Source organism: Meriones unguiculatus, chromosome 6, assembly GCF_030254825.1.
Source record: "Meriones unguiculatus strain TT.TT164.6M chromosome 6, Bangor_MerUng_6.1, whole genome shotgun sequence".
In the NCBI taxonomy this organism is placed as follows: domain Eukaryota; kingdom Metazoa; phylum Chordata; class Mammalia; order Rodentia; family Muridae; genus Meriones; species Meriones unguiculatus.
This window is the reverse complement of record NC_083354.1, coordinates 59,947,259-60,235,616: the sequence shown is the minus strand read 5'-3', so window position 1 is coordinate 60,235,616 and position 288,358 is coordinate 59,947,259. Positions and strand designations below refer to the sequence as shown.

The 288,358-nt window shown below is 45.6% G+C and overlaps 3 protein-coding genes across 6 annotated transcripts; 2 read left to right on the top strand and 1 right to left on the bottom strand.

Annotated features, from left to right (window-relative positions):
- The first annotated feature begins 103,283 nt into the window (after positions 1 to 103,283).
- Positions 103,284 to 200,445, top strand: Rasgrf1 (Ras protein specific guanine nucleotide releasing factor 1). Of its 2 annotated transcripts, XM_021638710.2 has the most exons (28): positions 103,288 to 104,013; positions 120,003 to 120,109; positions 128,263 to 128,410; positions 133,636 to 133,728; positions 136,738 to 136,991; positions 146,671 to 146,750; positions 149,041 to 149,234; positions 149,647 to 149,756; positions 152,808 to 152,926; positions 154,369 to 154,529; positions 158,373 to 158,436; positions 159,286 to 159,422; positions 161,778 to 161,860; positions 165,396 to 165,644; positions 167,141 to 167,733; positions 170,679 to 170,804; positions 172,682 to 172,852; positions 173,338 to 173,499; positions 173,740 to 173,855; positions 174,261 to 174,373; positions 176,167 to 176,227; positions 179,472 to 179,575; positions 180,789 to 180,873; positions 185,888 to 186,085; positions 190,139 to 190,218; positions 193,408 to 193,525; positions 194,469 to 194,537; positions 199,115 to 200,445. In XM_021638710.2, the coding sequence occupies exons 1-28, from the start codon at positions 103,738 to 103,740 to the stop codon at positions 199,205 to 199,207; spliced, it is 4,164 nt and encodes a 1,387-aa protein (XP_021494385.1). In that variant the 5' UTR covers positions 103,288 to 103,737; the 3' UTR covers positions 199,208 to 200,445. The 2 variants fall into 2 exon arrangements, with proteins under 2 accessions (XP_060241523.1, XP_021494385.1); XM_060385540.1 differs by lacking the exons at positions 193,408 to 193,525; positions 194,469 to 194,537; positions 199,115 to 200,445 and adding an exon at positions 191,481 to 191,727 and having other exon boundaries at positions 103,284 to 104,013.
- A 25,260-nt stretch (positions 200,446 to 225,705) lies between these two features.
- Ctsh (cathepsin H) lies at positions 225,706 to 244,801 on the top strand. Its single transcript, XM_021638709.2, has 12 exons — positions 225,706 to 225,861; positions 230,526 to 230,557; positions 231,397 to 231,502; positions 232,405 to 232,475; positions 233,919 to 234,023; positions 234,237 to 234,323; positions 235,091 to 235,146; positions 236,668 to 236,749; positions 237,542 to 237,610; positions 240,918 to 241,024; positions 243,573 to 243,698; positions 244,390 to 244,801. Exons 1-12 carry the CDS (start codon positions 225,777 to 225,779, stop codon positions 244,463 to 244,465), a joined length of 1,002 nt encoding a protein of 333 aa, XP_021494384.1. The 5' UTR covers positions 225,706 to 225,776; the 3' UTR covers positions 244,466 to 244,801.
- Positions 244,802 to 261,078: 16,277 nt separating this feature from the next.
- On the bottom strand, positions 261,079 to 285,708 carry Morf4l1 (mortality factor 4 like 1). 3 transcript variants are annotated; one of them, XM_021638707.1, is made up of 13 exons: positions 285,423 to 285,708; positions 280,385 to 280,431; positions 276,184 to 276,251; positions 273,107 to 273,223; positions 271,997 to 272,083; positions 269,905 to 269,985; positions 266,784 to 266,809; positions 266,300 to 266,388; positions 265,517 to 265,618; positions 264,323 to 264,411; positions 263,629 to 263,801; positions 262,988 to 263,072; positions 261,079 to 261,810 (listed from the first exon to the last, which is right to left on the bottom strand). In XM_021638707.1, exons 1-13 carry the CDS (start codon positions 285,460 to 285,462, stop codon positions 261,726 to 261,728), a joined length of 1,089 nt encoding a protein of 362 aa, XP_021494382.1. In that variant the 5' UTR covers positions 285,463 to 285,708; the 3' UTR covers positions 261,079 to 261,725. The 3 variants fall into 3 exon arrangements, with proteins under 3 accessions (XP_021494382.1, XP_060241522.1, XP_021494383.1); XM_060385539.1 differs by having other exon boundaries at positions 273,107 to 273,220; XM_021638708.1 differs by lacking the exon at positions 273,107 to 273,223.
- Positions 285,709 to 288,358: the final 2,650 nt, after the last annotated feature.

Genomic DNA, 288,358 nt, shown 5'->3' with positions numbered 1-288,358 from the left:
GTGGAGTGGGTGTTGTACTGTATAAGTTCCCCGACTTCAGAATGTTTCTTACCGTCACGAGCCTTGCCCGTTTATCTTTTCTCTTATTACTTTAAACTATTTTTTGTACCTGGAGCCCCAAGCCCTAAAAGCATGGATTGACAGGGCCTCATCTTTCTTCCACATCCCCAGCCCTATGCCACACTCCCACTGAGAGGCTGGACCTATTTTAGAACTCCCCTGCTGTAACATGTAGCCCATTCCATCTGTACCCAGGACACCTGGGTCACATCCTAGTGGTTATTATAATGTGTGTGACTCCGCTCAGAGCACTGCTTGCACAAGGCACCAGTCATGTGGGTTCATGTTTCATTGATTTGTAGTTGTCAGTGTGTGCCCTGTGAGCCTCTGGGGATTGGAGTAAGGGCTGGGCTTGGGATTTTCCTCTGCCTCTTGAGCAGGCCTGGTAGATTATATCTGGGCCACTGTTTTCTGGTCCAGTTAATGGGAATAATGGTTGGTGCCTTCAGTTGTTGCAAAAATCAAATGTGCCCCTGCCGCCAGAGTGCTGACTAGCAAGAGGGCAAATTCCACTGTCATTGGGATGATCTTTCTGGCCATCAGAATCCCTGGTCTTGGGCTAGCAAGATGGTTCAGTAGGTAAAGGTGCTTCACACACACACACACACACACACAAACATACACACACACACCAAATTAGTAAATAAATAAATGTAATTTTTAAAGTTAAAAATTACAAAAACTCTAGTCTTGTATAAATGCAGAAAGAGAATCAGCTACTCGGCAGAGACAGCTGGCAAAGACCCACACCCACACTTCAGCCAAGCAAATTCACTTAGAGGTTACCCAAGGCTGGAGGGCCCCCGATCTGGGCAGCTTAGACTGCTCTTCCGTGTGATGGGGACTCACTGATCCTGGCTCCGCTGTCCTTCATTCTTTTCATAAGCTCTTGCCTCTTCCGCTATCCATAAACATGAAGACATTCCTTCACAGAGATTTAATATCAGGGCTGCCTGCCTGACCCCTGAGGAAGCCCAAGCTTTCCCCCTGTGTCTGCCTAAGCCAGCGTAGCTTTCTACTCTGCAGACAAGCCTGCATTCCCCTGATGTCCCTGGGATTGATTGCTCACACCAAAATCCGCTGCCTCAGGGATTTCCAGACAGAAGTAAGCCTTCTTTTCATGAGCAATCACGAAGCAGCCTGGAGCAGGAAGGCGGAGTGCCCTCATGCCTGGCTGGTCTCACAGATATTGGATCATACAGGCCTCCCCTTTCCCTGACCCTGCACAGTAACCCCTGGTAGGGAGTTGCCAAAGCCAGGAAAACTCTGTGCAGTGGCAGAAAGGCATGTACATTTCGCTATAAAAATGGGGGATCCAAGGTTGGGCATTGGTACTGGATCTGCTTGTGTCCAAATCTAGGTGTAAGCTGAATACCCTTAATTGCTGCCCAGAGCCCACTGCTTGTGTCTGAGGAAGCTTGCAGAGTAGAAGGAGTATGGTCAGGAGGTCCTACATGGCTTTGACTTAAAGCCTGAGAAGAAAAGGTGAGTACATTCAGAGTGGGTCAGTTGTGAACACATCTATAAAAGGCCCTCTGCTCCCCTTCCTGAGGAGGTCATTCATAGGCTTGCATCCCTGAGAGGCCATGCATGGCTGAGGCTGGAGGCTGTGTGCGCTGACAATGCCTCTGTGCACATCTGCCCCCCAAAGGTTTCTTTTCTACAGAAATTGAGTTTATGCCCATCATATGCCAAGCCACATGACAGGGCTTTGGGATTCAGGGATGAAGAGAGTCAACAAACCCACTGTGTTCTTCCAACTTCCAGCCAGGTGCTCAGGTCATACCCCAGGAGAGTATGTGTCATTTGGACCTTTCTACTCACCAGGCCTGCACCCTGGGTTCAAATCCAGACTCCATCCTCTATGTGACGTGGTACATGCTGAGCTCAGACCACGGGTGTCATAATCAAATGAATTCCCTTTTAGAATTTAAAAGGGAAGAGATTTTTGCTCACAGATGTTTGTAGTATGCCCTAAGTAAATGGGCCATCTAATCTTTATCATTAATATCCTATCCTCCCCAAGGACAAGCAAGCTCTGATTATGTCTTTTCATGTGTACATCTTTGGACCAATCAAAAAAAAATGGAAACAGTATGTATGAAAACAGAGTTATAAGGAACTATGAGAATAACTGCACTGGAGAATCAATGACAGGGTCATGTTCTCTTTTGTCATGATTTGGAGCCCAACAGGGTCTGACCAGGATACCATCACATCCTAGAGGCCAGTTAGGGATGGCTGGGCAGTGGTTGTACAGAGGTTTATTGAGACATCAATGCATGTGATTCTTCTACGATGTGATGGTATCCTGGTCAGAGTATTTGTCTGTACTTTGTTTCCTAAGCTGCTCTCCTCATCTATCCCATAGCCACCTATGCTGCTCTTCATGTCCTCTGACAATATCTAGGCAGAGAGTAAAGAATTCCTTCTGGTAACAGCAACCTCATGAAAGCCTCAGGAGTCTCAGCTGCCTTTGAGAAGAGTTAGGACCTTGAACAGACATAGGCTTCACCCTCTGTCCCCAAGATCCCAGTTTACATGAAAATGAAAGAGCATAACAAAGGTTAAAAACTCAGCAGAAGTCATAGCAGACATTGTGGATCCATCCAGGACTAGACAATACGAACCAGAATTCACAGATCATTGGCTACCTACCATTGCAGCAGCACCAACCAGTCGGAGGTGTCCATGAGAAAATGTTGCACAGCTGCCAGGCCTAGGCCACCTCCACATCAATCAAACCAGAATTTGTGGGGATGAGGGACACATCAACAGAAGCCGTCAGCCAAGCTTGTATGCCACTGTACCCCCCCCCCAGCCTGACACCAAATGCCTTCCTGATGGCCCTTCACCTCTGCTTGTAGCCAAGCTGCCCCTGAGAGGTTCTGGTAACTGGCTGCAAGTCAGAATCATTCAGAATCCCCAGGTGACAGCAAGGAGCAGCTACAGTTAGGAGTGATGTTTTGTGAGCTGGATTGTCAGTAGGAGCACTTGCCGCACAAACGTGAGGACTGGAGCTCAGATCCCCAGCACCCATGTAAAAAGCCTGGCTTTACTCCACACCTGCCTGTAACCCTGGTGCTGTGGGATGAGGATGATAGGAGGATCCACAGAGCTTGCTGGCCAGCCAACGGGGCCAAAATGACTAGGTCTGATTCAGTGAAAGATCCTGTCTCAAGGGAGGAAAGCAGAAAGTGAGAGAGCGGGACACCAGATGTCCTCCTTCTGACCTTTCCACACACATGCATACACACACACACACATCACTCAAGCATGTGTGTGTGTGTGTATGTATGAATGTGTGTGTATGTGTGTGTGTGTATATATATATATATATATATGTCTATGAATATATGTGTGTATGTATACAGGTATACATAGCATAAACGTATATATACATATACACACATAGACATATGTATAGCGAGAGAAAGAGAAAAACCACAAAGGTTTTTCCAGAAAGCTGGTTCATGCTTTTGATCCCAGCATTCATGGGCTGAAGCAGGAGGATCATGAATTGTAGGCCTATCTTAGCTATAGTAAAACTCTATCTCAAAAAAAAAAAATTGTTTTGATGTACCATCCTAACTAAAAGCTGCATTTACTCTTTAAAGAAACCATAACAGTTAATTGTAACCAAAAACAAACAAAAACAAAAACAAAACAAAAAAAAAAACCATGAGATTTCCAGTTGAGCTACGAAGCACAGACATGTTAATCTGTAATTAATGATTCAGGATATGGAAGCACTCACTAATAGTATGGAAATTTTACCTGTGGTTTGACCTCTGTCATACAGGTGGAGCTGGACTCACACACGTGTCATTCATTCAATTACTGCCATTTGCCTAGTCACAGAAACATATTGGATTTGATATGGCAGAAGTAATTATGGCATATAAAGAATCAGTCTGAATCAACAACATAATAAGTAGCCATCTTTAATATAAAAGAATGTTTAGTCAGTGCTGTGAAACATCCCCTTTGCGCATGTCCTACAAACTGAAAGAGACAAAAGTGTTTACTGAGTATCTATCATATGCTCAAGACAATTTCCAGAGCTGCACTTTGGCTCAGTTCAGAAATCCCTGTTCTTATTCTTTAAAGAAAAAAAAAAACAATAGGAACCCCTAAAATTCCATAGTTCCACAGCCCTTTCACTCACCTTCCAGCTATCTATTGTAAGAGTCTCAAAAATGAGGGCTCCCCAACTCCAAACCCCACCCCCTGACTGTCTTCCTGGTGGAGGAAACTGTTACGTTACAAAAGGTACTTTTTGAATAATCAAAATGAAGGCTTCACCAAGTCTATCCCAGCATCCTCAGGCAGGAAGCTCAGGCTATAGCTTTGCTGCCCTTCCCAGGAGACCTCCTCCCCAAGTCCTGTGCTATCTATCCCAGGGCATCCAAGGGCAGTGGCATCGTTTTATCTTCAACCAGAAGATGCAGCTGAGCCATGGCTTCTGGAGGCAGTGAGCGCCAATCACCTACCCTTATCAGTTCTCCGTCCAACACTTAGAGTCACAAAGCTGGCTGGAAAAGTGATAAGGAAACGTGATCCGCAGGCAAAGAAGTTCTGATGAAGCTCTGCCTGCCGAACAAATGAAAACTGACACTTGACTTCCCACCCACCCTTCCTAGCAGGACACTCTGCAGCCCCCACCCCAGCATCTTCCTGGTTCTCTGCTTTGCCCTGGCCACTCCCAGTCTCTCCTTCTGATAATTGGAGAGGTGCCTCTGTTTCCATGGACAGGAACAGAAACTCCCGGCCTTGGACAGCTCTGGGAAGTAGTGGATTCTTTGAATTCTTTAAATACATTTTTCAATTGAAAATAAATAATTTTCTGTTTAAAAAATCAGGACGAGAAATAAGTGAGCAAAGATTTTTACCAGAGGGCTCCTGCAGGTCTGAGGCTGGGGGCCTGGTGAGTCCTGCTCCTCCCCAAGGTCTGCTGCTAAAGCCAACACCCACATGCCATTCATAAAGTCCCTACAGGAAGTCTCCTCCTCCCACCAGGATTGGTCCTTCAGAGAGGCTGGCCCCAGTCCAGGGTCCATCAACAGCAAATCTGCTCTGGCTGGATGTGTCTGCCCTGCTGCACAGCCTTCGGGGGATTACGCCAGGGTGGAGTTCAGGTCTGATGGTGCGTGAGTGCTCATGTAACCAGCTCCCCGTCCCATCATGTGAGGTTCTTCCTATTAACACTTTCACCTTCCACACTGATTCAGACACATTGCCTCTGAATACCCAAAGGAGTCGGAATGGCCGCCGCCATAAATACCTTGACGCCATTCTGCTTATTGCAATGAAGTCAAGGAAGAGTACTCCAGAGCTCAGCAGTGAATTCCTGCTGTAGGGAGGACATTAACTTTCATCATGTCTGCTTACCGCTTCTTGAAAATCTCTGCATCCCCCTGAGCCTCAGATTCCTGGCCTATTAAACAGTCTTCAATTGACCCTTTGGTACCCATTGGTTCTAGGAGCCCTGAAAAACCCAAAATCTGCAGATGCTTAAATCTGTTATACAAAGTGGTATAATATTTTCATATGACTTTCATGTATTCCTCTGTGTGCATCAAATAATCTCTAGAGGGCTTTTAATATCCAACACAATGTAATGACTCTGTAAATAAATAGTGAATTTGGAGATGGAGAGAGGGCTCAGCATTAAGAATACTTGCTGTTCTTCCAGAGGACCTGGATTTGGTTCCCAGCACCTACTGGCAGTTCACAACCATCTATAACTACAGTTCCAGGGTATCTGACACCTGTATACTCCATGAGCACCTGAGTCATGTGTACATACCCACACACAGACATATGCACCTACACATAATTTAAAATACTAAAAGAAAATTATTATTATGAACAGCCTAAGGAATGACAAGAAAAAAACATCTCCACACATTCAGTTCAGACATGATTTTTCCCCCAATTTCTGCCCTCCCCCATAATTGAATCTACAAACATGGAACTTGCAGACAGAGGAATGACTGTTCCACCCAAGCCCCAGAATTGTGTGAGAATCTCCTGAGATGAGCACTAAGTTGAAATTTAGCATATATATAACTTTGGTTTGAGGATGTCACATCCCCTGGAAATGGAGTTACAGACAGTTGTGAGCTGCCATGTGGGTGCTGGGAATTGAACCTGGGTCCTTTGAAGAGCAGCCAGTGCTCTTAACCACTGAGCCATCTCTCCAGCCCAAGGTAGGTCACTTTTAACGGGTGTCTGGTACTTTCCAAACATCAATTTCTTGTTCTAAAGACTTAGGGGTTCTAAAAGCTATGTGGAACGTTGTTTTGAGGATTGAAATGCACCATATAAGGTTCAGACTCACTGAGATCTTTGTGTTTGAGTTGGCCTGGATTTAAATCATTCGTGGACTCTGTGAGATTCTAGGACTCTCTGATCATCTCATTGGCACATCTCTGACACTGACACACACCTTTGACAACTCCCACCCACCGGACAATGGTAACAGTTAGAGGAGATGAATAACCAAAACCGATTAGTGCAGAAATGTTAGCAGAAGCATAGCTGACAGCATGAACAAGATAATGCCTCTATAGACAGTGGCCTTGACTCCATGATGATGACTTTAACAAATGTCTCCTAAAAACTATGGTGCTTTGGGCCATGTTCAGAATTGCATTGGGTTCACACCAGACCAGTCTTGTGAATGAACCTCTGCCCTGGCTGAGATGTACAGGAGGCACCAAGAAATAATAGAGTCTGTTGTAGGCAGGACCAAGAAATAATAGAGCTCCCACCCTCTGACTTGAAGGAAAAGAGTCCAAAGCCCAGTGAGAGAAATGGGATTGAAGCCTCTGCCCCATGAACAATCAAAGGCAGTCCAGGACTTGAAGAAGTGAATGCTTTGACATGCAAGGAGGGGCATAAGTTGTAAAATCCAAAGATGGCCTAATCCTACCCCAAAGCCCTTGCCACCAGTCTCTGGGGAGAGCTGAGTCTTGGCAGTGATAATAACGATGGTCTAGCCTCCTTTTTCTTTCCAGATGAGAAAGCAAAGCCAGGGCTGAATTTTGGTCAGTTCTGAATGATGCAGGTCTGAATCTGATCCTTGATCAAAGCAGAGAATAAAGCATGTGCAGAGAGGAGGAAGGAGGCTTCTTGCCAGCAGGACTGGGGAAGCAGCTACCTGACTAGATGTCAGGCTACAGGGCCCTCTCAGCACCTATCAGAGACCCACACTGCAAGAAGGAAAAACACAGTGGTTCACCTCTTCTTCAAAGAAACCAGCTGCCCTGTCTTTTTTGAGACTCCCACAGTCTTGGCCACAACCCTGGTGCAGTGTCTGTAAATGCTATAGGGCATAAAAACTCACAAGTATTCAATACTCCGAGTATCTTCAAAGATGGCTCCTACTTTCCTCCATGCCTCAGAGGGAATGCTTTAGCAAAGAAGAAGGAGTTCATTGCAAAGGCCCCTCTCATCATCTTGCTCCTTTAGCACACACACAAAAGGTTCACACTTCAGTATCTAAAGTAAGCCGCTTAACATATGTATTTCTTATAGTCATTCTATTGAATTCATTTTCATTAATCAGATGTAATCCATCTGACAGGCATTGAAGAGACCAGGGGTACTATAGATATTGGACACAGAGGGAAGAATTCAGGCTCTACAGCCAAGAAAAGTTGAGTAGCTCATGGGTAATAGTGATCTGCATGGCCCTTAGCAAGGAGAAAGCCCTGTGGCCTTTAGAGGAGATGGAGTGACTTGTGGACCCCTTCCTGGAGCAGAGGGAAGGGATGTGAGGCACAGCCCCTTCAGAGGTGTAGAGTTTTTTGAGTTGGAGACAGCAAGCATTCCAGTCTGCAGAAGAGGGTGTGAAAGGAGGTGAGGGGTATAAGGTGAGACGGATCACAGTGCCTGGGACAACACTGCATTAATTAAGTTGTGTCTTGCCTGGTAAGCAAATAGAAGCTTGAAAGTCCTAAGTCAGACATGTTGAGGGAGGCTTGGGAACAGATGACAATGGAAAAGCCACTCAGGCAGCTAGTGTCAGTGCAAATGAGAAGCACAGAAATTCAGTGCTGTGTCAGCAAAGATGTGTTTCTTCTCTAGCTGAATTTTAACTTTAATACATTCTTAGGCATAGGTGAATAGATCAATCGGTAAAATGCATGCTGCACCAACAAAAGGACTCAAGTTCCAGGACAGGAAGAGATCCTGTCTCTAAACAAGACAGGTAGCTGCTGACAGTACATCTATGTTTGATCTCTGGGTGCCTGTGCACCCAAGTAGGTATGAAACACATTAACACAGAGAGAGACAGAGACAGAGACAAAGACAGAGACAGAGCAAATAAATAATGACACTTTGATGTTCAGGCAACTTCTTTATGCCAGTTGCTAAGCTCAGGCATCAAGGGTCATGTCAACACAAACAGCATCCCCTAGAGAGTAAGCCCATCCTTCTCCAGTCCAGGGTCCCTGCTGCCAGTAACCAATGAGAGGCAATCAGCATAGACTCTCAGGTTTAGCTAGACTGGACATATTTCTATCAGAGAGACGAAAGGCATGCATGAGCCCATTCAAAGACACTTACAGGATCCAAGCTCAGCGCAGCCCTCTCACTTGTCAACTCAAACTTCTACTCCATTGAGCCTGTCCCTAACATATCTTCCAAAATTCATTTCAACTCACTTTCCAGGGCTAAGTGACAAGACAATGTGCTGCTTTCTTCTGGTTATGGCTGAGTTAATTGGCTTTGTACTTCTGCTCCTAAAAATACCTCCAGCATGTGAATGAGGTCCAATAGCCAGAGGAATCTGTATCACTTTCACTATACCTGGCCTCTGTCCCCTCTGGGTCACTCTTCTCCTCATTGGCTTACTCATTTTAGGGTTCCAGAAGTGTGTTCCCCTCCAGCCCTTCATATACACTTTTGTGATTTTTACTAAACCATGCTCTAAACACACTGAGGCTAAAGTAATATTCGACTTAAAATTTTACCATATCAGATGACTTTCTAGAAGCCAACTCATCTCAGGCTGGCACTGTCCTCAAGACATGATAGGAAACAGACTCAGAGAGGTTAGGAAAGTTGCCAAAGGTTTCACAGTTTTTCAGCATTATAACCTATATCCATCTCCATTTGACTTCTCTCCATCATCCGCACTGTCAGTGCATGAAATAGTGAATAGACACAGTATTTGACTCCCACAAACATCACAAGTTGCGCATGCCATGAAAATAATTGCCTGTTAATTAGCCCCCGTACTGAAGAACAGTTTAACCTTGGAGCTAGCTTGAAAGTTAAGCAAAACAATTACCAAGGTGCTAAGCCTGCCCTGCCCATCTTTCATAAACATCTTGTCCCAAAAGTGACCCTGAAGATCCCCAAGGCACTTTCTCTTTCTTTGGTATTGCCTGACTCTACTCAGATTATGAACTCCTAGCTAGCCAGTTCTCAGCTGGGCAGCCTGTCACATTAGCTTGCATCTCACATAATCCTTTCCTGTCAGCCTGACTGCCTCCACCCAAGCCTGTCTGTTTGCCTGCTATTGAGTTCCTTCTGAGCACTGTCAAAGGTGGCCTCAGCAGTTAAAACCCCTGTTCCCCAAAGCTTGCACCATGTTTGGAGTGCACTAAGATATAGAAGGGACTAAATCAGGACAAGCAAAATCAGACCAAGCACGTATACCAGTTGCCACTGCCTGGCCCCTATATCCTGGGGCTCCGACCGTCAGGCTCCTCCCTGTACTCCATCTGGCTGAGCTCAGCTCATCCTATTTAATGAGCTCAGGAATGCAACCAGTTGAGACACCCAGTGTTTGCTTTGGCATCTTTGAGCTGAACTGTGGCCCAGGCCCTGCTCATCCACCTGCAGGATCACGCAGTTCAGCCCTTGGACAGCATCCACTGGCAATGAGAGGGCAACACCCAGAGCAGGGCTAGAGACCTGTTGAATGTGCTCTGAAGTATAATAAATAGCCAGTAGGCCTGCTCTGCAGAGCTGCTGTGTACCTGGACTAGCATCTTAGTAAGGCCCTGTGCTCAGCCTGACTGTGTTTAACCCTGGAGGCATCAGGGTCAAGGAAGCTATTCCTTTCCCTGACTGCCGCTAGACCCTAAGGATCATGAGCAAAGCTTTCTCCCACATGCTAACCTGAGGTTTGGTCAGAAAGCACTGGCTAAGCATGTGCTGAGCTGTGGGCTGAAACCAAGGTTATTAGGCTGTAGTGCAAGGGAGCATAGAAATGGAGCCAGGGCTCCTTAACTCATGGCAGCATCTGGTTATGATTTCATACTAAGTCAAGACTTTAAGTATGAAAGAAAAGAGAAGAAAAAAATGTGACAACAGGATAGTTTTTAGAAAACCTGTTTGCAAGTAGATAAAAGGCCTAGAGCCAGGAACACTAACTGTGTTTGAGTGGAGGCAACTGGATACAGCATTCACAATGCACCCTGGAAGGTGAGCAGCAGAGCTAGAGAGAAAGATGGGCCAAGATGGAAGCTGTGATCTGTGGAGAATGTGGACTAGCACTATGCACATCTCTGTTTAGTCCTCTGTTTATTCTGTCTTCCCCACTAGGGCATAAACCCTGAAAGTGTTGTCTTTTTTGTTCATTGCTGCTCCTAAAGTGCCTAAGAAGAAGCTGCAATTGTGGAAGCTTGCTCAACCTTGACGAATAGTAAGTAAGTACAAGAATGACTTCCCTGCTACAGAGTGGTGGGCTGTTAATGAACCTGGTTTTGTGACTACATGTCCTGGTGTCAACACTCTTAAAATCTGGGGGAAAAATTAAAAGTCCTTCTCTTCTTGACAATTCAGCCTTCCACAAGCCTGTTACCCTAGGAAAACTGTCTCTGTCTCTGCAATTTTCGGATTAACCTGACCCAGCCCACTCTACAAACGTAGATCACATACAAGGTAGTGGAAACAGAAGACAAACAGTCCGGAAAAGTAGCCAAGGAGGGGCTTGTCACTGGGAGAGATCAGGATTTAGGTCTCAGATCTGCTTGTTTTCCTAAGAAAGGGACAAAGCCAAGGCTGAGAAGCTGCCTTCCAGAAGCCTCCATAAAAACCACCCTCTCCCGCGCTCAGGCCTATTTCCAACACTCAGACACTCCATATAGGCCTGGAAGCCACAGTGGTTCTCCTGGCCCCCTGTCTTCACATACTCCCTCTGTTGACCACAGTGTATAATGCCTGCACCACTGTTTCCTTTCCCCTATGTTATCCATAACATCTTTTCATGACGCTGAGGCTCTATCCACACAGGAACAATCAGTGACACAGATACACCCCACATTCCCTTGTCCACCCCTTTGCCCACTGTAGTTCCTTACACTGGCAGGGAGGGGGGTACTCTATCCAACCAGGTGTTAAGGATGCAGCTCGGTTGAGTCTATAAAACTGTTAGCCAAGTAATCGCTCTCTGTGTCTCTCTGTCTCTGTGTGTGTGTATATGTGTGTGTTTGTGTATGTGTGTGTGTGATATGAATTAATTCTTAGATCCCAGACCCTCCAGCTGCTGTGATCTGAACATACAATACACACACACACACACACACACACGCACACACGCACATGCACACACACATGCATCCACATACTCATACATGCATGAACACACACCAGCAGCCTTTTCCCCTAGTACACTCAGTACAGCCAAGTTACAAGTTTTCCCTCCTCTTTGAAAAAGGCACTTCCAGATGTCAAACCAAAATGGAGAAGGGTGACTGACAGAAATGTCTTCTTCCATCTTGATGGAACCCTTTGTTCTTCTAGATGCCCTTATCCAGGAATGTCCTTGGGGCCTTTTAAACACCACTTCAGCAAGTAATACAAAAAATCTTAATGTCTCTAAGGCCAATTGAGGGCGGGTCAGCTTCCCTTGGGCTCATTTCCTTGGGCACAACATCTTCCTCCTCTCACCAGAGACCTAAAGTACTAACCTTGTTCTCCCTAAATTGATACTTCTTCACCCTGCTACTCTGTCCCCAAAAACCTTTGCCTGGAGGTTGATCTACCATCATCCCCATCTCTCTCTTCCTCTATCGTTATCTCTCTATACATATTTCTCTTATCCTATCTCTATCTCTCCCTGCTCCTTAAAAAAAAGAAAGAAAGAAAAAGAAAGCAAACAAAACCAAACTGAGTAGCACAGGCTCTAGGCTCTAAGCATGTTCCTTTTCGCACATGTGAGCGTCTTCTCCACAGGTTCTCATGCTTTCTAGAAACACCTTAAGCCCAACTGATGTCGTATGACTTCAACACAGTTAGCTATCAGTCCTGTGTCTCCATCATCCTGATGAATAATACAGTCCCATTAAACTCAGTACAAGCTCTGTCTTTTGGACAATACAAAATATGAAGACTCCCAAACTTGCTTATATATACAAACTCTTTTACAAGCTATATCTCCTATGCACTCTAGCACAACGAAGAATCAAGAAAATCAGAACAATGTTCTGTGTAGCAGCAATAGCAGCAGCAGTGGCAGCAACAGGCGTTGTCAAAACCTTCATCCACATCCTCTTGTTGTGAGCAGTCTTATTTGCCTCTAGTGCAAACGTCTGCAGTCCTCTCCCTGAAGGCTCTTCCTCAGTTTATGCAGAGGAGAAGCTGGATGTGCTAGGGAGCCTACACTCCTTCGGGTGGGGGGGCGAGGTTACACAAAGCTCTGGGTTATGTTTTCTAGGGTATGTCCAGCACGAGTGAGCTCATGTTGCCGCAACAGAAACCTGCTCGCTAATATAGTCAGCACCAGTTTATCATTCAAGGTCTCTGAAGAAGCGAGATGGGGAGAAGGAACAGGAAGAGAAACAGGAGCAGGGAGAAAGCCTGCCTATGTCCGTGTTCAAAGACAGAGCCTGATACCCAGGAATGATGACATCAGCCAGAACTGCATCTGCCCAGGAAGAACTTGGCTGTGTTCAAGCAGAATTTCTCACATCCAGCCTCACGGGCGCTCAGGATCAGAGAGATCGCCCTCAGTGGAGAAACCCTCCAATCCACACACCCAGGATGATGCTTCACCTGTTTTTTTTTAAGGTTTCTCTCAATCTTTCCAAGCTGACACCTAAGATTCAAACTATCAAAATGGTGTCTTTCTCTTTCCTGTCTCACTTCACCAGTCAATAATCCACTGATAGTCAAATCCTTGTCTAAAGATTGTTTCTAGAACATTCTAGCTTAATTTAAAAAAAAAAAGCCCCTGCCATGTTAAACACCTGTGAGGTGTAAGTATATATGACCACCCCATAATCACATGTTGAAATTCTATCTTTCAAGGTAGTGGTATGGAGATAAGATGAGGGTGGGGTGTAGTTGAGGTTAGGGGGGATTGGATTGTTGTCCTTATATAAGAGACTCCAGAGAGTATCTTGTTCCTCCTACATGGTGAAGACACAGCAAAACGCACCATCTGTGAGGAAGGATACCAGCACCTTGATCTTGATGCCCCTCGCTCCTACAATTGTGACAAATAAATTACTGTTATGTATAAACCACATGGTTGGTGGTATTTTGTTTTAGTGGTCTGAATGGACTACGAAACCTCTTTTGCCAAGAATACAGTATTTACTTCTTCTCCATTCCCAAACCTGCCTGTCTGTAAGGAAGTGGTGGCAGATGACAGAAGCAATCCTAAGAGAATGAGATGTTGAAGTATAAACCTTCAGAGATGCCCCACCACCCACCTGATTCCAGAGCTGTGGTATGTGTAGGCCTCAGCGTGCCCTGCTCCATATTGTTCATGCCGTTTCTAAAAGGCAGTAAAGAGACAGGATTGCCCAAAGTCACCCACCAAGTAAATGACAGCTAGAACAGAGACTTAGTCTTACGGATCTCAAATTCAGGACCGGATCCTCCAAGCCATATTCTCATGAAAGAATTCAACTAAGTGCCAAGTCCCACCAGATCTCTGTCCAAATTCACAAAGAAAAACAAGTCCTGGCATTCTAATCGTCTCCATGAGCCCAGCAAAAATTTAAAATAGGAAGTATCAGAGCTTTCCAAGTTCAGGTGTCATGTGACTTTGAAAGTCCATATGTGACAATGGGACATGAATTCCACAATCAATTATCCAGACAAGTTAGTCCCAGGGGAGTTTTGCTGTAATGATAGCCTTTAAATATTGCAACATTTTCATACCTTCTTGAAGTCTTGGTCAAGGAGAACCAGGAGAGTTTAGCAGAGGGTGCAGATTATTAGAACTCCAGATGTGCAGTCCCATATTCAGTTAGGGAAACACAGAGCTTTAAAGAATCTTATTTGAATGCTCATACGCTTTCCATATTGCATTCCACACGACAATGGAACTGTGGGGGATGTCAGGAAATCAAGTAGGAGCCTGGGAGGCAACACAGGCTTATGTTTCTACTTAGAGAGAGCCAGTCCCTTCATGTCCTCCCTGCTTTGTCAGGTCCCCAGCTGCTGAGAACACATTACCGTTGCCCAGAAAAGGGGCCATCCACGAAGAGCATAGAGCTGCAAACATATCTATGTGCAACAAAAACATTTCAGTTGCGCATCATAAAGGCAAAGTAGAAAAAAAAAAAACAAACAAAAATTAAAAGGTTCGGCTCAGTCTACAGACACCCTCGCTGTCCAGGCACACACTACCAAGGTGTGGGGAGTGTGACTCAACACAGAGGCTTCTCGGCACAGCTCCAAAGGTATTTGCAAACTGGAGAGTGGGTTTAAAAGTTCCTGTTTTTTGATCTTGCAATCTCCAGGCTTGACATCCCCTCCGAAAAAAAAAAAAAAAAAAAAAAAAAGAAAGGACCAGAAAGCAGAAAGGGAAAGGTGACACACAGAATTCCTTTCAGCAGCATGTGTAATGTTCAAAGAGCTGGAATTACCAAAATGGCTCCTAGGAAAATCAGTTAAATAGAATACACATCTTCCACACTATAAAGAGGGGTTATTGGCCCAATGCACTGCAAAGGGCAGTGATTTGAAAACTTCCACAAATCCTTTGCAACTCACCCTCCTCAAAAGGTAGAGCCTTTGACCTCCACCCCACCCTCAAAGCTAGAGGAGCCTTTTTGGCTGTCTTGAAGGACAGGAGGAGGTGGAAGTGACCCAAACAATGTTCACTGCCACCACATCTATCCCATGAGCTTCCAGGATAGGGTTTGGAAAGATACATAGTTTCTGCTGCTCTGTGCACTTGGGATGCTCTGTGACCCTTGAGCTGCTGTGTGAGGGGACATTATCTGGAGACCATGTGGAGAGAGTAACGCCTGAAGAACCCAAGCTGTGTCAGTCTCCACAGTCCAGAGACATTCAAGTGAAAATACCATCCTGGGACCCTAAGCCCCAACTACTATCTGACTGCAGTCCTCGAGAGACCCTGAAGGAGAACTGCCCAGGAAAGCCCACGTAACACATAACATTGCAGAAGACATTGTTGTTATTGGGGGCTTATGCCTTCACATACACACAGTGTGTGTGTGTGTGTGTGTGTGTGTGTGTGTGTGTGTGTGTGTGTGAGAGAGAGAGAGAGAGAGAGAGAGAAATATTTTTTGTTGGTTTAAAATGCTATTTGGGTGGTGGGTTGTCACACCTACCCTTACAGTGAATAACTAACCAAGAGACAGAAATACAAAAGGTAATGTAGCCAAGTAGAGCCTGAGCCAGAGTCTGAACTTGGGCCCGGGTGTAGAACTGTTCCCCTGTCACACATGCTGGCTGGTAAATGGAGGAAAAGGTCCATGTGTTGTGGGGCTTACACTGTTCCTTAACATGAGTTTCCCTCAATGTTGGCATTTTGCAACAACAAGCATGCAAAGCCCATAGCACGCAGCTGCGTCGGGAGGAGGGAAACGTGAGGTACCCACAGGGTCGCTCTGCGCCTCCGCCCTTGGCTTTTGTTACATGGACTCTTTGGAAAATGTTTACTGTTCAGTTCCCCCTGGTGGCTGTGCCTTGTAACCTCAGGCCCTTCCGTCATCAGCCTCAACCCCTCTAACACCGGATCAGAAGACACTGCGCCATGATCCCCATTAACCCGGCATGCACCTTCTATTGTCTCCTCACGCCTCACGGTGCAACATCTGCCTGGCGTGCGCACATTTCCGTTTACAGACAGAAATGGTTGGCTTCAGACACCAACCATGACTTTCTTCTGTGTGGAAATAAATTTGTCTCTTCTTGGCCCTGGTGTTCCCTGCTGGGCCTGCAGGCCTCACTCTTCCCACTCTCTTTTACAGTGTTCAATCCCCACCACAACATTATTATTGCTGGTACAACTGAGGAGAATCTGCTCTACGAAGCAGCTGTGGTCTCTTCAAATCCCATCTAACGGTGCCTGGTCCTTAACAGACTCCAGCCTTAGGCAGCTCACCCGCTCCTGTAACTGGCTAGAGATATTATTGACAGCACTTCTTTTTCTTTCTCTCTATCTTTCTCTCTGTTCCAGCTGGGTGACATCTAAAATGTAGGTGTTAGACACCACACACACACACACACACACACACACACAAATGCATGCACATACATGCACACATGCGTGTATGCACGCACACATGCGTGTATGCACACACACACATATATACCCCATCAGCGTTTAGTGTCTGTCTATTTATGGCACACACTACCCTCCTCTTGGTCAGAGTGTAAATGCCCATTTAGTTTACTCTACAAGCAGCTGCAAGTTGACCTTTGAAAGAACTGTATAGCAAAGACAGATGTTAGAGTGGTATGTTAGAAGTAGTTTAGTCTTGTCTGGGAATTCAGAACAAGGTTACAGTGCTGTGGAGAATGAAGGGCATCCTGAAAGCAATAAAGACTATAATGGCCTGAAATGTAACCTTAAAAATTCTCAGCTTATATTTAGGAATGTAACCTGAAAATTTCTCAAGTTATATTTAGGAATATGTATGTGTGGGTGTGTGTATTCACATACAGATATGCATGCAATAACAATTAGTGAAAAAAAGAGGCCACGAATCTTAAGGTGATTTAAGAGAGTACATGGGGGGCTATGATAGAAGGAAAAAGAAGAGAGAAAATTACATTATAACTTCAAAAAATTCTTCAGTGTCTTTCTGAGTAAAAGAGGGAGACATGACAGCAGCTAGGAGGGAATCCGGACATGGTTTCTTCCCCAGAGCCTCCGGGGGGAAGCCAGCATGAGAACTCCATGAGTTTGAACTTCTGGCCTCCAGAACGATGAAGAAATGAGTTTCTCTTGCTGGAAACCATCTGCTTTATGGTCATTTGTTAACATCAGCCTCAGGAGACTTGGATAGGCCTTGAAGGAGGCATGGGAAGAGGTAAAGTTGCTCCCTCTTGAGGGCTCCATGGGCAGGAAACAGAGGAGAGAGACTGTTAATGAACACTGTCTTCTAGACACGACACAACCAGGACTCCATTACCATCTGGAAATTGAAGTGGATACAACGACTGCCTAAGATCCTCACAAGATCAGGCTTATTAACATTCTCTCTCATAGAAGGGGTCAGGGAGGAGCATCTGGTCCTCACTTAGATCCCAGCCACTGCCTCCCACCAACAGCTACAAATAATCATACCCCAAAGTATGCCGAAGACTTTGAAGAGCAAAGAGGGAGCAGACTCACTCTCGCCTGAGACCAGAGGTATTATGGGGACAACTTGGTCTTGTAAGATGGGGCCCACTGGGATCATTAGTCCAGAGCAGAGAAAAGAGGGCTCTGTGGTGCAAAGCTGTGACAGCAGCTGCCTTAGCTGCACCTCCCCAACTCTTCAGTAAGCTGACAGCAGAGAAGGCAGGGCATTTTTTTTTCTTCTGATTTTAATTTGAGCAGTTCGAGGGAGTGTGACCTTAGTCTGCGATCACAGGCTGGTGAAGCCTGAGACACTCCAGACAGGTGAGCATGCCTGCAAAGTTTCCCCAAATAGGTAAGAAATTAACACCTCCAAAATAACTGTGTGAGCCACCACAGGGCTGCAGCCTGGTTCTGGGGCAGCCGCTGCCCCCTTCCCTTCCCATCATTCTTTCCATCTGGCCCTTTCCCACCCACCTGCCACATTCTTCCCCACTCCCTACAACCCTCTCTGTTTTTCTTTCTGCTTCTGTCCTGTCCTGTCTTCTAGACTCTCTCCTTCTCTCCCCCCACCAAAAAAAAGGACCTGTCCCACATCTTTTCTTCTTTATTCTCCCCTTGCCTCCCCTTCTCTCAGCTTCCCTCCACCTTTTCCTTGAGTGGGACCCTAAGCTCACAGTTGTGTTCCCCAAGGTCCTGAAACTACAGGGAGTCCCTTCAGGAGTCCACTCTGAGGTGGTGTGGCTGTCAGCCCCACCTGGCCTCTGGCTGAGGAGTTGTGTGTTTTTTGCTGCCCATCAGAAAACCTCAGGAGCTTAAGCTGTGAGGGAGGACAGAGGGTCCCTGTTAGAAGAGCTCCTCTTACATAAAAAATAATTTAAATCTATACCATTTTTTTCATGCAACAAATAAGCCTGGCTAATGTATTGAACACCTACTGGATGCCAACTCACTGGTCTAATAAGCATTCTGATGAAAATATGCCCATGGGCCGAAGATGGGTGCAGGTGCAATTAGAACAGTTTGTCTAAGGAGGGGGTGACCATATAACCCATTGTCCATTCTAGGACATATTTGAGAGCAACGGTTTCACTACAGCAAAAGGAGCAAACCGGATCTATCTGCAACAAATGAAGAGACCTGGACAACCCCAGCTCCATGGATTACTTAAGGCTATCCATTTGATAACATATACAGCCCGCATACAAAGTAGGAGATCACTGTGTTTGAACAGCCACTTGTCATCAAGCAAGATAAATTTGGGAAGACAATTAAGCAGAAGTCTAGTTATTATTTGTTACAAGGTCTTGCTCTACAGCTTAAGATAGCCTCAGCCCTCATTCTTCCTGCCTTGGCCTCTTGAACACCAGAGTTTTAGACAAGTGCCTTGCTTGAGTTCATCCTTAAAAGGTATTAAGCATCCAAAGAGTTCTGTTTTCATTCCTTGGGGATCTAATGTATTGATGGAAGAAATTATTGCAGCTACATCAACAGGACAAAAAAATCAAAAGAAGCATCAACAGAATTCAACAGTCATTTTTATAAAATTCAGTGCATAATGCAACTAAAGTGTATAGTCTGTGAACTATCGCTGGAAGAATGCTGTCTTAATGTAAAGATCAATCAACATTACTCTCACTAGGTAAACACTGCAGCTGTTGCCTTTAAATAAGAACTTACAGGAATACCTCTATTCTCACTGTGATTAGGCATTGTTCTAGATCCTGTAGGCAATGCAGCAAGGTAGGGAAATAAATAATACAAAATTACTAGGAAAGGCAAAACAAAATTACACTCGTTGTCAGAAAGTTTCTCCTGGAGAAACTCTATCAGAGTTTAGTAAAGTGAATGCTATAAAATGATTGCATAAATATCAATATCATTCTTTCCTTACACTCGGCATATGTTTATTATGAATATGTACTATATCCAGACATACATTCTTACATATATATATTTGAAATTATATAAAAATGGTAGCATTCGTGGAGAAACATAAAAGATACTTTATTAATTATAAATATAAAAAATTGTATTGAGGCAAGACATGTTGTGATGATGTCTAATCTCATTAGAAATCATAACTACAGTTCCTAATACTCAACTTTTTATTAAAAAGTTTTCTGAAGCAATAATACATAGAAACAAATAAATGTGTAACCTTTGATTTTTATTAAAAAGTTTTCTGAAACAGTAGATATGAGCAAATAAATAGATCATCACAGAGAGCTGGCCCTATAAATCATGGCCATGATCAGAAAGGCTGCAGTTCTTGTTTTTGGAGGGGTTGGGGTCTTTTTTTAGTTGGTTTGTTTTGTTTTTTAGAGTTGGGGCTGGAGAGATGGCTCAGCAGCTAAGAGCACTTCCAAAGAGGTCACAGGTTCAGTTCTCAACACACACACGAGGAGCTCATAACCACCTATAACTCCAGCTCCAGGGTACCCAGCATCCTCTTCTGACTTCTACAGGCATCCACTCACACAGGGGTATGATACTCTTCGGTATCAGAATAACAAGCTATGTAGAACAACCTACCAACCCTAACACTACCCATCACCCAGATGGTGGTATTTAATCTCATTTCTAACTCATGGTGCACATTAAAAAATTGCCCAGGAGGATCTTAAAAATATCTATCTCCAAATCAGTTCTTCAAGAGCATCAGGTTTGACTCTGAGTGTGGAACACACACATACATAAGTAAAAGTACGATAATTAATTTAGTTTATGTATGTGGATTGTACGTTTGGATGTGAGTGTATGCATACATGGGGTGCAAACCCTGTGTGTACAGGCCAGAAGGAGGTGTATGATTCTCAGAACAGGAGTTATATGGGTTTTAGGGACATTGGTTTCTTTCATGCACAATTGGCTCCAAACTGATTGATCAGCGAGTGCTCTCTCTAGCCCCAAAACTGTAATTTTTAAAACAACAAATGTGAGAAGTTCCAAAGCACCAGGAAGTCCTGAAATGGATGATTGCAACTAAAAACAGACAGAATAAAATATCTGTTTTTCTGACACCATTTGATTGGATTTGTAAAGAAAAAAAAAATGTACTAAAATGGCAGGCAGCCATTATAAAGTTATGGAGATAAATTTGATCACAGCATTAGGCCTGGCTTTTATTTTTCTTTCTTATGTTCTTACTCTGGTAAAAATTCATGATTTGATCCTTGTTTAAGCTTTTGTGAGAACCAAGGTAGCATTGCTGGCAACATATGAAAACTGCCAAAGTAGCAGGGAGAAACAGTGGTGATCAGTGGCTTCATCTCCTCCCCTGGCTTCCTTGTTTCTGGGCGGGGCACATGAATAGTTTTTACCAATGGATTGTGGGACAAAGGGACTGGGCATCTTCTAGCCGCAAATACGGTGGAACATAGTGTGACTTTCCAGATTTTTTCTTTCTCTTTTCATGGATGCCGAGAAAGCCCAGTACTCAATAAGGTGTCAAAGCTGCCATTAGCCACTCAATGCCATTAGAAGGCAGGCAGTATGATGAAAAAGTGAATGTTTGTGTGAGAAGCCACTACAATAATCCCAGTATTCTAGTCTGGAAATAATTAGTTATTTAGAGTAACTCACCTACCTTAACACAACCTGTTACCCAGAAGGTGGCACTCAGACCCATAGTTTCCAACTCGCAGTGTACACTAAAAATACCTGTCCCCAGGCTAATCCTTTGAGAATGTCAGACTTGACTCTGAGTGCTGTGTAGGCACTCAGAGTGATCATTTTAAGCGATCCCCGGGTGTCCTCATTGTACGGGCCCTTATTTCAAATACCACTGCTCTAAAGTGAGAAGCTATGTGTTTCAGTGCTTATAAGGCTAACAGCACACAGAGTCATGGTTGGGTCAGTATCTGCTCTTCAGGCTTGGCTCTCTCTCCATAAAGCAATAAGCATGACTGTGTTTTATGTTGGGTTAAACTATCCTGGTCTTACTTACAGCTGCTGATTCAAGAGAAGCTGTGTGCATGTGTAACGTATGTATGTGAGAGCATGCATGTGTGTTTGCAGGCCTGAGAGGTGTCAGGGGCTCCTCCGTAAACAGACCAGAGAGTCTAACATGGGAATCTCAGTCTGGAATGCTGTGCTCTGCCTCTAGAACCCTCGAAGGCAAGACCCTAATCACTTTGGAGACACTTTTGCTTGCTGATGACATTTCTCTACTTCAGCCAGGATTGAAGCTGGAATTGTGGGTCAGATTATTGTTAAATGGAGTGATGAATGATTGTTGCAGCTTCCACGCCTGGGGCCAGGTGTCCTGCATGCAGCCAAGTTTCCAGAGACATGGAGAGGGTCCTAATACCCTCATGGTGGAAGTCATGAATTCTAGGACATGAGGCAGATTAAGAGCTGGATGGGAGTCCATTGTGTGAAATCACAATTCTGTTCTAGTGATGAAATAATAAGATGTGGTTCTTCTCTTCTTCCTGTTGGTGATTATTAGTATTTATTATTGATTTATCTTTTAGTGAAACAGTGGTTATTCCTAAACCAGCTGTATACCTAAATCACCACACAGAGACTGGGATTTATTTAATTAACCTAGAGCACAATGCTGGGCAATGATTACTCCATCCTAAACCTCCAAGTCCTCATAGCTTCCTTCCATTCATATTTTCCACATTATACTTGCTTTTAGTCATATCTTAGGTCTGGTTCATCTCTCCTGGTGGTTCCAAGTCTCTCCTCTCCTAACTCTCTTCCCAACTCCTCTTCCACTTGCTTCTTTCTCCTCCCCTTCAGACCAGGATTCCTATCCTATTCTCTCCATTGCTCAGCATTGGCTGGTTGTTTTATTGACAATACAGAGAACAAATGGTGGCATGTTTACACAAACTTGAGACAGGTGATGCTTAGAATAAACATCACAATGCACTGTCCAGACTGAAACCAGATAGTGGGGTAGAGAAATCAGCATTCGAATGAAAAAGGGTAAATTGTACACATTCCACAAGAACATCACACCAACATCTCCCCCTAGTCCCAGGCCTGTCTGTCGTCAGGAACTGTGACCCAGCACAAACCAGTGGATGGGAAGGCCCTTGGAGAGAGACAGTGGCTAGCAGAAAACACAGCAGAGGCTGCAGTACCATTCCAACGAGCATCAAAACTGAAAAGCAAATATCTAAAGGGAGCCTGTGAAGTCTGGCAGAACGCATAGAGCTCATGCCAGATCATGACAATAATGTGACTCATTGTGTCCTCAATGACATGATAAGGAAAGCTGTAGCACTCTCTTTTAAACACCACTTTATTTGGGGTATTTACATCTCTACTTCCCTTCCAACTCCCCAACCTTAGGTAGGAAAGAGAAGGTTGGTGGGGAGAGGGGGCATGGACCTCTTTATTTTTTTCTGACTGTTTAGGGTCAATGGGTCTTTGAGGGCTATACCAACATCCATCAACAGCAAACACAGCCAGCAGTTTCCTCCAAGCTGCTCCAAACCACCACACCATCTGTCTCTGGTTTCTCTAACCTGCCACTCACCACATGCCACCACTGCACATCACATTTTCTCTTTCTAGGCTCTTGTTCTTATATTCTCAGAGCCCTAGACCATGCCCCTCTTCATGCCACATGAGGAAGGCCATTACCAGCTGTCAAAGGCCAGGCCCCACACAAGAAAATTACTGCCGTGGACAAACTAAAGCCCAATTAAAATCCCACACTTAGGATTAAAACAAAAGCACATTTACATAACATAACTGAGTTTACAAAGAAACCAAAATTTCTATTATGGAAAGCATCCCATCAGAAAATATAAGGATTAAGATGGCCTGAGAACCGTGGGGCTGAAGTCAAGAGCTGAGCACTGAGATCACCATGTCAGAGTAGCCTGTGGTAATCCAGAGGACTGCACTGTGCTCCTTGGCAGCCATGTCTTCCCTTCCATGAAGGAAGCGGTATAATATCTACAGTGGAGACAGGGTGATGGTGGCTCAGGGTGCTGTGCAGAATGAAGTAGAACCCTTCATAGAAGCTTGACAACCGGGCTGCCCAGCTAATAAAAGCCGGGCAAAGATCCGAAGTCCAGTAAAGTTGTGGCCAGATTCTATTCCCTTACAGCAAATCAGGAAACAAAGGCAAGTTCACTCCAGAAGCCACAAGCAAGATTGCATTGCTAGGCCGGCACCGCATGAGCACACCTCCTGGGTCGCTCTTACCTGAGCAGGACTCTGGCCGGATACTAAATGGCAAAACTAAGCCCAGAAACAAGAGCCTAACTCAAGTTCCAGAGATGCCCTGAAGTGCTTCTCACCAGCGTTGGGATTCTCTGGGAAACAGACCAGTGACAAGACTGAAATATCAAGCTGAGCTTCAGAAAGTGGGGCGTTGGGGGGAAACTGGACAGATATAGCTCCAGTGAGGCTTTCCACATATGTTAATGAGATGGAGAACATCCACAGGGAGTCAGCCTCTCATACTTCATCAATGCTGCCTTCGTCTCTGACCATTTCCATTCCACAGTCCCATAACCCATGTTTATTATTAGCCCCTTGCTTCCTCCGCCTAGGCCAGTGGTAAGCATCACTGGGCAATTCCGGTAGCCTTTCCTTCCAGAATGCAAAACCTTGGGCTTATCACAGGCAGCTGCTGCCTGCCAGTCAGTAATGGATGCTGCCACCTGACTGTTGCCTTTAATTCCACAAACAAAGCCAAGTCAAAGTCAGCCCCACCACTGATGTGGGTGTCATCTCTACAGCTTTCTCTGCAAAGGCAAAATTGAATTATACTGTTGTTGTCCAGCTATATTCTAAGAGACTGTTCTAGGCATGCGAAGGTGAGCCAGGCTAAGCAATGATGCTCAGTAGCTTAGGTATAGGGAGCCCCTTTCATTATTTCTGCTTATAGTGGTCTTATCGGGCTATAACACCATCATAAGTCAAGGAGATGTATATGAACATTTTTATGAAAATACTGATAGATGAAACAAGGAAAATGGACTAGAAACAAGAGAACAGGACTATCTAGTTATCATGGGAGTCGAACGCTAAGTTATTATACCTGGTTGATACAACCTTGAAATTGAAAGCGTACTCTACACCTTATCAGAAACCACCTAAGATATATCCTCTGGTATTGAGCTGAGTGTTCATGGACCCCCAAGGCAGAGGGTCACCAAGAGCCTTCCAGCTGGGTTACTCACTTCAAGAGTGCCCCCAAGCTATGGAAGAAAGAATGGAGAAAGACCCTGTTTCTCCGCCTTCTTCATTAGCTCTAGACACCTTCCTTCCCACCAGGATGTGGTTTCTAAGGTGACTTGGCTGTTACGTCCTTACCTCCTACCTCCCCAGGTCCTACCTCTACTGGATCAGACCCTTGTTCTGATGCATGGCTAATTCACTGGGGCCTTTTATAATCACCACAGCATTCTCAGAGAGGCTTCTCCCTCAGAGCAGCCTTCACATAAACCTCCCAGATTTAAAACATTTGACTAAACCTCCCCAGATTTTAAACACTTCTAAGATGAAAATCACCCGCCTGGCAAGTCAGAGCTCTCCAGGATCCTTCCCTGCTTCCCTCGTGGGGAGTACCTGTGGATCTGGTAAGTATGAGGCTTCACCTTCATGAGCAAGAGGATGGGTTAGGAACTGGATTCCATCTTCCCTCACAGCTTAAAGCATGTGTGTTGCCAAGAATTTATTGAGTGGCCAGGCCTGTGGGCTAAGAAGATGGCTCATCCACTGTACTGCTTGCTGCTCAAGCTTGAGGGACCACATTTAATCCCAGCACCCATGCAAAAGTACTGGGTACTCGCCTATAACCCCAGCACTGGGAAGGCAGAAACGGCAGGCAACCAGTTTGTCTGGATCAGTGAGCATGTGCAGTAAGAGACCTTGTCTCAAATTAATAATGACAATAATAATAATAACAGCAACAACAACAAGATGATGATGATAACAATGAGGATGACGACAGTGGTTGAGGAAGAAACCCCATATCAAAGTAGACCAAAGAAGCCTTTGACCTCCATAGGGATGTACACATATGTGAAAACACACACACACACACACACACACACACACACACACACACACACGAGAGAGACAGAGACAGAGACAGAAACAAACAGAGAAAGAGACAGAGATAAACAGAGTGACTGACTGACAGACAGGCAGAGGGAATATCTGTCTCTAATGATCTCCAAACCCCCACAGTGGGGTTGGGGGAGAAAGACACGGCGAGGCTTTATATCAGACAGAATTCCCATGAGGGTGCTGGAATTCCTCATCTCAAACGTCCTTCTCCCTCAACAGCCATGTGCAGACAGGTGGGGCTGGATTCTGAACAAACTCAAAGGCGAGACCAAGAGATCCCAGCTCCACATCATTCAGCCAGCCCTGGGTACAATCCCAAACTTAATAGGGTTTTAATGCTTGAAAATTCATCTTTTACACCTAAAATGGCCTCTGGCGGTCCCTGTATAAACCCATAACATCTGGAGACCTTAAACAGTCCCGCTCCACAGGCTCTGACAGTCATACTGTGTTAGCATCGGGAATACCGCATTCAAACATAGCCACCTGTCCCACCTTCAACTCCTCTTGATGCCTCTCTCTTTGTGGTTGAAAGGCAGGTGCTTTCCCCGGGGGAACTGTGAGTATAAGAATACTTCAAAACACCTTCCAGGTTCTCTCTCTTGCTCTACATCTGCTGAACTCAGCAGACCTGCCTAAGGTAATAGGGTTGGAACAAGTGGGGACCAGGGTTCTAAAAATGACAGCTAGTAGGTCATTAATCATGAGACATGAGTGATGGAACTCAGTGGAAGCCAAAAGAAGTTTCCCAGAAAGAAAAGGATGTCACTGAAGAGAGGTCATTAACGGCCCAGCTTCTTTCCTTGGTGTAACAGGCTTAGAAGATTAGTCTGGAATTTGCTGGAGGTACTTTTCATCTTGGCTTAATGATGGGATGTGATATGACAGCCATAGGGACATGTTGGAGCAATATATAATTGTACATCCAGGGTGATGTACAATCGGAAACCAAACCCATAACTCTAGCTGAAGCCTATTGATTAAAGACATTTGACACCCAGGAGGAAGGTGAGAGCCCTAATTGGCCTCCGCTGTAGCTTGGATGAGGCCCTGAAAGTCAGGTGCATCTCATCTGCAAACACCCTGAGGTTGAACACAGTATAGAACTCCATGAGCTCTGTGCCTCAGCTCTGAGCTAACCCTGCGTTGGATGGTTTCCCAGCTTCACCCCTTAATGCAGCGCTTCTCAGTCTGTGGGTTGTAACCCCGTTGGGAGTCAAACAACCTTTTCCCAGGGATCACCTAAGACCATCTGTATATCAGACGTTTACATTAAGTGAATGCAGATAGAGGTCTCACCGAATCCATGGGAGGATTAAGAAGGCTCCTCTCTGTGACGTGCTTACTGGCGTGAATGTGTTATATTTAGTGGGAATGGAGGTGGGAGCCTGCTGTAATATCCGAGAAGAAACTGCAGCTGTGTTCAGATGAGCAGGACATGGCTTGAGAGCAGCTGGGAGAGTCTAGTCAGCTCTATCCAAGATTCAGCCATGCATTCACTTATTTGACAGGCACAGAGATTTGTATCGGTCATGACAGTGAGGATGCACAGGAGAGGGGACATGCTCTGCACTCCACGGGTAGATACTGGACATTTGAACTTCAGTAATGTACTGGAGGAAAGGGTGACCATGTCGTGGGCAAGTGAGGGGCAGCCTCAAACAGCCCAGTGTGAACAGAGGCTGATCAGATGGTAACAGTGGTTAAAAAGGAGAGAGAAGCAGCATAGAACCTGTCATAGTATTTGTTGGTGGAAAGGGAGTGTTGGGGAAGCCTGTTCTAGCCAGGAATGAAAAATATCTATGGGACCCTGGCTCTCCCAACAACAAAGATAAGCATGGCATTAGAAAGCTTGGTAATTTCTCAAGTGTCCAGGACACCCTCATACAGAAGACTGGGAGGGGTGGGGGGACAGGTAAGTAGTGGGAAGGCAGAGCGGGCCAGTGCCCACTGTAGATACACTGTTCTGCTGTAGCTGTGGTCCTGTGTTCTTGTGCAGGGAGGGGACGAAGAAGAACTGCCAGTCTACAGGCCTTGGGAGCAGAGAGGAGGTGTGGATGTCTGCCTGAGTGAGTTGCAAAGCCCAGTGACACATCAGAGCAGGGTGTGGGCCAGGGAATGTCCGGGTCAGATCCCATCACCAGGAAATGAGAAGTCAAAACAAGAGAGTTGAGGCTGTCAGAAACTGCTGGCTCAGCAGGAAAGCCAGTGTCCAGAAGCTGGCTCAAGAACCCCAGTGGATGCCTTGGGAGCATCCTCAGACGTCTCCTGAGGTGACGAGCGTCCCCACCAGTACTGTGAGTGCCGTGTGTGCCAGCTGCAAATCACAATTAAAAGCCCAGCACACTCATTGGTTTCTGGGAGAGGAATAGATATCATCATCTTCAGTGATGTAGTACTGATAAGAGGCACATTTCCCTTAATAGCCCCTTCCCACCAGGTCCCTGTATGCAACCCTAACAAAACTCAATGGTTCATTAAAAAAAAAGACATGAAAGTAACATAGTGGGGCCTATTTAGAGTGAGGAAAAGGATCAGCAAGAGAAGGGAGGTGACAAGAAAGGGTAACGAAGGTGAATATGAATAAAATGCATGCTGTATATACGAGAATGCCATGATGAAACTCATTATTACGCCTAATTTTTTAAAATTATTATGCTAATTTTTTAAAACTAGATAATAAAATTTAGAGGAAATTATGGCACACGCATATATACATATTCATACATACAAACACACAATGCACAAATCCACGTTACATATACACAGATTTGCAAATACACACACAAATACATACATACACACATAAGCAAATGCACACACGTAAATACACAATATTCACACATACATGCATACACATATGGACAAATATACATACATACACATATGCAAATATACACACAATACATACACACAGACATATACACATAGACAAATACACACACACACACACACACACACACACACACAGCCCAGCCATCAAAACATTTTCTGATATATAACAAGTCACTCTCCAGTTCCAAGCTTCAATTTCTACAAGCACACGGTGATAAGGACCCTACTTCCCAGAGCTCTGGTGAGAATCATGAGCTAACCCTGGTGCAATGCGTAGCCTCCCTCCGCTACCTCTACAACCCTGCTCTACTCCCCGTGCCTTGCAAAATGACCCAGAACTGGTCACCTACTGGGTGGCGGTGTGACGCTGACCAAAGGCTGAAGCCAGCTCCTCCTCCATCGCTGTGTCAGGTCTGCCGGCTGTCAGTTGCCAGGACAGGAAAACCAGAAACCGCCCTCAGCCCGCAGAGTGTTGCAGAGGTGAGCCCATTCGCCCTGGCCGTCAGCCCTGATCCAGGAGACTTGGCTTTTCGTGTTTCTTTGGCTTTCTCAGCCCTTCTCCGCATCAGTGACCAACAGGATGCATTTGTCCAAGGTGAGCACTCTGAGTGTACGGCCCTTCCTTCCATGGAAGCCCCTCTTCTGAGGCCTCTGAGCTAATGCGCTCAGAGTGGCGGGCCACCTCAAGAGGAGCAGGCCAAACACTAGACCCTTATCTCCTACGACTGCTGATATGACACACTCTCCCTAAAGTTCCTGGGACTTCACAGACAGCCCCCCCCCCCACAGATGCCAGGCTGAAGGCTAACCGTGTCCATCCCCCAGCACCGCTGTGCAAGCCCAACGGCTTCCTGTGAGGGGCCCTGGCCAAAATCACACTGTAGTTAGTGGCATCGCCAAGGGAACAGTTCCCAACATGACTCTTAGGGCTCCTGATGCTCTACGCTGTGTAAGAACATAAAGAGCGAGAACAGACTCCAACCTCGCAGCCCCTCTGTTGTGGAAAGTACTAAACCCGGCAGAAAACAAGATGTTTTCCTGTGTTGGGCCTCCATTTGTCTTAAAACCTACAAAGACATCAACTCCTCCGACGTCCAGGGCCTTTTCTCACCACAAGGGGGCGACCGTGTCATGCGTTAGTTTGGAAAGTGATGGGGGGGACGTGTTAGGGAGACTGTAGAAAACAGTGGTCTCAGATACAAACAGGGAAACTGAGGCCAGGTGCAAGCAAAGAGTTCCTGAGTCATCCTGGGTAATTTTCTTCTCTATTAGTCAAGGCTTCCAACAAAGGAACATTGCGCTTATATTTCTCCCAGAACAGAATGGAAAAATGGGGTTTGCAGATTCTGCCCCTCAGGAGGCAGCACACCTCTTAATGAGCAGTGTGAACCCCCGTGAGCAGTGTGAACCCCTAGTCTTGTGCCACCAGGAGCCTTTGACATACCGAGCTTCCGTACAAGATATCCATCCAAGGAGTCTGGCTAGGAAATGCTTTGGAAACTGCCGGTCTAGGTGGTCTCCGAAGACGTCCGTGGTCCAGAAACTCCACAACTCTATTCTAGAAATGTGTGCAGCTTCCAACACCTAGGAGCTTGCGTGGGGCAAAGGCCCAGGCTCTGCAGGCAACAAGGCAAAGCCAGGGTTAAAACCGTGTCACCACTGAACTCCAGACCTGTACTGCCAGAAGGCCAGCACAAGCACCAGGGGCTGTCACTCAGTGGAGTGACTCTGATATTTAATTATCTACCTTTCCCAGTATCCATCCCTGTTTACAGGAAAGGAAAACGAGTGCGGTGGCTAGTTCTGATGGTCAACTAGCACAACCTGGAACAACCTGGGAAGGACGTTTTAATGAGGAAGTACTTAAATTAAGTTGGCCCGGCGCTGGTGGGGAGAAGAGGTGTCTATGCTCACTGTCAAGAAGGAATGGGAGATGGGAGTCTATTTTAACAAAAGGTTAAAAAACCAAATTCAGGCACAAAATCTAAGACTAATTTTAAGTGAGAAAAGGAACTAGAGATTTTACAAAAGTTTAAAAAAAAAAAAAGAGGAACATTGTTCTCACCAATGTGCCTGACTTGCCTCTAACGTAATTTTTTTTCTACATTCTTATTCATTTAATCATTGATAGTCTCTGCATAAGACAAGAACTTTGTATTTTCATCTTTTCTTGTTAGAAAAAATAAATAGAAAAAGACGTCAATCTTTCCTCCATCTTAGCAGGCCAGAGAATTTCAGTGAAATGAATGGATAAAAAAAATGAATATCCATCGCTGCCCCATTGCTGTGACAATTAAAGAAAGAGGGGTTTGCTTGGGCTGGCATTTTCAGAGGCAAAGCCACCGCGGTGGAGAAGGTATCCCAGCTGGACTGTGAGGCAGCAGCTTCCGACATTTTCAACAGATCAGCGAGCAGAAAGTTAGACCGAAACTAGAGACAGACTATACCTCTCGAAGGCTCATCTCAGTGACCCACGTCTGCAAGGGAGGCCACACACATCCTAAAGCTTCTACCAACTCCGCAAGCCCGGGATCAGGTGTCCAGTCCCAGGGATCTCTATGAGGAAACTTCATATTCCAATGGTATAGTTATCAGTTGGGGAAAACTTCCACCAATGGTCTTTTACACATGAACTGTAGGATTTCAATGCAATTCAGAATCTCTTTTGCAAAGATGTATCTTCAGTCCTTTTGAACTTGAGAGCACTTGTCAGCCAGTTTGTTGTTAACAGTTCTGTGCTATCATCCTATTATAGCTTTCAAGTTATCTTTGTCAACGTCAGTACTTACTCCCAAAAAAAAAATTAAATCTCTTTCAAAGATGTTCTTGTGACTGATTTCTCTTCATTAGCTTACCAGCTAAGCCATCCATGAACAAATCCATTACCCATGTTCAAAATGTCTCTCCTCCTCTTAATGAATTGCAGATATTATAATTCACTCTCCTTCAGTTAGTGGCTATGTGCGTGTAAGTGAGGGAGTGAGTCTGAGTGTGTTTGTATGACTGTGTGGGTGTTATGTGCATAGGCACACAGCACAAGTGTGTGTACATGCGTGTGGAGACCAGAACTCAGTGAGCTCTAGTGAGCTCCACTGTATATGTTTTAGCAACAAACTCTCCCACTGAACCTGTGTAAGACTAGCTTGTCGCACCCTGGGATGCTCCTGTCTCTGCATCCCCAGCACTAATACAAAAGTACCCCCCACCACAGCCAAGATGTTTGTAAGATGGGTGCTCAGGATTTGAACTCAGATCCTCGTGCTTGCACAGTAAACACTTTTCCGATTGAGCCATCTGCAGAGCCTCATCATTCACTCCTCAGCCACAGAATAACTTCTGTTAATTCTGTTTATTTCTGTAGATTTTTCTTATCACTGATTTTTAATTGAATATGCTGTTGTTTCTTTAATTAATAAATTGAAAGACATCAGAAGGATATAGCCAAGTTGGGAATCTGATTTAACTTGTCTTATGAAACTATTCCAAAATCTCACCAATTTTAGTAAGATTCAATTAAAGTGGAGTAATTGAGCTTTATTAACTTCTTGAAATGAACTTTTTGTATCTTGCGTCGGTACTTGAATTCTTCTTCTAAGTCTTAAGGATACGTTTAGACACTTTAAAATGCCCCGAGCTCGCACTGCAAGGCTTAAATGGTGCCTTTTCAGTCTAAGCCAGGGAGGATCTGGGGTGCTTTTAGTGGGTGTGGGTGAGCTTCACTGTCATTCTATACGAGGTTAACGACCATGAGCGCTCTAGTAGGATGCACTTTCAGGAACGTTCTCAGAGCTGGCTCCCCTGGTTCCATGGCCCTGGACTGCAGGCCACTGATGACACCACACCATGGCTGCATCCTGTGACCCCTCCAGACACAAGGGCAAGTGTGTCCAGAGACAATGACAGAACACGAAGAGACAAAAGCCTCAGGCGACTGCAGGCAAACTATCTTACTTTTGTGCAAGTTTTAAAACTTCAATATCAAATGAGCCTTGGGAGGGGTTATTATGCACTAAAGTTTCTTTAGTCTTCTATGAGTTTCTGAAATCAAGGAGCAGATTGCAGAGAAAGAGAAATTAGGTGACAAGAGATGGCACAGACAAAGAAACAGTAGTCATTCATTCACACACACACAACCAGAAATAAAGCTGGTGTAGCTAACGCAGGAGAGACTGGAGGGCTGGTGACAGGCGGCCAGTGTTTCCCCATGAAGGAGGGCAGAGCAGGATCCGCAGCCAACGATGCGCTCACGGTCATGCCGACCACTTTCGTACCCCCTCCACCTTCCTGGGCTCTCCCCTGTGTTGTTCTCTTTGTCGGTAAAGACCTTTTAAAAGCTCTGATCAGCTGCCTACAGAGGGAGGTACAGAAGAACTTGAAGAACACTGGCTGGGTAAAAGAGCATTTTATAAGTGTGCAGAGTTGAACTTCATCCCTCTTTGAGGCTTTGTGCACATGCCCCAGGAGAAGACTGGCTTCACAGATAGGAAGCAGAAGCTGGGCGTTGCCATATTACCTTCAAGGGGTGCTTTACAGTCACTGGACATGAATGCCACCTTTGGTGCATTTTGACATAGAACTTCCATCCTTAGGAGGGGACATGGTAGTTACTAGTACTCCTATTTTACGGTTGAGGGAACTGAGCCTGTGGGGACACAGATGACTCACTGTAAACAGGTTAGCAAGGCTCTGTGTGAGTCATCCTCCCAGCCAAGGACAGCCAGGCCTGCATTGTCCTATCAGTTGCCATAGGACAACCTGCCTTGGGAGATGTGTCAGAGGTGATCTGTGCCTGCCCATCCGCATGGAGTGATGGGGCCACTGTCCTTCCCACCCATGTGCCTTTTTCCCTCTGTTGCCTCTGGGGTTCTCTGACCCTCAGGCCACGGGACTGGCTGTTGCGTTATTGTTGGTGTATAAAAAACACCCCTGTCTGTAACAATCACTCAGACTGGAAGGACCTCCTCTATCGGAACCTCTATGAATACTAGGTGCAAAATGGCCAACGATTATCGTCTGCGTTGAGACTGCCCAGCCCACACAGGCAGAATGTTCTGAGGCCTGAGGTCAGAGCAGCAGTCCGTAGCCAGCGCTGTCTGCCTTGGGAGTCTCCAAGCTAGCCAGCCCCTTCTCTCCTGAGTGCTGAGCAGGCGAGGCCAGCAGGCTCTTGAGAAAGGTCTGTTAGTTGCCTATCTGATACCTCATGTCTTGCACAGGCTCAGCTATCAGCGGGCCTCGACAGCGTGGGAGCTTCCAGCCCTCCACCATGAGAAAGAGTGAAGAAAGGAGTAACTGACCATCCATTTCTTAATTGTCATTAAGAGTCACTGTTGATTACAGGGTTTCTCCAGCTTTGGAGTCAGAAGTGTGGAATTGGCTGTGGCAGGTTCCAGGACTGGTGGGGCCTGGGACAGCCTTGACTAAAGCTGTCTGATATAAGGTCCCACACTGTGGAAACCCAGGATCATATTCTGGGTTTCCATGATCTCAGCTCATCTAATCATGACAGCACAAAGCTGGGGCTTTCTTAGGGTGTTTGTCTCCCCCAGTCCCCTCTACAGTGTGCACACAGTCCATGACATCGTTTTAAAACAAATTCTGACTTATGAAATAAGACCCACAAGAGGGTCTGCTTTCTAACAAGCTTCTGGTGGCACTGGGGCTGTTCTGGGGTGCTGAACCAGACTGTACTGGGCTATCTATGGTTCTGAATCCTCTGGTTTTCTTCCAAAGCTGCAAAAGTGGGAAAGAAGCATGAGGGCAGGACAGTCAAGTGGTGTGCACAGCTCCAGCATCAGTGACAGGAGGAAATGAGAGGCTTCTCTTTAAAGAGAATTTAGAGGTGGCCTGTGGGATCCCTTGAAATAGTTTGATCTTTGAAGCATGCCAGAAGATTTCTAGCCAGGTATCCAGAAGGAACACAGGCATTCTCAAAAGCAGCCACAACACCCCATGCAGATGTCCACCCAGGGACTATTGTCACCTTGGTTAGTGGGAAAACCAGCCTTGATGCTTGATACCTGAACAGTTAGGGAGACGTCTGACTTTTTCTTCCATAAGCTGTATGGCTTTAAAAACAAAACAAAACAACGACAACAACAAATAAAACCCGGTGGCCAGTTCTCCATCAGTGAAGCAGGGATGGCAGCAGAATGGAAAAAGTACAGAATAGAAAGTCTGCACTACAGATCTAGAACTCTATAGGCTGTTATTATTTAGGTTCAGAAGCTATGCAATAGTGCAACTGTCCTCTGGCTACCAGAAGCTCCTCTAGACCCACAGAGTTTATGGAAACATCAAACCCCACTTCCCTGTAAGGTGAGTCACCAACTGGCAAAGGATGAAAAGCAGACTTTACGAGAGAGACATTGGAGGCGCCTGTTTCCAGTCTTCCTTTGTCGCCCAGACAATAAACCTCAGGGAACTTGACAGGGAAGGCTGAGGTTCGATATTTGTGTCAGAGGGCATCCTCTTGGCATTCAGACCCAGGAGACTGCCTGTGTCCTTGGGCTGCCAGAACAAAGCACCACATACTGGGTGACTCAAAACACTAGACACTGATTTTTGTCTTGTGGTTCTAGAGGACAAAACTAGTTGTCGGGAGTTCATGCTTCCCTCTGCAGGAACAAATGACAACCCTTTCTTTCTTCCCTTCCCTTTTCCCTCTTTATTAGCTTCTTCTTTCCTCCCTTCCTTCTTTCCATTGTTTCTTTTTCTCTCCCTCCATCTCTCTTTATTCCTCCCTTCTTCCTCCCTCTTCCCCTTTCTTTTTCCTCTCTCCATCCATCTTTCTTCCTCAGTTCATTTTTCCTTCTTTCTTCTTTTTTCTTCCTTTCCTCATTCCCTTTCTCCCTCTCCCTTCTATTTTTTCTTCCCTCCTTCCTTCCTTCCTTCCTTCCTTCCTTCCTTCCTTCCTTCCTTCCTTTCTTCCTTCTTTCCTTCCTTCCTTCCTTCCTTCCTTCCTTCCTTTCTTCTTTCTTTCTTCCTTGCTTCTGGAGCCTCCATGCTCTGTCTGGTTTGTGGTAGCCTAACTCGTCTCTGTTTCTGTCTTCATGAGGATTTCTTCTCCACCTTCTTCTTCTGCCCTCTCCTCTTCTTGCACAGACATCATTCTATTTGGCCTCTACCTTGAATCTAGAATGGTATCTCAAGACCAAAAATTTCATTAGCAGAAAATATTTTTCCCAGGCAGGTCATGTTCTGACCTGGTAGGATCTAGGAAGATCTTGGAGATCACTATTTAACCCAGTCTTCAACAGTTTAACTGTCTTCAACAGTTTCAAAGCTAATAGCATTGTTCTCCCACTCAATCACAAAACTTGTCCTAGTTGAGCCAGGAGCTCCGATGTGGTACAGGAAACACCCTCTGAGCATGTACTGGAGAGTTCAGGATAGAGGAGAGCCTGGGAGTGGAAAGCATGTCTTCCTTCTTATCCTCTTCTTTGTGGACATAAACCCATGACCAGAAGAGGATTGTTTAGAGTATGATGAGTCTGGAAAGAGTCACTGTCAAACAACTTGAGACACTGGGGACATCAGCCTGGAGGGTAGAGTCAGGGATACAGACAGAAAGTATGTGCATTTACTGTCTCAACACCTGAAGACACAGAGCAGATGGGACATTGCAGACACTATGAAAAATAGAAGTTATAGGAAAAGGGTGCTTGACTCATCCAGAGATGTAACTTTCCCCATTTCTGCTTGTCCCTGGAGTATGGCTGCTCCCTGAGGATGTCCCCTCCTCCCCCACTCTTACAGAGCTCCCTCCACAGGAGTCTAAGACTCCCATTGGATGGTCTGGATTCAGGGGTGGGGTTCATGAGCAGGACAGGTGGCTTGCTGCTTATCTCCACCCATTATTCCCCACATGCTGTGCTCTCCACCAGTGACTTGCAGGAGAATTAGACTCAACTCCTTCAACTTTTTCTCATTAACTTGCTGATCTTCCATATGGGCTCCTACGTCTTCCTTCCTTCCTTCCCACAAGACTACAGGACAGGTTTCTTGATTCTAGCACTCTAACATGGTGAGCTATAAGCCATTCTGTGTTGTGGGAGTCTTCTCTGTGTATTGTGGGATTTTTGCTAGCCTCTACTTCTCTTTGGCCTTTAGCCACAGAGTACCAACAGCACCTCCTACTTCCCTGTTTATGATCATCCAAAAAGTCTCCAGAATTTGGGAGATAATACAGTTGGTATGATTAGGCTGCACCGTTGGTCAAATCTGTTACCTGGAGCTTTCACTGTGGAATGGGTATTAACCTGGAAGATTTTGTGCCCTCCCTCCCCCTGAGACATTTGGTCACATTCCCTTCCTATTTTCTTTTTCTGTCACTGAACCTGGGACTCATCCATTTGGCTAGCTGGAGAGTCAAAAAGGTCCAGGGACCTTGCTGTCATCAGCTCCCTAGGGCTAAGATTACATGTGGGTATAGCCTCACCTGGGTTTTCTGTGGATGTTGGAAGATAAAACTCAGGTCCTCATGTTCACCCAGCAAACACCTTACACTGTGTCATCTCCCAAGCCCCAAACCGGGAAGTGTTTTAAAGTACTCACACCCTGACAGTCAACCTCCAGAGGTGTCATTCCGCAACCACATTTTAAGGGCCTCATGTGATGACACTATGTGTGTAAAACTGCAAAGCACCATCCTAAACCCTGCCTATCTTCTGCCTGCCGCTCACCTTTGGAAGTTTCCCAACATGCAGAAACACACCACGTGCACACATACATACACAGCACACACACATAAACACATGGGGGATGAGAGAGAGGGAGAGGAAGGGAATGAAGGAGGGCGGGAAGGAGGAAGGAATGGAGAGTCTGCTCAACCCCAAAGGATTCAGGCTTGAAGTCGTGTCCATTTTCTGCATTGCAACTCCATCTCTCCCTTCACACTCTCATTCATATTCTGCCCCCGCCCACCCAGCCCCTACCACTGCCTCATCCAGAATGCTGTCATCTGCTCTATTTGGATTGACACTCAAGTTTGGGGGATTAGAGGCCTGTGTGGTGGTATCATTAAGTGATTTAAAGTATTAGGAGGAGGGGGCCATATTTGAACAGGATCTATCCCTACACAGAGAGCTGAGTCATAGAAGAGCAAGTGGAGCCTGAGCCTTGGCCCGCCCATCAGGACAGGCCCTCACCACCACCATCTACATCCGAATGTGCTGAAATGGCAGCAAGCTGAGCGATTGGGCTTAACTAGATCAGCCTCCCACCCCCAGTTTGGTTATTTCCACATGATCACCAAACTCTACTCTTAAAAAAAAAAATCAATGCTGGGGCTCAGATGCATGGTCTGCACATACTGGACACATGTCACCAGACATGTATCCTGTCCATGTCACCAGAATCTAAGCCAAGTCTCATCTTAGGTAAAGTAGGGATGACGGTAGCATACTTCTTAGGATTGGGAGAGGCATTGAGGAAGCACACACAGGAGAAGGGGACATATCCTGAGCTTTCAGTAAGCGTTACTGCTGTTGATAACACTAGGTACAGAACCTAGAGTCTTCACCAGCTTATGCAGAGGTAGCATGGCAAACAATGCAGTGACCCAGGAATTCAGCCTCTGGGTTAGCGCTTTATTGCTTAAATCTTGGCCGTGGGGATGATGTTATGGATGCTCTTATTGTCATTCATGATTCACCGACAAAGGTGTTAAGGCCCAGAGCGATTGATGACTTACCCCAATCCAGAGAGTGACAGCCTGAACTGTCCCCTCTTCACAAGTGGTGGCCCATTAGCTCTCGGGTAGATTGTTGAATTGGATCCTGGTCTTTGGATTTCCCATGTGAGGAAATACATGGAGCTGCACAGCTAGGAAGCTGGAGAGAACAGCTTCAGAAGCAAAACTCGCTGCCTCCAACACTGGTGTTTTATACAAAGACCTGAACAAACTACTGCAAGTTATTTACAAAGAGATGGAGCCTTTTGGAGCTCAGCCTACAAACAGAAATGTTTTTGCCTTCTGTCTGTTGCCATGGTCTCTGTATGCTTTTAGCAATTAATTACCACTATTAATTTCAACTATTACCCGGCTCATTACAGTTCTTGTGCCTGTTGCTGGCCCTGGGGCCAGGCTGTAGTTCTGAGAAGGAGCAGCTGACTCCCACAAAGGTATGTCCCAATACAGCTAGCTACCAGCAGCCAGCCCAACCTTGCATCAGAGGAAACATCCTAAGGCTGAGGCAGGCCCTGGGGCTGCTTGGTTGGATTGGAGGTCCACCACAGCTCTTTCTGGGGTGGACTGAATGAAGAATCATCAGCTGCAGCTAACTGTGGCTATTTAGGAGCATCCAGACCTGGGATGTTTGAGAGTCCAAGGCAATGAGACCCACAGCCTTGCTCTGGCCTGACTACTGCTCCTGCTGGGCTCTTCCCTTCCAGGCCTACAGACACCTGCTTCTCCACCTATACTGCTTCTCTCCCATACTGCCTGACCTTGGTTCCAAGACATAAAAAAGACATTTGTACTACTCATTGGGTTCAGTGTACTCTCAAATGTGAATTCTTTGTTCATGTTTCAAGTCAGGATAGGCACAACCTCCAAGCATCCTGTTACTATCTGATTCATTAGCCCCTCTAAACTGCCTCAGACCCCTAAAGGAACGCATTCTCCAGTCCACTGACAACTCTTGATGTGGCCAGGGTGAGTGGATGCTACAGAGGCATTAAGGTGGAAGCACGACCCTGAGATTAGACCTGGGCCTGGCAGGTGCCTCCTGAAATTTGAGCAAGTGGCATGCCTGAGGCTGGCCGGAGGATCAGGCCCAACACTAGTTCCAGGGACAGCTGCTGGGGAGGATCTGGAAGCTCCAGGATCTCCTTTTCCACCCAGGGCAGCCCTGTGGGTGAAGAGGCAGTGTGTGCCTCATAGGAAAGGTACCAAAGGCCCATGACACTGCAGAGCTAGGACTCAGAAGGGAATGGGGGGGCAGAGAAGAATCACTCTGTCCCATGGTAATCCCAGGAGAGCTAAGCCACCTACCAGCCCTACACAGTGCCAAGAGAATAGAGTCTCTGCCTCAATTCAGAAGAGATACCCAGCTCAGGAGCCCAGGATGATGGCCAAAGAGGGGAGGGTACACCAGCTGAGACAATGTCTTCCTGAAAAATGTGCCCAATGGCAATGCAAAGCATTGTGAGGTCTATGGGTGGGTCCACATGTGGGCTACAGTATGGGGTCTGAGGCCAGTGTGATGCTAGGAAAAACAGATGCCTCAGCACCCAGGAAGTCCTGCAGGGCCTGGGGGACTTCACACAGGGAACACAAAGACCTCTTCAACAAGCCGGAAGAGGTGAGGCAATATGTGGCTTTTAGGCTTCTGGTGGTAAAGTTGCCCCTCACAGCAAGAAGAGTATGGCAGAGAAAATCTGTTCTCTTCACATTAGCAAAGAAGAAAAGGGCTGAGATCCTTAGAACTCCTTCAAGATCCTGTTCCCAGTGGCCATAGACTTCCACCAAGCCCCACCTCTTAAAGGCTCCACCAGAAGCTGGAGGCCAAGCCTTTGACGCAGGGTCCTTCCAAGAATGCTTATCTAAACCAAAGCAGTGACTTACTTAAACTCACACAACTCATCAGTGACACTACCAGGGTTCACACTCACTTGCCTCTGTCTAAAAAGACAAGTACTGAGTCAGGAAACTCTGGAAACCCTGACAAGAAGAGGTGTGTGAGGGCCCTCTGCTCTCCGGGGTCCCCAGAATGGATAGATACTGGCTAGACTCAGGTTCAAGGTGAGGTACTCTTCCCAGGCAGGGAGCAAAGCCTTTCATTTCGTGGAGTGGTTTGAAATCGACAAGCCTGGGGTTCTTCATCACAGATTATCTTTCCCCAAAGCCCGTAACCTATGTCCACGTTTTAGGCTTCCTGCAGTCTATACTCAGGCTGGCTTGCAGAGAGGTCAACACAGAGGCACAGCACCAACCTATGTTCCTTGCATGGAGAACAACCAAGGGAAGTTACTTCACAGCACATGGACAAGATCATGTATGAAAAGTCTCATGGCAGGGACATGTGACATGAGAACACGGAGGAGCAATGGCTGAAAAAAACAGACTCATCACTACTTACAAGTGTCTAGAGGTAATCAGATCACTTTAAACATGGGTAACTGTGGCCAAAGGCATTACAACTACTTAGGTGTCTTCCTTATGTAAGAAAGAATAAACCAGGCATGGTGGTGCATGCCTGTAATCTGAGAAGCTGAGGTAGGAGCCTCTCGAGTCCAACCTGGGATAAAATGTGATACTTTGTCTCCAACAAGCAAAACTAGGCAACAGATAAAGAAATACATGCCACATAAGACAAGAAAAAAAAAAGAGAGAACATTCTAAAATACCAGTGCAAGGAGAGAATGCCATATTGACCAAATGTTCTATTAAATTGACTGTCATCTCATGGCCAGAGCCGGGAGTAGCCAGGTTGTGAGGAGTCACTGTGACTCAGTGTGACTGATGACCAGGGCAAACAGGAGAATGCAAAGCAGGAAATGCCAAGAGCCCGTCAGGGGATGGGTGCTCATCAGGGTGGCATTGGCACCTGCCCCTGGGAGGCTCCCAGACGCGCTCTTGATTCAAGCTGACAGCTCTAGCCCTATCTGAACAGACTGGCGGTCCAGCCACAGCCTGCTAGAAGACGCTCCCAGGTCAGCCGACCCTGAACTTTCGCTGACATTTATGACTAATACTGACTGAATAACAACCCAATGGGGGTATCTGGGAGCGGGCAGCGCTCCGTTCAATCCCCCACACTTCCCTAGCGGGTGGCTATTACTGGACCCATTTCCAGAAGGCGCAACTAAGGAAGTGAAGTCACCTGTTCACTTGCTATCACATGCCCCGGTGGTCAGAAGGTACCATGGGCTCTTCAAGCGCTTCCACGGGGAAAGTCGCTTTCTCCCTATTTTCCGGATAAAGAAACTGAGACCCAAATCTGCATCTGCTGGCTCAGAACAGCCTCACTCCTCCTCCCTGGGGCCCAGTGTGGGGGTGGTGCTGCTGCGGAAATTCAGAGAAGGGCAGGTTGCATAACATGGCTGTTCTCCTCCAAAAGCTGCAAACACCCACTTTCCCCATTCACGAATCTGGGCAATGAGTGGTGGGAGTCAGGGAAGGATATAAAAAAAAAATTAAAATTAAATTAAAAAAAATTGTCTTCAGTCAGGGAATTTCACAGTATAATTATATAGTGAGGACACCAAATTAGCAGAAAGAGGGACCGAAGCAGTGGCACAGGGCCGCTGTCATCCCCACATTCACAACCACTCACAACCACTCCTGGCTAGGCTGGTAAACTCTCTTCAGATCCTAAATACACCCTGCTGACTGACACTAGGGAGTCTTGGCTGAACTCTGCAGCCATTGACCCCAGTCCCCACTCAGCCCCCTCATTTCACACTTGGAAAATAAAGTCCCCAGAGGGCTGGACAGCCAAGTCTAGCCCCACCCAGGCACTTTGAAGTCAAGTGGGAAATACACTCCCCTTGGGCTTCCAGAGTCCAAAATAAACGCGTGCACGGCTCTTTGCATCGTTACCATGGTTATAATAACAAGGGCCGTGGCAAAGCACAGCAAATTAGTTAATGATGAGAGAGAAACTTCCAACAGTGACACATTCGCCACGAGTGAATGGCTTTCCGTACTCCGCTGCAAGCTGTTTCCTGGTGCCAGGGCAAGCTCTGGTAGCGAGAGGAGATAATAATATGGGAGCAGGCAGAGCGCACTGGCTGCACAGCCTTGTTTCTATCCCTCCTCCTGCTTTCTGCCCCCGAAAAGCAGAGTTTGGGCCAGGAGAAGGTCTCACGATTCCTTGGGTCAGCAGAGGAGACCCACAGGGAGACAGTCCCTGGCCCCTGACCCCTGACCCCTGACCCCTGACCAGATTGCGTGACCCTGTCCCAGCTGTCGGGGTAAGAACTGCATAAGACCAAACACTGAAGTGTTCCATGAGGCCTTGCTCAGAGGTTAGGCAACTTGCCTGCGTGCCCTCAAGACCCAAAGCACCTAGTTTCAGTCTGGCTATGGTGATAATTTCAAAAGGGAGGGTGATTATTGTCCTCCCTGTAGCCACCCTCTTTTATGCTGTGTCTGCGGCTCCTCCAACAAGAGAGTCCATTTCCCTCCATTTGAACCAGAATCACTGTCCTTCTGAGTTGTTCTGACCACAAGTACTAGAGTCCTGATTCACTCCCAGAAGCATCCAGGGGGCTGACCATTAGCCTGTAAATCAAGTAAAACTGAATGCATCAGCAATCCACAGACAGACATCCTTTTCTTTCTTTCTCTTTTTTTTTTTTTTTTTCCAGTTTTGCCTCAGTCCCAGTCCCTGGAGAAGCAGATGTTGTGGGTAAAAATAAAGAAAAAATAATTTCTTCAAAATTCCCCTGTGTGGCCATGCTACATACAGGAAGAGTGGGTTTGTCAAAAGCACTGGGGATCAACAGTGGCCCCATGAGGCTATGCTCACCCTAACCAATGACGGGAGAATGAAGGCAGCAGGGAGATAGCCTAAGAGCACCATGTATGTTCAGAGGCCAGAAGGTCATTGGATCTTCCGGAATTGGAGTTGCATATAGTTGTGAGCTACCATGTGGGAGCTGGGTATTGAACCAAGGTCTTCTGGAAGAACAGCCAATGCTCTTAACTTCTGAGACATCTCCATAGCCCTTCCTGTTCTGTGCATTTTCATTGTACTTTCACTCGCTGGTTTTATTTTTACTAATTTCTCTATCTCTTACCACCAGGTAGGCTCCCTGGTGACAGAAATCTATGTCTGTTTTGCTCATGACTACATCCCTGGCACAGTAAATGGGGCTCAAAAACTACTGTGTAATGCAGAACATCATACACACACATACGCACGCACACACACACAACCTACAACCATCAAAATGCAGAGAACAACGGATACATCTACCACACAATTCCTGCACCTAAGGTTCGAGGACCATATAGGAAGAGGGAATGGAAAGATTGTAAGAGCCAGAGAAAAAGGAGTTCACTGTGAGACTGTCTCCTAGAAATGTCAGAGACGCTACACCCATGAAGTCTCATCAACATGACTGTCTAAACAAAACCTGAACAGGGATGACACCAACAGACTGTTAACATGCAACAGGAGAAATGTCCCTAACCCTAACCAAAGAACTGTAAGCAGCCAAGGGATGCTGAGAACAGGAGAAATAGTCTTTCTCAGAGAAGAGGTCCCAGATTGGTCATCCAATACCAACCTGAAATTGTATACATACAAGTAACCTTATTCAGACTGAGCAGGTTACATTTTTATATTTGGGAATATACACGCACACACAAATATGTGTGTATGTATGTTTATATATCAACAATTAAAGAAATAGAGGCTATGAACTTGAGAAGCAACATGGTTGATGGTATACAAAAAGTGTTGGAGGAAGAAAATGGAAAAGGAAATGTATGTAATTATATTTTAATTTCAAAAACTAAAAGTATATATATACACTATGGAATGAGATTGTCAGACTTTATGGCATTACACTTGCAATTCCAACATTCAGGAGGCTAACACAGGAAGACAGTGAGTTTAATCCTGGTCTGGGTTGCACAGTGAGACTGTTTAAAAACCAAAACCAACCAACAAACAAACATACAAACATACCCATGGAATGAATGAGTGAGTGAATGAATGAAATAAAAAATATGCCTTTGTAGGTCCTGATGGGCTGCTTTCAAATTGCATAAGCTCTGTGTTATGAATTAAATATCTGTTATCTTCAAGGATTCATATGTTGAAGCTTTAACCCACCATATGATAGTATGGGGAATAACGAGGGTTAGATAAGGTGACAGAAGTGGGTGGAGCCTTCAAAGTGGAATTACAGCTCATACAAAGAAGCAACCAGACAGCTTCATAAAAGCATTTAGAGGAAAGTCCATGCGAGTGCAGGGAGAGAGCAACTATCTATAAGCTGGGGGAGTCCTGAGAAACTCTCTGGGACAGCATCTTCCCTAGACTTTCCAACCTCCAGAATATAGAGAAAACAACTGGCTATTGTTGAAGCTGCTGGCCTATGGTATGCATGCCATCATAGCAGCTGGGAAAAGTAAGGTACCCCAAGGCCACTGTTGGATAACACGGAACGACTCTACAAGTTCTGAGTCCCCGACACCAGAAATAACCCATGATAGCAGCTGTCATTCCCACTACTACAACAGCCATAAGATGTGGGGTCACCTCTCTGATGACTGCTGCTAACTGACAAGAAGACAAGGAATTGCGTATCTGTGGCTGGTGAGAGCAAGTACATACGAGCAAAAAAGGGGGTGATACAGTTATCTAAACCTCTGGTTTCCCGCCATTTAAAGAATGTCTTGGAAGAACGCAGACATTCTCAGGCAGTAGCGCCTGGAAGACATGATGATGGGAAAGTGGGCTGGCCCTGGGGGCTAATCAGACCAGAGCTTTGGGGCTGTTTTCCCTACCTTGTTGCTGTAGCAACAGACTCCAGCGGCAGGTGCCCACCTGTCACCGGTACCAAGGCCAGGCTCTGATTGCATCTAAACAGGCCTGTCAGTATGGGAACAGAGAAAGCAAACACAGAAATTGTCTTGTGCGGCGTGAGAAACCAGAGATCACGGTGAGTAAGCGGAGTCCAGGATGCAGATGTCTTCAGATTCCTACCGGATGCCTCTACCTCTGCGCACACTCACAAAGCCCCGAGGCTGCCCTCTTCTAGCAACAGAACAGCCATAAATAGAAAAGGTACCACAACAGCACCTACTGTGCAAGGAAGCAATGGTGGGTACAAAATCAAGGAGACCCTTCCTGGGACCCAGTCCCACCAACAGTGATAGACAGTCATACATATGCTCCAGCCTAGCCAGGAAACCCTACGTTATAGCTGTTTCCTTCGGATTGAAAACTTTCTCCACTGGAGGAAGGCAGGAGTCTCTGGATAATCCCAGGAAGGGCGCAAAATTTTCCTGGCTCCTACCTGGGCTTATAAAAAAGGCTAAATACTTGCTGGGGAAGAAGAGACTCCCGAGTGGATCTGCCTGAAAGTTGCGTGGGCTGCTCCAGTGATGTAGCTGGCTTGAGACATCTCCCACACTGAGGTGGGCTTTTTTGTGGTGTAGCTGCCTTTGAGCCACCCCTACTCCTATAAGTAACTCCAAGAAACCCATTGGTTTATCAAGCTAGACTTGGGTAGAGTTTCTATTATCTATAATCACTGCTCTATCTAGAAAGAATAGACATTTGTTCATGTCTCCCCCGGGAAGAACACACAAGACCCCATTATGTCCAAAGATGTTTGTTTGCAGAGGCATTGCTCATATCTTCACATAGCAGAAACCCGGCGCATTTCTTTCCCTCACATGAGCCCAGAGACGGAGCAATTCTCCACACTTGCCCTATTTTCTTCCTGCCATTATCAGCTGAAGCTTCTCAAATACCCATTACAATCCCCAATGTCACATGCAGGCCAGTGAACATTCAGCAGTAGAAAAAGAATTTCTTACCTCTCAAGAAACTCTTTCCCCATAATTCCATTGACTTCCTCTTGCATCACATTGGCTAAAATTGTGTCCCATGCCTATCCTTAAACCAAGAAACACAGAATTCCATATGGTTTAAGCCATAAAGAATCACATCTGCTTGGCCTAGAATAGTGCCTTATTCACATGATATAAAATAAACTAGTGTTCTGTACCCCAGGATAAATGATAGTGGTGGGTGGAGAGAAAATCAGTCAGTTCCAACCAGGTGTGGCCAAACTGTCTTCAAGGCCAGGCCAGTAGCAGCAGAGTGTAGGGGAGGAAAAGTGCCAGCAGCAGCTAGTTCCTGAAGACGTGATCAAAATGGCCTGAACAGAAAGAGAGCAATGGCAGGATAGCGAGATGAGGAAAACGAAAACAGACAAAAGAGGCATCCCAGCATGCTGACCAGTCAGATTGGAGTTGCTTAGCTGTGGAGGATGTGGGGAACAGGTGTGAAGGAGGACTTGAGGCTTTCTGGCTGGGGTGGTTCCATTGCTGTTAACCTAAGGAGACACAGTTATGCTGGGAAACCCAGAGGAGCAAAAGGCAAGCAAGTGGGACATAGGGATGGGGAGGACAGTCTTTAGGCCTTTTCTCCAGTTTGGTTATGTCATTGGATTCTCAGTGAATTTCTCAGAGAGCTTTCTCTGGAGAGCAGGCAAGGTGAGGAGAATAATGATGCTCCCATTTTACAGGTGAGGACACTGTCTCAGGTACCCTGGGCTCTGTGCCCTCTGGGTGGCAGGGGCAGGAACTGGAATACAATCTGGGCAGCAGAGCTGGGGTCATGCTGACCTCAGTGAGAATCTCCTTGACCTTTTCTTAGTCTCTGCCCAGAAGAGAGGCAGCTTCATGTTCCGACTTCAAAGTTGAAAATTTCTCCTTTCTCCGTGGCTCATAGCAAAGGCTCTTTTGTTGGTCGGTCTCAAAGGGACCAATTTCCTTGCACTATATTTAACTGATATTTTTGAAGTGTAATAATTGGACATTTTTATTATTTTCTCAGAGTAGGGAAGGACTTTCCAAGTATGACTCAAATCCAGCAGAAACAGCAGCAGAGAGAGGAAAGAGGGAGGGAGAGGGAAGAGAAGGAAAAAAGAGAGAGAGAGAAGGAGAGAAAAGTGGTAATTTGACTCTGAAGGAACAAGCATTACAAAGATTCTCATAAACAAAACCAAAATGCAGTAGAGGAAAATACAGAATTTGCAATTCAAATCCCAAACAAAAAGCTAATTATCCTAATAGATACAGCGCTCTACACATCAAGCTGGCAAAATAAATTAAAAGACCCACAAGCAATTAAGAGAATGGGCAAAGACTATAAGCCAAGTTTAGTGAAAAAATATATACATTTCTTAATACATGGAAGTATTCTCAGCATTCAACGAAAGGAGCCAATAAAACATTTTCCACCTGATAATGTGTCAAGAGCTAAAAATATGGCTATTGCTTGGTGGGAGTTAGAGAAACAGACTCTCATACTCAGCTACTATAGGAATGTTGTTATGACTTTATTGAGGAAAAGTAATAACAATATTACAAAGATATCTGCCTTAGTACTCCAAAATTCCATTTCTCATCCAGAACAGACTCGCAACCTGTCACAAAGGCACCAACTCATGACCCAATATTGTTTGTAAAAACAAAAGAAACAAAAGATTAGACACCACTTGAAAATCTCCACCCGTTGGAGACCAGCCACTAAATTATGGTCCATCCATCTTTAAAAAAAAAAAAAAAAAAAAAAAAAAAAGACAGAAATGGTAAAGAGTGATTTCCAAGCCTGAATAGCAAGGGCAGAGCAGTCTACAGAGGAGGGTTCTGGCTGTGCCAGAGAGAACTACATATGGAGTGGAATTTGCACACAGATGGGAGAACTTTCTGGAAAGATAAATAAGAAACTAGAGGCACATGTTGCCCTGGGGAGAGAAACTGAGTAACAAGGTGCAAGGGAAGACATTGCCCTATGAATCTTCATAAATTCTAAAATGCTGACAAACTCATTATATGTTAATATATTAGGTAGAATACAAAATGGACATGAAACAGTGAAATGAAAGGATAAAAGCCATACTTAATGTTGGAAATGAATGTTATTAGTTTTCTGTGCTGCATGGTAGATGATCACAATTTAGCAGTTTGAAAAGCAAACATTTACCATCTCGCCCTTTCGGTGGGGCAAGCGTCCAGGCACAGCTGATTCTGTGTTCTGGGTCTTGCCAGGGTATAATGGAGGTGCCGGCGGCGGGGCGGCATTCTTATCTGGAGCTTGGCTGGGGATGAGTCCAACTCTTAAGTTCACTTGGGTTATTAGCACAATTCATTTCCATGTGGCTATATGGCAGACGACCCTAGGTTTTTGCTGGGTATTGGCTGGAGGCCACTCAAATTCTGGAAGCTTTCTGTGCTTCCCTGCCACGTGGGAGTCTCCAACAATCTGGTACCTTCAGAACGCCCAAAGGAGAGAGTCTGCTTCGGTCTGCTAAGATGCAGTCTTACGTAACACTCACTCATCAGCGTGCCAGTGGGCTGCTTTTGCTACATCTCAGGGTGGAAAGCAGAACCCAGGCTTCTCACTCACAGGCCAAGAATGACAAAGTCATGAACACCTGGAGGTGGGGAGCACTGTGGCCTCCCCTTGAGCCCTCAGTAGAAGGAGCTGCCCATCATGAATGTGGCCAGCATCCAAAACCTACTGAGAGTAGAGAGGAATGGAATTCACACACACTTCAAGTTCTTCTTAAATTTTTATTGCATTTATTTCGTGTGTGTGAGGAGGGGGGCAGACAACTTGGAGGAGTTAGTTCTTAGATAAAACATGTGGCTCTCAGGGAATGAACTCAGGTAGTAACGCTTTGTGACAAGTGCTTTTACTCTCTGAGCAATCTCACCATTCTCCTACCAAGGTCCTTTTTTCCACTTTGTCCCAAGTACCTTTTCACTTATAAAACTAACCCCTTCTCCCAATGTCCTAAGCATCCTCCAGGCCTGGTCCAAATGACTGAATCTGCCCCTTTACGCGTTTCTGTGTTCTCTGGCCACATTCCTTACCAGGGGTCTTCTAGAGTCCTTTGCAATTCAAGCCCTGATGAAAGCTTCTTGAGAGGGTCAAGGGTCATGCGTTTTGTGCTAACTGATAAAAGCGGTGTATACGTTCAGGTGTCCCCACCACTGTCATCATCACCATCACAGCTACCAGGTATTGATTTCTCCATATGCCTGCCTGTTTCTACACCCCATGGTAATCCTACTGAACTGTCCTCCATTTGGAACCTATGCATCTCAGAACCACAAGTTTCAGAGTTGTCAGAAGCTGTCCATCCCAGGAGTGGAGAAGCAGGATTCATGAGGGTTAAAACCCCATGTCTTTCCTTTGTATGGCCACCCTTTGCTCAGAAATGCCAGGTCATGTGCCGGCTTGGCAGGGATGTGTGAGCTCTCTGCTTCCTTACATAAAACAGCTTGCCTCTATAGGAAGACAGCCTTGCATTCTCCTCCTTCTGGCATTTTGGAGAAATGCCTGGGCTCAAACCATACAGCTCCTCTCTCTCTGACCAAGACCTTCTCTTCAAACTTTAGTGTGGGAAGAAAAGAGTTAATTCTAAGGAAACCCTCAGGGTACCCTTCTCACTGTAACAACTGAGCCCTCCAAAGTCATTTGATCCAGTTGTATCCTTCAGAGCTTAAAACTCCCCCTGCCCCAGCCGTGTCATTGTTTCTCAAAGCTCTTTTAGTTTCTACTTGCTTATTTCCAGGGATGGTGAGCTCACTACTGGGCAAGGGCAGCCCAATCAAGCCCAAACTTCCCCCTTATTAGGATAAATTTAATGACCCAACCAATAGAGGACTTCCATTAGGTCAAGATAGTGAGATGAGCCTTCAGATAAACAAACAAAAAAATGGTTAATTTTTACAAATTAACCTTGGGGAAAAGCAGTATAGAAGCTAAGCCCAAGGAAAATCTGATCATATCCTTTCCCACTGGGCCCCTTCCTTACTTAGTTCCTATGTTCTGCTACATAGCACAGTATATAAGGATGCATGGTTCATAATCAACAGAAATATGTTGCACCCAGTTCTAGAAGCAAGGAAGTCCGAAGTCAAGATACTGGCCTGGAGTCTGATGGGGGCCCTCTTGCGCCACGTTCCATGACAGAAGACAGAATGGAAAGTGCTGCATGGAGCCTCTTTATAAGAGCCTTAGCCCCATCCCACCCCCACCATTAATGAGGGAGTCATCTTTGTGACCTAATCACTTCCAAAAGGCCCTACCTTGCAACGCAATCCCATTAACCAGTAAGTTCAATACTTGATTTTTGGAAGGGACATTAGTGGGTGACTATTTCCTCTAGTTAGGTTGTTTGAATGGGAAATGTCCTCCATAGTCTCAGGTGCTTGAACACTTATGTAGTCATCAGTTGGTGGCACTTTTTAGGCATGTCCTTTATAGCCTTGCTGGAGGAAGTGAGTTATTGGGGACAGACTTTGAGAGTTCACAGTTTCACCCCACTTCCAGTTCCCTCTCTCTGGTCTCTGGGTGTGGCTGGAGATGGGATCTCTCAGATTTTCTGTTCCTGCCTCTGTCTCTCCCACTTAATACCATGCATCTTATCTCTCTGGAACCGTAAAGTAAAATAAATAAACTCTGCTGTAAGTTGCTTTTTGTCATGATATTTTATCACAGCAACAAACAAAGGTAACTAATATAACCTGGCTGGGTCCATACCCATCCTGAGTTGGATCACCACCCACATGAAACCCTCACAAGATTGGGACTACTGATGGTCTTCATGGACTGAGGAAGAGGTTCACAAGGTACCTCCTTCCACCCAACATAGAAGAGAAAGAAACAGTTGTTGGGGGACCAGAGACTCTTCAGTAACTGCCCATAAGTTCCACAGAGGATTCCAGTGATAACACTTTCATGAGTTGTCGTCCATGCTGGGATGGGACTGCGTTTCAGGGATGCAGCTAACTGCAAGACACTCATGCTCCTGTACATAATCCAAATAAACTCACTGGCTTGCCAAGCTGGACTTACATGGAATCATTCCTGTAGTCGGCATCCTGTCTGGAGTGAATAGACTTTCTGCGTTGTCTCCCCAGGAAAATGAGAGCAACAGACATCCCTGTGCTGCCCAGGATGACACCCAGTTTCCAAAGCATCCTCTTTCAACCTTCACCATAAAAAGGCCCCAGTGTCACTCAGGAGCCACGTCCATTTCCTGTCACATCCTACCTAGTACTTACTCCTCTGTGTACCAGCCCAGTGCCACAGCTGCTCCTTTAAAAGGCCCATTCACCGTACGGGCATCTTTCCTTCGCATGCCCCTTTACACCCTGTGGGTCTGTTTAGCTACCAACTCTTCCCAATTTTTTTTTCTTCTGGGTCCCAAGTGATCCTCACCCCCCTCCTCTGCAACTCTCTTGGCGCTCTCTGTAAGGTATGTGCCACCACACCCAGCTTTCTATACTGGTCTAGGGGATCTAACAAGTGCATATAATTCAAGGGATTCTGTTGTGCTAAAGACTTCCTGGGCCAATGTTTAAAACACTTCTAGACTTTGGCCCTTAATGACAAATGGATTTTTCTTTATTACCACCCAGTGCTCACCTCCACAAATGACAGTTTTCAAAACACACAAACCAGTCTTTTTTTTTTTTTTTTTTGTACCCTTTGATTTTCTTCTTTAAATTTTATTTCATTCCCTTGAATGCTGGTTGTGAACCACTAAATTGATTTTGTGACCTGATAGATGGGGACTTGCAGTTGCTTCGTTTGGCAGCTCCTACACCTACACACGGGCATGCCCTGTGGGTCCCCACTCCTGACCCACACTGAGCCGATGGGAAAGAACTGATTCTCTGGCACTGGCAGGTAAGAAGACCCCACGGTCAGTCCATTCCTCCTGGTGCTGAAGCCTAAAGACAGCAGAGACTTCCAGATAACATGCTCTGAACTGACCCTCACTTGAGCGTGTGGTTGATCGGTAAGTCGGAGGCAGCTGTTGCCATGGCAAGGTCAGAGAGTTGCCATGGTCATGGTGCAGCCCAAATCTAGGCACAGAATGTGATAGTCTCAACTCCCTAGATGTGTGTGCCACATGCACACACACACACACACACACACACACACACACCCTCACTGCCCCCACTCCCATGAGCAGTAGGACCGGGCAACTGGACAATGATGGCAGGTGTATTTCATCAGCCCTAGATTTCACCTTTGACTAAACAAAGGCTGATCTCACTAAGAAGCTAGATTCTAAATTTAGCACCAAACCCTGGGAAACTGGTGCATTTGCCCCCAGCGCCTGCGGCAAAGCTGGCTGTGAGGAGGTTGCTCCACTTCTGCTCACGGTCTATCCTGCTGCACAGGAGGCCTGCTGACTCACCCGGGGCTGCAGGCTGGCAGGGAGGTACAGGAATGACCCCCGCTGCTGTGCTACTGGGAAAGGGAGGCTGAAAACTTTGGGGTGAGCTTACTTCCTAAGGTCTGATAGTGCCCCCAACTCAGCTCTATAACCACGGTTCTGCAGCACTGGGTTCTGTCCCACTTCAGGATCCTGTTGGCCTGAGGGGGCAATCCCAGTGTTGGGGTGAAAATACCTTTCCATCATCCACCCATGAAAGTGTTCCCTGTATGCATGAACCCTGGATATCCACACACTCTTGAGTCACTCACTGGATTCCAGAGTCCTTGGATCACAGGTGCTCTGTGAAATGGGCCTATAGTGAGTCCATTTCACATTGTAGCAAAATGATTTGCTACGTGGCTCCATACTCCACATACCGAGGTATGTGTCTGAGCTCTGGCTACTATACCTGGAATTTGGAAGAACACACACACACACACACACACTCCATCTTCTCATCTATTAACAGCACTGGCTTCCTGAAGCCTGTGAGACATAGCCTGTTTGGGACAGAGCCCCAGATCTAAAACTTCTTGCAAGCTCTGTGGAACTGAGCAGGCAACTTTGCCTCTCTGAGGCTAAGTATCCCACAAGAAAGAAAAGGGAAGAGTTTTACAAATGTGGCTGAGCAGCACCCTCTTTCCACACACACACCCATCACCACCCACCCACCCATGCCTTTCCTGTTCAGGCAGAAGTGAAGCTGGCAGCCATGATTTGGTTGGTACAACCTGTCATTTAACTCTTTGGGGTGGAGCCTGTTATTCTCTCCCCCCCCCGTCAGTTCCCTCTGTAGCTTTCTCATTTTCTGGGCCATGTCCATTATTCAGCTCCACTTCTGAGCCATATCTATTATTTAGCTCCACAACGGGGAATCAGCTTCTTCTGTAGGACACTGTACTGTCAAGGTTGGCAAGAAAAGACAGTGTTTAGCCATCTCTCTGAATTCCAGCAAGTGTAACCATAACATCCTGGAATTTCCCCAATTTTAAAACCGTAAGTCTTGAATCTCAGATACACTCTCAGGTCTGAGAAGACAGGCATGGAGTTAGTTGATCGCTTTGTTCCAGTTTGTGTTTACTGAATCTGGGTGATTCCTCCTCTCTGTTTTCATGTAACTCCCTTCTCAGCTGCCTGCTCAATAGAATTCAAGACCCAGCATCAGATACAAAGAAGTAACAGGAACTACTCAGCCAACCCCACACTGTTAATTCAATTCTCTGCCAGGGATCTCATGTAGGTAGGAAGGTAAGTGTTAGATAGATATAAGAATTAATGATAGAAAGAAAAAAAGAAAGAAAGAAAGAAAGAAAGAAAGAAAGAAAGATGAATAGACAAATAATAAATTATAGGGCAGAGAAAGATGATTGAGAGATAGATGAGGGATGGTAGAGAAAGGATACATGGATAGATAAAATAGATAGGCTATATAAGGATGATAGATGACGTAAAGACAATAGAGATATAATAAACAGATGAGAGAGAGAATTGATAGATGGATGGATGCTTTGTGCACTGTGGGCGTCACATGAGCACAGTGCCTGGCACAGGAAACAGCCAATACATATTAGATGCTACTGCTGCTTCGACAAAAGTTCCAAACTTCATGTATGTAAGACAGTAATGGTAACAGCTGCTCCTTGAGCCTCAGAGCCATGTGCTGTAGGCACTTACTCTGCCTATGGACCTTTGGAAAGGTGTTTTCAGGGAGGTAGCCTGCTGAGGTGCTGGTCACATGTCTGCCTTGTTGTAGGTTCCAGCTACATGAGTGTACACATATGTGATTCTCCATTGGACTGTACATGGATGTGTGCACACTTACTGCAGTACAGTTCAACAGGGTATGACATTCCAAAGGATATTAAAGTGAAAACCTCAGAGGGAAAAAAGTTAATGTCTAAAAATATGTAATTCTTCTCTGCCAGTTATTTGCCATACGACCTTAATATCACTTTTTTGGACCACAATGTCACATCCATGAAAAGAGCAGGACTTTCTGGAGATAAGGCAACTGATCTCCATGATTCCCTTGTCCCCATATTTCCACAGAGAAGTAACACTCAAGACCCCCCCCATACAAAGACAGCAAGCGACAAATCCCCACAATGGTAGACCCACTAAGTGTTTTCTCAGTGCCAGGTGCCTTGCAGATGATAGAACTATGTGCTGGGCCTGGTGGCTGGATGTGTAACTGACAGACCCACTAAGTGATGAAACTGGCCCTGGGTGCCTCAAGGACAGTAGACTCACTATGTGCTGGGCTCTGGGTCAGGTGCTTTACTTCATTATCTCACTTTCTTTTTGTGGAACAACAAACAGGGCCACTCAGGCCTGAGCTTCAGGTTGGGAATTCAACTTATTTTTATTTTTAATATTTTTAACTGCATTTTTACAAAAAAATAAACTCCAGAAATTAAAAATTGAAAACACACAATTGTCAAAGAAGCTATTTTCCTCCCTGTGGGAAGGGAGGACTGTACTGAATTTGGGAATCAATTGAGCATAATTCTAAATAGTTCTACATTAATGCAAAGTTAGGCAATTACCGCACCTGCCGTATCATCCAGGGACTGTGATTGTCCCAATTGCCATGTGTCTGATTTCAGCTTTGATTAACCAAAAGCAGGCTTGGTTGGAGGCGGGGAGATAGTCAGGAGGCTATTGCAATGGGAAATGGTAAAAGCGCTCCTGGACTCTGTTGCTATAGCAACAACACAGCAAAGCTATTTAGTTGTTAACTCCTGGGAGAAAAGGCAGGACAAAAATTAGTGTAAAGTTATAGTACAATTTGGACTGTGGATATTTAACCTCTGTCTCCCCAGTACTCCTCTGTATGTACTCAGTAGGTTCCCAGTGAGCTGTGACTGTGCCCTTGCTTCTAAGCCGGAAACTGTGCCTGAACGCCAGAGAGTGAGGTTATTGGGGGCTGACCCCTAGAACCAAGCTTTCAAACCACACTGCACAGGAATCCCCTGGGGATTTGTTGAGACTCCAGCTTGTCTGGGTGGAATCTGCAATAATGCTCTGGACCATCCTGAAGCCGCTGGTCCATAAACCACACTTAAGGAAGTAGCATGGCCCTGAGAGCACCTCAGAGCATCATGATGAAGGGATTCAATGGTCATTTCTTGCTCCCTTCTGTATCCTATAGAGCTGAACAGTGTGGAGCTGTGGGAGGAAGGAGATCCACCAGCATTATATAATGAAGGGAATTAATGGGTGCTAGCGCCATTCAGGTGACTTCCCTGGCCATGGTCATTAAGAAGTTGCTGATGCCTTGGGTATAACACTGAGAGAGCCTTGCTTCCTTTCTCCCTGGGCTTCTGGTCACATTGTAGCAGGTTTTAATTTCTTCTATTTCATGCTTCCATAAATCACTAGTAATGTATGTACTTTTTTCCTGAAAGAAATAGAAGTATACCCAGCCCTGTAGGTTTTTCTTTCCCCTGCTATCTATGTTGGGGGTTATTATGATCTGAATACTTGTGAGCCTCAAAATTCATATCTAGAACCCTGATTCTTAACACAGTGAGGCCCACGGAAGACAGTCATATCATGGGGGTTCTGCCCACATGTTTGGAATTGGAGATCTGGGGTTGTCACCAAATGAAGAAGGCTGCACACAGAAGAAGCCATCTCTGCAAAATGGACTGACACTCCACCAAATATAGAATCTTCTGGTCCCTTCACCTTGGACTTCTCAGCCTCCAGAATTATGAGCAGTAAGTTTCTGTAATTTTTTAAATTACTAAGTCTCATAAAGGACTTGGTGGTGAGAAGCAGTCTAGAAGATGGGCGGAAGAGAAAAGACAAGGTAATGGGGATACAAATACAGTATGTTTCTCTCCCATGTGGACCCACATCTATGATAAATCATTCTATATATACACGACATAAAGGCATATGGAAGACTATTTGAAGGGAGGAGGGATGACAATGAGAAGGACAAGGGAAGGAGCAGAATCAACATGAACAAAGCACAATGATAAGTGCATAAAAATGTTGTGGTGAAACCCATTTATTTTATATGCTAACTAAAAAAAACAGATACAAATAAAATTTGCACATTAAACTAAAAATAAAACATAAATTACCCAGCTTCAAGGATGTTGCTATAGCATAGTAGGAGCTAAGGTATTTTTTTCTATGTCTGCACAAATAGTTTACTCCATCTGTTTAATCAGCCACATAGTCCTCTACTAAGTATATGTTCTCAGTTCTTTTATTATTAGTGTTGATTCGTTGAACAAAACAATGGTTTTCAAAATTATATTCTCACATACAAAATCGTGTTCTTTTGGGCTTATCTACCCCACATCGTCCGGTCCCCTAGACCCTCCTACTGGTCTTCTTTCTCCTCCAAAAATGCCGGTTCTTTTGTTTTGCTTTGTACTGCTTTGTCTTAAGTCTAGATAAGTCTACATATGAGAGAAATATGTGATATTTGTCTTTTTTCTGTGTTTGGTTTATTTCACCTCACATTTTGATCTCTGGTCCCATCTACTTTCCTGCCAACGACATGATTTTATTCTTAATGACTGGATAATACTCTTGTGTATGTGTGCTACATTTTCTTCACTCGTTAGTTTATTGGTGGAAAGCTGGGCTGATTCCGTAATGTGGCTGTTAGGGGGAACAGGGCACTGAGCATGAGTATGTGGCTGTGTCTGCTGCATGCTGAATGCTGTTCCTTCAGGTTTGCTGCTGGAAGAGGTGTGACTGTGACACTTGATGGCTGTGTTTTCAGCTTGTTGTGGGCACCTCTGTCTACAAGTCATTTGCTGTTTCAAATCAGGCTGCAGTAAACCCCCTTTTATACCTGCCTCTGTGCATATGCAAATTACCTGTTGAATAAATCCTCAGATATGCAAAGGCCCATAAAAGAGCATGTGTTTTTATCTTGCTAAGTAATGTTTAATTGGTTATCAAATAAGCTGCACAATTCTATATCCTCACCAATACTTTATAAGAACATCCATTTTCTTGCACTTTAATTTTAGTTACTGTCAATTTTTAGCCTTACCAGTCTGATAAGCGACACCAAACTCTTGTTTTGCTTTGATTTCATTAGCTGCAAATGAGATTGAGCATCTTTTTTTCCTCACATTTCAATACCATTGCATGAACTAGCTAAGTGTTCTTTCACTTAGGAAGTTATTGATTTTTGCATATTGATTCAGGAACCAGAGGCTTCCATGAATGCTCTGACTATTGCTAACAGCTTTCTCAATTGATTCCTTGAGCCTCATAGTTACAAAGGCATAAAGCACTTGAAATGATAATTTTGTCTTTTGTGCTGGTTAGTGTTTTGTCAACTTAACAAAAGCTAGGGTTTCCTGAGAAAAGGGAACCTCCCTTGAGAAAATACCTTCATCAGACTGGCCAGTAGACATGTTTGTGGGGCATTTTCTTGATTAATGATGGATGTAGAAGGGTCCAGCACATGTTAAGTGGTGCCTTTCATAGCAGGTGGTCCCGGGGTGTATAACAAAGCAGACTGAGAAAGCGCTGAAAAGTAAGCCAATAAATAGGATTCCTCCATGGTCTTGGCTTCAGTTCCTGCTTCCAAGTTCCTGCCTTGACTTCCCTCAGTGATGGACAGTTAAAGTAAATCCTTTCCTCCCCAAGTTGCCTTTGATCACAGAAATAGAGAGCAAACTAAGACATCTTTACCACTTTTATGCTCTTTCTTAAATGTATGGCAAACAGAAAAGACAAACTCAGATTTCTCTTAGCAAACTTTGAGTGTGCTATTTCACACTGTCATCTTCAGGCAGGACAGTACCTGTTGAGTAAGTTCTCAGGAGTACAGCAGTACATCCTTGTGTGCAGTGGCTCTTCTAAGAGGTCCTTGAATGACTGACATGTTGTACCTATGAAACAGCCTCATCTGCTCCTCCCCCAAGCCACTTGCAACTACCATTCTATTCTTTCTGTTCTGCTTGACCGACCACTTTAGATGTCTTGTCCAAGGGGAATTATGCAGTATTTGTTCCTCTGACTGGCTTCCTTCCCTCAGCATGACACTATCTGGGTTCATACATTTTGTCAAATATAGAAGAATTTTCTTTTTTTTTTTTTTTTTAAGGCTGACTAGTATTCCATTTGTATTATATCCATCAGTCTTTATGGACATTCAGAATGATTTCACATCTTGACTAAGAAGTCATATCATATACTTTCATTTCTTTCTCTCATTGGCTAATGCTCTAGAAAAACTCAGATAATAATAGTGAGAGTGGACACACTTATCTTCTTCCTTATTTTAATGATGTTAATAAGTTTTTAATCATAAAGAACAATTCAGGCTTTTTGTTTGAGATGTGTTTTTGTGTCATTGATGTAAATGTTTTGCTAAGATTTTCCTCAAGCCTAATTTGATCAAACCTGTTAAAATTCGGAGTGATAATGAATGGAATATAAGGAAACCATTTGCTAATATTGATATCTCCTTAACTTCTTGAATGAGTCCTACCTGACAATGGTCCTGCGTCTCTTTCACTGTGTTACCCCTCTTCTCTTTGCTATATCTCTGTTAGAATTCCATGTAGTTTTGATTCCTATCCCTGTGACTCTCTCATATGCATCACTGGATTTGAAAGCTATATCCTGCTGGCTCACAACAAAATGTGTTCTGTTTCTTCACAGCTGTCTAGAACAAGTTGGCGAGCTGTACAATTCTCTTTCTCTTTCTTTTTTAAATTGATAATGTTCAATTTCTGTGCGAAAAAAAAAATTTAAATGACTTATAAGATCCATCTGTGGCAAAAATGATTAAATACAGCTGAAAATAGGGCCAGCAAGATGGTTTAGGAGGTAAAAGTTTTTTTTTTGTTACACACACTTGACAACCTGGGTCTGATATCTAGACCCACCCAGTAGAAGGAGAATTGTTCTTTGACCTCCCGTCAACCCACACTCACTCACACACACACATCACATGCTTTCTAGAACAATAAATAAAATAAAATTTAAAGTAATAGCAATCGTAATATATTGCTACATATCTGCTTAATTGTCTAGACTGAAAGCAAGGGGCTCTTTTAATTTTTTTAATTTTTTGCTTATTCCATGATAAATGGAATAAAAGGGGAGTCTTTGTCCTGAAGATTCAGCTTTTCGCCATAACACAAGTGAACAAACTTAACGTCCATAACAGAAGACAACCCCAAAGGAATAGCCAATTACTTTTTCTAGCTCAAAGGCCAGGATCCCCAAGTACTATACATTTGTGGCAATCATATCTGATACTATTCCTGGTGGTCATGTAACTGACTAAATGATAATGTAACTACTTCTAAAATGAAGTATACAGTGGTAGAGGGATATGTCTACACAGAGAGAGAGAGAGAGATAGAGAGAGAGAGAGAGAGACATCCCTTTTGAGAAAATGGAAACAAAGAGAAAGAGTGGTTGCTATTGTAAACCACATCTTGCTACATTGAGGTAATTAAGATTCTGTTATTTGTCCCTGGGGTGAATTTCTTGGTAACCATGTCTATACTCTAAGAAAATCTGCCTGGTCTTTCCATGGTCATCTATTACAAAGGGCAGGAGAAGGATTCTCTATCTAGAGGGGTCATTGCCCTAGCAGTATATTTACTATTGATCTAACCATCACAGTGGCCACTTCAACTGACCACCACAGTGACCACTAAAGCTGACCATATCAACGATCATCTCAGTGGAAACTATAACTGACCACAACAGTGACCACTACAGGTGACGACATCAGTGACCACAATAGTGACCATTGCGACTGACCATCATAGTGGACACTGTGGTTGATTATCACAGGAAACACTACTCCTGACCACCACAGTGAACACCACAACTGACCACCTAGGTGCCTGTTTACTATTGACCTGACTAAGGAAAGTGGGGTGTTTGGGGGCTTGAGTCTTCTGGTTTTATAGACTCCTTTAGAATTATGGTCTTAGATCAAAAATCTGTTTTCAGGTGTTTCCTCCCAGTTGGACTTCACAAAATTTAAATTCTGCCAAGTTACGACTTTGAATTTGAACCTCTCTACTGTCATTCCTGGCCTTTACAAAATCATCTTTCAAGAAATATTGTACTGGGTGGGTTTTAGTAGATAAGCATTTTTTCCTAAAATTCTTAAAGAACAACCTGATTTGAGAACACGTGAAAATACACAATGGAAATGTCTTTTCTCAGGTACCCAGGCCTTAGCTCTTCCATGATCTCATGAAGGCACAAAATCCCACCCACTCCCCAGAAGTTCAACAGAGAACAACAGAAAAAAAAAATCTACATTTTGCACAATATTAGATAACTGGTGCACAATCATAATTATATTGTCAAATGTTTCTGCCATCATAAGTCCTATTCACAGCTATCTAGTTCCCTGAAAACCAAATGAAATGTCAATAAATCCAACTTTAGAATGGAGTCTTTATGCTGAGTGGATACACTCTATGGGAAGAGTGGTCCAGCAATTCTTTCGGTCACCACACACTGTGGTAAAGTCAGGATTCCTAGCAGCAAGCAATGGAGACTGAGTCGGATTTTAGCAGGAAGAGAATTCACTAAGGGGCTTCAGAGTGCATTGCTCTCCGAGCTCCTGGGAGAGGTGAGGATTTAGTGTAAGAGTTCTAGGTGATCGAGTTCAAAGCCACTCTGTGGGACACTCCTGCTCATGGACCCTGATAGTCCCCTTGTTTCCTCCCCATCCCTGGCAGCCAGATGCCCGAGAAGCACCCGCATGAGCAACTGACATTCCACTCACAGACTCCTTTTCCTGTCTACAGCCCCAAGTAGGCAACCCTGATGAACAGGAATGAAGCCATGTTCCTACATCCTAGATACCAAGAAAGCTAAAGAAATGAGCTTTCAACCTTTTCTTCCTCAGGAACCTGTGGGTCTCAGTGTTTGCCAGATATAGCAATGACTCTAAGAACTCCCAGAGAGCATGGCCAGGATTCATTTTGGATCTCTCCATCTAGATTTTTTTTTTTTTTGCTATGTAATTCACATTTAGGCATTTGAATGGACAACTGTCAAAATTCCATTTCTTTGCCAACTGTAGACACCAACTCCCAGAAGTGCCCAGTCTACAACGTGGAAAATGCAATTGGGATTAAAATAAACAAACAAAATGCTATCTGCTTTCTTCTTTGGATTTTTTTAGTTGATTCTGGAGGTGCCATTGATGTGTGAGCTCCATGATGATCAGATCTGGTGTAAATGATGCTCTCTGCAATGTGATATAATGTATTTCTTCCAGTTAGAGGCTTCTGAGATCTTTGCTGGCGTGCTCACTACAGGGTCTCCTGTGTCTATCTGGTGTACCTGGTTAGTTATTCTCAGTGTTACCTGTCATCTGACTCAGGATCTGCTCCTGATTAAGTGAAGTCTCATTGTGTGTGTGTGTGTGTGTGTGTGTGTGTGTGTGTGTGTGTGTGTGTTGTTCATGTAGGTGCATATACACACATATGTATGCAGGTGTATGTGAAAGCCTGAGGGGATTATTTTTAGGTGTCATGCATCTTGTTTCTTTAGACACTCTTCTGGGGACCTGGAGCTCTCAGCTAAACTGGTTGGCCAGTGAGCTCCAAAAAGACACCTGTCTCTGCCTCTGCAATGCTGAAATTACAGTTACACACCACCCCACGAGGCTTTCACATCTCCCCAGCCCCTACATAGGTCTCTCTGCAGCTTCCTCCTTTTGCCTTGTCCCTTCTCCTATTACCAAGAACCTCGGTCTAGCATTGTTTTTGCTTCCCATGCTCAATTCAATAAATTGGTGTTTGTTTGTTTTTTCTTTAGCATCTGAACTGATCTTATAGAACATTTACCAAGATGGTGACAGGTGAGTTAACAAGACTTTCCAGAGTCCCTTCTTGAGAGTTAGGACTACCATTAAGACTTCTTTAAGAGGGAACATTGTCTTCCGCCCCATTCTACCCTGCCAACACCCTCCCCAGAAATTGCATTACATTGTGGTTGGTAATAGAGAACATTTGTCAATCCTCCTACAGAAATAAGATTCAATATAAAAGAGGGATGTTATTTGAAAAAGAGTAGGTCCTCATTTGCATACAGGATCCCTGGAGGCTCTTCTGGTGCCATTCGAGCCATATTTGATATATATGTAGGTTGGAAAAGAACAGGGCTGATTCTGACTGCTGCCCCCTTCACCTCAGTGTCACAAATACAAGACCAGGATAAGCTTCCAGATATGATCTGATGGCCTGGGACACACAAAGCTGTTTATTAAACACACAGAGAATTAGTAGAATCTCTAGTTTCCGTCTTCCCTCCACATGGTCAGCTAATAGGTCACCTGCCTGCCTACCACAAAATGTCAGGCTACTGACATGTTCCTCAACTTACCAATTTGTTGCAAAGATGACTTTCTGCTGATGAGAACATTACTTATAAGCTTGATCCCTTCTCTCCACCCCCTCCCCTACCATACACAGGCAATGTCAGTGCAGTTACAATGGCAATTGGAGTTCTGCTTTTGGATACCTTTGTAAATATGAGCAACAAAATAATAGGGTATTTCTACTTCTGTTACATACTTTTCCCATTCCAAGTGGAAAGGCTCAGTGGCCGCACTTCCCAGGCTCAGTAGACTGAACAGCTTCTCCTTCCCTCTCTGGTTCTCCTTCTGGTGGCTGTACATTTTCCTTTGCATTTTTTAATCTTTCTTCTATTAACACAGGTTCTCACCCTGTTACCCAGAATGGCCCCAAACTTTTGGCAATCTTCCTGATTCAGCCTCCCAAGTGTTGAGATTGGAGGCGTGTGCCTCCATCCATTTGCCTTTGCATTAAAAATAATAATAATAATAGTATTTTTTAATGGGGGAGGAGTTTTCTGTGCTTTGGGGAGTGCAATAAAGTGCCAGCAGAGTCCAGAATCGTATGTCCAGTCCCCTGTCGTTGGAGTTACAGAGTTACAGAGTATGAGATAGCCAACGCATGTGGCTGCTGGGAACCAGCAGGGTTCTTGAGAGGGGCGGTACATGCTCTCAACCACCGAGCCATCTCTCCAGTCCCTACCTCTACATTCTTAACACAATAGAATTCATATTCTGCTCTGCAACAAAGGTTAAATTGTCTTTCCTTTGTCTATGGAGAGGACATAAATGTCAAGTGCAGTAAGTGGTGTCCACAATGCTATGACCACAGGGTGAGCAGAGCCAAGCAGAATGGGATTGCAACTCACCCCTTCTTATGCTGTTATTTTTTTCCTGAGGGTTATAGTTCTTCTCTATTTCTATAAAAAGCATCTGTTTTTCTCTCATATCCCAAAATATCATTACTTGAGAAAGATCTTCTTTCCCTAGACCTCTTCATTGAGCTCTCAACTGGCATAAGGATGCCCTGAATTTGAGGTGGATTCCTGGGTTTCCTAAGTCTGAGCCTCTTGTTGTTGGTTCCTTCTTCTGTTTTGTTGCAACACATTCTGAAAGTAGCAATGCTGAGATGGTGATGTAGAAGGACATTTCAGCATCCCAGCTTGAAAATACTCCTTCCCTTTATGGGCAGTTTGGCTGAGTATAGAATTAATTTGGGTTGTTTGTTTGTTTGTTTGTTTGTTTGTTTGTTTTGAGAAGCATCTCACAGTGTATTCCTAGGTGGTCTGGCACTCTCCATGTAGATCAGGCTGGCCTCAAACACAGAGCTCTGCCTGCCTCCAGAGGGCTGGGACAGAGGTATGTAGCACCATACCCTGGTGTGTGTTTTATTTCTTTAAGTTTCCTTTGTTTTTGCAATTTATCTATTTTCATTTTTTTATTTTTAGATAAGTTTGATTGATTCTCTTTTTGTGATGGAGGATGTTCCAAAACGGTTACTGGTGGTGGTAGGACGGGGGAGGCTGAGTCTGAGCCGAAGAATTTGTGCATGGTGGACAGGTGCTCCACCACTGATCCACAGTCCCAGCTCTTGGCATCTTGAGACAGGATCTGTCTAGATACTAATCACTTATACCCAGGCTGACCTTAAACTCCCAATTCTCCTACCTCAGCCTCCTGAGTCCTGAAATTACAAGTTTGTGCTGTCATGCCCAGCTATGTATAGGGTTTCTCTGTTTCTCTTTACACATGAAAGTGCAGCAAGGAAGTTGAGACACTTCTGCATGCAGGTGGCATGAGCTTAGGGTGACAATCTGGAAACCAGTTGGTGAACTAAAGGAGTGATTCCTAAGTACCTAGATTGAGGTACCCTGCCATTCTGGGTTTGTTTCCGCCCATCCCAGTCAGCCTACAACAGATGCCAGTAGATCCTGAGGGGAGGAAGCCAGAGGTGAGAGTGAGACCTCAGACGAAGGTGAGCAAGCAACAAACAGACTTCTCAGCAGACAACTTCAGTGAGACAGCTCATTTAATTGGGGGTGGGGAGAGACACTATTTAAACCTTTGGGGGGGTTGGTAGAGGCTTTGGTGGTGAGTGTACATCTTTGACTGGTGCCAAGGTGCTGGGAATGCTTATTTGCAAGAAGAGAAATTCCAGGTGCTTGCTGGACCTGACTTTATAAGGAGAGAGGAAGTTTCACATGTAACCTGACCACCAGGCTACATGACCACCTCAAGAGTGGCAGAGGTGGACTATAAGGCTTTGTCTACCGGGACATACTGGCCCAGGGCAGAGAGGAAACAGTCCTACTTCTGCTGGTCTCAAGACAAGATTTTCAGTGTTTGGACATTCCTGGATCTCACTCTTGTTCCAGGCTGGCTCCCTGGGTTGCAGCACTCCATGACCCCCCAGTGCCCCAGGATCAAGACCATCCAATCCTCCAGCAAAAGCTGACCAGTGCTTTTCTTTCTCCTCTGAAGGCCTGTCCTGAAGGCAGGCATGTGTCTACCACTGGAAGCTGGAGAGTGTAAACTCCATCACCTGAGGTAGCTGCTCCCTTCTTGCAGCCCAGCCCCTGCCCTCATGGCCCTCTTGCTTCCTCAGCTCCCTCTAAGTGTGGCATTTGTTCCTATGTCCAGCTTCGGCGGCCATGACAGGAGGTGGCGCTCTGACAAACAGCCATCCCTTCCTGTGCAGGCCATTTCCACATTAAAAACCAGTGGGCTTCCAGCAGCTTCTGTTGGCAGCATAATGATTTTTATTAAAAGCGAAAACAGGTTCCATTCTACTCCCTCCGTACATCATTTTCTTCTCCTCACCCTGCTACTCCTCCTCCGCACCCTCCTCGTCGCTGTTCCTTCTTTCTTATCCAAGCTACACTCTAGCCAAAAGCACATGATGGCATTTGCTTCATTCTTCCTGGGGCCTTCAGAGATTGTTAAAAATAATAAACTCCAGGCTACTGCTGACTGTTGCTTGCTGCCTGTTTGCTGTCATTCGGGTGACATCATTTACGACCACAGCGGCTTCGTCATGACTGCCAAAAGCATGGATTGTGTTACACATGGACTATGCACCTGCCATATGGTCTTAAAAGAGAAGCAATCCCTCCCAAGAAATGATTGTTTAGGGGATGTGAATATTTAAATACCTTTTTTTTTCTTCCCACTGTGAGCACTGACAATTTCCTTCTGCTTGCAGGTGATTTTGGACTGTGAGCCATTATGCTCAAAACATGGCCACTCACTCAGGTTCTGGGTAGCCCCAAATGCAGGATCCAGACAGGTTCTGCCCTCTGTCTACATGGCCTGGAGTTTTGCCAACAGACCTTAGGAGCTGGGTCTGTCTCAAATGCCTGTGATCCTGAAAAGAGCTGCTTTCAAATTCAAGGTTGCTTTCTCTCTCATTTAATTGTATTTAAATTCCGTCAGAGAGGATTTGAACCCCTACTTATAGAAGGAATCTCTTTGCACCCCCTTGTACATTTTTGTTTTGTTTCTGAACATTTTGATTTTGCTGATGATATTGTCTTTGCTTTGAGACAGGGTATCACATATCCCAGGCTGGCCTCTAACTTGCCGTGTAGCTGAGAATGTCATTAAACTTCTGATCCTCATGTTTCCATGCCCCCAGTACTGGGATTGCAAGCATGCTACACCACACAGAGTCCTCTTTGCCTTTCCTCTGAGGTGTGGAAGGCAGCTCTACTCTCAACATATCCTTCAGACAAAGGCCTCCAGATGGAGATTCTGGTTCCACGTGAGACTGCTCCCTTGGGAAATATGTCCAGTACCACAGACTGTCATGACACGCTTCCTAAAGACAGAGAAAAGAGGCTTCCATCAAGAGATGAGGAGAACTGAAATGTGACAATCCACGAGATCGGTGGGGTTCCCCCTAAAGAAAGTCCTGATGGAGGGAAAGCTGGTATGAACAGGGTGCATCAGAACCCTCTGAGAACCACCACTAGGCAGGAAGCTGTGATTTGCAAAAGTAGAACACACCTTTCAAAGCTTTGAGACCCTGCTAAACACCAGCCAAGGAAAGGAACAAGCGAGCAGATGGGCCGTGTTTGCTGAGGAAAAACTGTGTGCAAGCGCTGGTCCATGCTGAGGTACTAAAAAGAAGCCAGGGCATAGCTTCCCCTCATTTCTCCTACAGTCAGGTTGGGGGATATTGATAGAGGAGAGGGAGAGAGGTAGAGAGGGAAAGAAAGGAGGGAAGGGGGACAGAAAGACAGAGGGAAGGAATAAATGGGAAGGGATGGAAATAAAGAGAGAAGAAAATGGAGGAGTAAAGAAGAGAAGGGGAGAGGAAAAAAAATTAACTGGTGATAAACCTTGAAAAGAATTAAAAGATTGACTGTACAGTAAGTATGGCCTGATTTACCTTGGCCGTTCAGGGAGGGTCGCCATGAAGAGTTAAAATTTGAGTGACAAGAAAGAAATAGCCATACAAAGTCTGTGTTATCCAGCCATCTATAGCTTCCAGACACAAATCCGGGATCTCCGTTGAGTGACACCTGTTTATCCTTTGATGCGTGGGCTGGTGACATCTTGCAGGGTGAGGAGATGGATGCACAGAAATTAAAAACACCTTCCCCTTTGTCACCTATCCTTTAGCTGTGGAATCCCTCCCTCAAAGATTCCTGTGTTAAAAGGCATCAGTGGAGATGAGGAACTTAACTCAGGGAGAGAGACTGAGAGCCATGACACACAGCCGCATAGGCACAGCACACAGCACACAGGCTGGAACACAGACATCAATATCTCCCAGACTGAGACAGATCCCTTGGCACCCCTAACCTGTGTGACATATGCAGCATTAGTCCCGGTGTCTAAAACATGTGATTTCCTGTTCCCTGGGAAGGCAGAGAAAAAGATCCTGCAACACAAGCTAGCTCAGAAGGCCAGAATCTCCCCAGATTGAGGGAGGAGCGTCCCAGCCTGATTCTGAGTGAAGGCCCACCTCTTGGATGCATGGGGGAGGAAGTGAATGCCTATCCCTCACCCTCTGGTTCTCCAACACTCCCCCCCTCCAGAACTTTTCACACAAGCTCATTACAAGAGCATTTAGCAGTGCTGTTTTAAAATGTTTGGTTCTGGTGGGTGTTGGGTGAATACAATTAAAACAAAAATCTCCCGCCCCAGAAACCTCTCCCCAAAGGTAGAGGGAGAGAGAGAAAAGAATTTCATTATTGTGTAAGCATCTGGCTGAACAGTGAGTGGTGCATATCAGGGCACTGTCTCAGCCTCAACAGAGGTCAAGGAAGTCTCACCCTTTCTATTCGTGTAGGAAAGTAGGCAGAGCCCCCTACACACGCCTTCAAGGTCAACAGAAACCAGTCCTCAGCTGAGAGGGTCCAACAAGAGGGTTTGTTAACATTCATCTTACATGCACTTGACAGTGTTCCATAACTGGCTCTACCCAAGGAGAAAATAAACTGCTGTTTGTGTGAGAGGAGGAAGGACGCGGGTGCATCTGTGCATGGGTGTCTGCGTGCACGTGTGTGTGACTGTGAGCACGCCTGTGTTATGCAGCCTTGGATGTCCATTCACCGTCCGCCTTGTTTGAGACAGGGTCTCTTTTCCCGCTGTATGTTCCAGGCTAGCTCGTCTGCCAATTTCCAGGAATACCCCTGTCTCCACTTCCCATTCAATCTCTGCAGTGAGAGCACCGGGATTACAGATGTGGGTTCTGAGGATTCCAACTCAGGTCTTCAAGCTTAGAAGGCAAAGTGGGAGTTGGCGTCTCCCCTAGGACATTGTCTTCTTTGATAATTACATTTCAAAGTGATGATCCCCAAACCTTAGAGGGAAACTTTCCTGGGTCTTCAGATCACAGAACTGGCAAGTGGATATTTTGGTTTTTAAAAGATGTATGTGCATTTCAAAGAAACAGATGAGAGCCTGAAAGTCCATGTTTTTTCCAAAGCAAATGCTCTGAAGGAAGGGCACCAGAAGCCCCTTATTTTAACTGAAAGAATTAAGTTTCTCATTTTTTAATTTATATTTGCTTCTCCCTGAACATAAGGAAACTATTTCGGTGAGCTTTATTTTTAAATAATCCTTTGAAAATAGAAATTATGAAATGTTTCTAAGGGAGAAAAGAGGTGAATTTTCTTGAGAAGAAGTCTTGAGGGAAATAGAAACCACTGCTCTCAGTGATGTAAAGCCACTTTATGCAAAACGGTTTGCACATTTTTAAGTAGCTTCAAAAGTCAGCAGTTGCGCAACCAACAGCAGTTGCCATGGTAGCAAAAGTTGGTGTTATTCTAATCTGCTTGGTGATAATTTGGCTGGGACTGCAACTGGGTGTGGGAAGCCATGTTCTTCATGTGGAGTTTGTATGTGTGCATTTGTGTGTGTGTGTTATTGCACACACAGGTGTACATGTGTGTGCCTGCATATATGTGTGCTTGAATGTGTGCACCCACATGTATTTGTGTGTGTATATGTATGTGTGTGTATTCATGTTGGGGGATGCACATACATGTGTGTGTATACATATGTGTAAGTTAGAGGAGAACTTTAAGTGTTATTCCTCAGGTGTCCTCATTATTATTATTTCTTTTTAATATAAGGTCACTCACTGGCCAGGAATTCTTCAAATGGGCTAAGCTGTCTGGCCAGCTGAATAGTAAACCCCAAGAATCTGTGTGCCTCAGCCTCTTCACTATTGGGGTTACCAATGTGTGCCACCACACATGGCTTTCTTCGCATTGGGTTGTGGGTATGAAACTCAGGTTCTTACATGGTAAGGCAAGCCACTGTACTGACTAGGCAATCTTCCCCAGTCATTTTTTTTCAGCATTCTTGTTTTTTGTTTGGTTGGTTGGTTGGTTTGCTTTGGTTTTGTATATGGTATAGGCAAAGAGCAGGCACCCCATACTGTGTAGAAATTAGGGTGCAAAGTGTGGCAGACACACATGAGGCCCCGACAGCCATGAGTGAGAACGCAGAGGGAACTGGAAACGCAGCTTGGCCTGTTCCATCACAACTGTCCTCACTAAAGATGGAGGAGAGGAGGAGTGGGAGAGGAAAAGGGACAGTCATTGAGCAGCAGGAAAATTCAGGGACTACAGGCCTCACCATCATCTCAGGCAGTCCCTCCAATGACTCACACCACCCCTAATTTGCAGGTGAGAAAGCAAAGGAGCTCCAAGGTCGCAGAGTCCGTGGCAGAGTTAGGACCAGGACCCTTGTCTCCACCTCAAAGCATGGGAACTAGCAGTGTTGATCTAAGGTGGGAAAAAAACAGAGAAGAAATCACTTTCAAACATAAGGGAAGAGAAGTATTGTTGGAGAATTTAGGGTTGAGTTTCTACAGACTCAGAGTCAGTAGAAACACCAAGGCACTGTGGCATCTTCCTATGTCATGGCATCTTCCTTAGTCTCAAAACATGGTGTAGTCTCAAGTCAAATATTAGTGACCATGGACCCAGGAACACAGATTCAGGTTACCTGAAGGTCAATGTTTCAAAATGGCAGCCATTTCATGAAGTTTTCATAAAATTTTTATTACATGTATTTATTGTATGTACATGTAAGGGACACCCATGTCCATGGTCAGAGGACAATCTCTTTCCACCATGTGTGTCCCAGGGATGGATTTCAGGTTGCCAGGCTTGGCAGCAAATGTCTTTATTCACTGAGCCATCTTGATGACCCTTGTGAAGTTTTTAGAATAACAGAACAAAAAAGGAATTTCATGAATCAATCCACTTTTCAAATACACTGGTGTAGGCACCAGATAGGCAGTTTGTAGCACAGCAGGGAAATCTATACATGAGCTGCAGATGCTATAGTCGGAAAGGTTTCACCTGTTAGTAACAAGAATATTAGGTCAGACATGGAGGTAGGCAAGGAGTTGCTATTAATAATACTAAAGATACTTTATTGTGTAAATTGCTACATTTCCTTTATCCATTCTTCGGTTGTGAGATCTCTAGGTTGTTTCCATTTTCTAGCTATTACAAATAGAGCTGCTATAAACATAGTTGAGAAGCTGTCCTTGTGGTATGGTCAAGCATCTTTCGGTTATATGCCCAAGAGTGGGATAGCTGGGTCTTGAGGTAAAAGTAACCTAGGCCCATGGGGGCTTACAGAGACTGAAACGCCAACCAAAGAGCATTAATGGACTGCATTTAGGCCCCTGACACATAGGAGACTGATGGACAGCTTGGTCTTTATGTGGGTCCCATAGCAAGTGGAGCTGAGGCTGTCTCTGTCATAAGACTCTGTGGCCTGCTCTTAGATCACTTGCCCCTAGCTGGGCAACTTTGTCTGGCCTCAGTGTAAGAGGATGCACTTAGGCCTGATGCAACTGTTATGGGGGGAATGAGGGGGGCAGATCCCCTTTTCTGAAAAGAAGGAGAGGGAGGAAAGGAAGAAGGCGGTGGAAGGATGGGAACAACGGGAGGGAAAGAGGGAGGAAACCGCATTTGAGACGTAAAGAGAATAAATAATTAATAAAAAAGTTACTGTTTTGTTTCCTACAAGTAATACGTGCTAATCAAATTATTTCTAACTTTAAATGTAGAACAACTAAAAAAAGAATCCTGAAGATAGCCCAAGATAAATCCTAATTAGCCTGTGGTACCACAACACTCCAGCCTCTCTGCATCCTTAAGTTCAATCAATTAATCAGTGTTATAGACCATTCCTTATAAGGTGCTGTTCTTTCCCAGAACTCCCAAGGACAGTTTTCCCTGTTGACCAAGCACCACATTTTGTACATGGAGAGCCAATTATGAATTTTTTTTCATTGTTGGGAGTTTCACTCCTGGGGTCTAATGTACATGAGGCTGAGTAGTAGGCAGGAACGCAATCCAAGAGATAGATAGCTAGCAAAGTCATTAAGGAGCAAGCTCCTGCTAATTAAGTCTACCAGGCATTATGATGTAGCACGGGCTGTGGTGCTGTGTTTGTACGGCAGATCATCACCGTGACAGCCACTGGGCCTGGGCCTCCCTTCAACCTCCAGGGAACCTGTAGCTCACACCAGAACAGTCCACACAGTCGAACCCCTTGGGAAAAGCAAGAGGTCACATATCCATGAGCCAGCTTGCCACCCTCCACCAGGCAGCTCTAAGACAATACCCCAGTTTCCCACCATAGCCACGAGTCCATTAATACCTTCCCTTGCACCCACTGTGTCTCCGCAGACTATCTTCTAGATAAAACACGCCCTCTCTTGGTGACCATCTTTCACCTGAGTTGTGGACAGGTGTGAGGAGGCAGTGCAATACTGAACTCGGGGGAGCCCTCCCTGGCATCCCATGGAGGAGCCTGCAGGCAGGACCTTGAGCCAAATAGAATCCAAGTGCCCAGGAAAAACAAGTGCCTTTCTTAAGTGTCACAGGGAGCCGTGGTGAAAGAAAGAAAACCACTTCACCTGAGCCCTGTTGTTGAATGGCTATTAGACTCTCTAGAGGGCTTCTCTATCCCATCTAGTTCCCAAATAATCAAGACAGAGACATCTTGGATTTATAAAAGCCTTAAAGCATAGTAACTGGGCAGGTATCAACCGGTTAAGCTATTTTGCTATTTCCCAGCTACACACCTCATGTTACTTGCCATAATTGTTACTGTCTGGGCTCCTTCTGTTCTATCAGGCCAGCCCTCATGGCCACGTGCTCATGCTCCATACTGTCCCATGGTGACTTTCTTCTCTCTGGCTTCCTCTCCTCCTGCTACATCTTCTGCTTCCTCTCTCCGTTCCTCCTGTCTGTGGTTCCTTTGAGACCCCAAGCCCAGGAACCTAAGCCCTGCCTATTTCTCTTTTGTCCAATTACAGGCTTCAGCAACTTTATTAGCCAATCAACTTTAACTTAGGTAGAGCAAGGTTTACACAACAAAGACCACTGAACATGAGGATGTACTCAGCTGGGTGGCAACCTGATCTTGGGGGCCAGTAATTAGCATTAGAATACATACACCAGACTAGCCCCCAACAGAGCCCTGCTTCTCAGACCTATGAGCTGCAACTACGGGATATGTCAGTCACTCATTGCTTTAGGCACTTGTGGCCTTCCCTGTCTGTATTAGTCAAGGCTCTCTAGAGAAAATGGCTCTAGGATGACTTTATATTAAAAATGGGATTTATTAGAATGTTTTACACATTATAGTCTGACGACGTCAACAATGGCTGTGTTCAGATGGAAAATCCAAGAATCAGTAGTTTTTCAGTCAGTGATGCTGGATGTCTCAACAAGTTTTCAGTATTTACCAGAATCTCAAAGAAGTATGCCTCAATACCAATGAAGGAATAAACTTGCCTGTGAGAGTGAAGGCAAACGGGTAAAGAGCAAACAATTCCTGTTTCCATGTCCTTTGTAGAGGCTCCCACCAGAAGGTGTGGCCCAGATTTAAGGTGGATCTTCCCACCTCAAAAGATCCAGATTTAAAGTGGTTCTTCTCATTTCCAATAATTCAATAAAGAAAAGTCCCTCACAATTAAAAAAAAATCCAGCCACTTGCTTGGGTTGTAATTAATTCTAGACCTAGTCAAGTGGAAAACCAAGAATAACCATCATTCTGTCTGTGGTGGTGTGCATAAGTATGGTCCCAGTAGACTCATGTGTTAGAACGGTTGGCCAATAAGAAGTGGCACTATTAGGAGGTGTGGCCTTGTTGGAGTGGTATGGCTTTGCTGGAGGAGGTATGTCACTGTGGAGGTGAGCTTTGAGGTCTCAGGTACTCAAGCTAAGCTTATCGTAGCATTCACTGCTGCAGCTTGCAGGTCAAGATGTAAAACTCTCAGCTCCTTCTCCAGCACCGTGTCGGCCTGCATGCTGTCATGCTTCCCACCAAGACGATAATGAACTAAACTTCTGAATTGTAAGTTACCCCAATTAAAGGTTTTCCTTTGTAAGAGTTGCCATGGTCCTGGTGTCTCTTCACAGCAATAAAACCCTAACTAAGACACTGCCCCCTGGCATAGGTCCCTCCTGGTGGGATCATGTCATTGAGAACACCACACCAGCCTGTGTATCCACAGGTAGGAACATCAGCAGGGTGGCTGTACCTGAGCAAGACAAAGCCAGATGTGAAATGCCTAATGATCTAGCCCAGCAAAGTGCTGATGCTGCAGGAACTGAAATGGAGCCAGCACAGGTGGCTGGCAGGATTCTTCTGACAACAGTGCCTCTTCTAGCACTGTTAGCTTCACCTTTTGGGTGGGGGTGTGTATGTATGTCCAGGTGCATATGAGTGTTTGTGCACATGCATGCAGAGGCCAGGGGTCACACTCCAAAGGAGCTGGCCACCTCGTACTTTTGAGATGGGGTCTCTCAATGGAACCCAGGGTTGGTAAAATAGGCTGACTTAGCTGGCCAGTGAGACGCAGAGACTTCCATCTCCACAGTGTGTATCATCATGCCAGGCTTTATTACATGGATGCTGGAGTTCAAAGTCAGGTCCTCATGCTTGCACTTTACCCACTACACTGAGCCATCGCCCCAGCCCAGCTTCATTTTTATCATTACCAATCTGTGGCAAGATTTAATAACTAACACTTTTAATAACTAGCCATGTCTACTCTAAATATTTCCCAGTTTTATTTTACCTTTTTGTATGATGAGTTTGTAGGTACAAAGTGCCTGATTCTCAAATTAATTTGTTTTTAATTGACAATAATTATGCACATTTATGGAATACAATGTAATGTTTGTATCAATTGTAAAAAAGATTCAAACAAGCTAATTAACACATCAACTAGCTTACCAACTTACCCTTTTCTGTGGTGAGGATGTTTAAAAAAATTATAGTCATCTTTTAGCAATTTTGGAATACACAATACATCACGTTAATTGCATTCACCAGGCACTGCAATATATTTCTCAAACTTACTCCTCTCTTCATACTGAAAATTTGTTTCCTTTGATTATCGTTTTGTTTTTCTCCATCCCTCCTCCTCCCACACACCCTTGACACTTTCTCCTATCTATTTCTATTAAACTGCATTTCATAGACTCCTCATATACATGATGTCACACAGCATTTGGCTTTCCGCACCTGGCTTGTTCTTAGCACACCTTCCAGCTTCGCTCCTGTTATCATAAATGACAGAATGTTCTTTTTCTCAAGACTGCATCGTACCTCCCTGTACATTTAAACCACATTAAAAAAAACTCCATCTGACCACTGTTAGATACTTTCACTGTTTTCTTCTCTTGGCTGTTATGAACAATGCTGAGGTGAGCGTAGGAATGCAGCTGCCCCTCCAGCTACCCATTTCAGCTCCTGGTGACATGTAATCAGAAGCTGGACTTCTGAGCCCTCTGTCATTTCTACCTCTAGTCTTTCACACTAGTCCCCAAAATGGCTGCTCTAGTTTACATTCTCACCATCACTGAGGAAGGACTGTCCCTCCTCCAAATGCCAGCCAACAGCTGGCACCCTTCCTCTTCTAGAGGATAGCTTTTCTAACTGGTGTTGTATGATTTCTCATGATGCCTTTCACTGCCATTCCCTGCCAATCACATAGGTTGAACATTTTTCTCATGTACCTGTTGCCTATTCCTATCTTTTCTGAAAAACATCTATTTGGATCCTTTGCCTATTTTTTTGGTCAATTAGTTTACCATGTATAAGCTTTCCTTAATTTCTTAGGTATTTTGGGTACTAGTCCCTTCTCGGAAACTTATGACTTAAAAATAGTTATTAGCCATATACTTTGTTAATATTTTCTCCCAACCTTTGGGTGTGTCTTCTCATCAGGAATTACTTCCTTTGCTATTCAGAAATGCAATTCATCCCATTTGTCTACTTTTGCTTTTGTTATCCGTGATTTTAGAGTCCAAACCAAGGAATGGTCTCTTAAACCATTATCATGGGCTTTTTCTCCTGTTTTCTTCTAATTGCTTTCTAGTTCCAGGTTACACTTAACATTTCTTCTATGTTTAGCCTATTTTAGCATGAAATAAAGGTTCAGTTTCAGTCTTCTGCATATGGAGATCCAGTTTCCTTCACCCCTTATCGGAGAGACTGTCTTTTCTTTATTGTGTGTTCTTGGCACCTCTAGTCAAAATTAATCAGACATGGTACTGGAGAGCATTTGTTGTTCTTCCAAATGGCCTGGGTTCAATTTCCAGCACCCACACGGCAACTCACAACCATTTGTAACTATAGTTCCAGGGTATCCAACGCCATGCCCTTTTCTGGCCTTCAGCATTCAGCACCAGCATTCAAGTGATGTACATACATACCCAAAAGGCAAAATATGGCACATGTAAAATTAATCAACCATAAGTACATGTGTGTCTCCCGCCCCTAGGCTTTCTATCCTGTTCCACTGGTCATAACTCTGCTATTAATCCTGGCCTAGGTTGTTCTGAGTTAATTACTTCATTAAACATTTTGAGATCAGAAAATGTGACATCTGTAAACGTGTTCTTTCTATCAGAATTGCTTCAGCTTCTCAGAGTCTTCTTGGTGCCGTATGAATTTTAGACTTGCCTTTTCTGTTTCTGTGGAGAGAGTCACTGGTATTTTGATAGAAACTACGTCAGCTCAGTAGATGTCCTGTGTAGGATGTATGTTCTGACAATGGTAACTCTTGTAACCTATGAACAAAAGCCACCTTCTTCAGGGTTGCTCGCCAAGGTTCAGAGATTCCAGCACACTGATCGTCCACATCCTTGGTTAAATTGACTCCTAACTATTTTCTTTCTTTTTTTTTTTATTTTCTGTTATCGATGGAATTGTTTTCCTAACTTCTTTATCAGACAGGTTATTGTTGGTTTTTAGAAATGCTATTACCCATAGGTGTACTGATGCATGCATGTGTGCAAATGTGATTACCAGTGGGGGAGGTGAGAAAGCCAGAGGCTGACCCTGGAATGTCTTCCTCGATTGCTTCTCCTCCCTCGTTATTTGATTTGACAATTTCATGCGTGTATATGATGAATGTGGACATTTTTGTCCTCTGTTACTGTCTCTCCCTCTCATCCTTCTCTCTCTCACACTGAACCTGGAGATCCTTGTTTAGGGATAAGCACCAGGCTGGATGTCCAGGAAGTCCTAAGAAACTGCCACCTGATCCCAAATCCACCCTGGGGTTCTACATGTGTGAAACTAAGCCCAGCTTTTACATAGATCCTTCTGTTTACACAGAAAAGAACTCAGCCAACTGAGCCAGCTCCCCAGCCCTAATCTTGATTTTCCTTTTTTTTTTCTGTTGTAACTTGCAACTTAACTGAATTTATTTATCAGTTCTAAGAGAGTTTGGTGTGTGTGTGTGTGTGTGTGTGTGTGTGTGTGTGTGTGTGTGTGTTTTCGTGTCTTTAAAGTTTTCTATATACAAACATCACCTGTGAGTATTCATACAACTTCACACCTTCTTTTTCCATGTAGATGCCTAGTTGCTTCCTTGGCTAGTTTCTCTGGCTATGATGTCTAGGACTCTGCTGAACTGAAGGAACAGTAGTGGGTATCTTTGGATTGTTCCTGACCCTAGGGAAAACATGCTCAATTTTTTAATCACTTAATAAAGTTAGCTTAAAACTGGCCCACCACCATGCTGCACAGGCAGGTAGACAACATTCAGAGGCCCAATGCCACGTGGCTTGGTCTGTCATCACTACAACGAGCAAGTATGTGGTGGAGAGAAGGGAGAGAAAGAGAGTGGAATGGTCTGTGCACTATAAAGAGAGGCAGAACTGAAGATACAAGAGTGATGAGGCTCAGCCTGGTGTTAGTAGCCTACCCTGACACCTGAGAACATAGTTATCTTCTAGCCCATGCTACTGGTAACGGCACGTGTGGGTCTGTGTGGCCTTGCAACAGCAGAGGTCTGTGGTTCATGATACCACGAAAGGTCATGTGATCATCTCTGGTCTGGGCTGCAAAGGTGGGAACATGTTGATGTCCAAAGGCTTCATAGAGCTGACCCTGCCCTGCCCCTCACTGACTGCGGCACTTGGAGAGCTGACATCACACCTCACCTGGACAGCACAGTATAACTGGCCTTGGTGGCATGGGCATAGCAGAGCCATCTCCAAAGGCATGAATGAGGAAGAGCTGGCCCCACCTATTGCAGGGACAGTGCTGGAAAGCCAGTCCTGACCCTTGCTAGCTGCCATAGGCAGGAGAGCTGGTCCGGCCCTTCACCTGGGCAAAGCAGAAGAGCTGGCCCTGGTGGAATGGGTGAAGGAGGACTGATGGACTGAACAACTCAGCTACCATGCAAGCCCAGATCCAGGGCTTTGAGGTTTGGCCTTCCCCATCTATGAACTTCTGGAGCCAATCCTACAGAACCAAAGCTGCAGGATCTCAATGACACAGGGCAATAACAGGATATCTGAGAGGAGTCCCGGTGAGGATCTAGTACTGATAGTGTAGCAGAAGCCAGAGGCCTCAAACCACACCAATGACTCCTTGCAGTGAACATTTGCAAGTAAAGCTGTTTGGCCACACTGGGTGACACACCTCAGCTTCCTCAGCAAGATGTTTGTTTTGTCGTTTTGTTTTCTTATCTGGGCGAAGTTGCAAGGGCAGAGGGCGGATATGGAGGGATGGAGAGATGAGTGGGACAGAGGTGCACAATGTGAAATTCTCAAAGAACCAATAAAAAGTTGTGTGTGTGTGTGTGTTTTTTTTAAGTTAGCTTATGGCTTGTCGCATATGGCCTTCTAAGACTTATTGTTGTTGTTATTGTTATTGTTAGTTTATTTCTCTTGCAGTGGTTTTATGCTTAAACTCATTATACGGCCAACCTTGGGATCACAGGCATGCACTGGCATGCCTGGTTTATGCCGTGCTGGGGTGGAACTCCAGACTTTGTGCGTGCTAGGCAAGCACTCTCCCGACTGAACCACATCTCCTGCCCACTTGCTTGATCTGTTTTGTCGAGAGGTTTTATTATAAACTACTCTCAATTTTTGTCAGCTTTTTTATAAAACTAGTGAGGTAACAATATGAATTTTGTCACCCCTTTTTTGCTTTTATCATGTGCCACATGTTTTCATACTTGTATGCTCCACGCTCTTCATATCCCTGGGATAAATCTCACTTGATCATGATGAATGTTTTTATAAACGGGGAGTTGAGTTCAGTTTGCTAACGTTTTGTGGAGAACTTGTTCATTTATGTTCATTAGAGATGTTGGCCTTAGATTTCTGTGTGGCGTTCTTCCTTGACCGTATTTGTTATTAGTCTGTTCTGCTTTTCTATTTCCTCCTGATTTAGTCTTAGTAGAGTGCGTGAGTCTAAGAATTTATCCATTCTTCTGAGTTGCTGTATAATTGTTCACACTGGTATCTTACAATTCTTTATATTTCTGTGACATCCATTGCGATGTCTCTGCTTCCTGTTATTATTTGAGTAAGTTGTATTTCCATCTCTGTTAAAGATTTTTTGTTGTTTTGTCTTTGGGGGGTTGGGAGTAGGGGGTAATTGTCAGCTAGGATGGCTTCAAACTCATAATCTTCCTGTCTGTTTCTGGCATGCTAGGATTGCAAGTGTGTGCCATCACATCTGGACTAGGACATTTTCAAGACTTGTTTTTCAACTTCCTTTTTGGCTTATCATTTGTTCAGAAAAATGGTGGTTAATTTTATTAGTTTTCAAAGTTTTCTTCTGTTATTGACTTCTATTTTCATGTCGTGTGATCTGGAAGGTACTCGATACGATTTCTGTTTTCCTGCATTTATTAAGACTTGCTGGTCTAATATATAATCTGCAATGGACAACTTCCTATACACAGCTGAGAAGACTGTGTAGTCTATTACTATTAGAGTAAATGTTCTATAAATACCTGATTGATCCATTGAGTTTAAAATGCAGTCCATCTTATTCTTTATTAGTTTTCTAAATGATCTGCACAATATTGAAAATGAATAGTAAATAAGCTAGCTGTAGAAATCATGGGAAGCTTTACCATGAGAGTTCAGTCACTTTGCATGAATACAACAGATCAAATTGTGCTTAATTTTTTATTTTTCCTTCAAAGTGTATGTACTAATTAATTGGGAAACAATTGATTTCCAAAATGACTCCATTTGCTTTCCGAGCTACAATATTAGCATTTTGGTGTTTATGGGTATTTCTATTATGGAAATGAAGAGAGGTGACAGAAAATCTGAATTCAGCTTTGCAGATCCATGTGAATGCTGAATTTTCTCTCAATAAAGGCATGTGTATCCGCACATGGCTGTGAGTGAAATGCAAGGACATCTGTTGAATTGGGTCTGTAAGGGAACGGGAAGGCACAAGCATTCAGTACAATGCTGCTGAGCATAGCCGGGGTTCTCAGGCCAACTGCTCGGAGTTAGAAAAGGGATGTGGCGGGCAGGCTCTGTGGAATACACTGTAGCAGTTAGAATCAATTCACCCAACATTTGATAAAGGGATAGAGTTTAGTGGGCAGAGTTTAGGGGCACAAGGCTAAGGGAAGAGAACTGAGACACAGCAAGAGCTACAATGCAGTGCTGTAACAATTCCAGACACGCACAGTCCAACAGCACAGAAAAGATACGCAAACAAAGCAGTGCTGCTACATTCATTAGAGTGGTGTCCTCCGGGTGTGATGAGAGGAGGGAGAAGTCTAAAAGGGAATTAGTAAGCCATGGTATCATAATACTTTCTAATTTTTTTCTGTTATGTGTATTTCATATTGAAATTTTAATTTTACCCTTCTAAATCAAGAGAAAGTCTCCTACCCACAATAGTTTTGGTTGGGGGGGGAATGAATATTCACCATTTAACTTTTGAAATTGACATTTATTTTTATGATTCACGGGGGAAAGGTGTAGAAATAAATAGCATAACTAGAGAAATCAATCCATAAAAGTGGGAAAACAAATTAAGCTTTATTAATGAAATTTGAATCAGGAACATTCTTTAGCTTGGAGGATTTATTTACTTAGTGATCTTGATTTGAATTGGGGAGAAATTTTAGTGACTTCACTTATAGTGTCTGGTACAAAATCATGGCCTAGGCATGACACTGTCATTCAGCAATGACTTTTGCCCACACACAATAAAGAAACTTATGAAGGGACCTCCCAAATGGTTTCTTTCTAACACTGTTTCCTCCTCCTTCTCTTCCTCCTCCTCCTCTTCCTCTTCCTCCTCCTCCTCCTCTTCCTCCTCCTCTGCTCCTTCTTGCTGCTGCTGTGGCTGCGTGACCCTGGGATTTCAGCTGCATTTATTCTAGGCAAGATGATCAGCAATATCCCCAGATGAGGTAGGTCTTTTAGCTCACACTAGTTTGAAAAAGCCCTTGAGCTACCCCACCTCCCAGGGCTTCTTCTAAACTTCCTGAATATTTTTTTTAAATCACATTGGGATGGTCTGCACTTCTTAATAATGTGACATTTGGAGCTACAAGAAAAAAAAAGACATTTGCAAGCACTCATTGAGCCTCTGCCTGCCCAGGTTTGCTAATGGCCCCTGTGCTTGAGCAAATGTGGAGTCACTCTCTAGTCAGTATGGGAGGAACCTAACCAAGCCCATCTACATCGAATGAAGACTAGGCCACATGGTTCTTCGCAACTACCAAAGTAGCACTCTACCACAAATGAGGAAGGAATGATTGTGTGCATACATGTGAAAGGTGAGTGCTGTTTTTTGAGGCCTGGTCTTACTAGGTAGCCCAGAGAGCCTGGAACTTGTGATCCTCTTGCCTTCATCTCCCAAGTGGTGGAATTACTTCCACAATTATTGGGTGGGAAAGTGAGGGATGGCCAGGGGTCTAAACAGAGACAAGAACTGCCTTGCAGCAAGCTACTTGTACTCATGCTGGTCTGATGCTTCTGAGGAGACCCAGGGTAAGATGTGGAAGGCCTGTTCAATTCTGGTCTTAAAGGAATAGCACAAATTGAAACTGTCCCCTAGACTTGGGCTTGGCCCTGAGCCCCAGCTCTGCAGCTTCCCAGTTCCGTGGAGCCTCTGTTTCCAAATAAAGTTGCCACCAACTGTAGTAATTACTTTTTTGTTGTATGGGACAAAACGCCATGACCAAAAGGGACTTACAGAAGAAACATTATTTTGGGTTATGGTTCCAGAAGGACAGTCTATAATGGCAGGGTAGGCATAGCAGCCAGCAGCCAGAGCAGGAAGCTGAAAGATCACATCTTCCACCACACAGAACAGAGACTGAACTGGAAGTTGGACAAGGCTATAAATTCTCAAAGTTCACCCTCAGTGATGTAGTTCCTCCAGCAAGACCCCACATCCTAAGAGTCTCATAAGCTCCCACAAACATTGACACCTACTGGAGGACCTAGTGGCAGGTGCCTCCTTTCCTTGACTCTGAGCTGGCCTTGAACTTGCCAGGTCATGAGTTTTGCATGGACCTAGAAAATCCAAGTGCTTTTCTAGGTTTTCTGAGACAAGACCTTAAAAGCTGATGGATTCTACCCTTAGACTCCAGCCCTGTGTCCTGCTGGAGAAACGGAATATTGGAGAGACAGCAAGAGCAACCAGCCAGGATCCAGCTGTCCTGGCCACCTGGTGGAATAGTGGGTACAGAGAGCTTTGAAGAGGTCTGAGTAGAAACAGCAAGAGGCAGATGAACCTCAGATAATCCCTTGCACCTCTCCGGACAAGAGCAGGCCTGGCCTTTCTTTATCGCTTCTGCACAGAGCTCTGCGGTCCCATCTAAGGACTACACACTGCAAGTGGCAAGGCTGAGCGTGTACAAGGGTGTGCCTGGTTCTGTGTAGGCTGAGTGTTAGAAACAGGCTGTGCAGCCTCCAGAATCCTCACAGCTTCTCTCCCACAAAGCAGACCTCACTGCCACCTGCCCCTCTGGGGCTTGGGCCAGACTGCTAAGCCATCAAGCCCAGCTTTTTTACTTCAAGCCAGAGGCAGTTCCTGATGGGATGGTTGGTACATTTTGAGAAGCCTTTCTCACACACCTTTGGGACTATCTCCTGTGCCACCATCCCCTGAGTGTGTGCAGGCCTTCTCTCTACTCCTTTCCCATCAGTCTCCCCAGCCAGAGTCATCCACCTCACAGCTTCCCTCCCCAGCCTGAAACAGCAGGCCACTCAGTTCCCAGCTGCTGCAAACAGGTTCCCTCCCTTCCCTTCTCCTGAGGCTGATGCTCCCATACCCTGGGGGTCCCTGATTATCCTCATACATGCCACCCCCATCCATAGGTCTGTAAGTAGGATCACGGTACTCTATATATCTCAGGATCCTCCCCTCTGCTCTGCATCCTAAATGAGAGCAAAAGGACTAAGTCACACGCATCATTTTACACTAAGTGTCTAACCTGCTAACTGGCCCACCAGCCATCGATGCTCTCTCTGAAGCTCCTTAGCCCCTGCAGTCTAGTTCCACGGAGGGCTCCACTGGCATTGTCATGACTGAGAGCAGTAATGACGGGCTATAGGGAAGCCCTACAGAGAAGGGTCTTCCTGTTTGGTTTCTATTGCTATGATAAAAACAATCTGACCATAAGCAACTTAGGGGAGGGGAGGGATTACTTGGCACATACATGCAGGTAACGACCTACTGAAAAGGGAAGTCAAGGTAGGAACTCGAGCAGCAGCAGAGGCAGGAACGTGGCTAAGAGCATAGAGAAAGGTGCCCAGTCTTAAAGATGTCTTCTACACAGTGACGTGGTGTGCAGTGGTTTGGGTTGTTTACCACACAGACGTTGAGCCAAAAGGACAGGAGGGAACCAAAATCCAGCCAATTCTCCACTTGCTGTTTGTTCATGCACAGTGCTGTACATACCCAAAGACGCTTTTCTCCAAGTCACACAGAAGTCCCTTGCAGGTCACCTATATCCCTTCCCCCCTGTAGGGCAGAATCCAGCCTACCGCAGCACTTTCCTGGCACATAGGAAATCACAAAGGAGAGTTGGCGTCTTTTCACAGGGTGCTAGTGTCAATTATGTTTTGCTGGAGAAACTCAGGGTGAGCATCGGGGAGTCAGCCTGTCGGCACACAGCATTGCACAGCTAAGCACCTGGGCAGTATGAGCTACCTCACCAATGAAGCAATGGGCTCAGGCTGCCTCAAAAGCTGGAGCTGTGCATTCCCTGACTGCTTTCACAGATGAAACCGTGGGGCTTGTGAGGTAAAAGTGCTTGTCACTAAGCCTGAGTTTGATCCCCATGGTGAAAGTAAACAACTGACTCTCTCAAGTGCTCAAGAACACACACACATTTTAATTTTTAAAATATATTAAGATGCTACCGCAGAGTCTCAGCCATCTCATTTTGAAAGAGAGCCTTAGCCTGTTATATAATTCATTAACTCATCAACCAAATGCCCACCTACTCCTGATGACCATACAGAGATGATTCCTGTCTTCTCAGAGTTTATATTTGGGTAGAGAAGATAGTTTTAAGTTGTGTGTGTGTGTGTAAACAGAGCTGAAGATAATGGCTCAATGGTGAGAATGCTTGCTGTAAAAGCATGGAGACCTGAGTAGGAATCCCCTTGACACCCGCATACAAAACCAAGCATGGTCATACACACTCCTAACCCCAGTGCTGTCAGGGACAGACAAGACCTCTGGGGCTGGCTGACTGCTAAGTTAGTGCCCCGTTCAGTGATAAACTCTGTCTCAGGAGACTAAAACAGAGACAGACAGAGAGAGAGGGAGTGCAGGAAGAAGAAGACATTACGTCTTCTTCTGGTCTCTGCATATAAATGGACTCACGTGGCCCCCACACATAGTTATGCACATATCACACACGTATACAAAATGCAAGTGTGCTAGCTAATTTTGGTTGTCAGTTGACTGCATCTGGAATCAACTAAAACACAACCAGGTGGGCATGCCTGTGAGGGATTTTTCTTGCTCAGATTATTTGAGGCAGAAAGACCCATTCTACATATGGTGGCACCTTCCGTGCCAGTCCAGATAAAAGGGCATAGTAGAAAGAGACCTTGCTTTTGGTCTGCCTGTCCTCACTCTCACTGGCAAGTCCATCTATCCCATGGCTGCAGCATTCCTTCAATAATGTTAGAACCTGCTTCTTCAGAATTCCAACAGACTAAGGACGGGCAGACCTCCAGAAATCTCCAGGCCTTCAGCACTGCATTGGACTGTTGAGACATCCAACCACGTGGACTGAACAACTGTGGATCCTTGGCCTCTCTAGTGCAAGGAAGCCACTGTTGGACTGCTCAGGTGGCATCCTAAAAGTCAATCTAATAAATTCCATATATGTATAAGCTCTGTCAGTTCTGTTCCCTCAGAAAACCCTGAGATGGCTCAGTGGTTAAGAGCACTGTCTGCCCTTCCTAAATGGACCTGGGTTCAATACCTAGTACCCAATTGGCAGCTCACAATTCTCTATAGCTCCGATTCCAAGGTTTCTGACACCTTCACACTAACACACATAAAACAAACTTAAATAAATTATTTCTAAAAAAAAAAAAAAAAAAAGAAAGAAAACCCTGAATAACATAAAAAAGCAATAGAATTATTTCAAATTCTAATATGTGTAAAAAAATGTAACAAATATGAAAAAGAATAGGGAAGGAGGCAGATAGACCTAATAAAAGAATGACCTAAAAAGGCCCCACATGGGCTGAGGTCTACAGGACACAAAGGAGTTAGTTATGTGGAGGAAGACCCAGGAAGCTTTGACAGTAACAAGCAAAGGCTCTTGGCAAAGGTCCTGTGGCAGGGAGGGAGTAGAATTAAAGCAACAGTTTGCTCTAAGATACTCCTTGCTGTCTGTAGAGCCTGCTTCCCATACCCTTTAGCATCCTGCCTTAACAAGATGTTCCAACATCCTCAGCAGATGCAGATGGAGCCAAGATATATTGCAGCTTCCAAACCAATTCAGGTATGTGACAGATGGAGGTTTCTAGCCTCCATCCCTCAGAGATGAGCTGAGACACCCAGCCATCATTCCAAACCAGTGCCCAATCTTTGACTTCAGAGATCCTAAGCATCCCATCACTATAGGCCTAGAGCCCCAAAGTTCTCCTCATTAAGATATTGCAATACACCAGACATGGTAGAGGCTGCAGTTTCCCTTCATTCTTGAGCCAATGGCCCCCAAACCAGGCATGCATAAAGGCTAACAGGAACAGAGAACTCTGGTCAGAACTTTCTTGCACTTTCACTCAGCCCTTGCTGATGCCAACTGAGAACACAGCAGGATTTTCTCCCCACATGTGGTCTTTGTGAGAGAAAGGCAAGGAAACGGCTTTCTGAGAAAGCCAGCAAGGGGGCTCAGCTCCTCAAGGGTGGGCAGAGTCTCCAATGGCTTTTGGATCTCCACACCACAAATAAAAAATGTAACAAGTGGAAATCAAAGAAGACAGGGAAGGGGCAGGCCAGGTTAAGTGTGCCACACAGTCTGCACGGCAGACTCAGGCTCACGATGTCTCTAGAGCCATGGTCTGGCTTATGAGGTCAAGCCTGGGCTCTGGGCCTGGCATTACCCTTCCTTACTGTGCCACCTGCTAACTTGCTATCTGAGACTACGTTTCTCTCCCTGTTGGCAGCATTTCCCCGTGGTCTTAGAAAAATCCAGTTGGGTGCTCCCTAAAGACTACAGTGCGTGCATCCCTGGCTTATCCCTCCCACCCAGTCCTGTCATCCTGACATCTCAGATCCCTGGCTCAGCAGCAGCAGCTTCTCTGAGACTCCCCAGGCTACAGTCCGATTGGCTGCTCCATGGGTATGCAGATTCACCCTGCAGGATTCTTAAAATTAATTTTAGTGTGTGTGTGTGTGTGTGTGTGTGTGTGTGTGTCCCTCAAAAAGATAAGAGAATCCTGCCTAAGCTCAGAGTACTGTCCTTTTTGTCCAATTTGACAGCACATTGCAAGCATCTGTTTGACATTGTCAGCAACTGAAATAGCAATCCCGCTCCAGCTGCCTGGATTGGGCTCGTCACTGTCTTGGTAAGACAGCTTGGTGATGAGTGCCCTGCGGATTCTTTCTAGTAAAGCAAGGAGTCTCAGAAGCTGAATGTCAGGGTCCTTCATCCATTTGTGTGGCAGGAGGTGGCATTTTAACCCCCTGACGAGTAAGCAGTGTGTCCCCTTCACCACGCTGTGAAGTGTCTCTGTGTGTGGTACTGCAGCCAGCCTCTTTTGCTCAGTACACTAGAAGCTACTATTTTATACCGTTTTTTTATTTCTGAGACTTATCTTTACTGTCTAGCCCAGCCTGGCTTCCAACTGGCAACCCTTCTCCCTCAACCTCTAGAGTGCTGAGATTACAGGCCTGTGCCACCATGCTCAGCTGCTATTGTTCACTGAAGTCTATACTTGCTGGCCTAACACCCAAAACCATTATTGCTCAGAGCTGTTCTGCAAAGCAAAGCAATCTCTCTCTCTCTCTCTCTCTCTCTCTCTCTCTCTCTCTCTCTCTCACCTCTTTTCTCTTCTTCCCTCTGTGTTTGTGCATGTGAGTGCCCATGCATGTGTGAGTCTGTGTCTGTGTATGTGTGTGTTTGTGTATCTGCACGTGTGTGTGTTCGTGTGGGAATGAGTTGTCATGTGGGTTTGTGCATGCATATAGAGACCAGAGGTGATTCCAGGTGTGTGGCGGCAGAGACCACCCACAGAGGTGTTTTGCTTTATTGTTGTTTCCATTGGCGTGAAGTGTGCTGAGCACATACTCCATGGCTCCTGGACCCCAGGAATCCTCTTGTCTCCAGGCTCTTGTGCCTGAGTCCTAGGCGCTGAACTCTGGTCCTCATGCTTGCAAGGTAAGCACTTCACTGAATAAGCCAGCTCCCCAGAGGCAAAGCAAAGACCTCCGTGCACATTTTGGAGATGGAAGCCCTGAGATTTCAGGAAGGGCTCACACCAGGTAAGCCATCTGTGGTTAGCATCTGGAGAATCTGCAGAAAGTCACACTTACACTCGGGGCTTGTCTCCACACAAGTTTTCTCCGCTAGAAAAGTTACCCCTTCCTCACAAGGACCCAGCACCATGCCAGTAATAATGGGATCAATTTCAGACCCACTTGCCCCCTAAGCTCAGCACTCTTATGCAATAAAATACCCGAACAACTGTCCACAGTGGCCCTGCATATATAACACACTAATTGCTTAAGGGTGTGTTGCTTTAGAACTTTTTGAAAGCAATAGCCCTGCTTCCTTAACATTTGTATCTGCCCCCTCCCTGCCAAAGAGCATAGCACAAGTGCTGATGGGTTACCAGTTGAGTAAAAAATGTGTAATTATTTTCTCTGCGAGATCGCTGCTGCCCTTTGTATAGCTTCACTTAAGCCACTTTTACCTGGGTTCCACCTACTTTCCTTGACCTTGGCAGGGTACGAATATTCCATGATAGAAATGAGTGCGCACTGTGAATCCCTCCCCTCAGTATAGCCTGCGCAACAGATTGCCAGCCTGCTTGCTATGCTTCCCGCCAGGAGCTCTAAGCTAGGGGCTGGGAGCAACCCCCTTGTGCTCAGCTCCTTAGTGAGCGGAGGCACGCTATTATGGGGTTTCTGGACGAGCTCCCCACTGCTCTCCATAAATGCAGGCTTCTGAGCCGCTGTCTCCCCAGCTCTGCTTGGCTGGCTGGCTGGAGCTATTCTGGGCATTTCTTCAAGTGTCATGGGGAACTTAAAACTCACCGGTGACAAGCTGGCAGATTCACTTACAGAGCGCAGCTCCTGAAAGCTACTAATGATGCTGTGAGGAGACGGGAGACAAAAACCAGCAGTATTTGGTTTTCGGTTTAAGGCATAAATATCTGAAAATGAGAAATCCCTCGGAGCCAGCTGCCCCACGGAGCATCTAGCGCTCTGTTATGTAAAGAGCTGCAGCAGAGGTCGTGGCATCAACGCAGCAAGGCTTGCCTTGTGGGAACTATGGCCACGCTTGGGTGGCTCCTGAGGGGCACATTCCTTTTTTATATGCAGGGGCGCGGCTAATATGGCCTGGCTCACCAGGTGTGGTGAATGCCAAAAGTCTGCCTGCCTGTCCCTCTGAACAAGAGCGCAGTGCAGGCACTGCGGGGACAAATTTGAATGTGGCTTTATTATACCCCAGGCCTCTGAAAGGAACTGCTGAAGAAAGCGGAATGATCCTTACCTTTCCTCCCTGAGGAGACCCAGGAGGGCACTACATCCAGTGGTGGAGAAAGAGAACCTGGCTTTTTTATTGTTATTGTTTTGAGAGAGGGTCTCTTTCAGCCTAGGCTGACTTCAAACTCACTGGGTAGCTAAGACTAGCCTCTAACTTCCAATCCCCCTGCCTCCACCTCCCAACTACTAGGAATACAGGCTACAGGTATATGCCACCACATCCTGCACCAAGCTGTTACTGGCTAAAGTAAAGGCACTGGGCACCGAGCTGGCTGGCCCTAGATGGGAAGGAGTTCTGCAATAGGCTGCAGGAAGCTTAAACTAACCGGAAACACAGTATGCTATCAATGGAATCATGCCATATTTAGCCTTTGGAGACCGGTTTCTATCGCCCAGCATAGCATCTCTAAAGCTTCACAGGGTCAGCTGTGTCTTTTCAGTGTGCCCATGTCCCAACAGGGAGTCTGGCCATTCACCCACAGAGAGATAATTCAAATTCTTTGCAACTTTGGACTACTGTGATAAAACTGTGATTGGAATTTCTGTGCAAGTCTGAATGGACATAAACTTTTGTTTCTCTGGGTAAGTGCCCAGAAGTGTGATTGAGGGGGTCTCAGAGAAAGCGGTGGTAAAAATTGCCAAAGTCTCCAGAGCCGCTGTACAGTTTTACATGCCTGGTGTGGATGGGTGAGAGCTTCAGTTTCCTGCATCTTCGCCAGAATTAGCACTGTCTCTTTCCAGCCCCCTCTCTCCTGTAGGTATGAAGTGATGGCTCCTCATAGCCTTAATTTTGTTTTTAACAGCTAGTGACTGTGAACCATCTTTCCTTACGCTCATTTGCCATCCATGCACCCTGGTTTTGTATGGTTTCTAACTGGATTGTTTTTCTGCTGAGTCTTGAGTGACATATACACACACTCATGTAAATATTTACAAACGTATCTATTGCATTCATGATACAGATCCAAGATATGTGGCTTATTTCTCCCCAATATGTAGCTATACTTTTGTCTTCTTGACAAGGTCATTTTTAATCTCAGCTAGGTCTACTGTACTGATAATTTTCTTTCGTTGATGATCTCATCTTGCTGTTATCATACACATTTACTCTTCAGGCCTACATCCTGATGATTTAATTCTCCGTTTTATAGTTTTCACGCTGCATTTGTATCTGGGATCCATTCTGAGTTGATTTTTGCATAAAGGGAGGTTTAACCAGAGATTTAAATAATTGCTCATGGAGATATGATCGCTCCAGTTTATTCATTGAAAGAACTGCAGTCCTGTTAAATTGTTCTTACCTCTGTTTGGATCTGTTCCCAGGGTCTTTCTTCAGTCACTTTGCAGATCCCTCTGCCAATACCACACAGCTAGGTACCACCTGGAGAGAGTCCTGATATCTTTATCCTTTTACTTATTTTTATTTTAATTATTTTACTTTCTTCAGCTATTCCAGGTATACATCTTACCTATGCTACCTATGCTGCCAAAAAAAAAAAAAGTGCTGCAATTTTAATGAGAATTGCTTTAAAGGTGTATGAAGAACTGACAGCTAAGCAGCACTTTTTTTTTTTTTTTGGTAGCATAGGTAAGATGTATACCTGGAATAGCTGAAGAAAGTAAAATAATTAAAATAAAAATAAGTAAAAGAATAAAGATATCAGGACTCTCTCCAGGTGGTACCTAGCTGTGTGGTATTGGCAGAGGGATCTGCAAAGTGACTGAAGAAAGTCCCTGGGAACAGATCCAAACAGAGGTAAGAACAATTTAACAGGACTGCAGTTCTTTCAATGAATAAACTGGAGCGATCATATCTCCATGAGCAATTATATAAATCTCTGGTTAAACCTCCCTTTATGCAAAAATCAACTCAGAATGGATCCCAGATACAAATGCAGAGTGAAAACTATAAAACGGAGAATCAAATCATCAGGATGTAGGCCTGAAGAGTAAAATGTGTATGATAGTCTTCGTTTATTTAAATATTTTATTTGCCCAGGCAGGTTCTATTCTTAGAGGTGCTCTGGTCTTTTATGTTACTTTGTTGCAGTTATCCCTAAGAATTTCATTTTTGAGCAATTATAAATAACACTGAATGGTGAGTTTATGCATTTGGGGGGGGGGGTGCTGAGTGCACTCAAGTGTGTCTGGACGCCAGAGGTTGATGAAGAGTGTCTTTTTAAATCACTCTCCACGTTATTTTTTGATAGAGTCTCTCACTAAATCTAGGACGCTCGATTCAGCTAGACTGGCTGGCAAGCGAGCCCCCGGGATCTTCCTGTCTCTGCCTCCCCAGCACTGGGATTACAGGGGTGCACCATCACACAGTTTTTTTAAATGGGTGCTGGGACTGGAAGCCAGGTCCTTGCACAGCAGGCACTTTAACAAATGAGCCATTTCCCCAAGTTCTTCTATTTTTAATTTTGGTTTCTGTCTGTTTATCAATACTATAAAAAGTAATATTGATTTCTGTGTATGTACTTTGGCTCGCCTCCTTGCTGACCTCATTGTCCTGGTATTCTTTTTTATTTTACTTTGTAGAATCCTTGGGATGTTTCTACATAGATTACCATGTGACTTAAAAATATGTATGGTTTATTTCTTCCTTCCTGGTCTGTATATCTTTTATTTTCCTTTCTTCCTTTGTGAGCTGGTAGAGCTTCCAATACCATGTTAATTGTTCAAAGAAAAATTAACATTTGCTCTACAAAATCTATTCTAGAAAACAGATTAAGAAACACTCTGCAATCCATTTTCTGATAGCAACATTTACCAGGATAGCAAACTCAGACAAATGGAGCTCATAAAAAAAAAAAAAGCACAAAACATACGGTTCATGAGTACAGATTTTAAAATCCTCAATAAAATATTAGTACATTGAATTCAACAATATATACTTTTGCTTTTTAGTATGTGCCCCATCCTTTCATTTCTGTCTCCTATAATACTTTTCTTCTTTACAATACTATCAGTGAAGAATTTCTATAATTATTCAAAGAAGGAAAATTCTTTCAATAACAGAAAGCTTCACCTTGACATGGCCGCCTCTCCAAAGGGCATATGACCAGCTTAGGAAAAGTATCCAGTAGACAAATAAGCTTAGCTTCCCAAGGTGCTACAGGAGGAAATATTTTGTTTTGTTTTGTTTTGTTTCTTGGAATACAGAATTTACTTAATGGCATGTTTTTATCCAGTCCTTCCTTCTTGGCTTATTGGTGAAACTGTTCACAATGAAATCTACCACTTACTGGGACTTAACTGCTTCCTTCAGTCATTTACTAAATGGAGTTTCTTAGGATTTTTCCTCGAAAACTTTCACTGTTGGCTCGGTATCAAAAGTTTATCAGCCATATTAATGACGTGCCATATTTATAATCTACCATATTAATAAGGTAGAAAATTAAAATCTTAATAAAAACATACAGAAAAAAATATTTGATGAAATTCACTATTTATCATTTTGAGAAAAAGGATCTTCCCAGAAACTAAAAATTCAGAGGTATGTCCTCAGCTTGACAAACAGCACCTATTTTAAATCATACCTAAAAAAACAAAGGTCTAGTGCTAGAGCGATAGCTTAGTGGTTAAGTGCTGCTCTAACAAAAGGCCCAAGCTGGGTTCCCAGGAGCTTACAACCACCGCCACACACAACTCCAGTTCCTGGGATCTGATGCCTGTAACCTCCACAGGCACGCTCATGTGTGCATGAGCATAAATACACACACAAACACACACACACACACACACACACACACACACACACACACGTGAAAAAAAGAGTAGAGTAAAGCCCTGACACTATTAACAATACTCTGCTATCCTTGCAGACCGGGGCCTAGCATAGCTATCCTCTGAGAGACTCCACCCAGCAACAGATGGAAACAAATGCTGAGACTCACAGCCAAACATTGGGCAAAGTAGGAAGTCTCGTGGAAAAGTCAGGGGAAGGACAGAAGGACCCTGAGGGAACAGAAACGCCACAAGAAGACCAACAGAGCCAACTAACCATGGCCCAGACGATCTTGTGGAGAGAAGTACCAACCAGGGACCATACATGGACTGGACCCCCAACACAGATGTAGCTGATGGGTAGCTCAGTTTTTTTAATGGGTTCCCTAGTAAGGGGAGCAGGAGCTGTCTCTGACATGGACTCTGGTGCCTGCTTTTTGATCACTTCCCCCTGGTGGCGAGGGCTGCCTCACCAGGCCACAGGGGAAGAGGATGCACTCAGTCCTGATGCAACTTGATGTGCTGGGGTGGGTTGGTGGGCAGGCTCCCCTTTTCTGAGGAGTAGGGAGGGAAGATGAGGGAAGAGAGGAAGGGAAGGAGCTAAAATTGGGATGTGAAGTGAATAAATAAATAACTTTAAAAAGAATAGGCTGTTTACTAAAAATATCCCTCAATAAAACTAGAAGAGTTATCCAAAAGATGTGCAAATTTTATCGCAGGACACAACATAATAAAGCATCACGAGCCCTCCAAGAGATCATAACTCCTTAACTAATGAGGGACTGAAATAGGTTAAATGCCAGATGAAGATCTCAAAAGTTTACTTCTAAAAGTGATCTGTGATTTCAGATGAATCAACAAGCAGTTGATAAACATGAGGTAATTAATTCAGGACCTGGAGAAGAAAGCCAATATCATAGAAAAGAAGGCAGCAATGTGAGAAAAAAAAAAAAAGTCAGCACTGTGGATAAGAAAAACAGCAAGGAAACTTCTGTTTAAAAAGAATAGTTGAGATATTGGAAATAATGAATCAAATTAAAAGTACGGTAGAAAAGAGAAGAAGATGAACACATGGAAGCAAAACCATCAGGGATGGAGAAAATGCTACGTTTAGTCATCGGCAAAACAATCAAAACTTTAAATGAGACAAAGGGACCAGAAATCCAAGGGTAGAGGTGCTGAGATTAAAAGAGCATAGAAAAAAATCTAATCAATACAGTAATAACAAAGTTCCCCAAACCTTGGGAAACAAATGGGCATCCAAGTATAAGAATTCCGGACAGCACCTCCAGCCATCACAGAGAACTTCCCCATGATGCCTTACAGTCAAGATGCTGCAGCACAAACCAAAGAAACCACTGAGACATTGCTGTCCGAAAGCAACACGCAGAGGAGAAAGGCAATTCAAAGAGAGACAAAATGAGCCGCAGGTGAAAAGTGATGAGAGGGAACACCATGCACAAATACTTAGAGGCCTTGAACCAGCCCTGAGCCTGGGAGAGCTCACACAGCTCAGCAGGAATCCAAGGCAAGGGCAGAGCCTGAAATGGATGAGCTTGGAATAGAGTTCAGGTGACTTTCCATTTCATTCTAAGAGTAGCTCCAGGGCTATAATCAGAAGCTATTGTTCTTACCTCTGGCAAGAAGCCAGACCCACAGCAGGGAGGGAGGCCAGTGACAAGACTGTTTGGACTTGAGAATCTAGCACATGAAGTGTATTTGCATGTGGGAGAGGGGAATACCTGTGTGTGTGTGTGTGTGTGTGTGTGTGTGTGTGTGTGTGTAAGTCAGGGTACAACTGGTGGGAGTCAGTTCTCTCCTTCCACCGTGCAGGCTCCTGGGATCAAATTCAGGTTGTCTGCTTGGCAGCAAGCTCCTGCTGAGCCATCTTACCAGCCCTCTGAAAGCTTTTGACTGAATTTTTTTTCCTCTGAGATTTTGCATGACCCTGTCTTATTATATTCTTTTACTAGTCACTTTTTAATTTTAAAAAGTGAAAAAATACAGATAAGAAAGAAGGACTGTTGAATCTAAATGAGAAACTGCACATATGCCTGCCTACCTCCCTCCCACTCTTCTAAAATGATTCAAAAGATCAGAGTAGCTGGGCCTGATTCCAATCTAGGGGGTGGCAAACCTTGGAATTATTTTTCATATTATTCTGTGCTTATAAATCAACCCTAGTTTTGTATATGTAACAGAATCTGATCCAAAAAAAAAAAAATGTGAACAATGGAGAGACAAGAATGGCGGGTAGACACCACAGGGTCCTAGATGAGGTGATAAGCTAGCTGTGTCTTCTTATGACCGTATCTAACTGTCCCAGTCAAATGGTAAAAAGTTTTTAGTCTGAATTAGTGGTGAATTTCTCATCAGCACTGTAGAGTTAAAGTCCAGAAGGTAACAGAGCACTAGACCTGAGTAATTTAAGAGAGTGGATAAAGCCAGGTGGTGGTGGTGGTGCACGCCTTTAATCCCAGTACTTGGGAGGCAGGGGCAGGCGGATCTCTGAGTTCGAGGCCAGCCTGGTCTACAGAATGAATTTCAGGGCAGCCAGGACTACAGAGAGAAGCCCTGTCTCCAGAACAAAAAGCAAACAAACAAAAACAGAGACAGAGACAGAAACAGAGACAGAGACAGAGAAGCAATTTTAAAAGGTTTGGACTAGAAGGAGCAACAAAAGCCATCACGCCGGCCTGGGCTAATCTCCTGAGCAGAAGGGTGGAGAGCAGGACCCGGAGCCTGGGACAGAGCAGGGTGGACAGACAGGCACTGAACAAGAAGGTGCCACGCCAACCTTTCTTCCCACACAGTCCAGGACAATGCTCCATTTTAGCCAGGCCTAACAGGAAGCCCTTGGTCTAGGGAAGACCAGAGACTGAAAGGAGACACCAGGGCCACAGAGCTGGATGGGGAGGAGCCGGGGCTAAGCCTGGAGTGGTGAGTGGGCATGCCCAGATGCTGCAGTTGGTAAATGTACACTACCAGCTGCCCTCGATCAACTGTGATTATGGGAACATGTTTACTTTTTCTTCATTTATTTCTAGCTACACAGTTGACTCAGTCATCTGTGAATTTTTTTTTTTTTCTCTGTGCTCTGCATGGACTAGGCAGTCTTATCACCATGTCTCTGGAAGGCACTGGGTAGTGTGGATGTAAAGAGAATGAAGTGGTCCACTCTTGTCCATTCTGTCACAGAGTGGGTAACTTGGAACAGAATTTTGACTCCTAGTTCTAGAGACTAAGAAAGGCAAACCATGGTACCAGAGCCTGGCAAAGTACTTTTGTGTTGGTCATTTCACAGTAAGAAGCAAGAGAGTGTGTGTGGGACAGACAAGCACAGGTCAAACCCATTTATCTTCCCCAGAGCCCGTGCCTGTGATGATTAACCCATTGATAACAACATTAATGTGCTTATAAGAGCAGAGCCCCCATGGCACACCACCTCTTAAAGGGCCCACGTCTTTTTTGGTTTGTTTGTTTAAGGACGAAGTTTCTCTGTGTAACCTTGGCTGTCCTGGACTCGATTTGTAGACTAGGCTGGCCTCAAACTCAAAGAGATCCACCTGCCTCTGTCTCCCTGAGTGATGGGATTACCTCACCCAGCTGGGATTACCTCACCCACATCTTAATGCCACTACAGTGATGATGAAATTGAGAGAAAACATACAAACTACAGAAGGTACTGAGCCAGAATTAGAAGCTTGAGCCTGGAGGGATCAGAGCTTGGAAACATGTGAGCAGGGCAATGCTCTTTTGTCACTCCAGGTTTGCTCCTTGGCCTGCAGCTGATAGGATCCTAGCAAGCTCAGGCACCATCAACCGGCTTCCCTCAAAATTGCCGTGCACGTCTGCCACTGCTACTCACAGCTGCCAGCTAGCTATGGTGACCTCAGGTAACCATTGGCCCTTTGTCCTCGTGTATTGTAACTTTTCAAACTGTCCTACTAGATTTGTGTCAAACGCCACACCCTGTGAATCCAGTGTGGGTCTTTCCCAGAATTCCTGGAGTGTTCACAAACTGACCAGCTATGCAACACAACAAAAGCAGCCGTACATTTCCATATGTGTAAAATCATGCAGAGCACCTTCTCCGAACACAAGGAGACAGAGCCAGAGATAAGCAAAGCAAAAGCTCAGTTTGGAAATTCCAAAGGCACTTGATTACAAATTGTCAGCCAGGCATCGTGGTTAATCCTATCGCCCTTAATCCCAGCACTAGGGAGACAGAGGCTGGCAGATCTCTGTGAATACAAGGCTAGCCTGGTCTACAAAGCAAGTTCTAGACTGGTGGGGTCCATGCAGTGAGACCTTGTCTCAGAAAAAGGCTGCGGTGAGGATGCAGTTACATGGTAACTACCCACCTGAAGGATAAGTTCATTTCTGACTCTTACTGTAGCAGTAACTGGAGATTTACATAGTAATCCCGTTGGATCTCTTTTATGTAGCAATTCTGTAGGATCTGTTTTATATAATAATTCTATTGGGTTTTAAGGAAAAAGTGGAATCAGTTCTTACAAGAAAAGAAGTCCAGCCTTTAAACACTATTGTTTCTTAAACAAGAAACCATAAAAATAAAATGAAGCATGCATTCAAGAGGTAGAAGAAGAAAATAGCAATAGAATTTTTAAAGGAAAATAATATAATTAATGAACAAAGGTACTGAGTTAAGAAAGAGTAGAATCAATAAGTAGCTGAACATCTTAATGATATAAATTAAATGTTTGTAAAAAAAAATAAGACCAATTCTATGAAGACAAAATCAGCACATTAAAAGAGGAAGTGACACAGATAAAAAAATTAGAATGATAATATGGTATTTGGTAGTAAACGTAATAAATTGGAAAGTTTGAACAAATGATCTTGGAAATTGCATTATCAAAACTGACTCAAGAAAGACAAGCTAAATAAATTAATAATAAAATAAAAATCCTCCATCTTTAAGTGGGGTTTGTCTGAAAGATACTATCATTCATTCATAAGTGTTAGGAGATACACTGATATATTCCACTCATTTAACTAGAAAACTCAGATGAACTAAAATCTTTAAAAATTAGAAAAATTCAACTCATAGTAGTGGCTTAAAATTAAATACATAAATAGCAATAACTTCCTTTTTGTGCCAACAATGTTCACTTTTAGGAAAACAGGTGTGAAATCAGAGGCAGGAGAATCTCCAAGTTTGGGCCCACCCTTCACAAGGCAGGCAACCCCCATTTCACAAAAAAATTGAGTTAAAATATGAAAATAGCATGTTTCCAATAGTACCCACTAAGTACCAAATATCTAGAAATAAAATGTGCAAGGTATATATAAAGGAAAGTATCACACTCTACCAAAACATTAAGGATAAAGAATTTGAAGGATGAACTTTTTTGCATAAGAAGACAAAACACATTATAAAAGAATTAACCTTACGTTGCTGGAACTCAGTGGTTAAGAGCACTGTCTGTTCTTCCAGAGGTGCAATTCCCAGCAGCCATATGGTGGCTCACAACCATCTATCCTGGGATCTGATGCCCTTCTTCTGGCATGCAGGTGACCTACAGATAGAGGTCACAGATATTTATATGTAAAATAAATAAATAATTATTTTTTTAACAAAGAATTAATCTTATGAGATTTCCAATATTAATTCCAGCCAATTTTTTTCCTGGCACTTGATAAAATTAAAATAGTTAAGAACACCGTAAAGCCAGGTATAGTAGTGCTCATCTTGAATTCCAGCACTCAGGAAGCAGAAGCAATCAGATCTTTGTGAGTTTAAGGCTAGCCTGGTCTATATAATAACTACCAGGACAGCCGGAGCTATGTACAGAGATCCTACCTAAAATGGGGAGGGGAGTCTTAAAAGCACATGTTGTGTTATGTAACTACAATGATGAATAAGACAAGTAAGACACTGGAAATTATTTGCATCATGCATGGAGTCACTGGCTACACATTTATGAAATACTGATAAATCTACAAAGCAATATAAGTACATCTTCAAACTTTAAAACTTTTAATATAAGCAAAAAAAAATCAAAAAAGAAGAAATGCCATGAGTGAATGCAATTAAAACTCAATAAATTAATAAAAATAAATGAAAGTTAATATAGTATAAGATGTCACTTTGGTCTTGTTAATTGGCAAATACTTAAGAAATTGGACCTTAATATCTTGACAACAGGGTAAAGAAACTGGCTTTCTCATCCTCTGTTAGAGGCTTAATGTAAAAATTAAGAACTGACCCACTGGAAATGAACCTATACATGCCGGCATTCCAACACATATCCTCTCACTCAGAAGGCCCACCTTGAGGAACTCCGCCTAAAACTGGAAGCGTACATTCAACAGTTACCATTGCACATCACTGCCAAAAGCTATGACCTGAATCCAACCTAAGTGTCCATGATAAGACGATAATTAAATTTATAGTGGTAAGAAGAAATAATTTTACATACTACAAAGGACATGAGAGAGAGAGAGAGAGAGAGAGAGATTGGGCCTAAAAAATATCAGATACTATAGAAAAGCATTTTAGTGGGTGTGTTTATGTCTGGAAAAAAAAGCAAAAATATTTTACAGAAAAAAAACGTTTTTAAGAATATTTGGTTGTGTTATCTCTTTATTCTCTGTGTGAACTTATTATTTTTATTTATTTTACGAAGGACCTTCATCAGCCTTAGAAGAAGGGGAAGAACATGGCTAGTACAAACTAAAAGTGTAGGCTTCCTGCTCTGCACGAGATGTCTGCTCAAAGTGATCAGTGGAGTCCAAATTAGAGCTGGAACTCCCCAAACGGTGCACACGTGTTCAAAAGTTCTCTGACTGTTATGTGTCTCTTCAAAAGCTATAAAGAAACTACTCTTTTCTTTTTTGATAAAAAAAAAAGTCTCTATGTGCGTGCGTGCACACAGACACACAAACACACACAGTGGGGCCTCCTTTTCTCCACCTGGGAAATGGGGTTGTTGACCCTATTCAGAATTGTTATTGGGAGGATGGAGTGAATCAAGGCAAGGCCCAAATTCACTGGGGTTAGTCAGCCTCTGTCCTTCCCTGGAGGAGAGACTAAGTTCTTACACCCATAGGTAGACAGTATGTTTGACCTCAAAGTGCGCCCATTTCTACCAGCTAGGCCAAGGCACTGCGGTGTGTGATTTTGGCAAGGGAGGATATGAATTAACATTTACTTACTACAGATAAGGCAACAGTGATGAACCAAAGAATTTCACCCAACTCTAGCTTGATGAACCAATGAAATTATTGGTGTTACTTATAGGACATGGGTAACTCAAGGCAGCTGTATCACACGCGCGCGCGCGCACACACACACACACACACACCAAGATGGGTGCATCCTTGCAGCTCGCTGCCTAACAGGCTGGCAGCTTTCCTGATGGTTTCCTCCTCCAGTACCACCATCTGCCCCAGCAAATGGAACTGCTCATCTAACCCTGGGGAGGAGTCTTGTGAGTCTTGGAAGGTCCAAGCTTCCAGGGCCGTGGTGGTTTGAGTGAGAATGGCTTCCATGGAATCAATACTTAGTTATTGGTTGGTAGACTAGGAAAGATTAGAAACGATGGCCCTGTTGGAGTAGGTGTGGCCTTGTTGGAGGAAGTGTGTCACTGGAGGTGGGCTTTCGGGTTTTAAAAAGCACATACTGGACCCTGTCCTCTCTCTGTCCCTCTGTCTCTGTCGCTCCCTCTCTCTCTGTCTCTGTTTCTCTCTCCCTGCCTGCTGCCTGTGGTTAAGGATGTATAGCTCTCAAGTTACTGCTCCAGCATCATGCCTGCCTTTGAGCTGCTACACTTCTTACTACGATGATCATGAACTAACCCTCTGAAACTGCAGGCAAGGCCCCAGTTTAAATGCCAAGAGTTGCCTTGGTCATGATTGTCGGGAGCCGCATTCGCCATTACAAGATGGCGCTGGCTTCCTGTTTCCTGGTTCTTCTTGTCAGTGCTGTATCTTGCAGCAGCGCATGCGCCACAGGATGCTAATATGGATTTGAGTGCTCTCCCTATCAGAGAACACATGCTAATTGGGTATTGTGTGGAGCACCAATCACAGACGAGCACGTCGCCCTGCAGGCTATTTAAGCAGAGCGCATTTGGGGTTTGGGGTCCTTCTCCATCTACCTGCAAGAGCTTCATAATAAAGATTCTGCTGGACAAATCTTCGGTTGCCGCGTCATCCTTATCGGCGAAGGCTGCGCGCGACACATGATGTCTCTTCACAGCAATAGAACGGTGACTAAGAGAAGAGCTTCTTAAGTTTCTTGAACTTCTTGGGTCTTTTGAGCCTTCCTCCTCCCTTTAGGAGGGAATATTTAAATTCAGACGAAATTGCTACACAGCCTATGTCCATCTTCTCTATGACTCTTACATAAGCCAAGCAAGGACCAGCCTGGTAAATGATATCTCCTTAGCCAGCATCATTAAGAGGCTTCCAGGAGCACTGAGCGTGATTCCAGTCAAAAGACTGCCAAGAGGCCAAAGGTTAGACTGCCTATGGTCACTAGAGAAAAAAAAAAAACAAAAAACAATATTCATACAGCTTACATAAGACTAATCAAAATGCCAGGAAGGATTCCAGCCATTTTCCTCTCTTTCACACAGCAGCTTAGAGCCACAGCCAACCTTCCAGCATGGACTAGCTCATTTGGGAAATCCCAGAACCCCAGAACTAGCAAACATGTGACTCCACCACCTCAGTGCTGACCAGGGCAGGATCTTCTTGGCCCTAGCATAAGAGGTTCTTAGCCCTGACTCCATGTTGGGATTTCTCAGGAACTTCTAAGTAGGGTGGGCATGTCCAGTCTCAGTGATTCTGACTTCACTGGCCAAAAATAAGGTCTGAACAGACTTTAAACCTGTAAAGTACACCAGAGGTCAGAGCCACTGTGGTGGAATCAGTTCCTCTGACTGGCACCTTTGATTAGCATGTCTTTCCCAGACCCAAGAGAAAGTGGGTTTTCCTCTGGCTATACTAGGAGTCACACAGCAAAGGAGTACCTAGGCCAGCCCAAGCTCCAGAAATCAGTTTTTCTTCATTGTGTCTCCAAGGCCCAGCCAACAGAATAAAATGTGTGAGTGATCGAACTAATGGATAAGTCCCACATTCTCCCACGTCCTCAGTGCCCAAAATCTAATGGCTGAGCTGCAAAGCAGAGAGGCCGCCTTTCCCTCTCTGGCAGGTCTGTCAGAAATACAGATTCTCAGACCCTGCCCAACTCCACTGAATGAGAAGGGACACTGACAGCAATCTTAGGCAATTCGTGTGCTCAAGGCAGCATCATTGGTCCTGCCATACATTAGTGAGTCTCCAAGCTCTGCCATACCTTGGCTCTAGCCCATGTAGAGATAACCTTTCTCCCTGACTATCCCTCTCCTTTGTGGGATAAACCCCAGTCTCAATGCAACTCTAAACGCTGCTCCACCTCAAGCCTCAATCTGGTTCAAATCCCACCTCTGTCACTTTCCATTAGAGCAGCCCTAAGCTTGTGAACCCAAAGCCAAGCTACGCTGAAGGCTATAGAGGAGATGTAATGGCTGAACTGAGACAAAGTGTCTCTCACCAGGGACGTCCTTGGCCTTTTCTGAAACAGGCTTCCTAATGGGAATTTACATGGGGAAAAAAAAAAAAACAGCCCTGGAAATTCTGCTTCCATAACGAAGCCAAGGGAAGTTTAAGCACTCAGGACGCTGAGGGGGGAGCATGAGTAAATCAAGCCAGTCTGGGCTACATAACAAGATCCCGTCTGAAAAGGGGAGGGAGGATAGGTAGGAAAGAGAAGAGTGGGGCAGGAGAAAGAAGAAAGTTAGAAAACAAGTTAAAAAAAATGAGCACAGTCGTTTCCACGGGATGTCTCTTGAGACCATCAGGGCTGCAAAGAAGGTGGCTTAGCCCTCTGGACCACTACGTCCTGAACTGGGACAGCTCCACTCCAGACCGTGGTGTATGGTGTGTGTTTGTGTCCCCACAAAGAGGGGAGACTCTCGCGTGCGGTTCTGGGAGGAAAGATGGTGTTCTTTCTCCAGAGGGCTGCGCGGACACCCGTCCAGGCTGCAAACTGTAAGCGCCAGGCGCTGCTCCGGGTCTCCGCGAGGCCGCTGTCCTCTGCAGCAGACCGCGTTGCGCGCTCCCCGCTCCAGCACCCGGCTGGCCCGGCAGCCTGCGCGCTCCGCCGGTGCAGAATGCGGGCGCTGTGACGTTCTCGGATAAATGCCGTGTAACTGTGTAGGCGAATGGGAGCTAAAAATAAGAACGGAAAATCTATCATTAAGGTATCATTGCGCCAGCGCAGCTATTTGAAGGCTCCCATGGTCCCCGGCGCCTGCGTTTGAAGCCCGCCTTCAGGCTTCAGGGGTATTTGCGAAAGACTCCCGGCAGCGGCTTGCCAGCCAGACCTTAGGATTCGCTGGGCGACGCTGGCAATTATGGCACCGCTCAAAATGAAATAAAAAATAAGCGGTCACCTCTCTCCTCCCAATCTGTATTCTCAGGTCGCCGGCGCCAAACGGTTATGCAAAAACTAGTGCATATCCCGTTCCTTTCATTATCCACCTTGGACTGGAAAAATTAAGTACGGGAGGAAGGCGAGGGAAGGCGATAGTGCAGAAAAATGACAAACGGGGCTTACCCTAGGTCTACCGTGCGCCGCCGTGGGGCGCAAAGAACTCCGGGGATGCCGAGTCTCCGGGATTCCATTGGGTTGAACAAAAATTGATCTGATTTGGTTTAGAACACCCAAAGTGCAGAAGAGGAGGGCAAGGCGGGAGGACGAGGAGGTGTGTGTGTGTGTGTGTGTGTGTGTGTGTGTGTGTGTGTGTGTGTCCGGGGGTGGGGGGGAGGAGGCGCCAAGGTGCAGCCTGCGTGCGGCTCTGCGCCTCGGCGGGGCTGCGTGCGTGTGTCCCTGTCCGCGCGCCGAAACGGGGCTCTTCGAGGGATCGGCGTCACATGACTCCGCCTGCCCCCAGCCGGCGCGCAGATCGCCCTTCCCTCACTTTGCCGGGGGAGGGTCGAGCGACATCCCCCGGGGCCCCGGAGCTCTGCGGAGAGAGGAGGCTCCGGCAGGGAATGCTCCTTCTACGTTCAAGAAACCCCAGCTCGGCGGCGGCGCCGGAGCCCGGAGTGTAGATCTTGAGGAGGGTGGGGTGGGAGGGCGAGGGGGGAGCGATCGAGAGAGAGAGAGAGAGAGAGAGAGAGAGAGAGAGAGAGAGAGAGAGAGAGAGAGAGAAGCAGCGCGGCGCGCACCGACGAGGGGCTGCCGGGGGCCGCGCGGGGAAGATGTAAGCGCGTGGGGTCTCGCTGGCCTCCGAGCACCATGCAGAAAGGGATCCGGCTGAACGATGGCCACGTCGCGTCCCTTGGACTGCTGGCACGCAAGGACGGCACGCGCAAAGGCTACCTGAGCAAGCGGAGTTCGGACAACACAAAATGGCAAACCAAGTGGTTCGCGCTGCTGCAGAATTTGCTCTTCTACTTCGAAAGCGACTCGAGCTCTCGGCCCTCGGGGCTCTACCTGCTGGAGGGCTGTGTCTGCGACCGCGCGCCCTCCCCCAAGCCGGCGATCTCTGCCAAGGAGCCGGCGGAGAAACAGGTGAGGGAGCGCCGCGTCCTGACCTCCCGCGCCCCCTGCTGAGGCCCTGGAGGGTTCGGGGGCGGGGGAGGGGCCTTCCACCGTGTGCTTCAGTGACCGAACTTTGACCCTTCTACTCTAAAGAAATTCAGGGCGTCTCAACGTCTTCCGCGGGAAGGACCAGCTGGACCAAACCGCGAGGGTGACCCTAGGGCGGGCAGAGGAGGCAGGGACTGCGGGCAGGGCGCCGCTAGGAGCTGCGGCGGCCCCGGGCCGGGTAAGCCCCGTAGGGGGCGGGGACAGGGAGGCTGAAACTTGGAGATGCCAATGGAGATGGGGTCCGAAGGACCGACTCCGGGCAAGAAATCTTCTCAGCGTCCGACCCAAAATGGTGCCCCTACCCCCATCCCCACCCCCACGCCAGCCCTGATCGCCCACGATCTTCTGCCTGAAACGTGAAATTCCTTGCGCTTAGGCTTGGGAAAGGTGAAACAAGCGTCGGAGCGTCGCGGTGCCCTGCCTCCCGCAGTTAGGGGCGAAGGATAACCTGCGCTAGCCTGGCCGAGTTGGGGATTGCCGGGGCCTTGGGGAGTCGTTATTTTTTATTTTTTATTTTCGCGATCGAATGATGGTGCGCTCTCAGCTGGCCCTGGCCAGGCTAACAAACCCCAGGGTTCCAAAGACGGGCGTGACGCGCCGGGGTCGGGCCAGGGCTGCTGCGGAGCAGTGGGACAAGTGGGCTCTTCTTTCCTCCCCCGCCCCCTGCGCCGCCGCGGCCGCCGCCGCAGTAGCCGCTGTAGCGCTGCGCTTGTTCACTCGCTTGCTGGCGATGCCCAAACAGCAGGGCTAAAGGGCCAGGCCGCGATCTGCCGCGGGCCTGGACTCAATGGAAGCGCCGGCTTGGCAGGGAGGGAGGAGGAGAACAGCACCCAGCCGGTGGAAACACTCAAGCCGAGAGAGATGTTTTTAAGCTCGTTATTTCTCCCAAGGCATCTGGCCCCGGGCCTCTGGGAGGGAAAGAAAAAAGTACATGATAGTGTATCCTAAAATGTCACCACTGGGAAAGGCCTGATATCCATAGGGCTCAGCCACCTGGCTGTTTGCCTGCATGGGGGCGGGGGGGGGGGGGAAGAGGTTGTCTTTTGCCCAGTGTCAAATAGCAGGAGTCAAAGGCACTAATTGAATTGGCTGGGATGAGTGGCAGCCTCCCATGAAGTCTCCTCCATAATTGGGGCAGAGATCTGCACTCTGTCCCTTCAGCACTCTCTTTATACCTTCCCTCGGCTCCTTTAGTGCCAGGTGATGATTTCCGTGGGCTAGGAAGTGTGGGCAGGAATTTGGGGGAAGACTCTGAGAATCACCAATCGGGAGACCAGGCGGCAGCTCCCAGAGGACAAGGAACAGCAAGCAGCGCCTTTACCTTGTAGCCAATTGGAGCCTCCCTGGCCTCAGCTGGAACAGCGAGACCCAGGCTGTCAGCCCTCTTGCTCACCTGCTGTCTGCAGCCATAGCACACCTGTATCTATCAGTAGATTGTACCCCAAGCCTCAGCCAGGGGACCCCATAGCACCCCAGCCCCCTACATCACAGTAGGAGCTGAGCAGGGAAGCTCAAAGCATCTGTTCTCAGTTCCCTGAATGAGAAGACTGACAAGCTGGGGACTGGATCTCAGCTGAATGACTTCTTGGCTGTGTGGCTTCAGTTAACCCACAGAAGGCCTCTGAGCTTGTTTTTGTGCACAAGGGGGAAATGATACTGACCTTCCCTGGGGCCTTGAGAATGCAAACTCAAATTATGTGTGTGAAAAGACTCTCACAATACAACTTAGTAGGATCCTAAGTGGATTAGAATTATATCTACCTGTGTGGATATAATATCAGGATATAATATTAAGTCAATCAACCCTTCCCATTCTTCAGACAGAGAAACTGAGGACCGTAGAAAGGAAGGGAGTTGCCCAACAGCAAAGGAGTCTGTCAGAATAAGACCTAGAATTGACCCAGTGTCTAAAATCTCCTGAGAATAGGATCCCATGTTGACTCCAAGTTAGCCAACCCTCATCTTGGCTAATAATCGTGGGACAGATGGGAATGCAGGCCAGTCAGTGATGTGCCTGTGTGTTCTGCGCCATTTCCCAGAACACTCAGTCACTAAGAGCACTCACCAAGAGAAGAGGGCAAGTTGGGAGCTTGGCAAGTTTTTGTTGAAGACTCCTGCTTCGTCTCACACACTCATAGCCAAGAGTGTATGTGAGCATATTTCTCCCGCTCCTCTGATCCACTCTTGTGTACAAAAGTTCATGATCACCCTTCAGTCTCTGAGTAAAATCTGTGGCCCTCGCTGCTGTTTCTGTGTTTCTCTCTGACAAGGACACCCAATGGAATAAACCCGAAAGACGGGTGTGAGAAGCCCCAGGACACTCTTCGAACAAGTTTAGACCTTTAAAACAAGGCTTGACTTCATACTCACTGGCATGTGGCCAAGTGCCCAAATTAATGAGCCTAGAAAATGCAATCAGTTTGGCAAGATTAACTGGTATCTGGTGGAACTTGGTTTTAGGAGGGCTTCATTTTTACCGAGGCATAAACCCATGGGAATAGAAAGTCTGAGCTGGGAACCCCCCTCTAGTGGCAATGGCAAGGTTGGGGAGCACATGGAAGGTGCGTACAGGAAACGCTTCTAATCTGAACATGTTTGGGTGTCATATGTTCCTTGCATATTTCATGTCCTGAGGATTGTCTGGGTGCTGGGCCTAAGAAGCTGATGATAACCTATGTTGGGATTCTGAGGAAGATAAATACAAATAAGGAAGTGCACCACGCCCTGGGAAGACCTCGGATGACTGGATTGCAGGGCATTTTGAGAGCCCAGGCTGCTCTGATACTGTCTCACCTAGCTGTACCAGACTGACTTGAGTATGTTTAAAGCAGGAGCAATAGCCAGGATTTTGCCCCACACTGGCTCTTGCCTGGGACCCCAGGGCCTCCTGAAGTGAGGTGGCATCTTGTCCCCCACCCTCCTTGGCTGCTGCAAGGTACCTCTCTGGCCCAGGCTCTCCTTGCTCAGCCCCGACTTCCTCTGCTCCCAGCCCTGAACCATGTTATGAACTCAGAGCCTGGGTTCAAACAGCAGTGAGGGTCACAGATTTTACTCAAAGATTAAAGGGTGATGATGAAATTTTTTACACAAGAGGAGTGGGAACTAGGACCCCATAGGTGCTAAACTTACCCTAGAGCTGAAGATAACTTGGATGTGAGTTTGTGAGATGAAGCAGGAGTTGTCAACAAGACCCTGCCAAGCTGGGCTACAGCAGATCACCTGCTGCTCCTCCCTGGAGACTGGTCCTCGGGGCTTCTGCTTCTGAATAGTCATCCATGGGGGCTTTTCCAAACTACCTGAAATAAAACTTCCAGAGCCAGCTTCTCAGCAAGAGATCTTGCCAAGCCCACTGCAGTACGCACTGAACTCCCTCCAACCAGGAGAGGCTAAATGTAGATGGAAGGTGTTTTCCGATTCCCTTGAGAGAGGGAAAGGATTCAGGCAGATGGCAATAGCAGCCAATGCCTCAGAGCCTGATATAGGCTTAGGCTCCGTGAGCTGCCAACCTCTTAGAACCTCTCCTCCACCAGGCCAATGTTATTTCCTAAAGGAAGCATTCCTCTGGATTCCTATTTATAGGGAACATTCCCGGTTGGCCTGGTGGTTTGGTCTCCACCACAGCCTGGAGACTTGGGGGGTTCCTGTTTTATAGACAAGGGACTCCTCATTGGCCACCCATCATGGCAGCAAACGTGAGACTAGCCCTCTGGCCTTCTCTCTCTGCAGCTATGCCCGCCCCGCCACCCTCCAGAGCTGGAATATAGTCAACTCCCCCACCAGCTGGGAAAATGCAAGCCAGAACATGGGGAAATGAGGCTCTCCTAATGGCAATACCCTTCTTACACACACAGCTTCCCATGCTTCAAGCAAACCAGGGGTGAAGCGCAAGGAGTCAGCAGCTCCAGCTTAAGGATGTGTACCTGCAGGAAGCTGGCAAGGCTGAGCTGGGCTGCCAGCATGTGTGGTCACTGGCTCTAGAATCACTTGACCCAACTTACCTCTCAGGGGGAAAAAATATAAGGTTGAAGAGGCTCCCTGAACATGCATCTCAAAGGAATGCAACAGAAGGCTCCACTCCCTGCCATGTGCCTGCTGGCAGTAGGGTGAGGGTCAGGGACATCTCTTATGTCTGAAAACCTCAGCCTGAAATCTCACTGTTGTGAACTTGCCCAGGGTACATCTCAGCTCTCCACACTGAGCCAGGGTCAGGTCCCACAGGTACAGAGGAGAGAACTTTACACTTTGAGCACTCACAGAGCTTTGTTCCACACAGTCCCTGCCAAGGGCAAGAAACCGTCTTTCCTTCCCAGAGAGCCCCTAGAGGACTCTCTCACCAGCCCCGCCTTGGTTGGCAGCCCTGCCTCATCTGGTCCCTGTCCTACCTCTTCCTATTCCAGCTCCCACTCTAGGGAACAAGCAGTCCCCGTGTTGTTTTATTTTTGTATTCATATCACTTTTAACCTTTTTGATTGGCACGCAACACATACCACCTGTACATATTTATAAGGTAGAGTGTTATGCTCTGGTTCGCATCTACGTTAACTGTGGGTCAACACAGGGTAACTGCTATATACATTACCAGAACTTTTACATTTCTTACCCAGGGTGCATTCAAATTCCTCCTTCTATCAGCCATTGCCTAGGTAAGCCCCTGGGAGCAAGCTTTCTGACCTTTAATCCAGCCCCACCACTCCTTCTCCTTCTTACTCAGGTCACAAGTCCTCATTCTGTGCATCCTTCTTCCAGTTCTCAAGACCCTAGAAGCACCTCTTCCCTCTTCGTCCTTCCCCATACCTGTGGGATGTGGCCTCTGGTCCTCTAGAGGGTCTTAGACTAAAAGTGACCTCTCAGAGGAGATGTCTCCCCCACCCCAACCCTACCCCACACCCACAGGAGCCAGTACAGCCCCAGATCCAGCAAATGGTAGTGTTTCTATCCTCTTCTTCATTTATATCTGCTGCTGCAGCCCACAGTTATTTTCTGTACTCAGCTGGTAGTTTGGAGATGGTCGTTTCCCCCACTAAATCCAGATACCAGGACAGTGCCAGGCAACTGGGACAGGAATTACACAACTAAGTGCCCAGGTCAAAGATATGCAAGAAAGAATGAGCATCTGTGATAGACTTTATCACGAGACCCTGACTGAGGACCGGCAGGAACTGCCGTTACAGTGGATGAGGTGGAGAGGCAGGGATAAAATCTGATGTCCACCTTCTGATTGAGGACATTGGGCATGAGCACACAGCCAAGTGAGACAGGGAGCAAACTGGAGAAATGCTGCTGTCTCAGGAGGTCAAGTGGGAGATGCTGGAGGCAGGAGAGGGCTTTGGCCACCGTTGCGGAAAGGATGCTCAGCACAGAGACAGTGACCCTCACCCTACCCCACCCCCGCCCCAGTGGACAAAAGCAGACCTATGCGCAGAAGGGGTGGACCCAATGAAAGGCTGTGGTTGGACACTTGGCAGGTGGCCTCCCTGTTACCTGGAGCCCAGGAAATGAGGTGATGTCCTGGATAGGTACCTAGCAAGGGAAGACAGAGGACAGTGCTGGCTGGTAGGCCCTGTGTGGTCCCTTAGACTCTTTCACAACCCGGAATGGCTTGTTAGCCTATTTCTGTGTGCTCTGAGAACAGCCAGGAGTGGTGTACTGAGCTCAGAGGGTGCACACACTGCCAGCCAGGTACTGTTGCTCCAGCCTCACAGATAAGGATGGGAAGCCCAGAGGATTGCCAATGCTGCGTGACAGAGCAGGTCTTCTACCATTCTTGTCAATACATCACTCAGCTCTTTATCTGTGGTTCTCCTCCCTCCTTCTGAGGCTCCCTGAGGGCCATACCCCCACAGCAGTCAGAGCAGTCTGCTTTTAACTGTTTTATATCTTAATTGGGCGTCCACATAAAAACTCATCTATATTAATGCTTTAAAACGTTTGCCCTTCACTACATGTTATTACCAAATGCCCTTCAGCTCAGCTCTGGCATGTTCTAGACACAGATTAAAATGTCTCTAGTTTTTCCTTTCTCCTTATTTTCAGTAGTGGGAATTGAACCAGGGGCATTGTGCATGCTGGACAATTGCTCTACCACACTGAGCTACACATCTACCCTGTTTTGCTGTTTAAAAAGAAAAGTCACAATGCTGTTTAGTTACCGGGGCTGGTCTCAAACTTCAGATGTAGCATCAAGCTACCGAGTAGCTGAAATTACAGGCAGAAACCACTACACCTAGTTTACAATGTATATAATTTTGTGGCCTGGTGCTTTAAAACAATACACCAGAAACACTGAATAAGAATACCAGCCTTTGAGCCCCAGAGTATAACTGTGTACTTCCCTTACTGTTCTCAGCAGCTTTATAAGGTTGTCACTGCTAACCCATTTTCAAAATGAAAAAAAAAAAAAAAAAAAAACTGAAGTGCCAAGACAGAATTTTACTTCTCGTGTTCAAAGTTACAGAGCAAGTATATGCAGGCATCCAGATTTGCCTAACTGTCAAGCCTAAGCTCTCCAGACACAGAACATAAAGACTCTGCCTGGGTACCTTCTTAGCATCCTCTGCCTGTCAGGACAGGAGGAGAATAAGAAAAAAATTAACAGCAGTGCTGGGAACGTGGCTTAGTTAACCTAGCAAATACTAAAGCCTGGCCAGGAATAAAGTACATAACTGTCATCTCAACACTCAGGAGACAGAGGTGGGAGGATACCTGCAAGCTTGAGGCCAGCCAAAGCTAGAGAGAGACCTTGTCTCAAGAGAGGAAAAAAAATTATCAGAAAGTAAAATATGTCATGGCCACTTCAGTGACTTTTGTGAAGGAGGCTTTGTTTCCGCTTGGGTGGGAGCCTTGCAGCTCTGCCATGATCAAGGGAAAACACAAGGCAGGCATCCACACCCCACAGCCCTGACTCACTGGAATCTCTAGGAGCCTGGAGCTGGTGTGGTGTACACACAGCCAAGAACACAACTCAGCCCCCTGATGCATTTGCACAAGCCCTAGTGACTTGTGAATGTGAGAGAGGCCCAGAACACTGCCAATGGCCAAATGCTCCCATGGAACAACAAGGAACAACAGGGAGGCCCAGACACCCCCACTTCTTGTCCCCAGAGGGGAATGCACAGATGCTCAAATATGAAGCCTTAATTTTCTGCCTCCATCCTTGGACATGGAGGAGTTCTCAGCCTCTCGGGAGAGGTAGTCGTAGGGACTCTGAGCCTAGCTGTGGACTGGGCTTCTGTCACTTCTCAGCTTACAACAGGTTCCAAGCTCTCTGGGCCTCACTGTCTCCATCACTGTATTAAGCTAGCTGCAGTGTAAAAAGCTATAGCACAACCTTCCAGGTGTAGACAGCGTATTGTAGCAGCTACAGCTTCAGGTCACCTGGGGCTCGGTCAGGTGAAGCAAGTCAGCACAGAGCTATAACTGTAGGAGTTCCTGAAACTCTTAATAAGCTGCTCCCTAAAAGGGGAAGCCAATTGCTGCAAGCCGCTACTTGTTCCCTAACATTACACCATCAGAAATGAATATTGATAAAGGCTAGAATTTGGGGAGCACTAAGGCTCCCCTTCATTCTCACTCAAACGTGGGACACACTGCTGAAAGCTATAGCTCAGTGCAGGGCTAACAAACACCTGTGGAGTCCGGGCTGTGTCTGGCTCTAAATTCTTGATGCCAAACGCCAAGGTCAGAACTTGAACTAGACCTTCTAGATTGATAGGGTCAATGGGGTTCCAAGCCCAGTGTTAAATTAGGTGATTTCTGCTCTACAGAATAGGTTCTGCTAACCTCTCGGGCTAAGGCAGCTTCTTTCCTCTACAAAATGAGATAATCATTTTCTAGAAGACATCTCCCAGTTGATCTTTGACTTCCTTCACATTGGAAAATCCAACTTGTATCTTAAAATAAAATCTTTTCAAGCCTACTTTTAGAAAAGTGAATGGATGAATTTGTATCAGCCTTCACTGGGATTCCAAAATTCCTTGTAGAAATGCAGAGAAACCTACTTGAACATTTACAACTACAGGCATAAAAACATAATCAACTTGTCTAAATGCCTCCTGGGCTCTTAGGCAAACTCCAGACATTGATGAAATGGTTTGGAGGGAGCTGACCACAGGCAGCGTTGGCATACTTCTCAGTAAACCCTTGTCCCAAGCCTTCCCAAGATCTTCTTTGCCCTCTGGCCACATTGTTGCCATACAGGATCATTTTTCCTCTGGTCAGATCTGTGGGGAACTGGAAGGGGGAGAAAAGGTAGAGTTCCTTATGAGCCCTACTGTGTGGGCACAGGTGAGGAGAAGTGAATAATCGTGATAGAGGGTTTCCCTGGTAGCCTGGGCGAAGAGAGAAGCAAGCTGATTATAAGACACTCAACTGCCTCGGTGTTGGAATGAGCAAAAGTATGAATGGCTTGCATAACATCAGCAGGGGCGTAAAGCTGACCTTAAGGGGTAAGCCACTGTCCCAGTCAGCAGTTCCTGCTGGGCCTCGGTGAAGACCACACTCAGGAGACAGCTTGATGGAACCTGAGCATCAATATCCTGACTGTGCGCAAGGCCACATGAGTCCAAACAGTCAGTGAGAGACACTAACAAACAGCCACTACATTGTTTAGCCTAAATTAGTCAATCAGTAGTATAATCCCACAGCTGAACATACATGAGACAAATATATATATGTGTGTGTGTTATATATATTCATTGTGTGTGTGTGTGTGTGTGTGTGTGTGTGTGTGTGTGTGTGTAATGAAGCTGGTCCTTCCCTCCTGACTCCAGTTTTCACTGATGCCCTATGCACTCTCTCAGGGAGCATACATATCAGATACGTGTATGTGTGCGTAACTGCTAACAAGTTGTAATAAGCTGTAACCACTGTTCCAATTCTTAGTTTTCTCATTACATAATGATTGCTCCTTATGGAAATTATTTTTACGACTGCAGAATATACCATTGTATGGGTATGCTAAAGGCTTTTAAGACAGCCTTCTTTTGAGGAATATTTGGGTCATTTTAAAGCACTTTGTATTATTATAATCAGAGCTACAACCGATAAATACCCATGGCAAAGACCGCCTCTCATCTGGTCTTTGACAGAAACTGAAGAGCAGACGCTTTCAGATGGAAGCCACTGAAGAGAGCCCATTCAGTGAACATATAGAAAAGTGATTGGTGGGAAGGTGGTGGGAAGGCTGGTGAAGGCACAGATGAAGACTGGAAGATGTTGGCGTGACAGTCACCGTCACCTCTGTGGCCCTGGCTCCCGGGGCCTAGAGTACATGAGAGCAGACAATTCAACTCCTGCCTGAAGCTGAGAGGAGTGGGCTCTGGAGATCTAGCCACCACCACTGACAGGGAAGGGAGGGGAAGGTCAGTGAGCAAGGGAGAAGGTAGGTAGGAGGTCAGTATTACCAGCAAGTGTGTGGCCAGATGGATACATAGCTTAGGCCCTGTAGGAGACCAGCGATCTAGATACCAGGGCATTAGAATGACTAGAAAATGAGGAGTTAAAACTCATAGGCATTATGAAAGCTGGAACTGCCAACAGAAATGACAAGTCATTTTGAAGGTGAAATAATACATTTGAACTCCAAATCCTGCACCTGCCATTACCCCAGGATGACTCCCAAGAATTCTGGATTGACGGGACATTAATAGATCTTTCCCCAAAAGTGAAAGAAAGATAGGGCTGGTGTTGTGCATATCCCAGCACCCCGGGGGCTGTGGCAAGAGGATTTCATGTTTGAGGCTAGCCTGGGCTACGTGGCTCAAAAAATAAAAGAATGAGTAAGTAAATCAATAAATCAGAAAAGGTTCTTTATTGAATATATTCCAGAAATAATTCTTCGGCTGCAGGACCGCCCTGTACCTTCCTGCCGTCCCTGCACGTCAAAGTCTTTTTCATAAGATGCCTGTCCCCTCATCAATCTTGTCAGCTCCACTGCCCACTCCCGAGGGGCAAGTTCAGCACCACCTGCTCTGAGGCTTTTGCTATTAACCAATTAACTAATGAACTAGTGTAATGAGCTTGGTCTCCCACTCAGCAAAAGGGGACAGCCCCATACCCAGCACAAGGCACAGCGCCAGGCTGCAGGGCTGTTTCTTAGTCAGAAATGATGTCCCTGATAGGACAGGGGCCCACTCAGTAAGGCGTAGGCAAAAGAGAAGATGCAGACCATCATGACAGTGGCAATTAGCAGAACTCCACATAAAATCAATGTCTTCCAGGCCTGGGTTGAGGAACCACTTCTGTATGCCTTACCTCTACCACCGATGAAGCCTCATCTCCCTCCTGCATACTCTGAGACCCTTTGCGTCTATAGAACTCAGCACACCCAGGTCATTGCTCTGAAACCCCATGTTTCCCCGCTGCAGTTGCCCACGTTCTCTGAGAGGACTGAGGGGTAGGGAGAGGTACCTTTGCTTCTGGTGCCAAAACAGCACCGTGCCCTTGGGAGTTTCAGGCACATGAATGACATAAGAATGAACTGAGGGAACCATCAGAAATACCAGTGCCAGGCTGTGGGGATGGCTCGGTGAGAGGACATGAGTTTGATCCCCAGAACCCATGTAGAAAATTACTTAAATTCCCAGATAGCACTGATGTGTCGTGTGAGTTGACACTGTCTGAGACATTAGCAAAACAAAAACAAAACAAAAAAAAACCCAAAAACAATTAGAAAGTCCATTAACACCCAGGTTGAGGAGAATTTAGGAGGGATGGGGCTATAGGAGCCACCTTAGCCATAGTGAAGGACATTAAACTGAACTGGTGGGGTTCCAAATGCTTTCTTAGCTTCAGAGGCTCAAGTCCTCCTTGCCTGACCTCACTGTGCAAGTTGTTTTGTTTTGTTTTGTTTTGTTTTTAAATGCTGGCCCTAGGGACCTTGGAAAGCACTGATCATGAGGAATGCCTTACCTCTCTGAGAGCATTCATGATGTGGCCTTTCTGTTGTCACTGATAACCATGGGGTAGACCAGGTTCTTCTGCGGGCTGAGTGCTTGTGACTAGACTAATAAATGAAGAATCATTCAGGCGGGGAGAAAAAGATGTGAGTTTTGCTTTCACGATTGACACCACGTTGTGTTGTTGACTAAAACACGTGCTTGATACTGGCCAGTGAAGAGCTCAGGGTTGCAAGAGACAACAAGGCTACCAACATAGCCACAGGAGTCCCGGCTGCTGGGATTCTACCTGTAGATGTGTCTGTTAGGCAATCGACTGTTCCACTTTCTTCTGAACTGAACTGGTTAGCACATGCCATCTCCCCAGGAAATGCATCCGATTTGTGTATCCATTTCCTGTCAGCTGGGAGGGACAGAAGGCCTGGGAGGGGCTGAGCAGGTTAGACTCTGAGCTCCACCCCATCCTCAGCTTCCAGGGGCTCAGGCACCTCCTTAGACTTCAATAGTGGACATTTGACACCAGCACCAGGAATTTTGGAAATAGAGGATTATCCTAAGACAAGAGGGGAAATAGATATGGACCACATTGACCTTGGAGCCACCTGCCATGTGGAGAGTAGGGAGATTAGCCGTGGGTGGTGAAGAGAAGGGCCAGAACTGTGACCAGGAGAGAATGAAAAGATCTAGACAGGGAGGCATGGAAAGAACAGAAAGAAGATGCTATATCTTTCCCAGTTCAGATAACCAAGGTGTAGATCTTTGCCGAACCTTGCCTCATCCAAGCCGGAAGCTCTGCTCACTGCACAGGGCACAGTGACAGGAGGCAGCCTTACCGCGGGTCATGAGAACCACTTTTGAAGGCAGAGCTGCTGTAGCAAGCATTCCCCTCCCCGTCCTCTTGTCTCCTCATGAATGCAGTGTGCGCCAGCCTGAGGATGTGGCTACCCTCCAGGGGGCAGGGACAGCAGAGGATATGAGGGTTTCTGACCCATGGGGAAGGTTCAGAATGAGTTTCAATGTGCTCCTGTGCTATTGCTAGTCACCCATTAGATGGGCACTTCAGACCCTCAGTTGCTCTGTACATTTAATGTTGTTCCAAACTTGGCCCCAGATGTCTAGACTGAATCAGGGATGGAAAGTTAACCATATTTTTATCCCACACCTGTGCAGCAGAACATACCACCCAAGGAATACCTGCCACAAATTAGGCTCATCTGTGTTGTCCAACAAGACTGCTAGGGGGTGGTATCATAGAGATAGTAAGAAAATCAAAAGAGCAGCAAACATGCATTGGGGATGACGCCAGCATTCTCTCAATTGAACTTTATGAGCCAAGAAGAAGAAGAAGAAGAAGAAGAAGAAGAAGAAGAAGAAGAAGAAGAAGAAGAAGAAGAAGAAGAAGAAGAAGAAGAAGAAGAAGAAGACACAGAAGGGAGCCTCTTTATGCTCGCTGTATAGATGAAGGAAGAGGGATAGAATTCTCTGAACAGTGCTCAAGATTATGTATCTAGCAGAACATGCTGCCATAGCATTTATCAAAAAACACAAAGCCCCTGGGCTTTTCATTGCTGTCCTCCAAATGCATAAGAATATGAAATGCCCTTTCATCTCTCCTCCCCTACTGAAGACAGCCATTTCTTCATCTCAAAAGAAAATAAAGAGGCTGAGAGATGGGTCAGTGAGTCAAGCACTTGCCATGGGAGCATGAGAAGGTGAATTTGGATCCTCAGGGCCCATGAAAAAAGCCAGGCTTGGTGGCTGGGGAGGAATCCCAGGACTGGGGAGGTAGAAGTTGAGAAGAAGGTTCAGTAAGAGACCTGGTCTCAAAACTTAATGTGAAAAGCTATTGAGGAAGACAGACAACCTCCAGTCTCCACACAAACTGCACACACAAAATTACATACACTCATGCTCACACACAGATGAACACACACACCCAAAAAAGGGGAAAAGTTCTTCCAAATGTAGTCTCCCTTTTCCTTTTAACCTCACTCAGGAATGGAGGCTGGAGTAAATTTGCCCACCGGCTTTCTTTTGTCTTGCTTTGGCCCAGCTAGGGTTGCTTCTTGTGCAGGGGCAGATGAGAGATTCACTCTTTGACCCAAACTGGACTGTAAAGCCACATTATTACAACCCTGACTCTTATGCGTTCTCACTCTCAGAAGTCTCAGGTCAAGGGAACACCTGAAACTCTCACAGACTAAAGCTTCACACCTGTAGGAGGTAGGAAACAAGTAAGCCAGAGCCACTTGTGCCCTCTGCGGTTAGCACAGGTGTTTCCTAAGCTCAAGCAACATGCCCATATTGCTGATACCAGCCAAGGACTTTGAGGAGCCATTCTGTGCTGTGGGAAGGTGTTTCCACTGTCCTTGGGTGTCCGTGCCAAATTGTAGAGAGGAGTCTTCCATCTGGAGTAACTACTCACCAGGAGCCGCTCTTGAAGGCCAAGGTTGTCCTCCAGGGCTGCAGAGTACAACAGGATCCCAGATGGTAGCTTATGTCGGCTTTACTATAAAACTCTGCCAATGCTTGCAGGTGCCTGAACCTCACAGCAAGACACTGGCAGAGGGAAGGGGGCAGCCAGAGCCAAGGCTTTCTTAGCTCACAAACCTCAGGGTCCCAATCTAAGTCCTTGCCTTCCCTCATCTTCATACCCATGGACATCCATAATATTGGCTGTTCTCACACCTACACACACACACACACACACACACACACACACACACACACAACCTCCCTTCCTCTTTCACGAAAGTTTCCCAGAGTTTCCCTAATTGTCATCCTAGATGGAGAGTAGGTGGAAAAAAGGCTGGCACAGAGAAAAATCCTATCACCCTCAGTGTCCATCCCTGAGCTGTGCATACCTGGAGAAGCCTGACTTGGTGATAATAAAAATAAAGCATCAGATCTATATTCCAGCTAACCAACAGCAGCAAACTTATGGTCTTCCCTTCTCCATGGGGCCTTTGCTAGATTCAGCATTATGGCAGGCATGGGGCATGTGCTCAGGAGAACCAGGCTGGTCATTACTAATGGGAGCCAAGAAAGAGCTGCAGCATCCCTGGTGCCTTACAGAGCCCTCACCATCTCACTCATCCTCTCCTCGAGCGGTTTATTGTTCACTCAGAACCAGCGCAAGGTAGGGCTGGGAACTCTCCAGAACACTGAGGCCCAGGCCCTGGCCTTGAGCTATCTAAGGCCCATGCATGTGTCAGTGCATCTCTGAGGCTCCAGTATTGGAAAGGAAAAGCAAGGGAAAGGAAATCTGTATCCCAGTGGCAAAGGCCAGGCCCCAAGTAGGAGGTTGCGTGTGGCTCCTTCGCTCTCTGCTTACTCGGCTTCTCTAAGTGTCTGGGCTGTCAGCTGCAAAACAGATCGTGCCTCTAGCATGATGTGGGATGTGGGACAAAATAAGATCACACAAGATGAACGTTTATAGGCCCTTTTCCTTTCCTTAGATGAGAAAGGAGCTAAGTGGCCACCTGCAGCTCCTCTCTCAACCTGCCTCCTTCCCACAGGGCCAGTGCCCACTGGAGCTCTCCTTCAGTTGTTCGAGGCTGAAGCTGACATTTCATGTTACAGGCCCAGTAATCTGTTTCCTAGGAAACAAGGGATAGCACTAACTCTGTAACAAGTCTTCCCCCTACCCGGTAACACACACACACACACACACACACACACACACACACACACGCACGCACGCACGCACACACTCACGCACTCACATGAGCCTGACTGATAGAATGGCATTTAAAAATATGGTACAAGTTAGTTTATACATCTCACCTTATGCTGCTGCCTCCTGCCACTTGGACACCAAGGGACGGAAGCCCAGGCTCCCTGCATGGCACATCTCCAGAGGTCTGGCCCAAGGCACCCTCCTTGTACCCTACCCTGCTCCTTTCCAAGAGACAGAACAGAGTGGCCCCAACTTGGTTTTCTCCCTCCTTCTGAATGACTTCTCTCCAGCTTCTCCCCTGAGCCCACATTCTACATGTTCATCTCCCACTCATCCTGCCCCCCCCCAAACCACCCATAGAGCACTGTCCGGGGCACTTCAGTTACTCAAACCAGAAACTAGGACATCCATCTGGTTCCTCTCACCTTGTATTTCGCACCCCTGAGTTCCTGACTGTGAGCAGCCCCTCTGACCTCTGTCTACCTGCAGTGTGTATCCCTTCTACTCCCAGCAGACCAAGGGCTCCAGGTAACTCATGTTCTCATCCACATTCTTCCAGCCAACTTGAAAAGGAACCAGGACCCAGGACACATCCTTTGAGCAGCTTCTCTTTGTCTCCCTGGGCAGGATCAGTGGCAGGCTTCCTCCGTGCTGCACAGTCCCTCTCACCCCCGGCATCTCATCAATCACATGGCATTAATTACTGCACACACTCACGTCGTCCTTACTTAGTTCCAGGTGTCGTCCAGAGAGCTTTACGGGTACTTGACCCCCATGGCAACCCTATAGGTGTGTGTCTCTCATCTGGCTTCTGAGCTTCCCAGAGACCTCGGGGAGGCCGGCCCCACAGTTGACTCAGCTTTCAGTGAGACACCTGCGCCCAGCGTGGAAGTGGCTTACAGTGAGATTTCCCAGGGACTGTGCCATTGACTCGCTTCTGTCACCCCAGCAGCCAGACGAGTGCTTAGTCAGTTTCCATGGAGTAATTAAAGGCATGCTGCATTGAATTGGTACCCAGTGCCCCATGGAGATGTTCTCTTGGTGTGTTTCCCCTGCTGTCCTTCCAGAGTGACTGATGGTTTCAAACTAGCTTTTTTTTTTTTTTTTTGTAATTGGGGTTTGCCTTCTTGTCGTAGCATAGGTTTTGTTACACCACACAAAAGTCTTTTTGATTGAGCACTCGAAACCACTAAATAGAATGGCATTCCATCGATCACAAAGAATGCATCTGTGCAGGGCTGCTGCAGCAGCAGGCACTCAGCATGGCATCTGGGGATGCTCTGGGGTTTGTGGGCATCCTGGTAGCCTGAGGTGTCTGTGTCTTCTTCTTGGTGCAGCATTACTTCACGGTGAACTTCACCCATGAGAACCAGAAGGCCTTGGAGCTGAGGACGGAGGATGCAAAGGACTGTGACGAGTGGGTGGCAGCGATCGCTCATGCCAGGTATGTCTCACCCTGCCAACCTGTCTAGGGAGATGAGACCAAACCAAGCAATCTTCTATCAGTCCAGTTCTCAGGATAGGGAGGTGGAAGGAGAGTAGAGGGGAGGGTAGATGCTGTGAAAGCATCTCTTGGTAGGATCCAGTCTTGGCTGCGCCACAGAAAGGGAGCACTGAGGACTTGCACTCTGTTCTAACCAAACTGGGTCATGGCTAGTCAGCTGCTTACCATATGCTCTATTATCCACTAGCTCCATTCCTTGGCACGTATCCAAGAGGAATGAGAAATGACCACAGAAATTCTCCAGTGTAAGTGTTCTTAACAGCTTTATGCACAATCATCAGCCATATTGTCTACAACCAAGCTAATACATAAACAAACCTCTGGTGCATCCACAAAATGGAATATTGCTGGGGGAAAAAAAAACATGAATCAACTACAGTTATGCACAACAAAGTGGTTGAATTTCAAAATCAATTTGCTGAGTAGACAGACATAGCAAAAAAAAAAAAAATGTGCTATATGATTCCAGTTATATGAAATTCTACATCAGACAAAACTAACCAGGGTGATGGAACCCAGAACAGCAGTTACTTCTGGGGTGGGAATAAAATGGGAAGAGCTTCCTGGGTGCCAGAAATTATCTTTGCCTTGATTAAAGGTTTATTCTTTTTATCATAATTGCTCAAGCTGTGACTAGATATGGGACACAGGCTGGGTATGTCCGCATTCTTGATCTCTTATTGAAAGAACTAAAATAAAGGCTCACACAAAGTTGTCAATGTATCAAAGCAATAGAATAGATCAGATAATCTGTCAAGAGTGACAATAGGCCTCAAAAGTAAAAAGATTCAAGGCCCAATTACTGTTTAGAGCTTCCTTTTATGAGGTTCAAATAAAGGGTGAATGATTGTTTCTTAAGAGTGTGGGTGGTTTTTGTTTTTTTATCTTGATTGATATATTAAGTTATAGAACATCTTTCCTACTACATATGTCCTTTCCCATAGATTGATGTTAATTATATGTATGCCCAACTATGTACAATCATAAGGTGGCAAATATGGGATTCTTCCTAAAAATTTACTTTAAGGACAGAGTTTGCCTTATTGCGAATGCACCCAAAACTAGTTCAGGACAGACTGACCTTCATATTCCACACCAGAACACAATTAAAGTATGATTGAGTAGAATATGTCTAATTCTGATGGTTGTTAAGGAAATGAGAAACAACACTGCATTCTTTAGAGAGGGATGTGCATGCAAACCCGTGCAGATAGGGGTCCTAGGTTGCTAACAGGTTGCCAGGTGAGTTCCCTAATATGGAGTATGAGTGTGTGTGTGTGTGTGTGTGTGTGTGTGTGTGTGTGTGTTATGCAGTTGAGAATTCCAGGCTATCAAGTGCATTCTTAAAAGAGAGATGTAGGTATATCCCAAGCCAAGTGGAGTCCCAGGTGGCTAAGCTATTTCCTGTCTGTCTTCCTCGGCATTATGACATTGGGATCTGTGATTTCCACACTATGTACGTGAAGCTCACATTCTAAAAACGAATGGTGAATATCGGATGTTTCACTTGCCTGTTGCTGCATAACCAGCCACCACAGACTTGCCAGCTTGCAACATCCTTTCATTAGTTTGCATTTTCTATGCAACAGAAGTCCAGGCCCATCTGAGATTTCAGCCTGGAGCCATGTGAGGCTGAAATCAAGGTCAGGTCATGGAACTATGAGCTTTATGCAACTTCAGCCAGAGAGAGGGAGGGTGGTAAGAGAAAGACACACACACACAGAGGGAGAATGGTGAGGGAGAGAGAGGGAATGTGCATGCATGCACATGTGTGGATGTGCATGTGCTTCAAGAATTCCTTCCCTGGGGAAAAGTAAAAAACATCCACACTGTCTTTGTAAAGGCCCAGCCAAAAAACAATTCTACAAGGCCCACTCTGGGAAACTAGTGAATTTATTATGCTCAGTTATAGAATGGTGAGGGATTGCTGGCAGAACTGGAAAGCATCCACACTGGAAACTCTTTATTCAGCATAGATTATGACATCCCCATTTCCAGGTAGATGAAGCCCCTTTCTGTTAACTTTCCCCAGACAATATACTCTAACACCTTCCCGCACCCCAAGGCCACTTGCAAAAATGGCTAGGAGGAGGTGCTAGACTCTTAGGTGAGGATCCAATGACCCACCCTGCCCACCCCTTCCTTCTATGAGAAACTGTCAACTTGGAAAAGCATATTTTACAACGGTGTTTGTGTGTGTGTGTGTGTGTGTGTGTGTGTGTGTGTGTGTGTGTTTGGAGGTGTATATGCAGCAGCAGCAACAACTGGCTCTCTGCCACAGCCATACTGAGTGCAAAGTATTTTTACATATTTCCAATTTAGTTTTTATTTACATATACTTAATAGAAACATGCCACGTACAAAAATAAGCTCTACGGTGTATTAATATACAATGTTATCTCATGCTGTACAGATCATAGTCTAGTATTATGGGATGCCTCTGTAGTGTATGTATACAGTTGTTTATAAGATAAGCAGCTAGTGTGCTATGTATCTAACATTGTATTGAGAGCTAGATGCCAGGCCAGGGGTTGGGGAGGCTGAGATGCACTCTCAAACCTTGGGGTCAATTCCACCTGCAGCTTTGACAGTGACCAATGGTTGTTGTGAGCAAATTGCTTCTCCTTCCCTGAACCAAATCATACATCAACTTCATGATCCCTGAGTTTCCTTCTAGCCCTCAAAGTCTATGAGTTCATAAAGACAGTGCACACAGCAGGTGTGGCTCAGTCTGTCTCCATTGGAAGAAGAAAGAGTAAGAGAGGAGAAAGAAAGGAATTGGGTGGGAGTGGGAAAAAGGGAGGGGAGGGAGGGAGTGGGATGTTGGCTTCTGTCAATGATGTTACCAAATACCCATAATCAGCATAAAGGAAGAAAGACCTACTCATGGTTTCGGGCTGTAGTTGGCCGAGTCCGTGAAGTTTTGGTCTATGCTAGGATAGAAACATCTTATCAGAAGGGCATGGCAGAGGGAAACTGTTCCCCTCATAGCAGCAAGAGCCAGAAAGAAAGAAGCGAGAGCTGAGGACAAGATATGCCGTTCAAAAACACATTCCCCAGCTGCCCACTTCCTCCAATTAGACCTAACCTTCCACAGCTTCTATTGCATCCCAACAGTCCATTCAGGGATGAATTCATCAAGGCTTGGTCACCGATTGGGTCAGAGCCCTCATGATTGCTCCCAAAAGCCCATCTGCTGGCCACCAAGCCTTTAAACATCAGCTCACGAGGAACATTCCAGACTAAAGTATAATCTTCTTCCCTTGGCCCACAAAGGCCCATGACCATCTCACAAAATAAAATGTATTTACTCTGTCCCCAAAGGTCTCCAGTCTTAACAGTCCCAGAATTTCTCATAGGTCTAAAGTCCAAACTCTTCAGCGACTCAAGGCAGCAGCCATGTGAGCACCTATAACATAAAAAAAGGAAGTCACGTGCTTCTAACGTACAATGATGGGGATCCCCACCCCCCTTCCATAAAGAGGAATGGAAACATAGAAAGGAGGAATGAGGCCAACATCCCACCAGACAAGCATTATAATATATAGCTCCACATCTGAGTGTCCAGGGCATGTCATGAGCATATCCAGGATCTGGGGCATGGTATGAGTTCCAGTGGGTTTGGAAAGCCCTGCCCCTGTAGTCTTTTCTGTCCGGAGCTCATACTGTTGCCATCTAGGGGTCCTGAATGGGTTCGTTTCCTTTGTCAGTTAAAGAATTAAAAATCAGGGTTAAAAATTGCACAACTGTAAGGCACAGGAAATTTCTCAAATGGGCTCTGCCCCAATCAGTGACTGAGCCTTGGTGAATTCATCATTAAATGAACTGTTGGGAATAGTGGAAACTATGGACGATCAGATCTCATTGGAGGAAGTGGGGAGCTGCAGGTGAAGGGTATGTATAATATCACAGGTGGTCAAGAAAGGCTTTTATGAGAGGCTAGGAAATGTATGCATACAGAAAGCACACAGAGCAAAGACTCTCTGCAAAGTAGAACAAGGACGAGGGAAGCCAAAGCACAGGATCTCCTTGAGGCATTTTAAAGACTGTGAAGGGTCTCCCTTCCCCAACATAGGGTTGCTCAGTTTGAAGAAAGAAAGGATGGCTGACAAGCCCACAGCTCTTGTGTAAGCATGTCCTGATACAGCCTTGGACTCTTTGAGCCAGTCCACAGGCAGGGGACCCTACTGATGGGAGAAAGAGCCCATAAAGTGTTTGTTTTAATCTGTCAGGTGTCAGGGGGTGATGGTGAGGAAGAAGCCTGCCATCTTGGAAGCTCACCATCTTTCTTACCAAGCCATTGCCTCTCTACTTCTTTGCATGCCTCTGGCAAGTCTGTCAACTGCTTGTGCCTCAGTGTGGCCTCTCAGAACCCCTATTGACTTCCTAAAACTCTCCTTGTCAGATGTCTACATTTCTGAGATCTCTAACCTCCCGAGGGCTCCAAAAAACTTCATCTTTAACTCTTACAATTTTGCCCTCTCAGGGACTCTGACCCTCCCATACTGCCTAGCTTCCCAGGCCTTCTTTTGAAACCTCTGAACCATGACTCATATATCCTGCATACCTCCGAAACCAGTATCCTGTGACTTAACATCAAAATCTACCACTGGCTCCAGCAGCAACCACATCCACTTGGCTTGCAGCTGCAGCTGCCCATGAGTACTGGATGTAGGGAAGGACTCTCAAAGCAAATATCTTTCAAATATCCTTGAGCCAGTAATGGGTGAAGTATGGCCAATTCGTGTGTGTGTCTGTCTGTCTGTCTGCCCGTCTGTCTGTCCATCCATCCAGGTCTCTTACAGGACAGGAGCTCTCTGAGCGAGCAGGCTAGGCTAGCTCTACCTATCTCTGCTTCCCCAGCACTGGGATTACAAGCACTATCACACTATCACAGTCTGGTTTTTGTTCTTTGTTTTGCAATCTGGGTTCTAGAGATTGCACCAAATTCCTTATGCTTGTGCGGCAAGCACTTTACTGACTGAGCCATCCCACCAGTGCAGTGGCCTCTTTCTAACAGCGCTAATAATCTGTGCAGCCATCCTGCTGCTCTTGGCCCCAACTTTATCTGTGCTCATTTTCAGACACAGGAGACTTCACATTTAAAGCATCATAAGAGAGGAGGATAAAGGGAAAAGAAGAGGGGGAAAGAGGATAGGATAAAAAAGAGGTAGAAGGGAGGGGGACAAGAGTAGGGAAGGGAAAGGGGGACTGAGGAGGAGGGGAAAGGGAAAGGGAGGAAGAAATGGGAGAGAAAAGAAGAAAATAAAGAGGGGGATGGGGAAGGGAGGAAATGGAGAACAAGCCAAGGCAAGCAGATCACCTGCAGATGAGACTCTTGCCTGAAGCCCTGGGGTGTCTGCCATTAGTAAGACTAGACTAATGAAGAAACTGTGCTTCACACCCCTGAGCAGGAAAGCAGGATGGTGTGAAAACAGACTCCTTGCTCTCAATTGAATTTTACTTGCAAGTGAAGACAATTAAGTATCCTAGGAAGTTGGAAAGACCTTCTTCCTGCCTGTGTTCATTTTCACAAGAGAGGCACCCAGCTCGCCATTTTAATGTAATAGTGTTATAATGGAATAGCTTCTCTCATGGCTGGTAACTTAAGAAAGGCTGGCACTAAGGACAGAGATCAGTGTTCTGGCTAGATCAGGGTTTCTTCCCAGATCCCCTCCCTGCCACAGCTATTCTGAGCCTGATGGAGCAAGCCTTCCTTGCTCTATCTTCCCACCCCCAGGATACGGCTGCTGCCAGCTTCCTCTCAAGAAGGCATCTTCTGGCACCATCAGAGGACAGGACCCTCCGTAGCTTCCCTGTCCACTTCATCACCCTGGCACAGCCCTTCATTATTGGAGGGCTTTCATTATTATCATAGCCTCTTAAGAGGAGACTTTGTGAACTCAAGTGACAGACTCCTGAGACTGAGACAAAGACCTCTCCCCATGGCTTGACCACACTATAGCCAGCTGTGTGCAGGGCTGCATGGTCATGCAAGAAGCTTCCAGTGTAAAAAGTGTCCGTTGATCTCACAAGTAGGAGATAGTGGGTGAACCCAGAGTGAGATGCAGTTGCTATGGCTGCTAAGAGCCAATGCTCTACTGCCAGGGTGAAGAGAGCACTAGAAGACACTGGATGAGCTACAATTTCAGTGAAAGCATGCCAAGCAAGTGGGAAGGCTGAAAGGACGACCTCAAGGAGGAAAGGTTTATTTTGGTCATGGTTTCTGCAACTTCAGTCCTCCATCCCTTGGCTCTGTTATTTCTGGGGACTGTGATAGGATAGACCATCCTGGCGGGAGCTTGTGGCAGGATGTAACTGCTCATTTCATGGTAACCGGAAGGCAGACAGAAAGGATGCCCTAGCTAGTAGGCCTCCTCCTCACTCCCCTTTGGTTCCTTCTAGACCTCCAGCTGATGGGATAGCACCACTCACAGTTAAAGCAAGTCTTCCTGACCCTTCATTAATCATCCCTGGAAATACCCTCACAAATACACCTATGAGGTGTATGCTTTCCTAATATTCTAGCTGTGTCCATCTAGTCACTTTGACAGCCGGGATTAGCTGTCACAGGATGGGTAGAGTTAGGGAAGTCGAGGGACGGCTGGGTTTGTTCTAAAGAAGTAGGGACTTGAACCTTTTCTGGATACTGGGATGAATATGTAATGGAACAGAGACAGTGTCCTCTAAAAGATGGAGACCATGCAGAGGAGTTTGATGGGTGTATAGGATATCTTGGGCCCTGCCAGTCAAAGGATGGGAAAGAGACCCCCTCATAATACAGAGTGATAAAAGATGGGACCTTTCTGGGTGAGGAAAGGAGTGCAGAGGAATGAGCAGGTGTGAGAAAGGAAAGGCAAAGAGTTGGCTCTGAGGTGATGGTGAGCAAGGGGAACAATTTGAGGAACAGTGATGAATATGAGTCAGTAATGATGAATATGGGTCAATAATGAGACCCAGACCTCACTGTCCCTGAGAATTTTAACCTTTCCCTCCTAAGGCCCTGACCTTTTCCTGGCCTTTATCCCATCTGGATAGACACCTCCCTCTGGAACGGTGGAGTCCCATTTCTCTAAGAATCCCTGCCCACCAAGGCTGGGTCCCTTCATGGGATCAGATTCTTACCCACCTATGATGCTCTCTAGTGGCTTTCTTCATACCATGGAGCATCATGAAGAGGCCCAGACCTAGAACTTAGGAAACCGAGGTCTCTCTCAGGCAAGGCACTCCTTATCTCCTGCTCTGCCACTCTGTCCATCTATGTGCCACATGTTAATGTATTCACCTTCCACGACACCTTCTCCCACCTTGGCCTATCCTTTAGTACTCTGTCTGGCCTTGTACCACCTAGCCTCCTCACCTCTTCACCAACTGCTGTAACACAAGCCTCCTACTCAGGGCTGTCCTAAAGTGGGTATGTACCCAAGGTATTAGGCTTGGAGTCAGAGAGCTCCCGCTTGGGGTTATGCCACCTAGGACCTCCAGGAAGCCTTCCCTGTTCATAACCCTTGTTGCTGGCCCCCTCTTCAGAGGCATACACTAAAAGCCTGTGACTCACCCATTTGATACTTCTGTGTACTCTGCAGTGTTTTTACACATCACCCAAACAGAGAGATGTGTGTGCCTACGTGTCCTCTGTATATCCCACAAGTCCTGATGCATGCATCTGCAGTCACCCTTGCATCCAGCAAGTGTCCACTAAGTACTTTCTAGGTACACGATCTATCCACCCTCCATCACCATGGTGCTAGAAGCTCAGGTGTTGAAAAAAAGATTCCTGAAGTCCACCAAGGCTTCCTGGAGGTGATAGTTCAGCTGAATTCCAGAAGGAGGGTGAAGTTAGGGAAGGGTGGTGGGGATATGTTTCAAAACGCAGCTCTACCTAGACAAAGTCCTAGGGGTGTGTGTGTGTGTGTGTGTGTGTGTGTGTGTGTGTGTGTGTGTGTGTTTGTGTGTGTGTGATAGAGAGACAGAGACAAACAGAGACACAAAAAAAGCAGGGCTAATAAAGCAACTAAAAGTCAGTGAGAATGGATTGTGTAGGACCCACAGACAGGCGAGGCATCTCACCTGCCATGCACCTCTGTCCACAGCTACAGGACACTGGCCACGGAACACGAGGCGCTCATGCAGAAGTACCTGCACCTCCTGCAGATAGTAGAGACAGAGAAGACGGTGGCCAAGCAGCTGCGACAGCAGATTGAGGACGGCGAGATCGAGATCGAACGACTGAAGGCGGAGGTGACTGCCAGACCGGGTCCCCAGACCAACTTCCTGCCAGACAGGGGCTCGCAATGGGCAAGGCTCCATCCCTGAGCCTAAAGCTTAGGATGCGGTGGTGGGAGCGGAGAGGGACAGTCCTGCACTCAGACCAGGTTTGGATGCCACCTCTGGGTTTACCAAGTGCCACCTGGGATGTGCCCCCCACCCCCACTTCTTTGCTCCTGGGTTGTTTCATGCAATGCAGGATCTTAGCTACAACCTGGACAGGTGACAGGGCTGGCTGAGACTGCTTATGACAAGTTATTAGATGGTGCAAAAGCACATGAACTGTCACCATTGTCAGCCTCAGGCTCTAGAGGTGCCATATCACCTGTAGTAATTACTGTGGACTCTCTCTCTCTCTCTCTCTCTCTCTCTCTCTCTCTCTCTCTCTCTCTCTCTCTGTGCCTGCACTGGATACACAAGTGTCGAGTGGCAAACCACAGGCTTTTAGTGTGTGCCCCAGATAACATGGAATCAAGCCTTCCTCGTGTGCCGCCTCATTGGGCAGCGCTCCTGCAAGCACCTCCTGGAGCCTAGCTACTCACTGTTTTCCAAGCCTTGGGCCACTCCCGAATGGGAACCTGAATTAAGGTACCATGCTGGGAGATGCCGTTGACTCCTGGAAGCAGAGGCTCTCAGGCATCCTTCCTAGTAGCCCATGTGGCATCCTGGATGCCAGGATGTGGAGAGCAGACAGCCAAGAACCCACCTAAGGAAGCAGAGCAGAGTGAGAGGTGGGGATTCGTGCGATCCAGGCCTTCAATCCCCAGGCTGTGTTCCCAGATGCCATCAGACTCCACCCCAAAAAAAGAAGACAAACAAACAAAACTTAATCCTAACAGAAAAGGATAAAGAATCTGCAGGTGTCAACGAGAGAGCTAGAAGTCCCGGTTCCAGGGTGCGTGCAGAACCCTTCCCACACCTGCAGCTGTAGCCCAGAGTCTCCCAGCCCTATCTAGAAAGTTCAGAGAGCTATCTTGTCCATCTTGTCCAGCAACAGCAAAGCTTTCCTCTAGTAATAACTCAACTTGCAACTTCACATTTAACTGGAGGTCCACTTTTGACCTATCTCTAACCTACTATGAGGCTTCAGACATACCTCCTTCATCAGCCCCCATTCTCATCCCAATAGGAGAAGCCACGTGGTAGTGTTACACGCCTTCAATCGAAGCACTCAGGGGGCAGGCGCCAGTGAATGTCTGAGTTCGAGGCCAGCCAGGTCTACAGAGAGAGTTCCAGGATGGCCAGGACTACACAGAGAAACAAACAAACAAACCAATAGTATAAGCCACGGGGAACGGGGCTTAGAGAGCTCGGGTCACTTGTCCAAGCACACACAGCTGAGAAGTGACAAAGCTGGAACTGGAACACTGGCTCCCATCCATCTGTTAGTCTTTCTAATCTGTGCAGAGCCTCTGACAGTCTTCCAGAGGCTAGCCCAAAACTGTCCTCTTTCTAACACTCCTGGCTCACTCTGGAATCCATCCTACTCTAGAGAGAAGTTCTGAGTTCTGTGCCAGACCAGTACATCTCCTGAATTCAAACATAGACACACACACACACACACACACACACACACACACACACAGTGGAGATGGAGAACAGGGAAGGATTGTGGCTCCATTACCCAATTACTAACTCTCTGGCCAAGAGCTGTGGGGTGGCAGTCAGTCATTTACTCATGAAAGCTCTGTGCTCACCAACCACAGACCTCACCCTCTTGCCCAGGTCCCAACTATGCGGTCACCACCTACCACCACCCAGCACCCCAGAGTGCTGAACTGTTCTACACCCTGGCATTTGCACATCCCTGCTCCTCTTTGGCATGCCTTTCCCATGCCCATGCTTTCTACCTGCCCAAATCCTACCAAGGACAGCCACTTTCCCATGAGGCTTCTGGCCAGTGTGTGAGCAGCCGATATGTGTCTGCTCACAAGGTTTTCTCAAGCCCAAGGCAATGAAACAGACACACCAGCTTTCCGTGTGTCTGTAATTTCAGCAGCCTGCTCGGAACCTCGTAAGTGGTCAAGCTGCCTCTTCTGCCACTCAGAGCCTCTTGCCTGGCATGGAAGCTTGTGAGCGTTCAGTGAGTGAGTGATCACAGGCTCTGGATGGCACTAGGACTGAGGAGATGTCTGCTCTTTTAGTCTGCTGTGTAAGAGTGTGAACAGGGCCATGGCAGGGCTGTGTGAGCCCTGGTCCTGGTACTGTGTTTGAAAGCCAGAGGGCACAATAAACTCAGGTTGTAGTTGGCCTTAAAAGCTTTCATTGTGGGTCAGTGAAGGCATGGGTGCAGAGAGCAGAGCCCATCACTACCACCCTTTGTGCAAATACCAAAACTGGCAGAAGGCAGGCTGGTGTGAAGTTGAAGACCTTGAATCCAGGAGGAAGGTATTGACCAGCCATAGAAGCCTCTGGGCTCACCCAGACCTCGTGTGTGTGTGTGTGTGTGTGTGTGTGTGTGTGTGTGTGTGTGTGTGTGGTTGTATACACTCCAGCCTTTTAGACTGCTGGCCAAAGAATTAGCCTTTTACTTCGGCATGTAAATGTTCTAAGCTTAAGGGTTGAGGAGAAAATATATCGAAGTAGTACAGAGAACCAGAAAAAGGAAAAGATGGGCAAGCAGGTCTCTCTCCACTGAACATCCAGTCAGATGTTTTCAGACACTCTCCAAGCGAAGGCCAGCCAGGGTAATTTTAGCAGCCTAAGAGTGGAGAGCTTGCAACTGCTCACTCCACTTTCAAAGGCGTCAATGGTTCATTTTTGAGAGCCATTCATCCTGAGGTTCAGCAAGTGGCCTTGAGGGCACACAGCCTCGTGTTCTGAGAAGGGAGCAGCCTGCCGGCAGCCGTGTCTGCAGAATCCCCTGAGCGTCTGCCTTCAGATGTGCCGGGCTCAGTGACTGCTGCAGCTTTCTGTGATTTGGGGCTTTTGCAGCCGCTGTTGCTCTGATCAGTTTTTAATGCATTTATTTTTGTAGCTAACGAGGGTGTGTTGCCTGCTGGGCCCTGTGCTAGGCACCAGGCTCTGTGATGCCTGATGAATGAGACCACTCTCCATGGAACTCTCACCAAAGCAGGGAGAGGGAACGGGTGGCTTTTCTTCATGAGAAAGTTCTTTCTTTTTTACTATGTGATAAGCACTGGCCTGTACACTGGGACAGTCTCGGACAGACTTAGAGTATCCTGCTCCTGGGCACCAGGGCTTGGTCTTGATTCTCTATGATCCCCAAATAAGACAAGTGGAAGTTCTTTTAGGTCCCATCAGGGGCTACATTAGCTTTCCAGACAAGTATTTAAGCTCCAAAGACAACTTTGATCCCAAGAAGTCCTCCAGGGTAACCCAGAGAGGAGAGAGGCCAGCCAGCAGAGCCACCAGCTCTGATCTGATTTGTCCCCCATGTGCCTTTGTCAGAAAGATAAAGGACAGTCCAACAGGTGAGCGTTGCCTACCACAGAGATACTTGTACATACACTTTCACTGCTGTTCACTATAGCTGGAACGTGGAGCCAGCAGATAAATGCATAAGGAAAATGCAGTACCTAACACAATGTGAAACTTTATCCAGCCATAAAGAAAAATAAAATAATGACGTTTGCAAGAAAAATGAATGGAACTGGAGATCTCTGCACTAAATGAAATAAGACAGAACTGGGCAAATATTGCATGTTTTCTCATATGTGGACACTATACTTAAGACTATATGCATGTGCGTTTCTATATGTGTGTCGTGTCAGCCATGAAACTAAAAAGGGGGTCACGAGAGGGGAAGAAGGTGATTGATACAGTTAATAAAAAAAGCAGAGTAGGGGGAGGACTATCTGGGAGATGAAAAGAAACAGCCTGAAGGGGGGAGGGCACTGGAGGGACAGCAGGAACAAAAGATAATGATAACGTGTGTGAAGAAAATTCTGACACAGGCTACATACATAACAGATGAACACCCAGAGCACAGTGCTAAGCAAAGTACCAAGTTACTCCACATGAGCTTGCTAGTGTAAGATTCACAGATGTGAAAAGTAGCACAGTGGCTGTCAGCAGCCAGAGGTGGCTGTCAGCAGCGAGAGGTGCCTGTCAGCAGCCACAGGAGGAAGTATTCACTGCATAATGGGCATGGAGTTTCCACCTGAATATCACAGAGATGGATGGAGATATTGGCTGCACATTACAAATCAGCTGGATGCCTCTGAACAATGGCACACTGGGGAGGGCAGTGAGATGGCTCAGAAGATAAAGGCATTTGCCTCCAAGCCCGATGATGTGAGTTTACTCACATGGTAGAAGGAGAAAACTGACTCCTGAAAGTTGTATTTTGGCCTCCACAAATACACACACACACACACACACACACACACACACACACACATAAACAAACCTCTGTTTTAAAAATGGTTGGTGAAGCCAGGCACGGTGGCACATGCCTGTAATCCCAGCACACAGGGAGGCAAAGGCGGGCATTTTTCTGTGAGTTCAAGGCCAGGTCTACAAAGCAAGTCCAGGACAGCTGAAGCTACACAGAGAAACCCTGTCTTGAAAAACAAAAACAAACAAACAAACAAACAAACAAGCAAAAAATGGTGGGTGGGTGCTAAAGAGTTGGCTCAGTCAGGAAAGTCCTTGCTGTGCAAGAACAAGGACCTGAATTCAGATCCCCAAGACCCAAGTTAGGCATGGTGGTACATGCCTGTAATCCCAGCCTTGGGTGAAAGAGTGAAGATGAGTAGATCCTTGAAGCTCACTGGCAACCCATGAACTGATGAGCTTCAGGTTCAATGAGACCTTGTCTCAAAAATTAAAGGTAAAGAGGGATTAAGGAAAGACCTCAGGCACATTCTCCTGCATACAAGTGCACACACCACAGGTATACACAACACTACGCATGGAAAACAAAAGATTCACACGGTAACTTTTACCTTTTTATGTATCTTACCACAGTTAATTAGAGGGGACCTGTGGTTTGCAGAACCTGGGAGAGAATGACAGATTGGGTTACAGCCAGTCCTCATACATAGAAGGGCCTTGCCCACACTCCAAGGTAAACTTGTTCTGCTGCAGCATGCACTACCACATAGGCATCCGAGACCCGTGTGGCTCCCTTATATAAGGCACAGGAGACTCAGCACACCACGCTGCCCATCTTGCGGCGGGGGACCTGCTGGTCAGTGTCTCCTGCCCACTACTGACCTATGATTCTGTTGCAGATTGCATCCCTGCTCAAGGACAATGAACGCATCCAGTCCACCCAGACTGTCACCCCCAATGACGAGGACAGTGACATCAAGAAAATTAAGAAGGTCTGTACCATCCCCAGCTGGCAGTGCCCCTCTGCTATCCCATACATGCTTATGGCATGCCACTCACCCAGTCACCCCCAGATCCATTGACAGAACCGGCAGCAACTTGCTTCTTTTGACACCTGTCACCCCGTACTTTCTGGTTGTCTCTGGGAGTGAGGGTGATCTAGCCCCACTTTATAGAGACAAGGGAGAGGAAGGAGGAGATGGGGTCAACACCACGGTCTAGGGAAATCTCCTTAGAGTTTTCCTCCAAGTGCTATGCAGGCTCACCAAGCCCCCTCGGACACCTTTCCATCATCACTTCCTTGCTTGTTTTCCACTGTCTCACACACACACACACACACACACACACACACACACACCACAACACACCCCTCACAACTGCCCACTCTTCAGCAGGTCTCAGCAGGAAGCTGCCTTTCATAAGACCCCAAGAGAGAAAGATATTTCACAAAGCATCAGGGACCTGCCCAATAGCCGTGGTAATGACAATACCATGGGAAGAAGCCTGGCTCTCTTTTCACCTTGCCAAACCCAAGACAAGGAAGATGGCTCACCCTAAGGTCAGCAAATGAAACCAGAGGATCTTCTCTGCCTGATTTGCAGGAAGAACCCCGTTCCACACAGTCCAGAAACCGCAAATATAATCCCACAGGCCAAGTCCAGCCCTCTCATGGCTTTCAGCCTGTGTATATTTTCCCACTTATATCTGTTGCTAGTGCTTTAAGAGCTAAACACTTCACGCAGAAATCTGGATATCTGGTTTCTCAAAAATAGAAATTGCAGCACATTCATTAGCCACGTTCTACGTGCCAGATGCTATTCTAGGAGCTTGATGCAGATTAAGTGGGTCCTCAGGAAAAGCCTCTGAGATTTGATCGTCATCTCCAGCTCATATCTGGGGAAGCTGAGACACAGAGAGGCCAGGTAACTTGTCAAAGCTGACACAGCTAAATATTGCAGGGAGACATGCAAACCCTCGCACCACTTCCAGAGCCCATGCCCTCAGCGGCATTTACATGGCCTCCTGGAGCAGCAGGGGGTCTAACAGCCTGGGCCTGTACAGGGATAGCAATGTCAGCCCCAAGCAAGAGAGGCAAGCCATCCATATACACATGTAGGAGCTTTCAGGTTCACACAGGCAAACATGGAGACTTGACACTGGTCCCACCAAGGCAGGAACAACTGGCTCTGCTGGGGCCCCTGAACATCTCGGCCCACCCCTTAACTTAGGGCATCTCTTTCTGCTTGCCCCATTTGAAAAGGGCTGGCTTGACCTCCACCCCCATGTCTGTTTCTTGGGGATTTAAAGCCCTCCCTTTTCCACAAAGGCCTTCCTGTCCTTAGGGCAAATCTGTACTACAGGCTGCCTTTCTGTCCATGGCCAGCGCCCTTCAGTAAAGACTCCTGTATGCTGGCCCATCTCTGTGTTCCTCCATGTACAGTCACAGGCTTGTGCACAGCTAAGCAGCACCAAGAGTGCAGGAGGTAGGTGACCCTGGATTAGAACCCAGTGCAGCTGAAGACAACTGTGTATGTGTGTATGTGTGTGTGTGTGTGTGTGTGTGTGTGTGTGTGTGTGTACTTGTGTCTTTATGTATGTGTGTTTTGTACCTGTGTCTTTGTGTCTTTTTGCATTGTCTTAGTTAGGGTTTGCATTGCTTGATGAAACACCATGACCAAAGCAACTTGGGGAGGAAAGGGTTTATTTGGCTTGTATATCATAATCCATTGAGGGAAGCCAAGGCAGAAACTTAAACAGAAAAGGAACCCAGAGGCAGAAGCTGATGCAGAGGAACGCTGCCTGACACTTGCTCTTCATGGTTGCTAAGCCTGCTTTCTTAAAGCACCCAAGGCCACTAGTTCAGGGGTTGTACACCAGTGGTGAGCTGGGCCCTTTCACATCAAGCACTAATTAAGAAAATGTCCTTCAGGCTTGCCTACAGCCTGATCTTATGAAAGCATTTTCTCATTTGAAGATTTCCTCTCTGATAACTCCAGCTTGTGTCAAGATCTTATAAAACCAGCCAGCACATGTATGCATGTCTATTTGTACTTGTGTCTTTGTGTTTGTATGAGCATGTCTATGTACATCTCTGTGTCTTTATGTGTATATGTCATGTATCTGTGTATATGTCTCTCTGCATGTGATGTGTGGCTGAGTGCATATGTCTGCATATTAATGTGTGTATATATCTGCATGTGTCTTTGTTACTCTGTTCTTGTGTGTGTGTTGTATGTGTAGTGTGTATGTTTATGTGTGCCTGTATGTGTTTCTGTGTGTGTATCTGTGTATGTCCATGCATATCCATGAGTGAAGACCCTTTCCCAAGTTCCTGCCACTTGTTGGAGGCTGCTTCTCTCAGCTGACTCCAAGGCCACGGAGCAAGTGCCCGACTCATTTCCCCGCTGAGTTGGAAGAGGCTCCAGCCTGGCGCTGGGGCTCAGAATCCACTGAAGAGCTGGAGATGAGGAGATTTCCATGTTTTGTTCAAGTTGATAATTACCCTCTCCAGACAAGCTTTAATTGAAACCTCTGGGCTCTCAGAAGTGTCATTAGACAGGACGCAACCATGCCAGGCACAGCCTTGCGAACCTTCTCCTGTTGTGTAGACTAGCCCCGTTGTGGAGACTTGTGTCCCATTATTTTTTGTTTTTTGTTTGTTTTTTTTTTTCCTTTCTGCATTTCAAAGCAATTAGGGAGCTTGTTAAAAGCAGCTGGCTGGGCAGACCCTAGAACCCACACTTCTAACAAGCTGTCTAGTCCGTACTGTGATGCTCCGTATCCCTATTAGATAGACGGAAAAACTGTCTCTGAGGGCACAAAGAACATGCTCAGCATCACACAAGCAGCAGAGCCCAGGACTGCACTGAATCTCAGCTCTTCTCCCCATACTCCTAGCAGCAGGGATGACCAGCCTCTGGACCCTGCCCCTGAGGTGCTCGCAGCTTACAAGAACAAGAGAAACTGATACTAACGTAGACCCCTCCCACTCTTCTTAACAGGTACAGAGCTTCCTTCGGGGCTGGCTGTGCCGGCGGAAGTGGAAGACCGTCATCCAGGACTACATCCGGTCTCCCCACGCTGACAGCATGCGCAAGAGGAACCAGGTGGTGTTCAGCATGCTGGAGGCCGAAGCCGAGTATGTGCAGCAACTTCACATCCTTGTCAACAATTTTCTGCGCCCGCTGCGCATGGCAGCCAGCTCCAAGAAGCCTCCCATCACACACGATGACGTCAGCAGCATCTTCCTGAACAGGTAAGCAGGAGGGACAGCAAAGGTGGGAAGGAGGCCAGGAAGTATTGGGTCACCAGATGTTGAGCTGAATTCTGGAACAAACCCACATCTGTTTCCCATCCAATACAGCTGAGAAACTGAGGCCCAGAGAAGACGTACATAATTCAAGGTCACATGGGTAAACAGTTTCAGGGCCTGATAAGGGAGTGTGAACAGAGGTCTGCATAGTCTAAATCTAACGCATTGTGACCATGGTAAGACAGTCAACAAAGACGGTTTGACCGCACAATTTAGAGGAGGCTGTTCCTGACATGTGATGGATGGGCAAAGGCCATGGATACATCCAAACATAAGACACAGGAACTATTCCACCCAAAGTACCAATAGCTGAAGCTGAGTGCTTTATTTTTAAAAAATGGCTGGAAATGCAGCTCAGATGGAGAACATTTGCCTGGTATTTGTGAGGCCCTCAGTTATATTCAGAGCTGGAAAAAAAATTTAAAAAGAAAGAAGGAAGGAAGGAAGAACAGATAGCGCATTTGCACTCGTGTTTTGGAAACGTAAGAGCTCAGCCTTAACTTCTAAAAGGCTCTTGTATTAAGAGCCTCCCTGGTCAGAAGCATGTGAAAGGGAGGTGTCACCTGGTGAACAAGGATGCCAGAGAACAAGGAGGAACCAGTTTCATGTTTACAACAATCCATTCTTTCCAGAACAAACCCACTCCTGTGAGACCATGCCCACAATGCAAAGCTGCCACCAACCCTACCTTAGCCCCCACTAAGCTATGCCTCTCAGAGCCTCACCATTTTCCAGGGCCATCAGATTGGAGACGAAGCTTCCACATGAGTCTTACCAGAGATAATTTATAGCTCAAATATGGGCACCGGAGGTTAGATGAAGCGTGTTCCTTATCTTGGTGCCATCCAGCCACCTGGAGGCCAGTTTCAGATCTCAGTTCTCAACTGCCAGCTGTCCCTTTGCCTAATGGAAACAGTCCCTTTCCCACTTGCAGGCTCTCAGCCTTCAAGCGGGGTCTGTAGTTTTGGCCACTGTTCTTTTTCATCAGCCTCTTTCTAAGAGGACTCTCCTTAGGAGATGATTTGAGTACACTTCCTGGTGGGTGAGAAAATCGCATGAACTAGAAAAAAAAAAAAAAGGGCAACAGAAAAGAAGACACCAAAATAGAGTGCTGTTCCCGGGCAGTTTTCACCAGGAGTAAGGTGGCTCACTTGTGTCTCTGTGTGTTCACATACTGTGTTTCTTTAAAAAAATCTTCATCATTCTGTTACTTTACTAACAAATTAGCTCCTCGTCTGGGTCCTCTACATGGACACTTAGGACACGGGTCACTTTCTCTGACTCTTCTGCCCAAGCGAGTGTGGCAAGTTTTAAAGGCCTATGGACACCATGCAGTGATGGGAGAGGCAGCAAGATGTGTCTCTAATGCCCAGATGGAAAACAGGCTGAAGAGGCCAAAAGTCCATGTATGGAGCACCATGGGTGTGGATGGGTATTAGCTCGGCGGGGGTGGGGGCAGATAAACCCCTGTGGGCTAATTGAACCCGTTGAACTCACAGAGACCTGGCTGTCTCTGCCCCGAGTGCTTGGATTAATGGTGTGAGTCACTTCTTGAGCTTCACTAGAACTCTTTTAACCTGATATTTTTGACCGACTGTTCAAGCTGCAGGCTAGGTATGGTGGTACACACCTACCACCCACCACAACCATGAGACAGAGGTCTAGGCACCACAAGTGAAGAGTTTTTCAGTGTCTAACTCCCCACAGAGGGTGAGGACAGTGCACAGTGCCAGGGGTACCATTCGTAAAAGGGCCAGCAAGACTTATCTGCAAAGGGCCAGATAGGAGTATTTTTATTTTACAGTGAGAAGTAGGAGAAGGAATGAAAGGGTACTGGAGGGACAGATCTGAGCAACGTACATTGACACATAAAATGCCATCGGTTTATTCACTAAAATATTAACTAATAAAAAATAAGTATTTTAGAGTCTGTGAACCCTGAATTCCCTATAACAACTAAGCAATAATAGAGACACAAACACATGTAGTGGTTCTGTTTCAATTAATTTTATTTATACACACTACAATGTGTACTTCGCATAATTTTCACAGATCACAAAATGTCCTTTTAAGGGTTCTTTCCCAACCACTTAAAATTTAAAAAAAAGAAAGAAAAGAAAATCCAGATGTGGTGACACATACCCATAATGCCACCACTGAGGAGACAAGGCAGAAGGATTCCGAGTTCAAGGACAGCCTACGGTACATAGTTTGACTCCCAGCCATCCTTAAGTATGTAGTAAGATTCTGCCGTAAAACAACAATAACCTCAAAAGTGAAAATTCACAAGATGGGGTGTGTCATGTATGACCCACAGGCCACAGCTGCTAACCGCTGACACGGAGTGGGGTGAGAATGGAACCCACCAGAACAGGGTACCTGGCAGCCCAATCTCTGTCTTCTTGTTGTTGTTGTTGTTGTTGTTGTTGCTAGAACTGGATGCGGAGAGAGTGACCAGCATCTGCTCTGGTACCTGACCGTGTGTTGGCGGAGCTCTACAGACAGCTCACAGCTTTCCACCTACACTCTCCTCAGAGAGTCACAATACACTTAGCATTAAAAAAAAAAAAGAAAAAAAAATCAATCATTTTTACTCAAACTGACAGAACTGAATAAAATCAATCATTTTTACCTAAACTGACAGAACTGAGTAAAAATGGAAAGCTTTCCAATTATTCTTATCAAAATTTGATTTGTTTTGTTTTGTTAAAAAAAAAAAAAGCATCCTTGGGACTGGAAAGATGGCTTAGCAGTTAAGGGCATTTCCTTGCTCTTGCCACATTAAATTCTCAGCACAACCATAGCTCCAGTTCCGGTAATCCAGTGCCCTCTTCTGACATCCGTTGGGCACCAGGCATGCATGTGGTACACAGACATGGCAGCAAAGCATTCACACACCTAAAAATAAACTAAATGAATCTAAAAGAATTTTGAAATATGCTAGCTTGTATATAATATTGTACTCTCTCACCTCCAGGTCTTTCTTCTCTCCTACTCTCTTTTCCCAACCAAAAATGTCAGTACCTACCAAGAGAACGGCCTATGCAAAAAAAAAAAACTAGGAGGCAAGAAAAACTTGAGCACAGTGGACAGAAATAAAGGCAGAGTTGCAAGAAGTGAAGTGAGAAAGAGGGAAGGATTTATAAGGCAGACTTGGGGGTGCAAGCCAAGATAAGGCTGCTCCAGATAATCAGCAAGAAATGATTGCTCTGTTAAGAGAGGGGAGTGAGCTGGGGAGCAGGAGTAAAAGCAGGAGACCTGTGAGGATTCTACTAACAATAGTCTGGGCAGAGATGAGAGAGAGGCAGATACTACTGAGAGCAGAGCAAAGAACCCACGACGTGATGGAGTGACCGGGAGGCTGGCCAGTTAGAGCTGCCATTCAGTAAGGAGAGGAACAGATGGGGGAGGAGGAACTGTGTTGGGTAAGTCAGAGGTCATACTTGATGGGAACATGGCAGTGAGTCCGAAGTCCAGGTAGTTTTTAATCCAGTGAGGGGTAGCTTTTCCCATTGTCTGCAGAGTAGCTTAAAAACATGAGAAAAATGATTCTGCTCATAATAGAACCAACAACGCAATTATGTAGAAGTAAACAGAGGACCCAAATGATGAGGGCATAAAGGAGGACTCAGAAAACACACCTCGGGGCTTCGGGAAATGGCTCCGTTGGTGCTCAGATCTGACTTCCATCCCCGGAGCCCATGTGGAAAGACTGAGGGTGAGGATTACAGGTGTTTACCTGTAATCCCGGCACTGAGGTGGCAGAGACAAGTGGAGCCCAGGGGCTCAGTGACCAGCCAGCCTGGCTTACTTGGTGAACTCCAGGCCAGTGACAGACCTTGTCTCAACATAAGGTTATAGTGTTCCTGAGAATTCACCAAAGGTTGTCCTCTGGCCTCACATGGATCCACATCTGCAAACACATATGCTTATACACAGAGAGAGAGAGGCAGAGACAGAGAGGTGTACCAGTGTCCAGATTAGAAATATCCCATGTCAAAAAATGTCCTTTCACCAAAAATATTGTCCAAACTTAACATAATTCTACCCAAAGTGACTTAAAGTTCATGTAAACAACGAAAGACACATTCCCTACCTGTAATTAAAATATCATGTAAAGAGGATGGGAAAATGGCAAGTTGGGTAAATCAGTTGTTTCACAAGCATGAAAGCTGGAGTTCAGAACCCCAGCACCACACAAATGCTGGGAGGGTGCAGTGGTCTGCATGTAGTCCCCCAAACAAGCTGGCTAGCTAGACAAATAAATTAACAAGCTTTGGGTTCCATGAGAGCACTCTTTCACTGAGGAAGACATCTGACATCAACTTCTTGTCTTCACACCCATGGAAGCATACATAAACACTTGCACACACCACATACACACAAAAGTGGGTGGGGTGGGTGGATGAACAGAGAGACAAATGATAGATTGGTTGATGAGAGAGAGAGAGATAAACAGAGATGGATGGACAGATTGATGGATGGACGGGTTCATAGGTAGGTAGGTAGATAGATAGATAGATAGATAGATAGATAGATAGATAGATAGATAGATAGATAGATAGGAAGAACAGAAGTGTAGGACCAGAATCAGCCAGCAGGCCATCAGATCAAAAAGAAAGTCCAGGCTTATTTTGAAGAACGTATGTGAGTTTAGTAAAAATCCACTGGCATTCTAGCTTAAACTGAACAACTGGTGTGCCTAACAAAGGACACAAACATTCATAACCTTCTCATGCTACACCAAGGCAAGTTTTGCTTAGCTATTTTTACATAAAATAAAATACAGGTGACTACAGAGGCCGTGTAGGGACTGGGGAAGGCCTAGTGTCTAGTGTTGAGGCAGAAAGAAAATAGAGAACCTCCCACAACAAAATGGAAAATCACATCACCACCCATGATAAGTCTGAAGTGAATGATGGGCCTTGAACATGCCAGACCTGTGTTTGAGAGAATTGTCTCCAATTCCTGAGAGTAAGTGGGCATCACTAGGCAGTTCCCAAAATAGAGACAATTGGCCGATGTACAAGGAAACTGTTCAACCAGCCCACTAATCCTGTGTGTTTGTAAGTGTGAGTGCATGTGTGTGTGTGTGTGTGTGTGTGTGTGTGTGTGTGTGTGCCTGTGTGTGTGTGTGTGCCTGCACATGAGTGTAGGCACATGCATGTGCAGGTCAGAGAAAAAGCTTGTGTATCTGTCCATCTGTCTTCTCCTTTTACCTTGTTTGAGACAGAATCTCCTTGTTGTTTACTGCCATGGACACATGTCCCTAATTCCCATCTCCTCAAAAGAGTGCTGGGTTACAGGCACATGCTGCTACATCCAGCTTCTTTGTGTTCTACAATCCAAACTCAGGTCATCACACTTGTTCAGAAAGTACTTTATCCACAGAGCCATCTCCTGAGGCCAACACCCATCTTTTTTTTTTTTTTTAAACAAAAAGCGGAATTCATTGGGTTTTTTCTTACAGGGTGGGAAACAGTGGCGATTTCTGGTTTTCAGGTTATGGTGAAGTTCTCAGAGTCCACACTTTTAGGAGGGATGCTTTGTTTTCTGCAGATTTGCCATTTACTATGCTGGGCAGATGTGGCTTTTCACAATGCAAGGCTCGTGACCACCCTTCACAGAGCATTCCCGTCAAACAACACAGGCTCCGTTTATGTCCCTGACACATTTGGTAATTCTTGTGGAATTTCAAACTTCATTGCGTTATGATGGTCTGTGACAAGTGACCTTTGATATTATGATTTAATTGTTTGTGAAACCATGAATCTTTTTTATTAAATTAATTTATTTATTCACTTTACATCCCTATCGTAGCCCCTCCCTCCTCTCCTGCCTGTTCCACACTACCTTCCTGTTCTCCCATCCCTCCTCCCCTATTCCTCAAAAAAAAAAGGGGGGGATGCCACCCCTCTCCACCCACCCCACTTCATGTCACATCAGGACTGAGCTCATCCTCTTCCCCTGAGGCCTGGTGAGGCAACCCCACCAGGGGATAGTCATCAAAAAGCAACCAACAGAGTCCATGGCACTCCTTATGCCCAGATACCATGAATCTTAACATGATCCATTTGAGGCCAAGCATGGTGGCACATGTCTTTAATCTCAGCACTTAGGAAGCAGAGCCTGGTGGGTCTCTATGAGTTCAAGGCCAGCTCTGGTCTACAGAGTGAGTTCCACAACAGCCAGAGCTGTTACACAGAGAAACCCTGTGTAAAACAAAACAAAAAGATGATCCATTTGATGCAATGAATGTCACATATGTTCTGGCTGCTCCACCAGCTGGCCAGTGCTCTCTCTCAGTTACTGTACTCTGGCCTCTGTGTCCCCAGAGACAATACTGAAATTGGAGTAATAACTCTACAGTGACCCTAAGTGTGTGAGTAAAACACAGTCTCAATACTCTATTTTTAATCTTGAGCGAAAACATCTCTCAGTGAGAAAAACCTACTGAGAGCTGAATGGCCTGAGAGCCAAGCTTGTCAAAACAAACAGCCGAGTTGCGAAGGCAAAGAAAGGGGCCTTGAAGGAAAATTAGAAAATTTCTCCAGGTTCTGGGGTTAAGTACTCCCTCAGCCCTTGCAAAGAACCCAAGTTTGATTCTCAGCACCCATGTTAGGTGACACATGACTGCCCATAACTCTCCTAGTGCCCATGCCTCTGGCCTCTTCAGATGCCTGCACTGATGGTCACATACCTACACTCAGACATATAATTAAAAATAATAAAAAAAAAAATATAAAAAAGAAGGTGCTGGTCCTGTAAACAGCCCAAAACTGAGAAAGCTGGCAGTCATAGAGAGACCTTCTGAGTGGTCCCAGAGGGAAACTCAAACAAACAGTGGCATTGCCTGAGGTTGGAACCTAATCCAGAAGGATGTGCTAACTCTCTTCAACTCTGGAAAAGCTGAGAGGTGAGGATGCTGTGGCAGCTGGCAGAGGTTTGTGGAGAGAAGTCATTTCTCCAACTTGCAGTGCAAGAGGATGCATCAGGTGCTGATGGGGAAACCAGAGTAAGTGATCCAGGAGATGGATCAGAGAAAACCCATGAAGGTGGCTGCACTCCACACGTGGGCCAGAGAGCGTGACCGAACAGACAGCCCCATGGGAGACTGTCACAGCTACAGAGAAGTTGATATCTGGCTTTGGAGCTTCAAAGAACCAACTGTTTTGTTAAGGACTTAGACATGGAGTCTAAGCCAGTGGTCATTTAAAATTCTGAATTATCAGGATCCTGAATCTTCCTCACCTGTGCTCTGTGAAGGGGGCCCAAGCACATCTATAGATACCATGGAAGTCCTCTGTTGAGACCTAATGCAAGGGAAGAACAAAGATTCCTTCCAAAAGAGTACCGGTGATTGACAGGGTGCCTAGTTACCCCCGAGCCATGATGGAGACGTAAAAAGCAAATGCTTATTTCATGCCAGCTATTAATGACATCTGCTCTGCAGCTGGTGCCTCAAGGAGGAATATCAACTTCCAAATCTGATAATCTAAGTAATATATTTTTGTAAGGCTGCCACAAAAGAGGATTCTTCTGAAGGATCTGGTCGAAGTTATGTCAAGAGTTTCTGGAAGACACGCACCATTGTAGATGCCAGGAAGAGCATCTGTGATTCATGGGAAAGGACAAGATAATAACATTAATGGGAGTTTGGAAGAAGATGGGTTCAAACTCTCACAGGTGACATGGAGGCATCCAAGGCCTCCACAGAGGGGTTCACCTCAGGTGTGGAGGAAACAGCAAAGAACAACAGGGCTCGGAAGTGAAGTCTAAAGATGAGACTGAAGGGCTGCAGTTTCGGGATATAAGCAAAGAAGCTGGTGTCCTCAGGTGGCTCCTGCCCCTGGAGACCCTGGGAACACTCTGACATGACAGAGGATCTGCAGTGCTGCAGGAACTTGGCTGGTAGCAGCAGCAGGGTCTGAGGTTCTAAGTTTGGAAGTTCTCCAGGCCGTAAAATATGGACCTGAGAACTCCTGTCCTGAAAAAGAGGGGTCGGTGGATCTGGGAAAGTTCACAGATGCCTCATTTTAAGAAGTCACCACAGCCTCTCCAACCACCTCATTGGTCACGGTGCTCAACGTTGCTGCCAAGACCCTCCGCCAGCAAGATTGGCTTGCTGAGGACTCAGGCAGCCATTAGCATCTTTCAGCAAGGAAATGTTTCTCAGTTAAGCTGTGTGGATTTTGAAGGCATCGTACCTGGGCTGGGGAGATGACTAAATGGGCAAGAGCAGTTGCTAGATGAGCATAAGGACCTGAGTTCGAATCCCCAGAACTCATGTAAAAAATAAAAAAAAAAAAAAACTGACATGGCTTCATATGCCTTTAACCCCAATGCTGTGGGAAGCAGAATAATAAGGATGGCTGGGGCTTGCTGGCTGTCAGCCCAGCTCCAGGCTCAGTGAGAGACCTTTACCTCAAAGGAATAAGGCAGCGAGTGATAGAGCGGGATGCCTGATACTTGTCTCTGGCCTCCACACTCATGCAAATGGGCTCTTGCTCTGACATACACAGGTGTGCATATACACAGAGAGAGAGAGAGAGAGAGAGAGAGAGAGAGAGAGATCACATTAGTGCACATGTAAACTAAAGAGAAGTGGAAATACAACTTTTAACAAACATTGAGAGAGGGGTGAAAAAAATCTTGTGACTCTGTTAATTAGCCTGTTTGCTTTGCTGTGTGGTCTGGAGCCAGCCCTTGCAATGCCTTCAGGTGGACGTTCCTGGTGTGTTGCTACACTGGGCTGTGCAGGACTGGGATCTAAAGAGCTTCCTCTTCTGGCTGGTGCAGATCCCAGTGTCTGGTGCTTATCTTCTGCCTGCTGGGAGGGGCTTCACTGTGACCAGGCTCTGCTCTCTGCTCTGCTGTGTTCTCCCTCCCAGAAATCTGTGCTCTGAGGGGGTCTTACTACATCAGCACTGCCTGAGCAGGGGGAAGAGGCGAGAGAGCAGAGAACAGCAGAGGGGGTAGAGCAGGGTCCATGAGCAAAGGACGTGAGAAGGGCAGAGACAAGGAGAATGGGAAAGGAGATGGAGAAAAGGAGACATGGCAAGGCATAGAGAAAGAGAATGAATCAGGCGTTAAAAGGACAGTGAGGAATCTAGGCTCTGGTAGGCTCCTGCCGTCTACCAGGCAGCCCCGTCATTGCAAGAGACCCTTCACTTTGGCTTATTTCCCCTAGTAGAAGGATTTGAACTTCATTGATCTTAGGCGTCGTACAGGAGGACACACAGCTAGAAAAGAGCATAAGTCAGATAGGAGCTGCATTCTGTGGGACTCCAAGCCCCATCTCTTCCCACCGACAGTGGCTGGGGTTCTCTATTCTCCAGGTCTCTCCCATACCTTGAGGCAGGGGAAATAAAGGGAGAGAGCGGGGAGGGCTTCTCATGCACCATTGGGCTGCTGATCACAGCAACTCTTCTCTGCCCTTGGTGGGCTGGCATCCCCAACACAGAGGGCCTTGTGTGGAGGTTTGTGTCCTGCCACTTAACCCTGAGATGACTGGAGTTCCCAGCGAGGGCCCCGCATTTAAGATGGCACTAATGTGTCCAGCAGGGCCCTCCCCGGGAGGTAGGAAGCCCAGGCAGGAGCTCACCAGCACTTTTTCTTTCAGTGAGACCATCATGTTCCTGCATCAGATCTTCTACCAAGGCTTGAAGGCCCGCATCTCCAGCTGGCCCACCCTGGTGCTGGGTGAGTAGGGGCCCCACATAGTCCTCTTCTGGGCAGGAGACGGCTCTGTCCCTCCAGATCATCACAGTCAGGCACCCTATAGACTTCAGAGTCCCCAGGAGGAGAAAGACAACCACCCCAATCACTGCTGTGCCCCCTTCCAAATTTTCCTGCACAGGAGCCCTGGGAGTCTGGGAGTTTTCTTTTCCCATTTCACATGACTGAAAACACACTGAGTTAAAGAGTCTGAAGCTTGTTTGTAGCAGACATCTCATTCATTTGCTTACATTATATTATTATTTTATGCTGTTACATTATTATCATGATCATTATAAATATTTCGAGACAGGGTCTTTATTGCATCCCTAACTGTCCTGGAACTTCCTGTGTAGTCCAGACTGGCCTTGAACTGGTATCGATCTGCCTCCCAAGTGCTGTGATTAAAGGTGTGCACCACCACGCCTGGCAATGTGTTTTGCATTTTTGCTCAGCATTGTAAATAGAGCATTTTCTCAGGACCAATTTTCTCATGTTGAGGTTTTTGATGGCTGCATAAGGCTCCAGTGTCCCTAACTAACTCTTCTTCTTGTTTCTGAGCTGTTGCAAATCTTTAGGGATCATTTCCATAGAGAATAGGTTTCCAGACGTTGAATTACTAGAACGAAGGCTCTGGATTCATCTCCATTGCCTAGAAGGCTGTGCTGTAGGGTCCCGGGATTGAGGCACAGCATACCCTTCCACTGTACCAAACCTGTGCCAGGCCTGAGCCTTTGTTTTCGTTATTGTTGCTTTCTCACATTCTCGCTTTAATAGGAAAGATCAACACCAGTGTTCCCTTCACTGCAGAGGGGAGGGCCCCAGTAAGAGTCAGAGCTGGGCCAGATGTAGCTCTCCAAGCCCCCTCCACTCTTTGGATGTTTCTTGTATCAAAAACCCTGCTTTATGGGGCCAGAGAACTAAGTACCTCAGTCAGTAAAATGCTTGCCTCAAAGGAATGATGATTAGTGCAATACTCACAAGCCACCTAAAACGCTAAAGCAGGGCCTGGTGGGATTGTGCTTACTGCTCTTGCAGAGGACTCAGGCTTGGTTCTCAGCCACCCACATTGATTTCAAGGGAATCTGATGCCCCCCTTCTGGCCAATATGGGTACTGCATGCAAGTGGTGTATTTACATAGGCAAAGCACGAATGAAATGAGGACCAAGGATGTGGCTGTTCCTCAGTATGGTTGAGGAGAAGGTTTTTATAATAGATATGAAGAACAAAACAGCATATGGAAGGATCTGGACTGAACTGGACCAGAAGACTGAACACAGTCATAAGAGGAGACAGAGGCAGGGAGAGCAAGAGAGGAAAAGAGAGGAGAGAGAAGGAAGCCAAGAGAAAAACCAAGAGACCAAGATCATTAAGAGGGCACATAGCCAATAGGGAAGCGAAGCTGGGGCCTGGAGAGGTTTAGGATAGAGACGAGAGTGAGAAGTACTGATGAGAACCAGGACAGAGAAACAGGTGCTTGACTTGCCACGAGAATCTGTTGGCCAGTTTTCTGCTATGATATGTTAATAGACACCTCAGTTAGCCATTCGTTCAGGGCTTATTTGAGACCTAACAAAACACACACCACACGAAATAAAAGTAAATACACTTTTTTTTTTAAAGTGGACTGGAATGCATGCACTTACATTCCCAGTCAGTGATGGGGAGGCAGAGGCATGCGGTCCCTGGGGCTTTCTGGCCAGACTAGTCTAGTTAGCAAGCCCAGGGTACCCGTAAGAGACCTTCTCTCAGAAAACAAGGCTCCTAGGGAATGATACCAAAGGCTGAACTCTGACTTCCACATACAAACGCACAGAGGTGCACCACGTATACCCACATACCCACGCACATGAACACACACACGCACACTGATCCTACCTCTTACAAAGACACTTTGAGTGGAGAGGCTGGCCACACTCCACATGGGTCAACCATGAGATAAGGTGTGACCTCCACCAAAGCTACTTTCTGGAGATGGTTCCCAAAGCAGGACCCCTCCAAGCCACAGCCACCAGGCCTCCATGGGCCTCGACTCCATCTCTCCAAGCCTCCCGTCACAGCTGCCACAAGACAGCCCAAGCACGCCTCTAAGCCTCGGTCCTAAACCCACCTCTGATCATGGATAGGGCTGATAGAGCAGTGTAATGCCCAAGGTGGGATCTCTCTGGAGTGGGGATCTGGCACACAGGCTCCCTGGGTGGGCCGATGGGCCAAAGGCCTGGGGACATCTTGCCCCGGGGTCCCTCTGGTCTGCTGACCCCGCCTGCCCCGCAGCCGACCTGTTCGACATCCTGCTGCCCATGCTCAACATCTATCAGGAGTTCGTGCGCAACCACCAGTACAGCCTCCAGATCCTGGCTCACTGCAAGCAGAACCGGGACTTTGACAAGCTCCTCAAGCAGTACGAAGCCAAGCCAGACTGCGAAGAGCGCACGCTGGAGACCTTCCTCACCTACCCCATGTTCCAGGTGGCTGCTGTGACCTTCAGGGGAGCAGGCTGGGGCGGGGGCACTGAGGGCACAGCCTGGCGGGACACAGTCCTCAACAACCCTGGCAGGTGGAGAGCTATCTGACCACGCATGCACCTGTCCACTCCGGCAGTGGGGAAGGTGAGGGGCAGTTCCCAGAGACAGTCACACGGAGGCCCCTATTGTCCTGGCTCTCCCGGCAGATCAGGAATGCAGCCTGCTTCCCTCCTCAGCCTACTGGGTTCAAAGAACCATCTTGCCTCTCTGTCTTGCCTTCGGTCTCTCTCCCTCATTGCCCTGCATCTCGTCTGCCATCACTGTCTCTCCCTGCTTGGCTCTCTTTCCCTTCCTATCCTTCCACCCATCCCTCATCTCTCTGGTTCTGTCCCTCCGTGTCCCCTGCCACTCATAGATCCCCAGGTACATCCTGACACTTCATGAACTGCTGGCCCACACACCTCATGAGCACGTGGAGCGCAACAGTCTGGACTATGCCAAATCCAAACTAGAGGAGCTGTCCAGGTGAGTGTACAGTGGGGGTGCAGAGGATGGGCAGGGAAGGGCTGATTATTTCCTCAGAAAAAAAAAAAAAATCATAGCCTGCCTGACTTCAAAGCTGGGTCCCGTGACGGACCTGTGCAGCTTACATATGGGCCTGGGTGAAGCAGCATGAGCTGGGTTCTGTCCCTGGCACAGATAGAGTTTGCAGAATCCTGGCATTTAAGTAGAGCCATCATATATACGTGTATCTGTGTGTGTGTGTGTGTGTGTGTGTGTGTGTGTGTGTGTGTGTGTGTGCGCGTGCGCGTGCGTTAAACAAAAACAAGGCAGAAATAGAGCTTAGTTGATAGAGTACTTGCCCAGCTTTGCACTCAGTATCCAGTACTACATAAAACCAGGTATGGTGGCACCTGCTAACCCCAGCACTTACAGAACGGAGACAGGGAATTCAAAGCTTACATTTTAAGGCTACCCTGGAACCTGTGAGGCTTTATCTCAAAAAAACAAGCAAAAAAAAATTTAGTGATAAGAGCCCACCAAGGATGGGGGTCCCAGGTGCCTCGCTGGAGTTCCCATCGGCAGCCAAAGATGACAGATGCAAAAGCTGTGACCATTTCAGACACTCTGGTCCAGCATCCCCCGCCAGGCCCTCTGTCTGTCCTGCAGTCCAGAGGGAGCCTTCCTCTGCAAGAGCAGAAGCAGGAGGGGAGCCCTGCCACACCCACTGAGGTGCTGGGGGTGGAGTAGGAAGTGGTCTAGATAGGGAGTAGAGCACCAAGCAGAGGCAGTAGGCTTCCCCAGTGGACTGGGCGGGAGAATGAGAGACTAGTGACCCCAGATGAGATGCCTTCCCATCCCCAAGTGGAGGAGACCAGAGTGGAGGGTTATAGAGCCTGGAACTGAGAGCCGTCGGTGATGACTGTGCTATGAGATTGCCACAGGGGCCACTTCAAACAGGAAGACACCAGAGCCTAGCAATGAGCCTGGGTGGAGGGCACAACATGCGGATAGGTCCTGTGGTCAGGCAGAGAGGATTGGGAGTGAGCATCAGGGAGATTCAGCTGCCTGAAGCCCACAAAGGATAACAAACAGGTCTCAGCTCCAAGCTAGGCAGAGGAATAAACTGGGACAGGCTAGGACAGTCAGAGGACAGGCTGTCCAACCTGATCCTTCTGAGACTCCACTGAGTTGCTGAGTCATGAAGGGGGACCAGGTAAGCATGGTATCAGAGTGTGACTGCAGAGGGGCAGAGCCAACGGCAGGAGAAAAGGACTCTCTGTCTACCATGTTCAGGAACCAAGTCCTACACTCTTCTCCTTCCCCAGGGAAAAGGCTTAGGATGCCTCTGAGGTTCCTCATAACTGAGGAATGCATGTCCTGGCACAAATGGGATGCAGATGGCCTGAGAGGCCGAGGTATTTCACCTAAGACCTAGGTGTGCATCCTACTCTTTCTTCCTTGCGCCCAACACCTGCAGCTGCCCCGGGCCCAGCCCTTATGGCACATTGGAGTGTTCTCTCGTCCTCCCCCGACAGAGTGCTGATGGAAGTGTCCCAGCAAGAGGAAACTATCAGATTGCCAAGCACTGCCCAGGCTAGGCTAGGAAAAACGTCTTCTCCAACCCTGACAACTAGCTCTTCTCAGAACTGTACCTCCTCCAGCACCTATGGACCAGCATTCTGGACCAGGCCTTTGTTTTGACATTTTATCCTCAACCACTGTAGCACCACTGATAACACAGACCATCACTTCCAGGACCCCAAAGAGCTCGCTAGCTATGTGTGCACGTGCGTCCCCAACACCAGTCTCTCTCTGCAGTAGAACTTGTCCTCACCAGCTGTAGGCCACCCTTGACAAGTCTGCTTGCCACTGTGGCATCACTGCTTTGTGCCTTTCAGAGTCCAACATTCCCCAGCAAAAATTCACCCTCACCGTGAGAAATGTTCTCTCTGCCGTTGGCCACTTCTCAAGCAGGATCACGTCTCCAGGAACCGGGAGTCTGAGAAAAGATTTTCTGAGGAGAAATAGGGGAAACTGAGGCTGCTAGAGAAGAGAGCCAGTCTAGACGTCCCAGAGAGTTTAAGCTAAAATGAGAGTCCTAAAGCAGAAAACTGAAATGCTGAGCCCCTCCTCCTCCACAGCATCCTGCACACGGGGAACTGAGGGTCAACAGGATGAGGCTTGAGTGGCTTACCCCATTCATAGCCCACCCAAGCACCTCTCCTCTGAGGTTAAACACGTGGTCGCCAGCCCTCTTGGTGACATTGACTGTAGAACTTCAGAAATGGGCAGAAAAGCATAAGATGTGCTCTTCTTGAAGTGGGTAGGGATTTCTCCAGCGCTTCCCCCTCCCAAAAGTATTCATTGCTTTCCTAAGAAGCCTGGGAATCCAACAGGGCAAAATTGCCAGAGAACACCCCCCCTCCCCACGCACATGCTATTTTTTTTTCAACGTAATTAAATGGCACCATCTCCTGGAGGGAATTGGAGTTGCAGAAGACAGAAAAAATTCTTTTCCTCCCAGAAGGCAGATAGTCTTTCCCTATGCCAGCAGAATTGCCTGCCGCTCCCCTTCCAGGGCCTATGCAACATTAAAAGCACAGCCTTGTAAAGATATGGGAGAAAGATCTGGGACATAACTCAGTGGTAGAGCACTTGACTTGAGTTCAGTTCCCAGCAAGAAGGAGAGAAGAGCCTGAGGAAAAGAGTACAGGGGTAATGAACTTTGCTTGCAGATGAGAACAGTGTATAGTAAGATATGGGTAGTAAATAAGAGTGTCCTGGGCTCACATCTTCCTCCTGGGCTGGATCTGCTATCTATCCTACAATGGTCAGCACTGAAATATGACTGGGCCCTCTTCCGAGCCACCAATTCCATTCCAGTCTTTCTAAAATAAGCACCTGGTGATTTGGGCAACCAGGGGATTAAACCAGATGGAGCCTGGGCAGTGTCCAGCATACAACTGGCGCTCAACAGATGAGAATTGCCCTCTCCTCTTGGGTCTGCCCAGGGAGCCAGCATTGCCCTCCCTGAGTGTGGGACAGCGCACCTCTTACTTCCTGCCTCCCCAGGATCATGCATGACGAAGTCAGTGAGACAGAGAACATCCGAAAGAACCTGGCCATCGAGCGCATGATCATCGAGGGCTGTGAGATCCTCCTCGACACCAGCCAGACCTTCGTGCGGCAAGGTAGGGCAGCTGATCCTCACCCTGATAAAGGGTCCCGACGGGTGGACGGCACTCGGGGACGCCAGTGGCCTAGCCTGCAACTGTGATTGTGGAATGTTCCGGACTGCTAAGGATGCAAAAGTTCCACTAGGGAGCAGAACCTTTGTGCTTGCGCGCGCGCACACACATACACACACACACACACACACACACACACACACACACACACACACACACTACTGGTTCTCAGGTTCCCTCAGACCAAATATGTGTCTAATGTCCTGATTAGCGATGGGTTGTGGTTGTTGTTGTTGTCACCTCTGACCTGCCTGACCTTTGGTGGGTAAAGTAGGAAGCAGGATGAGGACAGATAGCAACTGGCCCTAGGGAAAGCAGGTGCTTACTGAAGGTAATGGGAGGGAGCCCCGTGCTCTGTGGTTCCGACTGAAGTGGGTCTTCCCACCTCTGGCTCCTCAGAATCAGTGTCTTGAGAGTGGGTCTGGATGGCATGACCTTGTTGAGTTCCTGATGGCCCAGAGACATCAACACTGTGATGCATTTGAAGGGCGCCTCACGCAGCTGTGTGTTCTATGGGAAACTCCTCCCTTGCCTGTGTGCCCCGATGGATCCCTGAACAGGGCCCGGAGCTCCTCCCAGCCCTTCCTACTTTTCAGCCACGCAGCCAACACTGACCCTTGCCCTGTGCCCACCAGGTCTCCAGAGAATGGAGCCAGCCCCAGCCTGTAGAAGAAGACCTGTCACAGATGGACAGCCCAGATGCAGCAGACGCAGAGCAGGGCAGAGGAGTCGGGAAGCTAGGCAGTAGGGTCTAGGATGACATTTGCTATGGGAGAGAGTAATGGGGACAGACAGGAGAGGAGCTGGGAGGAGAGCCCATTGCAGACCATGCTGAGGAGTCCTGAGTGCCTGGTCGATATGGACAGTGAGGACAATGGGGAGGGAATCTGTAAAACATGTGTGGAGTGGGACATCCAGAGTAGAGAGAGCTACCTACTCTCTCCAGCAACGGCTTTCAACTGTACTGTACTACACTGAGATTCACATACTCAGTCTGGGCTCTGCAGCTAAGTGCCAAGATTAATTGGTGATGCCTGTTGTGGCCACAGCTGTGCAATGTATCATGCTAATACACCAGAACCTGCCTAAGGCTCCCCATTTGTGCAGCTCCATCGTTCAGTGCCATTTCCAGCCCTCAGCCCAGCTCTCCATTTCTTTTAGGGTCCCTTTGCTTGCCAAGCCCCTGGTCCTTGGCTGGGAGGGTGTGAGGCTCCGTAGAGAGCTCTCATTATCCCCACCTGGCTCTGAGGCTGGGCTGGAAGGAGTGACCAGGGCATTGGGACTACCTTGTTCCACGACCGATTTCGGCTGCACCTCAACCCCCGAGGCTGGTCCAGAGGGTAGCATCATCAGTGTCATCTGAGGACCACTTCCTGCTCCCACAGGTTCCCTCATCCAGGTGCCCATGTCAGAAAAGGGCAAGATCACCAGGGGCCGCCTGGGGTCTCTGTCCCTCAAGAAGGAGGGTGAGCGGCAGTGCTTCCTGTTCTCCAAGCACCTCATCATCTGCACCAGAGGCTCTGGAGGGAAACTGCACCTGACCAAGGTAAGGGCCTGGGAGAGGAGCTGCAGGGCCTGGGGTTCAGGCTCACAGTCTTCTCCTTCACTTCAGGACCAGAGGCTGATGCTACAGTAGGGTGCTGAGGCACTTAAGTGAGAGTTTGTGAGTATGTGAGCCCAGACCTGTACACACGCATACACACCCTGGTTAAGCTGACAGCGAGAATGAACAGAACAGCCCCTGATATCTTCACCCTGAAGAAACCAAGGGAGCTGAGGTGGCGCCAGGCCCCAGGGACTCCCACAGCTGGTCAGTTCTAACCAACCGTTCAAGGCACAAGTATGGTCATATGATTGTGCAAGTGTGTATGTGTGTATGTATGTGGGGGTGGTATGTGGATAGAGGTGTTGGAAAGAGTGGAGCGCCCCCTCCAGACAAAGGTTAGAGCAAGACATAGCATCTTTCTCTGTCATCTCTGGGCAAAAGTTCTCAGACAAAACCCTCCTGACCTTCCCAGACACTCACTCACTCTATCACAGGAAGCCTTCCTCAAGCCAGATGACCGTGGAAGGCTGATGAACGGTTGTCACCGGGTCTTCCTTCTTGTAGTTTAAACTCAATGGCCTGGCTCATTCCAGTAGGGAGAGGGAAAGAAGCAAGCACCAGGACCCCAGGACCTTTGCTCCTGCTGTGTACTCATGTGCACAGCCTTACCTCTTCTTCAGCAGACCCTTCAAGCATATCCTTTGAGCAAGACAAGCAAGCAAGACCTTTCAAGCATGTCCTTCAAGACCTGCTCAAAAGCAGCTCTGCTGTAAAGCCTCGGGCTCAAGTCAAAACTACTGCTCCCCAACACAACTCATTGCCTGCTTCACCGCTCTGAACCCCAACTATCCCTAAATCTGTCACCTATGTCACCCTGAAAATGTCCTTGCCCTGTGTACATTTCATCAGTCAAACAAAGATAGCAGTCCACACAGAAACACTGCATGAGGTGGCTGGCAGTGAGCTGACAGTGCCTATGAGTTTGCCCTACCTACTGATTACAAGGCCTTGTCCCTCTGTGCCGCCATCTTTTCCCGCACTATGTCCATCCCATGGAAGCAGATGGGATTTCAAGTGTGTGAACATTGCTGCAGCCTGGAAAGGGCCAGAAGGTGCCCTTAATTAAGTGAGAGCAATCAGGGAAGCCTTCCTTCAGGGACCTGGATGCCTGGTCTGTAGCCTCCCGTCGAGCTATTAGATCAAGCACCGGCTTCAGGGAATATACCACTTATGTTAACATGTCAACAAATTAGATGGTTGGCTGCACACAGAGAAATTAATTTACAAATATTAAACACTCGAGTTCCGACCAAATTGTGTGCCAAGGGAGGCTTTCATTAATTGTTAGCTCTGAGTTCTACTCCAGATGTCTCTGTCCAGGTAGGGATGGTCAGCTCTCCCATCCTTCAGCAGTAAAGTAAGCACAAACAGGTTGCACTGAAGACTCGAAGGCAGCTTCCTGATCTGAGTTTGGAAGTCCCTGTTCTCACACTGATTGTTTTCTCTTATTTAGTTTTGAGTTGTGAAAGGTTAGCCTTGGAGCTGGAGAGATGGCTCAGCAGTGAAGAGTATTCGCTGCTCTTCCGGACGACTCAGTTTGGTTCTCAGCACTAACATCAGATGGCTCATGCCGCCTGTTACTCTAGCTCCAAAGGATCTGACTTCTTCCTCTGGCCTTCATGGGCACCTGGGCACCTTCATGGGCACACACATACACACACACACACACACACACACACACAAATTAAAATAAAAATATATTTTTTAAAAATAGCTTGCTGGTAAAGAACTCATGATCAGAGTGCTGACCAAATTCTACTACTGCTGCGTACCGTACAGACCTCCGACAAGTCATGTGACCTCGATAAACCTCAGTTTCCTTATCTGCTTAATGGATATAAAAATACTTCCCAGGAATGCTGAAGGAGTCCCAGGGTCTGATACAATAAATTCTCAATAAGTTTAACAGTCACTACGATACGTCACTACCCTATAATAATGAGCTGGTCATATTACTGACAGCAAGGCCTCCAATGTAATGATTACCATGACCAGTCCTCATCCCAAGTGTTTTATTCATATTTAATTTCTAGAACACCCCTGAGGTAGACAGATACTTTCCCAGTTCATGGGTGAGATAAGGGAAGTAAGAGATGATAATAGATTCTTGATCTATTACAAGCCAGCAAGAGAATGCCAGCTGGGACGTAGCTCAGTGGTAGAGCACTTGCCTAGCATGCAGAAGGGCCCCAGGTTCTAACCTCAGCACTGCAAGTAAATAAGAGAACGACAGAGCTCAGAAGGCTTCCAGGATCATCAAGCCCAGTGAAATCACAGGGCAAGGTTACTGTTCAAAAGTCCTGGGAATGTCTCAAGGCCACGGAATAAGGAAGCAGGAAGCAGACCCAGAGCCTGGGAATCCCCTCCCATGTTCTCCTGACCAGTGGCGGCTTGTATAACATGAGACCATAACGACCCAGGCAAGCGGTTAAAAATAAGTTCTGAGTTTTGTAACAAAAAATAAGTGGGCAGCCTGCCCAGTATTTTCATATATAGATCAGTCATGTGGCTGGGTCTATGTTAACATCAGTTCTTATAAAATAAACACTCACTGCCTCACAGTTGCTGTGGGTCAGGAGGTCAGGAGCGGCTTAGAAGTGGTCTTGGCTCAGGGCACCAGTTTGCAATAGCAATGTTTGCCAGATCACAGGGCTCAAAAGGCTTACCCAACCGAGATGGGTCATTCACAGGGCTGTTGGCTGGAGATCTCAACTCCTCACCTCTCCCCACAGCGTGGCACCTGCTTCTCCTGGGACAGATGATCCAGGAGAGAACAAGAAAGCGAGCAGGAAGTTGCAGTTCCCAGAGCTGCATGTCTTCGCTGTGATTTGGCTCTTTTCTTTTTTTAATTTATTTTTAGTTGATTCACTTTACATCCCTATCATAGTCTCCCCACCCCCCGTCTCTTTCCTCTGATCCTCAGGAAGGGGGAGCCCTCCTCTCCTACCTGACCAAGGACCGTGCATAGGGAGGACCCAGGCCCCTCTGCTCAGGTGTAGCTGTTAGGCAGCTCAGTCTCCAAATGGGTTCCCTACTACGGGGAACAGAGGCTATTGCTGTCATTTGGTTATTTTCATTCAGCGCTGGTCACAGCCCAGCCCACAACCAAGAGGAAGGGAGCTATTCTTCACTCTCAAAAGGGGGTGTCAAAGCGTGTGTGGGTAGGGGGCTGCCACCAGATTCTCTTCTCACAACAACAGTGTCAAAGAAATGAAAGGGAGGAAATGAGTGTCGACCTGGAGCTGGGATGAGGCTCCTGAGGCTTTCTCGGGACCCCCACCCCCACGAGCTGACCAGGTGACTTGAGCAGACTTCATTAACTGCTCTGATCTCATTTCTAAATCCATCAAATAGAGTTAGCATATAATAGAGCCATAAAGCCGGCCAATTTCACCATTGGTAACATGAAGGATTGGTCAAGAACAGGGGATTTCAAATTTTTATAAATTTGGGACCATGAAGTAATTCTCAGAGATGCTGATGGGGCAAAAAGAAGCCAGACAGGACAGATTCTGTCCCATCTGCCCACAACCTGACCTCAGCCTTCGTCAGGAGTGGTCTCGCTGAGATGTCTCATCTCACCCACCTTGGTGGGCTTTGTAAAGGAAGCCAATGTCCTTCGCTTGCAAAGGAGTGCCCACTCAGCATATGCTACATACACACGTGCGTGTGTGAATGTGTGTGGTTGCTTGGTGTAGAGGTTCTTCCCATCCTGATATTCTGAGACTTCTACTCTGGCACATGGACTCCTGGTCCAAAGCGGTGCCTCCTGCTCTTTTTCAGAATGGAGTCATATCTCTCATCGACTGCACCTTATTGGAGGAACCAGAAAACACAGAAGAGGAAGGTCAGTGTACAAGCTGCTAATCTGTAAGCACACTCACACAGATTCACGAATGCACACACATGTGCGTGCACACACACACATATGCACGCACGCACAAACACACATGTACACACACATGCTCATTCAGCAAGGTTGGAGCTTGTCAGGAAGAGCAGATGCTGAAACACTGTAGCCCCTGACCCGGATGCAAAAAGGCAAGAGAAGAACCCAGACTGAGGCAGACAGCTCACAAGTGTGTGCCCCCAGAGAGGAGATCTTGATACTGTGAACAGCAAGAGTTCCAGGGCCTGGCATGTGTTGTGCCCTGGATTTGATCCCCTGCACCGAAATGAGAAAAGGAAAAAGAGTTGAAGATCAGCAATAAAATACCTGGGATTTACTTTCACATCGGGGGGCTGTAAAACAAACTGAATGTTCAGCCCAGTCCATAAAAGTTTCAGACGTCAGTGTTACTTGTCCCAGGTGTTAACAGAGAGGCTGGGTTATGAGGCCCCCTCTAACCCTGGCATAGCTGCCTCTTTGCCAGTAGACTTAGCTGCGTCCTGAGTCAGAACCCATCAGTGCAGTAAAAGCAGATAATGTACCACTCAGGGATTCAGGCTCTGAGTCACAAGTCTCTGTGCCTGTAAGTTACTTGTGCATGCCAGATCCTCAGGGTTTTTTTTCCCCCTCTTTGAAATGGTGAGTTGGCCATTTCAAAATCATAAAACATTATTCTAAAAGGAGCAGCCAGTGGCCTGGTGTCCTCCGGAGCCTCTACTGGTTCCCAAGTCAGGGACCAGAGAACCTTATCCAGCTCACAAGCACCCACACTCACTCTGCTAACTTCATATTTTGTCACTGGAAAAGCCAAAGGAACTGGCCAGGACATAGACCACTTGGACTTTAAGATCGGGGTGGAGCCAAAGGATTCCCCACCCTTCACGGTCATCCTGGTGGCTTCATCCAGGCAGGAGAAGGCAGCGTGGACCAGTGACATCAGCCAGGTGAGCAGCATTGCCTGTTCCTCGAAGCACATTGTCCCTTCATGTTTGGCCTGGTAAGGGACCTGGATGGAGAGGGCAGAGCTGCATCGTCCTACTAGAAAAGACCAGAGTCCTCCAGGCCAGGCTGATGCAGCCAATGTGTACCATTTGCAGTGTGGGCTTAACCCCTTAAGACTGTCAGGCTCTGCTTTCCACTCCCCAGACCTGTGAATGGCAAGGGTGCCTGCACTTTAGTCTGACCTCCAGGTCCTTAGATGCGCACACACACAAAGTCTCGGCACCACCATCTAAGGAAATCATATGCAGCAGAGCTTGAAGAGAGAGCTCCACAAATTGAGCTTCTCCAGTGAACCAGGCAGGCCTTCTGCAGTCTAAGCCAGCATCCATAGAGCAGAGAAAGATGTAGTTTTGGCCTTTGTCTGTGGCAAGAAGTAGAGTTGTTCTCTAGATCCCATTTAACCATTAAGCAGGAAGTGTTGGCTTCTCCAGGAAAGTCAGCAGCCCAAGATGTTGGGACACTAAAAGAACAAGAGGTGGGAAGTTGAATCTGCTAACAGGGCTGTCAACAGCTTGGGTTCCAGAAGGCAAAGGGCAGTCTTATCCCACCTCCAAGGCAGAAGCCAGATCCCAGAATGTCTGCCTGTGGCCATCCTTTCTGCAAAGCTGGGTGGGCGTGGTAGGAGAGCAGTTGTTAGCAGAAAGAACAGCTATGGCTGGCTCTCCTCCCTGCGTTTTGGGCACTTGAGGAGGAACCCTGTGCCTACAGGACCCTGGAAGAGTAGGGTACCCACTGTACCCAAAAGGCTTCCCTCACCAGCTCCCTGCCTTCTTACCTCTGGTCCCTCCTTCAAAGCAGGGTTCAGTCTTCAACACTGAAGTGAAAAAGAGAGTTGAAAGACCCTTCCAAGGATTCACTTTCATATTGTGGAACTCTAAATTGAACTGTATGCCTGGGCAGTCCATAAAAGTTGCAGATATCAGCATTGCTAGGTCCAGGTCATATCAAGGTGTCTAGGCAGCCCACCCCTCCTGAACCCGTGGTGGACCAAGGCATGGTGGAATTTTGCATAGTATGTATATTCTTTTGAATTTTGCATATACCCCCCCCCAAAAAAAACCCCAGCATATCCTGGAGAAAATGGATAGTGTCCCGTGAGATACAGCCATCAAAGGTTGGCTGCTTTCTTAACAGGATCCACAGGGTCCTTTACCCTCTAGCAACACTGATGCTCATGAATATGGGTCACCAAGCTCCATTCCTTAAAGAGCCGTCCTGGCAGCTTCTCGGGGTCCTCTGCTGTCTCCTCAGCACTATGACTGGAGCTTGCTGCAGGGTGTGCTCAAAAGAGAGTGGTAGATGGAGAGAGCGGACCAGAAATCTTTCTTTGTGCTACTTCCTCTGTTGGCCAGCTTTTGACATGGGGACTGGGCCTGGGGACACCTGCCACCCACTGTGCCAGCTTTCACTTTCCAGTGACCTTAGCACTGGCTTCCACGTACACACAACCACGAGGCCATAAGATTCTGTGATATACATGGAGATTCAGCAACCTGGATCTACGAGGGTCCTCTCTGCAGCAAGAAATATTAAGCCACTGGGCAGAGGGCTAGAAGGCCTCTCGCCTAGATTAATTTTCCGTATTTGGTTGGTTTTGTTTTAGTTTCGAAGACAGTCTTACTATATAGCCCAGGCCTGCCTCAAACTTGTGATCCCCCTGCCTCAACTTCGTCAGTGCCAGATTACAGGCATGGAGCACTTCGCTAGGCACAAGAGAGGTATCTTTTACTGTTGTTCGGGAAGGTTCGTATTCAAAGGCCAATTTGGCTTTTGAATTTTTTATTTTTCAGAGATGGGTAAATACCCCATCATCATCCCTGCTGCCAGCCTGCATTGTGACCCACCCCTGGCACTGCTCGTGTATAGACTGGAAATAGGAACCACCTCAAGCACCGGAGCACTGGCACTAGGGGGTGGGGCAGAGGGCACATGTACTGTACACACGGTGCAGACGCTCATGAGGCAGCTTGCCAAGAGCCCAGATCACTGCAGGGCAACCTCATCCCTGACACCAGCCTCCAATAAAGCAGCAAAGTGGCAGAGTCCTGTGCATCTGCTTGGTAAAGCAGGAGCCATTAAACCTGCCCAGGCAGATAAGGAAACAGACTCAAGAGGGCCAAGTCAGTCCTCCAAGGTCACTTGGCTTCCAAAATTTGAACGATGCTGTGTTGGCCTTGCCCTTGTCCAGGCAGTGGCCTTGAAGTCTAAGGGCACTGTGTTCAGCTGGGAGAGCTCCAGGTGGGTCGGGTCCCAGTAAGGAGACTGGGTTCTGAGCCTCGGGTCCCCTCTGTTTCCAGTGCGTGGATAATATCCGGTGCAACGGGCTCATGATGAATGCATTTGAAGAAAATTCCAAGGTCACCGTGCCACAGATGATCAAGTAAGTGACCTTGACCTGTCTCTAGAAACTGAGCACCACTCAGACTCGCTAGGACCCGGCTAGGGCCAGCCCCTGGGGCTGGAAAGATGCTGTGCTTTGTGATGGGGATGGGGATGGTTTCATATTTTGAGTTAATGTCTGTCTGTATGGCTGCTTTGGTGTAGCTTTTGTCATGATTAGTTGGCTTTGCACATGTTGGCTTCTTTTTAAATAAATTTTTATCTACATGTTACTTATTTTTTCATATTGGGCTATTTAAAACATAATATTAGGACTGAAAATTTTACATAGTCTTTCCTAAGGATTTTTTTTTACAAAAACAAAATAAATAGAACATTTCAAAACTACATAAAAACCTAATTGCAGGATGGAGTTACAAGGCCAGTGTATCTGTTTGAATGGTCCTTTGAAACAAGGGGAATAGTGTCCTGCCGGACACAGTTTTCCCAGCCCCTGCACTCACGCAGCACAGCTTCCATAAACAGCCTGGAACATCTTTCGTCCACTGACTCCCACTTCCCAAGGTGCCTCTCTCACCTTCCTGTCCCCATCCTGCAGCACTTTGGCTGTCTGGATCCCATGTCAACCCCTGAATTCCAAGCCTGATGACGTCACTGGATACCTACCTCCCAGGCCCCGTACCGCCCCCTGGCCTATGATGACTATGACTGGCCTCTCCACTATTTCCAGTGAGTGCCCTGGGACAGTACATACCACAGGACTTAGCATCTAAAGAATGGCAGATGCCCGTTTTTCACACCTGCCACCAGATAAAGGCAAGCATGCGATGAGCCTACTGTGTGCTGCTGTTACATGTCTCCACTGTGGGAAATCACTGCACATTAAAGGCTGATGAAGGAAAAACCCTTTAATAATTCCACGTGACTGGTTCTGGCTAATGCGCAACAGGGGACAATCCTTCAACAGGTTTTACCAGCCTGTATACAACTTTGGCTTACCCATTTTGAATGCACTATCTTTCTTAAATGTCCTTGAACAATTGAAACAGAGATGGGAGACTGCAAGTCTGGACATTCGGGCAAATGGCAGATTTACACAGCTCTGATATTGCCAGTCATTTCTCGAGTACACCAGTGTTGTTCTTTTTGAATAATTGCTATCTCAGGCAATCGTGCCCATCTGGCAGAATTATGTTTTATGGTGTACCAGGTCTTTTTTTTTTTTTTAATTCAATTTACATCTCATTCATATGCCCTTCCCTCCTCTCCTCCCATTCTCATCCTCCTTCCCACATCCCCTACCCAGACACCCCAGCTCATCTCTTCACATGGGGACTGAGTTTGTCTTCCTCCCCTGTGGCCTGGTAGGGAAACCCCATCAGGGGGAAGTGACCAAAAAGCAAGCAACATAGTCCATATATATCCCCCAATCCCCTTCATGCTAGTGGACCCACATGAAGCCTAAGATGCCCATCGGATCTTCTTGGGGTCGGTGCATTGTAGTGTGCATTATAGTCTAGCCTGTACTAGATGACTAAAATCCACCTATAGGTGAATATACACCATATGTGTCTTTCTGGGTCTGTATTACCTCACTCAGGATGATCTTTTCTAGTTTCGTCCATTTGCCTGCAAACTTCATGCTTTTCTTGTTTTTAATGGCTGAGCAGTATTCCATTGTGTAAATGTACCACAGTTTCTTTATCCATTCTTCGGTTCAGGGACATCTAGGTTGTTTCCAGTTTCTGGCTATTACGAATAAAGCTGCTATAAACGTAGTTAAGGAAGTGTCCTTGTTGTATGGTGGAGCATCTTTCAGGTGTATGCCCAGGAGTGGTATAGCTGGGTCTTGAGATATGGCTATTTCCAGTTTTCTGAGAAAGTGACAGGTTGGTTTCCAAAGTGGTTGTACAGTTTGCAGTCCCACCAGCAATGGAGGAGGCTTCCACTTTCTCCACAAGTGTTGTCACTTGAGTTTTTGAGCTTGGCCATTCTGACAAGTGTAAGATGGAATCTCTAAGTCATTTCAATTTGCATTTCCCTGATGACTAAAAAGGCTGAGCATTTCTTTAAGTGCTTCTCCACCATTCGAGATTCTTCTGTTGAGAATTCTGTTTGGCTCTGTATTCCATTTTTAATTGAATTATTTGGTTTGTTAGTGTTCAGTTTCTTGAGTTCTTTATATATTCTGGATATTAGCCCTTTGTTGGATGTATAATTGGTGACAACACTCTTAGACTCAAGAACACAGATCACAACATTAGCATTTTGTACTTCAAGACCACGATAAGAGCTGGAGTCCTAGCCACATCAGAAAGACATCCCTTTCTGCTGGAGGACAGGTTTTTCCCTCACTGTCTTTCTCTGAAAGTTGTTCCCTTCCTGGATCCCAAATTGACATGGTGTTGTCAGCCAGCTTCCTGCACAGTAGGTCAGGCTACCTAGAAACCAGTTTCCAAATTCCAGAGGCAGCTCCAGGCAACAAAAACAACAGCTAGTTGTCTACTTTTCTCTTCTCATAGAACACTGGGATTTCTCTTGAATCTTTTCAAACCCCCCACCCTGTGTTACATTTTTGTTTTGTTTTGTTTTGTTTGAGATAGTATCTTAGTGTGTTACTCTGGTTGGTTTAGAACTTACTATGTAGACTGAGATGACCTTGAATTCACAGAGATCTGCCCCACTCTGCCTCCCAAGTGCTGACATTAAAGGTGTGTACCACCACACCTGACCCTGTTTATTTTTTTTATTTGAGATAAGTTCACATAACGTAAGTTTCTCTTCTTTAAAAGTACAATTCAGTCGATTTCATTATATTCGCTACATTGTACAACTAACACCAGCACCTACTTCTGAAATATTTCCATCACCCACCCCGTCCGAAAGAAGAGATGAAACACCTATGAACAGTCAGTCTTAATGTGCCTACCAACCATTCTCTGGATTACTCCCTGTTCCTGTGATTTGCCTGTTCTGTGCTTTCCTATAAGTGGAACCACAGTGTCCATGGCCTGTTTCACTCAGCATAATGTCTTCAAGGCTCATCCATGTTGTAGCATGTGTCCATACTTTATTTCTTTTCATGGCTGAGTAACATCACACTGTATTTTATTTGTCCAGTCATCTGCTGATAGACATTTGTGAGTTGTTTCCACTCTGCTCTATTATGAACAATGCCACTATAAACATAAACACGCAGATTTTTATGTAAATGGAATTCTTGTGTGTTTTGGGAGTTCGGAAGAATGATTTTTGAAGTTTGTTGTATTTTTCTGATACTGTTGTGGGGGTGGGTACTGTATACTGAAGGAGTTACAACTCTTTCTTGGTGTTTTTCTTCTGAAGTTTCCGGTAGAACTGTTCTTGACTGGGAGGTGGGGGGTGACAAGATGGCCTGGTGGGTAGCCTCAGCCCTGGCCTGGTGAAGAGACACCATGGGCCTAAATGATTGCCAGTACAAACAGACATTTGTCACCTCTTTCTCCTCTCTCAGTCCTGAAGTCCGGTGCGTCCTTATATTGGATGATGTCGACATTAGCACACATGTCACCTCTCCCTGCTTTCCACCTCTGCAGGTCTGATGCCTCCTTATACTGTGATGATGTTGACATTCGCTTCAGCAAAACCATGAATTCCTGCAAAGTGCTGCAGATCCGTTACGCCAGCGTGGAGCGGCTGCTGGAGCGCCTGACAGACCTTCGCTTCCTGAGCATTGACTTTCTCAACACCTTCCTGCACTCCTATCGAGTCTTCACTACCGCTGTGGTGGTCCTAGACAAGCTAATCACCATCTACAAAAAGCCCATCAGTGCCATCCCCGCCAGGTGCATGCATACTCCTTGCCATCACTGTCTACAAGAATCCCCGGACTCTGGCATGATGGTTTAGTGGGTAAAGTGACCTGCTACCAAGCCTGATGACCTAAGCTCAACCCCTGAGACCCACATGGTGGGGGGAGAGAACCCAAGTTGTCCTCTGAAATTCACATTCTCTCGATGACCTGAACATGCCCACACACACACATGCACAAATACATTAACTAATTAAACGTGAAAAACATTTTTAAAAGAATCCCATCTAAGTATGTCCACCTCCTCCTGAACCCACAGACTTCAGGCCAATGAAGTCTCTGGAAAAAAGGCTGTCCCAGAAGTGAGGATGCATTGGCATACATCACTCTCAGACCACAGAGGGAGTACATTTTGAGACTGTTTCTTTTCCGAAAGAAAGTGGGCATAGTGGTCCAGGCCTGCAATCCCAAAGGTCTGGAGCTGTTAGTGGGAAGAGCAGAAGCACAAGGTCATCCGTGGTTACACAAACTGTTAGAGCTCTGCCTCGGAAGACTGCACTCTTTATGGAAGGGGTCGCTCTGCTGTCCCTCCCTTCCCCATAGCCCAGAGTCCCTCAAAGCCTAGCCATCTATGCTGTTGCTCACTAGGCCTCCTTTACCCCTACCCCACTTGCCTTGGTCAGGGAAGCCAAGGGATATCTATTGCTCTCCCCTCCCTACATCCCTTTGGGAAACTCAGGACCCACCTTTTACAGAAAGAAGGAGGGAAGGGAGGCAGGAAGGTACCCCTTCCCTGTGTATATCCATCATGCTTTAAAGAGAGGAGGAGTGCTTTATGATGTGTTCAACATACATTCTCTAGTGGACCTTTAGCCACCTTGGCTTTGAGGCTATCTTTCATACTTACATCACTGAAGCGCTCTAATGGCAAGCTAGGGCCCGGAAGGCCAAGAGACTTCCTATAAAGCCCCTGCAAGTCTGTGGCTGAGGTGGCCTTAAACACAGGCCTGGCCTCAGGATTGCTAAGCCGCTGCACTTCCACCCCCTCCAAACCCAGTGGACACATGAAACACCTCAGGTGCCATGGTGGAGACACTGGGTTTAACGTCAGAGGCATCAGATGAGTCACTACCCTCTCCCTGAGCAGCTGCTTCCTCACCCACAGAGCGTCCCTTAGGACCACTGTAAGGACAAGGGCAGAGCATGCAGGTGAGAGTAGCCTCGTGTGGGTGGATGGAGGCTCTGCAAAGCCCTGCAGTTAGGACCTGTAGCATCTCAGGACAGAGGCTGAGGAAGGACCATCGGGTAGAACCATCCCCACCACCAGTCACCCAGCTTACTCAACCCTTACGGGTATAGACATTTGTCCCCAAGCCCTCTAATCACAATCCTGGGTAGGGACACACCCCAGTCTTCAGGGATCGTGCACATAAGGGAGACACTGCCAGCCACTCTGAGCCCTATACGAAGCCGGCCAGATGGGCAAGTGTATACCAATGGCTTTCTCCCTCTTCCCTCCCCTCCCCACAGGTCACTGGAGCTCCTGTTTGCCAGCGGCCAGAACAACAAGCTTCTGTATGGAGAGCCCCCCAAGTCCCCTCGTGCCACCCGCAAGTTCTCCTCACCACCACCCTTGTCCATCAGCACATCGTCCCCAATCCGTCGGCGGAAGCTGTCCCTCAACATCCCCATCATCACAGGCGGCAAGGCGCTGGACCTGGCTGCACTCAGCTCCAACTCCAATGGCTACACCAGCCTGCACTCCCCCATGTCTCCCTTCAGCAAAGCCACGGTGGACACCAGCAAGCTCTGTGTGACCAGCAGCTTCACCAACAAGACTCCAGACGAGGCCGATACGACTACAACCGCGACAACGACGACAACCACAACCGTTACCACCACCACAACTCCTACCCCTACCCCAACCCAGACCTCTACTCCAACCCCAACTCCAACTCCTACCCTAACACAGACCCCCACCCTGACTCCGACCCCAACCTCAACCCCAACCCGGACTCCAACCCAGACCCCAACCCGGACTCCAACCCAGACCCCAACTCCAGCTCCAACTCCAGGTCCAACTCCAGAGAAATCTGAGGAGCCCTCAGCACTTAGCAAGCAGAGTAAGTGGATGCATGAGCAGAAACAGCCCATTAGCACTCATCGCCGTGAGGCTTGGCTAGGCTGGGCTTGCAAGGCTTCTGTTGTACAGGATATGGGCAGTGCAGCCTGGTAGCCATGTGGAGGTGATGGGTTGCCAAGGTGAGGTCAGCAGAAACTCTGAGGATATCATCATGCTTTAGATAAGTCTCAGCTGAAGTTCTCAGATTTGTGCCTTTCCTCTCCCTGCCCCAGTAACATCCTGCATCCCTGTATCCAGATCATCCCTTTGGTCCCTGCCCTCACCAATCATAGTCTAGCTTGGGGACCAGACCAAACACTGATATTTGTTAACATTTGAAAGGTGCTAGAAAGGATAGGCTGGGACCACCGTCGGGGGAGCCAGAGAAGGCTCCTAAAAGATCTGCCAGATTTGATGCTCACCAGTAGAAAGGGAGAACATTGTAGACAAAAATAATGGAGCATAAAATGCTGGAGAATGAGGAAGGTATTGTGTGCTCTGGGAACAGCTCAGCACACCGAAACACGGAAGGTGGTGGCAGTGGCCCAAGATCCTGCTGGGGCAGCCAGTGCCTTCCTATCTACAGCCTTTCCTGAGCACACTAGGAGGGACCCATTGGGTTCTGAGTTAGCTCAGATCAGGCCATATGCTGGGAGCTACCAGCATAGTCTTGGGGTGTGTGTGTGTGTGTGTGTGTGTGTGTGTGTGTACACCTGTGTGTCTCTGTGTCTGTGTGTGTGTCTGTGTGAGTGGGTCTGCATGTGTGTGTGAGTGTGTATGTGTATACATATTTGAGCTGATCACAAGCCCCAGCCTTTGAAAAGGGCACAACTGGGAAGAAGAGAAACCACCAAGGCTCCACCACTAAGGACATTTCCATGGTATGCGCAACAAATATGTGATGTGCGTGTCTCCCTCAGCTGAAAGTTGGTAGCTGAGGTGACAGCTCGCCAGAGGACCCAAATACCATCCAGTGTTATGATGTATGGGATCACTAGAGAGGGAACAGTTCGAGGCTCATAATTTTGTCCAGCACAAGCCTGCAGTGAGATTCGTTTTGTTACCTTGGGGAATGAGGCCCTAGTCAATTCTACAAAACCACCTGGTGCCAGAGTTCTCAATGAGTGATCCAGGGACCCCCAATCTGTCTATCTATGTGCTTCTGTGTTGGGTGGGCTTTTCTAAAGAGACATGTAGCTTCCAATGGGTTTTATATACAGGCCTAGACACAGGCTCAAGTGTGTTCACCTTCTAGTTGGGGAAATGAGACCCAGAGAGGTTACTTGCCCCCCACCCTCCACCCACAGAGGCTCTGGGAAGATGGCTCCAGTTGACAAAGTGCTTGCCATATGAGCATGAGGGCCTGATAGTATGTACCTACTATCAATAGTACCTACATAAAAAGTCAGGCTCAGAGGCACAGCCCTATAATCCCACGTGCTAAGAAGACGGTGACATGAGGCTCCTTGGGGCTCATTTGACAGCCAGTACAACTGAATTGGTGAGCTCCAGGACTTGCGAGAGACCCTGTCTCAAAAAATTCACAATTAAGGAAAGCACTTGATGTCAACTTCTGGCTTTCACACACCTAAACACACACCTACACACAAAAACACACACAGAAATAATTTTTTAGTAGCAAAAACTCACTACAAAAAGCATGTAGCCCTGACTTTCCCATTGTTAGAAGACTAATACTTATTTCAGATCAGAAGCAAGAGGTGAGATATAAAAACAGGGATACCCTTGGCAAACAAGACAGGTGGCTAAACAAGATCTCCCACGAAAACCAGAAACACCTTACTACTCAGTGTGGTCTGTTGCTCAGCCACGTGAGCATCAGCAGAAGCCTGTTAGAAACGCAGACATCTAGGTTGGAAATGTAGCTCAGCTGATAAGAGTGCTTGCCTAGCCCCCTTCTCTAACCCAGAAGCTGTTGGTCACGGCTTGATGTATACAAGCCACACTTAAGGACAGGCCCCACGCCCAGCAGCAGACGGCCAACACCAAATGAGCTCAATGGCATTTTTTGGAGTTTTGTTGTCTCATAATGCTTTGTCTGGGCTTACATATTATGTTTTCCAATTCTATGTTCTTAGGGGATTTCTGTGTGTTTGAATGTGTGTGTCTCAGAGTCTGTGTGTATTTCTTGTGGTTTTTCTTCAGCTCTTTTTTTCTGTATTGTTTGTTTTCTGTTGTTATTATTGTTATTTATATGTCCGTTTCCTAATGAGATGGAGCAAGAAAGGGTGTGATTTGGGTGGATGAGGAAGTGAAGAGGATACAGAAGGAGCTGGAGGAAACCATAATCAGAATATGTTATGTGAAAATATTTTCAATTAAAAAAAAAGTTAGAGAGTGCTTGCCCAGCACAAAGCTTTAGATTAAATCTCTAGCAACACATAAAATCTGGTCTGATTGGTGCCGGCCTGTAATCCCAGAATTTAAAGGGTAGGTACAAGAGAATCAGAAGTTCAAGGTCATCCTTAGCTACATACTAAGTTCAAGGCTAGCCTAGACATGAGATCCTGTCTCAAAAAGAATGAAGGAAAGAAAGACTTTCCTGTCCCATGTAGACAGGACCTGTATTACAACCTAACCCTACCCCTACCACTGAGGACTGAAACCTTGACCTTAAGTATGCTAGACTAGGCAAGAACTCTACCACTGGGTTATATCCCTAAGCCCCACAATCTGCATTCTAACAAGAACCTAGGTGTGTCCATTAAGTTTTTGGAAGTCCTGGTAAAGAAAAAGTATTTTTGGTGTTCCACACCATCCGTGTGAAAGGTTCTGATAAAGCCTCTGGCAACTAAGCCGTTTAATGGTCTTCATCCAGGGCACCAGGCTCTTGCTACGCATTCTGCTTTGCTTTGATATATTATAGATTCGAGTTTTCCCGTCAATGAATACTTAAGAAGAGTGCAAGTCTTTCTGTTCCCCTAGGCTCTGAGGTCTCCGTGAAAGAAGAGTCTGACGTTGACCAGAACCAGAGTGACGAAGGTGACACTGAGGCATCACCAACTAAATCTCCATCAACACCAAAATCAGTCAAAAACAAAAACTCTTCAGGTACCATTCCCCAGGGCGGAGCTGCAGGTGGATGTTGGGCAGGGGTTAGGGGAAAGTCATATCAAGGGGAGGCATGCTGCTGTTGCCCCTGTTTTATAAGGGACTCCTGAGGGCAACAACCGTTCTATTTCATGGCCCCAGGGATGGGACATTGGCTGGGTAGGCCCTGATTGCCAACTTTTGAAGTCACTCCAGCTTCAGGCAGGACTGCGTTGTCTAACCAGTGACCCAGAAGCCTGAGCTGTCACATGGAGGAGCTCAAGTCAGAAATGTTTCCCACAATTTCATGTTTCAGGCTGTGCAGTGGGCTCTTTCATCCTTTCAACATGCATGAAGAGAGCCTAGGCTGTTCTTCTCTTTGAATAAGGAAAGCAAGGCTAGGGTATGGCTCAGTGGTAGAGCACTTTTCTGACATATTTAAGGTTCTGTGTTCTATCTCTACAATCACAGATTGGGGAAAGGGGCTCTGGGACACCCAAGGGTGGAAGAGGACTCAGGGACCCTCAGCTACCAGGACAGTCTTTCTGCCTCCCAAAGAAAGAAACTTTTTTTCAAGCTCTTGTTCCACATGCAAGGGGTGGCCCAAATCCCAGAATCCCTTGCTGACCGTGTCGGGGGCAGGGGGAATTGGGAGGAAGCCCAGTAAGAAGCAAAGCTGCCCAGCTTTAGAAGAAAGGTACCTGCGCATCCTGCAGCCTTGCCTGGTTTCTCAGACACATCAGTTGAAGAGCCCATTTTCAGAAACAAGTGTTGAGGCCCAGCTGTGAGTGACCCCTATAATCCCAGCACTTGAGACCCTTGAGAGCCTGCACCAGGGGAATGGGGAGTGCCAAGCCAGCCTGGGCTACAGAGAGAGTTCAAGGCAGTCTGACCAAATAACTGAGAGCTGTCTTCAACAAACAGGGAGTTGAGGGACAGGGGATGAGATGCTGTCTCAGAAAGAGAAAGAGGGATGACAAGAGGGAGTTTATTTCAGAGAGGAGACGTCTCACAGAAAGAGCATGGAAGGGAAGGGAAGGAAAGGAAAGAAAAGGGAGAAGGAGGGAAGGGAAAGGGAAGGAAATGAAAGGAAAAAGGAAAGGGGGGAATATTATTCAGAGTCTTTACAGCAAGGCCAGTTGTCCTTCATGGCTCAAAGACTGGTACTTCACTGTGACAATATAGGTTGTTTTCCAGAATCCTGTAAGATGAAGCCATAGTTCTGGAGTTGAGCCTCATGGCTATTACCAATCAATAGATCTCCATGTTTATTTTGTACTTTCTTCTGTGATCTCCTTTTTATATGAACCTCTGGACATGTGTCCAAAGGAGATTCCTGAGGCTCCAGAGTTGAAGGAGAATTTCAACCCAGGCAGAAAGTCCTCAAGTGCAACACAACCTTAGTCCCACCACGCCCATAACCCTAGCAATAGGAAATAACCAGATTTTGAATGGGTTGTGTGTCAGTTCCCAGTACACTGAAAGCACAAGATGGTTCATGACAGGCCAAGACACAACAGTGCTGGAAGCCTCAGAGAAAAAAAGGTGGCTCTCAGTCTTCTAAGAGCAAGAAACTAGCTGAGCCTGCCTGGCCTGGGACAGGTCTAGGAATATTGTGGCATGACTCTTACGGGGAACAGACACATACATACAACACACACACATACATCACACACACATACACACAACCCTCTGAGCCCCTTTCCAGCCCTGGGCTTTTGAGGTTGGGCTATCCTCCAGCTACCTGCCTGTCTGCCAGCCTAAAGGGCTAAGGAATGGCTGAGGGTCAGCTCTCTCTCTCTCTCTCTCTCTCTCTCTCTCTCTCTCTCTCTCTCTCTCCCTCCCTCCCTCCCTCCCTCCCTCCCTCCCTCCCTCCCTCCCTCCCTCCCTCCCCACAGAGTTTCCACTCTTTAACTATAACAATGGAGTCGTGATGACCTCATGTCGTGAACTGGACAATAACCGAAGTGCCCTCTCAGCAGCCTCTGCTTTTGCCATAGCAACTGCGGGGGCCAACGAGGGCACCCCAAACAAGGAGAAGTATCGAAGGATGTCCTTGGCCACCACAGGTGTGTGGACATCTCTGCTTATGGGTACTTCCTTTCTCCATGGTCCTGTGGCAGGGGTGACAGCCACAGGCATGGGACCTGCCCTTCCTCAGGTGTTTGGTGGGCATTGCAGATGCCAAGGTGGGCCCTTCTACAGTGTGGCTCTGGAGAGCTCCCTGCTCCAGCAAGCTATCCTCACAAACTGTGCTTGAAGCCTTGCTTTCTGTTATCTACCCTGTTGGCCTTCCTCTCACGGAGGCAGGGATGGAGTGCCTCTTTCTGCACCAGCTAGACTCTGCTCACCCATGCCTGCAGTCAGCATGGATGCACCCTTCCTTCCCACTTTTCATTATCAGTGGGATAAAGTCTTAGCTCTGTGGTTTGTCAACCTCTAGAAGGGCAGTCTTAGCTTATCCACTAAGCACACACACACACACCCCTAGATTTACCCTCACCTCCATCCAGTTTGAACTGCTACTACCCACTTCATCCCTCTCTTCCTGCAGGCTCCGCCAGTGCTGTCCTGCCATCCTGGAGTCCCATTCTCCCTACCCAGTCCCCTTTGATCCTTGGTCAAATTCTTCTGGCAGCAAAGAACGCCAATCGAGAGAGCCCTCGGCACCCTTCCTCCCACCACCCACTTCCACAGCAACGGTTCCACACCAAAGGTTAGAGGAGGTTCTGGTCTCAGGTGGCTTGTATAATCTTGTTGGGGGAAACTCCCTGAACCTTCTAGATGGAGCAGGTGTGACGGAGGTTGGGTGTTGGAAGTGTTGTTTCCCCTGAGGCTTCCTGGCCTCTCACCTGGGTCCAAATCCAGTTGTTAAGGGTTTCCCTCCAAGGCTTATGGATGAACCACATCAGCTAAACAAGCTCCACTTCCTGTCCTCCTCTCCCTCTACCACCAGCACTGCCAGGGTTCCCCCCTGACCAGAGAAATGGCGACAAGGAGTTTGTGATCCGCAGAGCTGCCACGAATCGTGTGCTGAATGTGCTCCGCCACTGGGTCTCCAAGCACTCTCAGGTGGGTGGGTCTCTGCTCCAGGAACAACTGCCTCCCAGTGGCAGTAAATGATAGCAGACAGTGGGTCAACAGGAGCATGGAAACCCCATTTTTCCAAGAGGACCCGCTCAAATTACCCAGGGCAGAGAAGCAAGGACAGTAAAAAAGACAAATGGCCTCTGTTTGGGCCACTTGTCTCCAGGTAGAGTACAGGTAGGCTTGGTCCTCCCTAAACTATGGGAACAAGAGCTGAGGGGTGGTCTTGTCTCAGCACCCTGTGCCTCGGAGGCTTGTGGCCTTCCAGGAAGTAGCAACCAGATAAGGAAAACACAGCAGAAATAGAAACTCCCTCCTTCCCCCTGGCCCCAGAGTACTGCAGGGAAGGTTGGTAATTATAGCCAGAGCTACCCACCCATCCTCCCACAGGACTTTGAAACTAACAGTAAGCTCAAAAGCAAGGTGATCAGCTTCTTGGAAGAGGTCATGCGTGACCCAGAGCTTCTGACACAGGAGCGGAAGGCAGCGGCCAACATCATCAGGTAAGAGCAGCATGGCCCTCCTGCTTAGGATGACCTTGGGGATAGCGCCCTGCCCTGGACCTCCGCAGTTAGCCAGCCTGGGCAGGCGGTATATCAAGATACATGTAAGGCCTGGGACTTCTGGGGGCCCATGTGCCTTACTTTGTAGCCAAGTTTGGAGTGGGAGCTCCATGTACTTATCCCTCTCTTCTCCCCACCCCTCACCAGACCTTGACCTAGCTAGGGATGTAGCAAATGTGGTGGCACATGCCTGTAAGCCCATCTCTCAGGCTGTAATCTCAGCACTTGGCAGGCAGAAGGATGAGAAAGAAGGGCAGGATCATCCTTGGCTACATGGTAAAGCCATCCTGGACCTCATGAGACCCTATTGGGGTTGAGAGCTGGGATTGTTCCCCTTTTCCATGTATGTACATGTCTGCTAACAGCTGTCCGGCGTGTGCTTTTCGATGTGATAGGTACTAGCTACAGACAATCTCAGAGAGCTGACACTGGGCACAATAAAATTATGTCCCTCAGTCCCCAGAGCTTCAGTTGGCTAGAGGCTCCTATCTTAGCGTGGGCCAGCCCATCTCCTCAGTGTTCATAGGCAGCCAGGGAGTGTCTGTCGGTTTAAACTCAGTTAAAGTGTTTGTCCTCAGACCTGTGCTGAAGCCTGCCTCTTTTAGCAGAAGTCAAGGTTCACACAGTCCCACATCCAAGCTATCTCAGCCAGTGACTCATTGTGGACCAGAGTAAGGCCCTTAGCCAGACCTTATTTTCTCCTCTGTAAAAGGGGTGAACAATGCTGGCTTCAAGGGTGTAGATAGTAAGGGTCAAGCAACATGCTACATGTGGCTCCTGCAGGCTCTCAGAAGGTCAATGGCATCGGCACATGAGCACCCTGTTCTTATTCTTTCCACCCAGGTTGGCTTCTCCAGCCCTGCCTGAAGAGGCTTCCCCTCCTTACTTCCAGCCAGACTCCTCTACACCCCAGCCATTGCATCTGCCCCAGACTTCCTACTACATCCAGCTTAGGCTCTTCTTGCTTAGGACCCAAGTCTCCAGCCCCGTTCCTAACCAAAAGGCCCCATGTACAAGCCTCATCACTCCACTGTGTTCAGAGTCCTAGGATACCATGGCCCTTTGTCATCTACTCTGTGTGTGGCCTGGCCCTTGGCCAGTCACCAAGAGCCTGCCATTCTATCTACTCCAATATTGTCATTCCATGCCCGTGAAGATTTCCAAGCAAGTGAAGATTTGGTCTGACTGGGGTGGGGGTCTGCCCTCAGTTTCCACTAATGCTCAGGACTCGCTCTAGTTAGCTTGGCCATATCCTCCCTCACTCTGCTCTCAACACAATCCCACCTTGTGCTCTTGGGCCTCCATTCTGCTGTGTCATCTTATCTCTGATCAAGCCAGATCTGAGGGCCATCCCATCTAGAAACATCTCCTGCCCACTCTGGCCCTCCAAGTCAGACAGTACTTCACTGTGGATATCCCGTCATTCCATGTGCACACAGAAGTGCCTGCCACAGGCCTAGCCTGACCTCAGAGGTCCCTGCCCATGTCTCTCTGGGTCCCAGCATATGCATACACAATAGTGTGTTGGAAGCTCAGAGGCTAACAAAGGACCTTTTCTCAGACAGAGGGATGGGGAATAAGTCAGTAACGTGGAGGAGTACAGGGGGGAGCAGAGAGAGGCAGTGCCTCCTAGTAAAGGCAGTAAGCAAGGATCAGGGGGTGTGGAAGACAGACCAGTTAGGGAAGATCTCCCAGAGAGGTATACTGGGGCTCACATACTTTCCTCTCCCTAGGACTCTGACCCAGGAGGATCCAGGTGACAACCAGATCACGCTGGAAGAGATCACACAGATGGTGAGCAGGGTGACCATCTCACTTGATCACCAAGGCAACCTCCTCCACACCCTCATTACTCCTTGATCCCCCTGACCAAGCATAGTCATCACCTGCATCCAATTCCTGTGGTTTTGTAACTAAGTGCCGCAAAAACTAGGCAGTGTGTTCCTCTCCCCCGTCCTGGATCCTGGAAGACTGAAATAAAGGTGTGTGCAGAGCTTTGCTTCCCCAGAAGCTCTAGAGAAGGATACCTGCTTAGCTCTGCCAACTGCTGGTAGCCCTGTGGACCCTCAGCTGCTGGCTGTATCACTCCAGTTCCTGTCTCTGTGGTCCTGGAGCCATTTCCTCTAGGAAATGTGTCCCTGTTCTGTCTTTCTTCTGTGTACGTGTCTGTGTTTCCTGTGTCCATATTTCTCTTCTTACAAGGACATCAGTCATGTTGACCCACCCTGCTGGCCTCATTATAAGTTCATGACATTGGGAAAGATTGCAGACAAGCACCAGGGCCTAGGAAATGGCTCCTTTAGGGAGGAGCAGAGTCTAACTAGTAACACTGCCACTTTTCTTCAGGCGCTGTGCAGCCTCATCTCCCTTGCCCCTCCCCCTCTCTGTCACACTTCTCAGGGAGTGTGACAAATGCCTCTGATGGTTGTCTATGTGCTGGACCACGTTAGATTCTGAGAGACTCCGTGACCACTTGTCAGTAGTTCTGCAAGTTTTCCTCTCTACCCCAATTTACAAATGAGGCAACTGAGGCACAGAGATCTAAATCACTCACACAGAGGGGTGAGTGGTAGGAATACAAACTGTTCACGCTCAGGTGTAGCTGACCACAGAGAAAACCTCAACCCCTATGCCACACTACCTCATCCTGAGGACTCAAAGTATGCTCATTGAACCTGCCCTGAAATGACGGGGCCCCAGGGGAGAGCTGGGGAGAGATGTGTTCTCCAAGAAGGAGCATGAGCTAGGGATGGCATTCCATATGCCATAAAGGATTGATGGTCTCTAGTGCTTCCAGCCCTTGAGCAGAACACTCAGAATGCCTTCATGACCCACACTAAAGCTCCTGGCCACTGAATTATTATGGTTAGAGATGCTCAGGACAGACTCATTCGAACCTCCCCAGAAATAGACTCAGTGTCATGCCGACTCGGCTCCAGGCAGGCCAGTGACCAGTGTGTTAGTGGTATCCAGTGTAATGACTCGGCTCTGGACTCTGGCTCCTCTCTCCTCATCACTCACCATCCACGAAACACAGCACCCTACCACGTTCTGGCCCAGGAATAACCTGTATGGCTGGTGTTCTCTGGAGCTCACACAGCTCCCCCTTCCAAGCAGGATATATAGTGACATGCAGACACCACTTGTTGCAGACTGAGTCTCTGGGTCCTGGATTCTGGAATTGTGTTCCCAGCCACTTGCCTAGTGTCGAAAATGCCCCGTGCTCCTGTTTGCAAACAGGGGCCTGGCTGGAATGTTTATACTTCATGAGTACAAGGGTCCTTTTTCCTTTGTAAGTATCCGAGAACAAAAGGTCACTGAGCCCATCTTATGACCCATCTATGGCCCTGACAGGTCCCCAGAGCCTTTGATTGATAGGTCCTGCTTAAATGGAGGCCAGTGGCCTCAGTGGGCAGGAGAAAGTGGCTTGCCACATTATTTCTCACAAGCCTTCTGGAAGGTGACAGAAGATGTCATTCTGACCCCTACTTCCAAAGCCACTTTGTCCCTGGACAACATCAAATGTGAGGAGAAGGCTACCTGCCCCTAGGAAGCAGCTAGAGCCACTGGGCCACTGGGCCACACCCCAGCATGGCCTCCTAAATTCCTCTGTGAGCCTCACAGCCCCACCATCCTGGACGTAGCCCTAACACACCTGCAAAGGACCCTCAGGAGTGACTGTAGCTGAACTGCCCACCTTCAGAGGGTCCACCCCCAAGAACACACAGGAGAAATGCCTCACAACCCAGCCACTCAAAGCCCTTTCTGCCCTCATGCCCACACCCCCTTTGCCTGCCTAATCACTCATCCTCCCCACACCCACAGGCCTGCACCTGGGCTTTGTTTCTCTGCCCCGGTGACATTGCCAGGAAGCACCCATGACTGATCTGCTACCACACAGAACCTGTTACCCCATGAGGCCCTGCTGTGTGGACCCCCTGAGCCTGGGCTGTGTTTGCAGGTCAGCCTATCTCCAGTGTCTGCCACCAGCCTGGCAACACAGACCTCACTGATTGCAAAAGAAATGGGGGAGGGGGACAACAGAACACTCAGCCTCAAGGAATGGCATGTCCTCTGGGTGTGGGTGGACCCCACAGCCCCTTTGATCTGTGCAAATGGGCCACTTGGGCACTCAGCCAGCTGCTGGAACTTCTGGGTGAGGTAGAGTGAGTGCAAGAAAGTACAAATCCTGAATGGTTGGCAGGCCCATCTGCCTTATAGACCTCTCCTCTACCCCTGTATGACCCAGATGGCCCCAAGGTACAGGAAACCTTTAATCTGACTCACCCCTCAGTGAACACAGGCTCCTCCCAGCACCAACACAGCTGTTCTCTCCTCCCCACCCCCAACCCCCAAATCCAGCAGACCTAAGGCCTTTCGGCACTCCTGAGCACATCAGCCTCCCCGTGTCCACCCTCATCTAACTCCTGCCATGGATACCCATGACCCTGACTAATATTTCCCTGAGGGTGTTCCCTGGTCAAGGAGGCCCAAGTGACAGATAATCTTAAAGACAGTATCCACGAGTGAACCTGATAAGTCAGGGACCTGCTAGCTGAGGACTGAGCCACACAGCTGTCTTCTGCTCACAAGACAGGAACACTGCCTCAGGCCCAAATCAAAGCCAGGAACCCACACCTGTTAATCTGTCTCAAAGAACAATTGTGTTTGGACCCACCCAGGACCAGGCAGAGCCCAGAGGAAGTGGCCCATCACAGCTGGAGTCAGATACCTGATCTTGAACTTGCCTGCCAGCCAGCCTATTTCTATCTGAGAGGCTTGGGCAGCCTTTGGCCCCCCTCCTACACATGTAATGGTGGCTCCCTACAGGGAGGTGACCACCTCCTGCAAGGAGAGTCCTCTGGAAGCACAGAACACCACACATAGACACACAGGGTGCAGCAAGCAGAGGGGCCCAGCTTTGTCATTGCTATCCCCTGTACCCACCAGAACCAAGAGTAGTTGGTTTCCCCTCAGAAAAGTACCTAGAGCCCAGAGATGTCACCTCTGGGGCCTGACTTTGACCTTGCTCCCTCAGGCAGAAGGTGTGAAACCTGAGCCCTTCGAAAACCACTCAGCCCTGGAGATAGCAGAGCAGCTGACCCTCCTGGACCACCTTGTCTTCAAGAAAATTCCTTATGAGTAAGTGGGTGTGGGTATGGCTGCGACTCCTCTCCCTGCTCAGCACACCTCTGACTCCAGCTTCGTGAACTGTCCAAAATTTGGAAAGACATCTACTCTCATGTTCTTTCTTTCCCTATCTCCTATAAGCACATCTCCTTCTCCGTATGCACACACTTCAGAAGCATCTCGCTTTCAGAACCTTCTTTCTGGGGGTTCAGAAAGACTCCGTGTTTATTTGCACACAGGCATAAGTGTGTTCGTGTGTGTGTGTGTGTGTATGTATGTGTGTGTGTGTGTGTGTGTGTGTGTGTGTGTTTGAAAACCCTAAGAACAAATTTTGGGAATGGCTCTGGACTTTGATGAAACCTCTGGCCTGCTGCCGTCTGCCCTGCCCTGTCATTAGTCACCCTTCCCAACATTGGTCTCACGTGTCTGAGGCCACACATCATCCAGGCATTTCATGCATTCAGTTTGCCTTCCAGCGGCACATTTGCAGCCCCATGGGCAGGAGTGCAGCCTCACCCAATGACACCTGGAGACCAACCCTCAGGATGTGGGAGCAGTGCTACTCCTGCCTCCCTCCTGTAGCAAAGAGTGGGCGCATGTTCACAGGTGTCACCTCCCTGAGGCTGCACCAGCCTGTGGGACTTGACCCAAGCACCTCTGCTGGCCACTAGCAGCAAGTCTGTGGCTTCCCCACTAGATTCCCAGGCCAGAACGCACTCTTAGAACTTGTTTGTGGTTCTTTTATCCTCTTATGCCCCACCATTTTTGGATAGTGTTGGGAAGTGAACCGAGGGCATGCTCTAGCCCGAAGCCCCTTTTATGGCTTCACCTCTATTCTGAAGACCAGCTACTACAAAGTGGCCAAAATGTAGGCACAAAATCCATAGGAAAATCTGGTATGCCTACACACTTTCACAACAGTGCTCGGCCATCTCCTACCCCACTTCCTTTCAGTCTCACGATGGTCTCCCATTTCACAGATGAGGAAAGGACCCAAGACACAAAGCACTTGTCTGAAAGCATATCCCCCTCCCCCAGTGCAGAACAGAGCTGGGCTTGAGCTCAAGGGTCCTTCTTCTCTGCATTTCTGCAGAGGGCTGCTCCCCTACAAATGATTACCTCAAAAACCAAATAAATAAACAAACAAACAAAGAAGTGACCCAACACCAAATGAGCAAGGGAGAGCTAATTTCATCTGCTCTGGGCTCCCCTTTCCTCCTTGCAGGGAGTTCTTTGGACAGGGCTGGATGAAGGTAGAAAAGAATGAAAGGACGCCTTACATCATGAAAACCACCAAGCATTTCAACGACGTGAGTATGCATGCGTGGGCAGTGCCTTTCTGCCAGACTTTTTGTTGGTGGGACCACCAGGGGCCTGAGTGGAGGGCAGGCTGGCGCCACGCCATCTGCTGCCCCACCACCTCCCTCAGCTGTGTGGCCAGGGCCAACTTTCTTCACTTCGGTATCGGTTTCCTCACCTGTTAAATGGATGTTAAAAGGGGCCATGTGAAGATCAACTGGGACAATCATCCAGAGCCGTCAGCCAGCAATGGTTCCTGAGGAGAGCCTTCTTAGGCCTGTGGTCACCACAAAGAACAGCTCCTCAGAGTAAGGTCATGGCAGACCAGTAGCAGAAAGGACGGGAAGGAGGAAGGGTTAGACAGTAAAGACCCAAAGCATGTTTCTTATTTTCTTACTGCATCTCAGCCTTAGGAACAAGCAAAATGGCAGACAACTTCCCTCTGACATGAGCATTACCCAAACCCTCCCAAAAATGTCTAGCAGTTTCATCTACCCTAGACACGATGGTGTGATGTCCTGGCCACCACATAGTCTTTTGTGGTTGATAAGATGGATCCACAAGTTAGCACAGAAGAGACCAGAAGCCCCAGAGCTGCTGAGAAGAAGGCTAGGTTTGATCCAACAGCTTGAGACTGCCCCTAGGCATGATTGAGATAGCCCTGCCTCTGGCTCCTCCAGTCCCACCTCCCAGTACTCCATCCACCATTAGCTTTCCTGGAATGGAATGGTTAAGAGGAAACCAAACACAAAAACAGAAAAGTAGCCCTGTGTGTGTGACAAAAAGGGTTTGAGCTGAGTCTGATTAGGGCACTAAGGTCGGACTGGTGCATCAAACACACACACAAACAGGCTCTCACACATGCACACACATACACACTTATACTCACACATGAACATATGAACATATGAACACATGAACACATGCACAAACACATATGCACACATACAGGCGCACAGGCATCAGTGTTCCCAGGATCTCTTCCCAGAGAAGAAGCTGAACAAGCTTCAGAGTCTTCTGGGGAAGCCTTGTGGCTACGAGGGGTATTAACGTTCTTTAATAAAAGTAGCCTCTAGTATTTTCCATAACCGCCTCGTACTGCGCTCTGTGTGTATGGCAATCCCATGTAAAGCTTACACCACCCCCGGGAGAGGTGGACTCCTCTCGTTTTCAAGATGCTGAGACGTGGAGGTTCTGGAAGGGTCTGCTGATTGGATGTGGCAGCTCATATGTCTGCCATTGCTGCACAATGAAAGCTGACTGTGAGAGAGAATAAAAATACCCCTAGGCAGACACCTATAATTTCAACATTCAGGAGGCTGAGGCCAACCTTGAACTTGTACTACATAATAATATCTTATCTGGAAAAAAAAAAAAAAAAAAAAACGGAGTGGGGATGTAGCACAGGGCTGGAGTGCTTAGCTAGCACATACAAAGGGTCTCCAGAGCTGTGTCTCCAGCTCTGGAAAAACACAAACTCTCCCAGCTATTCCCCCACACGGTTCTCCTATCTACATCCATGGGACTGTCTACTCCTAGCCTTGTCCCATTCCCGAGAGCATTTGCACACAGCATCTTCATTCTCTGAGTTTAGTCAACACAAGCGAAGAGCCTTCTACGGTCAGAGGTGAGAGCACATGAAGTCACGTGTCCTGACCGCCTGGCCACAGACTGCTCCACACATCAACCATGGCAAAAATGGACCCCTAACAAACCTCATGCAAGAATGCCCTTATCAGCCAGGAAATGAGGGAGGTGCGGTCTTGTAGTGCCAGGGAGGGAGGCACCTCCTGGCCCTGGCACTCCGGGCACCCCAGGATGGAGTAAGCACAAACCAGGAAGAGTGTGTACTGATTGATACTGCGCAGTAGGGCCTGTGGGAAGGGCTTCCCGTCTCGTTTAACCCATGGCACTGACTCTACAGAGGAAGGAACCGAAGCTGAAAGAGATTGAATGGCACTGCCCATGGGACGCAGTAAAGTCCCCCTTTGAATCCACACAGTCCCCCCAGCTCCCTCCAGGACAAAGTGGAATGGAGAGGAAGACAAGGTGCCTTTTTCTTCCCTTTACAGGGAAAGTTTTTAATCTTCCCCTATGTAAGAGAAGATAAAGTTAGAAAAAAATTCTCTTTCTATTCCTTGAATGCCAATAATTTTTATTTTTAATTTAATAAATAATGTACATTATTTATTTTTAATGTACATGTGTGTATGCCTGAATATATATAAGTGTGCCACAGAGGTCAGAGAGGGCATCAGGTCCTCTATGGTTGTAGCTACAGGTGACCCTGAGCAACACGACATGGGTGCTGGGAACTGAACCCAAGTCCTCTGCAAGACCATCAAGCATTTTTAACCATTGACCCATCTCTGCAAATGATAAATTGACTTTTATTCAGTGTTTGCTCTACAGCTACTGAGATGGTCATGAGTTCTTCCTTCCTTTAATCTATTGATATGGTAAATTTGAGAATTACATAGTTTTTCTGTCTTCAAAGACCCTGTGCCTCTGGCACAAACCCACCTCAGCCATGGCCTATAAAGAGCTGGGCATCTGATTTTTTTTTCTTTCTTTCTTTCTTGCCTGTCTCTGGTGCTAGTATAAACACAATGGTGGCTTTGTAGAATAAATTAGCAAGTGTTGATTTTGTTTCTCTCACCTGTGGAGGGTCCCACTGATATGTTTTTTTTTTTTAATTTTTTAGTTTTTATTTTATGGACGATGGTGTTCTGCTTGCATGTATGTCTGTGTGAGAGTGTCAGATCACCTGGGACTGGAGTGACGGACAGTTGTGAACTGCCATGTGGGTGCTGGGAATTGAACCCAGATCCTTTAGAAGAGCAGCTGGTGCTCTAAACCACTGAGCCATCTCTCCAACCCCCTGCCCTCTTCTTTTTTTTTAAGCTGGGAGTTTTTTATTAAGTTCTTTTTTTTTTAAGTTCTTTTTTATTCTAGTGTCCTCTATGGAGAACTATTTTAACTACTTCAACTTAGTTGACAGAACACACACTGTTTTGTGTGTTATCATTCCCCCCTTCACTGCAATAGTTTTCTGTAAGTACACACTAAAGTTCAGCATCCCAGAGGACAAGATGTATCAGCTGGAAAATTGCTACCAAGGCCAATAACCCGAATTTCCTATCTGGAACCCACATGATGGAAGGAGAGAAGAAACTCCCTCAACTTCACATGCGCTGTTACCCACTCTCCTACACTGACACATACACACAAAAATAAATAAATAAGTGTAAAAAAACTGTAAATTCAACACCCCTTCTTGGTGCCCATGCCATAGCAACAAAAGGTTAGAAACAAAAGCATAGACACAAAAGGTTTCTTGCTGGATTTACTTGCTTATGTGCAGTTGCCTTTTAACAAGTTGCCTTTATTTTTCCAATAACAAGTCATTTTTCTTACCTCTTAAATGATTATTTAAATTAATTTTTACTAGCATGCAGAGAAGTGCATTTCATTGTGATGTTCTGTATGTACATGCTTATGTACTGTTACACTTTATTTACTTTCTATTTTATTTAATTTTGGGTTTTTCCCCATTGGATTTTTTTTTAATTTTTATTATTTTTTATTTCTTACAATTTATTCACTTTGTGTCCCAGCTATAGCCCCCTCCCTTGTCCACGCCTAATCCTGCCCTCCCTCTATCTTCTCATCTCCTGCCCCTCCCCCAGTCCACTGATAGGGGAGGTCCTCCTCCTCTTTCATCTGACCCTAGCCTATCAGATTTTTTAAATTATTTTTTATTTTTTATAATTTATTCACTTTATATCCCGATTATAGCCCCCTCCCTTGTCTCCTTCTGGTCCCACCCTCTCTCTCTCTTCCCTCCATCCCCAAAGTTTGGCTGTGAGTCTCAGTATCTGCTTAGATATCCTGCTAGTGGAGTCTTTCAGAGGAGGGGTTTTTGTTTTGTTTTGTTTTTTCTTTTTCTTTTTTTTTTTTTTTTGACGTTTTTGTTTGTTTGTTTGTTTTGTTTTGAGGGTTTTTTTTGTTTTGTTTTGTTTTGTTTTGGATTTTTCTGCCTTTTTTTTTTTTTTAAGACAGGGTTTCTGTGTGTAGCCTTCCTTGGCTGTCCTGGACCTGCTTTGTAGACCAGGCTGGCCTTGAACTCACAGAGATCAGCCTACCTCTGCTTCCCTGACTTCTGGGATTAGAGGCATGCGCCTCTGTACCTGGCTTGCTTTCTATTTTAAAATATTACAGATTCAAGCCAACATGCAGGGAAGTGGATCTTTCCAGACTCCCAGCACCTTGCAGTTCTGGGTCCCTGATGTTTGGGCCCAACCCACTTAGCCACTCCAGTTCTGACTCACACATGAGTTGTTTGTGTGAATGTGATTGTTGGCAGGGTGCAGGATTCCAAGGAAGTCTACTACATATGTGACACCAAGTGTGTGTCCTACTTCAGAAAAGAAAGTGATGGGAATTTCCCTCTGACCCAGGCTTGTCATAACTCTTCGTTCTTCCCCATGAACTTTAGAGCCACTCTGTCCAGTTCTGAAGCAATTCCCACTGGAAACTTAATTGATTTACACTGAACTCGTGGGTTAGTTATGAAAACATGGTACTTACACTACCATTTGATAACTTTTTTCCCATGCAACACCCTATGCTATTCTTATTAACATAAATTCCAAGGTAATTCACAGCTCTCTTGTTATTTTAGTGGTAAAATCTTTGTCATTATATTTTTTGCTTGTTTGTTTTTGTTTGGTTTTATTGAAGTAACGTCTTACTATGTCCCAGGCTGCTCTCAAACCTGGAATCCTCCTGCTTATTCCTCACAAGTGCTAGGGTTACGGATGCATGCCACCACATTCAGCTTCTTTGTATTTGTAAATAGACCATTACTAACGTATAGGAAAATGTCTCCTTTTAATATTGATCAATTTTCAGTTCGTTGTTTGGGGATTTTTGACACGAAATTGTATCTGCAAATAATGATTTATTAACTTTGCAATATTTATTCCTCTTACTTTTTTCCTATCTTATTGCATTGGCTTAAAGATTAGTAACTTGATTGCTTCAGAAATTATCCGAAATGAGGACATCAATGCAAGGGTGAACGCCATTGAGAAGTGGGTGGCTGTGGCCGACATATGCCGCTGCCTACACAACTACAATGCCGTGCTAGAGATCACTTCCTCCATGAACCGCAGCGCAATCTTCCGACTCAAAAAGACATGGCTCAAAGTTTCTAAACAGGTGCGGGCAGGAGGCTGGCACTGCTGCCAGATATGGGCCTGGGCTGGGATTGGGGGCGGGAAGACCAGATCCATGGGTGTGAATGGAGAACTGAGCTGAGGATTCACAGTTCCAGGAAAATCACGTCAGATAGGAACACATGTCAGGCCCACAGATGTGGCCATGGACCTGTGGAACTTCAGTTCCTACTTGGGCAATTAAGACCCCACATTGGGAGCTGTGAGGCAGCAATACGTGGCACTAACACCCTTCTTCTTTCTTTGGGACAAGAGTAGTAACATTATCAGGCTCCCAGGCAAGATTTGGAGGGTGGCTAAGGTATTCTCTCCTCAGATTGCAATTCTACCAGCCATCTGGCCACTGGATCTGTACAACCTACTGGATAATTGGTAATCCTAAAATCTAAATTTGATCTCTATTCATCTGGAACATGATTTCTAAAAAAAAAGCATAAGATGAATCTTCTTGGGCAATAAAGTTCTGTGAAGAAGGCCCATGAGGGGTAGCTCATAAGAAGAGCTCCCTCTAACAGAGTACACCATGAGGCACTTCCTTGGTGAACTCAGTAGGTGCCCCAACCCTGGTTCACATGTCTGCAGAAGAATAGACAAGCATCACCAGGGATAAGTGGACCTCTAAAGGCACCTGTAATATGACAGCGGTATCTCTGGTATTTCAACTGAGAGAGCCTTGCAGGACCCAGCATCGCTAAGGAGCCTGCCTGTCCCATCTTCAGCCCTCTAAATTTGCACTCTAGTTCTGTTTCATTTTTCTCTTTATCACCTGTTTCTCATCATCTTCCTTGAGCCAGCAGCAGGTTGTGATCTTACCCACTAGCAAGCATCAGCTCCATAAATCTTCCCACTTAGCTAAGCATCCAAATAAGGAAAGATTTAGGATGTGCCCATCTTCTGTCCTTCTCTGCTTTCCAGACACTCTAGTCCCTGATTGCAGACAAGCTTCAGAGTCTATAGGACCACACCCTCACATCTCAGTAACACTGAGCCTCTTCTTTATTGGCACATTGGATGCCCAGGTCAAGATTGGGGCCATGGGAGATGTTTTTACTGTTAACAACTCCAGGAAGGAATAGAAACTGGGAGCTTGAGGGACAGCTGGCCACACAGGCACATGCTGTTATAAACTAAAGTAAGGGGGTGAACAAGGCCCTGCAGAAGTCCTGTCTTCTGAGTCAGTATGGCTTGTCAAGGTTTAGACGAGGAAGCTCATTCTGGTTCAGTATCTTACTCCGCCCTCCCTAGTACTGTTGGATGACGGCACCTTTTCCAGGCTTCACTTCCTATCCCACTAGACATTTCCTAGAATACACATGCTGTATTTCTTGGCTATATTTCTTCAGCATCACCATCCTCATGGAGTTGAGAGTGTGGGGACAGATTGTGGCCATTTTGAAATCTTCCATTGTTTTCCATGAGAGTCTAAAACAAAAGCAGTTAGTGGTCAGTGGATGCAGCCTGGCCTGTATTCTAGAGCATCACTCAGAACCAGGAGGCAGCAGGCCTGGTCTAATAAAAATAAAGATGCCTCAGGAAACACACCCAGGCCTCAACTTTTGATGGTAGGCTGAACTGGCTGGCTTCTCCGGCCTTTCTGCTCATGCAGTAGCTAAGTATCTACACTGTGCTGATGGCTCTGATGGCTTCTGGAAGGTCTTGTCCATGGCCCTACCAACAAAACAAGGTTCATTATCTTTCTGCAAGTAGCCTGTGGACTCCTATGCCCCACCAAGATGGCCACATTTCAAGATCTTAAAACACAGTCTTGTTTTTGATCACTTTTTTTGGTATGTCAGCCCAATGTTTCTCCTTTCTGCTTTCAGTTCCCTTCCCGTCATCTTTCAAACAATCTCTGTCCCTTGAGGAAGTGTCTCATGTGGCTCTGTGAGACAGCAACCATGAGTGATGTACTTGTGGTTCCCATCCCAGGGAGGTTGTATCTACAGGGACAAAAGCCTGCCTTCAGCTCCCAAAATGTCTTAGCCCCTTTGGGAGGAAACATTCTTTGTCATTTGATGTCTTCTGATCGATAAACAGGACAGAAAGGTGTTTTGAAGGCCACAGAAGCATCTTTCTTCTTGACAGTGCTCCTGAGGCAGACTCTTTGCTTGTTCCCTAATTCCAGTGACATCTCTAAAGCTTCCCCCTTTTCTGCCCACTGAAAAGGGGTACTCAGCCAGAAAGCCTAACACCCCAGGGAGCATTAGAAGATGGAAGCTCCTAGCCCAGCCTAAGCATATGACATGGTTTTCAAAGCAGAACACAATGGGAAAATTCCGTGGTGTCCCAAACTCTATCCTGGATAGAGAGTGGCCACCCAGAGATGACCTATGTACACAGCAGGCTTAAGGAAAGAATCAATTTGTGCACTTCTCAAAGCCACAGTTGATTCCCACGCATCAGAAATAGCCTGTGTAGGACCAGTGAGATGGCTTGGTAGATAAAGTGAGTAAAGTGCAAGCCTGAGTTCAATACCCAGAGCCATGGTAGAAGGAGGACTCCTGAGGCACTTCCTCTCACCTCCACATACATCCACAAATCACACACACACACACACACACACACACACACACAGAGTCTGACTACATGGTAATGGCCTCAAAATATGGGTATCTGTCTCCCAAAATCCACCATATCTGAACTAGTATTGCCCTTAGGGAATATCTGAGAAATGGGGATTTGCTCTTGTGCATGCTGAGGCTGGTTGACAGAGGCTGAGAAAGCCCCAGATCTGGTGCTAAATCCCCACATCTGACCTGAATCCATCCTGGGTCATTCCATGGACAAGGCAGGAGAGTACCATTGTGGGAAGTTCTGGTACATGTAGTCACCCTGACCCTGTCAGAGGTTGGCCTAGGAATGCGGGCTTTGCCAGGGTGCTAACAGCCAATTCTAAAGGAAACCCGGAGTCACACGTTCTACTGCCTCGCGTCTCTGTCAGCGGATCAGAATGTGTTTGTGCTTTGAGCAGGGTCAGTCTAAACACCAGCGTTCCCTCTTCTTATAGCTAAGGAGCCAAACCAATGAATGCCTTCATCCTCTCTTTCTCCTCAAAGGGTGCACACAGAGCGTCCATCAGTGTGGAAGCATGTTCAGTGACTGTACACGTGGGGGCCTGTGACTACGTCCCTCTGGGGCTGGTTACGACTCCTGGTCTTCTATTGCATGATCATCGACAGCATAGTTTCTCAGCTCCATTCTGCATTTTGAGGGCCAGATCTGGAAAAGAAAAGTTAATCCCTCCTATCCTTTTATAAATGAGGGACCTGAGGATCTCAAGGAGACATCTGGTAGACCAGACATGGAAAGGATTACAAAGACAGACCCAGTGCAGTGTATTCTCCTGGGAATGTAGTTGTCCTTGCCAGTCAAACCCAGCTGACCATTCCCTGCCCTAGCCAGGTGTAGCCCTGGCCTAGATGATCATTTCATACACCCTTTACCAAGTGTTTCATCCTTTTTACTCAGGCCTTTCCTTTTTGGATGATCTGTTCCTCTGCCATCTTTTTCCTCAGTTCTTGTCCTTGGATGGCATTTCATTCTTGCCTGTCAAAGAGACAGTGTGAAAAAATGGTCAGTTCCATTAGGTCCAGCTCTTGGGATGATCATAAAGGTTGCAGTATAGCTCAGTGACAGGGCACTTGCTTCATATGTCAGAAGCCCCAGGTTCAGTCCCCAGAACTGGAAAAAAAAAAAGTCACAACCATGAAAACACTAGTTATTTCTTGCTCTAAATGCATACTCCCTCAAGTCACCCAGCAAGTCCTTCTACATCACCAGTTCTTAGGATCTCACTGGTTTCCAGGTTCCTTACTAACTTTGGTGTTCTGGGAGATATATATGAAGAGAGGCAGTTATGACAGGGATGGAGCCTGACTCCTAAAGAGTACATATGTGAGGTTGCCAGGCACATAAAGTCCCCAAATCCAAATGTGGCCTGGAGCCCTGAGGTCAGCTTGTGGATCACGGGCCAGAGCCTGGGGCTTGGGGCCTGGATGTGTGTTGAATGTCAGTAAATGCTTCTGATTCCTTCTAGACGAAAGCTTTGATTGACAAGCTCCAAAAGCTTGTGTCATCAGAGGGCAGATTTAAGAACCTCAGAGAAGCTCTGAAAAAGTAAGTGGTGCTTCATTGTTGTGTCTGAGATCACAGCCCACATTACAGGGGCATCTTCATGCCACATCCAGTCAAAGCAGGAGGTCTGCCTGTCCCTTCGCCTACCCATAAGACCCGTGGACTCCTCAGACCCAGCAGTGGGTCAGATTTGCTTTCCATTGTCTACCAGAGAAATGTCAGAGGCAGCTTATCTGTGGTTTAACACAGAGTTGGTGCCAGATTTCTTGATGCTTAAATGCAATTTTCCATTTTAATAACTTCAATAGCCAGTATATCTGTAAGTTTATTTAATGTAGTTGTGTTCCCTGTTTACCATAAAGAAATTCACCAAAGTTGAGTGCATACATTACTTACAGCTGCATCTTAGAATCAAAGAAATATAGTTTTACCAGTCGTTGATAACTTCACCTTACAGTTTGTAGGTCACCTCCCTGACTGTTGCCATTGAGCCCCACAGATACTGCCTGGGAAGTGGGTTTCTCAATCCCAGCACTGTTGTCACTTGGGCCAGGATGGTTCTATGTTTAGGAGCTTGCCTGTGCATTGTGGGATATGTAGGCACACCTTGGCCTTGTCCATGGGATGCTAATGACACCTCTCCACTTGGGACTTCTGGAAACATCTCCAGACATTGTGCACCTCGACCCTAAGGCAAGCTCCTGTCTTTCTAAATGAAAGACAGGGAGAACATGCCAAAGTCATGTGGCAGTGTCATTCAAGCCTGGATTTAACCTGAGCTGGCCTCCAAGACCAGCAGTCTACAGTCTGCCTTGGGCAGTGTCTCATGAGATTCAGCTACCTCTGACAAGAAAGCCATGATGCAGCTGACTTTGGCTGCACACTCCTGATATGTGGACTCTGAAAAGAAAAGATTGTTTTTATTATTCCCTAGAGATGGTTTCTTTAGGCATCCATGCTAGGCTTTACCCTCATTTGTCCCTGTCTCACTCCTGGCTGGCTGGCTCCTCACTGGACCTTGGTAATGCTGGGTCCCTCTAACTTCAAGAAATACTCTCCTCCTTTCCATAAGGGACCTCTTGACCATAGCCAATAAGAGTTTCAATAGAGGTCACTGAACATTGGTGTGGGGCAGCCAACACCTCCAGCCCTTGACATTGGCTGGAATGCCCTCCTTACTCCCTCTTCCCAGCCAGCCTCACCTGCCTCCTCTTCTTGTTTCCCTCCTGCCCTACTTCTTGTCCATCCTTCACTAGCTCGGTGTGCCATTGCCTTGACCATTTCCACTCTGTTTATGTCCTCAGACAGATGTTGAACCCATCTGTGCTATCCGGCCGTCTCTCCTCCGCCCGGGCTCCCAGGAGCCCCTGTGGACTGTGCTTGTACGGAGCTGCCCCACTGTGCATTCACCAACTGTCCGTCTGCCTCTGGGCGTTGCTCCATCTGCCTCCTTCACACGGCTTCCTCATCCACTGCAGCCACTACTGCTACCTAATTGTCTTCGTGGCTCCCATTCTGTCTGAGTCCCTCTCCTGACTGTCTTCCCTTTCAGGTCATCTGTATGCCTGTGTAAGTGCCTCCCCTAGAACCCTCTGCTGCCAGTGGCACAGGGCAGAGGGCTTAAGGGGCTTCTGGGAACCACGATCTTTATGTAAGGCAGATCTGCCCTGCGGAGATGGAGAGCATACCATGTCCAGTGATGCTGCGAAGTCTGTTTTACCAGAAAAGAGACAAAAAAGCAGAAGATAATTGATAATAACCTTCAGGCAGAAATGGTGACCCATCTAAAGAGTGCTGTAGTGGCTCTCCTGTATGGGTTCCCAGCCCCATTCATACATCCTTGGAATCTTTTTTCAGCTGTTGTCACTGGGCTCTTACTCTAGACTCTCCTCAGCTTCTTGGTCCTATCGATCTCCATCAAAAGAATGTAGGCAAGATTCACAGTGCAGTGTAGAAGACATATAGATTTTATTATGGAGTTTAAAATTGGCATGAGAGTGAACAAGAAAGGGATTACATGATCAAGTAGGCTTCACACGCTTTCTGAAAGAGCTCTGGAAGAGCTTCCTGAAAAGTGTTTTCCTGTCCAGGCGACTAGTGGGCCCATTTGGACTAACTCTTAAGAGTGGGACAATGCTTTATCTTTGTTTGAGAGCAATATTACTAGATAACTATTTTATTGATGACCTTCTAGGCAGTTTAAAATGGCACATCTTGGCCTGGAGATGTACCTCAGTTGGTAGAGTATTTGCTTAGCTTTCAAAAGGCACTGGGTTTGATCCCCAGCACCAATAAAATCAGGTGTAATGGTGAGGAGAGACAGGCTATGTAGAGAGACCCAGTCTCAAAAAATCAAAATCAAAAACAAAGCAAAAAGCAGATGTGACGGGACTCACCTTTAATCCCAGCACAGGGGAGACAGAGTCAGGACTAGTTCAAGGAGTGTACATACGTTCCTCCAGCATGGTAAGAGTGTCAGGCAGCCAGAGGAATAATTCCTCTGTCATGTTTGTGCTGAGCTGTGATGAGGTCGCTGAGCACTGTCTCAGGAGTCCCCTGCAGCTGCTGAAATGGAAGAGCTGTGGTTGCTCACTTTATCACAGACCCCATTATTCCTCCCCCTGCACCCTCCCAGAAAAGCTGCCATGGTAAAGGGACACAAGTCCCTGCCCAGAGCCACACCTCAGAGGCCTGGTCCTTCATACTAGGGGTCTCATTTCTTGTAACCATAGACCCCGAGAATCACCCACTCTTTCCAGAAGATACTTCCAGGAAAGTGGTCAGAGGGCCAGGGTCTTTCTGCTTTGGCTCGAATACCTAGGTGGAAAGAAGACAGGTCTTAGGGATGCTGCACTGGGTGATGACTGCTGGAACTTGGATGTGGGTGGTGTAGCCTTCCCTGAGGCAATTGAACACAGAGTAACAGTGGGGAAAACAGTGAACTGAAAGGGGGCTGGGAACAGCTGTGCAAACTCCACTGCCCAGAGGCCAGAGAAGTAAAGAAAGGCATTTTGGGTCACAGAAGGAGGAGATACAACTGAGGCCCCTTCCCCCAGCCTATCCTACCCTCTAGCCTGGCTGGTAGTCTAGGCCTGTGTGTACCCTGTGATTCTTCGTACCTAGAAATTCCTTTGCCACTAGCCAGGCAAAATCTGCATGCAGGATGTTCTGTTCTTAGCAGAAGTTCCTTTCCTTAAGTGAAAACTTTTGTGGATGCCATTTGTTTCCAAGTTGTGACCCACCATGTGTCCCTTACCTGGGGATGTACCTCACCGACTTGGCCTTCATCGAGGAGGGGACACCCAATTACACAGAGGACGGCCTGGTCAACTTCTCCAAGATGAGGATGGTATGTTTCCCTGTGAGGATGGAGGCACAACTCTAGACTGAGCCACACGGCCCCTGCCTGAGCACAACCTGTTCTGCCTGTCCCTGCTGTCAGTCCAGTCAATGGAAGACCACCAGTAAACACCATGGCTGACACTAATGCCATTAGCCCCGGGGCTCCCTGCCTTTCCCACTTCCCCAGCACCCCGCCCTACAAAGGAGAATGGGCAAGGACAAAAGACCCAGCTCAAGGCCCCCACATATGCAAAAAGGAGAGCTGTTTCTGAGTGCTGGGCCTGACCCCAAAGCCCACCCCTTTCTTCACATCTCACGATTTAATAACCACAGAAATGCTTGTTTTGTGAATGAAAGAAAAATCACTCTGTAACAACAACACCCAAGAAAGCAAGTTTCAGATCCGCCACAAAAGATCCAGGACATGGGGGTGAGAGGATCCAAGGATACTCCTCTGAACAGGAAGAGTACTTCATGTCTCTCTCTCACTCCAACCACAGGGCCTCTATTTTCACCCATCTTTTAAAATGGGCTTCCACATTAATAAAAAGGGTTTCTTTCAAACATAAACAAGGAGTGCCATCTTTGTGATGGAGGGAAGCCCTTATGCTTCTCGTCCCGACATTCGAACATTAAAACACTCACATGCCCTTCCCTTTGACTGGCAGCCTGGGGTTTGGTTGTAGTAGTGTCGGGACGTCTGTGGCCCTGACTAATAGAGTTCTCTTTATCACACACACACACACACACACACACCACATGCATACACACATTAGCACCTTTATCCCACACAGACAGGTTTCACCTCAGAAACAGGTGGCTGTGTAAAGAAAGCCTGAGGTGTTTTCCACGAGGTAGTGTGGCTTCAGACATAGCTAGCAATGACCCTTTCCATCTACAAGGCAGCATGAGAGAGCAGACCAGTCTAAACCTCCGCTGCCTTTCTGCAGATCTCCCATATTATCCGAGAGATTCGCCAGTTTCAACAGACTGCCTACAAAATCGAGCACCAAGCAAAGGTAAGAGAGCAACATTCGCCTTCACAGTGGTGCTGTCTGCTCCGGCTTCTCCTCTTTCCCAAAGCTCCTTCCCTTGCACCTTCCAGGATCCTCAGGGTCCACCTTAAAATTCCATTCCCTTCAGGATGCCTTCCCTATTCCTGTTCCCTTGCCAGAAGCATGCTGGTCCTTACTTGACAGCCTGATTTGACATCCCATGGGGTGGCTTAAAGCAATGCGTACTCTCCCACAGGGCTGGAGAGGTGGCTCCAAATATCCCCTTTGCTAGGTTGATTAGTAACGATTTTGCTTGGTTTTTGGTTTATAAGGTGTGTGTGTCTGTCTATCTGCCTGTCTGCCTGTCTGTCTCTCTCTCCCCCTCTGTGTGTGTGTGTGTGTGTGTGTGTGTGTGTGTGTGTACCACAGCACCTTTGTAAATATGAGGACCAGTTGTAGGAGTCGGGTTTTTTTTTTCTTTTACCATATAAATTTCAGGGATTTTACCAGTGCCTTTACCAGCTGAACCATCTTTCTGGCCCTTGATTGCTGTCTTTCAAAGTCTCATGCAGCCCATACTGGCCTTAGATTCAATATGTAGCCAAAGACATCCTTGAACTTGTGATTCTCCAGCCTCCACCTACCAAGGGCTAGGTCTGCAGGTGTGCACCGCCATCCTCCTATGTGTGGCACTGAAGCCCAAACCCGGCACTTCGCAGATGGTAGTCAGGAAACCGAGCCACATCCTTAGCCCCAGACACTTCTGTTTTTTCAAAAGTGCTATGACTCCAAGTCACAGTCACAGGTTTTCCTCCCAAAGACAAGAGCATCCTGCTTCTCAAGTCTGTATCTGGGCCAGTCCATAAACACAGCATAGTTTCTACCATAATGTCACCTGCCACCCATTGCTCAGCATCGTTCTGTTTTCCCATGTGTCTGGAGTCACTCTTCCTGAGACACAGTAGCCTTATCCTTGCTTAAAGCTGCAGAGAGTTCCATTCCTCTCACTAATCCTTCATGTGGAGGGACATCTAGCCCATTTTACTCTCTCTCTGCTACAAACCAAGCTGGAAAATATATCTTGTGTTGAAGTTGGGGATGTTGGTAGAGTACTTGCCTAGCCTGCATGAAGCCCTGCATTGGATCACAGCATAAATCCAGGCATAATGGCCGGGGCCCCAACACTTGAAAGATAAAAGAAGGATCAGAAATTCCAGGACATTCTTGGCTGTGTAGCAAATTTTAGGCCAACCTGGACTACCCAAAACCCTGTCTCAGAAAAAAAAAAAAAAAGAAAAGAAAAGTTGCTGGGTATTAGGGCACGCACCTTTAATCCCAGCACTCAGAAGGCAGAGGCTTATGGATTTCTGTGAGCTTGAGGCCAACCTGGTCTACACAGTGAGTTCCAGGACAGCCAGAGCTACATAAAAGAGAGACCCTGTCTCAGAAAACAACAACAAAAAGTGAATTCTGTGCTGTGCTCTGTTCTGCCCTATAGAACAGCTCTGTGGATAACTAAGTGGGCCCCTAGGATGTTGCTCTTTGTTCATTCAGTAGATATGTTTATAGGGTGAGCACTGTGCCCCAGCACTATCTCAGGCCACCACAGTATCCAAAATACATAAGCATGTATCCTCATGGAGGGAAATAGACAAAGATGTAAAAAGCACAGTACAACAGTAGCAATCAGTGACAGGCAGAATGCTTGCTTAGCATGACTGAGGCCCTGGGGTTCAATCCAACCTCATGCAGCAAAAAGAAAAAAATAGATCAGACACACAGAGAGACACACACTTATGTGCACACACTCAAGCATGCATACACTCAAGCACACACACAAGATCCAGCCCAAAGATGTATGTATGGTCTCTCTGTTACTTTGTTTTGTTTTTTTGTTTTGTTTTGTTTTGTTTTTTAAGACAAGGTCTCCCTACAAAGCCCTGCCTGGCCTGGAGCTCCATATGTCACCCAGCCTGGCCTTGAAGTCATAGAGATTGTCCTGCCTCTGTCTCCTACCAAATCCAGCACTTAAAAAAAAAAAAAGAACCTCCTGAGGGCTAGGATTACCTTCATAGACAGCTGAGTTATGTCCCCAGCCATACATCATTTAGTGTATAATTTAAAAAGAATATTAAGGGCTGAGGAGATGGCTTAGGGCAGTGGTTCTCAACCTGTGGGTCCCAGACCCTTTGGGGGCAGACAACCCTCTCATAGGAATCACCTAAGACCAATCAGAAAACACAGATATTTGCATTGTGATTCACAGCAGTAGGAAAGTTACAGTTATAAAGTAGCAATGAAAATAATTTTATGGTGGGGGTCACCATAACAGAAGAAACTGTATTAAAGACTTACAGCATTAGGATGGTTGAAAACCCACAGGCCTAGTGGAGAAATCATTTACTCTGTAAATATGAGAGCCTTAGTTCAAATCCCCAGAGCCCATAAAACCCAGTCAAGGTTCATGTTCATAAGCACTGTGCGTGTACAGTGGGAATCAGAGACGAGAAAATCTCCAGACACTCAGACTGTCTTAGGCTTTTATTGCTGTGAAGAGACACCATGACTGCAGCAACTCTGATAAGGGAAAACATTTAATTAGGGCTTGCTTACAGTTTTGAGGTTTAGTCCATCATCGTCATGTTGGGAAGCATGGTGGCGTGCAGGCAGACGCGGTTCTGGAGAGGGAGCTGAGAGTTCTGAATCTAAATCCATAGGCAGCTGGAAGTGACAGTGCACACTCCAGAGTGTCAGGCTTGAGCTTCTGAGACCTCAAAGCCCACCCCCTAGTGACACGCCTCCTCCCACAAGGCCACACCTACTCCAGCCAGGCCACCCCTCCTAATGGTCCCACTCCCTGTGGGCCTATGGGGGCCGTTTTTGTGGGGGGGGGTCGAGACAGGGTTACTCCGTGTAGCCTTGTGTAGACTAGATTTGTAGGCAAGGCTGTCTTCAAACTCACAGAGATCTGCCTACGTCTGCCTCCCCAGTGCTGAGGTTGTAGGTCTGCACCACCGCACCCAACAGATGGGGGCCATTTTTATTCAAACCACCTCACAGGCCAACTAGCCTGACTACACAGCAGTGCATAGCTAAGAAGAGACCCAAAGAGGACACAGTTAGACAGTGAAGGTTGTTCTCTGACCTCTACATGCTCACACCTACATTTACACACATAGAGAGGGGGGAGGAATAATAATAATAATACATAACTATCTATTTAAATTTAGCAGCATTTGGAGGAGCTATGCTATTGTGTCACACACTGTATATGAAAACATGGCACCCTTGAAAGTCAGCATTCAGCTGCTTCTGACCTTTGTGGTGGCAGAGTCAGTTTCCCAAGACAAAAGCAACAGGCTTGATTTTCCCAAAGCAGCCATCATTAGACTTTCAGGCACAGAACACGGGTGTCATTTCTTTTTCCTTCTTGTTCTTGGTTTCTATGGAGGGAGAAAGGCATGATTGCTTCAAAACTGACAAATACATGAACTGTAGACCCAGGGGATGCCTGTAAGCCCAGAGCTCTGATCTCTCTTTGAATGCACGGCTCTGCTCTCTCAGCAAAAGAATCAAGAGTAGAGTGGACAGGCAGGAGGCAACTGAATTTCCCAGGGTGACCATTCTCAATTTCTAACACTTGCCTTTTGCCTCAGGCTCAGCCATGGGAGCCCACACAAGCCTTCTCCCAGCTAGCCAGGCTTGAGAGGAGTCTCACAGTACCGCATAATCCTAATGTGTGAATGCTTCCACATGTTCAAACTGCAGCATTGAAAGAATTGTGAACACCCACCCACCTGCCACTTAGATTCAACTGCTGGCCTTTTCAGGCTGTTGTTTGCTTTGTTTAAGCAAAACATTTCCTCAAGGGATCAACTAAAAGAAAAAAAAAAAGAAAAAGGAAATCAATCAAGGGTAATCTTTACCACATGCGGCTTATTACTGTTAAGACTGTTTATTAACAGAACATAGGAGCATGGGATGTAACTCAGTAGTTCTACTCCAGAAACATATGCACAAAATAAATCTTAAAATGTAACTTTTAAAAAGTTATGCTCAGTGTGGTGACACACGCCTTTAATCCAAGCACCCACAAGGCAGAAGCAGGTGGATTTCTGTGAGTTGAAGCCAGCCTGGTCTACAAAGTGAATTCCAGGACAGCAAGGCTACACAGAGAAATCCTGTCTTGAAAAAAAAAAAAGACAAAACACAGTTGTATAGGATGGTGCCAGCACTTGGGAAGCTGAGGCAAAGGATTCTGAGTTCAAGGCTATAGTTAGACTTGTCATATACCAAGACCCTTTCAGGGGACAGAGGAGGCCAAAACACTGTCTCACACATGTATGTCCTGAACCTACAAAAGTATTTGGTTCCACTAGGCATGATGATATACATCTGTAGTCCCACATTTGGCAGACTAAAACAGAAGGATGGTCTCAAGTTCAAGGCTAACCTGGGCTAAACAGTGAGCTCCAGACCAGATCAAGCTATAAAGTAAGACCCTGTCTCAAAAAAAAAAAAAAAAAAAAAAAGGAAAAGAAAAGTTTTCACAAGATACACAGTGTCCACAGCAGTTCTGTTGCCCCTTCCTCTCATTTCAGGTGACTCAGTACTTGCTGGATCAATCCTTTGTAATGGACGAAGAAAGTCTCTACGAGTCTTCTCTGCGAATAGAACCAAAACTCCCCACCTGAAGCTGTACCCATGCCCCAGCCGCTCCCGTGGACATCTGCTATATGATATTGTACATAATCGTTTGGTTCCTCTGGATTTCTTCTTCAGTATGTGCTCCTCCAAGAATACAAATCTGTTCTTGTTCTTAGATTCCTGTAGAACTGGAATACGACTTTCTGCACTGTCTCAGACTCTGCCCCGCCCCCTGCGGAGCCTGTTCCTTCCAACAGCTGTACTCCCCCATCAGCTCTCCCAGGCCCTCACTCCAATCAGAAGGGGAGACAGAGCCCACCTGACACAACTCTCAAACTCCAGTCCTGCTTCGTCCCTCCCAGCCCAGGCCCCTGGGTCGGCTCGGGCCGCCCAGGCATCCTCCCCAGCATGTTCCATGTAGTTGTTATAACTGGGTGGGGGGAGGGGGAGGAGGGAGGGGGAAGCCATACCTGCAAGTCCAGTCCTTGACACCCCTTCCTGCTGACGGTGATGCCGATTTCCAAAGCAGCTTCTTCAGCCAAAATCGCAGGTCTCAACAGTCCCCATTTGTCTCCCAGTAAACCTGGCTGGAAGGGAGTCCTCTCCGCTGAGAACCACGCCCCTCACACCGAACACCACCACTACTGGCACCATGTTGCTCTCTGCTCTAGGATTAACACCCGATAGCATGAAAAGCAGGCTCAGTAGAAGTGAACACGGCCCCCGAACTTCTCTAGGAAAATGGAATCCTAACACCCAAGTTGCGGTGACCCTGGCCGACCTCTGCCCAGCCTCCACTGGAGGTCAGGAACACACACACACACACACACACAAAAGTCACTTCTCCTCTTTCAGCTGCCTGACAGTCACTCCGAGCTTATGTTGAGATGCCCTGAGTCTGTATACCTTGTGGTAATTAGTCTCACGACGTAGAATTAGGAAATCAATAACCGAGTGTTTTTATTGCATACACTGTAGTCCTGTCTAAATGCCTTCTAGCAGGAATATAGTAAGTTAGTGCTTATTCTGTGAATATTACCATGATTTTTTTTTACACTGTACAGTAGAAAGAATACAGGCTCACTCAGAAGTGGCAGGCATGCTCCACTACAGCAGACAGACAACTTTTGCTGTAAGCAATACCTAGTGGTATGAGAATTCTATTTCAAGCCCTAAAATATTTCAACTTACAGCTTGTTTGGAAAACAAAACTTTCCATTTTTTTGTAAAAATATATGTTTCCTGATTACCTCTTGCTAATAAATCTATTCTATCTCAGGGTGAACAGTGAGTTCTGATGGGTTTCATTTGCTCCCCCACCCCCCAACAAAACCAAAAAGTTAGATGAGTGTTGTTCCTCACCCAGGCTAGCACCAGAGCTCTCACGAGACAGTGATGTCATCCTTGCTTTGGTCTGATGAGGTTGACTGCTCCCATCATCTGCAACCAAAACAAGTCACCCAGAAACTTAATGGCTTAAAACCATTTGCATTACTTTCCCTAGTTCTGTGGGTTTGATGGGCCCTGGGGGACTCCCATTATACTACAGTCTTACACAGGAGCAAGGGCTGGAGTCCAATGAAGGTGCGCCGGCCTGGATAACCAAGATGACCATCTGACAGAGCTGGAAGTTGGCCTTGGCCAGGTGCTACTCTGGGGCTGTCACCAGGATCATTCACAGTGGCATCTTTAAGTGACTTTGGGTGTCTTGCCAGACAGCAGCTGCATCCCAAGGGTGACTGCTGCTCCAAGTCTCAGGAAGAAATTTGCAGGGCTTCTTACAAACCAGCCTCAGAATGAGATACAGCACCCTGTGTGTCAAGCACAAGGACAGAGGACATATGTTCTCAGTGGGAGCAAGAAGGAAAGAAAGGTACAGCTGTCTTTCGGTGACTAGAGAAACAGACCGAGAGCCACACTGGCAGACATGGGCACAGACAGTACCTTAGAGGGTGCCAAGAAAAAATGGCCAGTGTGCTGTGATGATATTGAGGAGGGTAATAGGGTTACATAAGAGGCGTCAGAGTTGAGAAAAGGTGATCCACCAGGAAGAAAGGCTGGGGAGGGATATGCCGTGCAGAGGGAGAAGAATACCGAAAGACCCAGATGCATTGGAGAATAGCATGTATGAGAAATGCTAGCACAGGGTGTGCAAGTTGCTGGGAAGGAGAAAATCAAGAAGAAATCAAGCCATGGGAAGCTTGGAAAAGGGATAGCAACACGGCTCAGCAGGTAGAGAAAGGCTGCTCTTGCTGCCAAACCTGACCACCTGAGTTCAATCTCTGGGGCTCCCATGGTAGAAGAAGAAGATTTACTTGTTTAAGTTGTCCTCTGACTACATGTGCATAGGCACACATACACACACACACACACACACACACACACAGAGAGAGAGAGAGAGAGAAATAAATGGAAACCCACAGAAAAGAATTTCAAAGGGCAGAACACTCAAGCCTTGGGAAATATCATGTCTGCACATATGGATGGCACCTTCCAAAGCCTCCAGGAATAAAACAGGGAAAGATGAGCAGATCCACCAATGGGCGAGGCCTGAGCACTGCCCCCTAGAGGAGGTAGCTGGTCACCACATGGGTTTTTCAGTGTGAGTCCTGGGCCCAGCAGCCAACCTCAGAAGTCTCCTCACTGTCACCCATAACTGCCACCATCAGTCACAGGTGAAAGGCCTACTGTAAGACAAGGCCCACTATGAGACGAGCTGCTTCCTGGGACCACCTCCTTCAGGACCTGAAGCCAGCTGGCTCTCTATCTGCTCTTCAGTTCCTCCCTGAGTGTTTCCCCCTCCCCTTAGTGATGGGGCTAAAGCAAGGGCAGAGTAAAGAGGGAACATTCTCCAAAGGATAAAGCCTAGCTTTAACTCTCAGCTTCACCACTGTGGCTGTTAATCTTCATTGTCAACTTGGTTTTCTTAGGATCACCAAGGAAACTCACCTCCAACCACATCAGGGAGAGTATCTCCAGAAAGGTCAACATGAGGCAGGAAGACCCACCCTAAATGCACCCTAAATCCACCATGGATTTCCATGGGCTGGCCTATGAGTAGACATAAGGGGAACAGGAGGCAGCCAGCTCACAGCTAGAGTCTCTCCTCCCTTCTTGACTGTGGGAGCGAGGTAACCAGCTGCCTCATACTCCTGCCACCATGTCTTCCCCACCATGAGGAATGTCCCCCGAACCAGGAACCAAATAAGCCATTCCTCCCTTGAATTGCCTTCTGTCATGGAGTTAGTCACAGTACCAAGAAAGGTCACCACTGCAATCGCTTGCTGGCCAGATGAGACCAGCAAAGTCACTCGACCTCCCTGAGACTCAGTTTCCTCATCTGAAGAGCTGAGTAGGAAAATGGCATCTCCAGCTGGAATGTCTCGGCGGTGGTTAAGAAAGCTAACTGCTCTTTCAGGGGACCCAAGTTCCAATCCTGGTACCCGCGTGGTGTCTCACAATGGTCTGAAACTCCAGTTCCAGGGATGCAACATCCTCTTCTGGTCTCCACAGGCACTAGGCATACACGTGGTACACAGACATCCACATAGTGTACAGACATCCACGCAGTCACAACACCCATAACATCATTTTTTTAAAGGAAAATTATGTTTCATCACAAGATAGAGCTAACTGAGCCAATGCAAGTCCAGCATCGCTAACTGAAAACCCAAAATCCAAAATGCTCCCAAACCTAGAACTGCTTGATTCCCAGTGGGAAATTATATAGCTGACTTTACGAGATGGATCACAGACAAAACAAACACATCAAAACATAGTGTGTCAGGGACTGGAGAGACAAACAACCACTTACGGTCACAAGTACTTCAGATAAATACTCAACCTTAAAATGCTGACCACAGAATAAATAAGTATGGCTGTCACTACACCCAAGAGAACACTGAAGCAGCAAGGTTGGGTATTCAAGTCTGTGCTACTGTATAAGACAGTATCTTTCTTAAAAATAAAAATAAGCAGCGCTAAGGAGATGCCTCAGTCAGTAAAATACTGTCTATGAAAGCCTGGGAACCCAGCTTACTCTCCTAGAATCTACGTAAAACTGCTAAGCATGGTGACAGTTGTCTATAATGGCAGTCTGTGGAGCTAGAGACAAAAGGATCCCTGGGGCTTACTGATAGCATATCTAACCAAAGCAGTGAGCCCCAGGAAAGTAAGAACCTTCCACATATATGTGTTTGCCCACTCACATGTGAACACACTCAAATTGGTTGGTCATCTCAAAGCTACTTTTCTTATAAAGGCGGAAGAGCAAGACAACAGAAGAATAATTTTTTGCTCAGCATCAGTTTCTGTCTGATGTGAGAATTAAGACAGAGGGAAATGTCAGGATGATCTGGCCTCCGAAGCACTAAGATTAAAGACAAATGGCACCAGACAAAATCCAGTCTTTGGTTTTAAAGGTCGAATAAAGAGCTTAATTTGAGATTGGTGATGTGAAATTTGAATATGAGTGAGTCTAATTTGCTTTTTCAGTCTTGTCTGTTGAGGCCCACTGCAGACCAAAACTGCAGCCTCTTGTAATAGTATATCCTCTTCTATAAGAAGGAAGACAGGGTTTCTCCATCGAAACTAGAACCTATATAGCTCACCTGTCTAGCCATCATGTTCCAGAAATCTCCTATCTCTCCTTTCCAAATGCTGGCATTACAAGATGCTACCTGGATCATCCAGCATTTACGTAATACTGGGTATCCAAAATTCCAGTTGTCAGCTTAGACAGAAAGAGCTTTAACCACTGAGTCACTCCCCAACCCATAAATATCCTTTAATGTAACATTTTTGAAAAGCCAGACTTCACACAAAAATCAGCAATGCCCAAGATGTCAAACTTGTGAATAATGCAAAATCAGGGACACTGGTGTTTGCCATTGTGGTGGTTTGAATTAAAATGCCCCCCATGAATTTATAGAAAGTGGCACTATTAGGAGGTGTGGCTATGTAGGAGTAGGTATGGCCTTGTTGGAGGAAGTGTGTCACTGGGAATGAACTTTGAAGTTTCAAATGCTCAAGCCAGGCCCATTGTCCTTCCTCTCTCTCTCTCTCTCTCTCTTTCTCTCTCTCTCTCTCTCTCTCCCCTCTCATCTACCTTTCCAGTACCATGTCCACCTGCAAGCCATCATGTTCTCCACCACAATAATGGATTAAACCTCTGGACTGTAAGCCATCCCCAATTAAATGTTTTCCTTTATTAGAGTTGCTGTGGTCATGGTGTCTCTTCACAGCAATTAAAAACCCTAAGTAAGACACCCATTGACCTCAGGATCCTATACAGCTGACTGACATGGACATAGTAGACCTTTTGTCGATAATGCACAAATGTCTCTCAAGAAAGGAAACAGTTGGAGAGCTGGATCAGTGATAAAGGGCTTGCTTAGCAAACTCAAGGACGCTGGCTCAGCCCTCAGCTCTGAAGAAAGAAGGAAAGAAAGAAAGAAAGAAAGAAAGAAAGAAAGAAAGAAAGAAAGAAAGAGAGGGAAGGAAGGAAAGAAGGGAGAGAGGGAGGGAAGGAAGGAAGGAAGGAATAAGGAAGGAAGGAAGGAAGGAAGGAAGGAAGGAAGGAAGGAAGGAAGGAAGGAGGGAGGGAGGGAGGGAATGAGGGAGGGAAGGAGAGAGGAAAGAAGGAAAGGGGAAAGGAAGGAAGGAAGGAAGGAAGGAAGGAAGGAAGGAAGGAAGGAAGGAAGGAAGAAAGAAAGAAAGGGAAGGAAGGAAGGAAAGAAGGGAGAGAGGGAGGGAAGGAAGGAAGGAAGGAAGGAAGGAAGGAAGGAAGGAAGAAGGAAGGAAGGAGGGAGGGAATGAGGGAGGAAAGGAGAAAGGAAGGAAGGAAAGGGGGAAGGAAGGAAGGAAGGAAGAAAGAAAGAAAGAAAGAAAGAAAGAAAGAAAGAAAGAAAGAAAGAAAGAAAGAGGGAAGGAAGGAAGGAAGAAAGGAAAAGTGGAGGAAAGAAGGAAAGATGGAAGGAAGGAAAGGGGGGGAGGAAGGAAGGAAGGAAGCCAAAGAAAGGAAACAACACTGCTTCCAGTTGAAGATTATTTGCTGGTGATATAGGTTTATTTCTTGTGTGTCTATATTTGACTGGCTTTTTAAGGCCCCACCCAACTCAGTGACAGCACACTGTAAAAGTTGATTCCTTGTTCGTTGGTGTCTGGCCCTTGTCTCATCACGGAAACAAAATACCTGGCAAAGACAGCTTAAACATTATTTTGGCGGCAGAGGATAAGCATTCGTCACAGCAGGGGGCCCTGTGGTGGCAAGAGCAGTAAGTGGCTGGTAGCGTTGTTTCCATATTCAGGAATCAGAGAAGAAGAACATGTTCAGCTCAATTCCTTCCTCTTATTTAGTCCAGGGCCACAGCCCATAGAACTCCTACATTCAGGGTGTGTTTTCCCACTTAGATTAACTTAACCTAGAGAGTTCCTCACAGACATACTCAGATATTTGCTTCCATAAAGCTTCTAAATCCCATCAAGTGGACACTGAAAATTAACCATCAGGCTGCGAAGAGTTCCTAGTGCTACTTGCGAGTTAAAGCAGGCATGAGCTATTACATCTACCTGCTTACCACATTAACTGGGTCACCCCAGCAAGCCCTAGGGGGTAGGTGAGCCTTGTGACCATGGTTTCAGGGGAAAAAAAAAAAAAAAAGACGGCACCAAGCTGATGAGAGAAGGCTGGCGCTTTCTAATGGCCTAAAACATGTGCCTGGTCATCAAGTATGCCAAGGACATATATTACAGCAACACTGCCAGCCTGCCTGCCCCAGGGTGTGGCCCAGGAGGCCCTAGATGTAGCCATCATTGGCACATGACAGTTTCTCCCTGACATCATGGAGCACTGTGAGGCTATGACCAATGAGAGCAAGACATTGGTTGTGGTCGCACTGGTGGAAACCTTCCAGAGGAAAGGCTTTCTGTAGTACCTTGAGGCCGGTGTCCCTGGCCAAGAGCTCAATAAAGACAACCAACAAGTGCTCACTAAATGGCTGAACCTGGGGGAAATGGTGGAATTGATTGGTGCAGCAGACAAGTGTCAGTCCGTGTGCCACCTCTGCTGTTTGCCGTCTTCTGTCCAGCCCGCTGTGCTAGACCACAGAGAGGAATGAGTGCCCAATGCCGGGAAAGCCAGGGGAGGTCTCCAATGCCAGGAAGCTCTTCGCCCCGAAGCAAGTCCTGCAACACAGCTATGCCATTGGAGGTGGCACAGAGCCTGCCAGCTCCTTTCCAGCTGCTGTCTCCAGGGTGAACTCTCAGAGAACAGTCCCAGGGGAGGAGCTGGGGCTGCTGAGCCTAATGGTACCCTGGGACAGGCCCATCTGTCTATCACATCATCTCTCCCAGCCCTTTTTTGGTTCCACTCGCCCACCCCAGGCTGCAGCCAGCTCATGCCTGGTGTTCAGGAATATTTCCCTCTGGAGGTGAGAACAGAGCCACATTCTGTTGTGACCTTGGTGCTGTTGGCTTCTTCCATTCCTGGCTTTCACCACTGAGTTTCTGTTCTCACTTCAGCAAGGCTCTTTCACTTTCCATTGAGGATGTCGCAGACACTTTCGCCAACCATCCTTCATAGGTCTCCTCCGACATTTCAGCAAAGACCTCTAAAACCAGTCTTTCGTGTGGCTGGCCTGGGGCGCTCAGACCCCTGGGGCTTGGTTCTTAATGAGGAAGGGGAGTGGAGGAGCCCTGCTCCCTTTCCTTATGTGCATGAAATTAATAATTAGTATTAAAGTTTTCTACTTATTAAAAAAAAAAGGTGAACCCTCACAGGGTCATTGGTGTAAGTGGGTTTCATGGTGGCAAAATGGTGCCACTGCCATCTGGCTACCCCTCCCCAAGCTGCTTCCTCTCATCCTGTTTAATGTTCACAGTGTCTTTTCCCAATGGCAGTCCTGATGAGGAGTATAAAGCTGCCACCAGACCCACCCACCTGCCCACATTATGGAGTGAGCTCCTGTATGTGCATAGGTAGCAAGCATCTACCCACCTCCTCGCTTCCTGTGCTAATGACTGCTCAGAAAAAGAAGCTCCACAAGTGGGGTAAACCCCACACTCCCAGCTCCAGCCCCCACCCCCTTTTTCAGACCCTTGTGGCCAACTGTTAAACAAGTTCCCTACCCCCACCTCCAACACATCTATACCAAGCTGACCTGCCACTTCTGCCATCTTCTCCACCACTCCCGTCCTGTCTGCTAACACTCCTACCCACTTAGCCAAGTCAGCAATGGCACCTCTCTCACTTCCCACTTCCAGAGTGTCACGAGGTCCAGGCTGCGGCATATTTTAATTATCTCTCCATCCAGGAAACATCCTTTGTACTGTCACTTTGGGCCAGCTGGTCGCTAACATTTTGGCTTCTGCAAGACCTCTATACTCTTAAAAAAAAATCTTTTGTATATATGGATAATATCTACGAATATAATTGTATTGATAATTTTCTATTCAAAACCAAAACTTCGGGAAGATGTATTTATTAATAAGTTTAAAAATAAAAATGAGCGGAGGCGCTCTGTAGCTCAATGGCAAAGAGCCTGCCTGAAGCCCGAGGTTTAATTCCCAGTACACCAAAATAGATAAATAAAGTGTGAATGTGATGCCACTTTGAAGGTTGAGACAGAAAGATAAGGAGTTCAAGGTCACCCTGGGCTACATAAAGAGTCTAAGGCCACCCTGAGCTAATGAGAATCTGTTTATATGTATATTAACATTGGAGAGCTATTTGTGCAGGCAACATTCCTAGCAGCATTCCTCACAACGGCCAACAGGTGGAAGTAATCTAAGTGCGTGCCAATGGGTGAATAACATGGTAAAACCATACCAAATGTGCACATTCAGCCTCCAAAAGAAATAAAACATTTCTTGTGTGTTACACAATTGTGTGCTACAATTTGGATGATAAATGAAAGGAGCCAGACACAAAGAAGTCAAATGTACGATTCTTCTTATACGAAATATCCACACGTGGAAAGCAGTTCAGTGGTTGTAAGAGAATGGAGGGGTTGGGGTGAGGAGTGACCTCTAAGAAGTGTAGAATTGGAAGGTGTTCTTTAGGAGTGATGAAATGTTTTGAAACTAGAGAGAGGGTAATGGTTGCGTAATACTGTGCACATTGCGAACTGTGTTGTACTGAATTGTACACTTTAAAATGATGAGCTGTTTTTGTTGTTCTTTTTGTTTTGTTTTGATTTTGAGACAGGCTCTTGCTATGTCGCTCTGGCAGGTATGCTACTCACCGTATAGACCAACCTGGCCTCATACTTTGAGAGTTTGAAAGTGCTGCCTCTGCCAAGTACTGGGATCACAGGCATGCACCACCAGGCTCAACCTAAAATGACTGATTTTATGATGAATTTAACCTCAGTGGCAAACCAAAGTCCTGAACAGTGTAGAACACCTGTAGTCCCAGCAACCTGACCTGAATCTGAAGGACCACTTGAGCACAGGAATTCAAGGCTGTGTGTGCTATGTCCATAAAGCAGTGGTAATAAAGTTGAGACAATGACTCTAGCTACTCAGGTACAGGGGTTGGCCAGTTTGCCTAAGGAGGGTAGTGAACTGCACAGGTGGGAAGCCTAGAAAGTCAGAACTGCAATGATGGTACTGGGACCACATCAGGGAAGAAGCCGGCACCCCAGCCCTTGCAGCTGAGACTGTAGCTCAGTAGAGAGGCCTTGCAAAGAAAGGGCAAAGATCTAGGTTCTGTGACCACCAAAAATAAAAACAGGCCCTCAAAGGCACAGAAACCTAGGGTTCCTGGTAGAAAGAAATGTCAGGGTGTCCCAGGTGAGTCAGCTGTGAATGGGAATGTGCTGGGAAATGCAGAGAGGACGGGAAGGACAGATGCTTTGAAGGAGCCTTGGTAGGTGGAGGAAAGTGGGCAACCAGAGATGTAAGTGGCTAGCTCAGGAAATCACCTAGAAGTACCATATCATGGAATGGTGTTGCAATCCTATAGGTCCATGTCTGCCAACCTGATTCCACGATGGTGTAGTCAGGCCTTTCCTCAGACCTTATCACAGCATCTGCAATGCCGGATGTTTACCAAGCAATTAGTCCCCACACTCAGACCAAATGACTCAAGATCAGTCCGGGACACATTGAAGTATCAGGGAGGGGAGTAAAAAAACTGTGTTCACCCAGACAGAGTGCTCTCCAGGCTTCAGGGCAGTCTGAAAACTGTTCTTTGATTTGCACAAGGGTCTGGGGCCCACAAACCCCCTCCAACCCCACCCCAATCCTGACTGTGCAGCCTCTGTGTCTGACTCTGTTCCCTATAGACAGTCAATACATTCACAAATCCCAAGCATAAAAGCTAGCTCCAACCAAGTGCCTTCCCAAGACCTCAGGGCCTCTTCTGCATGTAAGCACAGTATCTCTAAACCTCAGTCATCCAGTACCCAAAACCAAGCTACTAAACAGTCAATGCCACAAGCCTTTTGCTATCAGACTTGGAATAAGCAGTGACTGCCTCCTGTTAGATGGCACAGGGCTACCAGGATTTAAAGTTCTGCCCTTGAGTTTGCAAGGATGCCAGCTGCCATTTCACCAAAGAGAGCAAGGTACAGGATAGCTGTGGATCTCCATAGCTGCCTGCTCACAGTAAGGTATAGGCAGTGCCTCTCAGACTAGCAGCCAAAGGATGCAAGAGTCAGTCCACTCAGGAAACCCTACAAGTCAGACAGGATTAAACAAGACTGACCCTGCAAAGTAAAGGTAATTAGCTTAGGAATTCAGGAAGAGAGGATTTCCAATACGGTAAGAAAGGTGTGGTTGTGGAGAAGTACAGAGGAGGGTTAAAAGTGGGGCTGTGCCCAGGATAGACAGCTGACCTGGGGAATCATGGATGCAATAGTGTTGGTCAGTATAATCTGAATAGGGATACATCACAGAGGGTCTAAGCTTGTCAACAGAAGTGAGTGCATAGTGAGAATGTATCAATGACGAAAGAATTATTACAGGAGGCCCACCAGAAGTGACCACTCAGACACAGTGTACAGCCAACTGAAAGTCTTTATTCCAGTTGGCTGGAACCACATACAAGTGTTTGGGGACCTAGATGTGGTCCCAGGAGTCCAGAACATGAGGTTTTTAAGGGCAGAGACCTCATGGAGGCATCTAGCTTGGCAGCTACAGAGGCGTCTTCACCGAATACACAGTTTGAAGCAAACACTTAAGGGAAGCTAAGATAAGTGGTTGGTTAGCCATCTGAAAAGGGGTTCTGTGCAAACAGGCTGAGATAAATGGTTAGCTAGAGGAGGTTCTGAACGAGCAAGCAGTTTTAACAAAGGCTGAGATAAGTTAACTAAGACATCCTGACCTTTGGTTCCTAGGATATCGCTGGGTAGTTTACCATGGGATTCTCCATCAAGGAAATCAGGTTCTAGTTAAACCTGGAAACAGGCCTCAGAAAGAATACAAGATGGAGGAGCCTCTGCACTGTCTTGTCCCATCACAGAATAAAGGAGGCCCTGGGGAGCAAACTGGAGGCAGATATGTTCTGAAGGCTAGACCTTCCTCAGATGCAAAAGTGAAGCCAGGTCAGCCTGGATGGGTTCTCACATGATGGGGCAGAAGAGACTTATAGGAAAGTTCCTTTCCTGTTGGTGTATCTGGATGGGGTCAGGGTTAGAGCAAGAGAAGTAAGGCACACCAGCTGCAAAACTTAAGAAAGTTCCCACTCAGTAGCTAAAACTCATTACATTTTAATGGCTTGCTTATGACACACTCACATACCCCATGTTGACTTTAAAATACTGATACAATGCCTCCACCTTCCAAGTGCTTGGAATACAGATGTACGCCACCATACCTGGCTTGTGCAATACGGTGTGGGCTGTGGTGGAGTACTGAAGCAATGTCTCACGTTGCCCAGACTAACCCAAACTTGGCATGTAACTGAGGATGGCCTTGATCTCTCCATCCTCTTGCCTCTACCTCCTAAGTACTAGGATTCTGGCATACAACAACACATCTGGTTCTTTAATGCACAAAAATTTTTAGACTGGCTTTTGGCTTAGGTTAATCCTTGGTCTCCCAAGTGCTTAGGGTTACAGAGATGCACCATCATAGCCAGCTAAAAAAATAAATGCCAGATAATCCATACTTAATTAACAATATATCCCATTCTTAGTTTCTATAGGTTCATTTATTTTACTTTGTGTATGAATTGCTTTGGCAGCTTGTGTGTATGTGCACAACATGCTCTTGTTGGATCTCCTGGAACTGAGGTTAGGGAATGGCTGTGAGCCACCATGTGGAGGCTGGGAATTAAACATAGGTCCTCTGTAAGAATGACAAGTGCTCTCAACTACTGAGCCATCTCTTCTGACACCATTTTTAAACAAACACAGTCTAAGGATGCCTTACACAAAATGACCTTCCTACTGCCCCTCGTCCCCCAGGCTGTGACAGAAGGCCAGCCTCTGGGCTCCTCCACAGGCCTCCATTTTGTACCAGGCTACAGTGCAGAGCTTTCCATGCTTGGCCAAGAGAGGCCATTATGCTTATTCCTTGACCTCCCAGAGAACAAATGCTGCATTATGTAATCAGAAAACGTTCTTCTGGGGGCTATTCTCTGACCCACAGTGATTGGAAGTGACCAAAGTAGCTACACAGGATGTTATCTGGTCTATAGTGAAGCTAGCAAAAAGGCCCAAGTCACTTCACAGTCCAACAGAAGCCATTGTGGTGGCTGAACCTTCTTCATGCCTATTAGATGAAAATTAAAGAAGACCTCTTGTCACTGTAGACTAAGACCTGTACTGGTTCCCACCAGCTAAGACCATGAATCAAAATGGAATTGCTCACAGTAAAGCTCAAGAAGCTGAAACTCAGTGGCCCAGAAATCAACAACAGAGAAGTAATGACCCCATTTCCCAACGGGCCAGCTTCATTTGCTGTGGTACTGAAGTTCCCTTTATTTTATTTATTTTTGTCTCTTTGAGACAGGATTTCTCTGTGTAGCCTTGGCTGTTACAGACTCCCTTTGTAGACCAGGTTGGTCTCAGATCTGCCTGCCTTTGCCTGCCTGAGTACTGGGATTCCAGGTGTGTGCCACTGAGCCCCTGAAAGTCCTGGTGGTGAAGACCTGCAATCTCTGCTAAGGAAGGAAGATTTGCATATCTACACCCAGCCTGGGACTTCATAGGAAATAGTGTATCAAAGCAAAACAACAAAGTCATCTAATGCTAATTAGTAACTTGCCTGTTGTTCTCCCTCTCTGCACCTTACATACCTTTCAAGAAAAAGAACTGACAGAGCTAATCCTCTCTTACCTGGTTTTTCAAGACATGCTTTCTATATGCAACTTTGGTTGTCCTGGAACTCACTCTGTAGACCAGGCTTGCCTCAAACTCATAGGTAACCTCTTGCCTCTGCCCTCTAAATGCTGAGATTAAAGGTGTGTGTCATCACGATCCAGAATATCTGTGTGTCGTTGTTGTTGTTTTCCAAACCTTCTCTATCTTTGTTTAGCCAATGAGAACCCTCATTCTATTTAATGGCAGAAGGGTTTCCCAATTATAGAATTGACAATAAACCCAGCCCCATGATAAACACATACTAAATTCCAGTAGTAGTGATTCTGAGACAGGACGATCATTTTTTTAAGACAAGTCTGGGCTATATGGCAAGACCATATCAAGAAAGAGACAGACAAACAGACAGAGAAGGAGAGGACACAAAGGTTATTAATAAGTTTAAATTGTAATCTTAGGAATAGTGGTGCTTACTTTTAATCTCAGCATTTAGGAGGCAAAAAGCAGGCATATCTCTGTGAGTTCAAGGCCATCCTGATCTACATAGCAAGTTCCAGGTTACATAATGAGACCTTGTCTCAAAAATATAGCTGAAGAAAGAAAGAAAGAAAGAAAGAAAGAAAGAAAGAAAGAAAGAAAGAAAGAAAGAAAGAAAGAAAGAAAGAAAGAAATGTAGTCTGTCCTTTGTCACATGCATCTTTTTTTTTTCTTTTTTTTTTTTTTTAGTTTTTTTGATACAGTGTTTCTCTGTGTAGCCTTGGCTGTCCTGGACTTGCTTTGTAGACCAGGATGGCCTCTAACTCACAGAGATCCACCTGCCTCTGCCTCCCTGAGTGCTAGAATTATAGGCATGTGCCTCTGCACCTGGCTATATCTTTAATCATTAGTATTCTTACCACAAACTTGGTTCAGTCATCTCTACATTTATCCATCCTTCCTTTAATCTATGTGCCCTTTTTCCTTCCATCCATCCACCCATTTTCCCATCTATCCATCCAACTATCTACTTACTTAGTCATAAAGCTATTTTCCACCCCTTCTTTCCATTCATCCATATTACATTCCTATGGTCAGCATCCAATGTCTTACTTTACATATTTCTTACCTTGTGTGTAAAACTAGCCTATGGCAAGAGCTTCAACACCCAGCACCAGGCCTACTTAGCTTCTCCAAGTCTTTGTGTCTTTGAGCTAGTGTCTGTTCATAAGAAACTTCGTATTGCTGAAGATGCCACCTACTTTGTTTGCAGGACCTAGAGGAATCAAGCTGGAACTGCGCTGGAAGTGTCCTCCTTGTTAGATAGTCCTTATAGGCTGGAAGGTGCTATGAAGGCTTGTGGGGGGCAGAGGGGAAACTGACATCAATAGTCTGATTCATGTGTGAGCTCTGTGTGCTATACTACCAACTGGCCAGGCAAGATATGCCCAATAATGCAATCATGGCAAGTCTATTATGGAGGTAACCAATCATTCTCTCTCTCTCTCTCTCTCTCTCTCTCTCTCTCTCTCTCTCTCTCTCTCCCCCTTTCTCTTTCTCTCCCTTTTAAATTAAAAATACTATTACATCAGCCAGGCGAGGTGGCACATGCTTGTAATTGCAGCACTCAGGAAGGCAGAGGCAGGCAGATTGCTGTGAGTTTGAGGCCAGCCTGTTCTACAAAGCGAGTCCAGGACAGGAAAGGCTGCACAGAGAAACCCTGTCTTGAAAAACCAAACAAACAAAAACTATTACATCATTTCCTCCTCCCTCCAACCCTTTCAATATACCCTTGATCTCTCTCAAATTTGTAGCTCTATTTTTGTAAATATATTTTTAACTTATTCACTTTTATATCTCTATTTTTAATTCTTGACAAATATAATATGTATCTGTATGCATATATACATATATATTCCTAAATATATAAATAAAATCTGCTCAATTTATGCAATGTTAGTTGTATGTGTATGACTTCAAGGCTGACCACTTGGTGTTGGATAACCAATGGGAGCTGGAGGGCTCTTCCCTGGAGAAGACGATTACTCCCAAGCATTCTTTAGTTCCCTATAGTTTTTGTTTAGGGTTGAGACCTCATGAGAGATCCCTCTTCCATGTCAGCATGAGTATTGGTGTTGTCCTTGATTGGGTCTTGTATAGGCAACAATTTGATGAAACTACGTGGATGTAGTTCCTCTCTCATTTCTAAAAGACACATTCTCACAGTAGACTTCCTGTCCCTCTGGTGCTTACAGTCTTTCCACCCCTTCTTCCTCTGTGATCCTTGAGTTTTAGGTGCAGGAATTGTGTAGCAGTTGTATCAGTGGGGCCTGGGAACCACACAGACCTTTTGATCTGTTGTGGTTTTCTACAATTGTCTCTGCCTGTTGCAAAGAGATGTTTCTTTGATGGGGGTGGGGTGAGACCTATGCTTATCTGTGGGTGTTAGGGTAACTATTTAGCTAGGAGTTATGCTGGTTTCATAAACGTGGTTGTAGGTTCTTCAAGATCCATAGCTTCACTGACCTCATGTAGTTGGCTACATTTCCAATACCAGGCATGATTTTCTTCTTTTTGAACAGGCCTAGGTTCAATTGGAGAGCTGTTGGTTACCACCAAGGTATCTGTGCCACTACTACTGTACCTTTAGGATACTGACAGGCTGGCCCTTGCTGTGATTCACAGGCATCATAACTGGGTGGGACTATTGGTTACTTTCTCCCTTAGGAGTGTGTATGGCACCTTCTGGTGCTATGAAAGTTCATCTTCAGGAAGGAGGCTTTCAAGTCAGATTCAGCTCAGATTCTCTGAGTCTTGTGTATGAGGCACATGAAGTCTTCGGCAGTAGGAACTTACCTTCAACAAGGGTAAACAAGGGTAACGCAACGTTGTATAATGTTTTGAGACTCTCTTGGTTGGACAACCCTAACAACTCAAAAGGGTATTTCTCATGTCTGGAGTTGGGGTATTGCCATTCCAAATCAGAAAATTTTATTTAAATTATCCGTGCACATATATACACAGACTTATGTGTATTTTATGTAAATTTTTAGATAAATAAATTCAATACTATTTCTTATGGCTTTTTTCATGCATCTTTATTGTTTTTGTAAATTGTTCTCTTCCATATTTATTTCCCTCCTCATCCCTAACTACAGCACTGTTTTTCCCATTTTCCTCATCAGATCACTGGTACCCTACTACTCCCCTATTGATTGCTCCCTCACCTATTTACTTTTCTGGTTTCTGCTGTTACTCCAGAAGATGTATCTACATCTGAAGATTTGGAGTAGGAACCTCAGATGAAAGAGAACATTCAAGGTTTGTCTTTCTAGGGCTTAGTTACCTCAGTATAAACTTTCCTCATTCCTTCCATAAGTTTGCCTACAAATTTCATAATTTCATCATTCTCTATAGCCAAAGAGTATTCCATTGTACATTTGTGCCACATTTTCAACATCCATTTGTCAGTCGAAGGACATTTAGGTTGTTTCTCTTTCCTGACTATTGTGGATAATCAATCATTTAATGATTGGATCTGAGGCCTGCTCCAAAGGAGGTAATTCATATCTGGTACTGGAAATCTGGTCAAAAAACCAAGGTTGGGGAGGTCATAGGCTCTAATGAGGAAAGTTACTGCTTTTTTTCTGCTAACTGGATACAATGTGTCCAACAAATTATCTTCTGAATGTTTTTGGTTTAGATCCGTAGATCAGAGCTGCCATCAGAATGGCAGAATGATCAGAGAAGCCTCCCTTTGAAGTGGGTAGAGGTTCTGGAAAAAGACTCATTGCTTGTCTATGTTCTGAGAATAACTGACCTCAAGTTGAGAGCTGAACCTTAAATGGAATATCTGTGTTACCTCCTCCAATCTTCAGGGAGCATCACGGATGAGGGGACAGAAAATGTTAATAGCTAGCGAAAAGCTTGGAAAGTGCTATAAAAGACTCTCTTCCAGGCATGCTGCGGCCCCTGTGCTCCGGAACTGGGCAGCTATGATTATCAGCACAAGATGGATGTCCCAACATTGGGCCTGTCAACATTCTTTTCTTTCTACTTTGTTATTGTTGGGTAGGGGGTACACACGGGGAGGTCAGGGGACACCTTTGTGGAACTGGTTCTCACCTCTACCTTTGTGTACAGTCCAGGGATCAAACTCTGGTCACCAGGCTTGCACAGCAAGCATTTTACCCTCTGAGCCATCTCACAGGAGCTGGGCCTGTCAACATCCTGTCATGGCGGGGGGGAGGGGGAGATCATGAGGCCTGCCCCCTCCCTTATACTATAAAAGCAGTTAATGATTGCTGAGGTAGAGAGAGACATTTTTTCCCGTGCTATAACCACTGCTCAGTGCCCAGACTCTTGTCAATAACCTATGTTATTATTCCTATAAGGAACTCTAATTAAACTCAGTGAAGGCGGAAGGGGTTATGGCCGTGACTATAGAAAGGGAACTGTAATCCCTGCAAGGGGATAGTGGGGGTGGCACTGTAAAGACATGACAGCCACCCCTAACTGGATGGCACTGTTTTTGCCTGGCCCACAATGAGCTACTCTATCCCAGTCATTGGAGTGCTCAGACCTGAGTAATAATTTACACAGGTCCTTGTGATGTCTAAAGGAACTTACTGTGGAATCAGCAAAAGGGCCATTGACCTTTTGCTCTGGAATGCCTGGGAGATCCTAGTGGCCTGCAGGTAAGATAAGAATAGGATAATGGTCTGTGAGGTATTAACAGCTGCCATTGCTTCTGTAAAGCCTGCTTATCGCTATGGGAAAGGGGTGAAAGGGTCTTTTTATTAAGACAACAGAGAAAAGTAAAACAATTTTCTTGCCCAGCAGTGAATCACATGGATATCTGTAATGCACATCTTTCTGACATCTGCCATCAAACCCCCCCTTAAGCTCCACTTCCACACAGCATGCTGTCTTGGCTCTCAGTCCTTCTGCTAGCAGTAAGAATAAATTCATTTAATCTAAATTTGGATTGAGTCTAAATCTCTGATTTCTCCCAGTGGTTTCAAATACCACAACAGGGACAAGACAGAATCCTGGGGATAAATATGATTAAAATACAGTATATACAAGTGTGAAAATTTCACAATGAAACCTATTATTAACTATAACTAATATATACTAACAAAAAACTAAAAGGGGAGGCAGCAAGACCGCTCAGGTAGTGAAGGCATTTGTCACTAAGCTGGATAGTCTGAGTTTGATCTCTGGGTTCTACAATAGAAGGCGAGAGCCAACTCCTACCAATTGTCTTCTGGCTTCCACACACTGTGGCATATATATGAGCGTGCTCATACACACACACACACACACACACACACACACACACACACAAACTTAATTACTATGCATATTTTTCAAACTTAAAATAATCTTGTTGAAAGAAACCTGGCAGGTTTTGTGCTAGCATCCAACAACAAACCCACGTGAACGGTGGCCACCATCTTGTTACTGCAGTCATCGGTTGTCATAATGAGATGCCGTAGGTTGAGCCCAGGGCTGAATCTGCTCACGACCCAGTCTACGTAATGAAAGGTTGACTCTCAAAGACGGTAGGTAACAGACTGAGATGAGAAAAAGTTGGGGGGACAGGGAGGCAGCAAATTCGTCCCCCCCCAAAAAAAAGGAATAAATGGGGCTGGTGGCAGTGGCCAGACTAGTCGGCAGAAGGCATTCTGCATGCAAGTTGACTGTAGCCCAGAAGTTAGAGCTGGCCGGATTCCAAAGCCCTCCTGAGACTGTTTGGGTTTTGGGGCCTAGGAAGGTAGGAAAGTAGGCAAGCCTCAGTTTCCTTCATCCATTTTCACAGGGCAGAGGTTACTCGTAAAACATGTGCATGTATGCTTGTGTGTGTGTGTGTGTGTGTGTGTGTGTGTGTGTGTGTGATACGCATCTACTCATTCTCTGAGGCAGGGAACCTCACCGGAACCTAGAGCTCCATGATTCAGCTAGGCTTGTTGGCCATCAATCACTACGGATATGCCTGTTTCTTCCCTGACAGTGATGGGTTTAAAAGCTTGAGCCATGAGAGACAATTTTTATATAGGTTCTGGGAATTGAACTCAGGTCCTCATGCTTACATAACAAGCACTTTCCTAAGCTTAGAGCTCTGTGTTCAGTTATCCAGGGATTCAAAGCTTCACTCCCCAGATCAGTTGTGGTCTTAGCCAAAACACGAGCTCAATTACTTCATCTGGATGAGACTAAAGAGCTCAAACTCACAAAGTTCATTCCTGTGAAGCCTGTGGTGCTGGAGACAGTGACTCTAAATCATGAAGCCTGTTCTTTTGGCCTCTTTGTGCTAGACCTCTCATGCTCTGCCCAGCCTTCTGTCTCCAGAGGAAGACACTTGACTGTGGGTATCACTTCCTTATTGCTACATAATCATTGCTACAGACCTAGAGGCTGTAGCAACGTACGTGTATTCCGGAACACCCTGTGGTTCAGTAGTCACATTGCCTTGATGGACCTCCCTGCTTGAGGTCTCCACAATCAAAATCAAATGTTGCCAGGCAGGGTCCTCTTTCTCAAGGCTCTGGAGGCAAATTAACTTCTAAACTCACTTAGACTGTTGGCAGAACTCAGTGCTGTGTGGTTGTAGGACTCAGGTTCCCCTGGCTGGAGTCAAGCAAGGCCATTCCCAGCCCATAGAATCCACCTGTTTTCCTTGGCTTGTGCCCTCTGAAAAGCCATCTGTAGGAGGAAGGGTTTGTTTCATGGGTTCTAAGCTCTCTGGCTTACCTCCTACCTCATTCTTTCCTGAGAGTTATTGTTGTTGACTTTAGATAAGGTCTATTATAGCCTAGGCTAGCCTCTCAAACTCTCTATGGAACTGAGGAACTTAGGATGACTTTGTCCTTTTGATCCCCTTGCCTCTCTCCCTAGAGTGCTGAGATTACAGGTATATACTATCATGCTCCATTTCATATGGAGCTAGGGATTTTGATGTTTTTGTTTCTGTTTTTCAAGACTGGGTTTCTCCGTGTAGCCCTGGCCTTCTTGGAACTTGATTTGTTGACCAGATTGGCCTCAAGCTCAGAGATCTGCCTTCTTCTGCCTCTTGAGTGCAGGGATTACAGGCATGAGTCACCACACCCAGCTGCTGCTAAGGACTGAACCCACGGTTTCCTGCATGTTAAGCAAATACTCTACCAACCTCAGTCTTTCCTCTTGCCTGATTTTTCCTCCTCTTCTGACTTTCTCTGACCTCATTTTCTACTTCACCTCTGTTCTGCTTCCTGTAACAAGGCTCTGGACCTTAGTAGTCCCCAGATCTTAGCACAACTGACTCCAATTATGGAAGTACCATTCAGGCCATAAAACGTAGCACATAACCTGCACCACCTTCCAAAATGAAAACAAGGGCCTAATCAATCAAAGTCCATAGTTCTGGCAAAGTTTCTAAATATACCAACCTTGATTTTTGGCTTCTGTAGTTCTGATTCTGGTTAACTATTCTTGTTAACTGAAATACATCAACGAGAATATGGTTTTTGTGCTTAAAAGCTCACCTTGAGAAAGGCTTTGGGAACACCCAGTATAGTCACCAGCCGGCTAATAAAGATGTTCTATTGCCTTAACAGCATGTCTGAGCAGTCTTCTTTGGTATATAGCCTACATCCTTCTGCCTTGGGGGGCCCTGTTATTACAAGGCTCTCAAGATGATCCTGTTTTAAAGTCAATTGACTTTTGTTTGATTTCAGGTGTAAAAGCCCCTTTCCCAGTAGCACTGATAATGTGTTTGACCAGATAGCCTGAAGAAAGGGACCTGTAGACTCTGTGGAGAGCCTATCATCACAAAGCTCTGCCACCAGCACCAGCCTTTGACATCTCCATGGCAGAGGCACTAGAGCAAAGATTCATAAGGGTGAAACCTCACAGGTGCAAGGCAACAGTTAGCTGACTCCAGGAGGGTAGACAAATTCACCATGAAACCGAGTGTCACTGTGCCCAACTTGTGGGAGGGGCCAGTCAGTGACAGGTTTGGTTTGAGATCCATGCCATGAGAGGGAGCCCACACCTGACACTACCTAGAGGACCAGGAACCAGAGGGTAGATAGCCCAGAGACTTAGGATAGAACCAAACATGACTGGCAAAAATAAATGAGAAAGAGAGAGAGATGAATGAAACTAAAAAGTCAAAGTCAATTAAATGATTCCTAATAATACTCTGATATATCCATTGGCCAAAGCCTAGCACGATTGTCAGCAGAGAGGTTTCATCCAGCAACTTTTGGGAGCAGATGCAGAAACCTACAGCCAAACACTCAGGGAGTCCTGCAAAATAGGGCAAGAAAGGATTGTAGGAGCCAGAGGGGTCAAGGGCACCTCAAGGGAAACCACAGAGTCAAGCAGCCAGGACTTACAGGCAAAAGCTTCTAGCCTCTTGGATCTTGTGGGCCTGGTGGCCAACGCCCAACATTGCCCATGGACCTCTGCCGCCAAGGACAGTGGGAATGGTTTTAGGGAGAAGTAGCCTAGCATCTCAAAAATTCATTGTGCATCCAGGAATTATAGATGACAACTTCAAGGAGAGATTGGGATTGTGCCTTATGTAAAGAAATATATGCCCTTTAAAGCATAAACTAGGATTGCTGAGCTTTTACTTTTCCCATGTGAAAAAAGGCAAAGCAGTTCCAATTGAAAGAACAGGAAGATTTGAAAGTACTGGAAAACAGGGTTTTTTGTTTGTTTGTTTTTGTTTTGGCGAAATATTATCAATGACTAGGGACCAAAACTAAAATTAAATGGTATCAAAATTGAAGGTTTGGTGGCCACAGGAGCTGATGTAACTATAATCTCACAAGAATCTTGGAATCCACATTGGCTTCTTCGGACTGTATCTATACTTTGTAGAGATTGGAACATTATCCCAAGTAAAACAAAGTGTAAGTCAAATTAAGTGTCTGAGACCAAAAGGTCAAATAGGGAGATTAAAGCTTTATGTGGCAGATATAACCATAAACCTATGGGGATCTACTACAACAATGGGGAGCTCAGATTAATGTTCCTTCAATCTCAGAACATTTTATTTTAACTGACACTTTATATTGACATCTTATTGATTGTTTCTGTATTTAAATGGGGCCAGGCATAGAATGCAAGTGCCTGACTGTCTGGTTTATGTGTGGGTTCAGAAAGACCTAAAACTGTACCATGATAACCAAAAGAGGAGAATAAGATTAGCTGAAAGACACTGGGGTGTAGAAAAATAAAAATAATATCTCAACCTGTACACTTTAAAGATGTTTTAACATCATAATGGAATTCAAGGAATGTGTTACATTGGGGAAGAGGTTTGCCTATATTTTCAGAGGTGATGAAAGCCTATGGGTTCCATCAAAATTGATAAAGATCTGATCTGAGAGCAGGCTGAAAATCTTGATGCTGAAATGGGCATTTGCTGAAGGACAGATGATCAGGACTACGGTTATGAAAGATCATCACATCAATGGATTTTCATAAAGACATTTGGACTATTAAGTTTGTGGGACTGATAATTGTTTCTATTGTAAAAGTTAAACTGCATACAATTTTTACCTTAAAGAGCAAGGGGAAAGATGTAGAGGAATTTTAATTCAGCAACATAGCTGCTCAGGCAAGAGATCACATTCAAAGACCTTCTGTGTGATCTGGCTGGAATACAGACATGGCATTAATACCAGGAGATATAAGCAAGCAGATCACTGAGTTCAAGGCCAGCCTGATATAGAGCAAGTTTCAGGTAAAGAAAAGCTTAGGTCTAGGCATGGTGGTACATCCCTTTAATGCCAGCACTCAGGAGACAGAGGCATGCAGATCTCTGAGTTCTAGGGAGTCTGTTTTGTTCAGTTCAAGGAGTTCAGAGGTGGTTTTCACCAGGACAGTTTTACAGAGGCATGTTGAAAAGAAAACAAGCTAGACAGAGGTGAACACAGAACGAGCAAGAGAATGTGGAGCCAGAAAATTAGAACTGATTGCTAGCATTAGGTTGAGGCCAAGCACTGCAATTCAGTGAGAAGCCCAGGGAAGCCAGATTGAATCAATCAGCTTGGAGAGGAGTTTGAGCCAGAACAGCTAAGTTGAACCAGCCAGCCAGAGTTCAGAAAGAACTTGAAAGGGTGAGCTATTCAGTAGTAAATCTCAGAGGCTGAAAATATTCTAGGCCTAGATTAGATTGTACGGGGGCTAGAAGCTCCCAGGCCTAGGCCTAGGTTAGCAGAAGAAGGCACTAAGCGTCTGAGACAACAATTACATCAGGTGAATGTAAATAACTTTTACACATATGGGCATACAAATCAGGGAGCCTGTATGGGTCTGACCTAGGTCCTCCACGTATGTTATGGTAGTATAGCTTGGTCTTCTTGTGAGACTTCTAACACTGGGAGTGGGACATCCATGACTCTTTTGCCAGCTTTTGGGACCCTTTTTCTCCTACTGGGTTGCCTCGAGTAGCTTTAACATGAGAAGATGTGCCTAGTTTTATTGCAGCTTGACATGCCATATTTGCTTGATATCCCTGGGAGGCCAGACATTTTTCTGAAGGGAAATGGAGGAGGAGTGTATCTAGGGGAGAGAGGAGGTGTCAGGGGAGGGACTGGGGAGAGGAAAAAGAGGGGAAACTTCTGTCTGTATGTAATACATAAGAAAAGAATGAAAAAAGTAAAATGCAGGTGCCACAGCTCAGGACACAGAGTGCCATTGGGTTTGGTCAAGCCCACACGTGGTCAGTTACCATTCCAGTGTCACACTCAGGGCCACGCTACAACACTTTTCTTCTGACTATAGTTAACCCTTCTGAGAGACAGAGACACTTAATTCATTTTTCAAACGAGGAAACTGAGGCCCTCTGATAGCAAACCTTTTGTTCAGGTGACAGGGGGAATTTGTGGTAAGACTAGAGCTACACATTGGTTTCCAAGTGACTCGGTAGGTGCCCTCCACTTCTCACTATCCCAGGGGCCTCTGCCTCTGGGTGATCATTAAGCCATGGGACCAGCCCTGGGTCAATTCCATATGCCAACTCCTTAAATCTTGCTGCTCTCCAGGAGGCCAGAGTGGCAGAAGGATGAGGCAGTCCCAGCACACCTTCCAGGCAGGGCATCTGCGACAGAGGACATCTTCATCAGAGCAGGGACTTACGCTCCGAACAGTAACCATGCAGGCTCACTTCAGAGACTTGTCCCCAAAAGCACAGCTCTCTTCCGGAAGGGCATCTGCTTTATCAGAAGTCCAACTGCCGGGGCTGGAATGATAGACCAGTGGGTATCGTACTTGTAAGTACTTGTGGAACAAGTGTGAGGACCAGAGTTCCTGAAGTACGGCGACTTCTGTTTAATCCCAGTGTTCAAGAAGCAGAGACAGGAACTCAACCATAGTAAGCTGATTGGCTAGAGTAGCTAGAATCTGCTCAATACAAAAATCAAGAAAGACACCTAGAGTCAACATGGGTCTTCCATGTCCATGTGCACCCTCACTTGCATGAAATACCTGCACACACATTTGACCCCACTCGAAAGTGCATAAATGCATGTGTGCTTGACAAAAAAAAAAAAAAACATAAAAAATAAAATGCAAGTGTTCTTCAACTTTCATAGCTGAAAATACTATAAGTCAAGTGTGCATTTTACTATATATCCAACTTACCAAACATCATAGCTTAGCCCAGCCCACCAAAAAATGTGTTCAAAATACCCACATTAGCCAACAGTTGTGCAAGACCATTTGACATAAAGCCCATCACATCATAAAGGCCGGAACAGCTCATGCCATTTGCCTCGTGCAGTTTGCTTCAGAACGTCAGCTGTTTCCCCTCACTAGCTCTCTGCTAGTGATCCAGCTGCAGATCACTGAAGCCGCTGGCCTGGAAAGAGCTCAAAATTCAAAATTCAGTTATGGTTTCTACTAACTTCGTATTGCCCTCACAGCTTCAGCAAGTCGGAAATCCTAAAAGGAGAGCCCTTTGCACAGTATCTGTCCTTGGAGCACAGTGTCCGTGTTTTTGTATTGTCCAGACCACCTGACTTTGTCTGGTGGCTCTTGGTTTGGTTTGGCTGTGTGTGTGTGTGTGTGTGTGTGTGTGTGTGTGTGTGTTTGGCAGTATTAGGCACTGAACCTAGAGCTTTGTGCATGTTGGGCTATGCTCACTGAGTTATATTCTTAGCCCTGAGGCTGCTGAAATAGAGTTCTGAGAACTAGTCAGACCCCCTAGACCAGTGTTTCTCAACCTTCCTAATGCTGCTTCCCTTTAATACGGTCCCTCATGGTGTTGTGACTGCTCCCCCCCCCAGCCATTAAACTCCTTTTGTTGCTACTTTGTAACTGTAATTTTGCTACTGTTAGGAATTACAGTATCTTTGTTTTCTGATGGTCTTAGGTGGGCGCTGTTAAAGGACCGTTGACCCCCGGGGCCTTTAGACCTGGAGAACCACCGCTTTAGACCTATTTTAAAAGACTTCTAGAATTTGTCCTGCCCAGCCCCCTCCCCGGGCCTGAAAGGCAGAGTCTGACCAAAGAAGTTCAGGAGAAGAAGGTCGTTTTGCCTTCATCAAAATGCCATGGGCTGCTGGGGGATACATCAAAAGGAGGCTGAAGCATGAGAACTACAAGTTCTAGGTCAGCCTGGGCCATATAGGAGATTATAAGATAAAAGGGAGGCGGGGGGAGGGGGGGTAGAATAGCCTCAGAGCCAGCATTAAGAGTGCTACAGCAGGCTCAGACTCCCTATGGGGAAAACTACCCATCTAGTCCTAAGGCCTCAGTTTCCCCATTTGTAAAATAGGAAGTAAAACAAGGCAGGGCGATGATAGAAATAGCCTCCGTGGGGGCCAGGATAGGTGCCAGGCATGGTGTTATGTTATGTTATGTCTGAATCCTCCTTTTTTTTCCATCAAAGGAATCCTAGCAAGGGCTCCTAAGTTCAAAATGTGCTTTCTCTGCTTATTTTATATGCAGACTTTAACTGTATCCATTTTCTTCTTCAGACTTGGAAAATAAAGAAAAGGGCCAAGTCAGAACAGTGTGACAGGATTTTGGACCAACCCAAAATCCTCTTGGGAGTGAGCAGTCAGGACAGCCCTCTTGTTCCTGCATTCCAAGCCCTGGGGAAGGCCAGGGAGCTATGGTTTAAGACACCTCCATGGAGACAGACACCTCCCTGGACAGAAACTGGGGATGGGGCTGTGCTACCTCCCATTTGGCCCGGAGAAGTCATCAGGGCCAGGCTCCTAGCCCTTCTTCCCAAGAAAAGCGCAGAAGTGCTGCGGCCGCAGGGGGCGGAGGAGGAACCACAGCCGCCAGGGCGGAGGCCAGCTTCGCCCCACCTCCTTCCCACAGGCTGGGTTCCCGAGGGCACCCTCCGAACCTGGCAGTGAGAGCAGCGATGTGGGCCGCGCTGCCGCTGCTGTGCGCCGGGGCCTGGCTGCTGAGTGCTGGGGCCACCGCTGAGCTGACCGTGAACGCCATAGGTACGTGGGAGAAAGCGGGGGCACCGGAGGAGGAACGGGGTAGTCTTGCGTGATCTGAGGAACAGGCAGGCAGGTGCCCAGGGTCCCTCTTACCCAGGCCTAGATACAGAAGCCCTCAGGAAAGGACACAAAACTTTTCTGCCCCGCCACGAAGAACGAAGAGCCGCACTTCCCAGCCTGTACTGGCTCTCTCTGTGGACTTGGTCCCCGGGGATCGCCCTGCCTTGGTTGTTTGTAAGACTGTGGCATGCTGGGGGTGACTCCCTACCCCGAGGGACACCCAGCACCCACAGCAGTCTTAACGGTAGTGTGTGTAGTGTGCCGGGAAAAGCTGGCACGAAAAAGCGGCCTTAGCTCTTGGCAAAGTGTGAGAGAAGACTGCCTGGCGAATATTTTAGTTCTGTTCAACGTTGTTCGTTGGTCTCCGTAACAGCTCCTAAAGGCTCGCTTGCGGGACAAAGGCAGCCACAGGTAACTTGCTCTACTGGATGTTTGTTTATGGACAGTGAAGACAGAACTTCAATGACTTTCAAGTGCAGCTGTACATCCACCGCCACAGCCGCCCCTTGCACGGGCCAACCATTTTTAAGTGTAAAGAGCCCTTCAATCAAAGCCCCTGGCTCGAGAGTGGTCTGTGGTTTCCTAGCCCTGCTGTCGGCCCTTAGCTCAGCACATAAAACTGTATTTCCTTTCTGTTAATGATTTTATTGGCTAAATTCATTACACTTAGTGATGGGTTTTATTGTTACGTTTTCATAGATGTATATAAAATTCTGATCATACTTGAGCTTTCAGAGCCAGATATAGACGCCACCTAGCAAGGATCTTCACGTTGCTCTGATGGCATGGATCCCTGGGGAAGGGAGTCCCCTGGGGCAACATAGAGCTATTCCAAATAATCGACATCAACACAGATGGTGTCAGCGAAACCATTCTAGAAACTGGTCTCAGACTCCCTCCCTCCCTTCCTCCCTCCCCTCTAAGGGTTTTGTTAGGGTTATGATCAACAGCACAGATTCCTTACCAGCCCCTACCCTAGTAAAAGATATGTGTCTTCCCTCCCCCAGCCACTATTAACTGCCTAGAAATCCTCAGGGAGGGATGGGACCTGGTGAGCCTCCCCAGCTCAACCTTTTTTTTGGGGGGGGAGGGGGGTTGTTCCTTAGTTTTTACTTCACCAAGTAGCCAAGGATGGTCGTGAACTCCTGATCTTCTTGCCTCTGTTCCCCAGTTATGCCCTAGTCATAAAAGCATCCCTCTAAAAGAGTTAGCTCAGTGGGGAAAGCACTTAGCACACAAGCCTCAGAGCCAGGTTCTTATCCCCCAGAACTATGAAAAAGCTGGCCGGGCATTGCAGCTACCTGTAACTTCAGCACTCAGGAGGCAACGATGGGGCGGGGCGGGGGAGGGGGATGGGGGCAGTGTAAACCAGCTAGCTAGATTACCTAGAATAGCAAGCTCAGGGCTCAGTTAAAGACACCTGCCTCAGCAGAGTGGAGTGTGATAAAGGAAAACATGTGACATCTCTGAGAACGCACAGCGCGCCTATATGCATACACACATACACATGCAAAACAAATCAAAGTAAATTGATGAAACGAATTTCATTTAAGCCACAGTAAGCTTGGGATGGATCTGAGGTCATGTGTGGTTTCGTCCACCAATACTCTGAGGAATTCTGGGGCTTTCTCCCCTCTTGTTGGTTTGGAAACTCCCTCCCTCCCCCGACATACACAAGAGGTGCCGGTCAACCGTGAACTTCTGCCTGCCTCAGAGCCTGATGCTGGGCCGAGGTTTGTCTTCTAGGAGGGAAGGCCTCAGCTGCAGCAGGCCCTTATCCAGGGTTTGGAATCCCCTGCGCACCCACTCAGGACCCGCCTTGAGGAACTATGCTTTTTTCTTCCTAGAGAAACATGGCCCTGGCTGAGCTTCTGGAGCGGTCTGGTTTTCAGGGCCAGATATAAATGCCACATAGCGATGGCCTTCATATTGCTGTGCTGTGCTTGATCCCTAGGGGTCTTCTGGGGCAACATGGAGTCATGCCAGATTATCCCAACATGGATGGTGTCCGTGAATCCAGTCTAGACCCTTTACTTTCGAATTGTCCATTTGTGTTGTGATGTCTGCCTCTAATCTCAGCACTCATAGAACCAAAGCATGAAGATTGGGAGCTCAAGGCTAGCCTGAGCTATACAGCCAGATGCTGTTCTAAACACACATACAAAAGTTATATTTCCACTCAAGTTTCACGGTTTTAGGCCTAACCATGACTTTTCATAGCATAAATAATCAAGGTTTTCATAATAATTATTGCTCAATCTAGAATAATTTTTTTTTTATGTTTAGGAAGCAAAAAATAATTTTAAATTGACATTCTGTTGTTGCAGAGAAGGATGTAGGGTGATTTAACATAAGTGTTCTTCCTAAGACTAAAATTCTGTGAGACAGAAAGATGGGTGTTCAAAATGATGTGTAAAATATCCAGCTCCTTTGTTGTTGCTGTTGGTAGTGGTGTTTTGAGGCAAGGTCTTTTCTGTAGCCCAGGCTCCCCTTGAACTCCCTCAGAACCTCCTTCCTAAGTTTCCCAAGTGCTAGACTTAACAGGCTTGTGCCTCCACAGCCAGCAAGGCATCCAACTCTGTGTGTGTGTGTGGGATGGTATATGCATATGTGTGTTTACTCTCATGTGTGAACACACATGTACAGGTGTGTGTGGAGGCCAAAAGTTACCATCAGGAATCTTCCTTGATTGTCCTTCTAACTTACTCACTGAGGCTGGGTCTGTCAGTCAACTGATTTGGCTAGTGCTGCTAATGCACTAGGGGCATGCCCTGTCTCCGACACCCCAGGCTGGCTGTAAGTTCCCATGTTCCACGGGCTTTTAGTCTGTGGATCCAGACTCCTGCCCTCTCGCTTTCATGGCCAGTGCCTCCACTGCTCAGCCATCTCCCTAGCCACAGTCTTATTTTCAAATGTCAACATTTCATATAAGGGGCCAGTGAGATGGTTCAGAGGTGCTTGCTTCCGGGACTAACACCTCAAGTTCAACTCCCAGAACCCACATGGTGGAAGGCAAGAACGCGCTTCTGAACATTGTCCTCTGGCCGCTACAGTCACACCATGGTATGTTCGGGTACACATACTGCAAAAAATAAAAATTTAAAAATGGAACACACTGGAACTTATCTTTTGCAGCTATTTAAATTTTTAAAATGGAAATTTTAAGTTGCATACAAGGGAGGCTATCACCAGAATCCATGAACAGATGGTTTGCCTGGTTTTGTAGAGTTTTATAGGAGCTACAACCATACCCGTTTCCCTTCCTGTTACCTATGACTCCATTTAAGTTACAAAGATGAGTAACATCAGTAACCGTAAACACTGCTAAGGCTAAAACAGTTGCTGGGCACAGTGGTACACATCTGTAACCCCCAAATCTCAGGAGGATGAGGCATATGTGCCCAAGTTTTCAACTAACTAATCATTAAACATGAATTCCAGTGAATCTTCGTTATTGAACAGAAGCATGTAAATTGCACCCCATGAAACAATAAAATATTCCCAGCACCCCAAAAATTATATTCTTGGGTAGACATTAAAAAAAAAGTCACCCTAGACAGGGATGAGATGACAAACCAAAGTAAGGCTACCACCAAAGTCCAGGTTTATGACCACTGAGTTTTACCAGAATTACTTACTAAAGTGTGGGTGAGGGGTTAGTTACAGGAACAGAAATAGCTCAAAGACAGCTGCACCACCACGAGTCCTCCCCAGCATAGCTGATAGCTCATCGAAGCTTGAAACCTGGATCTTGGCTGATCTCTGCTTTTCCAGGCAGTTGCCACCAAACCTGGTAACATGGCTTGGGTCCTCGGGATCCACTCGGTGGAAGGAAACAACCAACTCCCAGAATCTATCTTCTGACGTGTACACACACAAATCAATAAATATCATTCACAACTTTTAAGTGTACCACTAGTTGGTGGGGGGGAGGGGTTTCTGTGGATAAAGTGCTTGTGGCCCAAGTATGAGAGCACCTGAGTTCTGATCCCTAGCACCCACATAAAGAGTCAGGTGTGTGGGCACACACCTGTAACCCCAGGGCTTGGAAGAAAGAGACAGAAGGATGCCAGGGCTTTCTAGCCAGTCTGTATAGCCTAGTACCTGAGCTCTTGGTTCTTCCAGACACTCTGTCTCAGGAAATAAGGTAGAGAGAGATAGAGGAAGAGGTCCAAAGTCAGCTATGGCCTTTGCATGCGCACACACGGGTGCATGCCTCCCCCATATACCACATACAAATAGCAGTTTCTCAAAACTGCTGTGGCGACAAAGCAGAAAGGGTTTGAGTTCCTTTTTGCACCCAAGCTTCAGCTAACCCACACTAGCCTCCTTGCTGGTATTTTGCAAACCCAAATAAACTACGCGTGGTGGCACATACCTTTAAGCCCAGCACTCTGAGGCAGAGGCAGGCGGATTTCTGAGGTTGAGGTCGGCCAAGACTACATAGTGAGACCCTGTCTCAAATAATAATAAATATAAAAATGAGTTAATTAATAAAATAAAATGCAAATCATCTCTCCAGTACCCTACTTGGCTTTAGACTCAACAACGTCCACCTAATTCTTTTTCTTTTTCTTTTTCTTTTTTTTTTTTTTTTTTTACAGAAAAGTTTCACTTTAAGTCATGGATGAAACAGGTCAGTGGCCAACTTCTTCTTTTTCTCTCGTCACAAAGCTTCCTGTTAGCAAACTAAATTGTATCAGATTTGAGACAAAAGAAAATTTCCAACCTTGCTCTGTCCTGGGTCTTTCCATGCTTCAAACTAGCCAAACTCCAGGAACGATACAGCAAAGTAAATTTCCAGATAGTGTTTCCCCATGATGAGCCTAGCAGAAGCCTTTAGTGCCTTCACTTCATTGCTGTAGTTTGTATTCAGAGTACTTTGCACAGTGGCTGCAGAAACTATTGAGAACACCAGTATATACAGTTTTGAAAATGGTAGGTTCTGCTATGTACTCAGTGTAGCAAGGAGTCATGGTGCCAGAGGCCACCTGCTCTTGGTGGGTCTCCTCACTGGGGTCTCTTGAACTCTTAACTGATGTCCTGACAGTTGCTCCATCTTCGTTTTGGCCACAGGGTGCCTGGAGGTAGAGAATTGCTTTGCAACTTCCTGATAGTGGCAGTAGAGAACAGAAACGGAGTCCCATCTAACTGGAGATCTGTCCTGAGACGGTGGCAGAATGAAAACCTCCATGGGCTGGGGATTCAGCTCACTAGATAGCAAGCTTGCCTAGCATGCATAGAACTCCAGCACCATGTAACCTGGGTATGGCGACATATGCCTGCAATCCCAGCACTATGGAGGAAGGATAGTAATCTTAGATGTTCACGATTGTCTTGCCTACAAACATTTGAAGCCAGCCTACATACTTGGCACTCTGGAGGAGTCTTTCGGGGACGGGGACTCTCTAAAAAGACTCCCTCTGGTAGGCGTCACCTGTTCTCATGACTTGCTGCCGGCGTGTTTTGTTTTAGCACCAGAAGACATACAGCTCAGAGGAGTACAACCACAGACTGCGGATGTTTGCCAACAACTGGAGGAAGATTAATGCCCACAACCAGAGGAACCACACATATAAAAGTACTGGGAAGCCTCCTTTCCCTCCAGGCCTCTAGGAGAAGGAGGGGTGGGAAGAAAGAAGTCAGTGGCACAGGCTGGGGAGAGGGTCCGCTCAGGGCTAATGGTGTGGAGAAGAGGCTCGGACTCTGAGAATGTCTTTCGGGTAATCTCAGATTCGGTATGGGATATACATTTAGACAGTGCTGTGGGGGTCGTGAAGTTTACAAAAGATTCTGGAGAAGCCCTGCCCCGACCCCCACAAAAAACCAGGATCTGCCTGGGTTGCTGCAAGGCCTTGCCTCTCAGACTGCCCTGGGGCCATGAGCAGTCTCTGCCATCACTCAGCTTCCTGGTCAGGGGCACTAGGAACACATCCATCATGATCAGTTGCTGTGGCAGCTCCGCAGAAGGGACTCTGGGAAGCAAGAGTGAAACTGAAAGAGAAACAGATGTTTCATCTTTTTCTGTCCGGTACTAGCGTATGACCTTGGAGCAGGTCTAACCTGGGTTGAAGTGGAACTGACAAGCACAGAACTGGCTGTGTTGCAGAGCACACTGGGATACAGTGCAGGTGGAAGGACACCTGCACAGGCATAGCGGCTCTTTGCCTGGGTGTTTGTCAGCCTCACAGTGGGAATGTAAAAGAGTGGGTGCCTAGGCTGCACCCCAGGTCTGCTGCGTCTGCCAGCAACTCTGGGATGTGTCTGTCTGCCTGGGCATCTCAGAGGCACAGTATCTGTTGACCTTGCTATACTGAATCATATGAAAAATATATTTTTACAGGAGCCAAGTTATAGCGGCTATAAATAGAACATGGGTGGACAAGGGTTCTTGGTTTTTGTTTGTTTGTTTGTTTATTAGCAGTTCACTGTGTTCCTGTGTTCACTGTGTTTATTTGGTTTTGTTTCCCTTCTGTTTTTCAGTGGCGTTGAACCAGTTCTCAGACATGAGCTTTGCTGAAATAAAACAAAAGTTCCTCTGGTCAGAACCTCAGGTTAGTGAGGCTCATTGTAAATAAATCTGTATCTTTTCACTCAAACCTGTGGAATAAACATTAAGCCTGCTGTGTTTCCAGCTAGATTCGGTCCTACTCCAGCCATGCCTAGAGGTGTCCCTGAATCCTTTGAGAGGTCAGGAGGATCCATGTCTCAGCTGTCCCTCAGTCCAGGACTGGCCTTAACAGTATGAACCCGTAATCTAGAAGTAGCAGATAAAATACAGGTGCCAGTTAAAAGTGAATATGAAATAGACTTTTGTTTTTTTTTTACTTCCCGACCACAGTTTCTCCTCTCGCCTCTCCCTTCTCTCCTCCCAACCCCACCACCTCCCCTCTACCCCCACCCCAACCCACTCCTCCTCTGTTCTCTTCAGAAAAGGTCAGGCCTCCCATGGCTATCAAACAGCTATGGCATATCAAGCTGCAGTGAGACTATGGCCTGTATCTTGATATGCACCCAAGGCTAGCCTTAAACTATTGCATCTACTTCTAAAGTGCTTCGTGGATGCCACCACATTCAATTTTTAATTTCTTATTCCCTTTGTGTGTGTGTGTGTGTGTGTGTGTGTGTGTGTGTGTGTGTGTGTGTATGTGTGTATGCACGTGCGTGCATGTACATGCTTGAATATGTGTGGTATATGCATGTGTTTCTCGATGCATATGTGTATGGTATATGAGTCTGTGTTATATGCACATGTGTGGTACATGCATGTGTGTGGTAGATACACATGTGTGAGTGCACTTCCCTACACATGAACATGTACAGGTGAGGAGAGGCCACAGTTTAGCATCCCTATCTTCCTCTAATGCTTTCCACCTTAATTTTTTTAAGATTTTTTTTAAGATTTAGGTGTGCATGAATGTGTGTCTGTGTATATACATTTGGCATTTGTATGTGGGTGTCCGTGGAGGCCAGAAGATGGTGTTGGATACCCTGAAGTTGAAGCTATAGCTGTTAGTCATCTAATGTGGGTACTGGGGACCAAACCTGGGTCCTTTGGAAGAAGAGCAAGTGCCCTTAACTGCTGAATGCTGAGCTATCTCTCCAGTCACTTCCCCATTTTCTTTTTCCAGACAAGGTCTCATTATGTAACCCTGGCTGACCTCAATCTCTCTATATAAACTAGGCTGGCTTTGAACTCACAGAAACCCCTCTGCCTCTGCCTCCTGAGTTTGAGAATTAAAGGCGTGTGCACTGTACCTAGCTTCCACCTTCACCTGAAGCTCATCCATTCACCTGGATCTGCCTGCCTCCCCCACACCAACTCCCACAACCTTAGCACTGGGGCTACACAGTCACACAGCTGTGAGGACTCAGGTTCTCACTTGTGTACAACAAGCACTCTACCCACTGAGCTGTCACCTCAGACCTTTCACCTGCTTTCAATGATTTCATTTTAATTACGTTTTCCTGCAAAATGATGCATTTGGCTGTTCCAGAACTGTTCGGCCACGAAAAGTAACTACCTCCGTGGTACTGGCCCCTACCCCTCCTCCATGGACTGGCGGAAGAAAGGACATTTTGTCTCGGCAGTGAAAAATCAGGTACGCATGGCAGTCCCCACATTTTCCCTCCAAAGTAGACCTCACACTAGGATGGAGAACTCCGAGATCTTTCCTTCTTCTTTTTCCCTTCATCTCTCCAGATCTCTCCTCTGCCAGGCTCTGGATGTCTTGCTTCAAAATTCCCACACTGGTGAGCAGGGCTGTGTCATGAGGGCACATTTATCGACTCCCTCTGTTCTGTGTCCTCTCCAGGGGTCCTGTGGCAGCTGCTGGACTTTCTCCACCACTGGGGCCCTGGAGTCTGCTGTGGCTATTGCCAGTGGGAAAATGCTATCTTTGGTAAGAAGTCAGCCGTAAGCCATCTCCTATAGAGCACCTCTCCCAGTCCTTCGGGCTCATTCTCGGTGTCAGCCAAGAGTTCTGTTTCCTTTGGCTCTCATGTCCCAACCTTGAAAACATTTAGCCCGAGCATCTCAACTAATGTTCTCCCAGAAAGAACGGGAGTGAAGGAAGTGCCCCAAGGGCTCCTTCCCGAGTGGGTGTGGGGAAACATTCCTCAGTTTTCAGCCTGGAATGTTACCAAGAAGAGCTCTGGGCAGTAGATACGGCCTAGGAGACACCTCTTCTAAGAGCTGTGCTCTCTCCCATGGTTATCTTCCTACGGGGAAGAGCTAGGGCCTGTGGGTCTATTCACTAACACCCCAAGGGAAGGGTGACACCTGTGAAGGGACTGTCCCAACTGTGTAGGGAAGAGGGAGAGAAGAGCAAGCTCCATGTGGAGCAGTGTCTCTGGGCCTGCCTCTCTCTTTAGTGTAATACCATGAGATGCATCGTTCTATTGTATGCACCTCTACAGGACAAGTGTTCATTAGGAGGGCCTCTTTGTGCCCTCTGGCCTGCTGTGCAGCCAGGTCATTTTGAGTTCTTCCCAGCATGTGGCAACTGCAGGGTAGACACTGCTCTGAGATATACAAAGATGTCCTGGCCCTTGGGAGAAATTACAGGGTCATCAACACAGAACACCAACTAGGCCACAGATGTGAATGAGCTACTGAGAGCTGACATTTCACACCTGCATGGCCACTGGTCTGTGCTTCTTCCCCTAGGCTGAGCAGCAGCTGGTGGATTGTGCCCAGAACTTCAACAACCATGGCTGCCAAGGGTACGTTCTGGAGTGGGAGAGCCCACCACCCTTTCTCATTCGTTGCTGTCAGATCTAGCAGCTGCTATAGGCATGAAATCCCACCCACCCTCATGGGTAGAGAATCAGAGGGCCTCGCAGCTGGAAGGTGCAGGGCTGAGAATCCAGCCTCATGTCACCCAGCCCTGTGCTCAGAGTGGTCAGCCTCACTAGTCAGCAAAGACCCCGGATAAGTGGCCTAAAGAATCGATGCAGGGAGAAGCGTATCATCCTCCAAACCCCAGAATCACACACGGAGAGCCGATGGGCCTTTAGACAAGCTCCCTGAAGCATAAGCTGCCCCATCTCTTGAGAGTTTTGTGAGTTTGGGAAATATGTCTATGCTGTCTATGCCAGCTTCCCAGCCATCCTCTTAATAAGTCACCAGGAAGTAGCTCACGTTTTCAGAGCAGCAACAGCCCTCCTCTTTTTGTCAGGTGAGCTGATCTCTACGAAAAGTGGTTAAGCAGGTTTCTGGGCATATAATATGCAGAAAAGTCCCTTAGGGTCCTCCAGGGCATATTCTCAGCTTGGACATTCCTGTCAGACCCACTTGCCCTCACTGTTCTGTGGAACATTTTCACATGCTATCTTTGACTCTGGCCGCAGTGATTAGCAGGGTCTCCAGCAGAGAGCTGAGTTCCAGCCTGAGTCCAGGAATTCAGGACCAATTGATGCTACAGCCAGCCAAGGATCCTCCAGAAGGCTCAGTTTCCCCTCACTTTTCATCTCCTTCCTCTGTACAGCTTCATACTGCCTTTGGCAAGAGGCAAAGACTCCACCTGGGCACGGGGGTGTCCCACCATCTTTTGAAGTCTGTTTTCTCTGGTTCATGACATTACTGCCATTTTTCATTCAAGTACCAGTTCTCATCATATTCCCCTGTGAACATAGACATAGGTGACCCAACAGACAGCAGACCATACAGAGCTGACGTGCCTCAGAGTTGGATAAGCCATACATAAGGATGTCATTGGCCAGGTGGTAACATGGGTGATAGAGAGAAGAGCAAAGGCTGGACAGAGTGTGGTCTGCTGAGTGAGTTGGTTTGGTTTGGTTTGTCTTTTTGTTGTTGTTGTTTTGGTGGGAGATAGGAAGATGGGAAAGATTGACCTTTAGAATCTTTAAAGTCTGAATTCAGATTGTGGCCTGGGCACAGTGTCCCGTGGTAGTAGCTACCTCCTGGAGCTGACATGAGAGGCCAGGCAAGGTGTCTGTGGAACATTAGCCATGAGGATGCCTAGCACTGAGGTGACAGTGATTCCTTCAGCCTCCTGAGGGGCTGCCTGCTTCTCCTGAGAGGGGTCCCTCTCCCAGAGGGGCACCAGTGGCTGAGGCCAGGGATACATTGATGACCTCTCACAGACCTCTGCCACTGGGATGTGCCTTGCCAAGACCCCAATGACCCAGGCAAGGGCAAACATCACCAAGCTCCAGCACTGATGGCCACTCTTATCTATGAGGCCAGGCCCAGAAGTGTTTACATATGTGTCCTTCTTGCAGAGGTCTCCCCAGCCAGGCCTTCGAGTACATCCTGTACAACAAGGGCATCATGGGAGAAGACTCCTACCCTTACAAAGGCAAGGTAACTGTGGGCTGACCTCCTTTTCATTTCACCCTCATCCCCCTCCACCCTGCTGCCATTCAAATCTGGGGCCCTCATAGTGTTTGCTTGTACCCTGTGCTCTTTCTACTGACCTCTTGTCACTCCTGCCCTTGAAGCATCATCACCCTCTCCTGAATGCCCCTCTTCAGAACACCCCACCTCAACTCAGCTTGCCCAATTCCTTTTTAATTCCATTGGTCCACCCTGTGTCACCACTCCCATCCAGAGTTTGTCCTCCCTAGGAAACACCTAACTGTCTTCATCTGGGTCTATCTGACCAGTTCAGCTTATATACCTACCTTGGTCAGAGCAGTCTGGAGGCTCCTGGGATCTTCTTGACTCCCACAAGGGCCAGTCTTTCTCATCATTGTGCCCAACAATTCCTAGCTCCCACAAACCAGGTCCCCCAGTTTCTGTCTTGTGACTTAACCTCTGCCTGCTTTTGGTCAGCACGGTTCCCTGGACTGTCCCTCCAACCCTGCTACATAGGTTCCAACTCGGCTTTTCTTTCTCTTCTCTGACCTTGGGCTGCCTTGGGTCTGTCCTTGAGCTCTGACTGAGCACTGTGTGTGTGTGTGTCCCGGTGCAAACAGAACTGTCTCTGAGGAGAAGGATGCTTTAAGCCCCTCTGAAGTGCTGCTGTCTGCAAGGCCCTGGTGCATTCAGGCTGCTTTAAAAAAATGCTGTCAGCATTCACGGGGAGAATGAGACCTCGGCCGAAGGCTAAGCACCTCTAATCTTGTATTCTCTTCCCCATTCTGTCCTAAACAGGATGGTCACTGCAAATTCAACCCCAAAAAAGCTATTGCATTCGTCAAGGACGTTGCCAACATCACACTTGTGAGTACTGGGTCCATCTCTGACTAGGGGATCTGTTCTGACATGGGCCACAAGAGCAGCTCTTTGTGATGGCTCATCATTGATAGAGGAGGAGGCTGGGTTACTTCCAACCTCTGCTCACCATGAAGGCTGTACGTGGAAGACAGGAAAGAGTGAATGGGGATGCCTTGGGTTCTCAAATTCAAGTCTGTATGAGGCTTTGTGCTTGTGGTTCTATTTTCTTGTCTAACATGCAAAGATAATCTCCACCGTCTCTCTAGAGCAGTGGTTCTCAATCTTCCTAATGCTGCAACCCTGTAATACAGCTCCTCTTGTTATGGCGAGCCTCCCAACCATAAAATCCTTTCATTGCCACCCCATAACTGTAATTTTGCTACTGTTATGGATCATAATGTAAATATCTGACACGTGACCTGGGGTGTAAAGGGGTCGAGACCCACAGGTTGAAAACTGGTGCACTAGGGGATGAAACATGCAGGTGAGCATGTGGGAAGATGAGGAGGAGCTTGGACTGGTCAGTCAGGTCAAGCTAGGTGTTGCTGCAGCCATGACCAACCATCCTCCAGTCTGAAAGGCAGAGTGTGTCTCACTCCTGTCACCTGCCTGTGGTTTGAGTGGGGCTGGGTGTATCCTGTGTGGCTGCCTCACTTCAGCACTCAGACTGAGGGAAAGAGAGTGATAAATCATACCCCTAATAAGTTATGTCACACCTCACCTTGCGCACATGGACAAACACATTCAGTTTTCCCAGTGACGCACTAACAGATGCCTACTCACCCCAGCTAAGGCACCAACAACACACCAAGGCAATGACATTGCATCCAAGTCTAGCTTGGTGAACCCATGAGTTTGTTGGGCTTACTTGCAAGGAACCTGAGTAACCTCAGAACAGCTGTTATCACCAAAATGTTTCACCCTAGAGTGGATAACAAATTCCCATAGCATCATGGAGTTAATTAATGAGCATGCCACCTCCCATGTACTCTAGAACCTGCAGAGACCTCATGAAGTCGGGACAGAATTTTACATAGCTTTGACAGGGACTCAGTGGGGAGGAAGTAGCTGGAACCTCAGGTGATGGTCTCATGACCCTCCCTTCCCCCTCCTCTGAGGGAACATCAGCAAGTCAAATCTTGTTGGGTCTAATCAGGGCTACTCTGATGAAGATGGTAAAGGCTGTTATACTTGAAGGACAGCATTCCGTAGCACCCAGTCATACCCTGCTTTTCCAAATGAGTACAATGAACATGCCTGAATGGCCCGAAGATCCTGGTAGTCACAGGCTCAGTCTGGGAGGATGGGAAAGGATGTTGAGAAACCTCTATGGTGTGTGCAGATGTGATGTGCAGGGGATGGGGGCGGGAGCCCATTAAACGATTCAGGTCACAATTACGTAGTTTATGTAATGACAGCAGCCACCATCTAATTGAAGGGCATGCCAAGCTCTCCATAGTAATAACAGTTTGGAGTGATTAGAGGCACATAGAGCCACGTGACAGGCATTATCTGCAAATAACCGAGGACATGAATGTGGTTATTACCTTCATTTGATAGATGAGAAGACTAGGCTCGGAGCAGCTAAATAATGTGCCCAGGAGCTAGAAGGTGGGACTGGATTTGAACTGAGGAATGTCATTCCAGAGCTGAGGTTCACCACCTCAGCAACACAGCCCACATCCTGTAATAGAGATGCTATTGCCTTCTGAAAAGAAACCTGTTCTTTAACACACCCACCAAGACTGGCCCTCTGGGCCACTACAAAATGAATGAGGCACTCAAAAGTTACCTTCTGCCTGGTTCCCAGGAAGAGTTTTGTCAGGAGCACAGGCAGAGCCCAGAGAGCAGGCCAAAACCCTCAGACAGGACAAGGGACAGCTGTGGAAACAGTACCAGCTACCAAGAGTCTGGCCCTTAATGTGATCTCCTGGGCTCCCAAGACCTCTAGCAGTACTTGGAAGGAACCCACTGCCCAAGGGAGGACACGCTGAGTACTATACTCTGTCTCCTCCTGCTCTTTACTCCCCTTTGCTGGGCCCTGGTCTTAACTCACTGAACCTCCAGCCTCATTTCCAGTCCAAAGCATCTCCTTACATGACTCCCTCTCAGTTTTTTCCAACTGAGGCGCTTTAAAACACATGAGTGGGGGAACCACCCACCCTGCCCTGGAGGGAAGCCTTTGAGGTCTACCAGATGCTTCTGGCTGATACTCTCCCCCTGCCTCCAAAAAGCTACGATGACTCCTTTCTGCCTGCCTTCCCACACTAAGGGGCAGGTCCTACTCAGAAGACCCAGAGCCTGGGCTGGACTCGTTTCCACCCCAGTATAGGTCTTCTCTATTTGTGGATCTGTAAGATCTGTGTTCCACCAGTGAAGGTCCCTAGACTGTCTTCCTGGATGTGGAGTGTTGGAGGCAGAAACAAGAGGGACAAACTCATGTCTGCTCCTTCATAGTTCCTGGCCTCAGTGGTCAGGCATGACTGAGAGAATGATGGTGGAGCTGTGTGTGAGTTTGTAAGGGATTCCAATGAGATTCCCAGACAGTTAGAACGTGAGGGCAAAGGCTGAAGCCACAGGGGAGCTACTTCATTTGGGAGGGAGAACAATAATCCAGATACAAACCCTAACAGACTAGAAGTGTAGCTTAATCATGCTGCACTTGCTTAGCATGAACAAGATTTGGCTCTTGGTTTTGATCCCCAGCATAACATAGGCCAGACATAGAGGCATTCATCATATATAGAACACTTGCCTAATATGTTCTCAAGATCCTAAGTTCCATTCCCTTCACTGTTTGGTTTCTGAGACAGTCAATATAACCCAGACACAGTCGTAGCTCTGGCTGTCCTGGAACTCAATATGTAGTAGAACAGGATGGCCTCAAGAGGTCCACCCATCTCTGCCTCCCAAATGCTAGAATTAAAGATATGTGTCACCGCGCCCAGTTTTAAAAAATTTTTAACAGATAAAAGTTTACCCAAGGCAGGCATGGTAGTACCATCCTGAATTCCCAGCACCTGAGAGGTGGAGGCAGGAAGATCAGCCAAAGTCATCCTCAGCTACAAAACAAGTTCAAGGCCATCCTGGACCACCTAAGACTCTATCTCAAAACAGAACAAAAACTCAATCCAAAGTTGCTGGCACTCTGATGAAGAAGGTGAGGTCTGTATCACTGCTCAGTGCCAGGGGCTCTTGTTCCCCATGGTTATCTGCACAGCTCTGGAATTCCAAACCCTGCCTTTTGGCAATAGGCCATAAGCAGGGTAGGGAGGTAGGAGAGGCCACACATATCTGTCACATCTGTCCACAGAATGATGAGGAAGCCATGGTGGAGGCTGTGGCACTGTACAACCCTGTGAGCTTTGCCTTTGAGGTGACTGAAGATTTTATGATGTATAAAAGTGGCGTCTACTCCAGGTAAGCCAGGGTCCTGGGAGTCAGAAGGGAGGAGGGGTAAGACTGCATGGGCCTCCTCAAACCCAGCACAAGGCCTCTGGCTCAGCCTAGAGTCTTAATTAGATTTTATTTGTGAGACTTAATGTATGTTGCTTCTGTTAGTCTTCTTGCAGCTCTGAGTGTCCAGAACCAAGTCTTTAACCCAGCAAAGAAAAAAAGAGGTCACAAAGGATACCACAGGCTCAACCATGGTGGCTAAGTCATGGTTAAGTCAAAATCCTCCATGCATGTCCAGAGCTCTGTGGTCATCTACAGAAGTGCTGAGTCCAGTTGAAAAAGCTAAGGTTTAAAAGAATAGTCAATTATTTGAAGATGGGGTTAGAGATGTAGCTCATTTGATGAGTGCTAGCCTAGCGTGCACTAAGCCCTGGGGTCAGTGCCTAGTGCCACATAAATGGGGTGTGATGGTACACCTATAATTTCAGCACTAAGGAGGAAGATGCAGGAGGAGCAGCAGCTCAGGGTCATTCTCAGCTATAAAGCGAGCTAAGGCTAGTCTTGTCTGCATGAGACTCTGTCTCAAAAGAAAAAAAAAAGGAAAAGGAAAGAGAAAAGGAAAGGAAAGGAAAGGAAAGGAAAAACAAGAAAAGTAGCTATTCTCAAACACCAGAATTCCGTGCTGGACAGTTCACTATCTGGTACTTCTGGAAGACCAGAGACCTTAGCACCCAGGGCCTCATGGACGTTAGGCAGTCAGTCACTCTATTGCTGAGCTGCACCATGACCCCCTTAGCATGTCTAATGTGGGATTTCTTGTGTCCACACCTCCTAGCCTGCCTATTTGAACTCTGAGTTTATCAAGGAGTCTCTGTAGCCACTCCCAGCTCTCCAGGCTCTCTCATGCCCTTTTCTCTAGCTACCACTAGAATGCCCATAGTCTTCGGGACTTTGCCCTCAGCCCTCTATACAGTTGTCAGATACAGCTATAAATCCATAAACAACTACTTAACAAGATCATCCATAGCCCACCAAGACTCTTCCAAGTCTTAGATCCATGCTTAGATCTGAGGAGCCCTGTCAATTCAGCCTGGGTAGCATGGAGACCTCCAATCCTGTGCTCCTCTAGCCACAGGGTTCCTTTAAGGTCTGTGTGTGTCTGTTAACAGACTCACATCCCTGATGCTGCTGAGGGAGAGGCCAGAGCCCCAATAGGCTGCTCACTCTCCTCTCCTACCTATTCCAGCTCATCACCTTCTCCAGATGTTTCCTCATTAGCTTGTTCTTGACATCTGTCTCCCTTACAATAGACACCCTGGCCTCTTCCCCATTTGGACCCAGAGTTCTTCTTTTGAAGTGCTTTTCTGGCCATAAAAATTGGTGTGTATGGGGAGATAAATAGACAGACAGACAGATAGAAAGATAGAATAAATAATCATGTGAGTGTGTCCAGGTGTGCATATGCAAGCATGTGAAGGCTAGAAGTCAACCTAACTATGCAGGTGTACATTCACATGTATGTGCAAGCATGTGGAGGCCAGAGTCAACCTTAGGTGTCTTCCCCAATCACTCTTTTATTTTTTGAAACAAGGTCTCTCACTGGATCTAGTGCTCAATGATTAAGGTGAGCTGGTTGGCTAATGAGCTCCAGAAAACTGTCTAACCCCCAGCAATGAGATTATGAAAGAAAGCTGGCTTTTCACATGAATGCTAGGAATCTAAACTCAGATCCTCAAGACTTGTGTGGCAAACACCTGTACTGACTGAGCCATCTACCAGCCCTATGAGGACTTCGGTGTAAATACCCAAGGCCTCCCCATTACCCAAGGTCTTAGCTTCTCCATGACACCTTGGTAATTTTGCTCCTCTCTTCCTCTGCACTCATCTGCCATCAAACCTCCCTTCTTGTCTCCTCTCATTCTAGCCCAACTCCCTCACCCTAGCCATGAGGGAGGGCTTATAGATTCACGTATACCGCCTGCTCCTCAAAGTTTGGTGTTTAGTTGGTTGGTTTGGTTTTTTGCTTGTTTGAGACAGATTTTGTCTCTGTAGTCGTGGCAGGCCTTGACTTCACAGACATCTGCCTGCCTCTGCCTCCTGTGCCAGGATTACAGACTTCTGCCACCATCCCCTTTTTACCATGTCCATCAAATCAGTATGTGACCGCCGCAGTTTGTCCTGAAGTCATTACATTTCTCAGAGGCTAGATGGCAAGCCTATGTGTTTTTTCACAAGTGCAGGTGGTTTTTAGAAGGAACGCAGAGGCAACAGAGCAGCCGGTTGAATTCCAGCTGGGCACTGTTGCCTATAGAAGTGCAGCAGGAGGCTCCTCTCCTTGCTGGAAGTCAGAAGTGTCCACTGTGGACCATGGCCAGTACCACATTCAGACTGCTGGAGCAGAAGGACTGAGCACTGATGAGACTTAGTCTCTCCCATTATGGCTGAGCTTTAGCTGATTGACAACCAATAAGCTTCCCTCCCTCCAGTAGGAAACATGTCTCTTGTTTGTGACAGTTCTTGCCTTTACTATGCCTTTACTACAAGCCTTTAAAAATTTCATTTTCATTTCCAGTACTTCCTGTCATAAAACCCCAGATAAAGTAAACCACGCAGTCCTGGCTGTTGGCTATGGCGAACAGAATGGATTACTCTACTGGATTGTGAAAAACTCTTGGGGTGCCCACTGGGGGAAAAATGGGTAAGTAGCCTGCAGGTCCCTAGCAGGGAGCACATGCTGTTCCTGGCTAGGGGCACCCCGTGTGAGGCATCTCTACCTTAATGTTAAACATTCTAAGGAGTTGGACAGCAAACCCTAGCCAGGCCAAGGAAAGGGGAGTATGAGCTTGGAATCTTCAAATGACAAGGCCCTGTTAGAAAGACCTCTCATAGGATCCCAGGTCCCAACAAGTCTGCAGGAGCCAGGACATCAATTGGCTTAATGAGGTCCTTAATTGAAGGTTAAAACAGCTAGACCTCAACATCTTGTTGGGACAAAACCAGCTTCTGGAAGGGTCTGAGAAATGAAAGCAATGAATTTGCTAGTGACAGTCTCTCCTTTGAATCAGGATGAACAGACACAGCTGAAAAGAACAGTTTTTATTTTTAGAAAGTCCTAGTGGTGGTCAGGTTATGTGAGGACCTGGACACAGGGAAGAAGGGAGTCTCCATGAATTCTGGGGAGAAGCAGAATATGCCAGGAGCAAAAGAAAGAAATTAATTACGAAGTGAGGACAGTCATTTCCTACTGGTAAAATAAGCCTGTGGCAGCTGTTTTGAGAATACATTCAGAGGGCCTAATCCCTGGAGTTGTCTCGGTTGCACCGGAACATTCTAGGAAGCTTGTGGTACAGATGCCACTAGTCAGTCCTCAATCTCTTCTCTCTGTCCAGGTACTTCCTCATTGAACGTGGGAAGAACATGTGTGGCCTGGCTGCCTGTGCCTCCTACCCCATCCCCCAGGTATAAGCCAAAGCTGCACAGACAACTGGTGGGCAGACAAAGTGAGGAACTGGTCCTCAGTGAAAATCCTGCCCTGAAGAAAACTGTGGGAAAGTCCGCCCAGAGGCCCTCTAATTCCTGCACTGAGTCTAGGCGCCTAAAGACAGTGAGGAAGAAGAACCAGGCCAGCAATAAGCCCACCCAGGTGGCACCATCACGAGCCATGTGCCTTGAATGTGGTTTTTAACTGACTCAAACCGACATGGACCTAGAATCTTCTCTTTCTAGCTCTCTTCCTGTAGAGAGAGCTCAAATGACTGCCTTTTCTATGTTGTGGATTCAATAAATGCACAGTGAACCCCTCCCTGGGCTGGGCCTGGGCCTCTGACATTCCATTCCATCTCCCTGGGTAGACAAGGCATCACTAGCTGGGAGTATGGTAGGTCGGTGGTGCCAGCCCGATGGAGATCCCTGGAGGAAAAGCAGGTTTAGATATTCTGCAGTTTCCAAACCCTGGCTGGGAGGAAGAATGGAGGGAACGGGCCAGGATGTGGCAGAGCCAGGGAAGCCCCAGATCCAGCCGTCTCTATGGGGCCTCTGCTGACTCTCGCTTCCTCAGCAGGCCCTTCTTTACACAGGCTGAATGCTTCTGCCCTCTGCAAACCATCCCTCCTCCATGACGCTGTCCTGCAGGCCTCTTGGCTCCAGGGTCTTGTCTGCAAACAGCTGTAACTTTTCTCTTTGTTTCAGTGGGGAAAAAAAAGTCAATCATGTTATTTAGACCTCCTGAGACCTAAAAACTTGAGAATAATTGGAGAAAAAATGTTCATGACAAAACTTGGCAAATGCAAATGTAGTTTAATCTATTACAAAATTCTAGTAACATAAGACACCACAACTGTAAGTCAAGACACAAAACAAACACCTAGGCAAGGCCTGGTGGTAAAGATCCACAATCTCAGTTACTAGGCTGAGACAGGGGAATTTCAAATTCAAGGCCTCTGGGCAATTTAGTAAGACACTATCTCAAATTTTCTACAAGAGACTAGGGGCCTTGTGAGATGGCTCAGTGAGTAAGAGCACTTGCTTTGAAAGCAAGATGACTTGAATTCAAGTCTTCAGCACCCACATAAAAGCTGGGAGTGGCCATGTGTGCTATAAACCCCGTGTAGGGGGATAGAGAAAGGTGGATCCTGAAACAGCATGCTTCAGACTCGATGAGAGATGACTGTCTAAAAAATAAAATGGAAGAATGGAGCGATGGCCCAGCAGGTAATAACACTGGTCCCTCTTCCAGAGGACCAGAGTTTCATCTCAAGCACTGCCATGGCAGCTCCCAGCTGGCTCTAACTCTAGCTCCAAGGGAATCTGCTGCCCTCTTCTGGTTTCTAGGGGCACTGCACGCATGTGGTATGTAGGCCTTCAGGCAAAACACCCATACACACGAAAATAATTAAAAAAAAAATAATATTACATAAAAATAATAAAAAATATGGAAGACACCTGATGTGCTCTAATGGCCTCAGCACACATATGCACCCAACACACATGTGCATATGCATGATACACATACAGACATGTACACACACAGGAACACTAATACAGGTCTATGTACTTGTCAAGCACTTCCCAAGCACTTGTGTGAGGCCCTGGGTTCAATCCCCAGTGCCAACAAACACACACATGCACACACTCTGAAAGACATAAAATGATTAGATAAAATGTTATAGTTAAAAAATGTGAAATAAAAGTATAATTCCTAAGTATATTAAAGACTCCCAAATCAATGGTCAGTGGTATGAAAGGAGTTCCACTAAAGGCAGATAACAGACAGGTCCAAGAACACCACAGCTGCTCAACATGAACCAGATGTCTAGCTACTCTGCTTGCCTAGCACTCATGAAGCCATGGGTTGGATCCCCAGCCCCATGGAAAAGAGAACAAACAAAAATAGAACTAAAGGGGAGCTGGAGAGATGGCTCAGCGGTTAAGAGCTGTCCAGAGGACCTGAGTTCAATTCCCAGCAATCATTTGGTGGCTCACAACCTCCTATACAATTTGCCAATGGTGCCCTCTGCTGGCGGGCAGGTGTATATGCAGACATAACATTGTATACATAATAAATAAATCTTTTTAAAAATTAGAACTAAAGAGTTCAGAAAATAACTAGTTTTTAATCAGATAAGTTAAAATTTTAACAAAACCAGAAAAAAAGAACTGTGTAACAACAAAATGGTTATATGAAAAAAAAAAAAAGATTAAATTATGAAAAAGCTGCCAGGGGTGGTGACACACCCCTTTAATCCCAACACTTAAGAGGCAAAGACAGAGCAGTGTGAATCTGAGGAGAGCCTGGTCTATATAGCAGGTTCCTGGCAAACCAAGGCTGCAGGGTGAGAACTCATCTCAAAAAAACCAACAACAAAATTAGGAAACACCTCAAAGAAGTACAGAGCTCATTATATTCAGAAGTGATAAGATTAATATAAGTTATTTATAGAAATATAAGTTTAGTATATTTCCAACTAAAATCTCAAAAAAGACACTATTTAGGAAAAGAGTGAAGATTTTTTAAAAATCTCCTGGTGTTTAGTCAATTTTAAAATACTTTTTTTAGGCCAGGTGGTGGCGGCACACGCCTTTAATTCCAGTACTAGGGAGGCAGAGGCAGGCGGATAGCTGTGAGTCTGAGTTCAGCCTGGCCTACAAATTGAGTCCAGGATAGCCAGGGCTACACAGAAAAACCCTGTCTCAAAAAACAAACAAACAAAAAATATTTATTAGGGCTGGAGAGATGGCTCGGTGGTTAAAAGCACTGGCTGCTCTTCCAGAGCACCCAGGCAGCTCAACTGTAACTCCAAGATCTGACTCCACACAGACACACATGCAAGCAAAACACCAATGCAGTGCACATAACATTTTTAAAAAGTAAGTTACAAAAATATTTGTTTGGGGAGTGCATGCATGTGGGCATGAGGTCAGAGGCCAGCTTGTGGAAATCCCACACTTCCACAATGGAGGGTCTATGCATCCCACTCAGGTCACTAGGCTTGGCTGCAGCAAGTGCCCTGGCCTCTTGACCCATCTCACCAGCCACAAGATAAAAGTAATGAGAAGAGATTATTTTTGCATTAAATATATGAAATGTCAATCGTTAAGGTAGTGCACAAATTAAAGATAATCACAAAGAATCTGGTACTGATGCCTTGACTTCTCAATTAGATTTATTTTTATTTATTTTTTTTTTATTTTGAGATAGGGTCTCATTGTGGAGTTAGCCTGGGTAGCCTGAAACTCCCTATGTAGACTAGGCTGGCCTAGAACTCACAGAGTTCTGCCTGTCTCTGCCTCTTAAGTGCTGGAATTGAAGGCGTACACTACCAGACTGACCTATTTTTATACTATTCAATAAAAGGTGTTATAAAAGTCACAATAAAAACAATTTCATTTAAACCCTCACTACTATGTTTTCTTTTCAAAAACTTTTGCAGCAGTTTTAAATTTACAAAATAATTGCAAAAATAGAACCCTTATATACTCACACTCAGTTCTGTCATTAAGATCTTACTGTGAGACACTGAGACTTATGGGCAACTGTTGGGCAGAGTGCATGGAATCTTATGTAAAAAGTGGGAAATAGTAAGATCTGGAGAGGACGGGAACTCCACAAGGAGAGCAACAGAACCAGAAAATTTGAACACAGGGAACTTCCCAGAGACTCATACTCCAACCAAGGACTATTCATGGAGATAACCTAGAACCCCTGCACAGATGTAGCCCATGGCCGTTCAGTGTCCAAGTGGGTTACATAGTAATGGGAAGAGGGACTGCCTCTGACATAATCTGATTGGCCTGCTCTTTGATCACCTCCCCCTGAGGGGGGAGCAGCCTTACCAGGCCACAGTAGAGGACAATGCAGCCACTTTTGATGTGAACTGATAGACTAAGATCAGAAGAAAGGAGAGGAGGACCTCCCCTATCAGTGGACTTGAGGAGGGGCATGCATGAAGAAGGGGGTGGGAGGGTAAGATGGGGGGGAGAAGAGGGGCTTATGGGGGGATACAAAGTGAATAAAGTGTAATTAATAAAGTAAAATAAAATTTAAAAAATAAAATAATAAATAAATAAAAGATCTTGCTGTGAAATGCTACCCTTGTCACAGTTAGTGTTCCAGTATAAAACATTATGACTACATTCTAGTTATGTCCTTTCAATTTTTTTTTCTTTTCTTTTTGAGACAGGGCCTCATGTTGCCCAAACTGGCCTCAAACGATGTATGTAGCTGAGGATGATCTTGAACCTCTCACCCTCACGCCTCTACCTCTGAAGTACTAGGATTACAGGCATGCTTCACCATACACAGCTTATGAGGTGTTGGGGATCAAACCTGGTCCTCCCCAGCATGAGAGGCAAGCACTCTACCAATTGAGCTACCTCCCAGCCCTAAGTCATTCTTTTTTTCCTTTTTTCTTTTCTTTTTTTTTTTTTTTAATTTTTTCAAAACAGTGTTTCTCTGTATAGTGTCCTGGAGCTCACTCTGTAGACCAGGCTGGCCTCAAACTCATAGAGATCCACCTGCCTCTGCCTCCTGAGAGCTGGGATTAAAGATGTGTGCTGTCACCACCTGACTCAAATCATTCACTTTTAAGGAATGATTCTGAATGGAGTGTCAAAGACATTCAATTCCACAACAAATAATCCAATAACTATTTTCAAAATCAACCTTATTTTGAGGACTTTGAGGCTCAGTCAGGCTGGAAGTCAGACACACACTTGGGACCTCAAAGTCCCAGATATGGATAATGACCTTGTGTAGAAGGCTTGCAAAGCCAGTTCTCCCCCTGTGTCTGTCTATCAAACACCTGCAGAAAGCACAGAGTGCAGGTCCCTACCAGAGGCAGCACCTGGAGCAGGCTAGGATATTTTTTGGCATCCAGTTCTTGCCACGATTGTTATTTAAAGCAAGGACCATACCTTGGATACATTTAGAGAGCAGCAAACAAGGTGACATCTGGGATGGACGCAAACAAATGCACTTGAACCCCAGGGATCCAGAAGAGTCCAGGCCTGAACAGGTCCTGTCTAATGAATCTCAGGCACTGTGTCTGGACACCCCTCCTGAGAGGCCCTGTTGGGACATCTGGGGATGTAAGGGCCCTGGGGCACATCTTTACCACCAAGCAGCCCCCACTTAGCGGGAAAGACAATAACCCTAAAAAGAAAGTTGTAGTCCAAAGATAAAAAAATATCACAAGAGAACTAGATCAATGCCTTTTATCAATAAAGATGTGAAAAGCCTCAATAAAAAACCAGCAAGAAGGGCTGTCCATTCAAACCAAATATGACTCGCTCCAGAATTAGAAGTTGGCTCAACGTGTGAAAATCAATATAATATACCAGAATAATATAGTAAAGGCCAATAAACTGCACAAGCATCTCAATGAATGTGAAGAAAACATCTGAAATAAACTCAATACTTGAGGGCTGGAGACACAGCTTAAGGGTACAAAGTTTTCCAAGCGAGATACATAAAGCTCTTGAATTCAATCCCCAACACCACCTAAAACTGGGAGGTTGTTACAGCATGATGGCACAGAGGGTAGAGGCAGGTGCCACCAAACCTGATGACAACCAAGGACCCATATTTTGGAAGGAGGGACCAAGTCCCTCAAGTTGCTCTCTAATGTCCATATGCACAGGTTGATACAGGTGCATCCACAAGTATACTCACACACGTTCACAAATAATGTTACTTTTTTTTAAAGCTAGCGTTTGAGTGAGGATACAGCTTAGTCCTCAGTCAATGAGAGTCCATGTGTAGCATGCAAAAGGATCAATCATTCATTTTGCATTGAACATGCACACACATATAAACAAAAAGAATATTTTCATGATAAAAAAAAAACTTAATGAACTAGGACATAATGTACATCTAAGAAAAACTCATGGTTAACAGGCAAGTAGTGAAATACTGAATACTTTCTCCCTTCAACCAGGGACAAGACGGGAATTTGTTCTCAACAGCTCCACTCAATACAGCAAGTTATAGCCTGGGCTATCAGATGAGACAATGGTAGAACAAGTATTCACATCAGAAGAAGCAAAACTATTCTCTCCATATGTGGCACCTCATATACAGCAAACCCTAAGGACACATAAACTATTAAGGGTTGAAAAACAAAACAACAACAACAAAAAATCAATTGAAGGCTTTTGTGATTTGAAGGACACCAAGAGAAAAATCCTTCAGGATTCGCAAACCATGAGGTCTAGCATTTAAAATACCTGAAAAAAAAAAATCCTACAACTCAGCAAGATCACCCCTTTCCTTTTTTATTTATATTTTTAAGTGTACTTAAGCTTTTAATTAATTCTTATTTGGGAAGTGGGGAGGGTACATACATGCCCCACAAAGCAGGTACAGAGATCATAGGACCACCTCAGAGTCTGTCCTCTTCCTCCACCTGTGGCTCCTGGGCCTTCACCCACTGAGCTATCTCACTGAGCCCTTCATCTTTTAAAATTTTTATTGCATTTGTTTTGCATGTGTGTACGTGTATATGTGTAGACTCGCAGGTGGCACAATGCCCATATCGAAGTCAGAGGACAACCTGCGAGAGTTGGTTCTCTCCTACTGTGTGGGCCCTAGAGGTTGAACTCAGATCATCAGCTTGGGTGGCAAGTACGCTGACCCACTGAGTCACCTTGTTGGTCCAGTAAATGCCCTTTTTGAGGTGAGGGATGATTTAGCTCAAGGTAGAATGCTTGATTAGCATGGCAAGGCCCTAGGTTTCAGCCTTAGCATTGCCAAAAGAAAAGCAAACCAACAAAAACCACTCCTGCAAACAGCTAACAGCTGCATTCCCAGAGGTGGGAGAATGGACAAAAACCCTTGATACACTTTCGTCTTCTTGTTGCTACAGGGCAATGCCTAGACTGTTGCAGACTGTAGCAGTCAGAATTGTGACAAAACCTGGCAGTGTGCTACTATATGTGACGAAATCATATAAGTCAAATTTTTCAGTAAAACTGGGGTAGAGTGATGGCCTAGAGGTTAAGACCACAGGCTGACAGCTTACAGACTGGGAAAGGATCTTCACCAACCCTTTATCTGACAGAGGGCAGATATCCAGAATATATAAAGAACTAAAGAAGTTGAAAAGCAGCAAACCAAGTAATCCAATTAAAAAATGGGGTATGGAGCTAAACAGAGAATTCTCTATAAAGGAATATAGAATAGCAGAGAAATACTTAAAGAGATGCTCAACATCCTTAGCCATCAGAGAGATGCAAATCAAAATGACCCTGAGATTTCACCTTACACCCATCAAAATGGGTAAAATCAAAAAATCAAATGACAACATATGCTGGAGAGAATGTGGAGAAAGGAGAAACCTCCTCCATTGCTGGTGGGTTTGGAAGTCAATCTGGTACTTTCTCAAGATCCAGTTATACCACTCCTAGGCATATATCCAAAAGCTGCTCAAGTACACAAGGACATTTGCTCAACCATGTTTGTAGCAGCTTTATTTGTAATAGCCAGAACCTGGAAACAACCCAGGTGTTCACCAATGGAGGAATAGATATGGAAATTGTGGTATTTTTACACAATGGAATACTACTCAGCAATCAAAAACGAGGAAAACATGAAATTTGCAGACAAATGGTGGGATCCAGAAAAGATCATTCTGAATGAGGTATCCCAGAAGGAGAAAGACACACATGGTATATACTCACTTATATAGACCTATAAGATATGATAAACATAATGAAATCTATACACAAGATAAACAAGAAAGAAGACCCGGGGAAAGATGATCAATCCTCACTTTGAAAGAAAAAGTGGGATGGGCATTGGACATAGGAAAAAACAAGTAACAGGACAGGAGCCTACCACAGAGTGCCTCTGAAAGACTACCTAGCAGTGTATCAAAGCAGATACTAAGACTCATAACCAAACCTTCGGCAGAGTGCAGGGAATCATATGAAAGGGGGAGTTAGCACGACGTGGAGAGGATAGGAGCTCCACAAGGACCTAATATATCTGGGCACAGGGGTCTTATATGAGACTGTTTCTCCAACCAAGGACCATGTATGGACATAACCTAGAACCTCTGCTCGGATGTAGCCCGTGGTAGCTCAGTAACCAAGTGGGTTTCCCTAGTAAGGGGAACAGGGACTATTTCTGACATAAACTCAATGGCAGGCTCTTTGACCTCTCCACCCCCCAAGGGAGAAGCAGCCCTGCTAGGCCACAGAGGAGGACTTTTCAGCCAGTCCTGAAGATACCTGATAAAACAGGGTCAGATGAAGGGGAGGAGGTCCTCTCCTATCAGTGGACTTGGAAAGGGGCAGGGAGGAGATGAGGGAGGGAGGATGGGAATGGGAGGGAATGAGGGAGCGGGATACAGCTGGGATACAGAATTAATAAAATGCAACTAATAATAAAATTAAAAAATAAAAAATGGGCTAAGAAAAAAAAATATGTACACACAAACAACAAAAATAAACTCCTCCCCCCCCCCAAGGGGGTGCAGCTGCAGTACCAGGCCACAGAGAAAGACAATGCAGCCAGTCCTGATGAGACCTGATAGGCTAAGGTCAGATGGAAGGGAGGGAGGACCTCCCCTATCAGTGGACTCTGAGAGGGAAATGGGAGGAGATGAGGGAGGATGGGATTGGGAGGGGATGAGGGAAGGGGCTACAGCTGGGATACAAAATGAATATACTGTAATTACTATAAAAAAGAAAAATAAAAATTTAAATTAAAAAAAAAAAGACCACAGGCTGCTCTTGCAAAAGGCCCTGGGCTCAACTCCTATTAATCACATCATGGCTCACCAACACCTAGAACTCCAGTTTGAAGGAATCCCACACCCTCTCTGGCTTCCATGGGTACCAGGTGTACACACAGTGCACACACTATACATGCTGGCCAAACACTCATACACAAAATAAAAATTTGATTGTGTGTGTGTGTGTGTAAGTCACAGGCACCAGAAGCTACTACTGTTGTTTGCTAAATGAACATGTGCCCATCAAATCGCCTTCTAAATGTTTAGGGGTGGAGACATGGTTTAGCCTGTTAAAGAGCACTGGCTGCTCTACTAGAGGACCAACGATCAATCCCCAGCACCACATGGCAGCTCACAGCTGTCTGTAACTCCAGTTCCAGGGAATCCAACACATTCACACATACACACATAATAGCAAAACACCAATGCACATTAAAAAAAAAATCATTAAAAAGTGCTTATGGCCACAAATTAGCACTGCTGTCAGCTTTGGTCAGAGAAACTTTTTGCAGAAGGCAGCAATAATTGCAGGCTCATAAATGGTCACTGTTGAACTGTTGACTACTCTGGGTTGGCGATTATCACCCCTGCAAAGAGTTGTGCAACAGTGCAGAAGAGGGATTAGAAAGTATGTAAGAGGAAATGAAGTGGCCACTGTACCCAGCAACAGCTGTAATTATGTACACAAGACCTGAGTTGCTGCTGTTCCATGTGGTCCCACCCCTTTTTGAGGTTCTACAGCTGTGGTTGCTCTACAACCTTCCTCATGCTGTTGTGACCCTCAACCATAAAATTATCTTTGTTACTACTTCATAACTAATTTTGCTACTATTATGAACTGCAATGTAAACATCTAATACAGGTTATCTGATGTGTGACGCCCACCCAGGAGTCGGAGTCACGACCCATAGTTCTACAGGCAGTTACTGGATGCTGGGCAAGCCACCAGTAAATTGTCCATGCTCCTGAAAACCCCTCACCCATGTTGCTATATATAAGCAACCGTATCACGTTCATCTGGTCTCACGCACACACACACCAGCTTTAAATAATATTTATAATTACCCAATTATCTTCATGAGGTAATTTATTGTTCTTCACACCTGACTCTAGGCAAGAACAGGTCATTTGAATGACAACAGACTATATTCTATGCTTTGTTGGGGTTCCACCTGTGGTCAATTGAAGTTGACCTCAAACTCTGACACTTCACCCAGCAAGATGCAGATGTGTCCCTTATGCTTGAATCTCATGACTTCTTTGATAATTAAAACAAAAACTGGCGGATGAGATGGCACAGGTTGACAGTAAGCCTGACAACCCAAGCTTGATGTCCAGGGTCCGCTCGGTGGAAAGAGAGCAGCGCTCCTGCAGGCTGTTCTGACTTGTGCAAGGGCTCACATTTTTAAAACACAGCACTATTTTGTTTAAAACAAAACAGTGCTGGCCAAGAGTCAGATGGTGCCTGCAACCCTGGCTAGCCAGGATGGGCATTACTTGAGACACCAATTCAAGATCAGCTTGGGCAACCCTATGAGGAAGGATGACAAAAAGCAGGAGAAATAAAGACGGTGGAGGTGAGGTGGAGCACTTCGCAGCCTGGCTTGCAACTAGCCTGGCAGCCAGTTTCCCCCTTTTTTTTGGAACCCTCACAGAGTCCTGAGTAAAAAAACTCAACTGTCTCCTGAAGCTGGCATATCACTGTTTGAGAAGCCCTGGAGGGTAAGAAATGCTGTGTGGGGAAGAGGACTGGAGCAGTACAAAATAATCACTTGTAACATGCAGGACCTCTTACCAAGACAGCGCCAACATCACACCTGCCACAGAGGAGCTCTCCACCAAGCCTGTCCTGAATCACAGCCTGGAAACTTGGAACAAAAGAAAAGGTTTCCTTGTTGAAGCAAGTCCTTGCTACACAGAACCAGGCTCAGCTTAACTATGCACTGAGCCTCCTGCCTTAGTGTTGGGGTTACAGACAGGCACCATGTCACCCAGCTTAAAATGTTGCTTTAAAGATAGCCAGGCAATGGAGGTGAAAACCTCTAATCACAGCAGAGGCAGGAGGACCTCTTGAGTTTGAAGGTGGTCTGGCTTACAGAGTGAGTTCCAGGACAGCCAGGGTTGATTACAGAAAAAAATAAATAAATAAAAATAAAAATAAACTAGGCATGTGCACAAACACACAATCTCCACACTTGGGAAGTTGAGGCAGAGTTCAAGATTTCAAGATGAGCCTAGGTTATATAACTAATTCTAGGCCAGCTTTGGGTAATGGAGTGGTAGAGCTGGGGGTGGGGGGAGGAAGGAAAGGAGAAACAGAGACAGAGACAAAGACACTGATTTTTTTTTTTTTTAAATAAAATCAAATGGTCTTTTAGGCAGGTTTCCCTCAGCAAAACTATGGCAGAGATTACTGCTCTAAAAGTGGACAACTCCACTCCCAAAAAGCGATTCAGGTGAATTATAAGGAGTCCACGGAATGAGAGCAGAAGCCTTCCTTCCACCAGAGCTATCACCCCTCAGAAGGTAAGGACCTGAGTCAACAGCAATGTAGACAGCAAGCTGAAAGACCACCTTTCTTCCAGTTCTTCAAGGTTCCCTGCTGATCCCAAATGGCAGAAATCACAAAGCTGTGGAGCATGTGTGTATATGCATGTATGTGTGTACATACCACAGTGACAGTGTGAAGGTCAGCGACAAATACTTTCGGGAGTCAGTTCTCTTCATACACCAAATGGGTCCAGAGATTGAAGCCAGGTTGTTACACTTGGCAGCAAACGTCTTTCCTTATCTACTCAGCCATCTTATCTTGCATGCTCACAAAGCGCAGGATCAAAGCCTAGACTCAGTATCTACATAGCAAAGCCAGTCATTCCCCTTCCTGAGGATGTTCATCCCCCAACACTCTTCCACACTATTTTATCAACAGACAACAGTTAACACTTCACACGGAAGCTTAACACGATACATCTATCCTTCATTAGATGAAGGCTTGCCAGCTCTCACTAGGAATCCTACAACTCCAGAGGTTGAGGCAGGAAGATGTAGCCCAAGCTATGGGGGCACTTAAAAAGAAAACACAAGCAGTTGGAATAGTTCAGATTTCTAAAATTGGTCTCAAGGGCAACACTGGTATTTCTGCTGATTCCATATCTCAACTCACTTGTGATCAGCGGCACCTCAAATATTGTGGTGTTCATTTTGGCTTTCATTCAGAGTAACCTCAAAAACCATTCCTAGTGCTGAGGATATAGCACTTACCAGCCATGCCCTAGATTGAATCCTCAGTGTAAGGAAAAAACATGATGGGCTTGGTGTAATGGCTGAAGACTTTAATAACACTCAGGAGGCTAAAGCAGGAGAATCAGTTCAAGACCAATCCCTTCAACAGTTAGAGGCCAGCTTGGGTTACATGCAGAAAACAACAAAGTCATTCTTTGGGTTGGAGAGATTTAAGGGCAGTGGTTGCTCTTCCCAGAACCCACAGGGCAGCCCACAAATGTCTGCAGCGTTAGTTCCAGGAGATCCAATGTCCTCTTCTGGCCTCTGTGGGCACCAGGGCCAGACATTCAAGCCCATACATGCAACCAAAAGGACCATACACATAAAAAATTAATCATTCTTGAAGGGTATGACCAGTCATCGGTGTTTTTAGTTTTTAACCTCTAACCATTTGCCTAACAAGGAACCCCTGGCAAACCCAGAAACGCTCAGGTTAAGCCTGTAAGTCTTGAAAAATGAACATTCCCAGATAGTTGCTGTTGGAGAACTTGCTAAACCCCCTCGGTACTAGGTAACAGGTACATGCCACCATATCACATGAGTTTCTTATTTTACTGTCAACTGCTTTTTGGGTTTTCATTTAAACTGTGATTTTCTCAGCTTTGAATACAGAAAGTATATTCTTAAATGTCTTACACTAATTTCAGAATAAAGTCGGATTTGTACTTTTCCTGTAAGATTCAAGCAGCACGAGGCAACCATGGATTGCCCCATTTATACCACTACTGCAAAACATGATCAATAAACATCGCTATAACTTGAAAGACTTCTGTTTTTTTGTTTTGTTTTGTTTTGTTTTTTAATGAGTTTACGCAGTTCTGGCTGGCCTGGAACTTGCATGTACTATGTATTCACTGATCTCACGATTAAAGCAAGACATACCACACAAAGCTTTGAATCAGCCCCACTAGGGATGCATTAAATGAGTGTTCCACATTGATTTTGTCAATACTGATGAAGTAGTGATATGACTCTATTATACTGGTCTTAAGTCCATTCTGTTCCTTTCTCACTTTTTAAAAAAGATTTATACATAAGTATGCTATTTGCATGTATGGCTGTGTGAAAGTGGAGGGAATCAGATCCTATTATAGACGGTTTTAAGACACCACATGGTTGATAGGAATTGGAACTCAGGACCTTTCAGCCAGTGCTCATCTGATGAGCCATCTCTCCAGCCTTTTCACTTTCAACTATTCTTCAATTATCTTTTCTTCTAACTCATATCAGTAAGACAAACGGCTGACATCACCAAATCCTACGCTCAGTATGAAGATAAAAGACAACACAGTACAGGGTCCGAGAATCAGATTCTGTAGTCTCATGGGGGTGGAGGCACTGACCAAGGGGTGTGGCTGGCCCAGAAACTACTTTGAAGTAAACTGTGTTTCCAAACTACAAGGTTAAGTCAAGCTGACATTTTTTTTTGACCTCTGGACTCCACATTGTGTGCTGGCTGCTTTCAGGAATTCCATGGACCTTCTTTTTATGGACCCTGTTTTGTGGAAGGTAATTTTCTTTATTCCAACCCTTTTCTTTAACACTAGAGGGTGCCATTTACTTTGTGATATCCCATTATCTAGATTGAAGACAGATGAATTTTCATTCAGATTTGTCATCTTTTTCTGTTCATGTGTGTATGCCCAAAGTTATACTTCCTCTTACAGTTCTTGGTATTCAACAGTGTGAGCTCTTTCATTTTACAGACCATTATCCTGGCCAAAGGTCAAGTATCTAGACTTAATGTAGATAAATGCTTGTTGTATGTGTAACCCCTGGAAAAAACACTTTCAGATACATACACTTCCATATACTTCAATGTGCTCTGTTCATTCAACAACATATGTAAGCAAATTCAAGAAGGGGGGCAAAAACCCAAACTAACCAATACACTAAAACAACAGATGAGGAAGACAGAAGATACTGTATAGAACTTTAGAATTTGTATGTTACTACTGGGGGCTGTAGAGATGGCTTGACAGTTAATTTCACTGGCTGCTCTAAGACCTGCATGCATTTCCCAGCACCAGACAGGTAGCAGTTTAAGATGCTATAGTATGCTAAACAATGAGAGTGAATGGGAGCCAAGAATGCTAATTCAGAGAAAGTAATTTCAAAACCTAAAATATATCAGCAATCCTTAGTAGGACAAACTACAAATTAAAAGTATGTTATATGCAAGTAAGGTATCATGGTGTCCACGCTGTCCACAACAAGTCAAGTAAGTTAAATTAACCATTTAAAAAAAAAATTTTTTTTTTCGAGGTAGTATTTGTGGTCTTGGCTGTCCTGGACTCTCTTTGTAGACAGGCTGGCCTGGAACTCAGTGATCCACCTCCCTATACCTAAAATTGCTGTGATTAAAGATGTGTGTCACCGTGCCCTACTATAACCCACTTTTTTTTTTTCTCTTCAAGATATACTTAATTTTACGTACACAGTATTCTGCCTGCATGTTTGCCTGCAGGCCAGGAGAGGGCACCAGATCTCATCATAGAGGATTGTGAGCCACCATGTGGTTGCTGGGAAGTGAACTCAGGACCTCTAGAAGAGCAGCCTCTTAACCTCTGAACCATCTCTCCAAGGCCCCATTGCCCACTTTCCTAAGTTTCTTTTTTTTTTCTCCAAATAGCATTACTAACACCTACAACTTGATTTCCCCACAAACATATTTCTTTTCTTCGTTGTGGCAAATCCCTGATGTTTATTCCAGCTGGAAATTTCAAGGCATCCAGTTCAAAGAGTCAGGTGAATCGGACTGTTCAGTCCATGGTGCAAGAACTTGTGATACAACCTGTTTACATATTGGCAGGTAAAGAAGCAGGATGTGTGGCATGAGGGAACTAGAGGATAGTCCACCAAGAAGGGCCTTCTTCTTCCAGACAGGTCCCCTAAGCAGTACTACCAGCTAGAGACAAATGTTTAAACAAATGAGTTTATGGAGTCCATTTCAGCCTCAAGACACATATCTCTTGAGCTTTTTTATCTTGGAACAGGGTATCCACTCCAAGTTGCCCTCGAGTGACCCTCCTACCCCAGGCTCCCCAGAAGCGGACACTAGACTCCAAGTCAGCATGCCATTTTGTAGTTATTAGTTTCTTGGGGATTTTTGTTACATTTTATGAATCTAGGAGTTGATTCTTGCTTCTACTTTGCTAAACCAAGGCTTTTTGTTTCTACTGATAAGCTCCCAAGCCATTCTAATCTTCCAGTCCCCATCTCTACCTTCTCCCTATACAAGAGTGCTGGGATTTCACATTTATGCTCTGGAGTTCAAACAAGGGTCACTGGGTTTTCAGGGCTAGCACTCTTACCCTCCAAGCCAACTTCCCAGTTCTATCTTAACAATAAACATAACTTATTAAGCAAGGATTAAGAGAGTAAAGAGCTGGGCAATGGGGGCACATGCCTTTAATCCCAGCACTCAGAAGGAGCTACCCTGGTGTGCAGAGTTCCAGGAATGACATCCAAGGCCACACAAAGAAACCCTGTCTCAGCAAACAAAGACGGTCTTACTTTACTGCTTTGTGTTACATTTGAGCTCCTTCCTCCTACTACCAAACACTGGCTATTACTTTTAACACAGTAAAATATATAAATGTCCTAAAACAAAAAGGTTTGAGTATAGTTGTTCCTCTAGAAAATTTACTCAAAGTTAGGTATTAAATGACTCTTAAAAACCATCTTGACAGTGTAAAAATACAGCACACTACTAGAGCCAAGGATCAGGAGGCAAAGGCCTAACCTGTGTCCAATCCCCAGAACCCATGCACAAAGAAGGTAAAAGGGCAAACCCTCTTGCAAAGTTGTCCTCCAACCCCCACACATCTGCAGTATGGCAAGGGCCCCATACATACACACTCTATTGTGACAGGAAACAATACTCTACAAGCACTGAAGTACAGGAATAACAACAAAAGTACAACCCACTGCCCTTCTTATATGTACCAAATAAGCAGGTTTATTGCCCATTATGTGCTGGGAATTGAACCCAAGGCTCATTAGGTTGTTAATAGTGAACTAACTCCCACCCCACAAGCAAATCTTTAAACATAATCAGTTCAAGGAACCATGAATACAGCTCCATCACTATTCTCATTCTCAATCCCTCTTATTCCTGTTCTCTGCTGGATCTTGCTTTCTGAACCCTTTCTAATGTCCTCCACCTATGTTCAAATCACTCTGGTAACACTACTAAAAATAACAATATTTCCCTTTACAAAGTACCCTAATGTGAAAATGCTGATTTTTGCTGATTTTTAGATCAATCTTCACAGAAATATAATATAAACAATGACCAACAAAAAGCTATTTTTACACAGGTAAAATGTCCTCAATGCTCGAAATTACCCAGAATCTAAATAAAGAAAACTATCATGTGGACATCAAGCCTTTTAGCTACGACTCAAGGTGACAAATTTCAATAAACAATAGTTTACTCCACATCCAAGTAAGCTTTCATTCCATAAAGATCAACCAGATAATTAAAGTATCCTGAGCAATTAGTGTCTAATTACAATATACAATGTGCCAAGGTTTTAATTAACACAGCACACCATCTCCTGAAATTTAAAAGAAAAAATTTATTGAAGATCTGAAAAACAACTACAAGATTGACTTTTCCATAAAACTGTAGCTACACGATGCATTGCGTCTATGTTAAAACGTGCATTAGACACAAATACAAAAACAATGAAAACAAGCCACCATTCTTTTAACAATTGAGCAAAGATAAAATGCCTAAGGAACAACATGGATGACTTGCAAAGAATGGGCTCTTTAAGCACCATTAAAAAAAAAAAAAAAAGAGCACAGATGAATGAGTGTTCAGTTATATACACTGAAGTGAACCTTTGGCACTAGGAATCAGAGCATTTTGTCATAGAGCATTAACACATATTATAAAAGTGCGCAGTGTCAAAGGAACAGAACCACCAGCATTCAAAAGCAGCTTTGTCAACTAGGCAATAAAACACTCTACAGCATGTCTCTGTTGTCCATCACTGAATACACTGGTAGAAACTTTGAAATGAAAAAAGAAAGAAAAAAGGAGCAGTGACTCCTTTTATTTTTCTCTGTTTAAAATCAAAGAGAAAACAAACATCAACTGTTATACACTAATGGTCTTCAAAGTACATCATTTGTACAAGAGAAGGACTAAGAACCAAACTGTTTACAGAGATCCAAGCATGAGTGAGAGAGCACACCCCTCACACGGCTTTTCGGTGGTACTCAGGAGGAGCCACTTCATAATCACTGGCACTGAACAAAGTTGCGGAATTCTTTGCCAGGTACCTAAAAAGAAAATTGTTAATTCATTGTAAAAATGTTAAAAGTCTTATATTATACTAAGTATAGATCACTCCCTCCCAGAAAAAAAAATCTCATTATTACAATCTAAACTAGTAATATATGTAACAGACACAACTGCAGTTGTCAAGTTACTCTCTTTTAAACAAGGAACATTGTCTTCAACCTGAAGGAATTTGCAAACAGCTATCCTACTACATAGTAGCAGTACCCTAAAACAATATTCATTTTCTTTAGCTTTTTCAAGACTGTTCAATTTAGTACAAGGTAGTCTACAAACATATTTCAAGTTCAAACCTGAAATAAAGGGATACAAAATATGAAACAATAGTGCATTTATGTGTTATCAAAGAAATTAAAGAGTCTGGAGAAAGTATTTACCACTGTTAGAAAAGAGGCTATAAACAATCAAAAACTAAAATCCTTCCTCTCAATAACAAGTACAAGAAGTAATCCACAGCATCTGTGATCCATATTCTAGAACTCCCAGTCTTTTTCAAATTGTTTCTCTCCAAAGAATCAGAGCAGTGCCTGTTCTTCAACTCTGTCTTAACTAGTATCTTGTTAGAATATTTAGCGCACCCTATCATTTTCAAAAGCTGCTTGCTTTTAAGTTCTTCCCTAAAATGAAAATGCCAGCATGATATAGAAGCTAGAACTGCCTTTCTTCAATCTATTAAACTCAACTAACAAAAGATGTTTACTGTTAATTTCTGTTTTTATTATTATATTACTGGGCATTGTTTTTGAGACTGGCCTCAGTTTATAGCTTAGTCTGAACTCCAACTTAAAAAAAAATCCTGCCTCAATTTTGATAGGCATGAGCCACCAGCCCAACTCAGACATTACTTCTATTTCTCGAAGTCTCTACTGTACCTTTTTTAATTTACCTCCTTACCAGTTTATAGATTATCTTTTTACTCTCCAACACTGTAAATCTACAAATATCAACCTACAATGTTTTCACTGACTTAATAGCTTGGAGATCTAGTCACTGTATCATTTCCATTACAGCACTTATAGGTACTCTTTATCATCTGTGAGATTCCCATTTATGTAATTTAAATTGTTCTATTGACTTATGACATCTGTACAGATACTTATTTTAGTAATTATTTTGTTAAGTAGCACCCCAATTGTTCATGATCTCAATTAAACTTACTTGAGAAAATCATGTAGATAGTTCAGTAATAAAGCAAGGCTTTTCTCATCTAAAGGTGTGTAGGCCAACATCGCTCCAATTCGCACTATGAGACAAAGAATTATGTTAGTTCTATCCAAGGCAGCACTATAACCATGCATGTTAACTATGTACAAAGCAATTCAACTGTCACTGATTCCATAAAACTAAATGATTTTATGTGTATATGTAGGTGCATGTGTATGTGTGTCTGGCAGACTAAAAGGCAACCTTGAATATGTCTTTCCTCAAGTGCCATCAACCTTTAAAAAAAAGTGTCCCTTTCTCACTGGACTGGGGTCCACAAATTAGGTCAGGGTACCCTCTGAGACCCCAAGATGCCCATCTCTGCTGTCCCAGCACTGGATCACAAGTGTGCACTACTATCACCATACTATTTTTATGTGGGTTTGGGAAGCTCTTCACTTCAATTTTACAGGTTGGGCTCTCTCCCTAGTCTTAATGATTTTTTCAAACTTCTCAAGTCTTTTAAGTCTAAATAAAAATCCAAACTGAAACAGTCATGTTTTAGAAAGTTATGTTACCTCTGGGTTACTTAGCAAAGACCAAAAAAATCAATTATTAAAGGCTCAAAAGAAAACATATCTAAAAAGTCTTATTACCAAATAATCTCAGTAAATGTGGCGCTCCATACACCTGGGACATGGGTGCATCGGGGTGATCAGCGAGAATTTCAGCATACTGTGGTCTCTCAAATTTGTAGAGTAGCTGAGTGCCCAACATTACATTGAAGTACTCCTTTATCCCTGCTACAACCTCATTAACAGCATACTCCCTGATAAAAGAATAAGAACATTACTTTCAAATTATTTCCTTTCTGGAGAGGACATAAAGGTAAGAACTATGGCAAACACAAGAAGGTAGGCATTTATACTTTCAAAAATAGTAAAAACCTTTTTTTTGGGGGGGAGGGGGGTCGAGACACAGTTCCTTGTATGTCCTTGGCTATCCTGGAACTCACTATGTAGACCAGGCTTGCCTCAAACTCAGAGATCCTCCTGCCCCAGCCTCCCAAGTGATGGGATTAAAGGTGTGTGCCACTGTCACCACCAGGCTTCCAAATAGTAAAACTTTTAAGTTTTTCAAGACAGGGTTTCTCTGTTTAATAGCCCTGGATGTCTTGGAATTCAGAGATCCACCTGCTTCTGCCTCCAGAGCGCTGGGATTAAAGCACATACCACCACACCTGGCTAATAGTGAAACTTTTAATGACTGTGTACTTACAGCATAGCATAGTTGTACCCTAAAAAAGTACTCTTAAGTACTTTGTGTATATTCAAAAGGCTGCATACTTACTTATTATCTGTATTTCCTCGAGATTTCTTATAATTTGCATAATCCTCCAAAATGGAATCCACATTCTTCTTGGCCGGAAGATAAAATAGCTAAGGAAAAAATTTGAACACAAATGCTTATCAAGAAAAATTACATTTCTTCCAACAAAAGTAGATGAATCACAGAAAGCCTGATAAATGTGTTCAAGATCACAAATATTATGCAGGGAGATGCAATTGCATAATCTAATCAAGTAACTTCAACCAAATTCCAACTGTGCCTATGAAGCTCAAACTAATGAATTATTCTCATCCCCATTATTCCCACTGGACCTCAATTTGTCAATTCAAATAGTCTGTCCATATTTCCTTAATCTGGACTTAAGACAACCCAACTCTTAGAGATGTTCAAGTTTTTCTGGATTCCTATATTCCTACATTGTGAAAGCAGTTTCTTCAGATTTTCAACATGTCCCTTCAGGAGGGAAGATAGCAGCGCCTAAGACTTAGTAAACAAACAAGATTCAGAAAGCTGACACTTGAAAGATCCACAGAGTCCTCCCCAACAGCTAAAATAGAGCTCTAGGGACACAACTTTCATATGCAGCTTTTCTGAGGCATGGTTTATTTAGGGGTGGGCTTTTCAGTGGTGTATCTACTTTTGAATTGCTCATAATTCTCAAGGAACCCATCATCCATACTCTGTAAATCACAAAATTTACTTAGTGGCCAAACTGTTCTGCTGTTGGCATCCACTGTTTTAGAGCAAGGTAGCTTCCTGTACCTCTCCATGGGGTGGGGGCGGATATTTTTACAACATTCTGCAAATGAGTAAACCTAGGACCTTAAGTATATTCAGGATCAATTGAAGGCAATGTTATTTGCTTTCTACTATATTCCACTATCAGGACGTGTTGATGCATTTTTAATGTTAAGTAACATTCAGATGGAAAAACATGTTTCTCTACATATTAGTTTTTTTTAAAGAGTTATGCTCCATCAACTTTCAACTTTCTTAATCATAAACAAATAAAATTTTAAGGGATTAGATAGGGGACTCAGTTTCAATTCCCAACACCCCACATGGTGGCTAACAACCATCTAACAGGAAACCCAATACCCTCCACAGGTACTACACAAGCCATGCTATGCAGACATACACATGCAGGGGGAAAATGATTCAAAAACTAAGTACACCTGCGTCATTCTAAATTACCTGCTTTTGTCTGGTGATCAAGTCCCAGTCATCCACAAGCCATGGTTTCAGCTCTTCAGGAATCTTTACTTTAACTTCAACTCTGTTCATGAATGTTTCTTCCTAAATAGAAAATGTGAAGGTATTGCAAATTTTTCTTGCTGAACAGTAACTTCTCTTTTGACCTTTAAGACACCAGGTATACACTAATTCCTTGAAGGAGCCACTTATAAAGAAGGAACTGTCATGAAAAAACAAAACAAACAAACAAAACAAACAAACACACCTAAAATCATACAGCTAGAACAAAGTTCATAGTCTTGAGTCATAGTGGCCCTTAATGCATTGTCTCTTCTGGAAATGGAATATTCTGAATTGATACAGTTTAACAACATCATCACTTTTACTGTTGATACCCAAATAGTTATCCCAAACATGGCTTTCTTTCAAGACGTAGCTCTGGCTGTCCTAGAACTCAGTAGACCAGACTAGCCTCGAACTCAAAGATCTATCTGCCTGCCTATCTCAACCTCCTACGAGCTGGATTAAAGGCATGCAGCATCATGCACAGCCAAAGACACTTTAAGTCTCTACTAGACCGCAACTTTGTCAGAACTAGATCTGAACTTGCACTTGTCAGTAACCCTGGCATTTAGAAGCTTGAGGCATGAGGCTCTAAAGTCCAAAGCTAATGAAAACAACATAGCAAGATGCTGCCTCAAACACAAACAGTGGGAGTGGGGAAGTAAAGGAGAAGAATCATTAGGGGTTTTAGGACAGCCAGGGGATGGGGGGACAACTCACATTTTCAACTGTAGGATCTACCCGGGCTCTTTTCTTCCTAGGAGGCTGAGGTGTCTCACTGGTACTGCCACCATCTCCATTTCCAGGTGCTACAAAAAGTGTATGGGAGGTAGGGCAGAAATGGTTAACAAATAAATCATGGTTCTCATTTTCCCATTACAGATGTTTCATAAAGCCAACTTAATAATATTTCTAAAATTAAAAACTTAATAATTCATTTAGGAAAAGATCTAATAACAAGTATTTAAAATGCTATCTTCCTAATCGAATCATTAAGACTAAAGCAGATAGGTGAAAACAACTACATCTTACAGAAAGTCAAAAGATGAAAACCATTCTGTCCTTATCTACATATAACACTGTTGTGAAACCTCTACCTGGGGGTCAATAAACCACATACTATTAAATGTCAGTTTAACATAGTGAATTCACAATCTAAATGCTATAAAGAATACATCAACTTTTAAAAAGTTTATACTCTTACTTTTCTGCTTGTTCTTTTTTGTTTTCCTGAAAAGAGAAGAAAACAAAAGTTACTCCTAGAAAAATGTTCCAACTCCAATGAATGGTAAATTCAGAGAGAAATGACCCACCCAAAATTATCAATGACTATATTTTTGTTTCCCAAAACATTAATCTTAATAATAATAGTTGTTACTATTGTTGATGTTATTACTATTATTACTGAGACAAGGCCTCACTATGTAGCTCTGGCTATCATGGAACTCACTATGTAGACCAGGACGGCCTCAATCTCGGAGATCCACCTGCTTCTGTGGGATCCTGCATACTTGTGACCACACATAGCCAGATGTACACATCAATTTAAAAATTATAAAAAATAATTTAACAGACAGGGAGGGTGGCATGTGCCTCTAATTCCAGCACTCAGCAAGATAAGAGTTGCAGATAGATCTCTGAGTTTGAGAGCTGGTTTAGGCCAGCCAAGGCTACACAGAGAAAACTCTGTCTCAAAAAAAACAAAAAAAAAAAACAAAAAAAAAAACAAAAAAACAACCACTAAACAAACAATAATAATAGCAACAACAAAAGGGTGGGTGTGGAGGTACACATCTTTAATCCCAACACTGGGGAAACAGAAGCAGGCAGATCTCTTTTGAGTACAAAGCTCATCTTTAAAAAAACAATGTGGCCAAACTTAAATTTTCCTTTACTTCATAAGGTTGAAGTTTATAGTAGAAAAGAGTTGACAACAGTATTTCCAAGTTCAATTAAACCAAGAACTTCACCTGCACATACGTGCTAATGATTCACGGGAACAAAAAAGGCCAGTTCTTAAAAGTACTGTAGGATTCATACAATAAATTTTGAGTGTTCTGCTTCTAAAACTTATAGAATCAAAATATAAACTGTTAGGAATTATGTTTGGGGACTAGAGAGATAATCAGTCATTAAGAACATTGGCTGCTCTTCCAGAGGACCTGTTTTGTACCCAGCACCTAGAACACAGCTAACATGTTTGTTAACTCCAACTCCAAGGAATCCCTTCTGACCTTTATATGCATAGACATACCATGCAGAAAAAACACCCAAACACATACAAATAAATCAGTCCTTAAAAGAAGAAAAAGAGCCCAGAAGGAAAGGAAGTAGGATAGTAAACTCAAAATAAAAATGCATGGTAATGCTATTTTGTAAGCTAGTTTAAAATATAAGCTTAACAAGAATGAATGAATGAATGATGGATTTAACCTGGGGGGGGGGGCACACAACTTCACCCCCAGCACTCGGAAAGCAGAGGCAAGAGGTTCTCTTTGAGGCCAGCCTGGTCTACATAATGAGTTCCAGAACAACCAAGGCTATATATTGAGACCCTGTCTCAAAACAAAACAAAAATATCTGAAAGATAGTGTTCTACCCAGCATAAGAAGATAATGTTTCAGTGGTACAATAGTGATGACTGTTACAGAGGTAATCAACTATTGTGAAAAGAGATTTTTGAAGCCTACTCAAGAGGACGGAATTCATGCCTAATTATTGTAAACCTGGTCAAAAGCCCACATGTGGCCGACCGAGGTCATAGGTTCTACAGGGAAATTTATTATTGTTTTTTGTAAATGGTTATTGGCAAACTACTTTATATATATATTAGTACTGCTCTCAACCTTGGGCCAAAAAAGCTACAGACTTGTAACTGGTCAAAGTGCTCAGAAGACTTCACTGTGAATGCTCACCCCGATTGGGACATCTGTACTGTTCTATTTTCCCCCACCAAGGTCAGGGAACAAAGCCTAAGAGGGTGTGAACAAATGTAAAGGCAGAATAGGGACAGAGTGTTGTGAAATGCTGTCTTCTGGACATGACAGAGCTGTTGCACTAGTTACCTGCACAAGCCAACATTCTAGCATGGAAGGAAAAGAACCCATGAGGCCCTACCTCTTAGTTGAGGAGTTATTGGCAATTTATGGCTGCTGGCAAAGAGGAAGCCATTTTTCTTTAGGGGTATGGCCACTATTAGGTGGCCCATGCTCCAGTGAATGGCCCTACACCCCATGAACACAAAACTAGCAGTAACTATATTCATTAGACTTAAAAAAAAAAAAAGACTGGTGAGAGACCTATTGAAAAGGGGGTATCTAGGGTTGGAGAGGAAAGTACTGGGATAGACATAACCAAAGTACATTGCATATATGTGTGAAATTCTCAAAAAGTACAAATAATAGTTATATCCTGTTTTCTTATTACTAATCATGTATTTGGTCATCTTTTCTACAGTCAGTTCCAGGTACATAATCTTTATAGAGATACAATGTATGTAATGGCTTTCATACTATGGGCTGGTTAACAAGAAGCCTTACAATCCAGAGTTAACAAGTTACCCTATTCTTTCTCATTTTGTAATACATATTTACACTACTGAAAAAGTATCCTTAGCCAAAATAATTATCTCAATACTCATGACTACCTGACAATTCACTTCTACAAACATTATACGTGTATACACATGTAACTTCAAACAAAACTGTAGGGCTGGAGAGATGGCTCAGGTTAAGAACATTGGCTGTTCTTCTAAAGGTCCTGAGTTCAATTCCCAGCAACTACATGGTGGCTCAAAACCATGTATGAATTCTGGTGACCTCTTCTGGACTGCAGGCACACATGCAGGCAGAATACTGCATTAATCTTATAAATCTTTAAAAAATTTTAAGAACTGTAAAAGCATATATTGGCACTGAATTACAGGCTAAAACAATGCAATTTTTTTGTGTTTTGTTTTGTTTTTCAAGACAGGTTTCTCTGTGTAGCCTTGGTTGTCCTGGATTCACTTTGTAGAGCAGGCTGGCCTTGAACTCGCAAAGATTGGCCTGCCTCTGCTTCCCCAAGTGCTGGAATTATAGGCGTATGCCACCAGCTTAAATGTTAATGTTGCAAATATTCTAGCACAAGGAAAGAGGCTAAGGAAAATCAAACAGTTATTGTGAATTTCAAATTACTTTAGCAACCTGTTATCTGAGAAATAAAAATTTCACTGACTTTTTTAAAGCCCCCATTAGAGATTAAATAAGTATCATAACCAACCATAAATCTGAATTACACTTAAAGAAGCATGCAATATTAATATATATAAACCAAGAGCATCTTACACTTCAACATTTTTCTGTTGCAGACCAGATGTCTTCTTTCCTGGAGCAGCCCCTCTCATCTTGCCCTCTGCATATTGTTCCCTTCAAAAATAATGTCAAAAAGTCATCATAAAGCACTTTAAACTGTAGTTCCCAAACATGTATAGTGGCACACACCTTTAATCCCAGAACTTTTAAAAGGCAAAGCAGGTAGATTCCTTTAAGGTCAAGGCCAGCCAAGGTTTATACAGTGAGACTAAGAAAAATTTTTCAAGTTTATCTGTTACTGTAAGTACACTTCCAGAATGTTCCACATTGTTATGTTGTACAGATTCACTGTATTACAAAATAAAAGGTAATACCCACAGGTAGTCTGAAATTGGAGCTGAAGAGATAGCCTAGCAGTTAAGAACACTGGCTGCTCTTCCAGAGGTCCTAAATTCAATTCCCAGGACCCACATGGCTGCTCATAACTACATGGAATTTGATGCTATCTTCTGGTGTGCATACATACAAGCAGACCAAAAAAAAAAAAAAAAAAAAAAAAAATTTATTTGTGTGTGTGTGTGTGTGTGCGTGTGTAGAAGGCCTGAAATTTCTGCCTAGGACACAGGAACAAGAATTAAATTTCTGGGCTGGAGAGATGGCTCAGCAGTGAAGAGCACTGTCTGATTTCTAGAGGTCCTGAGTTCAATTCCCAGCACCCACATGGTGCCTCACAACCATCTGTAAAGTGATCTAATGCCCTCTTCTGGCGTGCAGGGATACATGCAGATAGAGAGCATTCATACACATTAAGTAAATGAATAAATAAAACTTAAAAAATTAAATTTCCATATTTTTAATTTTAAAAACTGAGTGTGGCGCCGCCCCCCCCCCCCCCCCGCAAGCCCACATACATATATGCATTGAGAGGCAGAAGATTTAGGTAAGCCTGCTCTGGGAAGACAGCTTAGAGGTTTAGAGCACTCCTTGCTCTTGTAAAAGGCCTGAGTTTTATTCCCAGCACCTACATGGTGGCTCACAACTATCTATAACTCCAGGGGATCTGATACTTAGGCACCAGGCATACACGTGGAGCCCACATATAAACACATATGTGTTTATATATATAAAACCCAAAAATAAATTTCTTAAAGGTCTACAGAAATAAAAATACTCAAGAAACCATGCGCAAAGCCAGAGGGGTGGTCCAAGAGGTCAAAGTGCTACTGACCCTGGACCCTACATAAAAGTAGGAAAAAAAACTGACTCCAACCTCCACAATCTCATTAAGACAAACCCATGTCCACACAAAATAAATATATGAATGCAAACAAACAAACCTTTGCTACTAAAATTAAAGTTAAAGTAGTACAAATTTTCAGAAACTGAAAATTCCAGTGCTATTCCTGGTTGGAAATTCACCGTAAGTCACAATGTTTTCTTTTAACTTGATTCCATCATATTATAATCTTATTTTTTAATTCTGTAAAATTCAAATGTAATAACTGTCCTGTAAGTTTTATGGGTTATTTTTTTCCTCAATGTGAACATTAATGGGAATATCTCTTCCTTTCTGTTTCCCCATCAGTTAACTATGTTTTCCACAGCACAGAAGAGGAGGTTAATTAAGCAAGATTATCAGTGAGTTTGCATCTACGATTCCTAGCACTTTCTGCCAAATTCTAAAAACAGACTCAGAAATGAGAGGATTTTTTATTTTTTATTTATTTACTTTTTTTTGCCATTTGATTGACTATTTCTAAGCATATGGAAATGGACAGCCCATGGTATGTGTCACAGGAACTGAGGAAGTTCAGGAACACAATACAACCTGCCAATCGCCCTTCATCAGAAACTCAGTAACAGTAGCAAGACAACTAGTGCAAAAAGCATCCAAAAATTATACCTAGCAGCAGGTTAATTTTCTTAAAATTTTAAGAGCCAGAATATTTCTTTAAAAATTCATTTTTAGAAATAAACTTCGATATTTCTTTTATCTAGAAAGTATGTAATTACTTGAAATCCAGCATTAACACTGGAATCAAAAATAGAAAGGGAGATCACCATGATCCCATTTTGTTCATTCCTTGTCCATAAATCTCAAAACTCAGTTTCTTAACAAACTTACTGATTGGCCTTTTGAAGTTCTCGCTGCTTCTGCAAATTGGTGTCCACATATTTGAGTACTCTGCTTTCTGGAACCCATTCATCCCAACTGAAAAAGACAAGTTAAAATAGCACTTAAGAACATTTTTAACAGCTTAGGTTCTCTTCCAATTAACATTTAAAAATAAGAGTTAAAACGTCAGAATTCCTTGAAATAACATATTTTAATTTTGTACTTTTAACATCTATTTATTTGTATGTGTGTACAAGTGCATGGTACAGTATGTGTATAGAGGTCAGAGAACAGCTTTTTGGAGTCAATTTCTTTCAGCATGTAGGTCCTGGGGATCCAACTTGGGTCTTCAAACTTGGTGGCAAGTACTTTTACCAACTGAACCATCTTGTTAACCATAGTTGAGACAATTTTTTATGAATTCCAAATGGGCCTTGAATTCACATTAATCGTCTTGCCTCAGTATCCCAAAATCTGTAATTAAATGAATACACAAATCTTGCCCAGCTTTTTCTGAAATAATGATACCCTAGCACTGTAAATCCACTCTCAACTAACACATTCCAAATATAAACTATGTATGTAGATTATCCAAATCATTTTTAAATTGCCTAAGAATAATTCACTTAAGAGTCTCTAAGCCATTACAGTACTATCTTAAGTTACACAGCTCACATATGCTAAAAAGGTACATCAGGAATACATCATAAAGTCTACAATACTCACCACCTAGATGGCTAAGTCTTTACATTAAAGGCTTAAAATAGTTTTTCAGATACCTTATGGTTCACTTTCTTCTACTCAAAGGGAGTACTGCAACTTCCAAGGATGGCTAAGGTAGCTATCTGGCTTCTCACAAAAACGAGCCTTTTTGCTGATGTGTATGGGAAAACAAAACTTTCTTGTAGAATGTTGAACTTTTTAAGCAAAATTAGTCTTTTCTCCTGCTGATGGAGCTCCATTAGTGACACAATCAGGTGCATTCCTGAGGCAATCTTTTACTTAATGAATCCCACCTCTGACCTCTTACAGAGAATAGCCAAAAGGAAAATTAATAAATAAAAAAAAAAACATTCTTCAACATGATTTCCTAAAGAAAACTTTAAAACATGCATTTACCTAGAGGTCAGGAGGGGGTGGTGTACTGAGGGAGCTCCTTCAGGAACAGGAAAAAGGGCTACAATATCCTCACGTGTCTTCAAAGATTTTTCAGAGCGCCTGGGCCTCACAGCACTTCTGATACAGACAGCATAGTACAAAGTAATCTCAGTAACTATGTGCAGAATTTAGCTTAAGCTTTATCAAGATTCATTTACAAATGGAATATTTTAATGTCTGTGTCAACAAATTCCAGTAAGATGTATTTACTGTAACTTTGAAAGTGTATTTAAACTAATGTTCAAAAAAAATTCCAGTTTGAAGAATTTTGCTGTACCAGTGTATTTTAAAGGTGTTCTACAGCAGGGCATAATGACACACACTGTAGAGGTAGAAACAGGTACATTTGAGTTCCGGGACAGCCTGGCCTACACAAACTCCAGACTAGGTAGGGCTAAAAATTAAGACCATTTTTCTAAATACATAAGTGTTTTACAAACCATCTTCCCCCCTCCTTTTTTTTTTGTGGGGTGGGACGAGTATTAGAGATTGGGCCCAGGGCTCCATGCATGCTGGGGGGGAGGGGGAAACGGACACTTTACCACTGAACTACATCCCTTTCCATAAAGATCTTTTAAAAAAAAGTATAACCTTATTCTCCCAAAAATCAAAGGGTGCTACCTTTTAACTGCTTTCAAACCTTAGAAACTCCTTCCCTTTCAGATATGAACGATATCTAAACAAGCACTTTGACCAATATCCAATTATCAAGCCACTCCAGGAGCTTATAAGCAAAGAGTTAAAAATCCTTGCTGAACCTGAGAAAAACAAAATAGACAATCTCTTACTATATTAAGCTGAGGGCCACTCAAATTTTAAGTATAGACCAAATATATATATATATATATATATATATATATATATTCCAAAGTAGCTGTAGCTGTGTGTGCCTAATCCAAAAGTTAATCCACAGGCAAAAATAAACATATACAGAATATACTTGACAGGCATTTAAAGAACACTCCTCTGAAATGGTTTTAAAGGTTTCTCTAGAGCTAGATGTGGTGGCACAAGCATAATCTCAGCACTCATGAGGCAGAAAGATTACTGCAAATTCCAGGATAGCCAAAGCTATAAAGCAAGACCAGTCTCAAAAAAGGAAAATGAAAAATCACTTCTAAATACTCCAAGAAAGGTTAAAAAAGCATGTTTAGCAAGTCAACTATGAAAGCCACCTATGAGACCTTCATTTCCCTCAGTACACTGCAACAGCAGTCATAGTATATGACAGTCATATAATGCCTATTATAGTTATTTCCCCTTTTCTTTTCCCAGGAGAACGATCTGAATGAAACTACCACTTATTTCTATCATGAACCACATTCCAACAAAGGAACAACTACTTTTTGAAAAAGTAAAACTAGAAAACCAGAGAGGCTTTGGTTTTCCTAATTGATGGCAATCAACAAAAACAGCAACCTAATATACAGATATTGACCTATAAATATCCATATGTAATTTATACAAACTACAAGAATGAAGCATGAAGGCTGTATTGACAGCTATTAAAACAAAATTCTAAGTTAAAGTGTGCAAGGGAAGAAAAGTAGGCCCACCCCATGAATGTGTTTTGTGTTTCCTTTCCTTATTTTATATGAACTTTTAACTTTCCTATCCCCCATAGGCATACAGAAGACATTCTACTTCCTACAGGAAAGAGTCTATTAGACATTTTATCTGGACATTAGCATGTAAAATACAAGCCTCATAAATTAAAGATGGAAATTCAGTTTTTCAGTTCATTTTTTCATATGGGGATACTCTAGAAGCCACAAAATAAAAGTCCATTTTCAAAAATAATTATAAAAAAAATTTCAAAAAAAAAAAATCCATTTCCTAGCTACAACTTAAGATCAAAACTTATTGCTTTTTCTTTTTTTTTTGGGGGGGGGGGGGTAGGGTTTCACTATGTAGTTCTGGCTAACCTGGAACTCAGAGATCAGCCTGCCACTGCCTCCTGCATGCAGGGATTAAAAGGGTGTGCCAGTACACCCAGCTCCCAATTTCTTAGTTTGAGACTGGCATCATTCTGAAATGCTAACATTACCCACTAATCATTATTAGAAATACTTTATTCACAACTTATCAGAGTATGCTTTCATGTATTTTGAATTGTGGCCTTTCTAAAATTATACTAATAAAATAAGTTAAAAGTTTGGTATTTCTCACCTAAAAGCATTTACATATTTTTAACAAACAAACTTTATTGACTGGTTGGTCATTTAGATAGAAAAACTATAAAATATAAATTTGCACCAAAGTTAAAGAGCCAGTAAACTTAAGAGAAAAAACAAAACTTCTACATCAAGAGTACCAACCATCACAACAGTTGGCATGTCCTCCCATATAAAGAAGTATCAGATTCTTGGTCAAGTGAGAGACAAAACATTAAGCCCTGGGAGTTATCAGAAAGTTAATTCCTGAATGGCTAGTCCCTTGCAATGACATCCCAGAAGTACACAAGATTAATAATAAAACAATTTCCCCTAGTGAAAATAAGCTATTCAATCCAGAGAACAAAAAGGCCTGGATAATTTACTAGGTGCTGTTACTTTTGAGTCCCCAAAAGAACATACTGAGAAAGAACTCCAGAAAGTGAGCACTAGAAAGTTAAATTCTATAAATGAGAATTTTCGGTACTAAGCCATGTGAAAATACTTCCTGTAAACATTAGCATTATGTCTCAAAATATCCTAAAATGGGTCTATTTCTACAGCTAGTTCTACAACTAGTTTTGAGTTTAACTGCACAAATAAGAAAGATTAGTCATTTGGTTTGTGCTCAGGCCATCCTAAAACATTATTAAATAAAACAAATTATTAAATAAATAAAGTTATTTATTTATTTATTTAAGATAAATGAAGCCCTCATAATTCAATCAGGATAGTTGGTCAATAACTACCAGACACTACAAAAATATTCCCAAGATCAAGTACTTATAAAATGGCTGAGTTCTGCTTGATACTTTCACCATACTAAAAATGGCTTACCCTTGCTTAAAACAGTTGACAAATGCTTTTTAAAGATCTAATACTCACTTTTTATTCCAACCACTGTAATGGATAAAGTATTTCACTTGTTTGTCCTTTATGGCAACCTTTACACACTGAAATAAAAAAGAAAAAGTCTTTAGTATACACATAATCTTATTCTTAACAAAAGCAAATCTGCATCGTAATAACAGATGTACTTATTAAATCTTGTTTGAATCATTTGATGCTGTAAAACTTTTAGAGAACCTTCAAGGACTGAGAGTTGGTCAGTTTGATTTTATTTTTATTTATACATGTGTTTATTTATTTAATGTTTATTACATTTTTATTGTTTTTTATTAGTTTATTCACTCATCCCAGCTGTAGCCCCCTCCTTCATTCCCTCCCAATCCCACCCTCCCTCTCCCATCTCCTCCCATGCCCCTCTCTAAGTCCCAGTTTGATTTTATAATCCTACTGCTGAGAACATTTTTTTCCTTACAAAATGGCCACTTAGAAATAAACACAAATCTGACAGCATTAATAAGCTGTCTCACAAGAGGCTATATCTGCTATCCATGGTCAAAAGTAAATGCTTTTCTTGTTTTTTGTTTAAATTCTAGCTAAGAACTACATTTATTTCAAAAAGAATTTCATCAGTCTATTAAAGACACTATGCTGAGTTTTTTAAATTAGTTTTAAAAGTACCCTTAAAAGTATCTAAACTGGGGCTGGAAAAATGGCTCAGTGGTTAAGAGCAATGACTGATCTTCCAGTTCTGAGTTCAATTCCATGGTAGCTCTCAACCATCTATAATGAAATCTGGTGCCCTCTTCTGGGGTGCAGGTATACAAGCAGACAACATTGTATACAAAAAAAAATAGCTAAACAAAACAAGGTCACTTGTTTTGACAAGAGATTATTATCTGACTTTGGATTTAAGGATGTTCGCTATGGGCAAATCAATAGTTTTCTCCAATTACCATTTAAAAATTGTTCACCGAGTATTTTGCTGCCAAAGACAATCAGCTAGTTCAAATGTGTGAGTGCCCAAAGTTCATACAACAAATTAACAATGAAAAACATACAAGATTATAAAAAAGACTCACAGTTATAAACAAACACCTCTACATTCAAAACATGAGAGGTGAACATTTTTAGTCAGAACTGCCTGGCACTATATTTGCTAAGAATATTCTCATACAAATATAAACTTCCTAGAAAAATCACACAGAAACTGCTTTAAACATTATACTTTACATACTTATATATGGACATGTACAGAGTATGTGTATATGTGTTTGAGTGTTACTAGACCTTTGCTGGTTTTCTGTAATGGGGACTGAACCAGTGCCTCAGTCATGAAAAATGCCTTTCCACTGAGCTTTGTCACCTGCCTTGTTTACTACTTTGTAAGAAAGTCTCACTAAGCTATCCAGGCTATCCTTGAACTCTGTACTCTAAGTAATCTTTCTGTCTCAACTAGCCTGTACCAAATAGCTTGGTCATACACCAGTGCCAGCACTCAATACACATTTGTGGGGTGGTCCATTCCCCCTCACCCACCCCCGCCAGGGGTGGTGGTGGTGGTAGGATTGAGTTCATAGGGTCTCAATCATGATAGATAAGTACTGTACCATGTAATCAGTCAGCAGCCTTTTTGTTCAATTCTTAAATGCCTGCCCAAGCACACCTTTAAAATTAATCCCAATCTGGATGAGGTAGAGCAGTCATTCTGTGAGTTCAAGATCACCCTTGTCTAAAGAGTTCCAAGCCAGCAAAGCCTACAAAGTGAGCACCTGTCTTAAAATAATGTTTTAAAAACTAAGAAAGAGGGGCTGGAGAGATGGCTCAGGCATTAAGAGCACTGACTGCTTTTCCAGAGGTCATGATTTCAATTCCCAGCAACCACGTGGTCGTTCACAACCATCTATAATGAGATCTGGTGCCCTCTTCTGGCGTGCAGATATACACGCAGGCAGAACGTTGTATATATAATATAGTGGTTAAAACAAAACAAACAAACAAAAACTATGAAAGAAATGCCGGGGCTGGAGAGATGGCTCAGAGGTTAAGAGCACTGGCTGTTCTTCCAAAGGTCCTGAGTTTAATTCCCAGCAACCACATGGTGGCTCACAACCATCTATAATGAGATCTAGTGCAGGCAGAACACTATATATATGTAATAAATAAATAAATAAAATCTTAGAAAAGAAAAGAAAAGAAAAAAGAAAAGAAAGAAATGCCTGCAGTCCCAATCTTCAGGCAGTCAGAGTAAGCATATGGTGTCTAGACTGAGGTTAAGAACACTCTGAGCTCTACAGCAAGACCCTATCTCAAAAGCAAACAGCTAAGGAAACTTTCAATTTCCTGTTCTGGTATAGCTCAGTGCTATAGTGTTTAAATCTCTGGGTTCAAGCACCAGAATGATACCCCAACCTAAATTCTACCAAAAGTCACCAAAATTAAATTATTCTAGGCTGTTATGTATATGTGTACCATATGTGTTCCTGATATATACATAAGTGCTAGATCAGAAGAGAGTGCTAGATCCCCTGGAACTAAAGTATATTTGGTTGTATGTCAGCATGTGGGTACTGGGAATGGAAGCCAGGTCCTTGGAGTTATTGTAAAATGGGGGTATAACTGCAGTGGTAGCTCTCTTCCAAGAATATACAAAGCTCTGGGTTTAATCCTGAGCACTGCAAACATTTTTAATTAAAATAAAAATAATGGCATTATACTGTTATCTCTGGTCTTTTTATTTTATTTTTGGTTTTTTGAGATAGGGTTTTATGTAGTCCTGACTGTCCTTGAACTCAAGAGATCTACCTGCCTGACTACCAGGATTAAAGGCATGTACCACCACCACCAAGCACCTCTGGCTAAATTTAAAGTCAATTTTTATATTAAGAAGAGCACATGATGGAACAGAAAAAAAAAAAAAGCCTTATTCACTCAGAACTCAAACTTTGCCATCCAAATTAACAAAACAGAAGTTTAATGGATATGACAACCAGGCAATGGTGGTTCACATCTGTGTGAGACCTCAGCATGAGAGGATGAGGCAAGAGGACTGCTTGTTAGTTCAAAGCCAGCTTAAGCATTTAACTCAAGTCTGAAAAACACCAGACAGACCCAAAGAGAAAGACACATGCATGCACGCACACACACAGTGTGCAGAGAGAAGTTAAACATCAATTGTTAAAGCAAAGGTAATAAATGGCTCAGTGGGTAATAGTGCTTGCCATGCAGGCAGAATTCATATGATCTCCAAAACGCATATGATCCTGCTCCTCCTACACTGATATGGAAGTTGGAGAAGAAAAGAATCCTAGGAAATCTGAAGGTAAGATAGGCATGTATAAGGACTGTCTTTCAAAGATAGGAAGAGGAGACCAGCACTTGAGGTTATCCTCTAAGTGCTTGTAAGCATACAGTATAGTTTTCTGTTGAGTTATTAACTATAAAATGATACTTGCTAGAACCAACCAACCTTCATTTATCACTTAAATGCTTTTCCAACAGACAAACCTTTACTAAGTTTAGAAAAGTCACAGGAGGGGGCTGGAGAGATAGCTCTGAGATTAAGAACATTGGCTGTCTTAGTATTTTGAAACACAACCTGCTTCTGGGTTACCCAGCAACCTATGATGTCATGATGTCACCAGCCAGGTGGCCACACCTGGAAGGCATGGTTATCGTGCCCCCTTAAAAGGGCCGATCCGACACATGGTCTCTCTTACACTCTTTGCTTTTCCTCTCTTACACTCTTCTCTCTCTCTCTCTCTCTCTCTCTCTCTCTCTCTCTCTCTCTCTCGGCACGCCCTTTGCCCTTTCCCCTTCACTTTCCCCCTCTCTTCCCCCACCATGTCCAGCTACCCACTTCCTCCATACCCTTCTAATAAACCTCTCGCAGAGAATATCGCAGAGAATATATTTAACAGGCTGTTTCTAAAGGTCCTGAGTTCAATTCCCGGCAATCACTCATAGCCATCTATAGTGAGAGCCAGTGCCTTCTAGTATGGAGGCAGAACACTGCATAAATAAATAAATACATCTTTAACCAAAGAGTATCAATATCTGAACTTTCTCCATCCACCATCAAACAAGCAGCACCAAACTCAAAATGACAATAGAAGAGTTATGAACCTATGAAAACCATAAAATAGTTTTTATATACCCGGTAAGAATACTGTAATTTGATTTTAAAAAGTCAGACCTAGCCAACATTTTTGACCTTCTCAAAAGAAAACAGGCTCCATACCTTTGCTTCATACAGAAGAGGCCCATGAAAGCATAGCACTCGCTCACCTGTAAAATAGGGGGGGAAGGGCCAAGTTAATTCTGAGTCCTTTGTCATTCATTTAGAACAGTGTGACTCCAAGAGCCACTACACACATTATATTTGTCCCAGTAAAAGTAGGAAAAACAGGTAAGACTATATACATGAATGCTTCAGAACAAATCCTTATCTTTAGTATCCAAGGTCAGCAACAAACAAATTTCTATTTATATTTAAATAATCTGATCACCTCATAAAATCTACTGTAGTTACCCGTGGGATAATGTTGGGCTAGTTCACTTGTTCTAATTATCTGGAAATAGAATTTTTTTATTTTTTGTTTGTTCGAGACAGGGTTTTTTCTTTGTGTGGCCTTTGCTGTCCTGGATTCGCTTTGTAGACCAACCTGCCTCTGCTGGGATTACAGGCGTGCACCATCATGACCAACTTGGAAATATAATTTTTAAAAAACCTCCAAGTATCTTAAGTTTAGTCATTTGACTGACCTCTGCTTCTTTTTACCAAATATTCTCTCCACACATTAAAATTTCTAATCACATGAGAGATGGAATAGTTTTAAGTTATCCTACCTATGTTTATTTCTCAGTATTCTAGAAGCTAGTCTATCCAATGAGCAACAGACAGAAATAATCCTAACTCTGGGAACTTACACCCAATGCTCAATCTACCACCAGTACTTGCAAATCCAAATAAAATCTGGCTAGAGTTGAGATTTGAAGCCATCTGTGCTCATTAAACAAATTGGGCATGTTGATTTCTAAACTTGACTCCACATGATGGTAGCAAAAGTTTATCTCTCACATTATTTTCAGTCCACTTGCTTTCAACACATTGCAAGGCCAACTGAAGTATCCAACAAGGTCAGTTATATGGCTATAAAATTTAATCTACCAGTCCTATGCTGAAAACTAATACATTAAAAATATATTATAAATAGCTATTATGGACCTAACATGATTGTACATACCTTTAATCCCAGCACTCAGGAGGCAGAGGCTGACAGACCTCTTTTTTTTTTTTTAAAGATTTATTTATTTATTATGTCCTCAGTGTTCTGCCTCCATGTGTGTGCACGCCAGAAGAGAGCACCAGATCTCACTATAGATGGTTGTGAATCACCATGTGGTTGCTGGGAATTGAACTCAAAACCTCTGGAAGAGCAGACAGTGCTCTTAACCTCTGAGCCATCTCTCCAGCCCTGACAGACCTCTTGAATTCAGGGCCAGTATGTTCTACATAGGCCAGCCAAGGCTACATGTAAGACCTTCTCACTTTTAAATGAAACCTTAAAAGCACCTATTTGCCAGCACTACTGTGTGTCAAGCATTTCACATTTATAAAAAACACACAGGCAAGCAAACGCGCTTGTATCCTTTTCTACACTTATATTGTACGTTTCTTCCCATTAAGAAGTCAGAAAGTCAGTTACTTGTGCCAGTTCACAAATAAAGGAGGAACTAGACAGAAGAAACAAGTACGAAAAAGTGTAGTAGTTTATCTGTAGTTCACGACCCATAGAACATAGAATGAACATGTAAAACTAGAAGAGGGAAACAAATGCTGATCCTACCCACCACCTTTGGTAGAATCCATGGCTTTGCGCATGCTATGGGAGCACTCTTCCAACGGAGCCACATGCATCCTTGGCCATGGAGTGATTTTAGAAACTTTTTTTTTCTAACCTTCCAGAATAAGTGCCAGTAACCTTAACAGCAAGATTCTCCGTGAAATTTTGTACTACTCAACTGATGAAAGCATTACTAAAGCTATGTCCACCTTGAATAAAGATGATAAAATGACTAACTTTCTTTTCAAACAGTTCAAGGTTAAGATCCACAAAAATGGGCAAAACATTCTGCTGTTATACAAAAGCACTATGATCACATATGTGATTATGAACTTCACTACAGGTACCTTTTAAGCTACTCTGAAGTAATATTGCTTTTTTAAAAAAAAATTGGCTGCTTCAGCTAAAAACTACGCTAAGTAAGGCTCTTTAAATTATGAAAAAAATATATACAAAGCTAGCTGCTGTAAAGCAGGCTAATAAAGTTTAAGTGCAAAGACTCAGGAAAGGACAAATTACAACAGCACAGCTCTCCACCCTTAGGTCTACTCTAGTTTCAAACTACAACAATCTTGCCCTAGGCTGTCTCCTTACTAGCTTGTGATTATTTAAGAACAGCCCCTCCAGAGGACTGAGAAACTTCCATTCCCAGCACCCACACTAGGCTCACAACTCCAATTCGTGGAAATCCAATGCCTTCTTCTGGCTTCGGAGGGCACCAGACCCATATATGACACACAGACACACATGCAGGTGAAACACTCATACACATAAAATAATGCAAAACACACACAAATGAATACTCACCACCTTTCACTATCAATTCTACCAAGCTTTCAAAACAATACCATTAACACTAAATATTTTTCCTTTCCTGAGCTTTTATTTATTGTGGGGAGGTGAGTAGGTGTATGCACACGTTTCACTGCACATATGTGGAGGTCAGAACTTGTGGGAGACAAGACAGTTCTTTACCTCCATCACGTGGATCCTAGGAATCAGTCAAGGTAGGGACCAAGCATATTACACCATCTTTTATACATACCAAGTGAGATTTTTTCAAAGATAGTTATATGTTTCAGCTTTGATTTTTTGTTTTGTTTTTTTGGTTCTGTTTCATTTTCTGAGTCGGGTCATTTTACGGCTGATCATCCTGCCTCTGCTTTTCTAATGCTGGATGGAATTTTAGGTATGTGTCACAGGGATTTACAAAGCTTTCATAACCTAGCCTTTGTTCCCACTCTTCTCCAATTACCCCAACTTTCTGGTTTGCTCTTACCCACCTCACTTAGTGAACATCTCCTTTAGAAAGAAAACACTTCCTTCAAAAAAGCCATTCTTGATTTCTAGTTCCTAACATCAAACAAGTCTTTGTGCTCTGACAACCTGGACAATTCTATGAGCTTCTTAGCATGCTCTAATACATGAAACACATCACATTACAAAGGAACCCAACTATTCCGTATTTAGCAAAACTACAGTGTACAGCATTTCTCTACATGTAAAGGCCAGCCAGTTCAGCATCTTCAACAGCAGCTTAAACGAACTCTTCACACTATTTTTTGAGATGGTCTCTCACTGTAACCGTAGCTCACCCATTAGTAGACTAGCTGGCCAATGAGCTACAGAGATCCATCCACCAGCACCAGTCCCACCCACCCACCTACCACCGAAGGATAAACAGCAACCCCCATCCCACCCTACACACCAGTTTCTCTGTGTAGCCCTGGATGTACTGAAACTCTAAAGTAGACCAGGATGGCCACGAACCGGGAGATCTGCTGACCTCTGCCTCCTGAGTGCTTGGATTAAAGGCATGCACCACTGCACCCAGAGATAAACAGACTTTTAAAAATGCTTGCTAGGGACCCAAGCTCGGTTCCTCATGCTTGCCTCTGAAAGCACCTGATCTCTCCAGCCCCTCAAAATCTACTTTAAGTATCATTACAAGTCTATACCATTAAGAGAACTTATAAGATACGGTAATCAAGGTTTAGCTGCTACACTCTGAAGACTTAAAGACAGGAGAATCAATCAGTAGCTAGGGTAACATACCAAGACTTGCCTTAAAAACCAAAACAAAAAAACGTTCTCAAAAACACCTAACAAAATAATGAACGGCCACAATTTCTCAAAGTGAGAGAAGTATTGAGTTCACACCAAAATACTCGTGAAATACCCTTAAGTACATCGTGTAGTTAAGACCTTTACGTTCGGGGATTGAGACTGAAAAAAAGTCTAGCACGTTAATGGTTAAACATCCCTCTAAAACAACAGTTAGGCAGGACTCAGCCTGTACGATAACAAGCACAGACGGCCGTGGCAATAAAATGTTTAAAGTGTTCCTCTTTATGTTTACAGTTTTACTTCCTTTGGTGTATTAGTAAACTACCCCGACGGATGAGTTTTGAGAACTGAGTAACTGTTTTCCGCTGGATTACCGTTACTGTTGATCAGCAACGCTGTTCTCGTTCTAAGCCAATTCATAAACACCAGCTTCCAAGTCGCCATTAATCTAACACTACTGCAACCAGTCAAAGCAACCGCCGTGCTTAAAACATGACGAGGCCAAGGACCCCGGAGACGCACTAAGGTGCTCACGTGCGACGGCTCTGGAGCGAACACAGAGCAAAAGGGCCCCGGCGCCCCGCTCCGAGGACAGCAAAACGATGCCTTCAGGCAACAGCGAGCCGACGAACCGGCTCCCGGGGCTCAAGGTTTTTCTGTCCCCACCCATCACTCCGAGGCAAAAGGAGGCACCCCGCCCGCGCGCCATCTCGGTGCCAGGGGGCGCTGCTTCTGGCCCGAAGCTGCGCCTAGCTGCCAGACGCCGGCAGCCATGATGGCGCCGCCATCTTGGCGCGGCCATCTTACAACGCACTTCTCCCGCCGCGGGGTCGCCCGGCCCACCCCACCCCACCCCACCCCCCGGTCCTCCCCGGCAGCGGGACTCCGCAGAACGCTCAGACAGACCCCGTACGTCCCAGCAGCCCCGAGGCTCCGGCCCACGGTCGCCCGCGCGGCCCGGGGCGGCGCGTCGGCGCGGGGGATGGGGCGGCCGCTGCTCCCCTCCCCCCACGCCACATCACTTCCTAACCGTCGCCATCGCTCGCCCGCCGGCCGCCTCCCCACAATAGACTCTCCCTCGGCTCTCAGGAAAACAAAAACAAACAAGCGCCGAGGCCCTGCCGCGCGCACGGGGCTCCCTCGGCCCCGCCCGAGGCAGACGCCCGCCCGGGCGCCACGGAGCGCGGTCGCCCGAGGACGCCCCGAAGCCGCCCTCCGCAGTGCGCCTTCCCCTCACAAAGCACTGCCCGCGGGTCGCCCCGGGCCCCGGGCCGCGACGACACCGGCCCCCCACGCCTCAACCGCCCCGGGCCGGCCTCCCTCCCCCGAGCCGTTAGGTGCCTTTCCCCAAGGCCGCACACTCACCCTCCTGGAATTTCGGCTTCGGGTCCTGCTTGGGCGCCATTTATAAGTGATTCGCCGCCTCCTCCTTCTCCCACCACCCCCGACTACCGCCCCCTACTCTCTACCCCACCCAACTTCGCGTCAGTCGCGCCGTCGGGAACAGCCAGCTCTACATCCTGGGCGCGATTTGCCAGAGCCGGCTGACCTCACAGCACCGCGACCCGACCAGCCGCCCCCTCGGCCAACGGCTGCCCGCGACGCACGCAAGCCTGCGCCCGTGCCGCGCCCGAGGCACGCCGGGATTAGTAGTTCCGCCTCGGCTCGCGCGGAGCCGGGTGGGGGAGGGGAGCGGGAGCCGCCCCTCCTCCCTCCCCCTTCCCCGGCCCGTCCCTATCCCCCCCCCCCCCGACCCCCTCCGAGTATCTAGACCCCAGAGGCTTGTTAAAACCCAGATTTGATTTTCTGGAGGTGACAAGGAGGAAGGAATAAGTAAATCACTGGCTGGCGATAAAAGGATGGAAAAGGCTCAAGGGGCAGATGCCCAAGTAGGCGATGAGGCCGCGGAGATGTGGGGTGTTGAAGTGGCCTGAGGACAGGACTTGTCTCTGCAGCCTGTGTTCCAAGGAATCGCCACCCCAGCACTCTGCCTAGGAGAGCTTTGGAAGGCAGAAATGAAGCTAGAAGCGAGCAAGAAGGGGGTCCGCTCCAGAACCTTCAGTGTTTAGAAGTCATGCCCTGTTTTGGGGATCGAGTAGATTTGCAACTTCTGACTTTTGAATACTTAGTCTCACAGTAGGAGGCAAACCTTGACTAATGCCAAAGTCAGGGTTCCATACCTGACCTCTCTATAGCCTTTTTGTCACCTTATTTCTTTGAGGTAATATTTGGATGTAAAGTCAATCTGAAAAATAAAACACAAACAAAATCTTTCGGGCTGGAGATAAGAGCACCGGCTGTGCTTTTAGAGGACCCCAGTTCAATTCCCAGCACCCACATGGCAGGTCACAACTGTCTCTAACTCCAGTTCCAGGGGATCATGCCCTCTCTCAGAGACATTCATGCAGGCAAAAAATAAAAATAAAAAATCAGTGCACATAAATAAACCCAGCTTGGGGCTAGAGAGATGACTCCGTGGGTAAGATCGTGTTCTGCTCTCACAGACGCTTCCAGTTTCCACTAGAAACTCCCAGCTGCTGTCAGACAGCTCTCAACTACCGTTAACTACAGCTCCAGGAGGATCTGACGCCCCTAGGTTCTGAGGGCACCTGCATCCATGTGCATGGACATACCACACACACACAAACACACACACACACACACACATTTACACAGTTAAGAATAAACTAGATATTGAAAATATTTTTATTTAATAGACCTGATCTAGATTCTGTCATTTACTATATCAGTGATAAAGCATACACCTACCATATTTTTAAGTATTTGATAGTTTTATTTTTATAAAACTATTCTCGTTTATAATCTTATGCTTTTTTATTTTATATATCTGAAAACACTATAAGGAAAGCGTTCACCAGCTAAATTGACTGCCACTGGGACTGGAGGAAAACCCTGTGGCACTAATACAGTGTGCACACGCACACACGTGTGTGCTGCATTAATGGTGATAATAGTATTTGTTATTCATGACATTCAAATTCTGAAAAACCTGAGCCATTTTGAATGTCTGACATTACTTTTATTTCATCCATGTATTTATTTATCTATCTGTGTACATGTGTGTACATGTTGTGTTGTATGTGTAAGTGGGGGTACACACATGCCACTGGGGAGTTCGGTGGCCGAAGGATAAGCTCTTACTACAGGAGCGTTGGGATTCTAGCTACTTGAGAACATCTCCTGCTTTACATGGCTTCTGTGGATTGAACTGAGGTCATCAAGTAGTTTGTCCATTGAGTTATCTCATTAGCCCTTATTTTTGAGACATCTTATGTTTCCCATGACTGGTATCAAACTCACTACATTAGCATGGATTATTCTCTTGTCTTCATTTATCAAATGATAGAATTATAGTTATGTGCCATCATGACCAGCTTTTTGTTGTTGTTGTTGTTATTGTTGTTTGGTTGGTTTGGTTTGGTTTAATTTTTCAAGGTAAGATTTCTCTGTGTTGTCTTGGCTGTCTTTGACTCACTTTGTAGACCAGGCTGTCCTTGAACTCACAGAGATCTGCCTGCCTCTGCCTCCTGAGTGCTGGGATTAAAAGCGTGTACCACCTCGACCGGCTCTCATGTCTGGTTTTGACATGAACATACATGATTCTCATTGTGATGTGACTCTTGAGAATGCCACAGTGTCTTGTTATCCTGAAAATGACAATGAAAAGTGTAAGAACTGGACTAAAAAGGGTAAAACTCTTTTTGTTTTTTAATAATTAGCTGTTACTGGAGTTTTGGTGTCAGACCTTGGGCCCTAGCAGCCCTAACAAGCCAGGTTCAGCCCATCCCTAATGGGTCAACTTAACAGACACATAGTAGTAAAAAGTAGAGAAAAGTCATTTATTCACTGTAACCATACTGGGAAAGAAACAAATTAAGGGGTTCAGTGGCATCCCTGTTTCCAATTTATCTTCAGGATTCTGACATGAGGTTTAGGTTTACACAGAAGGAGAGAGACACAGATAGTGCACCTGGCCAGTGAGATAGCTCAGTGGAGAAAAGAGCCTGATCTCTGGGATCTACATAGTGGAAGGAAAGACCCAGTTGTCCTCTGACTTCCAAATGCAAGCTCCCTCCCTCTGTTTCTCCATCCCTTCCTTCCTCCCTGACCCCTCATTCTCAGGCAAGCACACAACACATATATATAGAGACAAAATTAAAACGTAATAAAATGTTTTAAATACATATGTGTAACTAAGCAGTGTTGGTCAAAGTGTGGTTCCTGGTTATGGTAATTGTATTGGGTTTGGGATGGAAGCTGAGAAAACTCACTTCGGTGAA

Coding starts and splice junctions, on each gene's coding strand:
- Rasgrf1 (XM_021638710.2), top strand. CDS start 103,738: ATGCAGAAAGGGATCCGGCTGAACGATGGCCACGTCGCGTCCCTTGGA. Junction 136,992..146,670: donor AGCAGCATCTTCCTGAACAG/GTAAGCAGGAGG, acceptor TTTTTCTTTCAG/TGAGACCATCATGTTCCTGC. Junction 170,805..172,681: donor CAAAAACAAAAACTCTTCAG/GTACCATTCCCC, acceptor CCCTCCCCACAG/AGTTTCCACTCTTTAACTAT.
- Ctsh (XM_021638709.2), top strand. CDS start 225,777: ATGTGGGCCGCGCTGCCGCTGCTGTGCGCCGGGGCCTGGCTGCTGAGT. Junction 234,024..234,236: donor TCTCGGCAGTGAAAAATCAG/GTACGCATGGCA, acceptor TGTCCTCTCCAG/GGGTCCTGTGGCAGCTGCTG. Junction 235,147..236,667: donor AACAACCATGGCTGCCAAGG/GTACGTTCTGGA, acceptor TCCTTCTTGCAG/AGGTCTCCCCAGCCAGGCCT.
- Morf4l1 (XM_021638707.1), bottom strand. CDS start 285,462: ATGGCGCCCAAGCAGGACCCGAAGCCGAAATTCCAGGAGG. Junction 276,252..280,384: donor CTCTTCTGTATGAAGCAAAG/GTATGGAGCCTG, acceptor TTTTTATTTCAG/TGTGTAAAGGTTGCCATAAA. Junction 263,802..264,322: donor CGAGGAAATACAGATAATAA/GTAAGTATGCAG, acceptor TTCTTTTATCAG/GGAGTATGCTGTTAATGAGG.